Source organism: Apostichopus japonicus, chromosome 19 (assembly GCF_037975245.1).
Source record: "Apostichopus japonicus isolate 1M-3 chromosome 19, ASM3797524v1, whole genome shotgun sequence".
Lineage (NCBI taxonomy): Eukaryota > Metazoa > Echinodermata > Holothuroidea > Aspidochirotida > Stichopodidae > Apostichopus > Apostichopus japonicus.
In genome coordinates, this window is record NC_092579.1 from 22,838,806 (window position 1) to 23,115,889 (window position 277,084).

At 36.1% G+C, this 277,084-nt stretch overlaps 8 protein-coding genes across 13 annotated transcripts in view; 2 read left to right on the plus strand and 6 right to left on the minus strand.

The window, feature by feature from the left end:
* Positions 1-14,262, minus strand: part of LOC139960244 (uncharacterized) — a 15,085-nt gene extending 823 nt beyond the window's left edge. The window contains exons 1-4 of the mRNA XM_071958448.1: positions 13,599-14,262; positions 11,921-12,492; positions 7,836-8,147; positions 1-260 (exon numbers count right to left, since the gene is read on the minus strand). The exon at positions 1-260 is cut by the window's left edge and continues 823 nt beyond it. Coding sequence (XP_071814549.1) covers positions 1-260; positions 7,836-8,147; positions 11,921-12,389 — 1,041 coding nt within the window. The 5' untranslated portion in view covers positions 12,390-12,492; positions 13,599-14,262. The remainder of the gene's footprint in view (positions 261-7,835; positions 8,148-11,920; positions 12,493-13,598) is intronic.
* Positions 14,263-19,463: 5,201 nt separating this feature from the next.
* Positions 19,464-65,539, minus strand: LOC139960240 (E3 ubiquitin-protein ligase TRAF7-like). Of its 4 annotated transcripts, none has more exons than XM_071958441.1 (22): positions 65,288-65,539; positions 57,972-58,098; positions 53,791-53,872; positions 52,695-52,786; positions 52,174-52,251; positions 50,069-50,170; positions 49,792-49,831; positions 48,755-48,938; positions 47,806-47,881; positions 46,280-46,366; positions 43,549-43,744; positions 38,427-38,468; positions 35,678-35,803; positions 33,960-34,012; positions 32,766-32,917; positions 31,721-31,760; positions 31,012-31,128; positions 30,530-30,646; positions 29,505-29,624; positions 26,506-26,637; positions 25,817-25,936; positions 19,464-21,319 (listed from the first exon to the last, which is right to left on the minus strand). In XM_071958441.1, the coding sequence occupies exons 2-22, from the start codon at positions 58,077-58,079 to the stop codon at positions 21,308-21,310; spliced, it is 2,076 nt and encodes a 691-aa protein (XP_071814542.1). In that variant the 5' UTR covers positions 58,080-58,098; positions 65,288-65,539; the 3' UTR covers positions 19,464-21,307. The 4 variants fall into 4 exon arrangements, with proteins under 4 accessions (XP_071814542.1, XP_071814543.1, XP_071814540.1 ...); XM_071958442.1 differs by having other exon boundaries at positions 65,179-65,539; XM_071958439.1 differs by lacking the exon at positions 65,288-65,539 and adding an exon at positions 59,426-60,125.
* A 208-nt stretch (positions 65,540-65,747) lies between these two features.
* Positions 65,748-74,825, plus strand: LOC139960241 (eukaryotic translation initiation factor 3 subunit D-like). The gene is made up of 15 exons (XM_071958443.1): positions 65,748-66,017; positions 66,689-66,734; positions 67,267-67,403; positions 67,824-67,976; positions 68,235-68,356; positions 68,979-69,111; positions 69,827-69,922; positions 70,341-70,389; positions 71,055-71,185; positions 71,402-71,484; positions 72,004-72,133; positions 72,495-72,637; positions 73,115-73,307; positions 73,508-73,604; positions 73,774-74,825. Exons 1-15 carry the CDS (start codon positions 65,889-65,891, stop codon positions 73,794-73,796), a joined length of 1,665 nt encoding a protein of 554 aa, XP_071814544.1. The 5' UTR covers positions 65,748-65,888; the 3' UTR covers positions 73,797-74,825.
* LOC139960246 (uncharacterized) lies at positions 74,615-79,811 on the minus strand. Its single transcript, XM_071958450.1, has 5 exons — positions 79,603-79,811; positions 77,768-77,861; positions 76,878-77,040; positions 75,422-75,577; positions 74,615-74,988 (listed from the first exon to the last, which is right to left on the minus strand). The coding sequence occupies exons 1-5, from the start codon at positions 79,746-79,748 to the stop codon at positions 74,825-74,827; spliced, it is 723 nt and encodes a 240-aa protein (XP_071814551.1). The 5' UTR covers positions 79,749-79,811; the 3' UTR covers positions 74,615-74,824.
* An 80-nt stretch (positions 79,812-79,891) lies between these two features.
* On the plus strand, positions 79,892-84,460 carry LOC139960245 (uncharacterized). Its single transcript, XM_071958449.1, has 3 exons — positions 79,892-80,027; positions 81,627-82,336; positions 83,207-84,460. Exons 2-3 carry the CDS (start codon positions 81,698-81,700, stop codon positions 83,441-83,443), a joined length of 876 nt encoding a protein of 291 aa, XP_071814550.1. The 5' UTR covers positions 79,892-80,027; positions 81,627-81,697; the 3' UTR covers positions 83,444-84,460.
* Positions 84,147-234,824, minus strand: LOC139960239 (uncharacterized). The gene is made up of 170 exons (XM_071958438.1): positions 234,182-234,824; positions 224,859-225,084; positions 224,141-224,211; positions 222,250-222,267; positions 220,255-220,380; positions 218,792-218,920; positions 217,845-217,970; positions 216,010-216,135; positions 213,107-213,232; positions 210,795-210,920; positions 209,484-209,600; positions 206,850-206,984; positions 206,037-206,150; positions 204,521-204,637; positions 203,461-203,580; positions 201,819-201,935; positions 201,209-201,328; positions 200,335-200,451; positions 197,591-197,710; positions 195,815-195,931; positions 194,866-194,982; positions 193,325-193,441; positions 192,662-192,778; positions 192,139-192,255; positions 191,771-191,887; positions 190,868-190,984; positions 190,440-190,556; positions 189,986-190,102; positions 189,080-189,196; positions 188,318-188,434; positions 187,864-187,980; positions 185,879-185,995; positions 185,115-185,231; positions 184,662-184,778; positions 183,855-183,971; positions 183,210-183,326; positions 182,381-182,497; positions 181,619-181,735; positions 181,165-181,281; positions 180,335-180,451; positions 179,717-179,833; positions 179,075-179,185; positions 178,341-178,457; positions 176,089-176,205; positions 175,773-175,886; positions 174,934-175,056; positions 174,303-174,419; positions 174,024-174,137; positions 173,469-173,585; positions 173,154-173,267; positions 172,412-172,534; positions 171,752-171,868; positions 171,473-171,586; positions 170,918-171,034; positions 170,603-170,716; positions 169,861-169,983; positions 169,216-169,332; positions 168,938-169,051; positions 168,384-168,500; positions 168,068-168,181; positions 167,230-167,352; positions 166,627-166,743; positions 166,348-166,461; positions 165,952-166,068; positions 165,262-165,378; positions 164,952-165,065; positions 164,557-164,673; positions 163,958-164,074; positions 163,648-163,761; positions 163,249-163,365; positions 162,548-162,664; positions 162,227-162,340; positions 161,832-161,948; positions 161,138-161,254; positions 160,827-160,940; positions 160,428-160,544; positions 159,727-159,843; positions 159,406-159,519; positions 159,011-159,127; positions 158,311-158,427; positions 157,991-158,104; positions 157,596-157,712; positions 156,897-157,013; positions 156,576-156,689; positions 156,181-156,297; positions 155,481-155,597; positions 155,161-155,274; positions 154,761-154,877; positions 154,061-154,177; positions 153,741-153,854; positions 153,346-153,462; positions 152,646-152,762; positions 152,325-152,438; positions 151,925-152,041; positions 151,225-151,341; positions 150,914-151,027; positions 150,519-150,635; positions 149,817-149,933; positions 149,496-149,609; positions 149,101-149,217; positions 148,148-148,261; positions 147,748-147,864; positions 147,048-147,164; positions 146,737-146,850; positions 146,342-146,458; positions 145,640-145,756; positions 145,319-145,432; positions 144,924-145,040; positions 144,290-144,406; positions 143,969-144,082; positions 143,572-143,688; positions 142,417-142,530; positions 140,999-141,121; positions 139,064-139,180; positions 137,442-137,558; positions 136,787-136,903; positions 135,482-135,598; positions 134,385-134,501; positions 133,590-133,706; positions 132,677-132,796; positions 132,142-132,258; positions 131,709-131,828; positions 131,014-131,127; positions 129,209-129,325; positions 128,237-128,461; positions 127,601-127,720; positions 126,802-126,915; positions 126,124-126,360; positions 125,419-125,535; positions 123,349-123,465; positions 122,985-123,098; positions 122,485-122,607; positions 121,028-121,261; positions 120,089-120,313; positions 119,131-119,250; positions 117,708-117,821; positions 116,706-116,819; positions 114,770-114,883; positions 113,936-114,049; positions 113,230-113,343; positions 112,173-112,286; positions 111,837-111,950; positions 111,148-111,261; positions 110,682-110,795; positions 110,276-110,389; positions 109,464-109,484; positions 107,684-107,797; positions 106,785-106,898; positions 105,299-105,418; positions 104,316-104,429; positions 103,424-103,537; positions 102,459-102,536; positions 101,751-101,861; positions 100,866-100,979; positions 99,902-100,018; positions 98,595-98,711; positions 97,755-97,790; positions 96,245-96,358; positions 95,322-95,435; positions 94,598-94,711; positions 93,683-94,045; positions 92,863-92,985; positions 91,938-92,060; positions 91,174-91,290; positions 90,688-90,801; positions 89,873-89,980; positions 89,318-89,428; positions 88,759-88,872; positions 87,335-87,448; positions 84,147-86,562 (listed from the first exon to the last, which is right to left on the minus strand). Exons 1-170 carry the CDS (start codon positions 234,381-234,383, stop codon positions 86,363-86,365), a joined length of 20,475 nt encoding a protein of 6,824 aa, XP_071814539.1. The 5' UTR covers positions 234,384-234,824; the 3' UTR covers positions 84,147-86,362.
* Positions 234,825-244,627: 9,803 nt separating this feature from the next.
* Positions 244,628-254,971, minus strand: LOC139960122 (cytochrome P450 2U1-like). 3 transcript variants are annotated; one of them, XM_071958244.1, is made up of 10 exons: positions 254,743-254,971; positions 253,104-253,292; positions 252,688-252,870; positions 251,615-251,708; positions 249,851-250,015; positions 248,417-248,625; positions 247,877-248,002; positions 246,410-246,649; positions 246,006-246,104; positions 244,628-245,210 (listed from the first exon to the last, which is right to left on the minus strand). In XM_071958244.1, exons 2-10 carry the CDS (start codon positions 253,258-253,260, stop codon positions 244,957-244,959), a joined length of 1,527 nt encoding a protein of 508 aa, XP_071814345.1. In that variant the 5' UTR covers positions 253,261-253,292; positions 254,743-254,971; the 3' UTR covers positions 244,628-244,956. The 3 variants fall into 3 exon arrangements, with proteins under 3 accessions (XP_071814345.1, XP_071814344.1, XP_071814342.1); XM_071958243.1 differs by having other exon boundaries at positions 253,104-253,287; positions 254,738-254,971; XM_071958241.1 differs by having other exon boundaries at positions 254,738-254,971.
* A 3,712-nt stretch (positions 254,972-258,683) lies between these two features.
* LOC139960332 (heparan sulfate 2-O-sulfotransferase 1-like) lies at positions 258,684-262,817 on the minus strand. The gene has a single exon (XM_071958631.1). It carries the CDS (start codon positions 261,220-261,222, stop codon positions 260,116-260,118), a length of 1,107 nt encoding a protein of 368 aa, XP_071814732.1. The 5' UTR covers positions 261,223-262,817; the 3' UTR covers positions 258,684-260,115.
* Positions 262,818-277,084: the final 14,267 nt, after the last annotated feature.

Genomic DNA, 277,084 nt, shown 5'->3' on the forward strand with positions numbered 1-277,084 from the left:
GTCGAGGTCACCTTCGTGTTCCCTGATAAAGGACAATGTGAGCATGAACTGTCTCTGGAAGGATAACCTCATGACGTAAACGAGATAAATGAAACAGCCCCACCATACTAATAGAATCCCGCACGGCCACATGGAGAACTTGGCGTGAAAGTCCAGTGGACATCTGGCGCGTAGTATATAAAAGTAGACGAAGACGCGATATCCAGAGTTGCAAAGCGGCCAACAGAGACAAATCGTGAAGAATACTTTTCCAGGAAGACCTGCATGTGGAAAAATACAAGACATTATTTTTAAATATAACGAATTTCTGATAATGAGCGACACATTTGACCCAATTATTTAAGATTTAGGCCTACACATGGGACCTAGTGTGAATTCATCTAACATTACAGCGTGATTGTGTGTTCTCGATATTTTCGAGGTGATAGGTCGTTTTGGACGTACGTCAGGATTTTGATTGGTGGATATGATGCAGACGATAGTGTAATGCATCGTCTGCGTGTGTGACGTCACAATTTGATACAGTAAAAATGCTTTATCATGTAATGCTGTAGTGTGTGGTAGTGTGTGACTAGAGCCGTCCTTGGCTACCATAAATGGCGTATGACGTCATAATTTGCTTCGTGCTGTATACAGTAGTGAAATTCATTTTAATTTGCTTCGTGCTGTATACAGTAGTGAAATTCATCTTGTAAGGTTCAAATTTTCTATAGTATGAAAATCACATTTGGCAGCTGATGACCGAGATGGAAAACTTATCTTGTATTCAGCATACAGATTGATCTCTACCAAAGACAATAGGCTTCTTCAACTCAATGTGGTACACTAACAAGCCGTACATTAAGCAGACGCCGAGCGAATGGCGAATATTACAATGGCTTAATCGGGACATACGAAAAAAAAAAATAAGTGTCCCAAAATCTCAAAGTTGTGACTTTTTAACTCAAATTATTTTCTTTCCTATTTCCCTATTAAGCCACCATAAAATATATATTAATTTTTATATGATACATATTTTTTTGTTGGCCGAATGGTGTACCAAACACAATTTACAAGATTTTATTTACCGGCCGTACAAACACGGACCAAAATAACAGAGGTATATAGACAAAAACAGAAAATTATAATTGCTCGATTAAACAAAACATAAACTCTTTAACAAATATTTTGCCGTTCTTCTTTATAAGTCAAATATAATATTTATCTATGAACATATATGATGCGATGTTAAACATCGTCCAACTATTTAGTCTTATTTTTTTCCCCGTCTTTTTTTTGGCAAAATGGACAGCCTGTATAAATCGATAATTATGCCTTTCTAAAAGACATGTGACAACTTTAAAACTATATAAACTGTCTTTGAACTCTCAATTAGTTTTTCTGTTTCTGTTTCTTCGTCTTTCTTTAAAACAATATAGAAATGTCATGTGAACTCTTTACCAAATGCTACTGGACAAATATTATAACATTAAAGGAGCATTCTCGTTAAAAATTGAATTCCCCCGTTTCCATAACAATTTATCATAATCTAAATTATTGGCAGTGTTCAAAGTTTTATTTCAAATAAACGAGTAAATTTAAATGTATTTGTGTGTAATTGTTTCTTGTGCCCATAATAAAAATTCCACGTGATAAACAAGTACCTTGAAGGAGACAAAAACCCAACAATCATCATCTGTGTATGTGACAGAGATAACTGTCATGCACAACTCCCAAAAAATATGTCAGCACAAAACAATATCTTATTCCATTTCACAACACAGATTTATCGTTTCTTCGCACACAAAGCCAACGACTTGATCAAGTCTAAATATGACGTCATCTAGCCACTTGTGCTTGGATTTTTTTAAATGTTTTTTCCTCTGTATTTATTACGATATTTATTTTACTGTAATGGAGATAAGGGTTTTGTAAATACTCCATGGATCTAAAATATTGAAGCTCTTAACATGACCAACTATTGACATTTGGTTTCAGGTTCAACACCGTCATCATTGAAAATATAAAAAAGATACGTGAAAGTACAAGGGTTTCAGATCCAATTAGTGGCGCTATGACATCACAGATTTTGCAAAATGGCAGCTCCGACACGACTTTGAAGCTGTAAAATATCTTCCCAAACCGAGCATGATTTCATTTAGCTGATGTGTTTTTTTTTGGGGTGAGAGGGGGGGGGGGAGGGGTGGTTGTTCTTCACAATGATCTCTGTCATATATAACGCTGGAGATGAAGGTTGGAATTGTATCTCATTTATCAAAGTATATCTATGTGACAGTTTACTCACCCTTAAAATAAGTTCGTAATACGTTATTTATGATTTAGTGTTTCTTTTGTGTGGCAGAATTAACATTCGGTAACTTATTGTTGCATACGATAATCCCTGTAAGGTTTATCCGTTAAGTGCACGTTTAACGAATCTCTTTTGCTTGACCTACATGCCCCTTCGACAGCCTGCAGATGTATAATAATCCAATGGACTGCAGATACACTTTACATTTCCGTAGCAGTACTGACACTGAAAATAGGGCTCACGAGAGAGGTGGGTTTAGGGCTTATAGCCCGGGACCAGGGGTTAACTATATATCATATTTATGCGATTAACAAATATATATGTGTGTATATATATATATGTATATATATATATATAGATATATATATATATATATGTATATATATGTATATATATATATATATAGGGATATATATATATATATATATATATATATATATAGGGATATATATATATATATATATATATATATATATATATATGACATTAGACGTGAGTATTTCAAGTTGTGTTTTTGATGCAAACTTTGAAAAAATCTTATCTGAAGGATGGTAGGCAGGAATTCTCTTTCACGTTTTACCAAGATATTTCGATAAAAGACCTCTTATTGCAAGCCCAAATTCTTCGTTTGCTCATGCAATAACAAACAAAATTTACACAACACGTTGTGATTTGTTGACATCGTTGCAACTTATGTATCAAATGTACAATATTACAGTGTTATTATACACTGCCAACTAATTAATGGAGCAGCACATAACGTGTATTGTTTGGTTCAACTAAATCTAGACCACGAAAAGGAAAGTGTCGTCTGACATCCGTAAACAGATACTTCGAGATAGAATATATGATAATAATAAAGTGAAATAGATATAACATTGTTTAGTACGACGGCATATAGTATGTCATATTGATATCATCGGAGACGTATCGGTTAATCATGGAAGTATCACACTCATACTTCCACGCACGCATGTCTAACCATAATAATGCTGTGTCAACCAAATCTGTTGGGTATATAAGTAATTCTGCCTTGAGAAAATGACATATATTTTTTTGTCAACAGCTGTGGATCCACCTTCCCCTCTTTCCCTACCTATCCGCCGTCCAACCTGGACTAACTTGGTACCCCTGTTAACAGTATAGATCAGTGGCGTAGGAAGGTACTTTTGAGTGGGGGGGGGGGCTGAAGACTGATGGCCGGCCTGGGGGAGGGATCTAAGGGGAGGGGGTGTCCCCCTCCCCTTTTGAATTTGTTTGCATTTCTAGGTGGCCTCAGATGCAATTTGGTGCAATATAGCACACTTCAACCCACCCACTCCATTTTGTATATAATTTTGCATTTTCACCTGGCCTTAGATGCAATTTGGTGCTCCAAATGAGATTTTTTTTCTCATTTGGAAATGAAAAAGGGTTTTTCTGACTTGCGAAGCGGGGGCGCGGAATGATACTTCCGCCCCTCCACATTTTTCACAGCCCCCCCGGTTCCTACGCCCTTGGTATAGATAGCCCGCCTCTCCCTATATTTTTCCTTTCAACGGCTCGCTACATTCACGATCCACGATAGCTATATTATTACTCTATAAGATTTACTTCACAATTTTAAATAATTTTAGACTTGTTTCGCACATCAACCTTAACCGCCGGCCAAACTTGCAATGCCACAAAAATCCTAGAATCTACCCCCCCCCCCTCCTACCTCCTACTCTCGCCACAACCCCACAGACAGTTAGCTTCAAATGCAGACTTTCTTTTTTTCAAGCCGGTAGCTGTATGGTATATGTTTAGAGAGACATGTGGCAAATCCTGTTTCTCTTTCAGGCTTGGACACAGTCCAGGTGAAAAGCCCTGGCTGGCTGATAACCATTCTAAGCATCCTGGTCAAATTTGCATTCATTTCCTTCGTATGGTTTTTCCAGACACCAGTTTTTTTTTTGTGGTTGACATGATTTGTAAGAAAGTGAACTTGAGGCAAACAAAATAGTAGCACACTGACAATTTTTTAGTTTGGTTTTTAAACTTTTCTTGAAAAGTTACATCCAATATTCTACTTCAAATTTAGTTTGCATCTGACATACTGTTATTATTGGTATACATACTGTTAACCATACACATTCCGATAGGTAAAGAGGGAAGCCTATCCACTGAACAATAATGTGAAAGATAAAGTATAGGGCAACAACACAAATATTTTGCTTTCAGTGTACAGCTGCGTCCTCTCGCCTGTTTGCTTCAAGTCATTTATGGGTAGAAAGTAAAATTGTGACAAATTTCAACAATCTCAAAACGAAACGAACGAAACGATTTGGATATATGTATATGTATATATATATATATATATATATATATATATATATATATATATATATAATGGTCGTCGTAGGTTTAGTGAGGCTCATACACTTCTTATTGCGTGACAATAGTTTACAATGAGGTAAGAGTGGGCAATGGGGTGGGAGTGGAGGTGGCGGTGTGGGGGGGGGAGTGGGGCAGCAGAGGTTTCGTATACAACAAATAAGGTCATTGAAAGACAAGCGAGGTAAAATATACGTTTGCGGGCTTCGGACCACCCACCACTAATAGGAGACCGCAGCATTCCCTCTGCAAAGGAAAAATCATATTACGACGACTCATATTCACTGTAAAATCCCATAACTTGGATGTGCGGAGGAAGGCTATCAATACAAATATGTAGAAAAAATATTTCAATATAGCATATACCAAGTAACATCATATAAACTTCACGACTCAACTGTTTGAGAACTGTATGCTCCTGTCTGGTATATTTCTATAAATTACACCAACCCCCTCCCCCCAACCCCCCTCTTTCTCTCTCCACCCTACCTCCTTTGAGCTATGTAATTTGCCGAAAGTGAAAGCACACATCTCATATTTCCGCTCAGAGGAAACATATGGCATTTTTGTAGATGTTTTCTCATTCTAAAAATAGACTTAAGTTTTCGTAAGCAAGCAGTGACTATTAATATTGTGAAGATAACAATGCAGTCATCAGCGTTTAGTGTCTTATTTATCCAATCAATATTCAGCAAGGATAAGTAAAAGAGGTGATGACATTTGTCGCGTGAAAATAAATCTCGAATTTGTTTTCTTCTTTTTGTATCTAGAGAATCCACGTAACAGAACAAGGTTTCTTGTTCCCCTCTTGCTTATTTTGCGTTCTGTGTTTTTGTAACACCTTTAACACTGCTTCCAATCTGTGAAACTTGTCTCTCTTTGCCCCCCCCCCCTCCCCACCCTCGCATTCAGCATATATTTTAAGCTCTTACCAATGTCCCCGCCAATATTTTGTTATCTGCATTTGGATTGTGTTTTTCCCTGAAGGATCTCGAAATCATATTTAGCCCCCAGCCCCCAACCCCCGCCCTGTCACACTCGATTTATGCTGCAAAAATGAAAGTTTGCCTGTTGTGAATGTTGTGATTGTTGGACATGGACACATTTTCAACTTACTCAACTTAATCATAGGCAGCACAAACAGACTGCATGACTACAGTAATGATTACAGAAACCTCCAAATGGTTTCACTGACAAAAATTACTAAGAAAAGATAATTTTAGGCAGAATTTTAGAGGTTTTGATATAGTATAGACCAACAAAGACGAAAGCAAAACTTAGTACTGGAACTGTTTCTATATCTTTTTCGTTTTTTTTTTGCTCAAGATTGTTCATCTTTAAATATGATGAACCTCTGAATGCTCCTTTAGCCTAACTTGATGATGACGTCAGGCGCGTAGCCAGGAATTTGCCAAGGGAGGAGCGAAACTGCAGGCAAACTATCACAGCCGTAGATACGGCATTGCAAACTATCTAAGCGTAGCGCCACCATAATTGGCGCGAAGCGTACAAGAAAATTTTGGCTGAAAATGCCTCCCAGATCGCTGCATGGAAATGGCACTTCCCAGGCCTTGTAAGTTGCATCTTAGCATTTTCTCTTTTGAAATTATTAGCGATATCATAAAAACACAAAAAAAAAAAAAAAAATGCTCAAGGGGGGAAGCTGCCCCCTTCGCTACGCGCCTGGATGACGTCAGCCCCCCCCCCCCGTGCAGGCCTAAAATAAATGTTAACGGATTTACATCATTTTTTATTGGTTTTAAATTCGAATAACTCAACCAAAATGTGTTCTTTTAAACTCAAAACAACTACACAGCATCTTTGGGGATGACATTCAACACTTATTTCATGTGACAAATCTGTAATAAACTTGTAAACTTATCATTTGAGGCCGTGGAATTGTTATATCTTTCCATTAAGTCATGTGTTGCAACTGAGGAACTGTTTCTACAGTGTGCTGTGCATTAGACTATACAGTCCAGTCATTTTAACTGATTAACCTCAGCTGTTTAAAGTGTCATTTCTCAAAAAAAGAAAAAACGAAAGAAAAGAGTGTTATAGAAATATATACTGGACTGAGAACAATGTGTTGTATTGGTCTTCTTCTGTAAAGTTTAATTCCATTCAATCAACGTCATAAATAAAATGAAGTAATGCTTTGCTAATAGGGAAGATACCGTACCTATAGATACATTTCAGATTTCTAACCATCCCTAGCTATTGGAGACAATGCAGTGTCCCTATTATCTGCACTACTTTGTTCAAAAACACAATAGAGCCGTCACGAGTTTACCGACTGGTCAAAAATGGGTCAAAAAGTTGCACCAGGAACTTGTGACTGATTTCGTCAGATTCCTTTTTAAAATTGTTAAATCAAAAGTTTTCCCATATCACAGAAATAGAGTTAGAAAGTGACAAGATATTCAATTATATGAATTGCGGGGTGAATGAAGAAAAATCAAATTGTAAATTTGTTGTTTTCAACATTACTTTAAGCTTCCTCGAGGGTATAAACTATTTACAGTGGTGTAACCAGACTTTTCCATCGAAGGGTGGGGGGGGGGTGAGGGGGAGGGACTGAGTGGGAGGGGCTGAGGGGGAGGGGCAAAGAGTTTCAGTGATGGGGCAAGTTTCGTGCGCGACCAGTTCGGTCAGTTTAGGTACTTTTGCAATATGCCCCATTCCCAACACTTGAAACCGTTCTAACGGTATTGTTATAAATGTCACTTTACCCAAATTGAACAGTTTATTCGGGAGTTCCACCCGCTAAATCATTGCATGGATAGTCCAACAAGTACTTTGAACTTGAAATATTGTAGAGAAAGTCAAGCGCATAGATAGGATTTCATCTCAGGGGGAGGGGGGGGGAGGGCGGATTCAACATACACATGATATAACAAGAATGGTAGCAGGATATCTCGTTAGGTAGCGTGTGTGATGAGGGGAGGGGGGTGGGGAGGGGCGGCCTCGTAGCAATATCAGAAAGCAAAATAATAGGATAATATTTAACTTGAGATGCAATGGGCTGGAATTAATTTGAGATTCCCGTCAATTACGGATTAGCGTCAACCGCAAACTGGTTTAACTCAACCTTTACATGTACTTTTCGTCCAATATTTTTTAGTGCCAACCATGTCATTTGGGGGGAGGGGGGTGGGGGGGGGGGAAGAAAGAAGACAAAAGTTCTTACCTTTTTCTGCGAGGTTCATAAACTGCATTCGCTTGATAATAAATCTCGCATTCAGGGAACCTGCCCAGTCCAGAAAGGAAACGTTTTCCTTCTTGCCGAAAAAGCTCCGAAACTTTGAACAGATATTCATCATAGGATAAATGGAGAGGCAGACTAGAAATGCATTGTACGAGATGAAGTGGAGTAACTTGTTCTGGCGACCCCACATCCTGTCTATGTAATAACCCAAATCATAGAGGATAGAGGCTATGGCTAAGAGGAGAACGATGAGTGAGATGTATTTACTGCACCGAGAAACCCAGAGAGAACCACCTGAAAAGAGAAACAGTACAAATGGTCAGTAATGTACTGAGAGAGAGCAAGAGGGAGGGGGGGGGGGTTAGTGGGAGTGGGGATAGGGTGAGGTAGGGGAGGCTGTGTATTATTGGTGGAGTGTAGTGTGGTGGGGCTGGTGTGGTGTGGTGAGGTGGCGTGGTTGGGTGGGCGGGTCTAGAGGGGTCAGGAGGGTGGAGGAAGGTTTGGAGTGGGTGGGTGGGGTGGGGTAGCGATGGTTGTGAATTTGAGTGTGAAGTTGACTTGTAATTAGAACATCAACGATGCTGTAGCTCAATTGGCTTTAACAAAAGTGACATGTAGAATCTGTTTCAAAAGCACCACGAAAGAAACTGCCCCCAAAAAACATTCTTATTTTGCGTAGATTTTAAAGAGATTAAAACCCGATTTGAGATCACCCCACTACCAACTGGTGACTGTTACAAGCTTTGTTCAAACTTTGATTAACTTCATACGAAGGAGATCCGTTTGAAGAAACTTGAACATTTTCAGACGATTATTTCCCTTAAACGATCTTCGACCTTTCATCCTTGTTCAACTGTTGGGCGCCTCACGAACCGACCAGTGCCACCAATTTCCATTCAGATCAGATCAAAACCCAAAGGAGGAGAAGCATTTAAAAGAGTTCATGTTAGGGTCTGGCCATAACCTCAAACGACATTCAGTCTACTATGTGTAAACATTAATGAAACCCCTTCCACCGAAACATGGTCAACAACTTTGACAACTTTCGTTAGGATAGACAGATAGACAAGCAGATAGATAGACAGACAGACATATGGAGATGGACAGATAACATAAGTGCACTAACAGGTGAAGAGCAAGGGGAGGAGGGGGAGGGGAGGGAGGGAAGAGGGGGTTGGGTCGAGGGGTGATGGAGTGGGAGGAGAGGTTGGAGTATCAATCCTCTCCCGAAACGATGGGACGTGCCCGCCTTGTACAGGCTATTTTCATGACATGTATATGAAGGGGGCTTGAAATGTCTCCATATATATTGCAACAAGGTATCTGAATGTTACAGATTTTTAGATGCAGGAAGGGGGGGGGTTTACAGAAGACAGAAGGAAGGGATCATGGAGGGGGGGGTCTTCCAGTGTCAAATGTTGCATGTTTGTTATAGGCTGCTGAGTTATTGTATAGAGATGTTGAGGCATGTACACAGAGACTTAGTCAAATTAATGAAAAAATGATATGGGATGTATGTTTCAAATAGTTTTTAATTATGTCACCGATGAGGAAAAATTGTTAACTGAAATATTTCCTCCGGATGAAACCATTTCTAAAATTGTAGGTCTTAATAATGTTAACATTTATAAAGCCACATCCATGTTATTCAAAATTAAACAATAAAGGAAATGGTATGAAAGGGAAGGGGGGGGGGGGTTGGGTTCCAGTGTTAAATATTACATGTTTGTTATAGGCTGCTGGATTATTGTATAGAGATTGTTAGGCATGTACACAGAGACTTAGTCAAATTAATGTAAAGATGATATGGGATGTATGTTTCAAAAAGTTTCTACGTTTTCCCTTCGATGAGGAACAATTGTTAATTCAAACATTTCCTCCGGATGAAATCATTTCTAAAAGTGCAGATCTTAATAATGTTAACATTTATAAAGCCACATCCAGCGTCGGACGTCATGTTATTCAGAATAAAACAATAAAGGAAATGATTAATGCATTTTAAAGTACATATATTTAAATGTTTGCTGATGTACATTTTTCTATAGCCTCAGCAAATGCGAAAGAATCACTAGCTACTTATATAGGGAAATGCATACATACATATATATTTATGTGTGTGTGTATGTATATATATATTACTGTTATATATATATATATATATATATTACTGTTGTATATTACTGTTATATATATGTTACTTCAGATAAATTAATATATATATATATATATTTATATATATATATATATATATATATATATATATATATATATATATATATACATATATATATACACAAGAAAAAAATGGAAAAAAATGATACTTTCATTTCCAACTTTATTACTTAGAACGTTAAATAGGTAACAAAATAAAGATGAAGAAGAGCCGTGTAAACGCTCGAAATGTTTTGTTACCTATTTAACGTTCTAAGTAATAAAGTTGGAAATGAAAGTATCATTTTTTCCATTTTTTTTCTTGTGTATATTCTTAACTTTCCAACACACGCCATCAGACATGTCTATATTTATATATTACTGTTATATATATATATATATATATATATATATATATATATATATATATATATATATTACTGTTATATATATGTTACTTCAGAGAAATGAAAACTTTCAAGAAGTGCGGTAAACAAAGGGCCTTGACTACAGGCATCACTGCATTGACACGTTTTTTTAAATTATTGATAGGCGTTACTCAACAACGATATGCATTTTTTATTTTCTATGATCATTTCTACGTTATCGTACATCCGAAACCATCTTCAGATCTTAAACAAGTTTCACAGTGAAATTTGAAACTACATTATCTATAATGCGTGTAATCGGCTTCGAAACTGCGAACTAGTTTCGAAAATAGTGAAACCATGGAGTTGTAATGGAAACAACTCCCTGGTGAAACTGCGTTAATTTCTGCCCTGGGATCGTAGAAGTTTGGTTAAAATGCTCATGTCATGTCAATTGAACAATTCGTCAATTTGTTGTAAAAAAATGACATGTTGCCATTTTAATAAGTAATCATTTTTTATGCAACAATATGACGCACTACGTATTCGTGTGGAGGAAGTAATCAATTTTTTTTGTGTGCAAAATTGCAAAGTTATTATTATTAATCATCGTTTTGCAGAGAGACATAAATCATAACCGTCCTCAATAAAATATTCTAACATATACGTAAACCTAGAGGTTTCCATAAATATATATCCCACATTGATTACCACCAACACAAAAAGTTGTTTTAGAGGTCACTATTGTCTTCCTTTCAACATGCTAGGTAGGCAAATAATAGTCAGTCATATCCAACCTTGCAGTATACATTGTAGGCCTACTTTCAATGACAAAGCATTATGCCTCACTGTGCCATCTAATGGTCTAATTGAGCCCATTATAAATCTCCTGGAATAATTTGGAGGATCAGCTGATGGTACATGTAAAAGAATTGGAAGGGAACATTGAATTATTGTCGATCGAGAGAGAGAGAGAGAGAGATGGGGGGGGGGGGTGGTCTGCTGGTCACTATGAAGCTAGGGTTGATACCAAATGCATCTTGCACCATGGATACCCCATGCTCCATGCGTGCTCCTTACATGCGCTCCATGCGTGCTTCATACATGTTCCATGCGTGCTCCGTGATATATACTACATGCTGCATAAACTTAACAGCACATAGTAACAATACACTGAACAAGAATCAACTCTGCAGTATTAACAGGTAACAGTACAAAGGACCTAACAATCAGGCGCGTAGCCAGGAATTTGCCAAGGGAGGGGCGAACCTGTAGGCAAACTATCAGAGCCGTATATGGCTCTGCAAATTATCTAAGCGTAGCGCCACCACAAGTTGGCGGGAAGCGTACAAAAGATTTTGGCCGAAAATACCTCCCAGATCGCAGGAAATGGCACTTTCCAGGCCTTGTAAGTTGCATCTAAGCATTTTCTATTTTTGAAATTACTAGCGGTATCATAAAACATACAGAAAAAATATGCTCGGGGGGGGGGGTGGGTGGTCGCCCCTTCGCCCCCCTTGGCTACGCGCCTGCTAACAATATACTCACCGGTGGATTTATCGGTAAATTGTGTCCGTTCTCCATGATAATTCCACAGCGTTACATTACAAACGCTACATTCTTCGACATCTTCGTCATTACCCATGGTCCTTTGCTCTCTACCGTCATTTTCGTTCTGCCAAAGTTCGCCATCATATTCATATTCCAAAGAGAGTGGATCGAGTAACATTGACTGGCTATTGGTCTGATTGTCACATCCACGAGTCACCGAGGTGACATAACAAACGTAGCACTTTCTCTTCTTCAAAATCCGACGGTGCCAGAAAACACAGAGAAATGTTAAAACAAGCCACAGCGTGATGGGCCATTTCCCTTCCCTTCTGTAACTAGCCAAACGAATTATAGAGTCGTAACTTCGAACCCTCCGATTCGAATTTACGGAGGTATCATTATTATTGTTGCTAGGGAGCAAACTTTCCTCTTCGGAGGAGTCCTGTTTTGCGTGAGTCGTCGACATAATGTGAGTAGTTCCGCGAAACTGCTCTGTCCGCTGCTAACTTTACCTAAATAGTCTTTCATTCAAAATGATTAGTTTTGTCTGCAAACGGCGAAGTGAGAACCTAAAAATGCAACAAGAAATAACAATAAAAGTTTTTTTTAAGGACTTATTCAACATATTCAATTTAGTGCTTGTTTAAGCTGGTGGCATTGCTAAATGAATGAAAGACGTCAACCTATAACATAACATAAGACATCGACCTATGACATTGGACACCATTTCCACGGATCAGGGAGCAGCTTGAATTAATTTGGTTTGGTCAATAAATTTACAATTCCGGCAAATATTTCTCAAAATATGATTGCAATATTGTATGTAAGTATGTATGTATGTATATGTGATCTTCCCGCAAGCAGGAACTCGCGAAAGAAGCCATGGAGGCTTATAGACTCGCAAGCTGACCGAAGCCAATCTCTCGGCACACATTCATTTAACGTCCATGTCAGGAAGTTGTTATTGAACAACACCCTTGCCAGACGACACACATTGCTGTCGGCGGGGAATCGAACCGGGGATCTCATGACTGGGAGACGCCGGCGTTAACCACTAGGCTATACACTCCGCTATACACTCCGCACTATATATTGACCAAGCTATAAGACCCCGACACCACCCCTCCTACGTAATCCATCAAATAAGCTTAGAGAAAATGTTTCCATCCAGTTTCCAACATTTCGTCACATGACACAAGTAAAAGAGCAAATTGTAAATAAGCAGGGGAAAAATAAAAAAAATATATAAACAAATCTTTTACTTCCATTATTTGAAGTGAAACTTGCTTCTTCAGAATTGGCCCCTAAATCGTAACATGCATAAAACTTGTTTAGAAACAAACAAACAATCAAATGAACAATCAAATAAGTAAACAAACGAATGAACAAGAAACAAACAAATTAATGAATGTTTATGAGCGAGAGGAATGAATGTATGAATGAATGAAATCAATTACAGTTATGCATTAAACTACCTTGGCCGGTGGTATTGACATGCATCTAGCTTATACCAATTATACGCCAAAACCAAGCAAATATACTTTCGGGCGAAAGACTTCTAGTCAAGTATATTCACAGTCTATATGCATTCGTCCTCGCTTAAGAAGCAGAAGGTTGTAAACATTAGTAATGCATATCCTTATGATACATTTAAGACCAAAATAGGAATACTCACCTCAAGGCCTTAATTGTCGTATTGTCCCCAAAGGGTGTGTATCGATAGGTTTATCTGATGCATTGTTAACCTACCAAAGTATAGCAACTTTATCGTGAAAACACGTTAGTCTCCAAAAATTAGTTCAATCCAAGTGAGGCAAGCCCCGACGTGTATAGGCTATAGAATATCTCTATAGACAGAGCAAGGATTATTTCCAAGAAAGATCCGAGCAATTGAAGTATACTCAATTTTTCGATGTAAAGGTATATCCATCTATCGCTATGTGTTGAAAACCTGTAAACAGTATAAGAGAAACAACATCTCTCGCAACAAGGACCTATAAAATATACGTAAATAAACACATTGATGTTCATGCAGGAGCATCATCCACTGTTTGCATGCGTATATACGGTGATTGGTGAGGTAGACTTTCTCTTTGATATACGGCAGATAATAAAATGGCGATCCAATCTTGTCAAGATTCCAAATCCATATAGCCTACATCATCTAATGAAGGAATTACGGTCGCCGAGACAGTTCCTGCATTGCCATGCAGGGGTTCGCGATTCAAAACAATGTCAACGAGGCTCTTATTGAGGAAGTGAGAATCATGTCAACTTTTAACTCTTCCCGTTATGATGTATTGTTACCGTAAATAGGAATGCGACTTAAAGTACGCGGTTATGTAATCCACGCACAGGTGTTGAATAAAGGTCTTAATCATACGTCCTATATAAACAAACTTACATTGACGGTTAAAGTTCGTTCAAAAACGGCGTATTAGCACAACTGTTGAATATTAATTCAACGAAAAACGAAAGAGTTAAACGTAATATTATGCTCTTCAGTCACGAGATATAATTGACTTTTAAGCTTGATATTTTTTCTTTTTTTTTGCTAAACGAGTTGTAGAACAACAAATTAAAGTTCCTGACGTGTTGGTATATGTTGGACTGTCGAACCCCCCCCCCCCCCGCCCCCCAAATATTCCTGACTATTTGCTGAAGCTAGTTTAGCGTTCAAAGATGTCTGTCATATTGTTAAAATATATTGTTATTAAAGAACAAAATATGTTATCTAACGGCCAGAATTATTTTGTATGTGCCAGTGGTTACATATGCTACGAGTTTTAGTTTTAAAGGATGACTTTATGGGCACAACATTCACCTTTATATGTTTTAGACCGTTAACATATGCTACCAAAAATGAAATAGCGAAAAGTGAACTTGAAGAAAATAAGTGCGATGATATAGATACACACTGGCAGAGCTGTTTACGCTCTTCTTACAAAATTGAGAAGAGAAAAAAAAAAACATTTTAAAATATTGTTTTATAGGATAAGGTCTACATCACAATAATTGGAACCTTATCCAATGTCAAAACAATAAAGTGAAAAATATAGCCAATCAAAACGTTTTGTTTTCAGTATATTGTTATGACATAACACCATATACCTGTTTGCGTAAAACCACTTATGGAAAACAAATCCATCCTATTATTTTCTCGAAAATGAAGAAATGTATGGAATTAAATGGAAATTTCTTGATGATATGTTTCGATTTCATCAAGCAAATATATAAAAAAAAATTACTCACGTTGCCTGGAATACCTGAAAAGGTAAGATATTCACTTTGTGTAATACCACAGTGTTTGGTATCCTCTGTACTATACTATACAGTTAGACAGTGATATATATATATATATATATATATATATATATATATATATATATATATATATATATATATATATATATATATATATATATATATATATATATATATCAATGACGTGCACAGGAAGTCAAAGTTAGTGAGATTGGGGTTATTATTGATTCCACCGACTGCGTTGGATAGGGAAATAAATCTTTCTAGAAGGTCTTCTACGACCCGAAGGGGTGCTCTCTGATTCTTCCTCGACTGAATGCCCAAAACATAATGAATAAATAAACATCTAATGACAGTGAACGTTTTACCCCAACTGGAGATTAAGGTATGGGTGTGTGTGTGGGGGGGGGGGTGCACCCCGATGCTCCCATTTGCGCACGCCTCTGATATGATTTACTCCAGTGATTTCCATAAGTTTTCACATCCGTTACGGTACCGCTCGGTACTACTTCTATTTTCAGTTCTGTAACCAGGGAGTTGTTATGTTCCATAACAACTCCCTGCTGTGACTATAGCGAGTCCAACTTCCACGGTAGCAAATTGCCAGATAACAATCTTTCAAAGAGGAACTGTTTTTATATTACCACAACATGTATTAATATATATATTAATAGCCATATTTACAGGTATGACTGTGTGTGACGTCAGAGAACCCCATGGGGATGTTTGCTTTGTGAAGGGTTAGATTAATATAAGGCAAAGTTCGTAATCATAAAGATTAACGGTCTTCAATGGGAAGGGAAAGATATATAGGAAACCAGAAAGTCTATATTTCCTGGGCGTATAGTTTGGTGGTATTGAGGGCTTCTCTACTCACTCTCGGCCGCAATATACGGTAGACTCATTAAACATTTGTGTCGAATCTGTGGCGGAGGAGAGAGAAGGCTAGCAGCCTGGTGATGGATGAGTGGAGGTTGAGAAGGGAGATGGGGTCTAATATTTTACAATTGCCTTTAATTTTATTTTATTTAAATTAAATTAAATTTATTTGCAATTGCAATAATTTAATTTAATTGCAATTGTTCAAACATTATTAGCTCCAGTTTATAATCATAGGCATACGTTAACAAAATCGCATATTCCTTACCAACACATTTTAAATGTAAAAAAACAACTCCAAATGAAGTTCTTTTAACGCTACGTACGTATCGGCCTATTCTTAGGACACATGTGGAGTTCAACAAGCCTGCATCTTGCTTGAATCCTGTTAAATGAAAAATTAGGCACCTTATATACAGTATCTTGTGAAATATTTTCAGACGAGGAGGGGGAGAATATCTCTGATTGGGGGCCTAGGTTTATAACTTATCGGTTGGGGTGGGATATAGGGGGACCCAAAGGGGAGGGGGCCCGTTTGTTTTGTAGAAGGTAAGGGAGGGGGGTAATATAGGGGGAAAGAGGAGTAAATAGTATACCCCCTGATTTGGGATTTTCACTCATCTGTGAAATGGTATAGTTGAGCCTGCACATGCACATGCACATCGAGAAACATTTTCAAGCCATTATACTCGGTGTCATATTTTTCTTTTCCTTATACACAGCCTATATAGAGCGCTGTAACGTTGTAAAGGCGTATAGTGAAACGTATTTATGAAACTACAGCAATTAGATAATCATGATTTCATTTTCGTAACTTCAGGAAACAATAAAAAATCGCGAAAGTATAATCTATGTTTTTTTTTATTTATGGTATATCTTATAGTTTTCAATGAGTTTATAAATAACATCTGGATTTTCCCAGTTCCCTGGTTTGGGCCTACAATGTTGTGTTTGTTTTTAACGGATGAATTCAAGTTAATACGCGAAAGTCACTGATTGAAAATTCGCTATTAGAGCGGGACAATTGAGTGTTAAGTATAGTGTTACAATGTGTATTACACTAGTACAATCACAGAACAGGATTCTCTGAGAGTTGAGAGAATCGTGAGGGTTCAGGAATTTGGAGGTTAGGGGGGAAGAGGGGGAGTGGGAAATCCGTCATTTTGTGACGTTTTAATGAAACTTTGAGGCAGGGTCGTCTTTTTTCATCGTACTACATGTACTTTATGAAGCATTTTGTGCTGACCGTTGATACATTGTATCGGACCTATTATTGAAGTTGGTTAATAGATCCCGAGTAACGCACGCGAACCTATAAGGCAGTGTCATAGAAATTGATAAGCAATTTCTATGGGCAGTGTACACTGATCAGTGAAATGAAGTCATATACAATCTAGCAGCTTTCGGAAATAACGATGTAAAGATCCTATTTATTAATTTCTTCTTACACTGAGCGGACCATAGGTCATATGGAGTGTAAGCTCAGTGGTTAACGCCGGTGCCTTTCAATCATAAGGTCCCGAGTTCGAGTCACTCGAAGATTAATTGTATGTCGTCCAGTTACAGAGTTGTTGACAATTCATAATCATGGACGTGAAATATGAATCTAAGAGACTGACTTCGGTCAGCTTGCGGCTTTGATAAGCCAATGATGGCTTCTTCACGAGGTCCTGCTTGCAGGAGGATCTCAAATACATACATATATTGCTTGCCGCTCGTTGATTCAACAGGCGCCGCCGCTGGTTCATTGGAACAAAGCGTGGGAGACCAGCGGTCCCGTTAGGATGAATAAACCGCGAAGTCTCATTGGTCTATCACGTTACACAAAACCAGGGTTATATATACGTACGGTCACGTTCATTCAAAATCGCCTAGTTTGTTTTTTCGCGTCTACGGGTAACGCGAGGATGCCGCTGAAATATTTCAGGTAGTATACCTATGGGCCTATACCTGACAGCAACACCAATGGTTTTAAACTTTATTCAAGTGACCAGTTAACCGGTGCCGACCCGTACTAATCGGTAGAACAATAAACATTATACATAGATATGAAAAAACGATTTTCCATACCATATTTCATATTTTTGACCCAAATTAACGCTTCAGAACTTGTTAAGGTTATATTTTCGATTTCCTTCCGTTCTGACGCATATACTTTCCGGTAGGAAATTTTATACATGTAAAGAGATTTGACTACTATATTTGTTGGCAAAGGCTCGGAAACTGTTCATCACCGGTCACCCGAGATTGAGGAATCAAAAGAAACAAAAGGCCAGGGATAGATGACGTCAGATCTTCCAAAACGGTCAGTTTAGCCGACCAGTTGACATTAGTCATCCTCGTTAACCAGCCCCACACTAAAACCTCATATCGACGACCATTGTAACATGTGACATGGGTTTGATGAGTCATAAATATTATGAACCAAAAAAATGAAAACTTCCACGACGAAAGATGACAATTTGTGTACTACTTTTTATTTATTATTTTTATTTTTTTATTCTTTCTTAAAATAAGTAAAATTTTCATTTTTACAATAAAATACATAGTTGTCAAATGTGGTCTCTGTGGTGTTGTGATTAAAGTTTGAAAAAAGAGAAAACAAAAAACAACAAAAGAATAATGCAACATGTATTTATATGAAGGTTCATATAAACCAGGTGGAATGATATTAAAATTTATTAAACAAAGAAGGTAAAATTGATGGTAGATATAAAAAAGGAACAGAAAATAAAAATGAGAAGTAATATTTATGTTTCCCACAAAAAAACATGATAGTAACGATTCCCGATTTATTTTCGATCATTCGTTAACTGTGCCTTTTGTTTCTAAACACATAATTGATACAGAACAATGGTTTTTTGTTGTTGACACACAATAGCTCTATTGTAAAATGATGGTACTACAATAGAGAATAAGTGACACCCTTTTACCTTTACCCCACTCGCAACCAATACCAATGACCATTTCAAGTGCTGGTCTAATTTGAATTTTTAGCTTGTTTTTTGGGGGAAAGACAAAGGTTAAAAATCCACTTATATGATTATCGCTATTAGCAGTTATTGCATTACAAAGTTTTTTTATTTTGTTACTCTTTGTGCATAGGAGTATATAGATCCTCTTGCACATGTAGGGTGTCACCACACAGTATTGTCAATCTCTTATTTCTATACTGTTGCTTTCATTTCAACATTCTTGCTGCATCATTATAAATAGTTAGAGATAAAAAAATCAAAAAATTCATTGGTTTTGGCAAAAAAGAAAGAATGTCACAAGTTGATATAAAAAACTTTTAAAAATTGTTGTACTAAAATTTAGATTGATTCATTTTCATCGGTAAATGTCATTGTTATATATCTCTCAATATTATAAGGCCATGATTCCCATCCTGTGCATGTAATAATTCAACAAGCAAAAAAAAATAAGAAAAAACAAATAGAAAAAAGAACCAAACAAGCTAAATTACCTGACCATTTCAGCATATTCTAGCTACCTGTGATCCTTAGATAATTATAAAATGTTGTTGTAAAGGGCCCTCATATACAAATCTCCTTTGTATAGACAATGTGTGTGAACACAGTTGTGTGTATTAGCAGTGGTTAGCTGGATAGGACCTAATAGCAAACCTTATTGGTTAACAAACTATTTGTTGAGAGCTTCTAATTTATCCCACCCATCTTGATTACATATTAGTTAACTGATAAGCAACTAACTACCGTGTTGATATGAAACTAAGTTGATACAAAATACAATCAATCTTTTGGTGGTCATTAACCAGAAGTCAAACACACTGTGGCAGAAGTTCCTTGTTCATAAGGAGTGTTAGCTTAGTGTTTTACGTAGGTGCCTTTCAATCATAAGGTTCCAAGTTCGAGTCACTCCAAGATTAATGTATGTCGTCCAGTTACAGAGTTGTTGACAATTGACAATTCATAATCATGGACGTTAATTATGAATGTAAGAGACTGACTTCGGTCAGCTTGCGGCTTTGATAAGCCAATGATGGCTTCTTCGCGAGTTCCTGCTTGCAGGAGGATCTCAAATACATACATAGTAAATCATACATTTATGACAAGGAAATTCATACATTCACAATAAGCTATGAATATTCTTTACAGTTGCAAATGGTTTCTCTCCCATTGGTTCTTTTAAGAAATGTCTCTGGTCTTTGACGTTGTCATCCATCTAATTTTGAACGGAATCAATGGCTACACCGATACTAAACAAAACTCCCAACCAGACCAAATTTTTTCTTTCTCCCGATATAACAATCACCCATTGAGCGGTAATTGATAACAAATGGCTGACCTACATTCCTCCATTTCTCCTCACATAGGTCAAAAGGTGAAATCTAAAAAATATTTTGATAATTTGATATCACCAATATTTAAAGGGATGATTATAATGCAAAGAATGAAGTTTGATATGTTTTTTAATCTGTCAGAAATCATTTGCTACCAGTTGTGGTTATTTTCTAAACCACTTTTATTGCAATCATGAGCTGCTCTGTTCAAACCGTTTTTGGTGGTTGTCCATCAAGGGTTACATTAATAAAGTAGAAAACCTCAGCAGAAAAACAGGACTTAACAGCCGTTAGAGCCTCCATACTTGTACATTGTAGGCTAGGTTAGGTGTATCTGCTATGACAGTGTTGTAGGCCATAGGCTCAGTACTGATTTTCAATTTGGGTAAAAAACTAGACATTCGACATCTCAAGACGGTAAAGTAACAAGACAGGAAATTTTCTTTCTTTTTTCATTTTGTGCTTTTGTAATTGTTGTGGGAGACTGTGGGTCTGTAAAAATACAACTAGAAACTTCAAGGTGTGCTTAGTAGTCTACAAGAGAAACAATAAAATGTTACCATAGAAACTGTTACTATGGCAATGGAGAAGGAATGACCAAACAAGTGACATTCATCTGGAACAGTTAAACATCAAAACAGCCTTTCCAGAAGAGCAAGAAACATTCGCAAGAAATATCCGATTGGAGATATCGTGTCCCGTCAGTTTACATGCTTGTGTAACTGGAAGTTACTGCCAAGTAATTTTGTGTTGGGTGTTTTTCAGGTCCCCCCTCCTCCCCCTGCCCTCACACTAACAACACAGTGCACTTAACTTTTGATATCTCCACAGAACTTTTTCATGCTAAAAATCTCTTAACTGCTCAACTAGCTGCTCTTTGTGACCTCTGAAATGACCTCGGCAGGCGTATCAATAACCAGATGATAACATTTAGCCCATCACTGCCACACCTGGAGAGGAAAGAAGAAGAAGTAGAAGAACATTGAAACACAAAATAAGACCACAGTTGAAAGTGGGAAACAAAATTAATTCAGGCAATCATTTCTATTCAACATGATTACATCATCTTTGAACTCTTGAAGTATTTTTTCTGGAACAGGGAATATAACCTTGGGCAATTTTTCTAGGACAGTTCCTACTACGTTTTGAAGTGACTGTGTTAAAAGCACACACTATCTTTGCAAAGCCCTCACATGTTCAACATGTGACAATTTTTTAAGCAAAATCATTTAACTCGACGTGCAACGTACGCCAAATAAAAATTCCCTTTTCACGCAACCTTGAGGTTTGATTTTGAGTTTTCAATGCACTGCTTTACAATACCACGTGACAGCAATTCACTATTTTTATGGTTTCTTTTTGGCATTTACTCAAGATACAATAGAAACACTCCCCTTCCCCCTCCCCAACAAAAAAAAAAACAAGGAAGATAAAAGTTGGTTTGCGTTCTGTTGAGTGAAAGGTACCATTGACAGAGTACAACCAGTACATAACTAATGGAGCTTGGATGATGAAACATCCGACCTTTGACCAAATTTTGACAGACTTCTTTCTTCAATTTTTCAGCATACTCTCTGAAGCAGATAGTACGCCAAGTTCTCAGGTGATGCAAGTCATTTCTACAACGGTCGTTAGGAATAATTTGTGGCTTATGGTTTGATCTAAAATGCTACAATGGGAGGTGGAGGGGGTACAGTAGGTGCAAAGAAAGGCACGGAAAAGGAGGGAAGGGGGGGCGGTTGGAGTAGAGTGGTGGGGGAAGGGAAGTGGAAGGGGGACTGGGATGGAATTAATTGATGCAACACGTTTCAACTTGACATCCTTAAACTAGAGATATACGCACATTTGTTATGTTCAACTTTTAAAAATGAAAAAAAAAAATGGGGAGAAGTTGATGAAATCTTGCCATCTTTCATACATAGACCCTTATGCATAAGGGCAATAGTAATTTCAATCCACCATAGTGTGCACTGCCCTCACTTTTTGGGGGTGGGGGGGGTTGGGATGGAATTACACTGATCCCATGCAACTTCAGTGCATAGGTTCACAGTCCCTTGATATGTCATTAGTTAAAATAAGTGTTTGACTTCCTGTTGGATATGATGTCATGATGGCATTTTGCTAGGGGTATTAAAAACTAATTAGCCACTGAATTACGGCATCAGTGCACAATACTTCCTTCTCCTTGGCTTTTAGCCAATTGTCATTTATTATTATTATTTTGTTATTTTTTTTGTGGTTAACAGGAACCTTTTTGAACTTTTACAGCTGAGGAGTTTGTAAGAACTAGTTTAAACACTGATAATGACAACTGTAACTTAAGAGCTTTTGTAGAGTCACTGTAAACACTTTAAATTGATACAAAAGAGGAACTACCTGATGAATCTAATCTTGTAAAGACATTTTTTAGCGGTAGTGTTTTGAATTTGTCAGATCTGACTTGTAAATCTGCTATTTACCAAAAGAAAAAAAAAAAAAAAAAACCTCCAAGGCCTATTCATCCTGAAGTAGGAATAATGATAGCAGTGCACATGAGTGCTAATTCTGAATTTTGGCAACAGGATTCGTGGCACTTAAGTTTCCTAATAGTGTACCTTACAGCTTTATTAGGATACTGTTGGCATTTTTGCACATCATTGAAGCAATCCACGATGCACATACTAAGTAGGGTTGGGCGATATTTGCTTTTTAATGTCACGATAAATAGTTCAAAAATTATCGCGATATTTCGATAATTACGATAATTTTTTCTTGTTGTTTTTAGTGTGTTCGCGAACACACTAAAAACAACTGCCTTTTTCCCACCGGTGTTTTCGCGCAGCAAACACACCGAGCATAATGGCGTGGGGTTCAGGGGCCCGCCTTAGAGCCCCGTTGGGGTCAAGGGGTGGAACCCCTTGTGGGGGTCCAGGGGGCGAAGGACCCCAGAAAAGTTAAGTATTTTTACGTGTCTGGCGATAAAAAATTCGCAATTGAGGATTCAAAATACTGACTAACTTTATGAATTTAAATTGTCACGAAACTGATGAAAGTTTTAAAATGACAAGTTAGAGTAGCTATATAATGTGATAAAATGAAAAGAGAATTAATCTGTCTTACAATCTTTATAAAGTTTAACTTACAAAACTGTCGATATTATGAAACAAACTACGTTCGGCAAAGCCCCGTTTCTAGACTGCCTAACAATCAGTTTACAACTGCAGTGATTAACCGTACTTAAATAACACAGTAGGCTACATGTGCTTCCAATTTTCCCAGGTACCTTACCAAACAAGTTACAACCCCCCTGTCTAACACCTGTTTGTTAACATTTTTGGCACGGTTCCAAAAAACTTTTCATGGAGTAAACTATTTTGGCTCCACTCTAGAATTAATTAGGTCAGTCAGTAAAGGATCGGTAAAGTTATGCGAAATATTATCTTAGACGTTAAAGGAAAGTAGGTAAATATCCCCGTAACATAAAGGTAAGTAAAACACACCTCAAGCCAACCGACTCCTCCGCATAAACAAAACAATCTATTCCCCATGATACACGAGGCAGTCTACAGTATACCATACAGACATAGCACGATATCAAGGCCCCAATAGCTACAGTATGGCCATCTTTATGAAAGTAAACCCTGTAATTCCATGTTTTAGGCCACCAGGCGTGATTAACTTAATGCTAAATATTGTTTCCATGTCCTTGTAGAAATCGTCAACTTCTCAAAATACAATTAGTTGTGTTTTTGTTGTTACGTGAAAGTGGTTACGACGAAGTGGTTAGGCTATTTACTATACACTTAACTATGGTAGGATATTATTATTATTATTATTTAAAAAAAAAAAAAAAAAACTTTCTTTCCCCCCGCTTTACACCAGATGTGGTCTTCTGGTTTATTCATAAATGGGTGTACTAGAGCCTTGTTTACATGACACTTGTTGCATTTAGCACGATATGCCAGTTTCGTGTGAATTTTTCGAATGTATTTTGCTCGATCTTTCGTAAAATTAGAAAGGTGTACCAACTTACTTTTCGTACATAATTGGTAATTTCTCTACTGATTTTCAGAGTTTTGTTCTCTATACAGTCAATGTTGTAAAGGACGGGTTTTTTACGAAGTGCAAAAGTCAGTAAATGAAGTTGATAAACTTTATTTCTTTTCAACTTTCTTAACCATGGAATGCTAGAATAACATTTAAACATAAATTGGAGATTTTTTACTACATTTATTTCAAATTTCTTTCACAAGAAATTATCGTCATTTGTTCAATCCTCAAAAAATATCGTCTTGAAAAAAAAATTATCGCGATCATAATAATTTTCGATATATCGCCCAACCCTAATACTAAGTTTATCTAAGGTAAGACTCTTGGGATGTAATGTCCTTGCCCAAAAAACTATAGCAAACTCTGTACTCATGAATGCCAAAAAAAAATGTCCAAATTATGATTCTTGTGATACAGAGCTAATAAACATACCAAGGTTGGCTTTTGTTGTAAAACATTCTCACTCCTGAAGTTTTGTGTTACATGCTAATACACATACAAACTCAATTGCACGAGTAGGTAGTACTTGCCCTGCCAGTTGTGTTATATTACTGTTTATTATCATTGTTGAACTGATACAGCTAAGATGACCTCTCAGTCGCCCGGTAATTGTTTATATGGTTGTGGCCAAGTCTACATACCCGCGCTTTGCACTTGTTTATTTGACCTAGCCTGACACTAACTATATGACAACACTACCATCATCTTGTACCTGCATATCTCATCCCCTCACCATCACCTCCCCCTACCATCTTGTCTCCCTCATTTCCCCATCATCACCCCTATCCCCTCAAGCCCAAACTTCACCAACCCCTGTCAAACACTCACCCAATCTCATACCCTCACCCATTCTACCCACTCCCTCAACCCATCATCTCAATCCCCTTTCATACTCTCTCCCTTATCCCACCCCCTCCCTCACTCCAAATCCCATCCCCTCCTTTCACCCCCTAACCCTCTATTCCACACCTCTCAATCATCTCCAATCTTGTCATACCTTCACCCTTTCCTTCACCCCCTCTCCACACTCTTCCCCTTCCAATCCACTTTCCTTCATTCTCTTTCCTCACCCTCTCTCCACCCCCCTCCCCTCTCTCATCCCCCTTCCATCTTTCATCCCCCACCCCTATCTGCCACCCATCTCACCTTGACTGTTCTATCTATTGCTCTCTTTCCTCACCCTCTCTCATCCCCCTCCCCTCTCTCATCCCCCTCCCCTCTCTCATTCCCCTCCCATCTCTCATCCCCCTCCTCTCTCTCATCCCCCACCCCTATCTGCCACCCATCTCACCTTGACTGTTCCATCTACTGCTCTCTTTCCTCACCCACTCTCATCCCCCTCCCCTCTCTCATCCCCCTCCCCTCTCTCATCCCCCTCCCCTCTCTCCTCCCCCACCCCTATCTGTCACCCATCTCACCTTGACTGTTCCATCTACTGCTCCTGAGAACACTATTCCTCTAGAGACAGCCAGGCATGCCACACTGCCAGTGTGTCGGATTAGTGTCTGTGTGCAGATCATCTTCTCCATGTTCCATACCTGGCAGAAAAAATCAAACGATTGTCCCCGTAAGAAAAGAACTCTCCCATCTAAAATTGTTACACAATTAATTTTAAGGATGCAATGTCTGCCTAATTAATCCTTCAAAAAACTAAGATATCAGGATATGTCAGGCATATATCCTCCAATATTTGGGAAAAAGAAAAGAAATATGTATTAAATTCTTTCAAATTCACTGTTTAAAAAAAAAAGGCACATTGTGTAGTTATAAGCAAGCTTTGTCGATCATGTTTGAACACAGACTATTTAAAGGCTCATAGGTTAAACTCTGAAGTGCTTGTGTCCACAATGACGTAGCTTCACACATGTAAGGGGGGACATCCCAGTCGCACAGTGACAATTTTTACGAAAGGCAAAACCACCTTCCACACTGCCAGTCGAATAACCTACATAGTAACTCATGCTTGTTCCGAACCGGCTGATGGCTGCTCTTGGAGATTACATACATCGCAATGTTTTGACACATTTTTTGTAAATGTCCCCCAAAATATATCCCCCAAAGTATGTCCCCCCAAAATATGTCCCCACAAAAAATGAAAAGCATTTACCCGTAGAGATCTGTCGTATGACGCACTGAAGAGTCTTGTGGTGCCGGGTGCAGAAATGACTCCTAATGCATAGACTGTCCCCGTATGACCAGTAAGCGTGGACACTTGACTAAAAGTCTTTCTGTCCCATACCTGAAAATTAAATAATAAAATGATTCTTATCCTCTTTTAACTTTCAAGTTTATATAGAAAGGCACCCTCCTGCAATTTTTAATTTTTTTTTCTTCAAATCAAAGCTTACACCTATTTAAGAGTCGATATCGATACACCTCAGCAATCTCCTTCAGGAAAAATGCCGCAAAGCAACAGGAAGACATCTTTTTCAAGATGTTATCAAACAGGATCTGTTTTGTTTTGTGTGGCTAGGATGTCAGATTACACAAATGGAAGTAAATGTGGTGTGAAAATTCGGTCAATTGAAGGGACTTGTAACCACCTTAAAGGCCAACTATGGAGACTTTTCGATGAACATAAAATCCCACAATTTTGCATGTATGTAATCCTTAACTCACTCCAATTACATTGCTGTAATTAACTTTACCAATTTCGGACGTTAAATATGTGAAAAATTGGAAGAAAAGTCAGCTTTTTAGGAAACCTATTTCAGACATTCCTGTAACATTCCTAAGACATCAGGTGACCATGTGAGTGACGTCATCTATGGTATACACAACAATACTTTTAGTGTGTAAAGTTGTATACTTGAGCTGCCAAAAACATCAACAATATTACTCCTTTTCCCCTGAAATGCCACAATTCTGTGTTGTTGGAGGTTGCGGTTATACCTCAGCCAACAAAAGCATCAGCTTTTTTAGCTTTCCGAGTAGAAGAACCGACGTAAAACGTCGTAGACTTTGGATAGACTTTCAAGTTTGTGAGATCCACGCGGAAAGATTTTTCAGCACCCGGAGTATCTCATGCCCATGACCCTGCCTCTGTGTATGCCGCAATAAATGTCTCATTCTGCGAAACTTACTTTCGACAGCTGTGGCGGACATAGCTAATGTGAAATTGATCCTTTCTCCTCGTACACACGCTCTGGACGTCCTTACATGTAACATTATATCACGCAATTGACAGTATACTATTAACTGTTTGAGATTACCGTATGTAGACCGTGTATGGACCGTGCCTAGGGTAGCATTGTTAGTACATGTTGTGAGTTACAACTCCCGCCGGGGTTGGCTCACAGCATGTGTAAATAGTCATGTTAGGATTTCATCGCATTTATCTATTTCATTTGTTGTATTCCAGAGTTGTGAGTTCGTGGTACATGTGTTATATTGTCCGTTATGTTTGTTCCGGCATCTGCATGGTCCAAGGAGTGGAATAAAAACGGTACTATATAGCGATCGAACGTTTTATATCGTTAGTGACTGCCTTGTGATTGTGGGATGTTACTGGTCAAGGCCTGTTTCAACTACACCTAACTCTATGGAATTACAGAGTCACGGTAGTATTTCGCCCAGGATTGAACGAGAAATGTGGATTTGGGTATTCACTGCTATCTTTGGTTTATTGACAGGATACTTTGTCTGTGTTTGTACTTTTGGATATTAAATACGAGTAAGTACTATGTTCAGCTGAAGCTTAGTCATGTATATGCTACCCTGGTCGATTCGGGCCAGCGTCTTCTCGTAGTTGTTCGATTATGTTTAGTGTTTTTATGGTAATTCATTGACAGTAATGTAAACCATTTTCCTGTGACATATCACGCATCTTTTAGGTCTATTGTTCTGTTCAGTTTGCGGTATCTTGCGATCAAATTGTATTACGGAATCGGCAAGCTGCTTGCATATTCTACAGTATATTGTACCGCACTAACCTATTGACGCTCCGCTATGTAAACAATGCCTCCATTTGAGTGGAAATTTTGCAAGTAAAATAACCCATTTTACAAAATTTTCTGCTTAAAATTGTCTTAAAACTAGTTGTTTACCTTCATGTGTTCTTGTTTTAAGCTAACAGCTTTTCAAACGCTCGAAATTGGAAGTCAAATACAGTACAATTGTTCGCTATCTGTGCATAAACAGTACCTATTTCAGCGTTTCATTTTCGCGGTATACCAAAGATGACGTCACACGGTGACCAGAGGCTCCTTTGGGTCAATCTCTGTTTTCAGACATTCCAGAGGTACATGTCACGTGACTACCCAAAATGTCCATTTTCGTGGTCGTGTTTTTACACATGTTGATTATGGGTATGTAACTCCCAAATTAATGGAAAATCCCCCCACAAAAAATTGTCTCCATAGTTGGGCTTTAAGCCTTCCAAAAGCAATGTACAAAATACATTGCTTTACTGGTGAGTGAAGAGGCTAGTTTATCAGAGATGAAAACTTTGGATTCCCATAGCTTAAAAAAGTACATGGTCATGATATTGGAGCATTGAATGTGCCATGAATGACCTACATGTCAGCTACAAGAAACCGGAAAACTTTTTTCGAGATGTTATCAAACAGGATCTGTATTTTTTTGGGGCTTAGATGTCAGATTACACAAATGGAAGTAAATGTGGTGTGAAAATTGGGTCAATTAAGGGGAGTTTAAACCACCTTAGGCCTTCCAAAAGCAATTTACAAAAGACATTGGTAAAGAGGCTTGTTTATTAGAGATGAAATCTTTGGGTTCCCATAGCTTAAGAAAGTACATGATCATGATATTGGAACATTGAATGTGCTGCGAATGACCTACATATATATGGGACCTATATAAATGGTGTTAAGTTATGCAAAATTTGAAGTAATTTATGTTTCAAACCTATTCCATTTATCTTTCAAACACAGCAAATTTCTTTCCGCTTCCAAATCCTTGAACGAAAAAAACCCAAAATTTTGTGACGAACACAAAAAAAGGATTACAACCCTTTAATTTGAATACCAGAATGAGCATTGATGCAAGGCAGCATCTTAAATGAATATTTATAATTAAACTATCTAGTGGTGTTTCCTTTTAACGTTCTGGTTAAAGAGTCCTTTAAGAGTGATCGAGGTGACTCACATGGATGTTATTCTCGTATGTGCCTGCCACTATGTACTGGTTGGTTATCGTTATCGAGTAGACACTGCCTCCTGAAGTCTGCAGGCTGTGTACTACTTCTAACGTATTCACGTCCCATATCTATCGAAAGAAAAGATTAAAACCAGTTCAGAAATCAGAACATGGATGCCAAATTAAATACATAAACCTATGACAAATAGAGCTTGGATACAAACCTTCAGCTGCGGACAGATTTCATCGTGACAAAAGCACTATAAGCTGTTTAATGGGGAGGGGAGGGTGTCAGGTAATTGTGGTTACAGAGAATAAGTTCAAAGGTCATTTAAGCATGAACATCCAGACATGTTAAAGAGACATTCCAGCAGCTGAAGTTGTTTGCTTGATAAAAATGCTGGACATTTACTACACCTCTAGGTCAAAAACCAAATCCTTTTATAGGATTACGTATGGCAGAGATAGGAACTTTCCAAATTGTTTTATATTTTTTTATTAATGCATCTGGCAACATTTAGAGTGAATGATGTCATCAGGTCAATTCAGCTGGCAAATATCTTTTTTATTTATTTTATTTATATTACTCAACACACTTCTTCACAGATGAAAAGAGCATTTCGATGAAACTTCTGATACAGAGAACATTGACAGCTATTAAAGCAAACATTGCCAATGTTTTAATATACAATTCAAGGATAAATCAACAAGAATATTATTATTATGATAAGGGTAAAGTAAAATCCTTGGAAGAAAATCTACCCTATTGACATCACAGACCACCTGCTGTGATCCACTAGTTGCAAAAATTGAGGGTTTAGCCGGTAAAATAGGTTGCATTCAATCAACCGTATCTGGAGAAGGAACAAGATATTAAGATGGGATTTTCAACTAACTGTGTGGAATATTTTGCTTCTCCATACGAGTGTCACATTGTTTACTGACAGAACATCCCTTGAAGGTAATGTCACCACAATATAATATAATAATATGCTACAATATATGCTACAAAACTGACCAATCAGGACACTTACTGTTATCGTCTGGAATGATCCACTGTACAGGAAGTTACCGCTAGCAACCAAGGCTCTCACCCAGTGATTCAAATTGGAAAATTCTTGCTTTAGTTCCATAGTATGAACATCCCAAACCTAGAGAGATTACGGAAGAAGGGGGAAAAAAATTGTTAATGTCTATAAACAGTGCATCATTTCTACCAAACCTGTAAAATTCCCTCAAACACTACAAAGTTTTGTTATGAAATAACCAAAATTTAGTTAATTTAAAAGTAAATATATTTGCAAGGGTACAAATCTTTGATTTTTCGTTAACCACCTAAGACTGCAAAAGGTAAAAGAAAAATAGTGTATCTATTTAGACAATAATTTGTTGACTAGTATGGAGAAACAATGTTTCATATTTCAAGGAAAAATCAGGAAACTAACCCCCAAAAAGTCCTTACTGTTGCAACCAAAAAAAACTTGGAAAAATTGATGACTGACTTAAAGGTACAAACCTTTATTGACTTGAGTGAACCTGTGAATAATTTGTTGTCTGCTGCCACCAATGTACAAACCGCATGGTCGTGTGCTTTTACCATCTTCTCCTTCTCCAGTGTATCTATGTTCCAAACCTGGAAAAAAATCACAACCGAGAGTCAAAATTAAGGACTTGGGAGGGTAAGAAACATCACAGTCAGTCCATACACAAATACTTATATGGAATGCAAAACGAAATTTCAAAAATTTGTTTGTTGTAAAAACTGACGTTTATTTTAATTTCTACAGTACTATGACTCTGTCTGTGACTAGGTATTATAAAATAATAAAGATTAAGTGGAAACCAGTTTAGAAAAGACATTTTAAATGTTGAAATACAGCCCTTTGAAATCAAATAATTCATATTCTCAACGATAAACTCATTACAATAAATTTTTAGGTTTTATATAGCTACCAATTTTTATCAGCTATTTTCTTATCTCCTGAGAGCATATTTAAACAGTGCCTTTTTTAGGGTCTTTAAATATTTTACTAAAAGTAGCCTTTTTTGTCCAATTTCTATTCTGTCAAGTGTTCCCCTTATTAAAGATAATATAAGAAATATAGTTCAAGAATATAGTTATGGAATGACAGACCAGCCATGTACTGAAGACACTGACAACCAGAAGTTGATATTGGCTTAAAAAATCATATTTGAATCTTAAAAAAGCAAAGATGTTGTCTTACTATCACAGAACAGTCCGCAGAACCACTAAAGATACTATTTCTGTAAATGTGAGAAGGAAGCAAAAAAACAAATTACCAAAGCGGCAAACATATATTGGAGGCAGAATACATTTTTACAAGAATAATAACGCTTTATTTCAATCTAGAGAGCTTGCAACTCTGCACCCTAAAGTCCCTCTTACATGATCCCACGATAAACTTCCATCATTACCTCCTGCAATACACTGAACACCTTCTACATGAAAAAAAAAAAAAACATCTTTTTGAAAAGCTTCCATGAACAAATGGAAAACAAATTCTGCCCCAGTACAAAAAAAGAAGAAAAAAAAAGAAGTAATATTTATATAATGAACATATTAATGAATGGTAATAATTTATTTCATTTGCACCCCCACACTGCCAAACCCTTCCCAGTCATATCAGCCTCTCCCACAATGCCAAACCCTTCTCAGTCCATCAAACCCCCCACCCATACACTGCCGAACCCTTCCTAGTCCATCACCCCCCCCCACTCACACACTGCCAAATCCTTCCTAGTACATCAACCCCCCACTCACACACTGCCAAACCCTTCCCAGTCCATCACCCCCCCCACACTGCCAAACCCTTCCTAGTCCATCAACCCCCCACTCACACACTGCCAAACCCTTCCCAGTCCATCAACCCCACCTTCCCAGTCCATCAGCCCCTCCCACAATGCCAAACCCATCCCAGTCTATCAACCTCCCCACCCATACACTGCTGAACCCTACCTAGTCCACCCCCCCACTTACACACTGCCAAACCCTTCCTAGTACATCAACCCCCCACTCACACACTGCCAAACCCTTCCCAGTCCATCATTCCCCCACAATGCCAAACCCTTCCTAGTCCATCAACCCCCAACTCACACACTGCCAAACCCTTCCAAGTCCATCAATCTCAACTCCCACTCACACACTGCCAAACCCTTCCCAGTCCATCAAACCCCCCCCCCCCTCCCCACCCACACACTGCCAAACCCTTCCCAGTTCATTCTGTTAAATGGTACAAATGTTAAACGCACCCGTGCACACATAGGGTCAGTACTATCCCTTCATGTCCCTCTAACGTCTTCTGACAGGTGTAGTTGGTACAGGTATCCCAAACTTTGATGGTCTTGTCTGTTGAGCCACTGAATAGCTGATCACCACTCACACAGAGGCACCACACTGGACCCTAGGATTAACCCAACAAAGTACTTATTATAAAATCCCAAGAAAGAGGAGGCAGAACAATGTAATTATTAATGTTATTATTATAAAAAGTCCCAAGATAGGAGAGGCAGAAAAAAGTAATGATAATATTAGGATTGTAAACAGTGCCAAGATAGCAGAGTCAGAACAAAGTAGTATTGTTATTATTATTATTGTCAAATCCCAAGTTATGGGAGGCAGAACAAAGTAATTATTATTGTTATTATTCTTGTCAAATCCCAAGATAGGGGAAGCAGAACAAAGAAATTATTACAGTGAAACCCCCCCCCCCAGATGGGAGTTTCATCTCACGTATTAAAAACAATATTTTTTAATACTATTGTTTTGGCCGTCTTTCCTAGTTGGAATGATTGTTCACTATAAACGACTAACAAATATCAAAACATCACTAACCAGAAAGCAATGATATTTTTACACTGCACCACTTGAACTGCTTATAGTAATAAAACAAATATAAACTAACTAAATAGCTTTCGTAGCGATGAAGGACACCTTCAACTATTTGGCTAATTATTGCGCTGACTTTCACACCAAAACTGATACTAAATTTAATTGCTCTTCTGTCAGGCTATGCAACAGTTATTCCCACATTTCCTTATTACTCTAGAGAGTGAATTTTAACGACATCACCTGTGACTAACAAAAACAAACAAAGAAATATGCTGCTCGGATTAAACAAATACTCCCAGTTCCTGCTATTATTTTCTGTTTTTCTTCTGAGAAGACATACATGTATAATAGTTGATTCACCTTTGACCTAAACTTGACTTGTGTTAGAGCTGTACAAATGTACGCACACAAAGGTTCAAAGGAGCTGGATTGTTGACAGTTTTCTATGGCAGGCCAAAGCGGACAAATTAATTTAAGAAAAAAAAGTGTACAGAAAAATATCTCTGGAAATAGTTGTATTGGTATAAGGGCAATACGTTAGACCAATGGTGACCGTATTTTTATCTTTCTAGCATATTCACGTAGCGTATTATCTTTTAAACCGAGATACGCACCTGATGACCCACAAACGTTCCTCTGCATTTATACATTTGCTGAGGATCGAAAGCTGAAATAAGAAAGTGAGAAAAGGGAAGAAGATTAGAAAACGGATTAGTCATAATGCCTGATTATTGAATGTTCTCCGTAATCACCTTGAGAGACACAAATCTTTCTGGTTTCGAATTAACAATCGCTCACTTTAAGTACTATTCGACTCCAATCAGTTTGCAGATGCCCAGATCTCCAAAGTAGATTAAAGCGGTAGCCAGTTATTTGCAAATATTACACGACTCCACACAAAATGTGGCTTTAAACTCTACAATCATAAAGAGCAATAGTAAACCACCCCCCTCCCCCCTCAAAAACCCCCCCCCCAAAAACAAGAAAACAAACTAAAAGGCAAATAGATGCAGTCTGACAAACTAAAACTGTTTTTAGTTGTCAAAGGCCTAATAAAATTGATAAACGTCAGTTTGATAATGCTGTATAGCAGAGCGATAGACTAACTGGTGGGTGGTCTAATGTTTTGGGAGGGGTGGGGGGGTGGGTGGGGGGCTATCAAGTTTGGAGGTGGGTAGGGTTATTTCCATCGTAATTATACCTTCAACATTTACTAGTCACTTTTCTACCTATAACACTTTGACTGGTTTATAGTATCAACAAAATTGCTTAAATTGAATCACAAGATATATAAATATATCTATTTTTGCTTTGTTTTAAAATTTTATTGGACTTCCGTACATGATATATTTTGACATCTGAAGTTTGACATTTTATTGCGAATGAAACTGTCGTTAATGATCTAAGAAAATACACTGCAATTCTTTCTGATGAAATAAAATCTTGAAAAACAAAGGAAAAGAGAGAGAGAGAAAGAAAAGGGCTATGAAGGATTTATCTAGCATATTATCGTAGCAGATTTCTTCACAAGTCTGGTCAATCATGTGAAATCAAGTAAGAAACACCTATTTCATGCTTAAACCTCAGAACAAATATTTTCCTCAGGTTTTTCTTCAGGTTTCTTCTTGTCCAACCCTATTATGAATTTTTTCCCCAACTAAACTGAAGAATATATACCATGTAATTGAAAAGAATAGTTCAGACAAAAAATTACTTTTGAAATGATGACATAGGAACAAATTCCTATGCATCCTGGCACAGTTTGCATTCAGTTCCTACGTACTGTTTTCAGAGATAACGGTATCTGAAGTTGACCCTTTTTTTAATACCCAAAGTGAACTTGGGAGCAAACAGGTGTGATGATATGAAGCTCACAATGACAAACTTCCCTTTATGTTTTTCTTTAAAAAAAAATTACATCCAATTTCCGACTTCAAAAATTGAAATACATTTCAACATGAACGCACCTTCAATATTCAATGGCATATTTGTAACATCACATCCCCTCTGGGCAAAAAGTTGCAACTCTAGCCACGAATCCAAATGTCAAAACAATAAATTGAGAAAGAAAACAGTACATACTGTACTGCTGCCAGTGTACAACTATGACATCATACCTGTTTGCTTCAAGCTCCCTTATAGTGCAATCTGTGAAATTAGCAATCATCAATTATCTCCATATCTCGATAGGAATTGTATGCAAATTTCACTGGGATCGATAAGTATATGTGACTCTTTCCGTAAAAAAAAAAAAAATAAAAAAATACCCCACTTTCCCTTTTGATTGATCTTTTCAATTAGAAACCGCTCAAAATGAAAAGGCAAGACTTACCACCGCCAACAGCACCAGAGTTTAGTCGGGCCTGAACCATGGATAACTCGGCATTTATCAAGGAGTTGTTTCGTCTTATGTCCATCATTTCGTCCGAGATTCCCCTCTGCTGGTCGTCGACGGTGACTGCAGAGAACACAGAACCAAAGCGGTTTATACAAGACTGTTTGACATCATCCGAGATGTCTCTTTATTGATTTTTGGGGGAAGAATTGAAAGTCTATCCCAAAGCAAAATAAACAAGGAATAAAACATAGGATCCAATTTCACACGCTACTCACGCTATTCAAGATTTGTTTACTCGTGAGCAATTATTTTATACCTATGACTTTTACATTAATTGTGTTTGCTAAATTTTTGCAAAGTTATTTTTTGGGCAAAAGGAGTGGAAAAAAAAAGGTGTGAAAAAAAGGTGTGAAAAAAAAAAAAAACGTGTCAAAAGGTGTGAAACTCAGGAGACTGATCATTTGTGTTCTGCAGATCTATTTCACAGAATTGGAAGAGTTGTTTACTCCTGAGCACTAATTTGAAAGAATTTCTTTTTACGTTTCTTAGTGACTTTGCATATCCACGATTTTCATGAAGTCTGTTTTGGGGGGGGGGCGGTGGGGGAGGGTGCGGGATGGGTTGAAAGTCTATTTAGGCACTGGGTCAAAAGTGTGACAATGAGGAGATGTAATCAGTTGTGTTCTGCTGTTTCATACAATAGGCACTGCTGATCTGCAGAGACGATTTCAATGGGTTTGATGATATTTGATCCAGCCTTGAACTACAGCTGTTCTTTTTAAAGCAGTGCATTATGACAACAACAAAAAATTAACAAGATGAAAGACATTTCTATTTTCGTAAACAATTCAAGAGCTGTGTTAAATTAAAAATATTTTCTTTAACATTTAGATCCATGTTCAGATCCATGTTAATAGTGAAAGATAACAAAAACTGTCATGGTAGCAAACAGCTTTATAATAAAGCAATTGATTGAGTTGATGATTGGTTGTTTCATGTATTTTCTTTTCTAAATCCTATTCAATTACTAATAACATTGTAGCGCCTTAGTGTAACTAGACAGAGTGCCTAAGTAAAAAAGTCTGACAGTTTCCCAGTTTACTTTTGGCAAGTGATTTAATAATTACTAATGTGAAAGAAAAAAAATGTCATACAGGAATGTGTGTGAGCTAAAAAGGGACAAAGAAAACTAAACAAAAATTGGCAAAAATCAACTGTTCAACACTAGGTTTCTTATAAATTACTGTCAGAGATCATATACAGACCTCTCTGATTGAAATGTCGATCAGTTCAACGGCTGGAAATTGGAGAACAACAAATGTTAAACTAAACATCTGTACATTGAGTTCCACTCAAAGCAAACCTACTGAAAAGTTTGAGCTTCATGAGAAACCCAATATTCTCATATCTTAATTGCAGAATCAGGTCACTGGCTGTTAGGTCAATCAACCATCCATTACAAGCAGAGTTCGATAGGTCAGAGCAAATGACTCAATCAGTCACCCTAACTGATGCAGTCGGTCACTTCTATCAAGAAGTAAGCGTGATAGTTACCGACAGTTACCGACGGGCCGGGTTTGCAAACAGATAACAATTCATCCGTGTCGGATGGGAAGTGATAAATATTTGTCTTATGCCACCTGTGCTAATTAGCATTAATTCGACGAGTACTTCCATTCAACGTGAGTGTCAACGACCTGAGAAAAATGTGTCTGAGGGGAAGTCAATGGCCTTACTGTCAACGAACGCTTATCTCTTGGAGAATGTGTCAGAATACGCCGAAGTGTTGTGTCAGTCTCTGCTCTGTACTCATGGCAAATATTGATGGCTTGTTGAGTAAGAGCTAGGGATGGAGCGACGAAATCAAATCACAAACGGAATCAGTCGAGTGTTTATTTGGTCAGTGATTTCGATAACGTTCGAAGGAAATGATAAATAAATGACACGTACGTGCCAAGCGAGGCGAACCTACTACGCCTTTGAGGCCCAACTGACCTTTCGAAACGAGGTGCTGAAAGTACCTGCTTCCAGCCAATCACGATGCTTGATTTGGTCACAAGATAATAAGGACCAATCAGTTTGCAGAAACACAATTAGAGATCAACAAAGGCAGAGATAAAATGGCTACTCTGCATCATAACACATAATCAATCTGACAATGGGCAGCCACACGGTGAATATGTAATACAACACATCATGCTACTACATATACTGGAAATAGACTGCCAATGGACAAGGGTATGATTTGAGCTATTTGGGCAGCCATTTTAGCTCCATAGATTTGAGACTGTAGAGTATAATGAGAACACCATCAATAATGACTCTTTTCAAAGCAGTAAAGCTACTAATATATATAATATATGCTAATATACTAATATATATATATATATATATATATATATATATATATATATATAGATATATATATACATGTATATAGATATATATATATATCATTATATCTATATATATATATAATTATATATATAGATATATACATATCATTGCATATTTCATTGTTTCAACACAACTGTATGTTAGCCAAGCTATAGGTGATATTGTTATAACTGTGAACAGAGTATCAAATTCAAAAGGGGAAATTATTAGCTTTTCCTTTTTTTTTGTCCAGGTCTGATCAAGTCATACAAACTTGGGAACATACAATTGTACACAGATGTATGATGAACAGAGACTCATTTATTATGAGTACAGAATTACAGAAAGCTTATAACATACAACTTACCTACGGAGCTCTCCAGGCTGCCAATATTTTCGTCAAGAATTTCTATAAAATAGCAATGGAAAAGGAAAGACATTTATTAGATTCTGTGTAGAGACAGTCTCTAGATAGAGATTGGTACAATGATTTGGTCACTTCAGCTAACCAGGACAGTGATAAATATTTTCATCTTAAATTGTTACTTCTTTCCCTCCACCCCCTCCTTCCCCATATTTGAACTGAACAATAATATATCAAAACAAATGATTATCTCATATACATGTTGACAATGGCTCTTGCAAAATAGCTAAGGCTTATAGAAGTGATAGACATAACTTTCATGAACTCCTCCCCCCCACATCTCACATCATCCCAGCCAGGAGACACAAACCCATTATTAGTCTATGTGATTGAGATAACTGTCATAAGAAACTTTCCCCAAACAGCTAAGAAAATCAGATTCTATTTAGGAGATATCACAGACTGCATGGCATCACAGACAGACAATGGCATCACAAAATGACTGCTCCATGAGCTGACTTTAAACTAGGATCATACCTCCCAACAGGAGCAATATTTTCCTTAGCTGTCTCGGGGGGTGGGGGAGGGTGGGGTAGTGGGAGGTAGTTGTTCTTCACAAACGATCTCTGTCATATACGGTTAATAGGTGTTTGTAGCCTTATAATGCCATCGCTGTTTACCAAAGTCAGATGTTAGGAGAAAAAAAGCTTGTAAGCCAGCATATTAAGACTCATTAGTCACACAGTCAGGCATAAACAAAGAGTAGTTTGATATCCAAATATCTGATTTGTCATTGGTTGAATAACCATTATGACATTTTGGATGATTACAAGATACTGTACTCACCTGGTTTCTCATATTCAGTAAAATATTCCGATTCAAATGAAAAGCCTTTCTGGCTAACATGTTAAGTGCTCATAGAGTAAAACAAAACACAGCATTATGTACCCAAATGTTTGATTCTGATTGGCTGTTAATGACCATACAGGATTATGTACCCAAGTGGTTGATTCTGATTGGATGTTAATGACCATACAGGATTATGTACCCAAGTGGTTGATTCTGATTGGCTGTTCATGACCATAATACAGACATGTACCTGTACACTTGAAGCAGTCTCAGGCTACGTTTTGGGAAATCAAAGGACATTCACTTTGGTTTCTCTGATAATAGTATATAACATTATTCCAATTCAAAAAGAAAAGTTTAAAAGTGTCTGACAGTAAAAACACAAATTACCCAAACATTTTATTCCAATTGACTATTGAACCTGTTACAAGAGTCTCCCAGTGCATTCTGGGAGATACAATCTCTCTGTTTCTTTGATTGTATAATATTCTGTTTCAACAGCCTGTCTGCATGATTCAAAATCTGTGCTACATACTGGCAAAAGGCCAGTAGTGGATTTCGTCCCAATTGCCAGTCGAAGACAAAGGCACTAATACTTCTCTGACAGTAGAAATTAACAACATAACACATGACAAGCTGGTTAACAATCATCACTCCAAAAAAAATTGGCAATTATTTCTTTGCCTAACATGATCCCCTCATTACTGTATATTATCAGCAAATATTATAGGATATTATCAGCAAATATTATAGGACTGCTCTTATAAGCCAGTACACTATACTGTTACTGATACATGTGGAAAGTGCCTGTGAAGACTTGATTTTAAACCAGTAGACTTTTTTAAGCACAATTTGTTTTTGGCAATTTGTGAATTTTTAGAACTGGTCTGCCAACACACTTATGTCTTGATACAGGTCAGGTATGTTGTGTCAATGCACTTATTTTCTCCTGTTTCAGACAAAACTCAACCAATTTCGCCATAATTTTTTTTTAACGTGCAGCAAAAATGTTCTTGTGCAAGAAAACTACAAAATCACTTTACAAAAATTTTTGGGCAATTTGTGACTTTTTAGGACAATAATTCTGTCTTGAAACAGTTCAGGTATGTTGTGCCAAAGCACTTATTTTCTCCTGCTAAGGCTTTAATACATCACACATACATGACACAGTCTGCTATTACAGATAGGACACAAACGAGGTAAATCTATGCTGTCTTTGTTGGTGCTAATAACAAGTTTACATATATACTGTATACTCCATGCATTCATGTAATATCAAAGTAAAGATCAGTGAAAAACTCAAGCCAAGATAAAGAAGTTAAAGAACTCTGCAAATTTTGGGTACAGATTCTTTCTTAATAATCAAATACACTTTTACAAATGTACCTACAAAGAGGCTCTTAAAGACATTCCAGATCATCCCTAGAACAAGATACAACATGAGTTTTACAGAAAACCTTGTTTTTGCTTCCTTATGACGATAAGATAAATTTCAGACAAAACTCCACCAATTTCGCCATAATTTTTTTTTGAATGTTCAACAAAAAGATGTTCTTGTGCACAAGAAAACTACAAAACCACTTTACAAAAAAAATTTCCACTCACCTTTCCCCATTTTTTTGTGGCTTTTAGTCGTGAGAGGTCTGTATAAGAAATATTTCAAACGACTTTCCCCGATCGCCGAAGTCAGACAATTGTCCCTGATTCATACGCTATCAGCAGTGTGCCGTCTGTGAGCCAACCCCACCCAAGGTAATTAAATTTGTACTTTTTCTCAGCGTGTGATTAAGACGGATGAGTCTGTGAATTTTTTTTCGCTGGGGTTTGGCCGAGGTAATGTCAGTGACTCAGAAGAGGGATCACCCAACTACTACTATGGTGTCAAATTAATTATAGCCTTTTTTGACTTTTCCCCCAAGCCCTTTGTGCGTATCTACTCCCTCTGAATCGACGCAGTGAGCCGTGCGTCATGGCTGTATTGGGGCCAACTTTTGGGTGGAGACAGGAAATTAGATGGAGGGCGCTTAATGGGATTTAATTACTTAGAGAGAATCCCAAGCAAACGTTAAAACAAAGTTGACAAAGGTAACAGCTCGTTTCCTGCTCGCTGGAGTTGGTAGCAATACTCGACTGTCCACACGAAATTACATTTAATTTAAAAAGATGGAAGGGGGAAAAAAAAAAAAATTAGAAAAAAAAAAGAAAAAGAAAAAGTTCTGTATTGAAGTAAAGGGTAACTTTAAATAAGAGTAAAAATCAAGGTTTTAACTGTGCTAGTAAACTTTTGACAGACTCAAGACTATTAAAACGGATACTAATAACAGGAAGATATAACTGACTATAACAAGAATATGGACAGACAAAAAACTTGAAACTAAACATGCTAAAACAAGAGCACCAGAAGTCGCAGTAGTTCACACAAGATTTATTATTTGGACAGGAGTGTCTCAATGAATGAACCTATTTGGCACCTAAAATTTAGGCGGCAGCAGTGTTTACAACTCGCCAGCGTCCAGACACTATTTGAAAAAACTGAGTGTTCGAATGGACGGTGCATTCTGAGTGATTTACGCCTTCCCCTATTTTTGTAATAATTAAAACGGATACTACTAACAGGACAGGGGAAACAAACTAAAGAGAGAATGGGCAGACAAAAAAAATGAAAATGTCTGCAGTTACAGCCCGGAATAATTTATCCCGTATTGTATCGCAAAATGCTTTTTAAAAATTGGTCAAGTTGCTATATGACTCCAAATATGCATTACAGTTTTTTTTACTCGGAAACGATAACTTTCAAGAATTCCGAGACTTCCAAACTGCTACACAAAATTTTAACACTTTTACTATTTCCATGAGTTAGTGAGTTTATACATCAAAGCTGACAAAAAGCTTTGCAATGACAGCAAGACAAAAAGAAATGAAGATGGAACTGATTAATCAAGATTTCCATCTCCTCATGTGTGCAACAGGAAGTGGAATACTGATGAAAAAATTAATCAACTGTCCTTCCTTACCAGCAAGCACTTCAAAGTTCTATGAAGCTCATAATCTCAACAAAGGAAACCGTTTTTTTTAGACTTAAGTGAGGTTACACTTGTTTACTAATACTCCTTTACTTGTGCTGTGTCCCTTCCTAAAGTACACAACCTCAATGTATGATGAAAGAGGCTTTAAATGTTTTGACACGTTTCGTGAGTTAGTTCGTCGATCTGGTACAACAAGATGATTGTCGCTGTAGCCGTTACTGACAGGGCTGCCTGTTATGCGTTTGAATAAAAAGGGCTGCTTTGATCGGCTCGTAAAAGGAAAGAGCAAATTATCACTGTCTGGCCTCAGGCCCAACTTGATGAAATCAACAATATGACCAGAGGGCTCCTCTGGAAAGCAGTGCTTCTGCACTGAGAAGGACTACCCTCATTAAAGATGAAAATAATAAAAAAGATATCATAAAAAAGTCTACAATAAAACCAGTTGGAAATGGGCTGTATAATGAAATCATGTATGGACCAAGGAACCATTTTCAAACCATACCAACTTTCAAATACAATCATTTGATTTCCTTAGAGAGAAGCAACAATTCAATTAAATTTCTACATGAACACACAGAAACTCCACATCTTTTGGTTATTGAGAACACAAGTCACATTTCGCTGGCACTTATTGTTAGAAAAGTTTGAGTTTGTAGATTTTGAAATACTGTTCAATTAACGTATTAATTTACATAATTTACATGTACAACAGTGACTTGTACTGCATGACAGCAAATTAGTGTAAAAACTACAACTTATTTATCCATAGAAGAATTGTTGTTAAATATATCAGTATTTAATGTATGATGTCTCAGCGAATTTTTTTTTTTCTTCTTTCACCAATGACTAACCTCTCCTGTCCATAGATATCTCTTCAACAGGTCATCTCTGGGCTGTGATCTTTCCAGTGGAATTTTGGGACATAACTGGTTCCCTTTAAATGAATCTTGTCATTTGCCCCAACAACACTCACCTGTTTCCCTCTTCAGGGATTTTCTCCTGTGAGTCAATTATTTTTGCACACCTGTTTAAGACAATACCATTTTGCAGAGTATTTCTGAAACATCTGAATTAAATTTTTGTCCTTTGGGTGCCGACTCAGCCAGTTTCCCCTTCATGTGTTTCTCTAAAGAGTCAAATCTTTCTCACCAGAATGACATTTGAGTCCTTTTTTTGAGTTTAATATTTCTAGGTCACTACTGATGAACTTTTAGCTGAAAAGTGTTATCCTTTGGTTAACGACTCACCTAGTTTCCTCTCCATGGATTTCTCTAAAGAGTCGACTCTTTCGGACATTTTGCCCAGCATTGACCTGAGGAAATTGATTTCATCATCCTTCTTGCTGACAGTTAATTGAAGATGGTGGATTCTGTCTTCGGCGGACTGCAAGAATTCTTTAATGCCCTCGTAAGCACATGAGCCTGATGCCAAATGTTCAGATACCTACAGGTGAATGATAGACAGAACTGTAGAATACAATACAAAGAAAAACAACAGACTGCTGATTTAAACGTCAGGCCAACTTACTTTTACACATTCTCCTACACAGGCTCTTTAGTGGATAAGCAGTTTGCTAACAGTTTTATTTTATTTTGATTTAAATTATGATCAGACATGATCAAAAAGTAAACACTTGTCAAACAATAGGAAAAACAAAAGAGTACTGACTTAAATTATGATCAGACATGATCTAAATGTGAATGCTTGTCAAACAATAGCAAAAACAATATAAAACAATAGGAAAACAAAAAGAGTACTGACTGAAATTATGATCAGAAATGGATCTAAAAGTGAATGCTTGTCAAACAATTGGAAAACAATAGGAAAAACAAAAGACTGCTGACTGAAATTATGATCAGACATGATCTAAATGTGAATGCTTGACAAACAATAGGAAAACAATAGGAAAAACAAAAGAGTACTGACTTAAATTATGATCAGACATGATCTAAATGTGAATGCTTGTCAAACAATAGGAAAAACAATATAAAACAATAGGAAAACAAAAAGAGTACTGACTGAAATTATGATCAGACATGGATCTTAAAGTGAATGCTTGTCAAACAATTGGAAAACAATAGGAAAAACAAAAGACTGCTGACTGAAATTATGATCAGACATGATCTAAATGTGAATGCTTGACAAACAATAGGAAAACAATAGGAATAACAAAAGAGCACTGGATTGAAATTATGATGAGACACGATCTAAAAGTGAACACTTGTCTAACAATAGAAAAAACAAAGAGCACTGACTGAAATTATGATCAGAAATGATCTAAAAGTGAACACTTGTCTAACAATAGGAAAACAATAGGAAAAACAAAGAGCACTGACTGAAATTATGATCAGAAGTGATCTAAAAGTGAACGCTTGTCTAACAATACCGAAACAAAAGCGCACTGATTAAATTTATGATCAGACACGATCTAAACGTAAATGCTAGACAAACAATAAGAAAACAGTAAAAACAATAGGAAAAACAAGTAGAGTACTGACTGAAATAATGATCAGACATGATCTAAAAGTGAACACTTGTAAAACAATAGGAAACAATAGGAAAACAAAAGAGCACTGACTGAAATTATCATCAGACACGACCTAAAATTAAATGCTTGATAAACAATAAGGAAACAATTGCAAACCACAAAAGAAAGCTGAGTGAAATTATGATGAGACAAGAATATTTTTTTATAAACAAAAAAGCGCTCTGCACTGTTGTGAAAACAAAAGAAACACACAATCACCAACGAAGGCAAAACAGTGTTTCTGTTCTTTTCTGTGTTTTTATTTCCTCTTCTTGTCCTTTCAATAAGAAGGTAAAATTAGGTCAAATTCCGCTATCTTCCCTCCTCATATGTATTCCTTCATGATACACAAAGTTGACCCTTTCCATTTAACCTTTTAAATCTAAGTGATCTTTTTACAATATTTGATTTGATAATAATATTCCCAACAGTAATTTCGAGACAATAAATTGCTCACATTTTTAGATGCCTTTGTGATACTTCTGCAATTCCTGAACTGAGCTAGGAGTGGCAACTGTACTGTGAGTGACTGACTAATAGGGTGGGGCAAAAGTTTCTAGACCTTGTTGTCTTTTGCAGGGAAACGATTGCCAGTCCCACCTCCCCCTTCCCCGGACCACATTCATGTGAAGAGCTGTGTTAAATATGAATTTATTACATGACATCCATTAGATGCCTTACAGTTTGTATGTTTTACATTTGCCTGAACGATTCATGTTTTTAGAGCAGATGTCTTTACTTACAACTTACAATTTGGGACAGACAAGATTCTCTTTTGTAACCTTGTTGGTGTACTGATTGTTTGTTACATTGCTAAACATATAAATTGGCTATTTGATTTACAATGTAGCATCCTCTGTTATTCCAGTAGAAAACAGATTAATTGCCTGAAGAACGCCTGTTATTTTACAATTTAACCTTAGTGAGCCCTAACGACTCTTCATGGGGGGTGTACCAGGCCTAGCCGTATATGCATGTAACACTTTACAGCATAAGCAGTCTATTGCAATTATATTAGACCAGATTTTACCAGCTGAGTGCACACAGTTTGGTTGTACAGATGTATGTTGTAACGTAGCTATAACGTAGCATATCATTGCTTAAATGAGTGGACCCAAACACACCGATCTCATAAGAACATAATATAGGTTGTGTAATTTATATATAGTTATTTATAGTAATATATAGTTCCCAAATATGCTAGATAGTCAAATACTGGTCACTCATGTTTCAAATTAATGATCCATTTGCACACCAAGAATCTAAAAGGCTTTTCCCCTCTCTGGAACAATTTGTCAAATTAATTTTATCCATCCCCCAAAACCAATAATAATTTGAAGAGTTCAGAACCTCCCTGAGAATACTTGTGAAAGTTTTCACATCTTTTAAAATCACTAAATTTGGAAGCAATACTAAAGACCTGAGCTGATGCTGAACTTATTGAAACTGACCTGTTCCTTGGTTCCAACAAATCGGCAGCCATAACGTTGGTGTTCACATTTACATAAGTTACAGTACTTGAGATGTTCATCCAAATTCTGAAAGAAAGTGAGAGATACAAATCTGAAAGTGAGTGTTAATAATACCGAAAGTGTTAAAATACTCAAAGTGAGTTTCAAAATACCGAAAGTGAGTGTTAAAATACCAAAAGTGAGTTTCAAAATACCAAACGTGAGTGTTAAAATACTGAAAGTGAGTGTTACAATACCGAAAGTGAGAAATATGGCAACCCTAACTAAAGGTGAGTACTAGAATAAATGAGAAAGTCTTCAATTATTTCAAGTTAGTATTATAACAATAATACCAAACATGTTTTACTATGACTAAGGCCAATAAATCTGCACACTCTGACCCACTTTACTGTAACCATGGTAACACCAGTTACCATAAAACTTAATCCACCAAATAGTAAAGTTTTGTTTTGCAAATAAACATGATCCATGTTTCCAAATGATTGCCCTCAAGCTTGAAAAATTGTTTTATTTCGTTTTGGTCTTTTCTTAAAACTGTCACCTCCACATTCTCATCATTTACAAGAAAAGCTAGTTTTCCTATTTCTTTTATGGCTACAGTTAATTACTGTAATGAAGTTTGTTGTTATATCCCCATCCTATCACTTTAAGCTTGTGCTTTCATGCCTCTTTGTCTTAAGAGTAACTACTTACTTCCTGTTCCTGAGTTTATTCACCCCTCACTCATATCATAGTCCTACAAGCCCCCTTTATCTGAATTCCATGAAATCCTCATGCCTTGACCACAGATGACAACCTGTTGCATCTCATGTGTATAAAACTGGGGTTAGTCATAGCCCTCTCCTATGTGCCTTAGTAATTATAAGAAAAAGAGTTTGTGACCAACAGTCTATGTCACAGAGAGGTTATTGCCCTTCACAGGAAGTTGTAATGACTTAAATACTGTAGTTTTTTTAGAATGAAAAGAGACTCGCATTGCAGACTTCAGAGAGTGTAGTTTGGATACACTATTCTGGATCTGCACTCAGGCAACAATATTATCTCAGAAGAAATAAAGTTTATATTCTACAATTTTATCTATATGTCTGGAGTTTCTCTTTATCTGCTATTCTACCTACGAAATAATTGAGCTCTGAAATAATTGAGCCGAAGCACCCCAACGTAACAATACTAATCACTCAGCAGCTTTAATTATATACCAAGTATATACCATGTCTAAGGTGCAATATTAACTAGTATAAAAGATGTGTAAAGGTAAGTTGGCCTGACATTTCGATCCTAGCAGGATCTTCTTCAGAGGCTAAATGACAAGTAACAGTAACAGAAGGGACAAAAACACGCACAGAATACAGACAGGTTAATGAGCACGGTGAACACCATGAGATACATGTAAGGGGATTAGTAGACAAGGGATGGACCTTTACACATTCTATTACATAGGCTCTCTAGTGGATAAGCAGTTTGCTAACTTTTAGTGTAAAAGATGAATGATTTATAGGACTTACCATTTTAAGTACAGGAGGGCAATCTGGATTGTTCAGGCAATGTACAATAGCGTATCCACACTGGTTCTCATGCTCGCTACAAGACAGAAACCAAAACAGAGATGATATCAAAATTGTTTCATCTTCTAAAAGAAATCATCTTTTTCCATTTGTTTATCAGGGAATAATTTGCAAAATGCTGTACAATATGATCAAGTTCTCTGTACAAGTGTAAAGATGTATAGCAGTTTTGTACACAGAGTCTTTAGTATATTCAATGAAAGAACAAATCCAGAGCCTTTGAAAATGCTACACAAACTTGGAAAATACTATCAAAATTATTCCCTTATTATTCATTTCCATGATTTACTAATGCCTTCTCACTCCCCCCCCCCCCATGACAGTAGTGGGCCCTATGCAAAGCTAGGCTAATAATGTTTTTACATCATTAATCAATTTAGTTTTCAAAACATTTGATCCAGTCAGATACCAAAATGGAGTCAAAAACTTTGATATTTTTACGCAAAACAAAATATTTTATTTTATCAGTGTTTCTTCTTTGTGGTAAAGCTGTCTGCATCCCGTAAACAACAATTCTTAAACCAAACCCAACCTATGAGTTTTAATATGTGGAGACAAGGGACATCAATCAGTCTTGATTAATTAGTACTTCCTTCACTGAGATCAAAGATTACCCTGGTTTTGGCTTTGTTGGGATCAAAATTTCAAATGCCTTCCAAAAAGTTGACTTCATTTTACATATAAAATTCACCCTTTCATGGATTTTGATTTCCTTTGTGTAAAGAGTTCTGCAATTGTTCAAATAACTCCTCAAATTTAATCCTGTGTCTATCGTTTTGACGCTGTCAAAGCATGCGTTGATAAAGCAATCTTTCACATGTGTAAACAAATTGTCTTTTACGTTAAAAAAGAAGACGAAAACGCCAAAACCAACGATGATTTTCTTCACCTGCGATCTTTCAATGGGAATGTGAACGGGCAGCCTTCTGGATCCACTTCATACTTGTCCTTCTCTCCGTTCTCCAGCAGTTTGCAGCCGTACCTGCAATGTATTAGCAACTCCCCAACCTGTTCACTGACAGCGATATTTTTGACCATGACCGAAAGTTTCAAGTTGTCCACTGGACACTTGTCTATCGGGTAAGAAAATGAGCAAAAGAAACACATACGTGAATAAGGACGATTCCGATTTTTTTTCTTTCGATTATAGTATGCAGTCAAAAATGACTTGCAATGCATTTTTTGAAGATAATGTCATGAAAGTTGTGAATGTGAAATTAACTAAATTTGCTATAAACACTTTCATAAAATAACACAGAATTAGGACGACTTTGGGCAAACAGATATAGTTAGATACATTACAGAACCGAATTAAAATTAATACCAATCATTACTGCTTTTAAGACATTTCTATCAGCACTTTTACTTTTGGAGAATATAATGCTTCACCTTCGGAGGCTCATCGATCATATATATAGATAGACTAGGCCTGTGTAGCCTAACGTTACCATACTCACCCACAAGCCTAAATTGATACATTTTGGTATAACTTACGTATGGCTCTCGCGCAGGGGGCACCATTTATAAAGTCCAAGTGCTTTCATTTCTAAAAGGTTCTTAAAAATGGGCCCTGTACACTATAGGAGATGGTGTGGGTTTGGTGAATAGAATACCAGCTTCAGTCCAGTTAAACTTCTCTTTGGGTGGATCAAATGCCTACCACTATTTATATATTATTTAATATTATTTCAGTGTCTCCAAAGTTACAGCCAGCAGTGCTAATTCCTCAGTTACCTATTTGAGTGTATTTGGTTACAAAGCAACCTGAATTTGATGTAAGCAACTCGTCTTCGGCCAGAAGAGCAGCAAAAGCTGATTTTGGTTGTCCAAACAGAAATTTGGTCGTCTCTGACGATCGGACGACCGATGAAAAAAAAAATTGTCCTGACCAATATTGAGTTTCATAGCTTTAACAACAGTACTTACCGAAATGCCTTGAAGTAGCACAATGGTTACAATAGGTATGCTGGAAAGGGGAAAAAACAAAACATAGGAGCATTAACAATACTAGGAATTGATTGATACCAAATCATTAAGAGATAAAAGAAAGCAATTAAGAAAGAATAATAATAAGAAAAGAATATAAGTGTTCAATTATTAAATATAGGTTCTGGCTATGCATCTGTTCATCACTTTGTTATGCAATTGTCATGGCATTTTGAGAGCATTCGTAACGTAAAACAACAAACGATTAGAAATTTACCCCACACTGCGTTATGACCGGATCTCGGAATATTTTCTTGCACAGGAGGCAGTACAATTTGCTGTTTGGTTCATCTATAAATACGAGAATGTCATTTTGAGGCTGTCGGGACAAAAAAAAAGGAAAAAAAGAAATAAGTTAAAATGGTTAACAAATATATTTTATGACTGTTTAGGGTACAAACAGGATGATAATTACAAAACTTAATGAACTGAAGAAAGAAACAAAAAACTAATGAAAGAAAGTCAGAAGAAAACAGAAGAATAAATAAAAATATATAAATAAAAAATATCATAAAACAAAAATATTATAAAAAATATAAATGGTAAGCTTCAGAGCAGCTTTCTGAGTTGATATTCAAAGGTATTTTCATCCTAGTCCATAGCAAGATCTGGTCACAATATAACTCATAAGTGTGCTTAACTCATAAGTGACTAAAGCCAAGAAGTGAAGCAAGAATAATTTTTTGGGAAATTATGCAATCTGCTTTGACATATTTTTGGCATACTGCTATGAAAAGTGCCAGGCCGGCAAAATATTGAGGATTTAATCAAATTCATTGATTACATTCATATATTGTCAAATATATCAAGAAGGAAGTCTTAGTTTGTTTGATTGCAATTTTAGGCCAAGAAATACTCATATGTTTGGAAAACTTTCCGACCAAACTCAAAGAGCTGCTCTATGTGATGGTAAGATAATTAGCATTCAGCATTCAGTACCGTACATATGCAAATATGAATATGTAAATCATACGGATGGGAGGATCAGGGATGACAGGATGGATCAGAAAAGTGCAAAGTAAGAAGAGATAATTTAATAAAGCTTCAGGGAACTAGGGTTTTGTCAATTTTTGGTTTTCCGTGATCCATATATGGTAATTTTTGTTCATGCTAAGAAACGATATCGCTATAAATCGTAAGACAAAAAGGCCCACTCATTTTCGACGCACCGAAACCCAGTCACAGTGAGTCGTAGTCCCCACCGAGCATACGATCCTAAACATAGGCCAACGACAGTTATATGTGAGACTTGTTTCAGACCTCAGATTCATATTTTTGACGATTAATTTTGCAACCAACTGATAGGAAACGGAAGTCAAAAATTACTTCAGTTGTGAACAAAAAATCACAGTTAGTAGAAACGAAATTTGGACACATTTGCAAGAACACTACAAAGAACTAGAACACACGGTTGTTGGGAATGTACGGAATTGTTAAAATTCAGGTTTGGACAAGAATGCAAAAAAAAGTGCATAGATATGAGAATTGGGTGTAGGGGAGGCAGGATGGTGATAAGGAAAAGGAAAATGGTTGCAGGTGATTTTAACAGGCAGGATAAATGGTCTGTGGTAATGTAGTTTGGTTTTCAAGAAATCTACTGGAATCTACTGTCTGCTCTTTAGAATTGGGAACTTGCACTAAAAAAATAAGGTACTGTAATATAGATGGTCTCCATGGTAACACCATGGAGGTGATTCCCTTCACAGGGTTGGTAATACCTAACAAGTTTTAATGGTACATTAAAAAACTTTCAAAGGATCAAAACTGTTCACAATGTGTGATAAAGTGGCACATCATTTTACCAATCTTAAGCATCAGCACCAAGGAAGTGCTGGGTACATTCCACTACAGAATAGACTAGATGCCTTTATCAGCAAAGAATTGTCACTTCCTTTAAGCAGTGCACTGCAGTTTAGTAAATAAACTTAATTTATTTGCACCACAGGTTGAAAGGCTGTGCTTGGTTTTTTTCATTGGGGGAGGGTATGTGAGGGGGGAGTGTGGGGGGAGGGGAACAGGCAAATAAGGTGCTTGTAGGGAAATATGGAGCGACCGGGCTGACTGAGTATCGAAGGAGGTCACATGACAGGGATGCGATGAATGAATTCAAAACACTGTACCAAACATGAAGGGTGAACGGAAATGTACTGTACGGAAAAAAACAATTACATTTATTGACTTGAAAAGAATTAAACAATAAAAAAAAACACAAAAGGTTAACAATAAACAAAGAAAAGTATGCAGTCCATAAACCACAAGATGCAAGACATTTAATAATGCAAACCATCAGAGGGGGGAGGAAAACGGAGCAGTAATTAATACCTTGGTTGGAGAAGTGGGGGCAGTAGAGGCTTCCTGACAGGTAATACCCTTAATAGCTGTCTGAGCACAGCTCATTGGCTAGAAAGGGTCATCCAATGAGAAGCAATGAAAACAAGCAAAAATCAAGTTATGCGTTTAACTGCCGGCTAAGCTTACTACTAAAAAAAAAAATAATGTATGAGAGTATTTATTACACTAGAAATCTTAATTATTAAAATAGAAATATTAATCTGATTATTTTTTGAATGGCTATCCTCTACCCTAGATTCTCAAACACCTTAAGTTACAGGATCAAGTCTAACCCTGTGCTACTCCTCCATACACAACCCCCCCCCCCCCCCTCAGCTTCTTACTCGACTATTCATGTTTCAAACCTTTCACTAAATATTCACAATTATAAGGTTCTTCAACATATAGCAATATTCCAGTTTAGAATTGTATTATGCATAAACATTTGTACTTTCTTCTACCACCCCCCCCATTCCCCTCCCACCCCCCCACCATGGAAATTTGACACTCACTGTTTGGTCCAGGTTATCAAATATACTTGGTGTTGGGGTTCGCTTGTTTGTCGGTGAACTTGAAACCGCAAGACTGTTATGGTCTGTTGTGCCTGTAAAATTTAAAACAAAATTTGTATCAAATAAATGTTGCTTTTAATTATAAAGTGATTGAATAATACCATCAAGCTTTCCACTCGTCGAACCTTCCGATGCTTGGAAACCTTTTGAACCAGAAGCCAAAGGGCTTAGTGATTCCTTATCACATTTTATTCAAACATATTCAACAATAACACTGCACAAAAGATTTTCACATGCTGACCATTATTGGCTCCAAGTGATTAGCCAGGTTCTTGAACTAATGCAGACCTACTGTACATCAAATTCATTCATACTTCTACTTTAAGAGTCAAATGTGTTTATACGGTTTCCAGAATTTTCGGACAATTCTTGACTTCAAAAGACCCTTCAGATCCATAGAAAACAATAGGGGACCCTTAAACAAACTCACTACAAGCCCAGGTGTCACACACACACACGCACACATACATCACCACTGTTGCATAGATTTGTTTGCTTTTGACAAGGAATCCAAAGCCCCCAGTCCTAAGGAATATAATTGGACCCCGCTAACCCCCCCCTAAAAAAAACCCGATGATGTTGTTACAAAGAGGGTTATATCATGTTGTAAATGCTGAAATTTTGCACATTATGTTACAATAGTACTGCATATTTGCAGTTTTAATACTATATAACAATAATAATGATAATAATAAGATATTTGGAGTTTCTGGCGGTCCGGGACAACTAAAATGTATTGGCAGATGTAACATATGGTAGCAATTGAAATATTCAAGGGGGACCAATGGTATTTACAGCAGAAAGAATTCAGGCACGCATTCTATTGGAATAATAAATCTTATTCGACAACCAAAGTTTGGTGTTCCCTAAATACTCGATGAAAGTCCAGGGGATTATCGAATGCGAAAATTGTGATACTTACTAAAACTTCAGGTATTACAAAAACGCCAACTTCTTCCCATGTTTTTTATTTTGATTATTTTTTAAATTTACTAATTTTTTTATTAATTATATTTTTAATGTGTACGGTACTTACCATTGCTCATAGGAAGACTGAGTGGGAATGGGCTAGATATGGTGGAGGCTGTTGGATAATTTCCACTGTACTGGTAACCAGACTGAAAGAGTAACACGAAAATAAGAAGTGAGAATTTACTTAGTAAATTTCACAACAAGAAATTATAAGCAGGATATATGATACATACATATACCTATTGTATGATTTAATTTAATAAAATGGATATATATAGAATTAAAAGACACAAATTTGAACACAAAAAAAATCGATGGATTTCTGAGGTATGTTTTCTGTAAATCGATCAAACTTTTTTGCCCTTGACCTCTACATCCTCTTTAGTAGGCCCTGTAAAGGAAGCTACTAAAGTTGACATTTGAACAAAAAGAATGAAATTGATAACATAAAGTTCCTCACAGTAATATATATATATATATATATATATACATACATACATATATATATATATACTTTATTCATGCAAAGTCTTATGTAAACCAAATTGTGTCACATTTTTTTGTCTGGAATATTGCATAAGTAGTGACTGTAACATGATGAAGAATAAACTACTGTATGCATGTACGATTAGATGCTATGTACATGCAATTTCAGTCGAGTCAGCAGAATGTCCTGGCACTCACCTTCTTTGAATTTCCTCCCTGGTAGGGAAAATTACCTTGTTAAATGCAATTACCATGTCATGTGCAATTAAGTCAGCAAATATTCATGCTTGGCAACATTAAATTTTACGGCTGATGAGATATTGTTTAATCTGTACATGATTCCCACAATGATGGATATATATACCTTTTGTGTCTCTTTTCCTGGAATGTTGCATGAAGGGAAATTAACTCATTCTTTGAAATCACTAGGGTCCATAAAATTTATATCCTATGCAATTAAGCTAGCAAAGTTTAATCCTTGGCAATATTAAATTTTAAGGCTGCTGATGACATTTTTGACCTGTACATGATATCCCCAATGATGGAGATACATTGTGTGTCTGTTATTCTGAACTGTTGCATTACATTGCTAAGTACCATAACACGAAGGATAAACTATGCAATTACCACTAGATGCGTGCCAGTCGCCACTGCAGAAGGTCCTGGAACTCACCTGCTTTGAATTTCCTCCCCAGGAGGGGAAATAACCTCATTTCTCTTAAACCACGAGGGTCTGTAAAAATTTGCATATCATGTGCAATTAAGTCAGCAAATTTTAATCCTTGGCAACATTAAATTTTAAGGCTGATGACATAAATGTTTAATCTGTACTTGATTCCCTCAATGATGGAGATTGCTGAGGATTTCAAGAGAGATGTTACCTACTGCGGTGTCTACATTTCCGCCGTTTCCCGTCCTTGCCCCCCACCCCCCCCCCTCCGTTTGTTTGTTTGCTTCTACTACCTGCCGTGAAATCCTCTTAATCCTACTCTTGACTGAAATGTTCACTGACTGACACGTTAATTATTGTCGATTCATCGTCCAACCGCAAGTGCTTTGAACCCGACAATGAGACCTGCAAGCATTCATATAGGCAGTTTGATCCCAAAAGAAAACTGGGGCACAGTTCAGTTTAGAGGTGCTAAAATGAGTTAAAGATAACAATACAGTGACACATTTTAGCACAAAAGTTTCCAAAAATCAGGTCGAGAGGCTTTAAAATTTTAACGTCGCACGACTTCTATTCTTGCAGACAATGGCAAAGTTTATATTTTAGACAATAGTTTCAGTGTGCTCTTTTGGGAAACGTATATCTTTGGTTGAATAATTTTTTGAGGTACTATCTTTCCTATACGTGTACATGAAAATTGCAGATATAAATATGCATAGCAATGGAGTTAATTTAGCTTTAGCTTGTCAAGTATTATTTCATATAATGCCAGAAATGTCCACTCCCTTTTTATATGATAATAATACTACAGATATCAAACGATAGTCTGCAGGCAACAAAAAACTGCACAATCATATGAGGTCTTTAATTACATACTAGGTCATTAATTTCATTTGCGGCAAAACAATTCAGTGTGAAGGAGGTTGTCTCTTTTTTGAAGCAATTGTTAAGGAATATTTTTGAACAATACCCTGTAGATTTTGGTAAAATTTGCTAGAAATTGGTAAGAATCAAGTACAAATTAGCTACCATAAGCTTGGAAACACATTTCATAGAATTCCTTGACACTTTCACAAGTTTTCTTAAGCAAAAGTGTAAGATTTGAAACTTTTTTGCATAAAGAAGTGAACCCTTTTGATTCCCTGTACATAACCGAAGTACTTCAAACTTTTAAGTCTACAAATGATGTAAAAGTTTTCTATCATCGCAATCTCGTTTTTCATACAAAGCCATGAACATGTATGTGACCTACATGAAAATCACACTTCATCTACGTAAGCCCACAGGGATTAAGTTTTCACTGAACTTTCAACAGTGGATATCTGGAATCTAGGTTAAAATTGCTATCAAGGGAAACAGTCTATCAAAATTATTCAACTTTACCAACAGCTTATTGAAAAAGAATGAGGGGGGGGGGGGAACTTGATGAAGTCAGCATTTGGGGGGTAATGACAGAACTAAGCCTTTACTGTATCTATGGCAACCTGAATACAATAGGACATGTAGTTTTGGTTGCACTGTACATTTAAACATATAAATTTACGACGACCATGGTCAAAATTTGATACAATCACCAAAGAGAGGGCTACATTCCATGAAAGGAAAGCGAAAAAATTAGAGAATTACTGAACAGCCTTTGGGGGGCAATGACAGAACCTAAGCCTTTACTGTATCTATGGCAACCTGAATACCATAGGAGATGCAGTTTTGGTTGCACTGTACATTTAAACATATAAATTTACGACGACCATGGTCAAAATTAGACACAACCACCAAAGAGATGGCTACATTCCATGAAAGGAAAGCGAAAAAATTAGAGAATTACTGAACAGCCTTTGGGGGGCAATGACAGAATATAAGCCCTTACATCTATGGTAACCTACTGTAAATTCCATAGCAGATGCAGTTTTGGTTGCACTGTTGAATAAATTTACAGCGACCATGGTCAAAATTTGATACAATCATCAAGGAGAGGGCTACATTCCATGAAGGAAATGCAAAAGAATTACAGTTCACTGTATTTTGACAGACTGTCAATGCAACTGGTGACTCTTTGGAACAACATCAAAAGAGCTTTTCATGTGTCACCAACTTTGGTCAGCACAGCACGTTAGAAATTGTGATCAACAGCTTAAAATAACTTGCTGAGTTAGGGTTCTAGACCACAGCATTTCAACGGATTCTGTACAAATAAGGTTTGCAGCAATTTGGTTGCTTTTCCAGGAGGTGAAAGAGTGACCCAGTAGCACAGTATATTATACGACAGCGTATATTTAAACTGTTAAGTTTTCTTCATTCGTATAAATTGCCAACTATTACTGCTGACATTTTTAAGAAAGGAATTAGAACGGATTTACTAACAAAATATGCAGCTAAATCTGTAGTTACAATGATAGCATACATGCTCAATTCAAATAAGTCGAGGCAAGTTAACTTTACCTCACCTGCCTGGACATAGAAAATTTGCAATGCTGAGAGAGTATTGAGGGTAGAAAAAGATTAAGATAAATACCAAGGACAGATATGTTAAACGGCCAGACAACCTAAATCAGCTATGCAGATCGTCCTGTGGAGGACCAGTTGTTTACATCAAAGTCAGATTGCTTTGAAACTTAATACCCCGAAATTTAGGTAACTTTGAAATTGGTATCTAGCCCTCCTGAAATCATACACAAGTAGTGGTAGGCCTATCATCCACCCAGAGGGGAGTTTTATTGGCTGAAAGCTGGTGTTGTATTCACCAAACCGACATACATGTTTCTTCTGTAGTGTACAACTGTACATGTAACATACTGGTCATTCTCCATTAATTTGCCTCACTTTTTTAGGCCACCAAATTTGCTGTGTGTACAACCATAGGAGAAGAACTTGATGTGCAAGGGACAACCACAAAACTGTCTTAAAACTTTGCCCTGAATACACAGTCAAACATACATGCATACATATGCACACATGTACACACACATTCATAATGTACAAACCCACACTTACCTGTACATCCTAATAACCTATCTACATACACATAAACACACATACATACTGTACACATACTGACACACACATCATTATAGAGCTGTAAAGACTCTTACCTTCAGTGGCTCTGCGGGAGAGTTACTTCTAGAGCTGGTTCGACTTGCAGCGAGCAGCTCCGGCTCTAAGTCGCTGCCACTCTCAGAGATCGACTGTACACCGTCCATTTGCAAATTGGTGAAAGCACTGAAAGGCGAGAAAAACGAATTTGGTTAAAATGTCGAATTTTCTAGATACATTTTTAAAGATAATCAGTGACATAGAAGAAAACAACATCTGAGGTATCTGACTAATGGGACAACATATCACGGAAGGGTGATACTAGTGAGGTTAAAAGTTGCTTGTTGCCTATTTTTATGGTATGACGGCAGTTTAATGTAATAACAAATACATTTCTAAGGGAAATACAGAACTACCCTATAGATGACCAAATCCTTTCTCTACCTCTGGAAAGGAATGTGAATCCAGTGGCAGAAAGATCCACGTTTTGTCTCTGGAGAGAGCAAACGAATATTTCACTTTGAAAGTCGAAGACCCAATCTAATCATCATGTTTCCTGTTTTTCTACATAAGGTTCTTTGAAAATGTATTATTTGCCATTTTTCCAGGAAAGAGATCACATTAGGTGGGCAATCATCTTTTGTTTCATTTTGTCGTTGTTTGTCGTTGAAATTTGATATAATTAGAATGTTTTATTAAACCATCACTGTAATGTAAATATGGGGTTCAATGACTCCTCCAATGCAGCAATTCTTTTTTTTGGTGAGGATAATATTGTATTTCTCTGTGGATGAATAATTTTGCACATTCTATTTGAACTAACAAGGTCTACAAGTTGTAAGCAAGAATTCACTGCAGCATCAATTCATAAACATTTTCTTGTGTTCCAACTTGGGTAGTTGTTGTTGGGGTTTTAATTTTGCTTGTTATTTCTGGTTCTTTTTTTTAAATTTTGTTCTTTCTGTGATATCTAGAGATTTGTAACATTTTTTGGCAAACTTGCAAATATATATTCCAAGGTTGAATTGACAGCCATTTCACTATTATACATGAAACAACTTTTAAAGTAAACAGATCTTGCAAACTCTACAAGCATTGAATAATGTTTACGCAGTTAAACGACTATTTACGAAATACGAAATACACATAGTCCAATAAAGAGAAGAATTTTGTACATATTACACACATGTTAAACATTACTTTTCATTTCTTTCAATAATTTGTAAATCTTTGAAGTTTAACCCTTTTAGCAAAATATGACAGATTGTACTTTCCAACTTTTTAATGTACTTTTATCTTTTCTCTCATGGTCCAGTACGTACCACCAGATTTTAAGAAATAACGTACGCAGAACGCAGATTTAAGGAATAGGTTTTCGGTCACAAGTCGCAAAGCTTTCATGAACGGAAGAGGCAAACACAACCATGCCACGGTTGATTAGCAATGTCTGGCTAATGTTAATTAATTTAGTAACCATATCGCTTCCTTCCTCAAACCGTGCGGGCTTACTTACAAGGTCAGCCTAGCCCTGGCTGGCAACGATCCAGGCCAGCCTTTCTCTACCAAATTGTCGCGAATGGCGGCTGCGTATCTGTGACTCCGTGGGCAGCCGTGCTTCCTGGCGCTACGATCGTTGTCGGCTACTTTACGCTTTCTATTCTCCAAATTAATGACGAACCGAACAACTGCAAATAACAGTAACGATAGGCAAACACAGCACAACATGTGAAGTGACATGGTGGGAACTGTTTGACCTAGGTTAATAAAGACACATGACCTTTGACCTATCTTGTCATAGTCTGAAGTATTTCTCAGTTCGCTTCTCCTCCTCAGGTAAACGTGGTAGCGATACGATTGATTACACACGATCACAGGTATAACCAAACCATTCAAGAGCAGATCCCACAGAATGAAAAACATTGGAACGACAACAGGGTTAATCCAGTCAGAATATTCAAATTATATGCTAATGAAAGAAGGAAAATTCCACCTGTGCATTGAGACTCAGATTTATGATTTCTTGTTGAGATTGTGTGTCCCTGGATACATACAGTTATTCTGTGTGAAAGTTAGCAGTAAAAACAGGAGCATTTCAGACACCGATTCTAGACGGATCAAGCATAAGACGACAGAATTTCTTAACAGACAACCGAAGCTACTACTGTACCACATATGAGACGAAAAATTATTTCTGAAAATAACGATCACCAGCCTGTAGTTGGACAGGGATGAAAGGATTCCTAGAATAATTCAGTTCTAAATTTGAGGGGGAGGGGAATAAACATATACAAATCCTCATTCAAAGGAAAAAAGGAAATTTTTTAGTTCCTCAACTAGACTTAAAAGAATAAAAACCTTGCACATTCAATGTTAGTCTACACTTGCTAGCCAGTAGAAGAATGTCGTTCCTATTGACTGAAACTTGTGAGAAAACTTGAAATGATCTTAATTGGTGCCAGAGGCAAATTTCCTGTTTAGGACTCGTAGCAAGAAAGGTGTCAATATTTTCAGACATCCAGTCAATGACCTATCATTTCTAGTTAAACAGTACACTGTTCATTACCAGCAAATGGTTTGGAATATTTAACAACAAGCTGCAGAGAAAACGCTTTTTTTCTTTGCAGTTGATTTTTCTTTAATAACCCTTAAAATCAACCAAAATGGTATGTATTGGTTTCCGCACGTTCATAAACATTCCATGTGAAAGAGAAAAAGGATAAAATTTCCGGATGTTATGATGTTACCAATGGAAGATTCCTACAACTATATGGTAAATCACAGGTATCAGCAAATAGAAATTCACAAGGTAGCTTCCAAATTTGTTTTTGGGTGAGTGTGGTTTTGTCACGAGCCGAAGACCGTCTGATGACATTACACAAATCAAGTCACAGAACTTCATCAAAAAAAAACCTTACAGTGTATCCGACCTAAACTTCAGTCACTGGTTTATCACAGGTACTTGAAAACCAAATGATCCTATTTATTATAAACTGAAGCACATTCTTACACGAATGAACCTTTTCCTTCCATCGCATCCATGCGGTCATCGTAGGGGTCCATCAATCAGTCGTAAATTACAATAGAACTTCAGCAGCTTGTCGCCACGGTAATGATTAGTACCAAGTCGAAAGTGGCAGGATGCCCATTAATTATGTTAAAGGATTTACGATCAAGGTGATCCTCAAAAGAAACGTGGACTGCCCCCAGGGTACGAAATCATGAAGATTTCCACCTCGATGGAAACGTCAGAGGAAATGAAGCGGTGCTGTAATGTGGACTTGAAGGGGTCGAGATAGGGTTAGATAGAGATGGCTCAGGGGTGCAACAAGGGGATGGATTAAAAAATTCTATCAAAAAAGGAAACTGTCTCTATTTTCCTCACATTTTTTCAATAAAATAGAGATGAGTCTACGACATACAACTGACAGCTAGCAGGTTTGATTCATGTTTTCCCAAAATGCTAACATCTTTAAACTGGGCCGAAATGAAGAATGCATCTTGTAAACAAAGACTGGCCTACAAAAGTACAAGATTCAAATTCATGATTTTCAATGTTTGATGTTAACAACGATTATATAGAACTATACAATTAAATGTCGTAATGTGTAAAGTTATTAAATTACAAATTTGAAAGTAAGATGCTTTAGACAAGGGAAGTTTGGACAACAGCGACCATTATTTGACACTCTCACATATTTGCTATTGATTATGACATTAAAGCACTGTAAGCAGTGGCGGAGCGTCCATATAGTCGGGGGGGGGGGGGGCGGAAGTCCCCCCTGACGGACTCAAATGGACTGCTGGCGCCCTTTTCAGCTTTTTACCACTTTTTACTTATTCGCGATTATTGACTTTTTTTATTTCGCTCTCATCTACCTATTGACATTTGTCATATTTTGTTGGCGATGACAACTATTTATTCCTTTTTCTGCAAATTAGCAAGGCCCGGAAAGGGTAATTTCTGGCGATCTAGGGAGTATCTTTACTCAAAAAAAAGTCTGTATGCTCCGCGCCAACCTGTGGTGGCGTTCCGCTTAGATAGTGTCGAAAGCGCCCCTACAGACCATTCTCGACCCCCCTGACCAATACCCCTAGCTCCGCCACTGACTGTAAGTCACTCAAGTATCTAGTGGATCCCTCAACTGGATTTTCACAGTTGCAAAGATGAGAGATGGCAAAATAGCAGGCAAGTTTGCAACATTGTAGAAAGTCTAACCATGGCTCATTTGAAATGTTTGCCTAATTAGATCAGCTGTACATATTAATTACTAAAATAGATAATTAATATTTTCTAAAAAATTACAACTTCTATGCACAAGAACTAAAATTTCTTCCAATCCTACAGGTGATTGAATTTGTTTGAATACAAATAAATCATAACAATCAACTGCAAGGTACAGAGTTAACAACATTTCCATGACAGAGATTTTCATGCTAAATATAGTCAATCATGCTTTTCCAAATTTCCCCTGATCTGATTGGCTGATAGTCCCTTACCAATTGTCTGGAAACATTCTTGCATCTGTAGTGATCAATGAATGCAAATTATGTTGTGAAACAACAATTACTTGTAGGGTTACTTTCCCCTGTGTAGAGATAGCAAAGTCTGTGCTATAGGCTATCATATGTGTGCACTCAAATATCATAAAGTTAGGCCTTGTTGACAACACTTTTCGGCAAAAAGCGGTCGTGGTAGGTGTTGTGGTTGAATTGTCTTTAATGATACCACGTTATTTGTGATCAAATTGTTTTTGATCACAAAATGTTATGAGTTGAGACAATTTATGAATTTTGTGGGAAGCTAACATCTCTGATACTGAAAAGGATTTTTCATTTCACAGTAAGTTTGTTCTCTCTACATTGAGCATTGCTAAGGAAATTGTTCATAAATCCATCTATAAGAAATATTTTCTACATTAAAGCGGTTCAAATAAAATCAGTTAAAAGTGCAGTATTTTTGTTCTTGCATTTTCTCTCTAGGCACTGTTTTACTTTACAATGATTTCCAACTTCACAGCGTATTCATAGCCTATAACATTTTCACTGACGCTATTGTAAGGGACTTGTATGCACCATACATACAGTAGTATGCATTACATGATGTCTAGGCTGGCATATATGGTAACTAGTCTACGTCGGAAAAATATCCCGCTTCGGAATTTGACCATCATTTTGTATATCAGTTACATGTTTCATCCTTTGATTTTTCTTTCCTGCATATTATAGACCTATCACTATGGGCTTCAGTTCTACACAAGCCAATGTGTTGTCAGGGGTCATTATAGCTAAGTATGGTGTGGTCCTGTAGAGGTATTGAAATGTGCTTTCATGTGTTTTCATTGTGTCTCCTGGATGCAACTGTAAAAATCCTAGTAACAATATTGCATAGTTATTTCCATTTCCATTCATAACTGTACAAGCTAGGTTATATTTCATGGTTCACATTTTAAGCTATGCCTAAAGCACCATGGGTACCATTATTCTCTGCAGACGGTAATTTCCGCTGACACAAAACAGTTCTTTCTGTACATCAAATTTGTCAGCGGAAAACAACGTTTTGTCAGCAGAAAATAACGTTTTTTGGAGGAGCAGAATGATTAGGCATATTGAAATGATTAAGTAGGATGGAGAAGATAGAATTTGACTGTAGCAGGACAGAACTTAGCTCAGAGACTAGAATATTATTAGGATAGCTTAGGTTCGGATGAGGAATGATGATTTAGTACAAGTGGCGGTGATAATTCATTTTAGTTGAACAGCGCCACCAAGCTTATTTGGTTGCAGTTTTTGATATGGCGTGAGGTGAAAAAGGTGAGCTGCTGTAACAAATTACGATTCATCGTTTGAAAGTTCATCCTTTAAGGAGCATCTTTAGTGATATTTTCTCATTAACCTGTTGTATTCTTTGATAAACAAATTTCACCCATGCTTCCTGTAAATTAAAAGCACCCTAACTTTCCTGACACAAACTCAGTCTAACCATCCTTATCCACTTTCTTCGATACTTTCTCATATTATTTTCATCATCCTGAATCTAAAACTGGGGAAAAATATAGTGTACATGTCAGTGGGGAAAAAAAGTTGTTTTCCCCAAAGAGAAAGTTTACAGCGGAATGTAATCAGCGGAAAGTACTGTGTGCGGTGAATAACTGAAACCGAGCACCATTATTTAATGTTTTTCTAGCAGAGCGAGCTGTTGTTAGGATCTTTAACAAATAACCTAGATTAATTGGTTCTTCACTGACACTGGCAGGTGACTCTGTTAGTGAACTGAGCCATCTAAAAGTGTTCACTGTGCAGTCTACCACAAAAGGATAATAGAGTTGGTCACTCCATTATTTAAGCACTAGGCCTAGTGTAGTCTCTAAGTTAAATTCGGGTGTTACTAAAACGAATGACAATTGCGTTACACATAACGAATGACAATATGTTGTACACACTAAAAAATTGCGTTGACTAAAACGAATGACAGTAATGACAGCACAGACAAAATTTTGCTTCAACCGGATATCAAAGTTCAGACTTCGTGGGTATCTAGATCTCGTAAAGTACGGACAAGATAAAAACGCACCTTATAGGCCTAGTAAGCGAAATTGTAAGTTTGATTTAAAAAAAGTAAATTTAACGTCATTTTTCAGATATTAATTGTTAGAAACTAACAATACTATAATCTTGAAACGGCTTCAGTTATCTTTCTATATAATTCTACAGGGGTAAAAAGCACAGCACTCAAGCGCATTCTCACACAAAAACTTTCCCTGTGGTTTCTATCCGTAAATTACACCAAAACCCTGCAACCACGTAACATGTGATTTTCCTCAAATCATTTTTTGCGCAGAAAACCAATAACCGCATTTACTCCACTCCGTTAATCATTCTATCTCCACTCAACACTGTCCTTCGTTGTCATTCATTGTCATTCGCTGTCATTCGCAAATGATAATTAACCCTGTACAAAGTCAATTGTCATTCGCTGTCATTCGTTTTAGTTTGTCCCTTAAATTCTAATGTACCATGACCGAGTAGCATAGGCTAGTTGTGATCCTCGCCTAGGCACATTAGAAGGACAAACGTGAGGTCTGACTCTATACAACAGACTAGTATAGACTATTAGCTAACTTTATTGAAATAAACATAAAGGCCAAGGCCTAGTCATTGCTAGGGAAAAACAAGAATACTTATTGATAAATTAGGTCTAACCGCCTAGGCTAGTAATTGCCCAATTGCTAATGCTTAACATAGGGGCCTATGTTACTTAGTACTAACTTTGGCCTAGGCACCGTAGCGGAATAAGTTCCGAACTGTACAATTTGTAAGGCTGGGTTACTTCAAGGGTGACATAATTTAAAAAAATGTCATTAAACGGCAGCTCTACCTCGCTTTCTTCGTTATTACCAGCCTACACGGTGAAATGGTTGTAGTGACAAGTGAATGTCAAAGTTAGACAGGTGCTAATGTCATTCATTAATCTTGTTATTCAATTTGTCTTGACGCTGGGTCGGCTATCAACATGTCATATCCTTTTTTTAGAAGTCGTAGTTCCGGGTTCTAAAACGGTACTCTCAATTTCATTATACACAAGCTACTGCATTAGTGCATAACAATCACAGGAATTTCTGTGAATTTAACGTTAAAAATTTCGTCCATGTAGTTTTGATATATTTACAGCCACTTTGAAACCGAATAAAATAACTATTCATAATGCAGTAAGGTTAAAGGTTAAAAGACTTTTTCTATAATGTTTTCCAGTTTGATACATAATTTGCCAGCGCGGCTTTATCGGGATTAGATGTGCGTAAAGTATTTACAATCAATTTCTATGGGTTCCACACATGTGAACCGCGAACCCACTGTCGCGCTACGTATCTACACACATGAATAAAGCACTGTAGGCTAGGCTACATCACTGACAATTCACTAACGTTGGTTAGCTGTGTCTTTTTCTAGGGTAACATATTGTCGGAAACGCGGCCAAAATGTCGGTACATTTTATACCTCCGATTATACAAGATAACCCTGAAGGTTGGGGTCCTTTAGATGAAATTCCAGATCAGTTTAAAGATATGCCTTATCAACCTTTTTCTAAAGGTGATCGTCTTGGAAAGGTAAGAATCCAACTTTTCCAGCTGCTTACCCAGTTATCCTAACGTACACTGGCTACAATAGCCTAAGTTAGGCCAACCAAATACTAGTAGTACCGCCCTAACTAGTAGTAAATTATAGAAAACATGAAATATTAACAGTATAACAGTTACAATTCTACAGAGTTACAAATCTACAGTAAATTCATTATAGCCTTGGTGCTTGCCTGGCCTTTACCAACAGTTGAATGTAGATCAGTTTCTAGACAATAGTAATACTAGACATAATCAAGTATGTTGGCCTGCAAGCACATGCTATTTTAATTTTTATATAGGGACAAAGTATGTCTCTGATCGATCAAACCAAGGGTAAGGGTACAACTTGAAAGCTGATTTCTTACCTCCCCAATCATTACTCACAAAGTTTCAAAAAAAGTGTTAGGTATACCACTATACCATAACTTGGGTGCCAATCTTTTCCAGCAGAAAAGGACCATTTGTTACTTTGTTAGGCCTACGTAATAATGACAGAAATTATGATTTTGTGGTGGACAGTTATAATGTTCAGGTTTTTTGGCTTTGTCTGCCAATGGAACCTGGAAATTGGAATCAGAAGGACCTACCATCAAGGTATATTTAGAATACTCTGAATTTATAACTCAATGTTAATGATGTTATTTTTTTACTACCCTCAGGTTGCAGATTGGACAGGCATGACCTACTCAGATAAAAGATATTTGGGTAATTCGTCATTTCTTCTTCTAACTCTAAAGAGTCAGAAAAAGTGGGATCTTAATTATTTCATTTTTTAACAAGGTTGATATGGACAAACACTGGTGTTAGCCACATCAATTATCACGGAAAAGTCAAACAGAATGAGAGAAAAATCCATGTTTTAGTAAAATATTATTTTTATGTACGGTATAGGGGGAAAATCTATTGTATTGTACAAGGTACTGCCGATCGAAAACTTAGTAAAGCAAAACCATTAATAGCAGAGAATTTGACATTTCTAGAGAGTAGTTTTTCTTCAATATACATAGTTATGACGGTTAATGGAAAAGGCAAGATCTGTACATATCTAGTTATGGGTATGGTGGTAGTTGTGATGGAGGAAGGGAGACCATAACAATGACTTTGATATTATTTGACAGGAAACTTTATGAAAAAATGATAAAAAAACTGTCGTCATGAAGAATGTTTTTTAGTAATTTTATAATTAGATGAGATTTTTAATGATAATTCAAGTTCTCTCTTAACCTCTCTTTCAAAGGTAAATATTCATCCCAGTTTGCAGCAGGTTCTCAGTATACTTATTACCATGAGCAGGACGAGTCCACCTTCCAGCTGGTGGATACAACAAAAATCCAGAAACCTGTCTACATGCGCAACAAGAATCGCTTTAACCAGGTAAGTCAATCATTTTTGGCCCCGACTTTTAACCAAGGGACCTAGAAATGGATAAAACATTTCAATCTGTTTCTCAGTATCTGTATTTGAATTGTCAGTAATGATTGTGGTTTATTCAAAAACCTGGTTTAAAATAAATATGCATATATATATATATATATATTTGGAGACCAAATTCCGTCAAAGTGCAAACATTTCTGTACTATACCCTTCTCTTATCTGTCTCTATTCTACATGTACCATCCAATCTACCCAGCCTTCAAATATTGGTAACATTATTAATGGACGATTTACACCGACAATGGAGAGGGATTAATTATATCTCAAGTTGCACGTTAAGTTTATGCTTCTGAAAATCATTTGGCTAACGTACGGAATTCTCACAATTTATTTCAAAACTGTTTGTCTCTGTATTTTCAGCGCAATCTGAGGCGAGAGCGTGAGAGGAGGGAACAGAGGGCCAACAACCAGGGACTTCAGACGCTGACCAAGGTACAGAAGGAACGACAGAGACAGTACCGCAGAATGCAGAAGCAGTACGGCAAGCACCGTTGGCATGACAACAGGAACCAGGTAAAGGACAGCTCTCGAAGGGAATTGTTTTTCAAAAGGAAAACCCTTTTGATTTTTGGTGACAAATGCAATTCGTTTGCTCAATTTCCATTACTGAGATGGTTGATTCTGGTTTTTAGTAAGAAAATATTTTGACAAGCTAACTATTGAACAATTATCCAATTTCTTTAATAAAATATTTTAGATGGAATGAGACTTTAAAAGTTGATGTTTGTGATAATCTTTTCTCTCTAATTTTTTCTTTTTTTAAAAATATAGAATCAAATCAAGAGCAGGTCTGCTTCTGTCCAGGTGAGGGGTGAGTGGTCCGTTGCCGAGGACTTGGACTTCCTTAGATTGAATAAACTTCGTCTCCCAAATATCGGTGATCCCGAGGATTTGTGAGTACATGCAGATTTTTATGTATTTAAGGAATGGTTAATATAGTCCTAAACGGGGATTAGAACAGTCCATGTAACAGTAACAGGACATATTCTAGTTCGATGTTAGTAGCTTTTGATTGCGGTACAGAATAATGATAAAACAAGCTAATTTTGTGTGTATTTGGTTGACATCCTACCTCTTAGTTAGTCATTCATGTAAAATATCTTTATTGCATGTGTTTCCCTGTAAGTCTGAGAGATGAATTTCTTACAAGCAATTAGTGGCCTTTTCCATCTGAGGTTGAATGGTAAATTGTTTAAAATAGGTTATTAGGTATTTGTGAACCGGTGTCAAAAAAGCTGGTCTAAGCCATAGTTAATCCTGCATGTTCAGCTGTTTCTGTCGTATACAAATATATACACACTCAAAATAATAGTGAACTGGTGCCAAATATTTCTTTCTTCTTTTGTGCAATAATTGTATATTAATATTACTCTGTTAAAGTTCCTGAAATGTTCATGCAGTTGTGTAAGAAGATATGCCTCATTATTGGAGTGGTTGGATTGTTCTACAAGATAATTTTTATGATAAATCTTCTGTCAATCGAGAATTTGTACAAATTTTGAAATCACTTTTCAGGATTAAATGTGGCGAAATGGAATTCTACAACAAGAGTTTTGATCGCATCAACACCAAGCTGGAGAAGCGTTTGGCTCGCGTCAACAGGTTATTCCACAAAGTGACGACCACCGACGACCCAAATATACGAAAGGTATTTAAACGACTCAAACACTTGGTCACAGAGTGGTGACAGGTTTCCCTCTTAAAGAAGAAACATATCTGCACACCAGCTTACCATTTCTAATAGCAAGCTTGGTTAAAACTATTTCACATGAAATATCTGCTATTAAGTGCATATACTGAACAAGATTGGAGTATTTTGCTTTTGGCTTCAGGGGTTAATAGTGCTCTTAATTAGGGAAAATATTTATCATAATACAAGATGTTTAATCAAGTTTGTTATGTTCAAATAATTACTTTTGTGGTTTTATTAGCTACCGTATTTAAATATTATAACTAACCAAAAGATTAAGTTATATAACGCGACGGTCCGCAAACTATAGGGCGCAAACCAAGAGTTTTGGCATGTCAGGAGTTTTCCAGACATTGGAAACTTTACCTACAGATTTTGGGAGCTTGCCAAAATTCTATAATCCAAGTTAGCTGTCATGAATTCTGAGCATCGAATTCTGATGAGTCAGGTCTTGGTCAGTTATGGTTCAGTCTTCTTGCAAGGTCGTGGATCTAAAAGTTTGTGGACTGCTGAACTAAAGTAATTACTTATCTACTTCAAGTAGTTTTGAGTTTCTGTTATCCTTCACAGATACATTTAATCCCGAAACGAATTGTCTATCACACTTTCCTTCTTTGTCTCGTTTTCATTTTGCTGATGGGATGCTTCCTTTTCTAATCTTTTTATTTTCCAGCTCGCTTCCAAAGGAAATGTTTTTGGAACTGACATCATTCTCGCTACCATCATGTGTAGTACTAGATCCTCCTATTCCTGGGATGTCATCGTCCAGGTGAGACTATAGTATCAGAACAGTGTGAAGTAAAGAAGCATTGTAGCCTATCATGCACCTCCAGGAGATCTACAGCGAAATCCTTGTGACAAAATAACACACATTAGGATTATAGACAGCTCAATCAACACAAAAATAGACAAAATATTCAAAGGCTCTTGGTGTCACTAGTTTATTGATTTTTAAGTCCCTGAACCATCGTTCAAATGTGCTAGTTTCTATCAAGGCTGTGGGTACTCGGCTGTAACGTGTTAGGAGTCGCCCAAGCTTGGAGTCAAGAAACCTTGCAATCAGCCTTGTTTGTTTAACTACCTTCCATTTATTTGGTAGTTTACATTTGGTGAAATCTTATAATGAAACTCTGCATATCAGCTGGTGTTTTATTTCAATCCGTTTGTCTGTTTTCTGTTGTTTTAAGCACGTGGGAGGCAAACTGTTCTTCGATAAGAGAGACGACTCAGAATTCGGTAAGTCTTCGTCCAACCGTATGGTATATCTCTCTCATCCTTTTTCCATTTCAACATTTGATCTCTGACTGGATTTAATGACAATATGACACATTTTAAAAAGGAATGGATGGTGCCAGACTGTCCTGGTGATCTTCTGATAGTGAATACATTACATTGAGTGGTTGCGTCTGCAAAATATGAGTGTTATTGACCACAGTTTTACAATTTGTGCGCTGACTTAAGATACAGAAAGATTAATAAAAGGGAAAGCGGGATTTCTGATAACACTACCTTTCGAACCAATCCCACATACATTTTTTGCTGGTGGCGATAGTTGCTGTATGAAGTTTGCAACCTTTTACCAACCCTTGTGAAGTTTGAGTTGGTTGCTTTGCATGTGTCGTTTGCTGCTATCAACATTATCCAGACTTGTTTACTTTCCAGTCCTGCTGTATATTATCACAGCATACTCTGTGAATGAACACCTTTCGTGTCTTGTACGCCTAGCCTACTTCACATTTGAAATTTTGTGCAAGACGCTCTTGCCACTTTTGGTAAAAAAGTCAATTACTGACTGATTTTCACCTCTCACCTTGCAAACATCACTTTTCAAGGAATTCATTCTGAGAAATGTTGACTCTGCACAATCAATTCTCCTTTCACTTTTTTTTCAATTTGATCAGATTTACTGACTGTTAACGAGACTGCCAAGGAACCACCTCAGGAGGAGGGAAATCACATCAACTCTCCCCGTAACCTGGCCCTCGAAGCTACCTTCATCAACCACAATTATTCACAGCAATGCTTGAAAATGGTAAGAAATAATTTTGAGCCATTATCCCGTAACCTGCAAATTCAACTTGCTATTCCTAAAACACTGCATACAAATTTAAATGGGTCTAAATTAATTTTCTTGTGTTGCAAAACTTAGAAACTTTAAACTGTCCTTTTTTATCGGTGTTGGTTACAGTTCAGTTACATTTTGCAGTAACAACCACAACCGTTTCCCCTCCCTTTCTCATCTCTTTAGGGTAACGATAAATTCCGCTTCAAGGACAAGAATCCTTTTGTGTCTGAGGAGGACAAGACAGATGTGGCGTCTGTCGGATACAGGTAAATATATTCTTCCCCAAAGAGGTCCCGAATTAATCGAAATGACCTCTGGTTGTTGGTACTACGTATAAATATCTTAAAGAAAACTCAGACAAGCTTACCACTTCATCATCAATTCTCAGAAGTATGCTGATGAAAGTTTCAAATGATATGAAATCTCCATTATGTGGAAATCAATTCAATTTTCAGAAAATTTGTGACTAATTTTTCACCGTTTTCTGGGAATAATTTGTAAAACTTACTCTTATAATGCTCATGTTCATCTATCATTATGACTTGTGTGTAAACTAAGGCTCTGATCATCCAGAGTTAATCAAAATATCTCAGCGTCCATGGTCACTCGGTCTTTAACTGTAGCAAACTTGTTATGAAACAATTTTTCCCCTTTATTTAGTATTTCTATTAGATATTTTATATGATATTAAATCCATCTGTTTTCTTTATCTAGATTAACATCTGCATCAGAGATCTCGATTCTTTCATTACTGAGGATACTGTTATTTCATTTCTTCCTCTCAGATATCGAAAATGGAACCTCGGTGAGAACATCGATGTAATCATCCGATGCGAACACGACAGTGTAGCGTTAGGGTCCAACGGCGAGACGCAATTCCTTAACATTAAAACATTGAACGAATGGGACACTAAGGTAAGGCCACTAAATACATCTGAATAGTACTGTTCTTCAAAGTTTCATACTGAAAACATTGGAATGGGACACTAAGGTAAGGCCACTAAACCCATCAGAATATTATCAGAGATAACAGGCCTGGGATAAAGCATTCACTCATACAACACAGCTTAATGACAGCGTAATGGGCTACATTGTTCTTAATGAGTCAGAGCCATTTCAACTGAAGTGACATTTGATGCCATTAATATCTTATAATGTAATAGTGATGTGTGGCCTTCATATCCCCGAACTGAACATAATCAGACTGCATGTCTGTAAAGGTGTTGCAAAAAAATGAGCCTTCCACAAACCCCTCTCATCTCCCCTTAATTTACAGCAAAGCAGTGCTGACGAATGGCGACAAAAGCTGGACTCTCAGAAGGGAGCAGTGCTAGCTACGGAGCTGAAGAACAACAGTTTCAAGCTGGCTAAATGGACTGTGTGCTCACTGCTAGCAGGATCAGACCAAATCAAGTTTGGGTGAGTGCTACTTGCTTCTGCTCGGAGAGGGTTCTCCGATAAGAAGGGGATAAAAGCAGTCCTCGTCATTTTGGTCATTTCATTGTTGACGCACTATATCTGATTCTGTCGGCAAATGCATTCCCAGTTTTGTTACCATGAGCTGTTTCTGTAGTGAAATTAAGTAAAATTACAAGATACTTGGCAACCTATTCCTATCAGGTTTATAGACAACTACAAACTGCCTCCACCTTGTAAAAAGAAAAGATTGATTTCATACGACTCATGGCACAAGGGGAACACTAATGCGATAATGTACCAGTAACTCAACTGGATCTTTGTTAAGGTCCAAGAGTGGGGTTAAAACTTACCGTTATACAGGACATGAACCGCCGATGTAAATTGTCATCATTCTGTTTACGATTTTATTACCGATTGTTGTTGTTGATGACATGTTTGTTAAAGCACATTTTATTTCTCCTCTCTTGTCTGGTGTAGGTATGTCTCTCGCATCAACCCCAGGGATTCGTCAAAGCATGTCATCCTCGGATCACAACAGTTCAAACCCAACGAGTTGGCCGCACAGATTAACCTGAATATGGACAACGCCTGGGGAATCCTTCGTTGCATCATCGATAAATGCTTCGAACTCAAGGAAGGCAAATTCCTGATACTGAAAGACCCTAACAAGGTGAGATGGTTTGGGATAATTCGGGAGTTCCAACAATGCCATAAATCATTGGTTTTATTGCCAAAGGCAGAAATTCCTGACATTCATCCCTGTATGTGTTGTGTGTGATGCCAATAAGAGTACGGCATGTCATGTAAGATCATAGACAGATCTTACATACATTAACAACATTTAATCACGATGTTATTCTTTACCTCCAGCCTGTGATCCGTATCTACGACATCCCCGACAACACCTTCAGCACCGATGACGAAGATGATGACGAAGACGATGATGACGACGACAACGAGGAAGATGGTAAGAAGGAACAATTCAAACTTTTTCCTAAATTAGAACAAAAGAAGGCATTGTCATTCTCAAAGAGGAAGGAATCTCAAAGAACAACAGATTAAATTCAATCTAGCATTTCATTTTCTTTTTTTACTGACCTTTGTTCATGTTATATTCTTCTATTTTGTTCTCCCAGATGAGAATGAAGAAGGCGGCTAGGAAGAGACTCTTAGAAATGCAGTTATCGATGCATCGTTGGGGGTGAAATGAGACGTTAACATTGGTGCAGGATAAACAATTCTGGAGAATCTGCCTCTTCATGACATATTTCAAAGTGTAGCGTGAGGAAATTACTGGAGGGACATTCTCAGGTTTAATACCATGATCTTGTGATCTGTAACTATGAAAGTTAAAGTAATTGTTGTATTGTAGCTCTCTCACTCTAGAATGTATTAATGGGTGTCAGCAGTAGCTGGCAATATTTCCAGACCAGGGATAGTCACATATAGGGGGGAGGGGAAGTCCTGGGTCATGACTGCTGGATTAAAGTCTGCTGTGCATAGAAGAGGTTTGCAAACATACACAAGAATACTAATTGTGTTAATTAATGAATAGTTTTATTCTGTTCTAATTATACTGCATTATTTTGCATAGTATTATGGTAACTATAAATCAAGACTGGTAAATACTACTCTTCAAACATATCTCTTCCCCTACCCTCATTGTTTCCCTGTCATAGTCCTTTGTACTATAGGCACAATGTTGGAACGACTGACAACAAGAAAAAAGAAAAAAAGTGTTTCAAATGTATATGTACACATTAAGGAAGAAAGTGATACATGTTAGCATGATGACATTCCATATTGCTGACTGTGCATTACATATAATGCCAACTTGTTCAAGAAGTAAAGCTGCCTGTATGTCCAACTTTCTGTTCCAGCTAGGAACAGAACCAGTCATTGCATTTGAAAGATGAAGCAATATTTAAAGGGGATTGCTACCCCTGTACCAGTCTAATGACAAACTGACTCACAGTGTAACCGTGTGACAGGGAAACCAAGCTATCGCAAGTTGGAATACATTTATGTGGACGGTTCCTTCACCTTCAAAATCAAATATGATATTTGACGATGAGATATGAAGCAACTTTGTTTAACCTTACTAAAGTTTCTATCACTGTTGGTAAATCATTCTCCTTACAATGAGACTAGTATCGGTAAATTAATAAAATACAAAATTTGTCCCGGTTATGATGTCTTTTGTCTCTTCTTTCCATCGTTGTCTTCATCTTCTGCAGTTGAATCTCTTTTAACTGGTTTTAGATTCTTTAAGAGATCTGGTTTCATTTGGTGGATGATGTAATGGGTCCAGAGAGTTAGCTCCACCTTGTGTGGTGTCCAGTCAGAAGATCCTAAGTTTTAATGAATGCACAAATGTTGGTTCCGTTAGTTACGTTAAAGCATGGCTGCAGACGATTGACATTAACAGACTTCGTTATTAAACATCTCTTTGGGTCTATTGCAAACAGTAACGACTGTTTGAAATAGAAGTGAAACCATGAATCGAAGATTTGAATTTGTGAAAATGGCTATACTTAAAAGCAATGTGAAAAAAACAAAATTTCATTATGACAAGTGGACATAGTGGATGATTGCATCTGAATTTCAACCCTCCAGGAAAGGGACCAGGAAAAGTGGGTTGGCTGGTAATGTCACCTGGCCAAATGTTCCACTTTACAACTTAACTTCCAGTGATCCCACTTCCCCCTCCCAACATGAAAACAATTATTGTGCCATTAATACTATTGTGCACTCAAAATATTTTCATCACAGAAGAAACCCTACCTGCATCTTTAAGTCTATTGATACAATCCCTGATTTCTGCTGAGAAGTCATCGTACTGCCCCTCTGTGTATTTCAAGGCACCGATTCCAGGAATGGCATTCATGCTCTCATCTGCCATGAAAGGAGCGTGTTCTGGTGAACCAGCAGCTAAAATAGCTGACAAATACAAAAAGAAATGATAAAGTGTTTTTAAAACTCAAACTTTTCACAAGTGCATAGAATACTATTTTGAAAGAACTTCAAAAGGAAAAGACCAGAATCGTTTAATCTACAGAAAGGTAATTTCAGTTAATAACAGTTACGAAGAAATAGATGAAATGAAAGGAATGTGTTCTTAGGCTGAAAGCTTTAAAGTGTTCAAAAACAAAAAAACAATGTTTAGAGTGCATAACTCATCTGTAGGGTGGTAAACATTTTCAGGGTAATCACTATCTTTACAGAGACGATTTGTTTGTAAAGCCAAAAGTTTTTACAAAGGATGTTCTGAATAAAAGGGATTTAAGAGTGACAAGCTTATTATTAGTATAAAAGCTGCTTCAGTAGAGAGTGAAATCTGTTTTGTTTTAGAGTGAAAAATGCACGTTTCAAATTGACAAAGTGTAAAATACATTTCTCAGGAACTATTTCATAAATTCAAATGGGCAACTACAACAACATGAAACAGTCAGCATGCATTGCTCAATACAGGAGTAGTAACAGTCCTAAAAACCATTCAAATGTTATATTGAGCTTGACCATTAACATGTTAATAGCCATAAAACTACACATTTGTCCCACAAATGGGAGGGGAACCCCTTGTACTAGTTCCCACCCCCTGCTGTGACAACATGTTCTTCTTTCTTGAGATAATAAATGGTAATCATAGGAAATCTTTTAAAGGCTTAGAGTGTGTGTATGGGGGGGGGCAAATTTAGAATCATTCTATTATGACATGACCCCACGTACATTCTGGTAGCCCCTTCCTCACAAAAACATCCCACTCCATCTCCCCTTCCCCTCAAAAACACCCCACTCCATCTCACCCTCCTCACACAAACACCCCACTCCATCATCCCTACCTCACACAAACACCCCACTCCATCTCCCGCTCCTCACATAAACACCTCACTCCACCTTCCCTACCTCACACAAACACCCCATTCCATCTCCTGCTCCTCACACAAACACCTCACTGTACCTTCCCTACCTCACACAAACACCCCACTCCATCTCCTGCTCCTCACACAAACACCTCACTCCACCTTCCCTACCTCACACAAACACCCCACTCCATCTCCTGCTCCTCACACAAACACCTCACTCCACCTTCCCTACCTCACACAAACACCCCACTCCATCTCCTGCTCCTCACACAAACACCTCACTCCACCTTCCCTACCTCACACAAACACCCCAATACATCTGTCTTTTCTTGTTGTGACAAGTCAGTGCCTTGTTACCATGTGTTTAAACCTACCTGATGCAGTGGCTGGCCCAACAGCTTTCAAAATACACAGTTCCTTGATTGCACCTTTCAAACTTTTTGAAACTTTCTTGAAGGCCTTCTTTGTGGTAGTTTCTACCAGAGTAGCATCATTTGTCTGGACCATCTCAGTGAGTCTGGGTCGAAACTTTCCTCTCTTTTGTGCAAATAAAAACAAAAGATGCTAAAATAGTAAAATGAGCGAATTCATCAAAGATACATGTGTCACCAATGGGTAGTGAGTGAGCAAGATATTGTAGTGTTCCATAAAAACTGAAAGTTAAAGAGTGTGAAGACTGGCGCAAAAAGAAACGTCTAATGCTGGTAATCTGACCTAGTTTCGAATGAGGTGTAACAAAAGAGTTCGACACCACCATCGATCCCAGAAAATACACACACACAGCTTGCTACCGTTGGTAATTAGACACTAGTGTACAGTCAGTACATACAGCTGCGGTCAATACCCACAGCACAGTGTACAAACGATACAGCGATGGACATCTCAGGTCCAGCTAAAGATAACAAGGTATCACGTTTCATTATTGTCTGCATTTTGTAGCTACAAGAGAAAACTTCACTTGCAGGCAACGGAAAGTTAACTTTTTCAGAGCGCGGAAGGCGGTTTGGGCGAGTCTCTAATGCCTTTAAGTTTGTGCCTGCAATCATTGCTTTACAATTAGGTTTATATTTCTGCCAAATTGTACCATCTCTTTACTGTAACTCAAACACTTAGAAAGAGCTGAATCTATGAGTTAAGTTCACATTTTACACTTTTGCAGACTTCTGAAATTTTCATTGTCATCCAGTGATTTCAAGTAGGAAACTTTAAAAAAAGAAGAAAAAGGAAAAGAAAGATACAACACATAATGATCAGGAATGCTTACACTTAGCTTCCATTTCATAAGTTTGGTGAGTTCTTCTTTGTTCATGTATTTAGGTTCTCGTGCTGAAATTTCATCTGGTAATTCTTGCTGGAACCTGTGAAATATTTGACAAGTTGGAAGATAATCACATCTTTAAAGGTAGTATAGTTCCAATGCTGGAAAATTTCAAAAGATGAAAGGTATATTTGATTAATGTAGAGTTCCAAGAAATAAAGTCCATGTTGTAACTGAAGATATTTGTGGCGTCACAAGTTTTACAATCTGCTTATGAACGTGCTCAAAGGTACATACTAAATATCTTTAGTGAGCTTTTCACAGACACAATTTACAGTAGGGGAGGAAGGGCGGGAGTAACTGTGTAAACACCAACTAATATCGTTCAATCATGCTGTGTACACCTCAGAAATATAAGATCTATATAAGGCACTATCTGTCTTGTGAACTAAGTGAAAGTTTAATTCATGCTTTTGTGACGTCTCATCTCGACTTCTGTAACTCCATTTTTACTGGCCAAACTTACACCTACACCTACACAAATTGTCTGCAAGAAGTTTAAAACTGGGCTGCTAAACTGCTGTTTGAGCAATCAAAATGCACCCATGTTATCCCACTTCTTTAAATTGCTGGAACCTGTGAAATATTTGACAAGTTGGAAGATAATCACATCTTTAAAGGTAGTATAGTTCCAATGCTGGAAAATTTCAAAAGATGAAAGGTATATTTGATTAATGTAGAGTTCCAAGAAATAAAGTCCATGTTGTAACTGAAGATATTTGTGGCGTCACAAGTTTTACAATCTGCTTATGAACGTGCTCAAAGGTACATACTAAATATCTTTAGTGAGCTTTTCACAGACACAATTTACAGTAGGGGAGGAAGGGCGGGAGTAACTGTGTAAACACCAACTAATATCGTTCAATCATGCTGTGTACACCTCAGAAATATAAGATCTATATAAGGCACTATCTGTCTTGTGAACTAAGTGAAAGTTTAATTCATGCTTTTGTGACGTCTCATCTCGACTTCTGTAACTCCATTTTTACTGGCCAAACTTACACCTACACCTACACAAATTGTCTGCAAGAAGTTTAAAACTGGGCTGCTAAACTGCTGTTTGAGCAATCAAAATGCACCCATGTTATCCCACTTCTTAGATCGTTGAACTGGTTACCAAATCAAAATTATTACTTTGGACCTTTGGTGCATTGCTGCATCTCTAATTTTTCACCATAATATCTCTGTGAAATTATTGGCATTGAGCAATTCAAATGCCATACCCGTCAATCTAATTTTGTTACTTACTTGTTCCTCAAACTGTGTTGGTCTTACTTATAGTGAGCAGCTTTTTGTATCTCTGGTCCAAAGTCATGGAATTATCTTCCCAATTATCTAAAATGCATACCCTAGGCTATAAATCGCTGTTCATGGCTAAGCTGGAAACGAACTTCTTCTCGAGGTACTTTTGCTGATTTTTTTTGGGTTTTGATGTTATTTGTACGGCGCTATTGGCAACGTTTCTTCTAATTAGTGTTTAGTATTAACGAATGGTATAGAGATGGAAATACATTAGACAAACTCTCAACTTCATGATCATATACTGATGAGATAACATGAGAGAACTTAATTCATTCAAAGTAGAAGAAAGGTTGAATCATTGACCTGCAAGAAGCAAGAGTAAACATGGAACTTGCCTTTTTCTTAAGCATTTGGAGCTTGCAACCAGTCAAATTAAATGAAATTGATGTGTATGCTATGCATACTGTTGATCTTGGCTAGGATTACATAGTAACATATTAGATAAGTAGCTCAGGAGGTTGCTATCCTAATGTACCAACCATTTATCTAATTCTTTCAGAGTCTTCTTGCCACCTGGTTTGGTTATCTTTGAAGCTCTCAGATCTAGAGCCGTATCGTAAAGTTCATAAACCTGTTGCCATGTCTCAGGATTTGAGTCAGCGAAGAACTTCTGAGAGGCTGCCATTGCTGTAAGATTGTTGATTAACACAACGACTGGTATGTTGGGGTGTATCAGCTGATTACTACTTTCCCGGGGTATGGTTCTTGTTTACGCGATGGGTACTTTATTTCCGGTTCTCCACAACCAATCAGGTAGGTCGTAATATCAACGATACTCTTCATTTAACCAATCACTTTTGATTTTACAATAGACTACAGGTATGTTGCAATATCGTAATTGAATCACACGTGCAAGATAATCGGTAATGTATCAGAATGGACGTGGTCTGATCCCAATTGCATGGTAAGAAAATGCATTGTATCTTATATAGAACAGTTACATCATGGTATCAAAAGTGTCACGAACTTGACAATTTAAAGGTTAGGCAAGGCTGCCGCAGAAAGCTTGTATAACTTAGGCTAGTTCGTACGGTATGAAGCCATAGAGTAGTTCTAATTTCTAGTACTAGGCTAGGCCAAGTTTTGCGATGTTTCTATGGTGAGCACTAGGTACGTATACGACAGTGAGTTAGCCTACCGATCAAGTGGCATTTAACTATATTGTAGATCATACGACTTCAACTTGGGATTCAATCTTTGTCTGATCGAATAACGAGGACAGAAGGCTACTCTGCCTTATTTCATGTTTGTCCTGCTGTGGGGTGAACAGCATGGTACTTGGTAGGTTTTCTAATTTGACTGGCAGCTGTGGGAATGGAATGACTGTAAGTGTCAGTCCTTGTACTGCTGGCAGCTGGGTAAAAAACTTGTAGCACACATTTATTCTGCTGGCACCCAGATAAATAGTTAGGGCAATATTACCACTTTTATCCAACTGCAGTGAAAAATATAACTTATTTGCTTTAATATCGCTGGCTGCACAGTGAATAGGTGCCGATTGTCAGGTGAAGCACCTGCGCCGTTCCTGCTTTGCGACCTTATTAATATATAACAGACAAAAGTACGAAGATCAGACTGATTTCCAGGGACAGTTCCCAGATTCCTGTACCATCCCAGGACTAAAAGTGTCCTCTAATCTTATGTACTGTTCAGGGAATATGCCCAAGTTTGCAGAAAGGCCCTGAATAAATCCACAAATTTGACCTGTTTGGCCTACTGTTCCTACAAACAGCTTCAACGTAAGCTGTGATTACAATTACAAAAGAAACTGCATTCATGATTCATAGATAAAGGCACCCAGATCTTTAGAGTAAGTATAATAAAGTTACAGACTTGCCTTGAATTCAAATCGTGGTACTTTTTTGATGTAAGACTTTCTTTTGCCAAAATTACTGAACTTCATCTTTCTGTTGTTCTACTGTAGATTACCAAACACATGATGTAGAAATAACATAATCTCAGGTTTTGATTTCTACTTGATTGGATATGCAGGCAATACATAAATGTGTTAAGCTCACAAATTAACTGAATTATCAGCAATGTGCACTATTTCCACACAATGGTGATGAAGTACCAAGTAAAGGTTTGTTAATACTTTCTAGCGTGAATAACAGGCCTAAATCCACAATTATTCAAAATCAAAGGAGAATTGACTTTGCTATAAATGCTAAGTGCAATTTCTATGTACCACCTCTTTATACTCTATCCCTTAATGTAGTCAGCACATCCAGATAAAAGGTTGACAATTTTTATCTGAATTACAGTATTTATCTAGAACCAGCAGTTGTGGCTTTCAAAATTAAATTCCATCCTCCTCCAGCTGGCCGGGCAATTCTGAGCAAACTGATCATATTTGACTGCAACTTTCTCTTTTCTGGTCAGAAATTGGTTCCACCTGTCCTAAAGTAAATTCATTAATGTGCCGAAGGTCTAAGTTAACATTAACTTTTGCTCCTGTATTAATTTCTACTCTGTTCTTCTTCCCCTTTTCTTATATGGACAGATAACCAACAGAAGAGGCCCAAGATAATCTTTTAAAGTTTTTCAAAACAAAAGTGGAAGGATTTGTTAAAAATGACAATGTCGGAAGGTGATGTTCAGAAGAAGCAGGCGGGAAAAAATCGTAACAAAAAGAAGGCTAAACAGGGAGCAAAACCAGAAGATGTGGTTATGGAGAAACCGCCGCCCCCGGTTGAGGAAACTGCGCCGCAACAAACAAATAAGAAGGGCAGAAAACGGAAGAGGGTAGAAAAGGTGGGAGGGGGTGTGACTGTTTCTAAAAGTGACAATATTGCACTGTCGAATGATAGCATTGAGGAGAAGGATGGACAGCCAGAGAAGGGAGAAGTTGTGGACGAAGAAATGACAGATGCATCGCTAGGTGATAAGAAGAAGTGGAGAAAGAAGAGACACAGTAAAAAGGATACCAGTGATGTAGTTGATACTTTGGATAAGATGGACACTGCCAAGACTTCAGAGGAAGGGAACACTGGAAATCCGGAGGTGAAACCGTCACCTAAAAGAAAAGGCAAGAACAAACAAAAGAAAAAGAAGAAGAAAGAAGGAGAAGGAGGAGGTGGCAGCACACCTCAGTCGGATTCTCAAAGACCCTGTCTGCGCTACCTACAACTGTGGGACAAGGAACGGGACTCGTGGCACTTTCAGAAAGGCAGACAGGTCTGGCTGTTACAGAATATGTATGACAAAGTCAAGGTAGGTGGTGTATGCCGCATGTTGAACTGTGTTAAATATAAGCCATATGAGGATGTAGTACTTATATAGTAAACAATGTTGGAATCAGTGTAGTCAGTATGGGGCTTAGTTTGCTGTATAAATACCAATTGCACAGGCTGCATGGCTAATGTAGGCACATATCCCAAGACAGAGAGAGGGTTGACATATTGGAATAAGGAACCAGGTAGTACTGATGATTATTACTGGCGTACACAAGTGAAGGATTGGAGGCATTTGTGCTTTGTCCCACATGTGACAATTTGAGGGACTATCTGGGTCAGTCCTCGTATCACACCAAGGGGTATTAGGACCTGCTGTTTAGGAGCACTGGGATCCTCCCCTGGTTCATTATTATTAGTAGATTCTTCAGTTCATGAATAGCAATTCAATGTTCGGAACAAAGGATGTCACGATGTCTTTTCGTCTTGTGTGTCTGTGTGTACCTTCTGCTGTTGTTGCAGTCTTCTTTTGAAGAGGTGTATATATTATGTTATTCTACCCTAATCCCCCCACCCCTCCCCCACCTGGATTTTCTGAGCCATTACCCACCAATTCCAAATTAAGAATTGATGCTCAGAAATGAATGCATTTAAAGTAGCTGCACTACTGACTTGATGTTAAATAAAAACAAATATTAATCATGATCTATCTGATAGCTCAGAAAACTTTCTGTCTGGAAATTTGGTTTGGGACCCACCGAAATGTTTTCACAAACTATTATTAGGTTAACCTTAGTTTACCAACCATCACCATTAGAGGTGTTTATTCTTGTATGTTCAGATTGCATTTCACTTTGCAGAGCGGCTGAAATTGCTAAATCCAATGTCTCGTTCCAACTGTGTCTTTCAGGTTCCCAAATCTGATTTCCATGTATTGCTGCGGTATTTGGAGAATCTCAAGGGCAAGGCCAGGGAGATCACCGTCAAGCAAGCCGAAGGATTAATTGAAAAACTGGAGGACAAGATACAAGATCTTGACAAAGAGGGAAAATCAAGTGATGGAGAGGAGGAGGAGGATGCAGAAGAGGTCAAGAAGATGAAGGTACAATGGAGAAGGGCCACCGATATCCTGCAGACCTTGTCCTAGTAACATATGTTGTTCATTCTGTTGGTTCAATTTTGTTATCATCTTTTTTTTTTGACCATGGTAACAATGTCAATGTATTTATTAATTTTAACAGCATTAACATTCAGTGTTGAAGAGCTTTGGTTATTACAAAAGCAATGTGACTGGAATTTACTGCTAGTATCATGTATTAAAAAAAAAGGCATTTTGGGCAGAAAGCTTTAATTAAGCTTGCTTCACCATAGAACAGGGTTAAAAAATGGACTCAAACCAGGAGAAGTTGTTGCAGCCTGCTCAGGGGTCTGAGCTGATAGGTCTCCACCATTTAATGGGATAAGAGATTGTACCAGATAATAGCTCATTTCACTTTAAGATCAGAATGGTTTAATGACTTTCTATTTGACAACTGTTTGTTTGCTGTCAGATCCCCAAAACAGGTTTTATAATGGCCAAGTCACTTTTTTGTTTCATTTTCTTATGAGCAAGTGTTTCCTCTGTAATTGCTACAACTTTGTCGAAACTATCAAAAAATCCGGACACATTAAAATGTTGTTTTCCGTCCTGATGCTCACCTATACTGGACCCAAGCCCTAGGGTAATTCTCTGATTTCTGAATGGTATACAGGTCTTTACAAACAGTTATTTCATCTAGAAATGTTTATATTGTAAGTGCAAAAAGGAAATAAGAAAATAAAGGAAATAAAGAAAAAACAAAAGAAAGAACTATGATGAATTACTCGTTCTTTGTTTTAAATGTGAGAGATTTATAATTTCATGAATATGATTATCTGAGAGATGAACAGTGAGAATGTTGAATAATTGTATGTACATCAAAATACGAAAATAGTAAGTTTTTTTTGTATCACATTGCTCAAAAGCAAATGACAAATATTGTTTAGAAGATGACCATGGCCTAATTATATTGACCTAATTATGATATAGCATGCCATGATCATCACCATTATACAGTACATCCATTAAATTCATTCACACAGAGACACAAAAGTTGCAATTTACATTTGAGCTATGAGCTATAAATGAAGGAATGAGGTGGTTATGTTTTCAAAGGAAAAATTCTGGAGAGCAACAAGAAAATACCAAAATTGAAACCAAAACTGTGCTAATTATATAACGTATGCAAGCTACCTCTTTTGACATTGTGAAACCAAACGTGTGATCAAAACTGCGGCATGAGAAACTGACAAGCCTTACTGACTTAGCAGTGCTATCATAATGGACATGTCAATTCCCAAAACCCAAGATGGATTTAGTTTTGACAATATGGAAAGTTACATTCTACTAGCCTGAGTTAACCTGCTGTCACCATGACAGTATCATATTGATGAAAACTGTTTTGTGAGTATTCTCACTATTTCTGGTGTAGGAAGGATTCTAGTCCTAACCAGCTGTACAGTGGGACTTCAACTACTGTACGTAGTAGACTCATAATGACTGTACACAACGCAGGACCATATATTAACCGTATCCTTCCACAAGCGAGAATTGACGTTTTTAATCTCTGAGAGTAAAGTTTAACTACTAACAACTATTTTCTAATTCTAAACCTACTATAAATAACTACTGACACTATGAGAAACATACATGTGTTTGTTACATATTTATGACACCTTTACACAAAATAACTTAAATATACATATTTTGATTCCTAAATATAAAATTATAAGGACAGAATTGTTGATAATGTTTTTTTATCATGACAAATCAGATAAGAAGGTGGTATTTATAGTAATGTGCTATTATTAGTGAAAACTTTCCAACAAAAAACAAAATTGTCAATGAAAAATCTCTTACCCCTATCTCACAAGAGATGTTAGAAATTCCTGAGACATTACTTAATATGAAAGACTAAATGAAAATATATATTGAAAATTAGTACAGTTCTTTTCTTCTCTCAGCTTTGTTCAAAGAATAGTTTTGAATACGGTCTGGCAGGTTCATTGTTTAATGCGATACCTCTGTAGACAAAATACCAGTGACTGCAGCAGTCACTGTCCTTTTAAATTTTAAGAAATTTAAATTGATAAAGAGCATTCCATAACTGATAAATACCTGCCTGCAGATATCATTACTAATAATAATGAATAAAATATTATTGACAGTCTGTAGGAACTGTTATGGCAGATGACATTCAAAGGCAGAGAAGAGGGACAACTTCAAAATGGTATGTAGACAGGATAGGCAGTGTTGTGACATAACAACATGTGCATACAACATGAGCATAACAACATGGTGTGACATAACAACATGTCTGAACACTGATTAACAGCCAGGTGGTACAATAAGAGAATGTTAGCCATGTTATTGTTAATAAAATATCAAATAGAAAGCTGCAGAGATTTTTAACAGCCATTGAGTCAAAACAAAAGAATGTCATTCCTGTTTTGTTTCAGGACAAAACATTCCAGTTTCTTCAGGCATCTGCCACAAGTAGCTAGATATGCTGCATATGATTAAAATGTATCATTTTAATTAAATGGTATTAAAATCAAGCTGTTCCTATTCCAGATCAAACAATGGATACAGTAAATGCACTTAGTAAACCTGATGATACTAGTTGATTATAATTATTGATTTGACATTTAACCTTTGATCTCTGCCAAGACTAGAGTCACTGAATTTGTAAAATGTTGCCCCATAAATATAAAAGCAGTGACTCGAGGCGATGACTCCGTTCGGGGAAATATAAAGTGATGATGATGACTTGACTTGATATTAAAATTTGAAATCACTTGTTGCAACTTCTGGCAGCAAAATGAGTCAAGTTTAACCACTTTTAAAATCTGTCAAACATCAGCATACATATCATTTTAATTTTAGTCTTCTTATTCTTGCACAATTCATAAACTTACATTACTGTGCGATTTTAACGTTATCCTTAAGAGCACCATTCATACTTCCAAAATATCCCCGATCGACCTTCTAATACTGAAGCTGTAATTTTCTGTTTCTCTTCCTCTTAGGGAATCGTAAATAGATTAAAACTGATGTTATGATTAATATTAGAAGTGATGATGTTATTATAACTCCTAAGAAGAATGTCCGAGATGCTGCTGATACACCGCTGTCGTTTAAATCTGCGCCTTGTCGCAATTTATCCGTCTCTGTTAACATCCCAGATCCTGTAAACAAAGGAAAGAAGTTGCAGTTTTTAACTTTGACAAAGTGAAAAGAAGTATGAGAATGAAAAGGGTTCTTATTAATATGATATTCCAGTGGCAGATAAGGTAAATATTTATCTTCAGAGAAAATGAAAAATGATTGCGCACTGTTAGTCAAAAACCCTAATCTTAAGATCTCGTCACCTAATAACTTGAGTAATGGTTTGACTAAGTGTTAACTAATTTGATTGACTAAACCCTCCCCTACTCCAGACTAGATGATCTTCCATAGTTTTATATTCCAATTATAAATCATATTGTTGAGTTTTTAATGAAAGGTTATCATTCAGAATGCTTGCTTAACTGGCATTATAATTTCTTGTATTGAGAATGACTTGAAAATATTCTCCCTGGATAAATGAGTAAGTAACATAGCATTAAAAAACACCAAATTAACCAGTTCAGCTGAATTTGACATCATCATTGTGCTACTGCCAGATGGGAATCACAAAAGATTACCAAATTCGAAATTCTGGGCACCTCAAGGATGTGATTTTGACGGAACAATGCAGCAGCAAATATCCAGTATATTTGTTAACGGTCAACTTAAACATCCAGAATTTACCTTTCCAAGGCACATTTATACTCCTGGTAGAAGCAAGCCAAACCATATTATGTGATAGCGATGTTAATGAACAACAAATCAGAAAACAAAGTGGATAATTTGATTTGTTTTTGTCATGAATATCTTCGTTTTTAACGAATGATATTAACTATAAGCTATACGAATTACCTTCTTCACACAGAGGACCGGAGAAGCCTTCTTTGCACTGGCATTTGTAGCTACCTAGTATGTTAAGACACACACCATTGTTCTGGCATGGACTGATAAGGCATTCATCAATATCTGTGGAAGAAAACAAGAGAAACAGGAATGTCATCTGAGTGTACATTAAGATTCAGTTACAATGTCATCAAAGTAACATTATGTCACATTAATGAATAGTATCCTTGGTGATGTTAGTTTAATTATTTTCCTTGGTACAATAGAAACAAATTTTTAATGCTTAATAGGCCACATGTCTATATTGAAGGTAGAGGGTGTCAGTGGTCATTTCAAAAGAAGAAATGTCCAACGCAGGACAGCATATGATCTTGACCCCTTGGACGATGGACGCTTGTAAATGGAGTCACTCTTTCCGACAAATTCTTTGCAAAGGATTTCCCTACTTTTCTCAAGGGTGTACCTTCCTTGTTTGACATGCAATTGGTTTTGTCTACCATTTCTTGAGTTCAAAAATTATTTACACATTTTGAAACAGGATAAAAAAGGATGATACAATACAAGAAAGAAGTCTAGTAACACACAAATTTCAAGCAAGAGTGTTGAAAATTAAGTAGTAAATAAGAACAACAAAAAAAGGTATTGGAAACTCGAATGCAAAATGGAAACAAAGTGGTGTAAAGAAAACAATCAAATCAAAACATGCATGTTTTATTAAAATTGACTTCGCACATGTTCACAGCTTCATACTTTCAATTTTGTTATGATGAAACACAAACTATGGCAACGGTGAGAGTGAAACTTTGTCTTTTTAAAGTAATTACTGTAATTAAAACCATTCAGCTAGATGGTAAAAGTTTACTTTATGCATTGCAGGTTTGATAAGAGTCTGCCAAATGAGATAGAAACTGTAACATTTTCACTTGCAGAAAGTTCACACGCACATTTTGTATGTTACATCTATCATACAAATCTGTTAACAATTCCAAAGAAAACCTCCCATGAGATTGGCGATCAAATGGAAATTTGAGGATAGGCGCTATAGTGTTTATCACTAGATATATGTACTGCACAGTTATGCAAATTTACAGGCAAAGTTTAAAGGGTGTGAAGACTCGCGCACAAAGAAACGTCTCATGCTGGTAATCTGACCTAGTTTCAAATGAGGTGTAACAGAAGTGTTAGACACCACCATCGATCCCAGAAAATACACACACCGCTTGCTACCGTCTGTAATTAGACACTAGGTTACAGTCAATACATACAGCTACGGTCAATACCCACAACACAGTGTACATAGCAGCGATGGACATCTCAGGTCTAGATAAAAGATAACAAGGTTTGGGGTGAGTTTTCAATGCCTTTAATAGGTGGTTACAGCATCAGAGAGGTGTTCTGGTATTAAGGATCGTCAAGGGATGCAAGATACTTACCCATGTCACAATGGGATCCTTCCCACCCTGTTTCACATTCACATCTGTAAAAGTTTCCATAGTCTCTACACTGACCATGCACACAGGGATTATCACTACAAGATGATCCAGTAGCTGAAATTACACAAAGACAAAATGTATTCAAACATTACGCTTAAGAAAATACAAAACTCATCAAATTTCTAACTGATACTTAAAAAGAATTTATATTTAATAAAGTAAATTAAAAAGAATTTCAAACTTAGGGCATAAGATGGTATGAAATTACAGGAAATAAACCTTCATAATGCTACATAGAAATAGAACATCCACATAAAATGTTAGTATTTAAAAGATGCAGGTTAATATTTTACTATTTTCTGGATGAAGAAAAAACAGTCAAATGCAGTCGCATGGCAAGAAACAGGTCAGTATATAGTACAAAATGAATCTTGTATATTGCAAAACATGTTCATTGGAATAAACAAAAACGATTACTTTACGATGGTACTGAATTACAAACATCCCTTCCTAAAAGGAATTAATAAGGATTATACCTATCAAGTAAAAGAGAACTTACATAATTCACAAATAAGGCCGGTGAAGTCTTTAGGACAGACACAGTGGTATGAGTTACCATCAGGTAAGCATGTACCACCGTTCAAGCAGGGGAGAGTCTCGCATGGAATGACTGAAGGATGAAAAAATATGGATGTATTGCAAAGATTACAATACAGAGTATAGGATATAGTGACAAAAGGATATGACCTCTTAATGCATAAGGATGTCTATTAAGTATTAAGTATTAAGTATAAGGGTGCCAGTGAATGTCAAGGCAATTCTTCCATACTACAAAACCAAATATTTGGCCAGCATTTAACTTAATAGTGAAAATGACTGTGAATACAAGCTTCAGATGTGAGTCTACAAAATGAGCAATATGTATAAAGTTGGGATGATATGAAGCGTGCATAAACTTTGTTCAAGCCGCACAGTACATAGGGTATTAGTATTATTTCAGTCAGTTAAAATGTACAACTTCCTGATGTAAAGATGCAGTATAAAAAGTTTCATTGTTCTTTATACTATCTTTATTTTTCAGAATTATTACAAGTAGAATGACACTGCTACTCACCAATTTCACAATTGAGACCAGTAAATGTTGGTTGGCAGTGACAGGAGAAGGTACCATCCTTCATGGAACACTCACCGCCATTCAGGCAAGGAGATGTTGAACAGGGATCTGATGATTAAATGGATCAACAGAAGCAAGTACTCAATGACATGAAATGTTACTCATTGAACGTCTTTTATTCTCAACAGTCACAGTAAATTATGTTTAATCTATTACCATCAGGAATACAGTCAGATTAGGAACATTCTTAACCATGAGAGTAGAGAAAATAAAGCCAGATATAAAAAATGCTGTTTTTTTAAAAATATTCAACTAAAGGAAAGCAACCAATTGAAAGAAACATCTTCTAATTCATCAATTCATCAAACATCTTTCATAATTCATCTTTCATAATTCAATCAATTCAATTCAATCAATTCAATCAATTCAATTCATCTTTCATAATTCATCTTTCATAATTCATCAATTCAATTCAATTCATCAATTCAATTCATCAATTCATCTTTCATAATTCATCTTTCATAATTCATCAAACATCTTCCAATTCATCGATTAAAAAAGTTATGAAATGATTCAGGTCAGTTGTAACAAGATACAGATTTAGCAAAATTTAGGTCAGCTGTGAAAAGACATAACAGTCTGAGCATCCACGATGAAAATTATTAATGAAAGTCAAATCTGACAATTTTCACACTGTAATTTTTAATACCAGTTTTTCAGTATGATTTTTTTATCTCCCTTTAAAGGAAATATTTGAGAAATATTATAAATGTCATAAAAATCTGAGATTGTTAGAATGAGAAAAGAGAACTAACCAATTTCACATTGTTTTCCTGAGAATCCTCGTGGACAGGTGCAGGTATAGCTGTTGATGTTGTCATTACAGGTTCCTCCATTGAGACACGGTATGCTATCACACTCATTAATATCTAGAAGCAACAAAAGTACCGATTAGTATTGCTTTATGGAGAAAGTAGGGGAAAACATGGCTGTCTCTTTTAATTAATGGAATACATAAATCTGCTATGAATATTTTCAGTGAAAATGATGTCTAACAATCTTAAATGTTAAGGAGTTCCTCCTATGAAAACATCAAAACAAGGACAATCAATGGTAGATTTATATAATAATAATGCACATTTATAATGCGCTGGTATCCGTCAAAAAAGACGCTCATATATTTGTAAAGTAAAGAACGGATACACATTTCTTCCGCACTGACACATAATAACGACTGAACTATTAAGAACATTTCCTGCTTGGTAGGTATAATTTAGAAAAGGGCAGCGTGGTTGACTCACTAGTGTCGCAGTAAGTGCCCATGAAACCAAGTACACATCTGCAGGAATATTGGTCACCGTAACTTTCACAGGTCGCTCCATTCCTACATTGAGACAAGGCACAAGGATCTTGTATATCTGGAAATGAGAAGATAATAAATGCATCTTTGAGATGATGTGTTTCAATTATTTTTCCATAGATTTTTGCTCAGATCATTGAAATTATATAAACATAGAAGGCTCTGCTGTCTATTAATTGCTGTGGCATTAATCAGGGTCAGCTTTCAACACCTAAACTGAGCATATGCACATTGAAGTATCAGGTAAGAACATATTCAGGTTATAAGAAATATTGCAAAAAATGTGAAAAATTAAATAAATAAAATAGAAACTTAAATTCATTTCTTTGGGTTTCTTTCCTAATATTTCTATCAAGAGAGGCTGATGAGGTACAATGAAACATGCTAATGTTTGTTTGTGTGTTAAATAAGGTCTTAATGGGTAAGAAACAGCCATGACATTGCCAGCAGTCTTTATTTTAATACTTTGCAAACCAATGCTTTAGAACTTCTTTGATATTTAAAACTGGTTGAACTAACCACAAACCATTTTCAATGTCTCAAATTTAAATATTGTCAACCAATGAGTGATTACAAAACAAAGTTTGGAATTAAAAAGGTAGTTTGGAAATAAATCAAGATGTAAATTCAACTCCAAAAAAATTAAATGTTCTTTTTTCTCATTATTTCTTTTCCTGACTGTACTGTACTGTACTAATTACGTACAATATTCGCAGAATTCTCCGTAGAAGTCTTCTGGACAAGAGCATGCATATCCTGTGATTGATACATCTGTCAGAGTACATGATCCACTATTGGCACACTGGTGGTAGTCACAAGGACTTGAACCTGAAAGAAACCCCAACAATAAACATCTTATATACTGCCCTAATCTTATATACTGCCCTCTATATTTCATCAGGCTTGCTCGCAGATAAACTGCAAAAAGCAAAGAATGATCTTCAACAACGGTTTTACTATTTTCATTAGACCTCCTTCCCTGTTATATTGTATTGTGTAATTGTACACTAATGCTTGCTTGAGAATAATTGTAGGCATAAACCTTAGGAAAGTACTTTACAGTACTTTATAACCCTGCTAAAATATGACGGGCATACTGATGACCTTTGATGACCTTTGAGCTGTGATTTTAAGGAGACAGGAAGAGGTGAGCTAGAACACAAACTGCAAATTTTTTGTTACTTTTTTATCAGTCAAGTATTAAAATAATATTAATTACCAATCATAAATCTCATTTACCACAATGTTAAGTAGAGTGATATTTGTAAACAGTGAAAGCTTTTTTTTATCTGATCTATTGATGATTACAATTCATCTCCATAAGCTGAAATAGCAAATGATTTAAAGAATTTATTGACTGAGTCCAACTTTGCTTCAATATATTCTTGACTGATGGTTGCTGTTAATGTACAATCTATGAGCGTTATTGTATCTTTCTCTTACAGTTTTGTACTTGATAGACACTTAATAAATCTTCTAATAAAACTAAAATTTTGTTGTTGTATCCTAACAAAACTAAAAAATGATTTTGTTTTCCACATTAATTTGACACGATGTCAGTTTATATATGCAACATATTTCAGCAATACCATCTTTCAACAAACCAACATCAAGGTGTATATAAATTTACCTTCCGGAGTTGATGATTCGCAGAGTTCACCGGTCCAGCCTTTGGCACAGAAGCATCTATAAGATCCAGCTGATAGATCTTGACATATAGATCCATGGAGACAGGGTGCACCATTACAACCAACTTAAATACAAACAAAAGAATAAATCAAAATAATTAACCCAAATGAGACAGATTGTAGTTTGAAATCTGAATTTTGCATGCAAATCTAAAAGAACAGTGTTGCCATCATGAAAATTGTAACATGGTACTGTTATATCAACCACATTCTTCACAGAGAAGTAGAAATATTTATATTGGTAATTACAAATTACACAAAATTCATAAGTTTTTCTATTTTGTGGTTTCTTTCTAGACCCTCCAGAACAGCAATGTGTTTATATCCCTGTTCTTGTAAATGACTTCATTTAATTGGTTTGGTTCATTTTCATTTCGTTATTATGGTTAATAGAACAGCTTGTACAGGTCATATATATATAAGTGGGAAATAGTATTCAATGGCAACTAACATAACTGAGAGGTTCAGATAGATGACATCCCTGGGTAGAGTAAAAGCATTGAAAAGATAACACAGCAAGAATGGGCTGGGGTATAGACAAGCTCATATTTCCTATGAAACATAACACTGTGAAAGATGAAATCTCTGGATAGATAGACAGCAAGAAAAGGATAACAGTATAGAAATGGTCTGGAGTACACAGACATTGTAATCTGTGTGACAGACTACCTCATATCTCCTAGGCAACATCACAAAGAAGAAAGATAATATTTTCAGTTGCCCCAGCAACAACCGACAAGAACTGTGTGATTGGTCCCTTACCTGCCAGCTCGCTGTCCATGATCTCAATAGAGAAACCAGAAAGTGAATTCCTGGAATCTGAGATGAAGGTTATCCACACTTGGTGTCCCTTAGAGTCAAAGTTAGCTGGGATACCATCTCCTGATGCTCTCAAGACCAGAGAATCCTCCTCTTTGGGTTGGTTACCGTCACCGGCCTCCAAGAAATCAAATTCTGCTTCGGTACTGAAGTCTCTGAAGATGACCCTCATGGTGTGATCCGTCGTCGGTGCTGTGATGATCCAGCGACAGGACTGGTCACTTTTATACGGCATGGGGTAGTTTGGAGATGTGATTAACAGGGTACCGGTCACTGGGAGTTCTAGTTCCTCGTAGCATTCGTTGGCTTTAGAGAAGAAAAAAAACAGGAAATCAATGTATTTTAAATCATGTCACTGATATAATTCTGCATGGTAGCTCTAGTTCCTCATAGCATTCATTGGCTTAAGACAAAAAAAATCAGGATATCAATGTATTTTAAATCATGTCACTGATATAATTATGTAGAAGTCTAGGAAGGGGAGGGGGAGGGAAGGTGAACCAAGAGTTTGGGGTCTCTGGGAAGTGAGGTCTCTGGGGAGAGGGAATAAAGAATAGTTGTTTGATGTTGGTTGTTTGTCATAGGAATTCAAATCTGAATACTTGGGTTCTTGAATATTTGACACAGTCACACCAAGGTGCATCATTCACTGGTTGATCTAACATTCTGAGCAAATTACCTTCCTCTTTGGATACCATATTCTACAGGAAAATTTTGCTACAAAAATATCATTGCTAAAGAAAAACAGCACAAATGTAATAATAATCATATCACTCCTTCCTTTGTTGGCAGCTACAACCCTGCTACATGTACAATTTTGCTGCACCTTCTTCTCCTATCTTGTGATGTTTGACTCACCTGTCTCACATAGCGGTCCGGACTGTCCCTGCGGACACTGACAGATGAAGTGACCAACCATGTTGATGCAGTGACCTCCGTTCAGACAGGGGTTGGCTAAACATTCATTGACATCTAAAAGAGGAGAAGTATAAACAAAACATTGACTCATGAATGATTGAACAATTGATTTATTCATGATATGATGGAATGAATATTGATAAGTTTATCGTTATTCATGAGTTCTTGTTTGTGAAGGATATACCCACAGGAGAAGTGTGTTCATTTTTCATGGATATATCCGGGCTTACAACAAAGCCTACATGTGGTAAACAAGGTGCAATCAGTATCAATTTGCTTGCTGCCTCTTTTGAAAGTTAATTGTCACCGTCTACAAAGGAGTAGATATAGTAGATATAGTCCTTTCTAGGCAGACTGTAGGTAATAAGTAGTCAATAGTCCTATTTGTTTTACTTTTATCTGTTACAACCATTCTGTATTATTTACAAATTTGAAAGAGCAAAGAAAATAACAGTTAATTATTTACAAAAATTACAAACTATTATACAATTTTTTTATTACAAAAAGACAGGATGCAAAGCAGGATACAACTTTGACTGTGCTATTATAATACTGCTTTATTACCTACTTTCTACTGGATGGTTTATCTTAATTTTCCTACTGGGACTTAAAATTTGTTTTAATTTTGAGGATGAAAGCAATAAACAATTGATTACTATTTTACCTTCAGTGCAGTCATCTCCTGTCCATGCTTCAGTACATGTACAGGTGTATGAATCCACTCCATCAGTACAAGTGCCTCCTCCACCACAAGGCGATGATTCGCATTCGTCAATATCTGAAATAGACAAGAAGGGTTGGTCTAGTTATCTCTTACCACTGACCTGAGATATCCATTGTAACAACATGTATGTATTTCTTGCTTTATAGATGGTTTAAAATTTTCATTTTCCTGCTATCCCACAAAATGAGTGATGTATCAATAACAAGATATTCTATTATCATGGGAAAAGGTCATGTCCCTTCCATCCCACCCCACCCTGATGTAACTTATGAAATTTGTAAAAACCATTCTGCTTTAACAAGCAAAGTTAGATTCCAATGGTTATCACCTTTATCGATACTAAGTTAATCCATTTACCTAATATAGATCAACGTTTCAACAGAGAGATAGTCTAGACAAGTTAAGTCAGAGTTTTCTTATTTGATTCCAGATCTTACATTTACTCTCATTCCAGCTTTCCCATTTTCAAATTGGATACTCTCATAGACAACCCCAAATCTGGACGACCAAAACGTCAATCCGGTCTTCAAAAAAAAAAAAAAAATTAGCCCACAGTCTTACACTAATGTAGGCCCGAAATTTCCTAGGCATTGAACATTGAGCACTGTGCCAGCCTACCATGCACATTGTTTAATCTAGATATACCAGGATTTTGATTGTGTGGCCCTTTGATCCAACGAAAGACATTTTTGGCCCTCGTGGAGGCTTTATTGATAACAATTAAGTACTGTTTATCAGTCACATGTTTATTTTCAAGACGGTTTCTACTCTGCCTTTATTATTTTACTAATTACTTTTACAATGCTAGACAATATTTGCAAACTTTTTTAAAGTGTGATAATATCACATCCAGGTGCTCTTACCGAGTTCACAGAGAACCCCTGCAAATCCAGGAGGACAGTGACATGAGTATAATCCATCTTCATCACTCAAGCAGCTGCCCTGGTTCCTACATGGGACAGTCTGGCAATAATGAGCTGAATAAAAATGGCATCAACATTTATTTATTTTATTTATTTATTTTGAGGAGGAAACACTTTAAAAGGACAATTTGAATTATTACTGTATGGCTCCAGAAGAACCCTCCCCCCCCACAAACCATTCACATACAAACACAGTCACACACTCTTGATGTTATTGCCTAATACTGCTGTATGGAAAATCGGTGCCAGTATGTGATTTTATCAGAGACCTGAGATTTTTATTTTGTAACTTTCTAGTCATTATGGATCAATTACATAAACAAATATCTACTCATCATGAAACTGAAAACTATTAGAAATATTTTAAATGATAAGGCATTCTTTTCTGTACTAACATGGCCCAGCAGGATAAAAGACTATCATATACAATTGTTCCCCTTTCTCATTATAATCTGTGGCACAGATCTCACACCTCTTCCATTATAAGAATATTAACTATTCTTATATAATATTAGCTAAACTATTATAACTAAAATATTACTAAACTATAACTATATTACTAAAATATTACTAAAACACTACTAAAATATTACTAAAATATAACTAAACTATTATAAATAAAATATTAACTGAACATAAATCACATACATTATCATAATGCAAGAAATAATAAAGTTTCTGCCTTTTTTCATTTAAAAAGCAGAGTTAGTGTGATGGCTGATTGTTGATATTAATTTTGAATGTTAAATAGAATGTCAAACAGATTCTTATTGGAAAACAAACATGTGAAAAGAAAAGTTCTGATGTGAAGCTGTTAAACACCTCCCCACCCCTCCCCCCAAATAACTATCATTGAATCATCTACAAGACATATATATAAAGTCTTTCATTTCCACTGAATCTATCTGGGCTATGAATGCTTTATTATTTGTCATAAGGTTGTTCTTAATAGCAATTTAGGCATCTGGTTAAACTTGCAGCTTAAGTTCTCTTTATGAAATATGCTGCAATGGAAACAATCTGATAGTTTTTGAAAATAATGGGACCAACCTGTTGATTTTTTGAACAAATTTCAACATTTAGTCAACACCCGCTACACTTCCACAGCAAAAGTATGCAGCCAAACCCACTTTGTATATGAGAAACTGGACTAAAGAAGTAAATGACCACTGATGCTAACTTTAGTTTCGAAATGTGACAAATTTGTGGGGAAAAAGAGAAAAAATTATACACTAGGTACAGAATAGACCCCTGGTAAGAAAGGGATATGGCTGTAAAGTGAAAAACAGTCAATGACATTGTCCTAATAGTCCACCCGCTACCCCCCCTGCCCCCTCCCCTCATGCTGGTGCTGCTTCATACCTCTACCCCTATTACAACTAATTACTTAGTATATTGGTACGTACATTTTCTATGTTTACAATTTGTTCTAAAATTTATAAAAATTTACCAACAATCCTCAAGCTTCTTCTCTGAATAGGTTGTTCTGTGAGTTGAAGATCAAATTGTGGTGAAGAAAGGAAATGAGTGTGACCGTTATCATAATAAACAACAATACGAACAGTGAAACGGCAAAGAGTGGACGAATGTTAGACTAAACGAGGGAGGTTGCATGGATGAAAGTGTGTTATGTTATGAAGGTTTGCGGTATGAATATAATGTGCAGGACAGCGACAAGGATACGAAAGATAAAGAAAAGTGGAAAAAAATCATTTCCAGTATTTAGACAGACGAAATGGTAGGGAAGAAATTTATAAGAGGGAAGAGATATGATATTAACAGAAATATGACACTTCTGTATGATTATTAATTATTCAAGGAATATTTAGCCAAGGCAAGATTTATTCAAATATTCAGCTCAAATAGGATACAGACTTGTGATGTCACAATCACTACTTTACATTACATTTTTCATTCTATTGAAGTCACTACTTGAAAATGTTGTGAAAATGGCTTGCATTGAATGCCATTAAGTAGTTGGTAAAAAGTTGTTGGCCAGGAGTCCCAACTTATATAATTTAGAAAATTTAGTGGTGAAAGTTCATCAGATGTAAGAAAATACTATAACGGTTCGACCCACTAGAATCATCTTGTGGAAAATTATAATTTGGTTTTTTGTCAACATACTGCAAAATCCTTACTGGTTTTGATAAGCAGCCAAAGAGATAATAAGTGCAAACATGAAGATAGTATCAGATAATTAGTACAGTGATGGAATATGGTTGAAATATCAACAGAGTGAAGGAGGAGGAATAATGCGTGACAAAGCGTAGCAGAATTAGCGACAAACCACTTTGCTGGCATAGCGCCCCCGTCCAGCCGTGGACGCAATGACAAGTGAAGTTGTTTAAGAGGTTAATACACAATCCACCATTGAGGCAAGGACTGCTACTGCACTCGTCAATATCTGATGGAAGAAACGAAAACAACAAAATCATTAGCCCTAAGGTTCAGAGTTTCAAGAAAAGAGCTAGAACGTAATTAACTGTTTCACAAGTAATAGTAATTTAAACAATTATGGGTTGAAAATGCAAATTGTTCTACTAAAAGACCTGATGACTGTTTCAAGTGGTACTGATATTGATTTGTAATATGGTTGTTTTGTGCTTTACTTCTTATTACTTCAAATATAATAATAAATTTTAATGTAATATGAAGAGCATGGAGAACAATTGAGGGTTGAAACAAATGCTCATTGTTCTACTAAAAGACCTGATGACTGCTTCAAGTGGTACAGAGAGGATATTGATTTGTAATATGGTTGTTTTGAGGTTTACTTCTAAGTACTTTAAATATAATAATAACTTTTAATGTAATAGAAGAAGCGCAAGCATGGAGAACAATTGAGGGTTGAAACAAATGCTCATTGTTCTAGTAAAGGACCTGATGACTGCTTCAAGTTGTACAAAGAGGATAATGATTTGTAATATGGCTGTTGGTTTACCTCTAATTACTTTAAATATAATAATAACTTTTAATGTAATAGAAGAAGAGCATGGAGAACAATTGAGGGTTGAAACAAATGCTCATTGTTCTACTAAAAGACCTGATGACTTTTTCAAGTGGTACAAAGAGGACATTGACATTGATGGCTGGTTTGTGGTTTACTTCTAATAACATTAAATAATGAATATATTAAAGGGTAGAAGGGAGATCCATATCTGGCTTCATTTGGATTCCTCACTGATACACCTTTAAACATTCAAAATAATGACAGACAATGTATATACTAAACTACTAGGCTAAAGCATCCATCCACATGTGGATAATGCGATATGAAGAAAGTTGTACAGTATCATTTAATTTGAGATACCTAACATAGCCAACACTGTAAACAACTGTGAACTCTGAACACTGTGACAGCCTTTAAATAAGAAAAGTATTAATAAGAAGCTTCTTGTGTTGGTAGAAGTAAATTGGAAAGAAAAAGGTTTAAAGTAGTTAAGATATTTAGAGCGGTGAATACTGAAATAGAATGTCACATGTGAGAAGACAGCTTTTAAGAAAGATAACAAATAACCCTATTTTGAAATTTTTCTATGTAGGCAAAGATCAATAAAACTTGCTATAAAGTTTTCCAGGTTTCAAGTCTCATACCTTCAGAACAGGAAGCTCCAGTCCATCCAGGTTGACAGATGCATTTGTGACCTCCCTGAGGAGTCTCTACACAGGTACCATCATTCTCACATGGATTCAGGAAACAACCAGAGAAATCTATCACAAAAAGAAACAAAGAAGTTGAGAAACAAATAAGTTGAGAAGATAAGTTTCTTATTTGTAGGACTTGCTGTATGTATGTTTGTATTACTGTATGTGTATCGCAGTCTATTGATACTTGTACTATTGCTTTTTTGTTTTCGTTTACAACCTGTGTAAGCCGAATTTCCGATTGTGGACAATAAAGTTCAATTCAAATAAGAACAATAAAATTATTGACAAAACGATATAAAGGAGGATACAATTATTGACAGAAAAGCATGTAAACTGAGGCATGTTATACATCAAACTACAAACACGATTTTATGAATGGGGCAGTAGTCATTGTGAAGACTGTAAAGAACTATTTGTGCACACCCTTTGTACAGTCTAATCATGTTCAACAGATACGGGATACGATTACAGGCCATACTAAAACGTCCAGGTTCCGTATTTCTTTCTTACCTGAGGCAATACACTTGTTTAACTCGCGTGTAATGAAATCTGGCCACAGTGTGTGATCTGTCACTTGCAGCTCTCTGTGCCGCTTCTGTAACTGTTCTGGTTCTGCTTATTTAGTTTTATTCTCGTAGTTGTTCACTAATAGCTTGTTTATTGTATGGTTCTGTTTGTATTCCCTACTGTTTTATGTTTACTGTCGACGGGAAATCATTTTCGGTTTTTGTTTTCTGAAATGGACAATATAGTTTTCTATCTATCTATCTAAAACTGGATTAAACTGAAGCAGTATCTGTAACTATGCAGACTGTGCAGAATCAACTTGCAGAATTTTATCTGTTCATGTTAGGGAATAATTTAATGATGATGATTTCCCCTTCATAAAATGATCTTCAATTCAACTTACCAAACTGACAATGTTTTCCAAAAACTACTTCTGGACACAGACAGTAGTAGCCATTGATTTCTTCCATACAAGTACCTCCGTTAAGGCACGGTGAACTCAGGCATTCTAACACTTCTGTGATTTATGATAAAGAATATAGAAATAAAGTAAGAAATACAATGGGTGGGTTGCAAACTTATAAATGAAGATCCTTTTATTCTTATGCATCCAAAATGACCGTACCATCAATAGTCATTGTGTCACACTTCAAACAATTAAAAAGTTTTCAAAAATGAAAGAGAAGGCGATTGTAATTATTAAAAGGTAACACCAACATTTTACCAAAAACCCAAAACTTTAAGAGACCTTGTACTAAAACTTGTTCAACTAAACTTCAGTGGAAAAGAGGAACCTGGTTATAAAGGATAACCACTTTCTTATGCCCCCACCCTCCAAAAAGAAGAAGGGTTATAACAAATGATGTTTCTTGAGAACTTTTCAAATGATCTGATTGGCTGTTTCCCTACTGCCTATCACCTGACTACCATAAGTGACATAAGGAAAGGTACACTGCCGGCAGTGCTTAATTTCAATGTTATGATTCACTGGTTGCTATAGAGATCTACTGAAAATGAGATTGGGTATGCCAATGAATCCAACCTCTGATCACAACACAGAAGCTACACTATGAGTAGTCTAACTAATCAGCAGTAAACATTACTACCTGTGGGTAGTTGATGTCTCAAAGTCTGATGTCTATAGCCATTCCTCCATATTAATTATAATCTTATTAAAGGTACAAATATGCCTTTCAAAAGAACCTGCTTTGCATAAGCCAATAATATATTTTAAGCAAGTAGCCTTGAAGAATATGGGAAAATAATTAAATGTGTTAATTTTTCTTGCCTGATTCACAGAATTCTCCATAATATCCGTCCAGGCAGAGACATTCGATGCCATCGACACCCTGGATACACTCTGAATTGTGCAGACAAGGATTGGAGATAGCGCACTCATCTGTGGGTAGTTAGGTAGGTAAGGTAGGTAGGTAAGAATTGATATGATTCAACTGCTATCAAACCTTCTTATATGTTGAGTCTTGGGTCAAACAACAACTTTTGATTGACCGAAATGTTAGCATGCTTACATTTCAAATCATTTCAAAATCATTTTCAATCATTTCAAATCATTTCATTACATTTCAAAGGTAGATTTCAAAGGTTTGTTCTACTAATACTCTTCTAATACTACTAATATGAATTTGCCAATAATAAAATAGTACCATAAGGACTGCCAAATGGAGACCATTTTATATTCATGTAGCAGAGTAAGGTGCAGTGATGTTATTTCACAGTCAATCAAAACTTGCAATATGTAACTGACATACACTTCTGCTTGTTTGAAACTACCACAATATTGCTTTAGAAGAAAGCAAACTTTTGGTAAGGGCAAAGATGCAACGTAAATGGTAGTATAATGATATACATGAAAAACAGACATAATACTAACATAACCAATAAAACTGATATATACATATGATTTAAAATTTCACACATGAAGTGGGCAATAAGAAAACTTTCAGAGTTGATTAAAAGCAGTTATTGTTTTTCTTACCTCTCGTTTTGCTCTCAATGCGTAGAGCTGCCCCTTGCAAGGGTATGCCCGCTCCAATGCAATTTGGAGATTCGCAAACTAAACAGGGAGAAGAGAAAGATCATAGTTAAGTATTAAACAGATGGTTATTAAGCAACTTGTGCAAGAATATTTCAATGTTATGAGCAAATTAAAAAATGTAAACCTGTTTGGAATAATCACTCTAAAAACTGTATTACTACAAAATAGTAAATTAGAGAACAATGAACCTTTAAACATAAGTGATATATACTCTATATATCCTCTATATATACTCTATATATACTCTATATACTCTATATATACACTATAGCTAGATCCTGTGAATATTAGGTTCTGTACATGAACACTTCTCATATATCTAAAATGTAGTCTAATTAAATAGTACTCTGGCTAATTAGGCTTCATGAAATGAAAACAATGTTATTAAAAACACAATGTTGTCTATTTTCAGTATAGCTGACAGTGATGATACATATGACATGATATTGTGAGTGTCGTTTTATGAGCTCACGACAGGAATACAAAGAATATTTTATACCTAAGTACACCTTTGTTGGATGATTACACTACACAGGGTCTTGGCAATATCTACACAAACAGCCATATGACTTCATTAAAAATGGAAAGTCATATATAATGTAGTTCTAACTTGACCATGTACAGCTCTCACATAATGTATGTATGAAATGTGACACTGAACAACTTCATACCATGACCAGGTCAGTGTGCAGTCGCACAGTTCTTCATATAGGAATTACATTGTGGTTTCACTTGATGGAAGGCTATAGATGAACAGTGCCCGAAGTTCATCGGTTAGCAAATAGTTCTAAAGAACGAGCAACTGACTGGCCCCTCTTTACTAAAAGACTGCTCCCCTCACCCCCGCCCCCCCCACACCCTCACCATCACTAAGACCTGTATAATAGTTGTTGAGACTGTCTTACCATCAGCACAGGTTATGCCAGAAAATCCATCAGGACAGACACACTGAAACCTGGCAACAAAGTTGAGGCATGTGGCATTGTTCTGACAAGGGTTGAAGGAACATTCATCCAAGTCTGATGAGGAGGAATTCAGACAATTCAAAAATAGGATGTCAATATTGAGAAATCATGTTAAAATATTAGCAGATTAGATTACATCAGTTTTATTTTAAGGGGATTTCGTATGATCTAAAAGTTTTAATACATTGAGGGGACAAAGATTTTTTAGGAGTTAACCTAAATGCACAGTATGACACTTTTGAATCTACAACAGCATACAACAGCATATACTGTCTAGTAGCTAATCGCATGCATTGCATTCAGAGCTAATAGATGCTACATAAACTGACTAAAGCAGCTGAGAAATTTAAGAAAATGTATTTTTTAGTAATTTTTTTTCATTTTTCCCACTCTATAATGTACAGCAGTATAGGAATGACATATGCAATTGATCTTTTACCTCATTCTTATGTTCTCAGATAAATTATCAAAAACCCACATCAGGATCTGATACATGCCAAACCAACCACTTATGGAGACCACAAATCAGGATATTTATTTTTCTTATGAGAATCATAGATGGCTTCTAAATGAGCCTGTTTCTTCACCGTCCTTGTAACTCTCAGTGATAATCATGGGCACCTCAGCAACTAAGCTATGGGACAGTTGATTTTATACTCTCTTTTGATTGGTTAAGATAATAAAGTGAGGTGATATTTTTTTGAAGTATTTCAGTTTCCTTATAAGATGTTGCTTTAACATCTCAAACATCATGTCATTTTGTCTTTCCCCTTTTTGCAGTCTCTCACAATAAATAGAATGTGTGTTATCAATAATGTATCGTAGTAAATACCTTCACTACAATCGATTCCAGTAAATCCTGCCCTACACGAGCAGATAAATCCATTGAGTACATCAATACAGGATGAACCCTCCAAGCATGGATTGCTAGCACACTCATCGATGCCTGTAAAGATATATCACCGTCAGTCAAACCAAATACTATAAATATGAGAAAATATTCATATTTTTTGGAAAGGGACACATGAAAGTAGGTAACATTCAACCTTCACTGTGTCGATATATTACCCACTGCTAACAAACTCTCTGTGCATCTACTATGTTGCTAGTGTTTGGCCATGTTCAATTTAATACTTTGGTAATGAGAAGAAGAGGATAGACTAGGTGGCAGGAAATATGTGCCTCAGAACCAAGTTTTGTTTTAACACTGATCTAAACTTCAATGCCAAAAGTGCTGTCAACTTCAGGACAGTTCAGGGAAGAAGTGAGGACCAGCACCTTAAATGCATTGAAGACTCGCCCCAAACCGCTTGCCGCGCTCTGAAAAAGTTAACTTTCTGTTGCTTGCAAATGACGTTTTCTTCTTGTCGCTACAAAATGCAGACAGTAATGAAACGTGATACCTTGTTATCTTTTATCTAGACCTGAGATGTCCACGCTGCTATGTACACTGTGTTGTGGGCATTGACCATAGCTGCATGTATTGACCGTGCACTAGTGTCTAATTACAGACGCAGTGTGTGTATTTTCTGGGATCTATGGTGGTGTCTTCTGTTACACCTCATTCAAAACTAGGTCAGATTACCGGCATGAGACGTTTCTTTGTGCGCGAGTCTTCACACCCTAAAAGTAAAACTTCAGTAAAACTGAGCTTTTGTAAATTAGGCTACAGCACATACTGTAAAGGACCATCAGTGGTGGAAACTGTTATGTAGACAAGTTATGAAGCTGACTTTAATAACTGATATCACTCATCTTGAAAAGCCAGGAAGCTGTGACAAATTATTATTATTATTATTTATTAGAGAAACTCACCAATTTCACATCTATCTCCAGTCCAGCCTGGTGTACATGTACATATGTATTCTAGAGATCCAGGGATAGTTGTGCACTGTGCATCATTCTGACAAGGGTTATTATCACAGCCATTTAGTTCTAAGCCCACCAAGCAAAATCATAAAGAAATAACAATCGAATGAAATGCATATGCATGAGAAGCAATCAGAAATAAAGAAATAGCAATCATCTGCAATGCATGTGCAATGAGCAATCATCTGCAATGCATATGCATGGAGGCAATGAGCAATCATGTGTCATACATATGCATGTTAATACATATGCATGGGGGCAATGAGCAATAGGAAATGTTTATGCATCAAACATGAATGAGGTGATGATGCTTTTTGCATGATAAAAATGAAAAACCAAATCACATGATTAAAATGTAAACCAGCAGAAGAGGATATGGGAGCTAAACAAAAAGGTATAAACTGTAAAAAAATATATCCTCAGCAACCAACATCCCTACACCAGCAGAGCAAGAGAGCAGGTTTGACATAATGATAGCAATGCAGGGAACATTTCAAAATTGATATTACTTGAGTAAAAACAATTTCCATTTGCCATACACCTTTGCCATTTCACTGTAATTAAATGATGATTTACAACTGTCGAGAAGGGATATATCTGAAAAAGAGAGCTAATCAAGAGGAGAGTGTAAAATATCATAAATATTAAAAGTCATATATTTGATATTCCTGATATATTTATAGACATTCATGACACAGATTTATACTTGAGTAACCTTGCTGGTTTTGGCCTCAAAAATAGATAAATTAGTCATTTACTTTGTAACAGATGTTAGCTTAAACTACATCTTGATCATTACTCTTACAGATTTCAGAAGACTTTCTTTTAATTTCTCCATTACATCTTCATGATTATTTTGTGACAATAATATACAACTGGCTGGTTTGAAATGTTCAAATCCTAAATCTGCTTCTCTTATTTCATTATACTTCACATTTAATTGCAACACTGACATCAGGGAAAGTTAAACACTTTGTTTCATTAATAATTTTCATTTCCAGTAAAACTCTGTCCTGCAGTTTGATACTATTGTCGTTATTTAAATATTTAACATAATTCTTGTTGAAGATCAAACTCAAGCTTTAAGGTTCAAAGTTGTCACTAAAAAAGAATCAGAGCAAATGACTAATTGTCTGGACTCTGCTATCATCAATGACTCATCATCATCAATGACTCATCAATCAATCATCATCAATGACTCATCATCAATGCTATCATCAATGACTCAAGTTTCTGCAATATACAATACATCTATGTAAAATAGAGGCAAGGAACAGAAAAAAACACAGAAGAGTCATAGACTGAATACATTTGCATAATCAAAATCTGGACTGTAGATCTGAGCATTAGGGATCAGTTATTACAGCAGATGCCTAAATACTTTTGCTTGGTGATATATTAAAGTATTTTTGAAGTGAAATAATCGTTTTACCTTCTTCACAGATGTCTCCTGTGAATCCAGCTGGGCACTGACACGTAAACCCACCGACCATATCTATACAAGTTGCACCGTTGAGACACGGCATCATGTCACATTCGTTAGTTTCTGTGAGTCAGATGAATTGTCAGTAGTATGATCTAAGGGTGTTCTACAAGCTAACATACATGCAGGATTTAGGAATGAAATCATTAAGTCACTTATAGGGACATGTGTCAAATTAATTTGGGAGGAGAGGGGGGGGGGGAGAGGGGACACGTTGGAACAAATATCTACATTTTCTTTGTTAAATTTATTGTGCATCCATTTGCTTGATTTTTTTCTTGTATTAATAATTATCAGTCAAAATTTTCTTTTCAGGTATTGGCCTATATCTTATAAAGATGGATTACTAAAAATTCAAGGGGAGTGGATTTGGGGGAAGGGGGATAGGTGGGACTATTTGGTCATAGCCTACAGCCGTAAAGCTATATACCAACTCTACTGTTGTGAGGATGATCCCTTATGTTGCATTTACATGACTAGCACTCCAAATGACCCAAATATCAGCAACAGGTGTCAATTACAACTCAGTAGAAGGTATCCACAATATGGATATCTACAATGTAGTGAATGCCTTCAAATGACTTGTATTTTCCCTTCAAATTTAACCCATGAAAAAGTTTTCCATCACAAAACTACAGGCTCAGCTATAATTTCTGACATAATTGTCACTAATTACAGGTGAAATCATGCTTGAATTGGTCAAGCTCCTGTACTTAGAACAGGTGAACAGAATTGAAGGAGATTTATCATTTTTTCCAAGCAACAAATCCTATAAACGTGACTGAACTATTGGTGTAAGATCTAGTGATACTGATCTACATCTAGGATGGAATATCAATAAAACTCACCAGTCTCACATCTTGGACCTTCAAATCCTTGAGGGCAGGAACAAGCAAACATTCCCATCAGATCCAGACAAGTAGCACCATTAAAGCAAGGTGAGCTTAAACACTCATCAACGTCTATATATAAAGAAAATAATGACAATGAAATTTTGTCTTGTATAAAAAATTTTCAGACAGAGACATGCAACACTCAAAACTGCTCAACCTGTGATACCCTGGAAAATAATACTACTTACAAATGACTCGGACATTACTTATATGGTTTATCGTGACGTCCAATATAATCATAACCCATCGTTATCGTTGGGTTATCGATAACGATGACCCGTTATCGTTATCGTAATATAACTTTAGATAATATTTGGATAATATAACTTTGGGTGACTTTTGGAAGGACGATGTATAGAGTATTAACACCCACAGACGAAGTATCTAAACTATGCTGATAAAAGTATAACCACAAATATTGGTAGTCATGACATTGGGACAAAGATTTTATTGATTAAGAAGGATATTTTTTGTCACATTTTCACACCAGAAGACTGGATATGACGACTAATGCAATAACATGCACTATTCCTTTAAGAGACTCAGTACAGCAACATCAAAGAGAGATAAAAAATGAACTGAAAAATAATGCAACAACCATTAATGTCTCGTTATAGGAATTGCTAGATTCTTATAAAATAATCAAATTGCTGACTTATTTTCCAGTAAAGAAATTAATTAATGCATTGAATGCTATGACCAGCACTGGTGAAATAGTGAACACTCAAAATAAATATAAAATGTCTAAACATGTAAATGAGAAAATAATACTTGTGCACACTATACAAAAAGACAACAATATTTAAGACACTGATATTGAGAAATGGTCAAACATTTTGCCATACATAAATGTAAGTAGCATTACCCACTATTAATGAATAACCAGATGTCATTATCTCAAAAAATGGCAAGAATAATTCCAGTTACAGTACTAAATATATCCTGCAGCTAAGTTATAGTTGGTTCACTTTCTTGTGGCTAAAGAATAGACTTCCCCACATGACTAGTGGTGGTGAACATGAGCAAAAGAACAAACTATAACAGCTGTGAGTGAAAGCTTGTTATCAATAACAATGAACAAAAAACTGTGGTTGTCATGGTAACATATATGGTGCAGTCACAATGGTGCATATGGTGCGGGATGGTGTAATACAAAAAAAACAATGTAGAGGTCTGTGTCACAGCTGATGATGCCTTTCTATCATATCTGTGTATTTTGTAATTTCATTCTGCTTGAACACAAATCAACACCCATTGTAAGCATCAATGTGTGACCTTTGTGTTTTTTTTTTATATAGTTTTACAAAGGGTTTGCTTTTATGTTTTTAAGCCTCAAGTCTGACTTTCTGCTCATTCACATCAGACAGCTCACTTTCATAGAAAATATTATTATATATAGAAAGAGCATAAAATCAATATCTTAATATTTTGTGTTCAAGGAATGTGTTATCAATTCTTTCCTTGAATCTCCTTTAGGTTTGCTCAGAAGTTCTGGTATTAGTCACATGGAGTATTGAGTGTGCACTGTTATCTCCTCTACTTTGACTCGTAAACAAACACAAATTTGAACATGATATATAACAAAAACAAAACACTACACAAATTGTACATTATGAATAATATTTGCACATTAAGTGACACTGGTGTTTTGGTGCTTTTTGTGTCCATCCCCCCATCCCCACCAACCACCCTGTACATTAATTCTCTCACAAGTTAATTAAGTTATAATACATACTTTCATTTGTGGTCGAAGTTGCTGCAAATAGGTTTAATAAAAGCAAGTTTCATATTAAAGCAATAGATATTTGGATCATCCAACTAGCTGATAAACACAATCTATACCTACAGCTAGCAATATTCATAGATTCTGTCTAATTGAATTACCCACCCCACCCACCCCTTCACCCCAACCCTCAAAAATTCCATCTAATTCAACCATTCATTCCCCGGCACTAACTTCCAAGCTGTCGACATTGACTCCAAATGAAATTTTCCTAGCAGGACATTCGAAAGGTTAATTGTACAACCAACAGAAATCACTTCATAGTGGTGGGTAGCAAGGGCCAAATTTATAACTCTGTCACAAAGTTCATTGAAATCAGAGATAAATGTCATAACATGATCCCAAAAATTATGGATATGGATCAGAAAACCCATCTACAGAAAACCCATTTGCATTTAATATTAATGGCATAATAATATTGATGACCTACTGAGTGATGCTTGTATCATAAAATTATCTGACTCCCTACCCCTCACCCTCCCCTCCCGCCCTCTTCAAAAGTTGTTTGCAGTCATTCTCACTGATGTAGAGACTGTTTGGTTATAGAAGATGGCCAGCTATTTTACATGGACAAATGGGAGATGCTTTGTTACTCACATTTCATACCATATGATATGCATTTAAGCACTCAAATTTATCCCAAAATATATTTCCATTTGTAAAGTAACTGACAATGAAATTTACCAGCATTAAGAAATTCAAAAATTTTGACATTTTTCCTTTGATAGCCGAATGATCACCTTATACCAATTAAAATAACTCACCATTTTCACATAGAGTTCCATTGAAACCTTCTGGGCAGATACAAACAAAACTTCCATTGGTGTCAACACAGTCTGCACCATTGAGACAAGGTGCATTAGCACACTCATTAATATCTATGGAATTAAAAACAAGCAGCATAACTTTTCATTGGTTGTTTCTTCCTTGCAATGGATTTTGTTTTTGATTATCAATGCCATTAAATTCAATTAAAACCACAACCCCATTAACCTCTTCATCAAATTATTTCAAATTAATAAAATATGAAAGATATCCAACTAGAGCTTCAAGAAAATTCATCATAAGGAAAATATGAAAAACTCTGATTCTATTTGTTTCTGTGTATCACAGATTGGCAAATAGAAATATTATTTTTTTAAAGTTAAGAGAGATACTATGTATACATACTTTGTTGGCAAGTGTTGCCTGTATAACCCGTAGGGCAGATACAGGTAAACATGCTCCCCATATTGGTACAAGTTGCATTATTCTCACATGGGTTTATCGAGCATGAATTAGTTGCTATATGAAAAGAAGTAAAAAGCAAAGTTGGAAGTTAATCCCATGGATTTCACCTGTGAATAAACAGTAGTCATGAATAAACATGAAAGCATTTACTCTGAAACTAAACTGAATATTCATGTTGAAGAAACAAACAAAATGGAAAAAAACAATATATTAAGCAATGAAAAACACACGGTTACAAAGTGATAAATCGGGACGAAGGGGGGATGGGGAGGAGAAGGGAATAAGGATGACTGTTAAACAATTATTCTCTGTTAAGTACTGTTCAGAATCCTGACATCCTTCAGAATACTGCAGTAATTCATAAACACTTCCGAGCTCTCTGCATACACAAAAAATAAAAACTTACCATTTTCACAGAGGTCACCTTCAAATCCGACAGAACATTGACAACTGTAGGCACCGATAAGGTCAATACAGGTCGCTCCATTCTGACACTGGTTTCCAAGACAATCATTGATATCTGTACAAAATACACAAAAATTAGCAACAGAAATGTTATTAAATATTATTCAAAGATATGTACTCCTATCAGTACCAATAGAACACAAAAACATAGCAGAAAACATAACCTGAAACAAATGTTACAAGTTTCTTGCTCAATTAGCTAAGATTAGACACACATATATATATGACTGACAAGATCATGGTTTCTTCTTTGGTAATTCATGTTGGGTTTAACATTCTTAATTTCTCCTCCGGTGATTAATATTTGTGAAAAGAGTGTCATGTTAAGGCACCAAGCAAAACTTGAGAAAAAAGGTTTGCAGCAGACTCAGCTGCCGAGTAGGGTACCTTAGGCTGTTGAAAATGATTGAGGGAGAAATGTTGGATTGGAGTAACGGTGGTGAGTTGTATGTGCATACAGAAGTTTGGTTGAGCTCATTTGACATTCAAGCTCTAAATTATCTTCCCCTACATATAGTTTCCATATTCTCCAGATATATATTTTATGGTTCTCATGACGTGATAAATATCCAGTAATGTATGCCAAAACCCCCCCAAAAATATTAAAGCAAAAGTGTGAAATCTTCTCACCATTATCACAGTTAGTTCCGTTAAATCCTTGGGTACAGTTACATTGATAGTTGTTACCCATGCTAGTGCACACAGCACCGTTTTGACATGGGTTTGGAGAACACCTGTCAATCACTGCAAAGTAAAGAAGCCGATCGTTAAAATTAATGACAAATTTTCTAACAAAAACTTAATACTACGTGAATTGAGAAATTAGGAATATAGACATATAATGTGATAACTGTATTAAACAATAATAAAAGATGAATGACAACACTACTAAATTCAGGAAATCTGAACGACTCATGTAATGACTGGGATGAATTATCGTTAAAATGATAAAACCGATGGTCTTACTTTGTGAGCAGCTATCACCAGTGAAACCATCTGGACAGAGGCAGAGGTATTGATTGGGTAAATCCATACAAGTACCATTGGCAGCACAAGGACTACTGGCACATTCATCTATATCTGAAGAAAAAGAAGAAAGGAAAATATATATATCATATTATATCACACGTATAAATCACGTTATCTAAACACATATGGGGATTGAAGAGAAAAAAGGTAGATTATTCGGTTAAATGGAGCATAATTAGGCAGTCCGACACTTACCAGCGAGAATCGGGCAACTGCAACCTTTGTATAGAAGAAAAACTGGAAATCCTACGCACAAGAGGTGACACAATCAATAGGAGATCCGAGCTTATCTCTTTGTGTCGCCATGGGAACCCCAAGCCATTGAACCGTAAACGGTTGAAAAAAACGTAGTCTGTTTTGACCATCCACTGGCCTGAAGATCGTCGCTCTATGCGTGCGTGAAACCCAGGGTAGCAATATGGTGTAAATTGTATATCTTGTCTATATGTGATATATCATATTATATATATACAATAATATATATCATATTATATGATAATGATGACAAGGAACTTAACAGCTTAACCCTCAAAAACTAGTCTCAGAACATGTAGACTATGCCCAAAATATTATACACTATAGTAATGCAAGTCAGCTATAAACTGGCTGTCTATGAAAATCACATCCGCAGATAAATGTATTTTGCTAGAGGGACTTTTAATCCTAGCGATTGTTTTGACAAAAATTTATCGGACTTTGAACACGAACAGATCAGGTCAAAGACTGGTGGAGGATGGCTATAAATATCTTCAGTTTTCTTGATATTTTAACATCTTGAAGTATATCTAGTAGAAGTATTCTACAACTTTGAATCGTGAATGTATGTATCATAGTGTAAAATTATTTAGATTCTGTCAAGTATGACACGGGCGTGAAAGGTTGCGTTTCACCCTCGGTCAGTTAAGTAGTTAATAACTTGCATTTTCATAACAAATGTGACTGGTTTTAATAATCAGAGACAAATATAAGCATAACATAAAATAAAAGTGCTTACTCTCTTGACATGTCTCTCCTGTCCAACCTCCAGTACATTCACACTGAAAGCCTGGTTCAAGGTTAGTACAGCTACCATTGTTGAGGCAAACATTCATAGAACATTCATCAATATCTGCAAATTAATACATCAACAATTACATTATTGATCTTTCATGATTGTTGTTAATATTCTGAATGGGAATCAAAACAATAATCAAACAAAGATATTTATTATAACAGTAGTACATGCTACAGAGGGACAATCACATTTAAATTCCTATAGTATGTGAATAATGAGAAACGTCTTTACTCTTTTATGTTGTTGCATATTAAAGTCACACGGTAATGGGTCTGTACTCTGGTCTGACAGGGTCAGAACCACAATCAGGGAATTTTCTACTTTAAAAATTTCTTGCATCCTGAGAAAAAAACATTTCTTTTATCAATTGTAAACACTATAAGCAGTCTCCAGTCTTCCTGCCAGAGTTATCCCTACATTTGGGAAAACTACGCATAATCACTGCATGAAGGTATCAATATACACCACAGTGCATTCTTTCAATATATCTACAATCCATTTGAGAGCAAGCATGGGGCTATGAGGTTTGCCAACAAAATCTCTCTTCCTACTCTGGGTCAGGTAGGTGGTAGTAAAAATAGTATGAATTGTTAAGGGATCTCCCTTCTTCATCAAATTATTCATAGACTTTTGATCTGTTTCTCACCTCTGGCACAGAGCTGTCCAGTGTATCCATCTCTACAAATGCACATGAAACTGTCAAAGTTGTTAACGCATGTAGCACCGTTTTGACAACGATTACCGATACAAGCATCCTTGGCTGTGAATGTAAAACATTTCAGAAAACGATTACTGTTATGTTGATTTTGCAGTTTTTTTCCTGGTGCTGGGGTGTGTATGTGTATGGGGGAGGGTTATGGTGATGGTGTGGGGGGGAGGTAATAAATACCTCTATCAATTGATTATATCATTTTAACACATATCCAACATGTATTAATGGTAATGTACTCAACAAAGCAGCAACGATAACTTTAAGATTTGGTGCATATTAATTAAATTCTCATTAAATATTTTTCACCAAGCAGAGATCTAAACTATATTCAGGGCTGAACTTCTAATTAAAAAGTTCCCTACTCCTGAGACAACCAAACTTCTTGTCCCACAGATAACTAAAACTAGGGTTGATATCCTTCCAAGCAATAAGAGATAAAGGGGAGTATTCAGTCATTGTTTTCTTACCAAAATAATCTAGTTGAGCTGTAACATTTGCCCATTAGTCAACCATACAGCAAAGTCAAGGTTGGAGGTATCAGATATTATTTTACAAACTCTTTTTTTTTTTATTATATTATATTTTATATTTTACAAATTTCTGCTATACTGCAGGCCTTGAATATAAAGTTAAATATGAAGAAACTGAATTTTTCTTGAATTTCGAGCTGTGACAATTGCATTTTGTCTTTCATTAAAGCCACTCCTGCTGAAACATCAAAAACTGAGCTTTTATTGCTTTAAAGGTACACGAGAATAAAATACTCACGAGTTCGGCAACGAGTTCCCGTGAACTCTATGGGACATAAGCAGTTGAAAGAGTTACCTTCCACTCGACAAGTACCGCTATTTTCACAAGGGTTGGACGTACAGGGTGATGGCACTATAATCCAAGAGAACAAAATATTGAAGCTGCAAAAGTCTTACAAAGTCAAGCAATATATATTTTCCTCTTCAGATTCACAACCATGAAGACAAATCCACACTTTAAATTAGTGTTGCTACGATAATCGTTTTCAATATCGGTATCGGCCGATATTTGCAATATCGGCAGCATATCGGTATCGGTAAAATTTTGCCTAATTGCCGATAACAGCAAACCGATATTGAACTTTTCTTTTTAACAGCAGAGCTACTTCTTTATACTTGCAATGATCTGTTAATCTGCCCAAGACGATCCATTTCTTTAGCGTCAGTTAAACTCAGATTCATTTTCGATTAATATCCATGGAAACCTGACCCTCCGTAACCTCTAAAAACATGTCTACGGCGCGCGAATATAACCAATGACCTTCGTGAACCTTGGCCTACACACAGCATTAGTGCAGCATATATACACTGTACTAACCATTTATTTTCTCAAAGGCCTCCGTGAAAACCTTGAACATGGTATTTAACCGCACGGTGCAGCAAAGTTGGAAAACCTTGTTCAATTTCCCGCGAACACAAAATACTGACAACTTTTTTATTTAAATTGTCACAAAACTGATCAATTTTAAAACGACAAGTTAGAGTACCTATATAATGTTATAAAATGAAAAGAGATTTAATCTGTCTTTCAATCTTTAAAAAGTGCAACTTACAAAACTTCCGATATTATGAAACAAACAACGTTCAGCAAAGCCCTGTTTCTAGACTACTTAACAATGAATAGCGTGCACTATGCGTACATTTTTACAACTGCAGTGTTTAACCCTATACCCAACTACCACGGTGCCTGTGCTGTTAATTTTCCCAGGTACCTTCCCAATCACTGTGAGCTCATCCCCTGTGTAACACCTGTTTGTTAACATTTTTTGGCACGCTGCCAAGGAACTTTTTAGTTACGTGAGATCTGTAACCGCCGAGGTGGTTAGGCTATTTGTTATACACTTAACTATGGTAGGATATTATTTTCTCCGTATTTTTGGAAATTCTAGAAAATACTTTCTTTTCCCCCCGCCGAGGTGGTTAGGCTATTTGTTATACACTTAACTATGGTAGGATATTATTTTCTCCGTATTTTTGGAAATTCTAGAAAATACTTTCTTTTCCCCCCGCTTAACAACAGATGCGGTCTTACGGTATATTCATAAATGGATGCACTAGAGCCTTGTTTACATGACATTAGTTGCATTTATTACGATATGCCAGTTTTGCGTGAATTTTTCGAAAGTGTTTTGCTCGATCTTTCGTAATATTTGAAAATGTGTACCACCTTACTTTCCGTACACAATTGGTCATTTCTCTACTGATTTTCAGTTTTTTCCCCTCTATGCGGTCAAGTGAATAAGTTGTACATTGAGTATTAAATTATAACTTTTACATTGTGATCGACAGTTCGTAACCTAATTAAGATGCAATTTTGCAAGCATACGATAACACTCTAAGCAACTTGTAAGTCTTTACGATGTTAAGGCTCACATTTACTGCGTCCATTTTATTTTGTAAGTTAAAAAATATCGGTATCGTATCGGTATCGGACCGATATTGGGATGATAATATCGGATATCGGCCAAAACCGATATTGGTGATATCGGCGCAACACTACTTTAAATTGACAAATTCTACCCTTTGCTAAAAGCTTTCGAACTCTTAAAACTACAACATTTCTCTACAGTCATCTTCAGGCTGTTCTTACCAATTTGCAAAATAATTAAAACAAACATTCACTCCAAACAGCAATACTGCCTCAGATATGGCAAAGAATAATGTAAACACTTTACCTGACTGACAACGCTTGCCCACAAAATTGTCCATACAAGAACAGATAAAGTTTCCGGGAGAATTTGTACAGATTCCTCCGTTCTCGCATATTCCAACGTCGCACTCATTGATGTCTGTAAGTTTAGAGACAGCAACAAATATGAACATTATCAATGAACAGCATCAATTGTATATTTGCACTGTGGAAATAAACTCAAACTCAATTAAGACGGAATACTAATTATCATCCAGATCTATAAATTTACAGACAGACCAAAGTTTTTATCCTCTTTATAAATATGTTAAGCTAATATAATACATGATTCTAAAATTATTAAGTTCCTTCAAACCCAAGAGAGGATTCATAATGGAACTTTAACAGCAGATGCTTATATCTGACTAACAATAAATTACATATATTACCAATTTTGCAATCAGATTACTTTTGCAATCAGATTTGCAATCAGATCTCATTACTAGAGCTGTTTCCAACTTTTCAGAAATCTCATGAAAAATGGGCAATTGGTGGGTGAACAGCCAACATTGTGAATTTTTGGCTAAAAAACATTTTACACATAACAAAAACATCCAAACCCACTGATTAACGGCTTCAGGCACCCAAAGATGATAAAATAAACAACTTGTATAGCTCTGCATTTACTACATATAAAGCAATATCTCCCTCTTATCAACAATGTCCTTCTGTTCTCCTAACTCTTTCATGAACACAAAAGAGCAAGCAAAACTCATGTAATACAGATCATTAATCATCAAACCTAGACGCTCACTGCCACTTACATCTTTTTAGGTATTCAATTTCTACCAAGAGTAATAACACCGTTTTAACTTCAGGAATATCGAAACTGGTACCACCCTAAGCCCCGTCCGTACCCCAAATGTACGACACATGGAGATAACCATGCATGCCATTGAACAGACACTAAACTCAAGTAGGGAATGAATTAGAATAATATAAACCAATCTGCATTTCAGAAGCAAACCCATCATAATATTATACTCACCTTCGGAACAGTTTTGACCAGTCCATCCCAAAGGACAGATACACATATATGAATCCCCATCATTAACACAAGTAGCATTCCCATAACAAGGGCTCAGGTCACATGGTTGAATTACTGTAAAAAACAATAATCGATAAGAAATAATTCTGTCAAAATTTGTCAATAAACCATTTGTTGCTTACAATTCTTACAATAGCTGGTGTTATCAATTGATTGCAACAGTTTTATTGAAGTAAATTCATCCAGGATAGAACCTGGGCTAAAACCCAATGTAGTATTTCACTGCACTGACACACTACCAGCTGCCCAAGACCTTCCAGGGTTGAGACCATGGGATCTCAGTTTTGTGAATCCATTGAAAATCAGACACCAACTATGTAATTAACTAGAACTGAATTTGCCTGCAAATACTCAGTATTGCAGTGTGCGTGGAGTGCTGGCAGTATTAGGAAGACCTTTTCGGTTGTTCATGGTGTTACTTTTGGGCGGACAACACAATAGGGAGTATAGTCACGTAGGTACCTACACAGCGAGGGCTCTAGTGAGCGCCGTGATAAGCTAAGAATAGGTTGGCTACGCTGAAACTATATGAAAGTTTATGTTTCAACGTCCAGTCATGTAGGTATTGTTCACTTGGCCGGTAAATGCCAATATTGTAGAGTGCACATGCACTACAGTAATGAATGCTGTTGTAGCCTCCACATGAGCCTATTTACAAGGTTCCACATAGCATGTTGCTGTTATAATAACTGTGATTATCTCTCCTTCTAGACTGCAAGACATGAACCTATGCAACGTCATTCAAATTACATTTTGCTTGCAAATGTTGAAGAGAGCAATGCTAATGCATGACTGGTGTGTGTGGGGGTGGGGCGGGTGGGGTTGGAAGGAAAACATTTTCCATAATCAATGCAAAGCTGCTTCAGATTACTATGATATCAGAATATCTCAAAACATAGCAATATTTTACTTGAAATTTTTCTGTGAAGACGTTAAAAACCTAAAAATTGCAGATCCGTTAACCTGAATTTGATGTCGTTTGTAAAGTTTGTGTCTCGCTGACCAAGACATGTAATATCCACACACATAATGCGATATGACTCAATCCACAAATGTTTTGGTAACAGTCATGTCATTCAATCCAATACAGGACAATACAATGTTCCATAAATGTTTATAATGTATTGCTCTGTTTTAACTGCAAACCTGATGCTTTTATTTCATCATCCTTGTATATGATACTAGTAAACTATACTAACAAATGTTTTAAGATAGTACCTGGTCTATCTGAAAATGGTCAGATATGGTACTACCTGATATAGTGACACCAATTCCCCCCCCCCAAAAAAAAAAAAAAAAAAGGAAAGAAGTGATAGTTAACACCAAATGCAGCCTTAAAACCTGAAATTGATAGATAATTTACCTGTTTCACAGTTTTCACCACTGAATCCAGGTAGACAGGTACATGTGTAGTTGTCAATACTAATGCTCACGCAGGTGGCATTATTTTGACAGGGATTGAGCTCGCAAATATCGATGAATTCTAGCCGTTGCATGGAGGAGAATGGAGGTTTAATGTGATGAAAGAGTACATGCAGAGGGAATGAAACAGTGTGAGCCTGGTATATACTCATTCAGGAAGGATGCATTGAATCATGAGGGATATACACATTCACAAAAGGATATAACAGTTCACAAGAGATACATTTGGATATAACAGTTGGCAAGGGATACATTCATTCATGAGAGGATGCATGATAGGTAAGTGTCAATACTTCAATCAAGTTTAAATCCTTGATTTTAATCAGATTTAAGAATTATGTAGTATTTAAAATAGTAATGTTTATATCAGCAATTTTTTTTGGTGAGGGGGGTGGGGGTAGATGGGGGTTGAGTATCAGTTAGAAAAGTCAAAGGGGTTTATGATGAGTTGAGATCTGAACTCCAGTTAAATAATATTCAAGAGACAAAAACATTTCTTTGTTTGGGTACAAACCCAATAGGATTCAAAGTGCACATCAATTTATGATGGTTCAAAAGTGAAACAGCACAAGGTTTAAGGAAGGAATGATGCATTGTTGCTGATTACAACAACCTTTAAAAACTTGTTTGCAAACGATATAAATGCAGGTACAGAGACCACAGCAATATACACAGTGTATGCTCGATAATAACAAATTTAAAAACCTGCAATTTACAGGGAAAGGAAGGAAGAAGATGGCAGGGAAAGGTTGGCATAAAGAAAAAACGTATGTGTTGCAATATTTACCAGGGAGCTTGGGAAATGCTAAAAACGGTAGACCAAAAGTACAATGATGGAAGTGTGCGGCTTTGATATAGGCTAAGTGCATATACTTGGAGACTTGCTGGTTCCAACATACCTGTTTCACAATTCAAGCCGGTAAAACCGGGAGGGCAAATACATTCAAAGTCATCAGGAGTGTTCGTACAAGTGGCTCCATTAAGGCAGGGACTCGAGGAACATCCGTCCCTGATTTCACAATCTCTACCGACGAATCCTGCAGGACACTCGCAAGTGTAATTAGAACTTTGATCCGAGCAAGTGGCTCCATTTTGACAAGGGTTAGATTCACAGGGTAGAACAGCTGTTAGGATAAAATTTATTATTAGTTTTTAAAAGATAAATAAGTTACACAGGTAATGTACAGAGAAATATGACATAATGTAGAAGAGACGTTAAGCTTTGATGAATTATACAACTGTAAGAAGATGTGAAGAAAGGATTGATTTTGTGATCAAATAATAAGAACAGGCAAAGTGATAAGAGCTTGGTTAATATAACATATGATATCGGCTCATATCAGCTCATGTTATCAACTCAATGATATCAGCTACAAGAGTAAAACGAAAATTTGTGTCACCTATGTATAAAAATTTGTGTCACTATATATAAAAATATTTTGAATTTTAATTCAATAGGATTATAACACTGTAAGAAGATATCAAGCATATAAAGTATTTGATAATAACATGCTGGTAGTTTTTATTAAGAACATGCAAAGTAATTAGAACTCAGTTATTATAATATAATTTGATGATATAAGCTAACATAAAATCAGAATTTAGAGAATGATTAGAAAATATTTTAGTTATTTTTCATTAAAAACAGAGAAAAATGATTGTGATTCTAGGGTTTTTTAAAAGAGAAGGAATATGTTCGAATATGTTCGAATTTGATTGATCTGAAGATCTCTGCTTGCTATTTTTTTTTTTTTTTTTTTTTAATTTCAGTCACATATATAATCCATCCCACTTTCCCTACAGAGTAAATTGAAATGGAATAATCCAATAGGACCAACCAATATCACAGCGGGTTCCTCTGTATCCGCTGGTACAGTCACACGACGGTAACCCATTAACACTGAAACAAGTCCCTCCATTCAAGCAATAATCCTGTTCACATGTGCTTGCTACTTCACAGAATTGGCCGGCAAATCCGGTGGGACAGACGCAGATAAAGACGACCAGGCGACTCAACTCGACACAACTGCCGCCGTTTTGACATGGCTGAATTCGACAATCCATAATGAGTGCTAGTGATGAAGGAATGTTAGAAAATTAACAGAAAACAATGGATAGTGATCAAAAGAGAGGATGTTAGACATTTAAACAGCTACAAAGCTTCAAAGTGTTTTTGCTATATGGAAGGTCAGTGTAGATTGAGAAGAAGAATGTTTATGGAAAGAGAAAGTAAAAGTTAGAAATTATATTCTTATCAAAACAAAAGACAATGGTTATGAAACAGTGAGTCCTCTATGCATGCTGCATCAACCTTTGGAACTATTCGACAACAGTTAATGCCTACAGAAGAAGTATCCTGCATATCGAAATAACCCCCTCGAAATACTGATGTGCCCTCATATACTCAAGTTTGTACAGATCTTTCCTACAAAATTTGACTAAGGAATTAAAAATGTCGAAATGCATCTTCGAATTATTTATGTAGCAATGAATGGATGTTTTAACTCTCAAACTAAAAAAGTGAAAACATTTGCAGGACATATTACATAAATGTAGCATTCAAATAAGTATATCACACGCCATGGAGTGTGCTAACATTCTATAAAATGAGGGATTTAAAACTTTTAATAACAACTGACATGAAATCGACATGATAACGTGAGGCTTGTGGGCTAAACGGTTTCCATTGGCATCAAACATGCATACATATATGAGTGTATTAATATAATAAATATTAATAAAATATGTAATAATGTTACAATAAATACTGTGTTAATCAAAAAAATATGGTAGTAAAATGAATGTGAGAAAGTGAAATTTAATAAAGGGCGGGGATTTCTCTGGTCGTGTTGTGTGACCATCAGTGGATCTTCACGTAATACCTTCTGTTGGCTAAAATTCCAACTCTTTTCATCATGAGATTACATGACATAGTAAATAGTACATTGGACTATTCACACGCTGTGCATTCTTGAAATTAACTATTAATTCACTCATGAAGACAACAATAAAAAACTGCTCAAATGACACTCAGTTTTCTCTTCCTTTCTTCCAGACCCTTGATGGGGAGGTCTCAAACTCACAAAACATAATTTGCATATTTTAATTACCAAAACTACAATACTTTTTTGGTGCGGGGGGGGGGGGGGAAATTGGGAAAACTTATTTGAACAGCAGTGGTGATGTGAATTAAGATCATGATAGAGAATAAAAGATATATGATAGGTATTAAAATAAGAATGGTTTTCTACTATGTGTAAAATATTGAACTAATTTTATGTCATATCTGTCTCACATGTTTCACAATTGAGGCCGGTGAAGTCTGGCTGACATATGCACTCATAGGCATCATCACTACTAGAGCAGGTGGCATCGTTCAGACATGGTTCGGAGTCACAGGGATCAATTACCACGGTAACTATATAAAAAGGAAGGACACAACAAATTAATTGATTACTGGAAATTGAAATTAAATGTTAAATTACTTTAATTATATTATACTTGATGGCAACAAGGCAGTGTAACCACTAGGGCCATTGAAGCCAATTCGCAGTGTAAGGGGGTGGGGGGGGGTGGGTCTACTCGTCCTCTCCCAGAAACCGAAAACAAAAAATAGGTTAGACAACAAATGTTGCATTCTGAGCCATAGTTAGACTATAAAGTAGGTCAATAATCAGGTCTAAATGCAATTTTATGCTAATACATTATCTAGAATCGCCCAACTGATGATGAAGGTGGGAGAGTCATAGCTCATTCTTCCCACCCCCCCCCTCAATCCCCAATTGTGCAACTTACCATTTTGACATAGATCACCTTCGAAACCATCAGCACAAAAACAAGTAAAGGTAGATTCATCACCGACACACGTAGCGTTATTGAGGCAAGGATCCAAGAGGCATAAATCTGAAACTATTATACAAATAATGAATGGTTATGAGTGCAATAGTGCAAATATTTCATGAGTTGAAAGATGGAATGTTACATTCAACGAGGCGCAGCCGAGTTGAATGGAACATTTTTCTACGGCTTGTATATTGGCTATGCATTATTTATTCCATTGACAGCAATACTGTTTATGCTATATCTATTATTATCGAATAAAGTTATTATTATTATTATTATCTATTAAAATTATTATTATTATATCTAAGTATAGTACCTGATTCACAGAGCTCTCCAATAAACCCATCTGGACAGATGCAATTGAAGGAGTTAATGCTGCCTTGGCACGTCCCAGAATTCTGACAAGGGTCACTGGTACATGGATTAAGAATTTCTGAAAAGGATTAAAGGATTATATGCGTATGATAAGAATACTCTTTATGGTGAAAAGCATTGTTTAATAATAGATTATTTTGGTATAAGGGATTAAATATATCCTCATTTTAACAGAGTGTGATACAAACCATCTTAATCCACACCTGTTGCACCACTTTAAGGAGACTGAAGATGAAGATAATGGATAAGCTTATATTTTACAATATTAAATATATCTATGGATTGATAAATGACCTACAAATCAATCAATTATTCATCCAAAAATTGATGTTCAAGTCATTAATCCATCACTCAAGTGGTATACTTTTTCTTCTCTTTTCACTTTTAAATCATGATATGAATTAACCTCACTAAAGAAACCGAAGTTTCTGTAGTTTTGTAGTTTTTCTGAAAAGTATTGATATAATTAGCAAGTTTTGTTTGACAAACTATTAAGTTTTCTGTGGAATACAAATGTTGAAAAAAAATTTCAAATATGTAAGGTAGTAAAAAAAAAGAGGTACCAGTGGAAGTAACATCCTAACTAATGTTTCCGGGGAAGTCTGAAAACACTTGCCAGCAAAGCTTTAAGTGCTCATAGGTATCACATTGTTAATAACAGTATGATACCTATGAGCACTAGTGTAATGTGTAGGCATGAATGGGATGCAATGGCACAGGGCTCGGGTGATTTTCTTATACCGATCTTTGCTTTCAGGCAAACTATGTTGCGTTTGTACAGCAATGAATACCGTACATATAACTAGCAAGTAAGATTCCCATTGATCAAGCTAAGAAACCCTGCTTGAATTATTCACTTGTAAAATAGTTAAATGAGCCAGTAATTCATAATTACATTCAGTTGTCATATTAATATTATTCAGATGTGAAAGCAAAATTGCCACAATTAAACAATTTCAAAGAAAGGATGGATGGAAGCAACATGTATAGGGGAGAACAGGGAGCCAAGGGTGGAAGTGACAGAGGTAGTAGCATTTAACCCAATTACCAAGGATGGGTGCAATACAGCGCATGCATTTTCTAATTATATATTCACTAAAAGGCAAAGTTTGGATAAAAAGATGTTCATTAAAAATCACACTGAATCATAAAAAGAAACTGTCAAATATGTGGCAAAGGAAAAAAAGCATTAATTATTAAGCGAAAAAAAGAAGAAAAAGAGCAAAAGGCAGGCAAATAAAAACTATAAAGCAGAGGTAATTCAAGTCTTTATTGGCAGCTTTAAGCAATAGAAAATATAAGATACATATAATATAAAGTGGATGCAAGGATTTGCGTGATAGCCAAAGGTGGTGAAAGTAATTAAATGCATAAGCAGGGGCAAGAAGGCGGGGTAGGAGGAGGGGAAACAGGGGTGCAACAAGTTGTATCTGGAGACATGAAGGTAGCTAAGACTTGAGAGTAAAGTTCATAAATGGGTAATATGTAACTGTGTCAACATTACTTGTTTACTTTGCTGTATACAAGAAACACCACCAAATGTCTAATTTATCACTTCATGTCAGTCACAAATATCTTTATTTCATATACAAGTAACAATACCGAGTATAACAGAGAACAAAAGGAGGATATAAAACTTAATTCTCTCAAAATTATATCTAAGGTTCGAAACTAAAACTAAAACAAAAGTTTTAAAAACAAAAGCAAAATTCTTGAAAGATGTGAATAATTTTCAGTTCTACCCCTCATCTCTATATACCGCCTCAAAAACAATTTTCACAATAAACATTTGCAAAAAAATACATATTGCCATTACACATTGCTTGCATACAAGACCAGCAGAGGAACAGCAGTATTGTCACTAGATCAGCAATAACATTTTTACCCAGCATACCCAGGGGTGAGCGAAAGCACCATCCACCACAAACATTGTACCGAGCAGATGTAAGAAGGCAATGCAGCTAAGCACCATCTACCATGCATATAGGCAAATGTTCATAGACAGTATTACCAGTTTCACAATCACGTCCAATGAAAAATAGAGGACATATGCAACGATATCGACCCACACCAATGGGGTTGCAGGTAGCTCCATTCTGGCAAGGATCATCAAGGCATGGAAATTCAGCTGAAACAAAAGTGCAAAAACACAGTCAAATTATGATGTTGTATGTCAAATAATTGTACAACAAATATTCAATGACTGAGATCATATATATATATATATGTCCCTGTCAAACTGAGAAATACTTTTCATGTGCACCATGGGAGGGACAACAGCATCACCCTCATGGGTCTAAGTTGATAAGCTCCATCCACAGTGCCATAATTTACCATACTTAAAAAAGGTATGTGTGATTGACTAAGTAGTCCAGCCACTCTGATTGATGAGCCTTGGCCGTTAGAGGATCTGATGTCTCAGAACATGACATTTTTACACTATTATGAAATAGACTGGTAGCAGTCTGTTGGTTTAACAGCCCATGATATATACATATAAAGTTTGTGTCTACAGATATCCATAAAATCTCTCCCTCGGCTGTTTCGACAAATAGCATTACGATAAAGAGCGCTACTCTTTGAAACGACCTCACATTTTCACCACCCTTCATCCCATCCTCCTCTTTGACCTTTAACCCTTGTCCACCTGATCCTATAAAAGAAAAGATGTGGGAACAGATAGAAACAACAATTACACATTCTATTTCAAACTTACGCAGTGAGCAGTTGGTTCCAATAAATCCTGGAGGGCAATTGCACACGTAGTTGGTTCCAAAATTGCTACATACTGCACCATTTTGGCAAGGGTTCGGTAAACATGCATTGTTGTCGACCCCGCAGTAGAAGCCAGTGAAACCCGGGGCACAGATACAGCTGATGAGACGATCAGGAATGCTAGAGTCAAAACATCTCGCTCCGTTTAAACACGGCTCAAAGTCACAGGATACCGGCCCTGATAATTTTACAAAGATTGACAAATTTAAGATATCTGAATCTTCTGAGATAGTCTAAACACTATTATTGTTATTATTATTATGATTGAATTTTAAAATAACATTTCAAAATGATTTTAAATTTAGAGTAGCTCGCAAGTAAGTCATTGCTAACTAGTTGGAATGGTGTGTTGCTTTTATCCTATATCGCAGCAACTTTATCAAGGCGAAAAAATGAAAAGGAGTTTCATGCTACCGATTTGTGGAAGCTTGATACCAACGTAAGATTTTCATGGCTTAAAATGGGTACAATGTTTTGTTTTATGCTGTAATCATCTGAAAAATTATTGCTTGCCGTCTTTAAAAAAATTATTTTTTAGTTTTTAATGTTTTATGATAATATCTGTGAAACATATTTACTGACGGAATAGATGAATTCTTAGAAAGAAAGTTGGACCCACCATTTTCACAGATATTCCCAGTGAATCCTGGTCTACATGTGCACTGGAAGGATAGACCAACAACGAAACAAGTTCCTCCAAACTGGCACGGATTGGTAGAGCAAGGATCCAATTCTAGAAGAGAAAGGAAAATAAACAGAAGAACAATCAAAAATAAAAATGCTAACAGAGGAGTTTGGAATGTTTTAAAGATTTCCCATTGCAATGAAAATGAATTAAGATAAACTTCATATGTAGGAGCTGTTCAGGACCAATCCATGTTTCCAGTGTCCTCTGGGAATCACACAAACAAAATTTCATGAACGAAAGGGTATAAATGTTCTGTTTCCGAAACAAAAGGGTATGGAGAGCAATTTTGAATCGCAACATATTCTAATGGAAACCTGTGGAGCACACAGGAAAACATTTTTTAGCTGAAATTTACTGACTGAACCAAACACCTGTCAGTTGTATGAAAGATTCTTTGAGATGCATAGCTTAATGTCTAAAAGGGTTTTTCATTGCTGTTTTAGCTCTTACTAGGGTCTCAGTATTCTCTCCGTGGTCCCGCTAATCCTCCTGCTCCCAGTCTGAGATGAGACACCACACCGGAGGATGAGGCTCAGGTCTCGAGGATTGAAACGGGACAACTTCTTTTGCTTCTGGATCCCTTTGTTGCAATATTTTGCTGTTTTGTGACAAATTGCCATGTGTATCTCAACTCTGTCGATAGTTCTCCAAACAAACCAGATAATACCAGTAGATACAAGAGATTTCAATAAATACAAACGACAGTAGAATAATAAGAAGCAAGTCTTACCAAAATCACACCTCCTGCCAGTGAAACCACCGACGCAGTTGCACTGGAAGTCAAGCCCATTTGATAGAGACACACATGTACCTCCATTAAGACATGGGTCAGCACTGCAAGCACCAAGATCTATGGAGCGAAAAAACATAGGATCAAGACTTTAAGTAGGAGGTAAAAATTATTGTAAAATAGTCTTCCACTGTAGGGTTACATGACAGGTCGTTGACAAAAGAATTTGATCGGTTCTCACTTGTAATATAGCAGTTTACAACCCATCCTGTACAAAGCCGTTTAATGTTAATAGGACTTGTACATTTTGTATTAATAAAAGATGAAAAAGGACAAACAAAAATACTTAATTTATATATAATTTACATTTTGATATGACTCACAATTTATTGATAGGACTTCCTTCTTTTTTTTTTTTAATTGGGACTACAAGACTGAAGTTCGCACAAAAGATACAAAAATTTGAGACCAAAATATCCTTATCTCCATTACTGGAAGGAGAACAGGTCACTTGTGAATGGTCAAATGTTAATTTAGTAGGTAGATACAGAAAATTATTTGAAAATTTAAAAATGGGGATGGAGGGGGGGAGGGAATGACAAGGGGAAGATAAAATAAAGACATGACTGGGCTTACCGATTTCACATTGTGAGCCAGTGTACCTGTCAGTACACTGACATGAAGCCATTGTCTCGAGGTTAGTACATGTTCCACCATTGAAACATGGAGCATTAGAACAGAAGTTCAGGATACTACAGGTGGGACCGATGTAACCAGCAAAACATGTACATTCAAACGTATTGTCCAGAGAGGTGCAGACCCCATTAGGCTCACAGGGATTATCTGCACAAACTCTGGTGTCTGCAAGGCAAAGAAAGTATTTACGATTAATGACAGTACAACATACTGTTAACAGAAGAGCTGATGATTTCTGAGATCTGTCACCTTGATTGATGTACAAAGAGTTCTGACATTGTGCCTGATCCATACACTGGATAGTAGAAACTTGATACTAGAAACTTGATACTAGAGACAGGATACTATAGACTGGATACTATAGACTGGATACTAGAGACTGTATACTAGAGATTGGATAGTAGAAACTGTTTACCAGAGACTGTATACTATAGACTGGATAGTAGAAACTGGATAGTAGAGACTGTTTACCAGAGACTGGATACTATAGACTGGATACTATAGACTGGATACTAGAGACTGTATACTAGAGCCTGGATAGTAGAAACTGTTTACCAGAGACTGTATACTATAGACTGGATACTAGAGACTGGATAGTAGAAACTGGATAGTAGAGACTGTTTACCAGAGACTGGATACTATAGACTGGATACTAGAGACTGGATAGTAGAAACTGGATAGTAGAGACTGTTTACCAGAAACTGGATACTATAGACTGGATACTAGAGACTGTTTACCAGAGACAGTATACTATAGACTGGATACTAGAGACTGGATACTAGAGACTGGATACTAGAGACTTGATCTACTATAGAAATAGATAGATCTATAGATTTTTAGTACAAGAAGAGGTACAATTTTTTTAGATATATAAAAAAGAACAAAACCAGGTACTGAAATAGTACTCCTTACCTGTTTGACACGTGAGCCCATCAAAACCAGTCAGACACATACAGTTGAATGTATTGGGTCCGGTGAAGGTACAAGTGCCTCCATTCAGACATGGTAATGTCAAGCAAAGATTAATGGCTACAAAAACAAAGTAACAACACCAAAATAGCCTTTAATGATATGTCAAAAATCTTGAAAGAATCAAGAAGAATCATAATAATAATATAGAAAGTTAAAATCCTAAAACAGGGCATTGCAAAGAGCACTAGGGATCTTTTTTTTGCAATAAAAAATAAATAGCCTATGTGATAGAACTGTAGTCTTACACTAGCTAGTAATCTTTGCACTTGTCTACTAGGCATAACTATTACACACATGTCAGACTGTTAGGCATATTTATAGTGTGGCAGAGGAAAACAGCCTATTGAATCACTTAGCTATTAGCAGTGGTGTAACCAGAACGGGTACGCTGGGCCAGTGAGGGATGGACCTTCCTCCTCAGATTCCCTGCCTGCCCCCACCCACAAAATACAAAATGGAACTCAACAACAATAAACCTATTCACTAATATTTTATTCAAAACAAATATATCAACTTACACTTATACTTATTATATTACTTGCAATATTTCCATGTTTAGCACAACCCGGGAAAGAGGAGACAAAAAGGGTCTAATTGCCAAATTGGAATAAAGCGACCGGGTTAATTTAACTCTCTTAAGGGTTCATCATTCTGGACATAAATATAGGGTTACAAAGCAAATGTAATAGGCTATTGTAAAATATGCTTCCCCTATGACCCAACCCCATCTCCTCCCACTCCCCTTGCTTAGGCCACTGTAGTAGTTAGTATTGTAAGCCTAGCTAAGATTATCCATGGCAATCGCCTGTAGTAAACAATCTGTACTTCCATTATTAACTACAAAATTACAGTTTTCACATACACCATGCCACAGTTGTACCATGATCTGTTCTAGACTAAGGTGGACCTATTCACAGGCTAACTCTACCACTCTTTAAACTAATCTATTACGATTCTATGTCAGGAAGCATCATTAATTAACTAAATGCGAGGCAAAATCAACTGAACAATCAACTCATCACAAATATGAGGATAGCCAGATAACAATGCCACCGAATACAAACTACAAATCCAAGCATCAATTGCAAATTCGTGCTTGTACTTTTTCTGTCCCCAAAAGTGACCGATAAATACTAGCATTGTTGATAGAAATTGTGTAATTTGCTGGAATAAATTAAAGTCTTGCTAATACTTGTAAAATGTATTCAGATATATATATTGCTAGAGGGTAGAATTTTAGGGCAAACATATAGCAATAGTATATTATAAATACAAAGTAAGTTAAAAACAGGCCAGCAAGAATGATTAACCATGCATGAGCCCTTTACTAACAAACACTCTCACTACTAAGTCTTAAGCCTAATCTATGTTACAGATGGAAGATACAACAACAAAAATAGGCTACAAACTGTACTGATGTTATTCCAGTGTTTAAAATATAAAGAGAAATGATGCTCACCTCAGTATAAAAGTTGAAAGGCGCCTTCCGAGTTGCATTTGTGTCAATACGATTATCACTTACATTATACAAAAGACATACCACACAGAGTTGAATGATAATTTCAACAAATAAAAAAAAATTAAAAACCTATTAATAACTAAAAGTATTCAAAAGATATTTTTTAGAGATTCCCCCACGGCTGGTATTTTTAATACCTGGTACAAGCAAGCTTTTAAACTTGTGATGTATAAAGTTGCCACCTGAGTGCCACAAGTTGTGGCAGCCAAGTTATACAATTTCTTACCAGTTTGACAGAGGTTTCCTACATAACCATCAAGACAAAGACATTGGAAGCCTGTGGGCATTTGAACACAAGTAGCTCCATTCTCACATGGGGATGACAAACAAGGATTGATTGCTATCAAAACAATATAGAGAAAAAAAGAAGCTTATATTTCAAGAAACTCTATGAATATGCATATTTATGACAAAAAGATATAATAATCCTATGAATATGCATATAAATTACAAAAAGATACAATAACCCTGCATAACCATAAAACATGTTTTTGTAAAATGATAAGAGAAAAGACTGTTAAGTGAGGATCAAACTTAGACAAAAACTTGAAATACATGATAATGTTTTTTTCCCCCTCAGATACAGTCAACATATATCCTTGGTGTAGAAAAACAAATTTACATATTGTTTTGAAGTAGTATGTTACTCAAGGAGATCTATTATATTTACGGGTGCATAATTTAACTGTTCGTCGCCACAATTATTTGCAAATCTGAGTATGGATATTTTCCTGCGTAGTCGACCTGTGAATTTGAGATTGTTATGAAGAGTGTTTGTTCAGCTGGCATTCACCAGCTAGCCATATAGATGATGGAGCGTGCTAGAAATCCCAATATTGTAGCGCACACACGCACTACAATAATTAAAAGACTTACGCTGTTCTCCACAGATATTATCAATGACTGATATGAAACACTCACGAATTTGGCAGAATTCTCCTTCAAAGCCGTCTCGGCAAAAGCAAGAAAATGAGAAAGTTTCGATAGCTGGTACACAAACACCTTCATTCAGACATGGTGATGAAGTACATGGATTTAATGCTGTGAAGATAAAATTATAAGAAAAATAAACAAGGATAATGATGCTCACAGTAGCTTCCAGATTCGCCGAAAATGGAAATTAGACCAAATGTCGTACAATATCGGCTCACATTTCAAAGAAATATTTATATTGCATTTTAACTCACTTTGAAAATACTTTCTGAACATGTTAGCAACAAAGACAAAGAATTGGGCTCTTACAAATCCAGATCATATCTAATATTTTGATCCTCTTCCATGTTTCCCCATCTCTTCCCCTCCCTCCATCCACAGCCTTCCAAAATATGGACCTAAAAATTTGGGTTTGTCATACCTGTTTCACAAACGCTCCCTGCGAACCCAATAGGACACACACACTGGAAATTTATATCATCGAGTTGTAAACAGGTAGCTCCATTCATGCATGGTTGAGTGGCACACAATCCAATAGCTGTAGGAAAGTATTCAAAACAAATTCATTTTTAAATAAAAATAAGAAACTTGATATTAATCAATAGACTATACACACACCATAGATACGTAAATTGCCTATGTAAGTTCTTTGTTATAACGACTTTAATACAAAACCTGAGTTTTGGAAATTTCTGTTTGAGTTTTCTAACATACTATTTAATCAAACCAGTAATTTAAAGAACATTCAAATGGTGCAAGATAGGAAATAGACTTTTGAGGAAACTCAACAAGAAGCTAAGTTCATGTTCATATTTCATTTGAGTCCTCCAGAGCATTTGGGGGGGGGGGGAGACAAACAAATATCAGACAATAACAAAATATCACCTGAATTCTAAGGGAATAAAAATGGTGTAATTTCCTTTGACAGTCTCAATCAATATGAACAAAGAATTTACCTTGTTCACACAGGTTTCCTGTATAACCTTCTGGACAGGCACAGATGAAGACAAAGTCATTATCTGAACGGAAGCAACTGGCATTGTTCATGCAAGGGTTAACATCACAAGGACTTGCAGCTGATGAAATAAATAGAAAGAATAGGATATTCAGTAATGCATACTAACATTGCACATCATCTTATACATGGATAATCTTAGAATTAGCTGGTACCCTTTGGTACCATTCTAAACATTGACCATGAGTACTCCACTTGTCCTGGCTTCATCCCCCTGACTTATTGAATGCACACATATCTATATATCTACTTTACAATATACTCCTCCACTAAAGCAAACTACTTAAGCCATAGAAAAGGTTTACGGTAACTTCACCATAATAAGGGCATTAACATTCTTTTAAAGTACAACGGTAATGATGATCTCGCTGGTTTTCCGCTCCGGGTTAAGTTCTCTTCTTCAACTGCTACATGATTTCAGTGGTGGTTTGATCAGATTTCACCAGAATTAGAGACAGGGTTTCATTTGTAACAGTCTGGATTCAAACCTGCTCGAAGCATGTAACTACTTCCCTAATTTTTTGAGCAGGCGTTGAAGTTTCACCGCATAATTTGGCTAAACCGGTGAGATTATTCACGAAAGTGTCGCGAAATACAAAATTTACGTTTTCCTCATTTCAATGCGGCAATTTTGGCCGTTTTTGTAAGGGCTTTGCAGATTACAATCGAGACTGGAAAAAGAGTGATTACTATTTGACCTACAAACAAACACGTCCAATACAATGGTCTCTATCAGTGCAGCTACATATGTATGATCACAGTGTGCAGAGTTTAACAGGGGACTGGCAAAGTTATCGTACACCGCCGTACATCATTTTGGATGAAATTCACAAGGTAAAGTATACGGAACATACCGATGTCACAGTCGGTGCCACTAAATCCAGGAGGACATTGGCAAATATATTCAAATCCGGTTAATCTCTGACAGGTTGCTCCATTTTGACACGGCAAAAGACTACAAGGATCAATTTCTGAAAACAAAAAAGAAAGAGAGATATATATAAACCATTACCAATGCCAATGTCAATACCAAGTCTAGCTTAAAACTTGAATTAATAAAAAGACTAATACAGTAAAGAGAGGAAGAAAAGATAGCAAGCATCACATCTCTGTGAAAGAAAGGAATTTGTAAGATATTCAAATGAGATCATTTAGAAACATGTAACATAGATTGTATTCATCTCCTGAATCCACACAATGTGAGGGGGGAGGGGTCTGGTAGGGAGTGGCCTGGTGGGGATTACCCTACAATTGCTTTTTTTTGCTTTGGAAATATTTAACAAGCCAAAGAAAAGTTCACAGATAGAACTTCATACAACATATTGCCATGGTCCATTCTCTGTTAAATTTGAAAACAATCTCCATTTTTGTAAAATAATGTAAGTCAATGAAATGTAAAGTAACAGAAGTAAGGAAACACACATTTCAAGGAATGACTAAATCTTTTTTTACTGAAGAATATGCAGAGTGAACATCAAATATTCAAGGAACAGCTCTGAATACGTTCAAGTTGCAGCTAGCATCTACTATTGACCAGCAGACAAAGACACAAAATGTTTCTTTAAAATGAGATATAAACATCGTATGAACTATAAAGATACAAAAATAAATCAAGAAAAAAATATACAAAGATATATAAATTTATGTACCAAATTGACATAAGTCTCCAAAGAATCCAGCTAGACAGGTACATGTGAAGTTCGATCCTGTTCCTCGCTCACAAATTGCACCATTTTCACAAGGCTGGTCAACACATGGGTTAATATCTTTACAGGAGTAAACAGGCGAGATGGTCGTTTAACAAATAGTATAGTCGTACAAGAAAACGAAAGTTTGCTTTAACACCAGTAGTCTGCAAAGTTTTAGGGAGTGCCAAATAAGTTCATGTTTCATATTGACTGAGACATGACCCACCAGTCCCCCAACCCTCAGAATTAATGACCCACCAGGCCCCCAACCCCCAGAATTGATGACCCACCAGGTCCCCACCCATAAGAATTTATGCTCAATTTGCATTAAAGCTAGCTTTGGACTATGGACGTCAGCAAGCTTGAAAAACACTAGACATATATTCTGACGTTTGGAAAGTCCTGCAAACCACCAGATTTTTTTTTTTATGGCAACCCAATGTTGAAGCCTGCCCGTCAGTTTGCAAACAGCTGGTTTACAGCATAAACTGTGACGATAATTTTACAATGAACTTTGACTAGTCAATGTATTAAACTTGTATTAAAGCAGAATGAATCGCTCACAGTATGAACTGTGAAATATACTATACACAATTAATTTATTTACAATAGGCCTATGAGTAACACACTATGAATCAAGTAAAATTCATTCAAGTATTGTACAAATCAAATGAATGATACCCCTAAGAGAAAGAAATATAAATTACTTGATATAAGAATGTTAATAAATACTTAATGTCTTTCAAGAGTGACCGTATCTCATGAAAAGTCACCGGACAAAATTATAATATTATGTGGAGCGGCATGTTTTTACAACTAAAAATTTAAGTCACCAAGATCAGTTAATTGTGTCAACTATCTATAGTCTTTCATGTCTGTCAGCTTGTCTGATTGTATCAAACTTTAAAATTTATTGCAATTTAAGTGAGGTTATAGAGAGAACAAAACTGACAGCAAAAATTAAATATCATTGATGTGTACAAACAATGTCATTAAGTGCTTAAAGTCAATACTTAAAGATAAATATGTACAGAAAGATGTAGATTAATTAGTAGTACCAGTTTCACAATTGTTCCCAGTAAAACCCTGCAGACAAACACAGATGTAAGATCCCGTCAGATCAAAGAAGCATGATGCTCCGTTGAGACATGGGTTTGGGTCGCATGCGATTGGTCCTATTGCAAGCGATGGAAATAAATATCAAAGCAATAGTTAAAGTAGCAGCAGAGGCAAGCAAGCTTTTAAGAAAGTTGCAAGATTTGAAAAAACAATAAAACATTCAAAAACATCTTGTTTTGGCCAAAATCTTGACAAACAACATTTCTTTTTTCTGATTCTAGCAGGAAAATAGAAGAAAATCTGTAAAGACGTTGCAAACCATTTCTGACATATGAGGCAAAACAAGATGCTCTGTGCAAGCTAGAAATAAAAGCAACTTTTAGGTTGGCAAGGTTAGCTTGGCATGTCAACCAATTAAACAACTGATAACTTGCAAAATGACACAAGTAAAAGTAGTAAAGAATTGTCAAACTACACTCAAAGATATTGAGGAATTACACAAAATGACAATTGGATGAAGTTATCAGTCTGCTTTGAACAGCTTTTCTTAATATTAATCTTATATTTATGTATGGTGAAGAAATAAAGGAAATGATAATTTTAAAAGATTTTGCAATTTCTGTAATCTCTTATCTTTATAGTCCCTTATAGTTATTTCAGAAAAGCACCATCCTACTCAATGTTTCCCCCCCCCCTCCCCAAAGCCTTCCCCTCCCCTAAAACTTTCCCCTTACCACAACCTGTGCCACCTTTTCTGGTTATATCAAGCGTAAGATAATAACTGGAAATGTAGAATTTGAAATATCCTAAATGAGTGCAAGTAGTATCCAACACAAAGTCCTCCTCCGCTTCCCCCCCCCCCCCCCCAACTTTGATCTACAAAGAATAGAATAAAGTGCTAGAAAGTTTATCTTTACTCTGGAAATACTTAAAAAGCAGCTGGTTGCATTTCCAAGGTAACAAAGTTATTTTCTTTAGAGTCACAAGAAACAGTCAGAATACAACTTCATACCAGCCTACAATTTCAGAACAATTGGTATGGCATGTTCCTTGAACTGGTGAGAAAAATTTGTCCAGGAGGGGGGTGGGGGAATGGAAGGGAGATGCTACATATCATTTGGACATATCATTGCACGTTCTACAATCTTGAAGGTTCTTGTAGAACTTCCTGGATTAAGCGAGTGAATCACAAATTAAAAGTAGGACATCTCTATTCATAGCAGAAAATGCAACCAACTGCTTCAACTTATTATTCCTGCTGAGAGTATTCAAGGGACATTGTTATTAATGAGGAAAGGCTGTACCAGTTTGACAATTGTCTCCATCAAATCCTTGAGGACAGATGCACATGAAGTTGAGGCCTGTACCAGGCATACATGTTGCATCATTCTGACAGGGCTCTGAGTCACATGGATTTAACACTATGAAAAGAAATATTCAACAGTACTTTTAAAGTAAAGAATTGGAAGGCAAAAGGGCATGCAAGTTTGTAAAAGCAGACTGCGATGGTGACTAAAAAATAACTACAGATGAGAAAAGTCAAGTGTAGAATTTATGTGGCATGTGCAATTTGGATAATTTTGTATTCATTTTCAATAGTTCAGGTAAAATCCTGGAAAGGATTATACAGGTCATTTAACATCAACTTTCTTGTACACCAGCTCTGATCTTTATGATTACGATAATTTCATTCCTTACTTGTTTTGTTTCTAATTGATTAATAGTACAAACAATATTACAATAGTAAATCTTAAGCACTTTTATACCACCCAGTTTCTTCCTACATTAAATGTCTAGCATTATATCAAAAATATGCTTCAATATTAAATGACATATTGTATTTTCCAGCTAGTATATGGATGTTTTAATGTCAATTGAGGCACTGGAAATGCAAACTAACCATGAAAAGTGACTTTTTTGTTATAACAAGAATTTACTTAAAATTTAATATGTATTTACCATTCTGACAATTTTCTCCTTCAAACCCAAGAGGGCAATCACAGAAGAAGCCACTTCCGAGTAATGGAAAACAGGTGGCACCGTTAAGGCAAGGGTTGGAATCGCATGGATTGATGACTAAAAGCAAGATTAAAGTTTAGAAGCATTGCAGAAGATAAAAAATGAGAATATTGTACAGCTATATATAGCAGCAGCAGCTAAGCATATCCTTTGGATTCATGTTTTTATCACCTGCAGATGATATATCATTTATAGATATGAGGTAAAGCAAACTTTCTATCACCAAAAAAGAAATATGCAAACTGCACAGCAGGATAAAGTTGCTGCAATCAAAATATTAGAGCCAAGAATATATGTCAGTAAAGATTTGGAAGATATGCATAATAATTACATATCCTTTGCTTTGATGTATCCCCTAAAGATGACATATCCTGTACATCTACAGAAACTGCATAGCTGGGGTATTAAAGGTTCCCATTCATAATATATTATGAGTAGCACTAAACTTAAACAATTTGTCAGTCAAGTTTTCACAAATCACCGGCTCTTAATATCTCTATATATATGTTTGCTCTTAATATATGCTTGCACAAGATCAGCAAAAAAAGCTTCCAAAATGTGATACTTTACAACAGTTTCAACATTTTCAAAGGATTTTGTCCCTATAAATATGATTTAAAGACTTCAACTTTAAAGCAATGTAATCATTCTATTGATTTGTTTCATCAAGTTGTAGTTGATCTCTCAAGGAATTAAATCTTACGAAATTCAGACAAAGAGTTTGTGACAGAATGAGACAAATTGAAATGTTTTGCTAGCTTTTTTTAAATCATTTGAATTATTCACTAGTCTTTCTTCTATTGAATCTTAACTAGTAAATGATGTTTGGTCTTCCTTTCAATAATTAATTAGACAAGACAACTTCTCTTTGAAACTCAAACAAAAGCAAAGCAGCTTGCAGCAGAGAAACCTCAGCATTGAAAGAATAGATAAAGCCCAGCCCTCCCCTTCCAAAAAAAATCCCCTGAAAAAAAGCAGGTAAGTCAAGCACAGAGTTTGGATTAAAATATTACAATCATAATGGCAGACTATATAGAGCAATTGGTTGGACGTTGGACTTACAATGTTAAATAAACCTTACACCATTGCAGAAAAGTATTCAAACCAAGTTAAATTATGGAATGAGATACATGTAAGTAGAAGAATGTTAAATTATTATAAATGAAGAGTACAAATAGATCAGTAAATAGTGTAATGATAAAGTCAAATTTGTCAGAAAACATTGTCCCTCTTTGCTTCAGACTCCCTTTCCTTCCCTGCGCTTTCCTCCCCTTTCTGCTGTTGTCTCTCTGTATTTAAACTTTCTTCATGTAAAATTGCAGTTTATATGATTTTCATGCAAAGTAAACTTTGTAGTTGTCGTCCTGACATTTGCAATGTCAATGTATTTCAATTTTAGATGGAACTGTAAATGTATTCTTGTCAGCACCGCTTTAAATCCAATTAATATTAATTTCAATAAATATTAAACATCATGAATTATGAATATCTCGGGTTTGTCCCGAGATAAGTCATAATATCCACTGTTGTTGTTTTTTTTGTTTTTTTTTAAATCCACTTACTATTTGCGCACGTTTCACCCGTAAATTGGGGTAGACAGAGACAAACAAAACCTTCATTGGCTGTTGCTTCACAGGTACCTCCATTGGTGCAAGGACTGGAGTCACATGGGCTAATTGCTATGAAAACATTAAATATCGATAGTAATGATAGTAATGATGATGATGATAACAATATCTTCCTTTGTGCTGTCCAAATGCATCTTGGGAAGCCTCATATATAAAAACAGAGAAACATACCCATGGATACATTAGAAGGTAAAAATATCAAAATTTAATCTCAAACCATCTAATTGTTCAGACAAAATTAGAAGATAAAAAATTTGAAATAGAAAAGGGAATAAGAAAACTAAAATTAGAGGGAAAGAAAGAAAGAAAAAAGAAACAAAGATAATCAGGTAAGGAGTAAACATGTGACAATGGCTTGAAGTATAATATATTGCAATATAATGCAGTCAATATTTAGTAGTTGGAAAAGTTTTCAAGACCCAGAAAGAATTTTGTTAAAAGGAAATAAGCACATTTCACGGCTCTCATATTCCTGAACGTTCAGGTAATTACCTATGTCTCTATGTCAATTTCTCATCTAGATGATAGTTACAGGGCTTGAATTTCCCAACAGGATTATACCAGGATCTAAACAAGAGGCCCTCTAATTTTGTAATAATTTGCGATGCAATGTTTAAAACTGTCACCTAGGTTTTAAAGCAGTCAATTAATACTTTTCATGCCCAAACCTCCAAATTTTCGGGAATTGAGCCAGAAGTGGGAAGAAGGAAGTCCGATTCACAATGTGGATTTCAAATTATGCATTTTAAGGAGAAGAGTTTAAAAAAATGTGCCACACCCCCCCAGCCCCCCTCCCATTTGGTAAAAATTTCCTTTCATTATGAGTGTTTTATGAAAAATGGTGGCATATTTTTCAGCTTTCATTTTGTGTCAGCATCTACATCTGTTCTTCTCCTAATTTTTTTCAGAAGATATTATATGTTTTGTACCAAAACTGTATGGACCATGCATTCTTTTCATTGTATGGGCCATGCATTCTTTTCATTCTAAATTGTATGAGCCCTGCATTCTTTTCATTCAAAATTGTATGGGACATGCAATTTTTTCATTCCAAATTGTATGGGCCATGCATTCTGTTCATTCTAAATTGTATGAGTCATGCATTCTTTCCATTCTAAATTGTATGGGCCCTGCATTCTTTTCATTCAAAATTGTATGGGACATGCATTTTTTTCATTCTAAATTGTATGAGTCATGCATTCTTTCCATTCTAAATTGTATGGGCCATGCATTCTTTTCATTCAAAATTGTATGGGACATGCAATTTTTTCATTCCAAATTGTATGGGCCATGCATTCTTTCATTCCAAATTGTATGAGCCCTGCATTCTTTTCATTTGAAATTGTATGGGCCATGCATTCTGTTCATTCCAAATTGTATGAGTCATGCATTATTTTCCTTCTGTTTTCTTTTTTTTCCTCCAAATCCAAACAGCTTCACTTATAGAGAATATGAAAGTCTTTAATCATAGTCGTTTTAATTCCTCTGTGATTTTTAAAGTTGGCCAGAAATTAACTCCCCCAAAAATCCAAACAGTTTCACTAAAAGAGAATATCAAAGAGGTTTTGTAAAAATCATGAGATACCAAGCCATCTAAAGTTCATTGGAGAGAAATTCCTGCATGTGTGATGTAGATTTACTCTTGAAAAGTACTTTCGCTACACGAATGGAAAAATTTGGTACACCTGACAGACATTTGAATATTATCTTATCCTGAAGAGGATGAGAATACATGGGGGGGGGGGGTAGAATGATCCCTTCACCACCATCTATCTAGTAAGTTTCATTTGGTTACATTTAAATGGATCAATCTGTCAAGGAAATGTATGAAATGATTAGAAATGGTAATAAAGGTTATAAAGCTCTTACCCATCTCACAGAATTGACCGGTGAATCCAGCATTGCAGGAGCAGAAGATGGCCAAATCCAGAGATGACTGGAAGCAAACAGCTTCATTAAGACAAGGATTTGGATCACATGGGGACATCACCTCTGATAAAATATAAGTTATAGGAATGTCTACAGTGAAACCTATTTTTTCTCTCTTTCTCTTTTCTTCAAAAGTTCAAGTAAAAATATGGAACAGCAACAAAGAGTAACGAATGTTCACTTAATATGAGAGTGGGGAACTACAAATGAGTAGCTATGAAAATATCCAGTGTGACTGTGAAAATTTCTCTGCATTTCTGCTTTATCACTCTGTTTTCCAATCTTTTCAAGCTATCAACATTTCTTTGAAAACAGGAAGAAAGGAAAATGGCAAAAAACAAAGAAACAATATGAAAATAAAGCATTTTCTGTCCTTATTTGACATGAGATAATTAGCTTACAATGGTAACGTAGTGTTCCTACAATAGTGTTAAATTATACCATTAAAGTGAGCAAAGTTTTGATTGACAGGACGCAACGATACGGTCGGGACGAAGGACGGTAGTTCACTATGATCTCCTGTCTGAGCTGACTATGTATGGTAGGACAATCTCGTGGGACAACCAGCCCTAGTGACTGTCGTACTTAAGGTTCAACAAACTTTATTATTTACTATTAAAATACTGCCATATACTCATTTGTACATTCCTCTAAATATTCACAATGTTATAAGGAGCAGCTGATCAGTGGTGCAAACGATATAGGGGACATCATTCCCTCAACTTTTGAAGAAAAAAATGGTTTCCCTGATACAAGAAGTTCCCCCTCTTTGCCATAAACTGTCAAATTTCCTTTTGTTAATCACAACGAAAATTTGTGATAGGCAATTCAGAGGGTTCACTTAATTCTTGGAAGTTACTTTATCGTGTATGGTATGTATGATTGACTTTTAACCTTATGGTCATGCAGATTGCCATTTCAATTTGGCAGTTATTGATTTATAAGGAAAATTGTTGTTGCTACACACTGATTAGTCCTGTCTATTTGTCTATCCTATCTATTAGTCCAGTCTCTCAAATCTAGTATTTTGAAAGGCTGGAAGCATGTTGAGAAGTTAGTAAGTATTGCTGTAGTACACAGGTTGCAATGAAATCAACAAATAAATACAGCAAGTCAATATTTTGGCGGGTGGAGTGAATGATTTTTTTACTTTATTTTAGTCATTCAATCCCCACTTGGAACACCACAGGCCATCACAATTGCCTAACCAAGAAAGGACCCATAGATTGATCTGATCTGATTGGATATGCTGTCCATGACAGGACAACCTTAAACAAAACAACCATTGCCTTTGAACTACCCCCTGACAACTCCACTAACATTCAAAGTTTTATCCAATAAGAAATGAATTATTATACCATCACAGGTTGGTCCTTCAAATCCTGCAATACATATGCAGAGGAAGTTAAAGTCTGGCTGGGATATGCAAGTGGCTCCATTGTTACATGGTAGTAAATCGCAACGGTTGACTTCTAGAAATGGAATTAGTACAAATATTGATATATGGTTTGAGCAATAAAATAAATAACAATTTAATTGAGAAACTGTTCATTGGCACCATAATTGTATCATGATAATGAATTGTGAAAGGTTAAGTTGTATTTAATAGTAGGAATTATTTGACGTATGGGTTCAGTGACAATTATATATATCATATATGAAAACACAGTATTAACTTCATCTAAAGTTAATAGAGGAAACTCTTCACAAATCAACGTAATACACAAAATTGTATTTCACATATCCGATGTAAATGTCTAATAAATTCAACATGCATGAGTGAATTGCGTATGAATATCTTAAGCCTCTAATATGTTCAGTCTGTTCATCCATTGGTTTCAGTCTACAATAATGACACTGCCCACTGTGTCCACTCTATGTCATGTGGCATATACCTGTCCACTCTGTCACGTGACATATCCCTGTCCACTCTATGTCATCCTACAGTACCCTCAGAAGGAATAAATATTCAGGTCAACTAGGTTAACACTTGGTAAGATTAACCGGCAGGAGAAACAAAGTCTCAGCAAAGTTGGAATGGAAAATTGTAATTTACTAACAAAAGATTGTCGTAATAAAAGATCTATACATATAGCACAATGATCTCCTGTAAATCCATTCTGACAGGCATATGCCAAATGACATAGAGTAGACAGGTATATGAAAAAGCTAGTCTTAGTCAACTATTAAACTTAGTCAAATAGTAAAAGCTAGTCTTAGTCAACTCTTCCATCCTTCTAAGTTCTTCTGTTACAATGTTGCATCAGTATGCTTCCTAAATTGATACAATACTTATACTGAATAATCAGTGTGACAGAGCATAGATGTTCAGATAAAGATAGGATGTTTGCTATCATAGTTTTCAAAGGGACATTAAAAGAGAACTTTTTATATTGTAGCAAATTTCAATTGTGTAACATCATAACTACAAAGTCTAGACAAATAGCTGTTGGGGAGAATATCTGAAGATCAGCATGGAGAGCTGTCACTTTAGTTAGGAAAATTAACTATACCTATATTACAAACATCTCCTTCAAAGCCATCAGGACAGGTACAGATGAAGTTAAGACCACCAACAGAGGAGCAAGTAGCTCCATTCATACAGGGATTAGTGTCACATGGATCAATGACTGTGGATTAATAGATGAATGATGAGTGACACTCAATGAAATTTATGTTAACTTCAAAACTATTTTCAGTGAAGTATGTGAAATATTGTGAATATAACAAAGAGAGTAACAATTTATGGAACATGCAATGTAGTTCAACAAGAGATATGCTTCATAGAAGGGATACTTTTTTACTATTAAAAACAGGTACAGTTACCAGTTTGAAGTGTTACAAATTATTAACAAGTTTTCTATCAACTGTTTAACAAAGTCAGAGAAAGAGAATTAACTTATATCGTACCAGTTTCACAAGTTTGTCCTGCAAAGCCACTAGGGCACTGACAAAAGAAAGCGCTGAGACCTAGGTCAATGCAAGTCCCTCCATTTAGACAAGGATCACTGCTACATGGAATGACTGATGGTACAATGAAACAATGTAATGTTAATTGTATGGAACCAAATATAAAATACAAAAATATTAAGGAGGGCTAAAACCTTGAAAATTCTGAAAGCTTTTAATGAGTTTCAGAAAAAGGGTCCCCAAAGATAGAAAGATTTGAAATTGTTTGTTATTAAGTGCAAATGATTGAAAATGCTAAGGGTCAAATAAAGTGAAAATTACCATCTCCACAGAGATTGCCAATGAATCGATCTAAGCAAATACATGTGAACTGAGCTCCAATAGTGGGTGTGCATGCTGCACCATTTAGACAGGGATTAGCGTCACAGGGATTAACGACTACGGATTAATGGATACAAAGATGGAGTGTAGAAAACAACCTATGAAACATTTCATTTGTCCAGATTAACACAAAACTTCCAATTGACCAAAATGATGAATATTTTACAAATCATGGTTTCCTAATTTCAATACTAATGTTGCATATTCATTATGCAAGAACAGTCATACAAAAGAAGTGACAACAATAATTAGTTGACTATAAAGTCACTCAGCATCCCAGAGTAAATACCAGTTTATTCTCATGACAGTACGATGGATTTTGTTATATTTAATGTTAGTCTTAGTCAACTCTTCCATTCCTTCTAGGTTCTTCTGTTCCATAGATATTCAGATCAAGACAGGATGTTTGCTATCATAGTTTTCAAAGGGACGCTAAAAGAGAACTTTGTATATCGTAGCAAATTTCCAATTGTGTAACATCATTTCTACAAAGTCCAGACAAATAACTGTTGGGGAGGATATCTGAAGATCAGCATGGAGAGCTGTCACTTGATATTAGGAAAATTAACTATACCTATATCGCAAACATCTCCTTCAAAGCCATCAGGACAGGTACAGATGAAGTTAAGTCCACCAAGAGAGGAGCAAGTAGCTCCATTCATACAGGGATTAGTGTCACATGGATCAATGACTGTGGATTAATAGATGAATGATGAGTAACACTCAATGAAATTTATGTTAATTTCAAAACTACTTTCAGTGAAGTATGTGAAATATTGTGAATATAAAAAAGAGAGTAACAATTTATGGAACATACAATGTAGTTCAACTAGAGATATGCTTCACAAAAGGATACTCTTTAATATCAGGGACAGATACAATTACCAGTTTCCAGAGTTACAAATTATTAACAAGTTTTCTATCAACTGTTTAACAAAGTCTGGAGAAGAGAATTAACTAATATCGTACCAATTTCACAAGTTTGTCCTGCAAAGCCACTAGGGCACTGACAAAAGAAAGCGCTGAGACCTAAGTCAAAGCAAGTTCCTCCATTCAGACAAGGATCACTGCTACATGGAATGACTGATGGTACAATGAAACAATGTTATATTAATTGTATGGAACCAAGGATAAAATACAAAAATAATAAGGAGGGCTAAAACCTTGGAAATTCAGAAAGGTTTTAATGAGTTTCAGAAAAGAGGTCCACAAAGATAGAAAGATTTGAAATTGTTTGTTATTAAGTGCAAATGATTGAAAATGCTAAGGGTCAAATAAAGTGAAAATTACCATCTCCACAGAGGTTGCCAGTGAATCCATCTAAGCAAATACATGTGAACTGAGCTCCAATAGTGGGTGTGCATGCTGCACCATTTAGACAGGGATTAGCGTCACAGGGATTAACGACTACGAATTAATGGATACAAAGATGGAGTGTAGAAAAACAACCTATGAAACATTTCATTTGTCCAGATTAACACAAAACTTCCAATTGACCAAAATGATGAATATTTTACAAATCATGGTTTCCTAATTTCAATACTAATGTTGCATATTCATTATGCAAGAACAGTCATACAAAAGAAGTGACAACAATAATTAGTTGACTATAAATTCACTCAGCATCCCAGAGTAAAAACCAGTTTTTATTCTCAAGGCAGTACGAGGAGTTTGTTTTATTAAAATTTAGTCTCAGTCAACTCTTCCATTCCTTCTAAGTTCTTCTGTTTCAATGTTGCATCAGTATGCTTCCTAAATTGATACAGTATTTATACTGAATAATCAGTGTGACAGAGCATAGATATTCAGATAAAGACAGGATGTTTACTATCATAGTTGTTAAAGGGACATTGAAAGAGATCTTTTAATATCGTACCAAATATCCAATTGTGTTACATCATTACTACAAAGTCTAGACAAATAACTGTTGGGGAGGATATCTGACAATCAGCATGGAGAGCTGACACTTGATGTTAGGAAAACTAACTATACCTATATCACAAACATCTCCTTCAAAGCCATCAGGACAGGTACAGATGAAGTTAAGTCCACCAAGAGAGGAGCAAGTGGCTCCATTCATACAGGGATTAGTGTCACATGGATCAATGACTGTGGATTAATAGATGAATGATGAGTAACACTCAATGAAATTTATGTTAACTTCAAAACTACTTTCAGTGAAGTATGTGAAATATTGTGGATATAACAAAGAGAGTAACAATTTATGGAACATATAATGTAGTTCAACTAGAGATATGCTTCACAAAAGGATAATCTTTAATATCAGAGACAAGTTCAATTACCAGTTTCCAGAGTTACAAATTATTAACAAGTTTTCTATCAACAGTTTAACAAAGTCTGGAGAAGAGAATTAACTAATATCGTACCAGTTTCACAAGTTTGTCCAGCAAAGCCACTAAGGCACTGACAAAAGAAAGCGCTGAGACCTAGGTCAATGCAAGTCCCTCCATTTAGACAAGGATTACTGCTACATGGAATGACTGATGGTACAATGTAACAATGTAATGTTAATTGAATGGAACCAAGGATAAAATACAAAAATATTAAGAAGTGCTAAAACCTTGGAAATTCAGAAAGGTTTTAATGAGTTACAGAAATGTGGTCCATAAAGGAAGAAGGATATGAAATTGTTTGTTATTAAGATTAACAAGATCGAAAATGCTTAGGGTAAAATTACCATCTCCACAGAGGTTGCCAGTGAATCCATCTAAGCAAGTACATGTGAACTGAGCTCCAATAGTGGGTGTGCATGCTGCACCATTTAGACAGGGATTAGCGTCACAGGGATTAACGACTACGGATTAATGGATACAAAGATGGAGTGTAGAAAACAACCTATGAAACATTTCATTTGTCCAGATTAACACAAAACTTCCAATTGACCAAAATGATGAATATTTTACAAATCATGGTTTCCTAATTTCAATACTAATGTTGCATATTCATTATGCAAGAACAGTCATACAAAAGAAGTGACAACAATAATTAGTTGACTATAAATTCACTCAGCATCCCAGAGTAAAAACCAGTTTTTATTCTCAAGGCAGTACGAGGAGTTTCTTTTACTAAAATTTAGTCTCAGTCAACTCTTCCATTCCTTCTAAGTTCTTCTGTTTCAATGTTGCATCAGTATGCTTCCTAAATTGATACAGTATTTATACTGAATAATCAGTGTGACAGAGCATAGATATTCAGATAAAGACAGGATGTTTACTATCATAGTTGTTAAAGGGACGTTGAAAGAGAACTTTTAATATCGTACCAAATATCCAATTGTGTTACATCATTACTACAAAGTCTAGACAAATAACTGTTGGGGAGGATATCTGAAAATCAGCATGGAGAGCTGTCACTTTAGTTAGGAAAATTAACTATACCTATATCACAAACATCTCCTTCAAAGCCATCAGGACAGGTACAGATGAAGTTAAGTCCACCAAGAGAGGAGCAAGTAGCTCCATTCATACAGGGATTAGTGTCACATGGATCAATGACTGTGGATTAATAGATGAATGATGAGTAACACTCAATGAAATTTATGTTAACTTCAAAACTACTTTCAGTAAAGTATGTGAAATATTGTGAATATAACAACGAGAGTAACAATTTATGGAACATACAATGTACTGTAGTTCAACTAGAGATATGCTTCACAAAACGATACTCTTTAATATCAGGGACAGGTACAATTACCAGTTTCCAGAGGTACAAATTATTAACAAGTTTTCTATCAACTGTTTAACAAAGTATGGAGAAGAGAATTAACTAATATCGTACCAGTTTCACAAGTTTGTCCTGCAAAGCCACTAGGGCACTGACAAAAGAAAGCGATGAGACCTAGGTCAATGCAAGTCCCTCCATTTAGACAAGGGTCACTGCTACATGGAATGACTGATGGTACAATGAAACAATGTAATGTTAATTGTATGGAACCAAATATAAAATACGAAAATATTATGGAGGGCTAAAACCTTGAAAATTCTGAAAGCTTTTAATGAGTTTCAGAAAAGAGGTCAACAAAGATAGAAAGATTTGAAATTGTTTGTTATTAAGTGCAAATGATTGAAAATGCTAAGGGTCAAATAAAGTGAAAATTACCATCTCCACAGAGGTTGCCAATGAATTGATCTAAGCAAATACATGTGAACTGAGCTCCAATAGTGGGTGTGCATGCTGCACCATTTAGACAGGGATTAGCGTCACAGGGATTAACGACTACGGATTAATGGATACAAAGATGGAGTGTAGAAAACAACCTATGAAACATTTCATTTGTCCAGATTAACACAAAACTTCCAATTGACCAAAATGATGAATATTTTACAAATCATGGTTTCCTAATTTCAATACTAATGTTGCATATTCATTATGCAAGAACAGTCATACAAAAGAAGTGACAACAATAATTAGTTGACTATAAAGTCACTCAGCATCCCAGAGTAAATACCAGTTTATTCTCATGACAGTACGATGGATTTTGTTATATTTAATGTTAGTCTTAGTCAACTCTTCCATTCCTTCTAGGTTCTTCTGTTCCATAGATATTCAGATCAAGACAGATGTTTGCTATCATAGTTTTCAAAGGGACGCTAAAAGAGAACTTTGTATATCGTAGCAAATTTCCAATTGTGTAACATCATTTCTACAAAGTCCAGACAAATAACTGTTGGGGAGGATATCTGAAAATCAGCATGGAGAGCTGTCACTTGATATTAGGAAAATAACTATACCTATATCGCAAACATCTCCTTCAAAGCCATCAGGACAGGTACAGGTGAAGTTAAGTCCACCAAGAGAGGAGCAAGTAGCTCCATTCATACAGGGATTAGTGTCACATGGATCAATGACTGTGGATTAATAGATGAATGATGAGTAACACTCAATGAAATTTATGTTAATTTCAAAACTACTTTCAGTGAAGTATGTGAAATATTGTGAATATAAAAAAGAGAGTAACAATTTATGGAACATACAATGTAGTTCAACTAGAGATATGCTTCACAAAAGGATACTCTTTAATATCAGGGACAGATACAATTACCAGTTTCCAGAGTTACAAATTATTAACAAGTTTTCTATCAACTGTTTAACAAAGTCTGGAGAAGAGAATTAACTAATATCGTACCAATTTCACAAGTTTGTCCTGCAAAGCCACTAGGGCACTGACAAAAGAAAGCGCTGAGACCTAAGTCAAAGCAAGTTCCTCCATTCAGACAAGGATCACTGCTACATGGAATGACTGATGGTACAATGAAACAATGTTATATTAATTGTATGGAACCAAGGATAAAATACAAAAATAATAAGGAGGGCTAAAACCTTGGAAATTCAGAAAGGTTTTAATGAGTTTCAGAAAAGAGGTCCACAAAGATAGAAAGATTTGAAATTGTTTGTTATTAAGTGCAAATGATTGAAAATGCTAAGGGTCAAATAAAGTGAAAATTACCATCTCCACAGAGGTTGCCAGTGAATCCATCTAAGCAAATACATGTGAACTGAGCTCCAATAGTGGGTGTGCATGCTGCACCATTTAGACAGGGATTAGCGTCACAGGGATTAACGACTACGGATTAATGGATACAAAGATGGAGTGTAGAAAAACAACCTATGAAACATTTCATTTGTCCAGATTAACACAAAACTTCCAATTGACCAAAATGATGAATATTTTACAAATCATGGTTTCCTAATTTCAATACTAATGTTGCATATTCATTATGCAAGAACAGTCATACAAAACAAGTGACAACAATAATTAGTTGACTATAAATTCACTCAGCATCCCAGAGTAAAAACCAGTTTTTATTCTCAAGGCAGTACGAGGAGTTTGTTTTATTAAAATTTAGTCTCAGTCAACTCTTCCATTCCTTCTAAGTTCTTCTGTTTCAATGTTGCATCAGTATGCTTCCTAAATTGACACAGTATTTATACTGAATAATCAGTGTGACAGAGCATAGATATTCAGATAAAGACAGGATGTTTACTATCATAGTTGTTAAAGGGACATTGAAAGAGATCTTTTAATATCGTACCAAATATCCAATTGTGTTACATCATTACTACAAAGTCTAGACAAATAACTGTTGGGGAGGATATCTGACAATCAGCATGGAGAGCTGACACTTGATGTTAGGAAAACTAACTATACCTATATCACAAACATCTCCTTCAAAGCCATCAGGACAGGTACAGATGAAGTTAAGTCCACCAAGAGAGGAGCAAGTGGCTCCATTCATACAGGGATTAGTGTCACATGGATCAATGACTGTGGATTAATAGATGAATGATGAGTAACACTCAATGAAATTTATGTTAACTTCAAAACTACTTTCAGTGAAGTATGTGAAATATTGTGGATATAACAAAGAGAGTAACAATTTATGGAACATATAATGTAGTTCAACTAGAGATATGCTTCACAAAAGGATAATCTTTAATATCAGAGACAGGTTCAATTACCAGTTTCCAGAGTTACAAATTATTAACAAGTTTTCTATCAACAGTTTAACAAAGTCTGGAGAAGAGAATTAACTAATATCGTACCAGTTTCACAAGTTTGTCCAGCAAAGCCACTAAGGCACTGACAAAAGAAAGCGCTGAGACCTAGGTCAATGCAAGTCCCTCCATTTAGACAAGGATTACTGCTACATGGAATGACTGATGGTACAATGTAACAATGTAATGTTAATTGAATGGAACCAAGGATAAAATACAAAAATATTAAGAAGTGCTAAAACCTTGGAAATTCAGAAAGGTTTTAATGAGTTACAGAAATGTGGTCCATAAAGGAAGAAGGATATGAAATTGTTTGTTATTAAGATTAACAAGATCGAAAATGCTTAGGGTAAAATTACCATCTCCACAGAGGTTGCCAGTGAATCCATCTAAGCAAGTACATGTGAACTGAGCTCCAATAGTGGGTGTGCATGCTGCACCATTTAGACAGGGATTAGCGTCACAGGGATTAACGACTACGGATTAATGGATACAAAGATGGAGTGTAGAAAACAACCTATGAAACATTTCATTTGTCCAGATTAACACAAAACTTCCAATTGACCAAAATGATGAATATTTTACAAATCATGGTTTCCTAATTTCAATACTAATGTTGCATATTCATTATGCAAGAACAGTCATACAAAAGAAGTGACAACAATAATTAGTTGACTATAAATTCACTCAGCATCCCAGAGTAAAAACCAGTTTTTATTCTCAAGGCAGTACGAGGAGTTTATTTTACTAAAATTTAGTCTCAGTCAACTCTTCCATTCCTTCTAAGTTCTTCTGTTTCAATGTTGCATCAGTATGCTTCCTAAATTGATACAGTATTTATACTGAATAATCAGTGTGACAGAGCATAGATATTCAGATAAAGACAGGATGTTTACTATCATAGTTGTTAAAGGGACGTTGAAAGAGAACTTTTAATATCGTACCAAATATCCAATTGTGTTACATCATTACTACAAAGTCTAGACAAATAACTGTTGGGGAGGATATCTGAAAATCAGCATGGAGAGCTGTCACTTTAGTTAGGAAAATTAACTATACCTATATCACAAACATCTCCTTCAAAGCCATCAGGACAGGTACAGATGAAGTTAAGTCCACCAAGAGAGGAGCAAGTAGCTCCATTCATACAGGGATTAGTGTCACATGGATCAATGACTGTGGATTAATAGATGAATGATGAGTAACACTCAATGAAATTTATGTTAACTTCAAAACTACTTTCAGTAAAGTATGTGAAATATTGTGAATATAACAAAGAGAGTAACAATTTATGGAACATACAATGTACTGTAGTTCAACTAGAGATATGCTTCACAAAACGATACTCTTTAATATCAGGGACAGGTACAATTACCAGTTTCCAGAGGTACAAATTATTAACAAGTTTTCTATCAACTGTTTAACAAAGTATGGAGAAGAGAATTAACTAATATCGTACCAGTTTCACAAGTTTGTCCTGCAAAGCCACTAGGGCACTGACAAAAGAAAGCGATGAGACCTAGGTCAATGCAAGTCCCTCCATTTAGACAAGGGTCACTGCTACATGGAATGACTGATGGTACAATGAAACAATGTAATGTTAATTGTATGGAACCAAATATAAAATACGAAAATATTAAGGAGGGCTAAAACCTTGAAAATTCTGAAAGCTTTTAATGAGTTTCAGAAAAGAGGTCAACAAAGATAGAAAGATTTGAAATTGTTTGTTATTAAGTGCAAATGATTGAAAATGCTAAGGGTCAAATAAAGTGAAAATTACCATCTCCACAGAGGTTGCCAGTGAATCCATCTAAGCAAATACATGTGAACTGAGCTCCAATAGTGGGTGTGCATGCTGCACCATTTAGACAGGGATTAGCGTCACAGGGATTAACGACTACGGATTAATGGATACAAAGATGGAGTGTAGAAAACAACCTATGAAACATTTCATTTGTCCAGATTAACACAAAACTTCCAATTGACCAAAATGATGAATATTTTACAAATCATGGTTTCCTAATTTCAATACTAATGTTGCATATTCATTATGCAAGAACAGTCATACAAAACAAGTGACAACAATAATTAGTTGACTATAAATTCACTCAGCATCCCAGAGTAAAAACCAGTTTTTATTCTCAAGGCAGTACGAGGAGTTTGTTTTATTAAAATTTAGTCTCAGTCAACTCTTCCAATCCTTCTAAGTGCTTCTGTTTCAATGTTGCATCAGTATGCTTCCTAAATTGATACAGTATTTATACTGAATAATCAGTGTGACAGAGCATAGATATTCAGATAAAGACAGGATGTTTACTATCATAGTTGTTAAAGGGACTTTTAAAGAGAACTTTTAATATAGTACCAAATTTCCAATTGCGTAACATCATTACTACAAAGTCTAGACAAATAGCTGTTGGGGAGGATATCTGAAAATCAGCATGGAGAGCTGTCACTTTAGTTAGGAAAATTAACTATACCTATATCGCAAACATCTCCTTCAAAGCCATCAGGACAGGTACAGATGAAGTTAAGTCCACCAAGAGAGGAGCAAGTAGCTCCATTCATACAGGGATTAGTGTCACATGGATCAATGACTGTGGATTAATAGATGAATGATGAGTAACACTCAATGAAATTTATGTTAACTTCAAAACTACTTTCAGTAAAGTATGTGAAATATTGTGAATATAACAAAGAGAGTAACAATTTATGGAACATACAATGTAGTTCAACTAGAGATATGCTTCACAAAACGATACTCTTTAATATCAGGGACAGGTACAATTACCAGTTTCCAGAGGTACAAATTATTAACAAGTTTTCTATCAACTGTTTAACAAAGTATGGAGAAGAGAATTAACTAATATCGTACCAGTTTCACAAGTTTGTCCTGCAAAGCCACTAGGGCACTGACAAAAGAAAGCGATGAGACCTAGGTCAATGCAAGTCCCTCCATTTAGACAAGGGTCACTGCTACATGGAATGACTGATGGTACAATGAAACAATGTAATGTTAATTGTATGGAACCAAATATAAAATACAAAATATTAAGGAGGACTAAAACCTTGAAAATTCTGAAAGCTTTTAATGAGTTTCAGAAAAGAGGTCAACAAAGATAGAAAGATTTGAAATTGTTTGTTATTAAGTGCAAATGATTGAAAATGCTAAGGGTCAAATAAAGTGAAAATTACCATCTCCACAGAGGTTGCCAGTGAATCCATCTAAGCAAATACATGTGAACTGAGCTCCAATAGTGGGTGTGCATGCTGCACCATTTAGACAGGGATTAGCGTCACAGGGATTAACGACTACGGATTAATGGATACAAAGATGGAGTGTAGAAAACAACCTATGAAACATTTCATTTGTCCAGATTAACACAAAACTTCCAATTGACCAAAATGATGAATATTTTACAAATCATGGTTTCCTAATTTCAATACTAATGTTGCATATTCATTATGCAAGAACAGTCATACAAAAGAAGTGACAACAATAATTAGTTGACTATAAATTCACTCAGCATCCCAGAGTAAAAACCAGTTTTTATTCTCAAGGCAGTACGAGGAGTTTCTTTTACTAAAATTTAGTCTCAGTCAACTCTTCCATTCCTTCTAAGTTCTTCTGTTTCAATGTTGCATCAGTATGCTTCCTAAATTGATACAGTATTTATACTGAATAATCAGTGTGACAGAGCATAGATATTCAGATAAAGACAGGATGTTTACTATCATAGTTGTTAAAGGGACGTTGAAAGAGAACTTTTAATATCGTACCAAATATCCAATTGTGTTACATCATTACTACAAAGTCTAGACAAATAACTGTTGGGGAGGATATCTGAAAATCAGCATGGAGAGCTGTCACTTTAGTTAGGAAAATTAACTATACCTATATCACAAACATCTCCTTCAAAGCCATCAGGACAGGTACAGATGAAGTTAAGTCCACCAAGAGAGGAGCAAGTAGCTCCATTCATACAGGGATTAGTGTCACATGGATCAATGACTGTGGATTAATAGATGAATGATGAGTAACACTCAATGAAATTTATGTTAACTTCAAAACTACTTTCAGTAAAGTATGTGAAATATTGTGAATATAACAACGAGAGTAACAATTTATGGAACATACAATGTACTGTAGTTCAACTAGAGATATGCTTCACAAAACGATACTCTTTAATATCAGGGACAGGTACAATTACCAGTTTCCAGAGGTACAAATTATTAACAAGTTTTCTATCAACTGTTTAACAAAGTATGGAGAAGAGAATTAACTAATATCGTACCAGTTTCACAAGTTTGTCCTGCAAAGCCACTAGGGCACTGACAAAAGAAAGCGATGAGACCTAGGTCAATGCAAGTCCCTCCATTTAGACAAGGGTCACTGCTACATGGAATGACTGATGGTACAATGAAACAATGTAATGTTAATTGTATGGAACCAAATATAAAATACAAAATATTAAGGAGGACTAAAACCTTGAAAATTCTGAAAGCTTTTAATGAGTTTCAGAAAAGAGGTCAACAAAGATAGAAAGATTTGAAATTGTTTGTTATTAAGTGCAAATGATTGAAAATGCTAAGGGTCAAATAAAGTGAAAATTACCATCTCCACAGAGGTTGCCAGTGAATCCATCTAAGCAAATACATGTGAACTGAGCTCCAATAGTGGGTGTGCATGCTGCACCATTTAGACAGGGATTAGCGTCACAGGGATTAACGACTACGGATTAATGGATACAAAGATGGAGTGTAGAAAACAACCTATGAAACATTTCATTTGTCCAGATTAACACAAAACTTCCAATTGACCAAAATGATGAATATTTTACAAATCATGGTTTCCTAATTTCAATACTAATGTTGCATATTCATTATGCAAGAACAGTCATACAAAACAAGTGACAACAATAATTAGTTGACTATAAATTCACTCAGCATCCCAGAGTAAAAACCAGTTTTTATTCTCAAGGCAGTACGAGGAGTTTGTTTTATTAAAATTTAGTCTCAGTCAACTCTTCCAATCCTTCTAAGTGCTTCTGTTTCAATGTTGCATCAGTATGCTTCCTAAATTGATACAGTATTTATACTGAATAATCAGTGTGACAGAGCATAGATATTCAGATAAAGACAGGATGTTTACTATCATAGTTGTTAAAGGGACTTTTAAAGAGAACTTTTAATATAGTACCAAATTTCCAATTGCGTAACATCATTACTACAAAGTCTAGACAAATAGCTGTTGGGGAGGATATCTGAAAATCAGCATGGAGAGCTGTCACTTTAGTTAGGAAAATTAACTATACCTATATCACAAACATCTCCTTCAAAGCCATCAGGACAGGTACAGATGAAGTTAAGTCCACCAAGAGAGGAGCAAGTAGCTCCATTCATACAGGGATTAGTGTCACATGGATCAATGACTGTGGATTAATAGATGAATGATGAGTAACACTCAATGAAATTTATGTTAACTTCAAAACTACTTTCAGTAAAGTATGTGAAATATTGTGAATATAACAAAGAGAGTAACAATTTATGGAACATACAATGTAGTTCAACTAGAGATATGCTTCACAAAACGATACTCTTTAATATCAGGGACAGGTACAATTACCAGTTTCCAGAGGTACAAATTATTAACAAGTTTTCTATCAACTGTTTAACAAAGTATGGAGAAGAGAATTAACTAATATCGTACCAGTTTCACAAGTTTGTCCTGCAAAGCCACTAGGGCACTGACAAAAGAAAGCGATGAGACCTAGGTCAATGCAAGTCCCTCCATTTAGACAAGGGTCACTGCTACATGGAATGACTGATGGTACAATGAAACAATGTAATGTTAATTGTATGGAACCAAGGATAAAATACAAAAATATTAAGGAGGGCTAAAACCTTGAAAATTCTGAAAGCTTTTAATGAGTTTCAGAAAAGAGGTCAACAAAGATAGAAAGATTTGAAATTGTTTGTTATTAAGTGCAAATGATTGAAAATGCTAAGGGTCAAATAAAGTGAAAATTACCATCTCCACAGAGGTTGCCAGTGAATCCATCTAAGCAAATACATGTGAACTGAGCTCCAATAGTGGGTGTGCATGCTGCACCATTTAGACAGGGATTAGCGTCACAGGGATTAACGACTACGGATTAATGGATACAAAATGGAGTGTAGAAAACAACCTATGAAACATTTCATTTGTCCAGATTAACACAAAACTTCCAATTGACCAAAATGATGAATATTTTACAAATCATGGTTTCCTAATTTCAATACTAATGTTGCATATTCATTATGCAAGAACAGTCATACAAAACAAGTGACAACAATAATTAGTTGACTATAAATTCACTCAGCATCCCAGAGTAAAAACCAGTTTTTATTCTCAAGGCAGTACGAGGAGTTTGTTTTATTAAAATTTAGTCTCAGTCAACTCTTCCAATCCTTCTAAGTGCTTCTGTTTCAATGTTGCATCAGTATGCTTCCTAAATTGATACAGTATTTATACTGAATAATCAGTGTGACAGAGCATAGATATTCAGATAAAGACAGGATGTTTACTATCATAGTTGTTAAAGGGACTTTTAAAGAGAACTTTTAATATAGTACCAAATTTCCAATTGCGTAACATCATTACTACAAAGTCTAGACAAATAGCTGTTGGGGAGGATATCTGAAAATCAGCATGGAGAGCTGTCACTTTAGTTAGGAAAATTAACTATACCTATATCGCAAACATCTCCTTCAAAGCCATCAGGACAGGTACAGATGAAGTTAAGTCCACCAAGAGAGGAGCAAGTAGCTCCATTCATACAGGGATTAGTGTCACATGGATCAATGACTGTGGATTAATAGATGAATGATGAGTAACACTCAATGAAATTTATGTTAACTTCAAAACTACTTTCAGTAAAGTATGTGAAATATTGTGAATATAACAAAGAGAGTAACAATTTATGGAACATACAATGTAGTTCAACTAGAGATATGCTTCACAAAACGATACTCTTTAATATCAGGGACAGGTACAATTACCAGTTTCCAGAGGTACAAATTATTAACAAGTTTTCTATCAACTGTTTAACAAAGTATGGAGAAGAGAATTAACTAATATCGTACCAGTTTCACAAGTTTGTCCTGCAAAGCCACTAGGGCACTGACAAAAGAAAGCGATGAGACCTAGGTCAATGCAAGTCCCTCCATTTAGACAAGGGTCACTGCTACATGGAATGACTGATGGTACAATGAAACAATGTAATGTTAATTGTATGGAACCAAATATAAAATACAAAATATTAAGGAGGACTAAAACCTTGAAAATTCTGAAAGCTTTTAATGAGTTTCAGAAAAGAGGTCAACAAAGATAGAAAGATTTGAAATTGTTTGTTATTAAGTGCAAATGATTGAAAATGCTAAGGGTCAAATAAAGTGAAAATTACCATCTCCACAGAGGTTGCCAGTGAATCCATCTAAGCAAATACATGTGAACTGAGCTCCAATAGTGGGTGTGCATGCTGCACCATTTAGACAGGGATTAGCGTCACAGGGATTAACGACTACGGATTAATGGATACAAAGATGGAGTGTAGAAAACAACCTATGAAACATTTCATTTGTCCAGATTAACACAAAACTTCCAATTGACCAAAATGATGAATATTTTACAAATCATGGTTTCCTAATTTCAATACTAATGTTGCATATTCATTATGCAAGAACAGTCATACAAAACAAGTGACAACAATAATTAGTTGACTATAAATTCACTCAGCATCCCAGAGTAAAAACCAGTTTTTATTCTCAAGGCAGTACGAGGAGTTTGTTTTATTAAAATTTAGTCTCAGTCAACTCTTCCAATCCTTCTAAGTGCTTCTGTTTCAATGTTGCATCAGTATGCTTCCTAAATTGATACAGTATTTATACTGAATAATCAGTGTGACAGAGCATAGATATTCAGATAAAGACAGGATGTTTACTATCATAGTTGTTAAAGGGACTTTTAAAGAGAACTTTTAATATAGTACCAAATTTCCAATTGCGTAACATCATTACTACAAAGTCTAGACAAATAGCTGTTGGGGAGGATATCTGAAAATCAGCATGGAGAGCTGTCACTTTAGTTAGGAAAATTAACTATACCTATATCACAAACATCTCCTTCAAAGCCATCAGGACAGGTACAGATGAAGTTAAGTCCACCAAGAGAGGAGCAAGTAGCTCCATTCATACAGGGATTAGTGTCACATGGATCAATGACTGTGGATTAATAGATGAATGATGAGTAACACTCAATGAAATTTATGTTAACTTCAAAACTACTTTCAGTAAAGTATGTGAAATATTGTGAATATAACAAAGAGAGTAACAATTTATGGAACATACAATGTAGTTCAACTAGAGATATGCTTCACAAAACGATACTCTTTAATATCAGGGACAGGTACAATTACCAGTTTCCAGAGGTACAAATTATTAACAAGTTTTCTATCAACTGTTTAACAAAGTATGGAGAAGAGAATTAACTAATATCGTACCAGTTTCACAAGTTTGTCCTGCAAAGCCACTAGGGCACTGACAAAAGAAAGCGATGAGACCTAGGTCAATGCAAGTCCCTCCATTTAGACAAGGGTCACTGCTACATGGAATGACTGATGGTACAATGAAACAATGTAATGTTAATTGTATGGAACCAAGGATAAAATACAAAAATATTAAGGAGGGCTAAAACCTTGAAAATTCTGAAAGCTTTTAATGAGTTTCAGAAAAGAGGTCAACAAAGATAGAAAGATTTGAAATTGTTTGTTATTAAGTGCAAATGATTGAAAATGCTAAGGGTCAAATAAAGTGAAAATTACCATCTCCACAGAGGTTGCCAGTGAATCCATCTAAGCAAATACATGTGAACTGAGCTCCAATAGTGGGTGTGCATGCTGCACCATTTAGACAGGGATTAGCGTCACAGGGATTAACGACTACGGATTAATGGATACAAAGATGGAGTGTAGAAAACAACCTATGAAACATTTCATTTGTCCAGATTAACACAAAACTTCCAATTGACCAAAATGATGAATATTTTACAAATCATGGTTTCCTAATTTCAATACTAATGTTGCATATTCATTATGCAAGAACAGTCATACAAAACAAGTGACAACAATAATTAGTTGACTATAAATTCACTCAGCATCCCAGAGTAAAAACCAGTTTTTATTCTCAAGGCAGTACAAGGTGTTTGTTTTATTAAAATTTAGTCTCAGTCAACTCTTCCATTCCTTCTAAGTTCTTCTGTTTCAATGTTGCATCAGTATGCTTCCTAAATTGATACAGTATTTATACTGAATAATCAGTTTGACAGAGCATAGATATTCAGATAAAGACAGGATGGTTGCTATCACAGTTTTTAAAGGGACGTTGAAAGAGAACTTTTAATATCCTACCAAATTTCCAATTGTGTAACATCATTACTACAAAGTCTAGTCAAATAACTGTTGGGGAGGATATCTGAAGATCAGTATGGAGAGCTGTCACTTGATGTTATGAAAATAAACTATACCTATATCACAAACATCTCCTTCAAAGCCATCAGGACAGGTACAGATGAAGTTAAGTCCACCAAGAGAGGAGCAAGTAGCTCCATTCATACAGGGATTAGTTTCACATGGATCAACAACTGTGGATTAATAGATGAATGATGAGTAAGACTCTATGAAATTTATGTTAACTTCAAAACTACTTTCAGTAAAGTATGTGAAATATTGTGAATATAACAAAGAGATTAACAATTTATGGAACATACAATGTAGTTCAACAAGAGGTATGCTTCACAGAAGGGATACATTTTTTTTAATATCAGGAACAGGTACAATTACCAGTTTCCAGAGTTACAAATTATTAACAAGTTTTCTATCAACTGTTTAACAAAGTCAGAGAAGAGAATTAACTTATATCGTACCAGTTTCACAAGTTTGTCCTGCAAAGCCACTAAGGCACTGACAAAAGAAAGCGCTGAGACCTAAGTCAAAGCAAGTTCCTCCATTCAGACAAGGATCACTGCTACATGGAATGACTGATGGTACAATGAAACAATGTTATATTAATTGTATGGAACCAAGGATAAAATACAAAAATATTAAGAAGTGCTAAAACCTTGAAAATTCGGAAAGCTTTTAATGAGTTACAGAAATGAGGTCCATAAAGGTAGAAGGATATGAAATTGTTTATTATTAAGTGCAACATGATCGAAAATGCTTAAGGTAAACTTACCATCTCCACAGAGGTTGCCAGTGAATCCATCTAAGCAAGTACATGTGAACTGAGCTCCAATAGTGGGTGAACATACTGCACCATTAAGACAGGGATTAGCGTCACAGGGATTAACGACTATGGATTAATGGATACAAAGATGGAGTGTTGAAAACAACCTATAGAACATTAACTTGTCAAGATTAACACAAAACTCTCAATTGACAAAAACGATGAATAATTACAAATGGTTACCAAGTATCAATAGTAATGTTGTATATTCATTACACAAGAACAGCATACAAAAGAAGTAACAACAATAATTATTGACTATAAATTCACTCAGCATCCCAGAGTAAAAACCAGTTTTTTACTCATGACAGGTACCATGGAGTTTGTTTTATTAATAGCTAGTCTTAGTCGACTCTTCCATTCCTTCAAAGGTCTTATGTTACACTGTTGCATCAGTATGCTTCCTAAATTGATACGGTAATTATACTGAATAATCAGTTTGACAGAGCATAGATATTCAGATAAAGACAGGATGGTTGCAATCATAGTTTTTAAAGGGACGTTGATAGAGAACTTTAAATATCCTACCAAATTTCCAATTGTGTAACATCATTACTACAAAGTCTAGACAAATAACTGTTGGGGAGAATATCTGAAGATCAGTATGGAGAGTTGTCACTTTAGTTAGGAAAATTAACTATACCTATATCACAAACATCTCCTTCAAAGCCATCAGGACAGGTACAGATGAAGTTAAGTCCACCAAGGGAGGAGCAAGTAGCTCCATTCATACAGGGATTAGTGTCACATGGATCAATGACTGTGGATTAATAGATGAATGATGAGTAACACTCAATGAAATTTATGTTAACTTCAAAACTACTTTCAGTGAAGTATGTGAAATTTTGTGAATATTAAAAAGAAAGTAACAATTTATGGAACATACAATGTAGTTCAACTAGAGATATGCTTCACAAAAGGATACTCTTTAATATCAGGGACAGGTACAATTACCAGTTTCCAGAGTTACAAATTATTAACAAGTTTTCTATCAACTGTTTAACAAAGTATGGAGAAGAGAATTAACTAATATCGTACCAGTTTCACAAGTTTGTCCTGCAAAGCCACTAGGGCACTGACAAAAGAAAGCGATGAGACCTAGGTCAATGCAAGTCCCTCCATTTAGACAAGGGTCACTGCTACATGGAATGACTGATGGTACAATGAAACAATGTAATGTTAATTGTATGGAACCAAATATAAAATACAAAAATAATAAGGAGGGCTAAAACCTTGAAAATTCTGAAAGCTTTTAATGAGTTTCAGAAAAGAGGTCCACAAAGATAGAAAGATTTGAAATTGTTTGTTATTAAGTGCAAATGATTGAAAATGCTAAGGGTCAAATAAAGTGAAAATTACCATCTCCACAGAGGTTGCCAGTGAATCCATCTAAGCAAATACATGTGAACTGAGCTCCAATAGTGGGTGTGCATGCTGCACCATTTAGACAGGGATTAGCGTCACAGGGATTAACGACTACGGATTAATGGATACAAAGATGGAGTGTAGAAAACAACCTATGAAACATTTCATTTGTCCAGATTAACACAAAACTTCCAATTGACCAAAATGATGAATATTTTACAAATCATGGTTTCCTAATTTCAATACTAATGTTGCATATTCATTATGCAAGAACAGTCATACAAAACAAGTGACAACAATAATTAGTTGACTATAAATTCACTCAGCATCTCAGAGTAAAAACCAGTTTTTATTCTCAAGGCAGTATGAGGAGTTTGTTTTATTAAAATTTAGTCTCAGTCAACTCTTCCATTCCTTCTAAGTTCTTCTGTTTCAATGTTGCATCAGTATGCTTCCTAAATTGATACAGTATTTATACTGAATAATCAGTTTGACAGAGCATAGATATTCAGATAAAGACAGGATGGTTGCTATCATAGTTTTTAAAGGGACGTTGATAGAGAACTTTTAATATCCTACCAAATTTCCAATTGTGTAACATCATTACTACAAAGTCTAGACAAATAACTGTTGGGGAGGATATCTGAAGATCAGTATGGAGAGCTGTCACTTGATGTTATGAAAATTAACTATACCTATATCACAAACATCTCCTTCAAAGCCATCAGGACAGGTACAGATGAAGTTAAGTCCACCAAGAGAGGAGCAAGTAGCTCCATTCATACATGGATTAGTTTCACATGGATCAACAACTGTGGATTAATAGATGAATGATGAGTAAGACTCTATGAAATTTATGTTAACTTCAAAACTACTTTCAGTAAAGTATGTGAAATATTGTGAATATAACAAAGAGATTAACAATTTATGGAACATACACTGTAGTTCAACAAGAGGTATGCTTCACAGAAGGGATACATTTTTTTTAATATCAGGAACAGGTACAATTACCAGTTTCCAGAGTTACAAATTATTAACAAGTTTTCTATCAACTGTTTAACAAAGTCAGAGAAGAGAATTAACTTATATCGTACCAGTTTCACAAGTTTGTCCTGCAAAGCCACTAAGGCACTGACAAAAGAAAGCGCTGAGACCTAAGTCAAAGCAAGTTCCTCCATTCAGACAAGGATCACTGCTACATGGAATGACTGATGGTACAATGAAACAATGTTATATTAATTGTATGGAACCAAGGATAAAATACAAAAATATTAAGAAGTGCTAAACCCTTGGAAATTCAGAAAGGTTTTCAATGAGTTTCAGAAATGAGGTCCATAAAGGTAAAATGAATGAATTATTTGTTATTAAGTGCAACAAGACCGAAAATGCTTAGGGTAAAATTACCATCTCCACAGAGGTTGCCAGTGAATCCATCTAAGCAAGTACATGTGAACTGAGCTCCAATAGTGGGTGTGCATGCTGCACCATTAAGACAGGGATTAGCGTCACAGGGATTAACGACTATGGAATAATGGATACAATGATGGAGTGTAGAAATCCTATAAAACATTTAATTTGACAAGATGAACACAAAACTTCCAATTGACAAAAATGATGAATATTTACAAATGGTTCCTAGTTTTAATAGTAATGTTGCATATTCATTATGCATGAACAGTCATACAAAAGAAGTAACAACAATAATTAGTTGACTATAAAGTCACTCAGCATCCCAGAGTAAATACCAGTTTATTCTCATGACAGTACGATGGATTTCGTTATATCAAAAGTTAATCTTTAGTCAACTTCCATTCCTTTTAAGTACTTCTGTTACACTGTTGCATCAGCATCAGCATGCTTCCTAAATTGATACAGTATTTATATTTAATAAACAGTGCGACAGAGAATACATATTCAGACAGTCTAGAAAAATAACTGTTGGGGAGGATATCTGACGATCAGCATGGAGAGCTGTCACTTGAAGTTAGGAAAATTAACTATACCTATATCGCAAACATCTCCTTCAAAGCCATCAGAACAGGTACAGATGAAGTTAAGTCCACCAAGAGAGGAGCAAGTGGCTCCATTCATACAGGGATTAGTGTCACATGGATCAATGACTGTGGATTAATAGATGAATGATGAGTAACACTCAATGAAATTTATGTTAACTTCAAAACTACTTTCAGTGAAGTATGTGAAATTTTGTGAATATTAAAAAGAAAGTAACAATTTATGGAACATACAATGTAGTTCAACTAGAGATATGCTTCACAAAAGGATACTCTTTAATATCAGGGACAGGTACAATTACCAGTTTCCAGAGTTACAAATTATTAACAAGTTTTCTATCAACTGTTTAACAAAGTCTGGAGAAGAGAATTAATTAATATCGTACCAGTTTCACAAGTTTGTCCTGCAAAGCCACTAGGGCACTGACAAAAGAAAGCGATGAGACCTAGGTCAATGCAAGTCCCTCCATTTAGACAAGGGTCACTGCTACATGGAATGACTGATGGTACAATGAAACAATGTAATGTTAATTGAATGGAACCAAGGATAAAATACAAAAATATTAAGAAGTGCTAAAACCTTGGAAATTCAGAAAGGTTTTCAATGAGTTACAGAAATGAGGTCCATAAAGGTAAAAGAAACGAATTGTTTGTTATTAAGTGCAACAAGATCGAAAATGCTTAGGGTAAAATTACCATCTCCACAGAGGTTGCCAGTGAATCCATCTAAGCAAGTACATGTGAACTGAGCTCCAATAGTGGGTGTGCATGCTGCACCATTAAGACAGGGATTAGCGTCACAGGGATTAACGACTATGGAATAATGGATACAATGATGGAGTGTAGAAATCCTATAAAACATTTAATTTGACAAGATGAACACAAAACTTCCAGCTGACAAAAATGATGAATATTTACAAATGGTTCCTAGTTTTAATAGTAATTTTGCATATTCATTATGCATGAACAGTCATACAAAAGAAGTAACAACAATAATTAGTTGACTATAAAGTCACTCAGCATCCCAGAGTAAATACCAGTTTATTATCATGACAGTACGATGGATTTTGCTATATTAAAAGTTAATCTTTAGTCAACTTCCATTCCTTTTAAGTACTTCTGTTACACTGTTGCATCAGCATGCTTCCTAAAATGATACAGTATTTATATTTAATAAACAGTGTGACAGAGCATAGATATTCAGATAAAGACAGGATGTTTGCTATCATAGTTTCCAAAGGGACGCTAAAAGAGAACTTTGTATATCGTAGCAAATTTCCAATTGTGTAACATCATTACTACAAAGTCCAGACAAATAACTGTTGGGGAGGATATCTGAAAATCAGTATGGAGAGCTGTCACTTTAGTTAGGAAAATTAACTATACCTATATCACAAACATCTCCTTCAAAGCCATCAGGACAGGCACAGATGAAGTTAAGTCCACCAACAGAGGAGCAAGTAGCTCCATTCATACAGGGATTAGTGTCACATGGATCAATGACTGTGGATTAATAGATGAATGATGAGTAAGAAGCAATGAAATTTATGTTAACTTCAAAACTACTTTCAATGAATTATATGAAATATTGTGAATATAACAAATAGAGTAACAATTTATGGAACATACAATGTAGTTCAACAAGAGATATGCTTCACAGAAGAGATACTTTTTTACTATTGGAAACAGGTACAGTTACCAGTTTGAAGTGTTACAAATTATAAACAATTTTCTACCAACTGTGTAACAAAGTCTTGAAAAGAGAATTAACTAATATCGTACCAGTTTCACAAGTTTGTCCTGCAAAGCCACTTGGGCACTGACAAAAGAACCCAGTGAGACCTAAGTCAAAGCAAGTTCCTCCATTCAGACAAGGATCACTGCTACAAGGAATGACTGATGGTACAATGAAACAATGTAATATTACTTGTATGGAACCAAGGATAACATACAAAAATATTAAGGAGTGCTTAAAACTTGAAAAGTGAATATTAAGTTGAAATTAGTGACATCAACAACAAAATGGACATGAATGATAGGAAAAGTAAAGCAAGGAAGTACCGTCTCCACAGGTGTCCCCAGTGAAGCCATCTAAACAGGTACATGTGAACTCAGATCCAACAGTGGGTGTACAAGCTGCACCATTTAGACAGGGATTAGGGTCACAGGGACTGATGACTGTGGATTAATGGATACAATGATGGAATATTTGAGGACAATCTAATATACACTTCTTTAGATTTGTCTTCCAGATCAAACAGCAATTTCAAGGAAACAAAATAGATGAATAATTAGGTGTTGACATGCTATTCTAGAATGCCAATAATGTAGGTACTATAACCATTTCAACAGAGTGTCTGAAATTGGTCAGCAACTTCATTTAAGAGTGATACTTGCTGTCATATCATCTTAAAGTAGAAATTAGCTACTAGTGGCTTAAATCATCAAGTAATGAGTTAATGTCAGTCTCAAAAAGGTTTGTGTTGTTCCTTAATACTTACATACTGTAGCCAAAATATGTCTTACAAAAAATCTTCCTCAGCTTATACAGTGTAACTTAAAGGTCAGTTGATCAATTAAATTAAATACAGTTGTGACTTGCTGGTGTGGTGTTCTTGTGGGCCTGGCCTTTCAATTAATGATAAGAAATACATATGTATGTACCTTCTTCACAGGTTGGTCCGGTAAATACACCATCACAAATACACAGGAAATTTAGTCCATTGATTGGAGTGTTATTAGGTACACAAGTGCCCCCATTTAAACATGGATCAGTATCACAAGGTCCTATGAATGAAGATTAAACATAGTGCAAAGTATTATATAACAATAAAAGGTGTTCACAAATGCTGTTGATGATTTTCTGAAATAATGGAAATGAAAACAAGTTATGGATTGAATGAATTCAGAACAGAACATCCCTTCTCCTCATGTCCAAACTAGAATGTCTAAAAGTGTCCAAATTGTGAATATTGTGACAAACTATTATGCCACTCCCTTGAAACTTTATTTCAGTGACTCTTTCTACTCTATCACAAATTTCCTATTTCCGTCTGAAACTGTTACTGGTAGAGTTGAAGTCTATGAAGAGGGTAGCAAGTGGTTCCATTATGACAGGGAATTAGGTCACTTGGATTAGTTCCAAAACTAGTAATAGGTACATGATGACTGTCAAGATTTCCTTTCTTTTACTTTACATTCCATGAAACAAGTGACAATATTTAAAAATATGAATGTTATAAGGATGTTGGCCTTTTTATGCCTTACTTCCAAAAATAAAATAATCGACTACTATCTCACAGATATGTACTGTAGTTACAACAATGAGAATGATAAATCTTTCTAGGGAGTCATCACAAATGGTAAAAAAGATATATGCAACATAATAGGGACAATTTTCCCAATAATCAAAGACACCTTATTTTCCAAATTTCCGATTGTTAAGCGTCTTTTCTACAAAGTCTAGACAAATACAGTTTTCGGAAGATACCAATTATCGTACCAATTTCACAAGTTTGTCCTGTAAAGCCACTAGGGCACTGACAAAAGAAAGCGATGAGACCTAGGTCAATGCAAGTCCCTCCATTCAGACAAGGATCACTGCTACATGGAATGACTGATGGTACAATGAAAAATGTAATGTTAATTTCATTTAGTCAGGTAAGAAAAGGAAGATGTTAAAGTGTAATGCATCAAAATCTAGGAATTCCTGAAAGTTTTTCAACAAGATAAAGAGGTGTATAGAAAAAGAAGGTAATGAATTACTCACAAACTAAAAGATGTGTTAAAAAGCTTGCATTAATTAGAATAAAAATTACCATCTCCACAGGTGTCCCCAGTGAAACCATCTAAACAGGTACATGTGAACTCGACTCCAACACTGGGTGTACACCCTGCACCATTTAGACAGGGATTAGGGTCGCAGGGATTCAGTACTGTGAATTAATGGACACAATGATGGAATATAGAATGATAATCTACTTCAAATGGAAGCAGGATCTTTCCAATGAAACAAATTTATGAACGTTGGTAAATTGACCACCAGTTACCGAATATGAATATATAAAGATGATTAAACATTATGCATGACCGGTACTTGTTCACAAACAAAGTTTTACAAAAGCTATTAGACAACATTTTCTCCATAACTCCAAAAATATTGCCTATTTCATCAGTACAGTATACTGGATTTATTTTGAGTTAAAGTTAGACAGTTAACTGTTGGATTCCTTCTAGGTACTTCAAATGTACAACTGTTTGCATCAGCATTAGATTGTGACCTAACATGGACATTCAGAGAAAGCCAGGACCATTCTGTCAGTTTTTGTTTCTCCAAAAAGGGAATGTTAAAAGGAGATTTCTAAAATCGTACCAGTTTCACAAGTTTGTCCTGCAAAGCCACCAGGGCACTGACAAATGAACCCAGTGAGACCTAGGTCAAGGCAAGTTCCTCCATTCAGACAAGGATCACTGCTACATGGAATGACTGATGGTACAATGAAACAATGTAATGTTAATTGAATGGAACCAAGGAGAAAATACAAAAATATTAAGGAGTGCTTAAACCTTGTAAAGTGCATATTAAGTTGAAATTAGTGACATCAAATACAAAAAGACATGAATGATAGGAAAAGTGAAACAAGAAAGTACCATCTCCACAGAGGTCACCAGTGAAGCCATCTAAACAGGTACATGAGAACTCGGATCCAACAATGGGTGTACAAGCTGCACCATTTAGACAGGGATTAGGGTCACAGGGAATGATGACTGTGGATTAATGGATACGTTGATGGAATATTTGAGGATATCTAATATATACTTCTTTAGATTTATCATTCCAAAAGAAATAGCAGTTTAAAGGAAATAAAATTGATGCATAATTAGGTGTTTACATGCTATTCTAGAATGCTGATAACATCGGTACTATAACCATTTCAACAGAATGTCCGAAATTGGTCAGCAACTTCATTTAATAGCGATAATTGCTGTCTTGTTATCTTAAGTAGAAATAAGTTACTAGTGGCTTAAAGTATCAACAAGTATCAACAAATACAGTATCAACAAATACAGTATCAACAAATACAGTATCAACAAATCAACAAATGTCAGTCTGAGAAAGGTTTTGTGTTGTTCCTTAATACTTATACAGCTGAAATATGTTTCCCAAATACTTCATCAACTTATGGGGATAGAATTAAAGGTCAGTAGATCAACTCAAGCAAATACAGTTGTGACTTGCTGGTGTGGTGTTCTTGTGGGCCTGGCCTTTCAATTAAGAAATACATATGTATGTACCTTCTTCACAGGTTGGTCCGGTAAATACACCAACACAAATACACAGGAAATTTAGTCCATTGATTGGAGTGTTAAGAGGTAGACAATTGCCCCCATTTAAACATGGATCAGTATCACAAGGTCCTATGAATGAAGATTAAACATAGTGTAAAGTATTATATAACAATAAAAGGTGTTCACAAATGCTGTTGATGATTTTGTGAAATAATGGAAATGGAAACAAGTTATGGATTGAATGAGTTCAGAACATCCCTTCTCCTCATGTTCAAGCTAGGATTGTCCAAATGGTGAATATTGCGACAAAGTATTATGACATTCCTATGAAACTTTATTTCAGTGGTTCCATTATGAGAGGGATTCAGGTCACTTGGATTAGTTCCAAAACTAGTAATAGGTACATGATGACTGTCAAGATTTCCTTTCTTTTACTTTACATTCCATGAAACAAGTGACAAGATTTAAAAATATGAATGTTATAAGGATGTTAGCCTTTTTATGCCACATTTCCAAAAATAAAATAATCGACTAGTATCTCACAGATATGTACTGTAGTTACAACAATGAGAACGATAAATCTTTTTAGGGAGTCATCACAAATGGTAAAAAAAAGAGATATGCAATATAAAAGGGACAATTTTCCCAATAATCAAAGACACCTTTATTTTACAAATTTCTGATTGTTAAGCATCTTTTCTACAAAGTCTAGACAAATACAAGTTTCTGAGGATATCATATATCGTACCAATTTCACAAGTTTGTCCTGTAAAGCCACTAGGGCACTGACAAAAGAACCCAGTGAGACCTAGGTCAATGCAAGTTCCTCCATTCAGACAAGGATCACTGCTACATGGAATGACTGATGGTACAATGAAAAATATAATGTTAATTTCATGAAGTCAGGTAAGAAAAGGAAGATGTTAAAGTGCAATGCATCAAAATCTAGGAATTCCTGAAAGTTTTTCAACAAGATAAGAGTTGTATAGAGATAGAAGGTAATGAATTACTGACAAACTAAAAGATGTGTTAAAAAGCTTGCATAAATCAGAATAGAAATTACCATCTCCACAGGTGTCCCCAGTGAAGCCATCTAAACAGGTACATGTGAACTCAACTCCAACACTGGGTGAACAAGCTGCACCATTTAGACAGGGATTAGGGTCGCAGGGATTCAATACTGTGAATTAATGGACACAATGATGGAATATAGAATGATAATCTACTTCAAATGGAAGCAGGATCTTTCCAATGAAACAAATTTATGAACGTTGGTAAATTGACCACCAGTTACCGAATATGAATATATAAAGATGATTAAACATTATGCATGACCGGTACTTGTTCACAAAGCAAAGTTTTACAAAAGCTATTAGACAACATTTTCTCCATAACTCCAAAAATATTGCCTATTTCATCAGTACAGTATACTGGATTTATTTTGAGTTAAAGTTAGACAGTTAACTGTTGGATTCCTTCTAGGTACTTCAAATGTACAACTGTTTGCATCAGCATTAGATTGTGACCTAACATGGACATTCAGAGAAAGCCAGGACCATTCTGTCAGTTTTTGTTTCTCCAAAAAGGGAATGTTAAAAGGAGATTTCTAAAATCGTACCAGTTTCACAAGTTTGTCCTGCAAAGCCACCAGGGCACTGACAAATGAACCCAGTGAGACCTAGGTCAAGGCAAGTTCCTCCATTCAGACAAGGATCACTGCTACATGGAATGACTGATGGTACAATGAAACAATGTAATGTTAATTGAATGGAACCAAGGAGAAAATACAAAAATATTAAGGATTGCTAAAACCTTGTAAAGTGAATATTAAGTTGAAATTAGTGACATCAAATACAAAATGGACATGAATGATAGGAAAAGTGAAGCAAGAAAGTACCATCTCCACAGAGGTCACCAGTGAAGCCATCTAAACAGGTACATGAGAACTCGGATCCAACATTGGGTGTACAAGCTGCACCATTTAGACAGGGATTAGGGTCACAGGGACTGATGACTGTGGATTAATGGATACGTTGATGGAATATTTGAGGATATCTAATATATACTTCTTTAGATTTATCATTCCAAAAGAAATAGCAGTTTAAAGGAAATAAAATTGATGCATAATTAGGTGTTTACATGCTATTCTAGAATGCTGATAACATCGGTACTATAACCATTTCAACAGAATGTCCGAAATTGGTCAGCAACTTCATTTAATAGCGATAATTGCTGTCTTGTTATCTTAAGTAGAAATAAGTTACTAGTGGCTTAAAGTATCAACAAGTATCAACAAATACAGTATCAACAAATACAGTATCAACAAATACAGTATCAACAAATACAGTATCAACAAATCAACAAATGTCAGTCTGAGAAAGGTTTTGTGTTGTTCCTTAATACTTATACAGCTGAAATATGTTTCCCAAATACTTCATCAACTTATGGGGATATAATTCAAGGTCAGTAGATCAACTCAAGCAAATACAGTTGTGACTTGCTGGTGTGGTGTTCTTGTGGGCCTGGCCTTTCAATTAAGAAATACATATGTATGTACCTTCTTCACAGGTTGGTCCGGTAAATACACCAACACAAATACACAGGAAATTTAGTCCATTGATTGGAGTGTTAAGAGGTAGACAATTGCCCCCATTTAAACATGGATCAGTATCACAAGGTCCTATGAATGAAGATTAAACATAGTGTAAAGTATTATATAACAATAAAAGGTGTTCACAAATGCTGTTGATGATTTTGTGAAATAATGGAAATGGAAACAAGTTATGGATTGAATGAGTTCAGAACATCCCTTCTCCTCATGTTCAAGCTAGGATTGTCCAAATGGTGAATATTGCGACAAAGTATTATGACATTCCTATGAAACTTTATTTCAGTGGTTCCATTATGAGAGGGATTCAGGTCACTTGGATTAGTTCCAAAACTAGTAATAGGTACATGATGACTGTCAAGATTTCCTTTCTTTTACTTTACATTCCATGAAACAAGTGACAAGATTTAAAAATATGAATGTTATAAGGATGTTAGCCTTTTTATGCCACATTTCCAAAAATAAAATAATCGACTAGTATCTCACAGATATGTACTGTAGTTACAACAATGAGAACGATAAATCTTTTTAGGGAGTCATCACAAATGGTAAAAAAAAGAGATATGCAATATAAAAGGGACAATTTTCCCAATAATCAAAGACACCTTTATTTTACAAATTTCTGATTGTTAAGCATCTTTTCTACAAAGTCTAGACAAATACAAGTTTCTGAGGATGTCATATATCGTACCAATTTCACAAGTTTGTCCTGTAAAGCCACTAGGGCACTGACAAAAGAAAGCGCTGAGACCTAGGTCAATGCAAGTTCCTCCATTCAGACAAGGGTCACTGCTACAAGGAATGACTGATGGTACAATGAAAAAAGTAATGTTAATTTCATGAAGTCAGGTAAGAAAAGGAAGATGTTAAAGTGTAATGCATCAAAATCTAGGAATTCCTGAAAGTTTTTCAACAAGATAAGAGTTGTATAGAGATAGAAGGTAATGAATTACTGACAAACTAAAAGATGTGTTAAAAAGCTTGCATAAATCAGAATAGAAATTACTATCTCCACAGGTGTCCCCAGTGAAGCCATCTAAACAGGTACATGTGAACTCAACTCCAACACTGGGTGAACAAGCTGCACCATTTAGACAGGGATTAGGGTCGCAGGGATTCAATACTGTGAATTAATGGACACAATGATGGAATATAGAATGATAATCTACTTCAAATGGAAGCAGGATCTTTCCAATGAAACAAATTTATGAACGTTGGTAAATTGACCACCAGTTACCGAATATGAATATATAAAGATGATTTAACACTATGCATGACCGGTACTTGTTCACAAAGCAAAGTTTTACAAAAGTTATTGGACAACATTCTCTCCATAACTCCAAAAATATTGCCTATTTCATCAGTACAGTATACTGGATTTATTTTGAGTTAAAGTTAGACAGTTAACTGTTGGATTCCTTCTAGGTACTTCAAATGTACAACTGTTTGCATCAGCATTAGATTGTGACCTAACATGGACATTCAGAGAAAGCCAGGACCATTCTGTCAGTTTTTGTTTCTCCAAAAAAGGAATGTTGAAAGGAGATTTCTAAAATCGTACCAGTTTCACAAGTTTGTCCTCCAAAGCCACTTGGGCACTGACAAATGAACCCAGTGAGACCTAGGTCAAGGCAAGTTCCTCCATTCAGACAAGGATCACTGCTACATGGAATGACTGATGGTACAATGAAACAATGTAATGTTAATTGAATGGAACCAAGGAGAAAATACAAAAATATTAAGGAGTGCTAAAACCTTGTAAAGTGAATATTAAGTTGATATTAGTGACATCAAATACAAAAAAGACATGAATGATAGGAAAAGTGAAACAAGGAAGTACCGTCTCCACAGGTGTCCCCAGTGAAGCCATCTAAACAGGTACATGTGAACTCGGATCCAACAGTGGATGTACAAGCTGCACCATTTAGACAGGGATTAGGGTCACAGGGACTGATGACTGTGGATTAATGGATACATTGATGGAATATTTGAGGATATCTAATATATACTTCTTTAGATTTATCTTTCCAAAATAAATAGCAACTTAAAGGACACAAATTGGATGAATAATTAGGTATTGACATGCTATTCTAGAATGCCAATAATGTAGGTACTATAACCATTTCAACAGAGTGTCTGAAATTGGTCAGCAACTTCATTTAACAGTGATAATTGCTGTCTTATTATATTTAAGTAGAAATAAGTTACTAGTAGCTTAAAGTATCAACAAATACAGTATCAACAAATACAGTATCAGCAAATAAAGTATCAACAAATGTCAGTCTGAGAAAGGTTTTGTGTTGTTCCTAAATACTTATACAGCTGAAATATATTTCCCAAATACTTCATCAACTTATAGGTTTATACTTAAAGGTCAGTAGATCAACTCAAACAAATACAGTTGTGGCTTGCTGGTGTGGTGTTCTTGTGTGCCTGGCCTCCCAATTAATGATAAATACAAATGTATGTACCTTCTTCACAGGTTGGTCCGGTAAATACACCATCACAAATACACAGGAAATTTAGTCCATTGATTGGAGTGTTAAGAGGTACACAAGTGCCCCCATTTAAACATGGATCAGTATCACAAGGTCCTATGAATGTAGATTAAACATAGTGCAAAGTATTATATAACAATAAAAGGTGTTCACAAATGCTGTGAATGATTTTCTGAAATAATGGAAATGGAAACAAGTTATGGACTGACTGAATGAATTCAGAACAGACTATCCCTTCTCCTCATGTCCAAACTAGAATGTCTAAAAGTGTCCAAATTGTGAATATTGCGACAAAGTATTATGACACTCTTATGAAACTTTATTTTAGCGACTGCTTCTACCTCTATCACAACGTTCCCATTTACACCTGAAGTTGTTACTGGTAGAGTTGAAGTCTATGAAGCGGGTAGTAAGTGGTTCCATTATGACAGGGAATCAGGTCACTTGGATTAGTTCCAAAACTAGTAATAGGTACATGATGACTGTCAAGATTTCCTTTCTTCTACTTTACATTCCATCAAACAAGTGACAATACTTAAAAATATGAATGTTATAAGGATGATAGCCTTTTTATGCCTCATTTCCAAAAATAATCGACTACTATCTCACAGATATGTACTGTAGTTACAACAATGAGAATGATAAATCTTTTTAGGGAGTCATCACAAATGGTAAAAAAGAGATATGCAATATAAAAGGGACAATTTTCCTAATAATCAAAGACACCTTTATTTTACAAATTTCCGATTTTTAAGCATATTTTCTACAAAGTCTAGACAAATACAATTTTTGGAGGATATCAAATATCGTACCAATTTCACAAGCTTGTCCTGCAAAGCCACTAGGGCACTGACAAAAGAACCCAGTGAGACCTAGGTCAATGCAAGTTCCTCCATTCAGACAAGGATCACTGCTACAAGGAATGACTGATGGTACAATGAAAAAAGTAATGTTAATTTCATGAAGTCAGGTAAGAAAAGGATGATGTTAAAGAGTAATGCATCAAAATCTAGGAATTCCTGAAAGTTTTTCAACAAGATAAAGAGGTGTATAGAGATAGGAGGTAATGAATTACTCACAAACTAAAAGATGTGTTAAAAAGCTTGCATAAATCAGAATAGAAATTACCGTCTCCACAGGTGTCCCCAGTGAAGCCATCTAAACAGGTACATGTGAACTCGACTCCAACACTGGGTGAACACGCTGCACCATTTAGACAGGGATTAGGGTCGCAGGGATTCAATACTGTGGATTAATGGATACCATGATGGAATATAGAAAAATAATACATACTTTTGTATTTATCATACTAACACACTAGTAAGAGAGACCGAATTCATTAATGAGGTTTCAAGTTAGAAGTGTATGTTGAATTCTATTATCGATATTCAGATAACCAACTTTTAGAGTGTATTTTGAGTTCTATTATCTAATTCCAGATAACCAACTTTCATGGGTGTATTTTGAGTTCTATTATCTAACTCCAGATAACCAACTTTCATGGGTGTATTTTGAGTTCTTTTATCTAACACCAGATAACCAACTTTCATGGGTGTATTTTGAGTTCTATTATCTAACTCCAGATAACCAACTTTCATGGGTGTATTTTGAGTTCTATTATCCAAATCCAGATAACCATCTTTCATGGGTGTATTTTGAGTTCTATTATCTAACTTCAGATAACCAACTTTCATGGGTGTATTTTGAATTCTATTATCTAACTCCAGATAACCAACCATTTTCATGGGTGTATTTTGAGTTCTATTATCCAACTCCAGATAACCAACTTCATGGGTGTATTTTGAGTTCTATTATCTAACTCCAGATAACCAACCATTTTCATGGGTGTATTTTGAGTTCTATTATCCAACTCCAGATAACCATTTTCATGGGTGTATTTTGAGTTCTATTATCCAACTTCAGATAACCAACTTCATGGGTGTATTTTGAGTTCTATTATCTAACTCCAGATAACCAACCATTTTCATGGGTGTATTTTGAGTTCTATTATCTAAATCCAGATAACCAACCTCATGGGTGTATTTTGAGTTCTATTATCTAACACCAGATAACCAACTTTCATGGGGGTATTTTGAGTTCTAATATCCAACTCCAGATAACCATCTTTCATGAGTGTATTAGATAGATAGATGATTTATTCAGCCACATGCATAAAAATACAATGGAAATTGTTCAAAACACAAGAGCTCTAAAACAGACATGAAATTGAAACGCATAACGATGAAACACATATAAAAAGTGATATTGCATGAGTAATAAATACCGGTAGGCTATCGACAATGGTATAAAAACATTGCGATAAAAGTGACGATGTAAAAAAAGTACGAATGATGAGAAATATGTACGGCATGAACCATAAAATGTATACTTGTACAATAAACAGAGCGCTAATTCAAATAAAACAGAATTCAGAACAAATAAGACATAAGATACAGGGAGTGATAAATAAGTTAGCGACTATGATGCGCATTGAAAATCTTCACTGCAGATGGATAAAACTGTTGGTAAAACGCTTCGAACCTCTAAAAGCTAGTAATCTATTTCCTGAGGAAAGGACATTGAAATGCACAAATGCTGGGTGGGAATGATCTTTCATAATACAGTTTTTTTAGTTCTATTATCTAAATCCAGATAACCAACTTCATGGGTGTATTTTGAGTTCTATTTATCTAACTCCAGATCACCAGGGAAGAAAGGGAAAATGGAAAGTAAATAAATCACATCTGAATTGTTGTTTGTGACAGGAATTTTATGTATTATGATATAATAAAACAAGTTCAAACAAGAGATTGGTGTGACCAATGTCAAAGCAAGTCCCTCCATTAAGACAAGGATCACGGCTGCATGGAATGACTGACCGTGGAATGAAACAATGGTTACTTGGATGATATTTAGAACTGATAACTAACAATTTGATGAAATAAGCTGCAGGCCGGGACTAGAGTCACAGGGATTAACGACTTTGGATTATTGTTTGTACTGTTTCCTCTTGTCTCAATATCCTCTTAGTTAATCATTCCATTATAAATTTCCCACGCTTTTCTTCAATTCAGAGAGTGACAAAGATTGTCACTTGGAATTGAAAGAGTGCTGCAACATGTATCACATCCTCATCTCTTGACTGTGACTTATTATACTCTGGAAAAGTGGTTTTATTAGTGAATCTAATCTGAGTAATATATATAGAAGGTGTATTGAGGAAATAAACACCATGACACTGGCTGCAGCTACATATGCCCAGCTGGATATAGTATAAATTAGAACAAAGTAGCAGTGAATATCTACTAATATCAAAATATTGGTTATAGCAATGGTTATAGCAAAATGATAGTATGTATAACATCTACAAAAGTTACTACCTAAGTCACAATTACTGCCACCAAAGCCATCAACACAAACACAAGTAAAGTTGGTCTCAGATTCTGGGATGCAGGTAGCACCATTCAAGCAGGGTTGATCATTGCAGGGGTCAGTGACTGTGATGTGTAAGGGATGACAAGGGGGAGAGGTAAGAAATGGGTGAGAGGTAAGAAATGGTGGTGAGAATGACAACAGGGTAACTACTGGCTAATATGAAACAAAAGCAAAGATTTATATTATGACCAATATATATGTGTTATGACTGATATTTAGGTTCATCGTCTAATGAAGAAATTTGTATTAGTCAACATTTAATAGCCAAGTTAAGACATCGACCAGGGAGGGTAAATATGGCACAGGGAGTTAACTAAAATAAACATATGAGACTATGAGGTAAATGGAAAGTTTCAACCTAAATCACTTATGGTGACAGTTTGGGATTACTTCCAACATTCCTATGGTATCCTATCAATTTTCTGCATTGATCATTAGATATAGGATACAATAAACAGCAGTGATATGTTCCACCATTACATATGTCACAATTGTTAGTCTAATAGTTCTTGACAGTTGTATATCATAATAGCTACCAGAATGAGAACAATGTTACGGTCTCAATACCACACATACTCAATTACAAACCTATCATACACACGCCCTTGATAAAGTGCTGTTTATTATACTTAAACTAAATATTAATTGCTAGTGAATTATTCTCCTTTGTTTTCACTACCTGTCTGACATGCCACTCCACTGAAGCCAGGAAGACAATCACAAAGGAAAAATACTGGGGTAAGACTGATGCAATCAACAAAGTTTTCACATTCATCACATGAATTGTTAACTGTGAAGTATACATAGAGAAAAGGTTGGGTGAATTACTTGTTAAAATTTGTTATTACAGCTAAAGAATGGAAGACATTTCAAAGGATGACAGAAAGGGAAAGGAAAGATATAAGTGAGTTAATGTGCCCAGCAAGACAGGTTGTACCAGTTTGGCATGGACTATTTTCAAACATGTCAATATACTACTGGAAGTGAGATCACTCGCATGAAAACAAAGTATAGAAAGAGGGAATAGGGAGGGCAAATGGACATGAAAATACAACAAATTATCGCATACTTTTTCACCATCATGGACACACACAACCAGTGAATCTCCTGCCTAAAAAACACAACCAAGTGTACATACCAAGTGTAGAAGAGACCAACACTACAAACAGATTACTTTCCTTGCCTTCACATACCTAGGTCATATGAATCAAGATGATACTACCGACCAATGAATTGGTGAATAGAACACCAGCTTTGGACAAGTGGACCTACCCTTGGGTTGATCATATGAATCGAGATGAATCAAGATGATAATACTAACCTATATCACAAATATCACCAGTAAAACCTTCAACGCAGTTGCAGAAAAAACTGACTCCTGTGCCAGCAAAGCATGTAGCACCATTCTGACAAGGGTTATTTTCACATGCATCAATGACTGCAAATGAGAGTGGAGGTAAAATAAAAAATGAATTCTCCAGAATTGAAGAAGTTATATCAGAGAAGAAACAACTTATTTTTTCTTCTCAAAAGTGCCGACAGAGTGACCCTGCATTTCACAGCATGACATCATAGATTCTTCTTTAAAGTGTAAGCTTGATTAAACATCTCATGGAGGCACATACACACAATTTATCTACTGAGAGGTAAAATATAAATGAAATGTGCTTGTCACAGTTACAATGAAATGAATAAAACCATTAATGTATCACTGAAGTAGCAATACAATATAAGAAAGTAAAAAGTATGATCCATTTAACTGTCAGAACACTTTCAATATTAGACAGATGGTGTTAGATGGCATGAAATTGACTTTATCATTCAACAAACAGCAAACAAGTCTACATAAACACTTTTCTGTGAACAGCATTCTCAGTTTACAACAACATGACATAAATGTGGATGAAGATTAATGGCTGTTTAGTGTTACACCACATACCTATGTTACATAGGTCTCCTGTGAATCCTGGTTGACATGTGCATGAAAATGACAACCCTTGACCTGGGTTACAGATGGCACCATTCTGACAAGGATCCGGATTGCATGGATCAACAACTATAGAATGTAAAGTATTAGCTTTATTTAGTTTTTTACCACATTTTTAATGAACTACAGGGAAAAGTTTGAAGATATTTTCTTTCTTGTCTCTTGGACAACAGTTGTTCCTATTTTGTTGTCCAAACAGCACAGTTGGTTGTCCAAACATGAGAGTTTAGGAGAGATGTGTAGGTTTGGTGAATAAAACACCATCATTGGGCCAGTAAAACTACCCTTGGAGTGGATCATAGGTATACCAATAGTATTGCCATATTTCAGTATCTTCAAAGTTATCTCCAAAGTAAGGGAGGGCAATACCAGGGTAACATTTTACTTATTTAGGGTATTAAGTTAAAATGCAATTAGAATTTGATGTTAAGAACTAAAGCTGATTGGTGTCTCTGTGAATGCACAGACCGTTAGAAATTTGCCTTGGCCTACAATGAAAATGATTGTCTTCCTAGACAAAAGTGTACAATACTGATTAAGCCAAAGTACATAACTGACTACTGCACAGATATACTCTTCTCTTTACCAATGAGCGCTCTTAGGTCATAAAAAGGAAAATGGGTGGCATGTCCAAAATGTTATAATATCGTAATCAGAATTATTTCCATCTCCCCAAAATGTGAGACTGTCTTTTGGAAAGGCATCATTTCAAATGAAATATAAGGGAAGGAGGTAGTCAAATAGTTTATCTAAAAGATTATGTACTGTCCCAAACAATTTACCTATTTCACAAGTTTGTCCAGTAAAACCATCTTGACATGAACAGAAAAAGACTTCACTATTCAGCATGATACAATTTCCATTATTCAGGCAAGGATCTGGGTCACATGGATTAGTAACTGTGAGATCAAATGAAGAGGTGAAACTTCTTTATTGATGCATCAATTGGCTGACAAAAACATCTCCAGAATTTAAGATGTTATATCAGAGTACAAACAACTTATTTCTTTTTCTCAAAAGTGCCGACAGAGTGACCCTGCAGTTCACAGCATGACATCATAGATTCTTCTTTAAAGTGTAAGCTTGATTAAACATCTCATGGAGGCACATACACATAATTTATCTACTTAGATGGATAGATGTGTTACAATACTTCAACATGCACACGTACAACGCAAATACTATGGTACATATCTTGATAGCATGTAAAGAATGAATCAAGATGATAATACTAACCAACATCACAAATATCCCCAGTAAAACCTTCAACACAGTTGCAGAAAAAACTGACTCCTGTGCCAGCAAAGCATGTAGCACCATTCTGACAAGGGTTATTTGCACATGGATCAATGACTGCAAATGAGTGTACAGGTAAAATATAAATGAAATGTTCTTGTCACAGTAATAATGAAATGAATAAAACTATTAATGGATCACTGAAGTAGTAATATATTACAACAAAGTGAAATAGTATGATCCATTTAACTGCTTGATAAATCATCTCATGGAAGCATATACACACAATATATCTACTGAGAGGTGAAATATAAATGAAATGTGCTTGTCACAGTAACAATGAAATGAATAAACTATTAATGGATCACTGAAGTAGCAATAGATTACAACAAAGTGAAATAGTATGATCCAATTGACTGCTTGATAAATCATCGAATGGAGGCATACACAAAATTTATTTACTGAGAGGTAAAATATAAATGAATTGTGCTTGTCACAGTAACAATGAAATGAATGAAAACTATTAATGGATCACTGAAGTAGCAATACAATACAAGAATGTAAAAAGTATGATCCATTTAACTGTCAGAACACTTTCAATATAAGACAGATGATGTTAGATGGAATGAAATTGACTTTATCATTCAACAAACAGTAAACAAGTCTACATAAACACTTTTCTATGGACAGCATTCTCAGTTTACAACAACATGACATAAATGTGGATGATGATTATTGGTTGTTTAGTGTTACACCACATACCTATGTTACATAGGTCTCCTGTGAATCCTGGTTGACATGTGCATGAAAATGACAACCCTTGACCTGGGTTACAGATGGCAAAATTCTGACAAGGATCCGGATTGCATGGATCAACAACTATAGAATGTAAAGTATTAGCTTTATTTAGTTTTTTACCACATTTTTAATGAACTACAGGGAAAAGTTTGAAGATATTTTCTTTCTTGTCTCTTGGACAACAGTTGTTCCTATTTTGTTGTCCAAACAGCACTGTTGGTTGTCCAAACATGAGAGTATAGGAGAGATGTGTAGGTTTGGTGTATAAAACACCATCATTGGGCCAGTAAAACTACCCTTGGAGTGGATCATAGGTATAGCAATAGTATTGCTTTATTTCAGTATCTTCAATGTTATCTCCAAAGTAAGGGAGGGCAATACCAGGGTAATATTTTACTTATTTGGGGTATTACTTGAAAATGCAACCAGAATTTGATGTTAAGAACTAAAGCTGATTGTCGTCTATATGGATGCACAGACCGTTAGAAAAATTGGCCTTGGCCTACACTGCAAATGATTGTCTTCCTAGACAAAAGTGTACAATACTGATTAAGCCAAAATACATAACTGACTACTGCACAGATATACTCTTCTCTTACCAATGAGCGCTCTTAGGTCATGAAAATGAAAATGGGTGGCATGTCCAAAATGTTATAATATCGAAATCAGAATTATTTCCATCTACAAAATGTGAAACTGTCTGGCGGAAAGGCATCATTTCAAATGAAATATAAGGGAAGGAGGTAGTCAAACAGTTTATCTAAAAGATTATGTACTGTCCCAAACAATTTACCTATTTCACAAGTTTGTCCAGTAAAACCATCTTGACATGAACAGAAAAAGACTTCATTATTCAGCATGATACAATTTCCATTATTCAGGCAAGGATCTGGGTCACATGGATTAGTAACTGTGAGATCAAATGAAGAGGTGAAACTTCTTTATACAAGCATGAATTGGCTGACAAAAACATCTACAGAATTGAAGAAGTTATATCAGAATACAAACAACTTATTTCTTTTTTTCAAAAGTGCCGACAGAGTGACCCTGCAGTTCACAGCATGACATCATAGATTCTTCTTTAAAGTGTAAGCTTCATTAAACATCTCATGGAGGCACATACACACAATTCATATACTGAGAGGTAAAATATACATGAAATGATCTTGTCACAGTAACAATGAATTGAATAAAACCATTAGTGGATCACTGAAGTAGCAATAGATTACAACAAAGTGAAATAGTATGATCCATTTAACTGTCAGAACACTTTCAATATAAGACAGATGGTGTTAGATGGCATGAAAGTGACTTTATCATTCAACAAACAGCAAACAAGTCTACATAAACACTTTTCTATGAACAGCATTCTCAGTTTACAACAACATGACATAAATGTGGATGAAGATTAATGGCTGTTTAGTGTTACACCACATACCTATGTTACATAGGTCTCCTGTGAATCCTGGTTGACATGTGCATGAAAATGACAACCCTTGACCTGGGTTACAGATGGCAAAATTCTGACAAGGATCCGGATTGCATGGATCAACAACTATAGAATGTAAAGTAATAGCTTTATTTAGTTTTTTACCACATTTTTAATGAACTACAGGGAAAAGATATTTTTTCTTTTCTCTTCGACAACAGTTCTTCCTTTTATGTTGTCCAAACAGCACATTTGGTTGTCCAAACATGAGAGTATAGGAGAGATGTGTACGTTTGGTGAATAAAACACCATCATTGGGCCAGTAAAACTACCCTTGGAGTGGATCATAGGTATACCAATAGTATTGCTTTATTTCAGTATCTTCAAAGTTAATTCCAAAGTAAGGGAGGGCAATACCAGGCTATCATTTTACTTATTTAGGGTATTAAGTTCAAAATGCAATTAGAATTTGATGTTAAGAACTAACGCTGATTGTCGTCTCTGTGGATGCACAGACCGTTAGAAATTTGCCTTGGCCTATTGTCTTCCTAGACAAAAGTGTACAATACTGATTAAGCCAAAATACATAACTGACTACTGCACAGATATTCTCTTCTCTTTACCTATGACAATCTTAGGTCTTAAAAAGAAAAATGGGTGGCATGTCCAAAATGTTATAATATTGTAATCAGAATTAACTCCATCTCCAAAATGTGAAACTGTCTGGCAGAAAGGCATCATTTCAAATGAAATATAAGGGAAGGAGGTAGTCAAAAAGTTTGTCTAAAATATTATGTACTGTCTCAAACAATTTACCTATTTCACAATTTTGTCCAGTAAACCCATCTTGACATGAACAGAGAAAGAGTTCATTATTCAGCACGATACAATTTCCATTATTCAGGCAGGGATCTGGGTCACATGGATTAGTAACTGTGAGATCAAATGAAGAGGTGGAACTTCTTTATTGAAGCATGAATTGGCTGACAAAAACATCTACAGAATTGACGAAGTTATATCAGAGTACAAACAACTTATTTCTTTTTCTCAAAAGTGCCGACAGAGTGACCCTGCAGTTCAAAGCATGACATCATAGATTCTTCTTTAAAGTGTAAGCTTCATTAAACATCTCATGGAGGCATATACACATAATTTATCTACTGAGATGGATAGATGTGTTACAATACTTCAATATGCACACGTACAAGGCAAATACTATGGTACATATCTTGATAGCATGTAAGAATGAATCAAGATGATAATACTAACCAACATCACAAATAGCCCCAGTAAAACCTTCAACACAGTTGCAGAAAAAACTGACTCCTGTGCCAGCAAAGCATGTAGCACCATTCTGACAAGGGTTATTTGCACATGGATCAATGACTGCAAATGAGTGTACAGGTAAAATATAAATGAAATGTGCTTGTCACAGTAATAATGAAATGAATAAAACCATTAATGGATCACTGAAGCAGCAATAGATTACAACAAAGTGAAATAGTATGATCCATTTAACTGCTTGATAAATCATCTCATGGAGGCATACACAAAATTTATCTACTGAGAGGTGAAATATAAATGAAATGTGCTTGTCACAGTAACAATGAAATGAATAAAACTATTAATGGATCACTGAAGTAGCAATAGATTACAACAAAGTGAAATAGTATGATCCATTTAACTGCTTGATAAATTATCTCATGGAGGCATACACACAATTTATCTACTGAGAGGTGAAATATAAATGAAATGTGCTTGTCACAGTAACAATGAAATGAATGAAAACTATTAATGGATCACTGAAGTAGCAATACAATACAAGAAAGTAAAAAGTATGATCAATTTTACTGTCGTCAGAACACTTTCAATATAAGACACAGATGGTGTGAAATGGCATGAAATTGACTTTATCATTCAACAAACAGCAAACAAGTCTACATAAACTCTTCTATGAACAGCATTCTCAGTTTACAACAATATGACATACATTTGGATGAAGATTAATGGTTGTTTAGTGTTACACCACATACCTATGTTACATAGGTCTCCTGTGAATCCTGGTTGACATGTGCATGAAAATGACAACCCTTGACCTGGGTTACAGATGGCACCATTCTGACAAGGATCCGGATTGCATGGATCAACAACTATAGAATGTAAAGTATTAGCTTTATTTAGTTTTTTACCACATTTTTAATGAACTACAGGGAAAAGTTTGAAGATGTTTTCTTTCTTGTCTCTTGGACAACAGTTGTTCCTATTGTGTTGTCCAAACGGAAGCAGGACACTTCGCCCAACAACCATTTCGCCCAACTGCCATTTCGCCCAACCTTACCATTTCGCCCAACCAGCCTGGTCATTTCGCCCAACCAGTCTGGTCATTTCGCCCAACCAGCCTGGTCATTTCGCCCAACCAGCCTGGTCATTTCGCCCAACCAGCCTGGTCATTTCGCCCAACCTTGATTAAATATGATACTTCAAAAGGAAACGTTCGGGAATTGTTAACGTTACAGGATACGAACCGAATATTAAGGAAACTTGAGGATCGATCAGTGTGTTAGGGGTTAGGTTTGATAGTAAACGTTCGAATATTAAGTAATATTAAGGAAACTTGAAGTCCTTTACTTTGTATAACTTTAGTAAGGAAACGTTCGGGAATTTTTAATGTTACAGGATACGAACCGAATATTAAGAAATCTTGAGGATGGATCAGTGTTTTAGGGGTTAGGTTTGATAGTAAACGGTCGGGAATTGTTAACGTTACGGGATACGAACCGAGTATTAAGGAAACTTGAAGTCGTGGTTAAATTGATTAGGCCTACATATATGATTACATATGTGGTTACATTGATAAAGTGGTTACATTGATTAAAAATAATACTACATATTACGGACGGGTTTTATATATATTTTTTTTTAATTTAATAAGGAAACGTTCGGGAATTGTTAGTCACGGTAGGATGGATCAGTGTTTAAGGAGTTAGGTTTGATAGGTTTTTATGAAGACCGATTCCCCTGTGTTTGTATAATAATATAACCATTGTATGCGTAAACGCCTAAAGTAGTGTAATCCTCCCATTATACCCGAAATAACTGCTCAGACGCCGATCGATATCGAGCGGACCTCACTTTTTTATTTACCTATTACGAAGTAACCTAACCCCCCCAAAAATCAAATTGAACTAGTGGAATAGAAAAAGTAATATTATTCTGACTGAATATTAGTAAAAATAAGGTTGGGCGAAATGACCAACACGGTTGGGCGAAATGACCATGCTGGTTGGGCAAAATGACTATTATGGTTGGGCGAAATGACCATGCTGGTTGGGCGAAATGACCAGGCTGGTTGGGCGAAATGACCAGGCTGGTTGGGCGAAATGGCAGTTGGGCGAAATGGTTGTTGGGCGAAGTGACTAGAAAGCGTCCACACAGCACAGTTGGTTGTCCAAACATGAGAGTATAGGAGAGATGTGTAGGTTTGGTGAATAAAACACCATCATTGGGCCAGTAAAACTACCCTTGGAGTGGATCATAGGTATACCAATAGTATTGCTTTATTTCAGTATCTTCAAAGTTATCTCCAAAGTAAGGGAGGGCAATACCAGGGTAACATTTTACTTATTTAGGGTATTAAGTTAAAATGCAATTAGAATTTGATGTTAAGAACTAAAGCTGATTGGTGTCTCTGTGAATGCACAGACCGTTAGAAATTTGCCTTGGCCTACAATGAAAATGATTGTCTTCCTAGACAAAAGTGTACAATACTGATTAAGCCAAAGTACATAACTGACTACTGCACAGATATACTCTTCTCTTTACCAATGAGCGCTCTTAGGTCATAAAAAGGAAAATGGGTGGCATGTCCAAAATGTTATAATATCGTAATCAGAATTATTTCCATCTCCCCAAAATGTGAGACTGTCTGGTGGAAAGGCATCATTTCAAATGAAATATAAGGGAAGGAGGTAGTCAAATAGTTTATCTAAAAGATTATGTACTGTTCCAAACAATTTACCTATTTCACAAATTTGTCCAGTAAAACCATCTTGACATGAACAGAAAAAGACTTCACTATTCAGCATGATACAATTTCCATTATTCAGGCAAGGATCTGGGTCACATGGATTAGTAACTGTGAGATCAAATGAAGAGGTGAAACTTCTTTATTGATGCATCAATTGGCTGACAAAAACATCTCCAGAATTTAAGATGTTATATCAGAGTACAAACAACTTATTTCTTTTTCTCAAAAGTGCCGACAGAGTGACCCTGCAGTTCACAGCATGACATCATAGATTCTTCTTTAAAGTGTAAGCTTGATTAAACATCTCATGGAGGCACATACACATAATTTATCTACTTAGATGGATAGATGTGTTACAATACTTCAACATGCACACGTACAACGCAAATACTATGGTACATATCTTGATAGCATGTAAAGAATGAATCAAGATGATAATACTAACCAACATCACAAATATCCCCAGTAAAACCTTCAACACAGTTGCAGAAAAAACTGACTCCTGTGCCAGCAAAGCATGTAGCACCATTCTGACAAGGGTTATTTGCACATGGATCAATGACTGCAAATGAGTGTACAGGTAAAATATAAATGAAATGTTCTTGTCACAGTAATAATGAAATGAATAAAACTATTAATGGATCACTGAAGTAGCAATATATTACAACAAAGTGAAATAGTATGATCCATTTAACTGCTTGATAAATCATCTCATGGAAGCATATACACACAATATATCTACTGAGAGGTGAAATATAAATGAAATGTGCTTGTCACAGTAACAATGAAATGAATAAACTATTAATGGATCACTGAAGTAGCAATAGATTACAACAAAGTGAAATAGTATGATCCAATTGACTGCTTGATAAATCATCGAATGGAGGCATACACAAAATTTATTTACTGAGAGGTAAAATATAAATGAATTGTGCTTGTCACAGTTACAATGAAATGAATGAAAACTATTAATGGATCACTGAAGTAGCAATACAATACAAGAATGTAAAAAGTATGATCCATTTAACTGTCAGAACACTTTCAATATAAGACAGATGATGTTAGATGGCATGAAATTGACTTTATCATTCAACAAACAGTAAACAAGTCTACATAAACACTTTTCTATGGACAGCATTCTCAGTTTACAACAACATGACATAAATGTGGATGATGATTATTGGTTGTTTAGTGTTACACCACATACCTATGTTACATAGGTCTCCTGTGAATCCTGGTTGACATGTGCATGAAAATGACAACCCTTGACCTGGGTTACAGATGGCACCATTCTGACAAGGATCCGGATTGCATGGATCAACAACTATTAAATGTAAAGTAATAGCTTTATTTAGTTTTTTACCACATTTTTAATGAACTACAGGGAAAGGTTTGAAGATGTTTTCTTTCTTGTCTCTTGGACAACAGTTCTTCCTATTTTGTTGTCCAAACAGCACTGTTGGTTGTCCAAACATGAGAGTATAGGAGAGATGTGTAGGTTTGGTGAATAAAACACCATCATTGGGCCAGTAAAACTACCCTTGGAGTGGATCATAGGTATACCAATAGTATTGCTTTATTTCAGTATCTTCAATGTTATCTCCAAAGTAAGGGAGGGCAATACCAGGGTAACATTTTACTTATTTGGGGTATTACTTGAAAATGCAACCAGAATTTGATGTTAAGAACTAAAGCTGATTGTCTTCTCTGTGGATGCAAAGACCGTTAGAAAAATTGGCCTTGGCCTACACTGAAAATGATTGTCTTCCTAGACAAAAGTGTATCAATCAATCAATCAATCAGAAAATATTTATATAGCGCCAAAATCAACAAAAGTTGTTCATAGGCGCAAGTGTACAATACTGATTAAGCCAAAATACATAACTGACTACTGCACAGATATACTCTTCTCTTTACCAATGAGCGCTCTTAGGTCATAAAAAGGAAAATGGGTGGCATGTCCAAAATGTTATAATATCGTAATCAGAATTATTTCCATCTCCCCAAAATGTGAGACTGTCTGGTGGAAAGGCATCATTTCAAATGAAATATAAGGGAAGGAGGTAGTCAAATAGTTTATCTAAAAGATTATGTACTGTTCCAAACAATTTACCTATTTCACAAATTTGTCCAGTAAAACCATCTTGACATGAACAGAAAAAGACTTCACTATTCAGCATGATACAATTTCCATTATTCAGGCAAGGATCTGGGTCACATGGATTAGTAACTGTGAGATCAAATGAAGAGGTGAAACTTCTTTATTGATGCATCAATTGGCTGACAAAAACATCTCCAGAATTTAAGATGTTATATCAGAGTACAAACAACTTATTTCTTTTTCTCAAAAGTGCCGACAGAGTGACCCTGCAGTTCAAAGCATGACATCATAGATTCTTCTTTAAAGTGTAAGCTTGATTAAACATCTCATGGAGGCACATACACATAATTTATCTACTTAGATGGATAGATGTGTTACAATACTTCAACATGCACACGTACAACGCAAATACTATGGTACATATCTTGATAGCATGTAAAGAATGAATCAAGATGATAATACTAACCAACATCACAAATATCCCCAGTAAAACCTTCAACACAGTTGCAGAAAAAACTGACTCCTGTGCCAGCAAAGCATGTAGCACCATTCTGACAAGGGTTATTTGCACATGGATCAATGACTGCAAATGAGTGTACAGGTAAAATATAAATGAAATGTTCTTGTCACAGTAATAATGAAATGAATAAAACTATTAATGGATCACTGAAGTAGCAATACAATACAAGAATGTAAAAAGTATGATCCATTTAACTGTCAGAACACTTTCAATATAAGACAGATGATGTTAGATGGCATGAAATTGACTTTATCATTCAACAAACAGTAAACAAGTCTACATAAACACTTTTCTATGGACAGCATTCTCAGTTTACAACAACATGACATAAATGTGGATGATGATTATTGGTTGTTTAGTGTTACACCACATACCTATGTTACATAGGTCTCCTGTGAATCCTGGTTGACATGTGCATGAAAATGACAACCCTTGACCTGGGTTACAGATGGCACCATTCTGACAAGGATCCGGATTGCATGGATCAACAACTATTAAATGTAAAGTAATAGCTTTATTTAGTTTTTTACCACATTTTTAATGAACTACAGGGAAAGGTTTGAAGATGTTTTCTTTCTTGTCTCTTGGACAACAGTTCTTCCTATTTTGTTGTCCAAACAGCACTGTTGGTTGTCCAAACATGAGAGTATAGGAGAGATGTGTAGGTTTGGTGAATAAAACACCATCATTGGGCCAGTAAAACTACCCTTGGAGTGGATCATAGGTATACCAATAGTATTGCTTTATTTCAGTATCTTCAATGTTATCTCCAAAGTAAGGGAGGGCAATACCAGGGTAACATTTTACTTATTTGGGGTATTACTTGAAAATGCAACCAGAATTTGATGTTAAGAACTAAAGCTGATTGTCTTCTCTGTGGATGCAAAGACCGTTAGAAAAATTGGCCTTGGCCTACACTGAAAATGATTGTCTTCCTAGACAAAAGTGTATCAATCAATCAATCAATCAGAAAATATTTATATAGCGCCAAAATCAACAAAAGTTGTTCAAAGGCGCAAGTGTACAATACTGATTAAGCCAAAATACATAACTGACTACTGCACAGATATACTCTTCTCTTACCAATGAGCGCTCTTAGGTAATAAAAAGGAAAATGGGTGGCATGTCCAAAATGTTATAATATCGTAATCAGAATTATTTCCATCTCCAAAATGTGAAACTGTCTGGCGGAAAGGCATCATTTCAAATGAAATATAAGGGAAGGAGGTAGTCAAACAGTTTATCTAAAAGATTATGTACTGTCTCAAACAATTTACCTATTTCACAATTTTGTCCAGTAAAACCATCTTGACATGAACAGAAAAAGACTTCATTATTCAGCATGATACAATTTCCATTATTCAGGCAAGGATCTGGGTCACATGGATTAGTTACTGTGAGATCAAATGAAGAGGTGAAACTTCTTTATACAAGCATGAATTGGCTGACAAAAACATCTAAAATATAAATGAAATGTGCTTGTCAAAGTAGCAATGAAATGAATAAAACCATTAATGGATCACTGAAGTAGCAATAGATTACAACAAAGTAAAAAAGTATGATCCATTTAACTGTCAGAACACTTTCAATATAAGACAGATGGTGTTAGATGGCATGAAAGTGACTTTATTCACACACCACATACCAATGTTACATAGGTCTCCTGTGAATCCTGGTTGACATGTGCATGAAAATGACAACCCTTGACCTGGGTTACAGATGGCACCATTCTGACAAGGATCCGCATTGCATGGATCAACAACTATAGAATGTAAATTAATAGCCTTGTTTAGTTTTTTACCACATCTGTAATAAGCTTTATATTTGTCTCCCTAGTGTGAGATGTACAATATAATGGTTAAATGCCAAAACCACAGCCAATTACTGCACAAATGTTCTTTGCTGTTTACTACAGTGATCAGGAGGGTTTATAGGATAATGGCACATGAACATAGGTCATGTGACAAAAATTTGCTGATATCCTTATCAGAATTATTTCCAATCATGGTGTGGGAGAGGAGGTACTTTCAAACAAAATATTATGGAAGGATTGAGCAAATATGTTAACTAAAAGATTATGTTCTGTCTTACAGTTTACCTATTTCGCGATATAAACTTGTAGGCAAACAATTTATCTAAAAGATAATGTACTGTCTCAAACAATTTACCTATTTCACAATTTTGTCCAGTAAAACCATCTTGACATGAACAGAGAAAGAATTCACTATTCAGCATGATACAATTTCCATTATTCAGGCAAGGATCTGAGTCACATGGATTAGTAACTGTGAGATGGAATGAGATGATTAAACATATTTATAGATGAACTGGACCACAAGAGTCATGAATGGAAGATAAATAAACAATTTAAATCTGTTTCATGAGAGTACAGACATGGAAGAGGGGATGGGGCGGGGGGTATTCTTCATAGCCACTAAAGAACGAAAATACACTGAGGTCTTTTTGTTTTACATTAGAGGTTCTTTCTGTTTGAAGCATCAACAACAAAAATACAATTCAAATTGTTGATTGTTCTGCCTTACAAACATAGTAATCTATAGTGCTGAATGCTGAATTACACATCTTCTGTGTACTGAGTGACAATATAAAAAGATGTATTGTGTGGTCATGTCTTGCAGAAGACATTGACTTGCAAACACAATCAACCACTACTAATCTACTAATCTTGATACTTAAGGTCACATTATTTGGAGCACATTCTTTCTTGACTAACTATAGCAGAACCTCTTTACAAATGTAATGGTATCTTAACATTCTAAAACCAGATACCAATGTTCAGAGAAGAAGAAGAAGACGAAGAACGGACATACCAATGTCACACAGTTCGCCAGTGAAGCCTCCAAGACAGCTGCAGAAAAACGACAATCCTTCACCAGCAAAGCAGGTAGCCCCATTTTGGCATGGATTGGGGTCACATTGATTGATGTCTGAAAATGTGAAAATGACAGTGGTCGGGGGTTGAACAGTAGATGAACTAGCAAAACAAAGGGCCCCCGCTGGTTTTCGTTTTGTCCAATGTACTTATTATATTAACATATAAACTGAAGAGATTAATATATTAAATAAAAATATTTGAAAATTATATTAACATATTAACTGAAGAGATTAATACATTAAACAAAAATATTGGAAATTATATTAACATATTAACTGAAGAGATTAATATATTAAATAAATATTTGAAAACTAAGAGATATACCAGTTTCACAAGTTGCTCCTGTGAAACCATCTCGACAAAGGCACAAGAAGTTGTCTAGATTAAGTGTGACACAAGCCCCATCATTTAGACAAGGATCGGGGTCACATGGACTAACAACAGCTGTGATGTGAATGATGCAGAAAAAAGGAAACATGTTTATTCATGAGAGAGGAAAGGGAAGGAAGACAGGGAACGTAAACAAGTTTACAGATTTGAAGTTTTAACATTTAGTGGTGATGTCCACTGAAATCATGCTGCTGTTTTGCATGAGACTTCAGCTTTTGGACCATACAGGCTAGGATCTTGGTCACATTGATTTCCAGCTACACCATGAACGGTATAGTAGAGAAATATTCTAATTGTGGAGCTCTATTTTTCCTCTACTACATGTTGCTGTATTGTAGCCTATGATACAGTATTTCCAGTTTCGTTACCTACATAGAATTATTTGTCACGCTAACAACTATTTACTCTGCATTAACTTTAAAGATTCTCCTGTTTGCATATTTTGTGGTTCTGAAGAAACTTTTGCAGAAACTTTTGGCCTAATTTCTGTTCAGGATTTTTAGTATGAAATTTACTGTAAAAGTTTGAGATCAAAGTGGGACATGGATTTGCTTACTGATCATTTTGGCATTCCAGGAAAAGGGAAAAAAAGTCTAATTAATTTTTTGCATTCTTCATATTTTCTTGCAGGATTAAGTCTGTAACTCCTACAGTAATGCAACCACCTTCTACTATAAATTTCAACTTTAGCTTTGAGGTTGAACTTTAGATTTGGAGATAATAATAATTCTTTCTGTAATTGCATTGAGTAGTACTGCTTTGTTCTCCAGTTCATTCTACCTTTCTTATCAATTCCTTTGTGCAGTTCTTATTTTCCACAATGTCTTGTTTTCATGTAAACTATGTAGTGAGGATCCATTTATGTCGACAAACCACAATAAAAATAATTCATGATGTTATGCTGTTGGTATCGAAAAGAACAAAAGTATTAAAAGGGATTCAAAGAACAAGAAAAAATGCTTCCTTTTATTCCCACACACAAAAAAAAACACAAAAAAAATTGTATTTTCTGATCAATATTCCAATTGAAGTGATGAACCATATCATTCACAACTTACTACCATGTATTAAATAAAGATGCTGTACCTATTTCACAATTTTGTCCAGTAAAACCATCTTGACATGAACAGAAGAAGTTCACATTATCCAACATGATACAGTTCCCATCATTCAAGCAGGGATCTGGATCGCATGGGTTAGTAGCTATGATGTGAAAAGAGTAGATAAACACAAACAAGATGACTTTATAATAAATGATATGAAGAATAACAATTGTGTGATACAAAATGTTCTAGCTGGTTTAAAATGGGTTGTGGAATCCTACCCCATCTTCTGCAAGCCATCTACCATCTCTTTATATGCCCCTGCCATTATATTCAGTAACATGCATTAATTTTAAGTTGCTAATCGAGCTGCATCCTTCTCTCTCTCAGCGTTCCCATAATCTGTTTCTTTACCTTCTCAACCTGTGCACTGGTGCTCACACCAGGACCAATGATTTAGGAATCTAGATCAAGTTATAACAGGGCTCAGCCATTCTGCAAATTCCCTCATTCCCCCAAAAACATGAAGTCAGGTTTTTTTTCTTTTTGAGGTTGATTTGTTCACTAATTTAAGCAATGCCATGCTCTACATAGTCAGAAAGGAAAGGGGACCAACTATCAACTGATTTATCAACTAAATGTTGGGCAACCTTTTGAAACAACACTGTAAACTTTTCTTAACTGCCTCAATGGCAACTTTATAAATGTTCAGTCAGAAAATACTTGAATTCAAACAATCACTTGTGTTTTGTTTTCTTATTTTTTTTTTTTTTTTTGGAATGATATTAACAATCGTTGACATTATACAAACACTAAAATCCTGTACAGATACTTGTTCTTTGATCCTTAATAATGCATGAGGGTATAAACGGTCTTAGAAACATACCCCATTAGATTCTCATCCTAGAAAAGATATTTATTTTTCATTTCAGACTTTATTGAGTGCTAAGTTATTAAATAAGAAATCGATATTGGATTAACTGTGTAAATACCCAGTGAGCAGTTTTCTCCTTCAAATCCAACACGGCAGAGACAGGTGAAATTCAAACCTGCACCCGAAATACAGGTACCACCATTACTGCATGGTACGGCATCACATGGATTCTCCGCTGATTAGTTTAACAGAATAATTAGTAATGAGATTGAAAAGGAAGAAATGAAAAGAATGGATTTTAGAAAGAATCACTTAGTTTGTAATGAAAATGTCTATTCTAAATGAAAACATAAAACCATCAGTTAATGTTTAAATTTATGAGTACTTACCAAGTTGAAAATTATTTGAAATTTAAAATTATTAATTATACATGGTTGTTGCTATGTGTCCAAGTGGTTTTTCATTTTTACCCTCAACATTTGCCACAATTTTTAATTATTTAATCCATTTCTCACAAAATGGGTTACACAATTTTGGATTCTTAAAAGACATTAGCAGTTAATTACAGACAGAAGGTGTGTGATAAAAACTACTGTGAAAATGTTCTATAAATTTGTTTCACCAGAAAATACAAAAGAACAGAGAGTTATTGGTTAGTAACATTGTCATGAAACATATCTGAAAATACAAGGTATTGTAAACAAAATGTGCATCTGCATTATGGATTAGATTGTTTATTATACCTTATTTAGTTTCAATATTCATATTACATAATTTTTTTGATTATACAAGATAGTCAAATTTCCATACAAATGCTATCAATTTTTCTTCTTGCCCAGTGAAGTACCACTCAAATCTGGTATTTATTAGTTAATATCGGAAAGAACATAAAAAAAGACGATGGAGGCAAAGGTAAAACAATAAAGTAGGCACAGCCATGTGTTCTGAAATGTAGAAGATACTCATCTGTTGTGAAACTCAATATGCTTTGGAAGTTTTTTGCCCTTTGCATTGAAAGCCTGAACATTGATTAACTTTAGCATGCTAAAAACTGCTAGAAGTTCTTTCCCAAAGTTGCTTAGAAGTACTTTCCAAGAGATTCTAATTCTCCTAACTTTAATCTAACTTAAAAATAGACATACGTATGTATATATAGATCTATATATTTATATATGTGTGTGTGTGGGGATGAAATCCTGCTTGAAATTTGATCATGGGTGACCATTATCTGCATTTCTAGCAGGTAGGGGCACTATACCTTTAACAATGCACTAGCAATTAGCAGCTTTAATTATTTCATATTGCTAGACAATTTTAACTCCCCATATCTGTAAAAACAGATCCTTATCTATTGCCAAATAAGTGGTTCAAATTTACATCAATGCAAATATGAAAAGAAATTCTTTCCTGTTGATTTGTATCTTTCTAATTAGCATGACAATTGAATGCCCCACATCTCTCCCTCACTTAGTCTCACCCCAAGTTCTTTTCATTTCAAAAACACTTTGTGGTAACAAGGTCTGCTGTTATTATTTTACTGACAATATTTACTTAAGACTGTCGAATCATAGATTAAAAAAAAAGCACCACCCATCTACATAACCAATCTTAGGTTTAGGATAAAAAGAAAGCCACATTTATAAACAGATATTAATGAAGATGGAAACCTGCAAAGATTAAGTGAAAGTTTGTTCCAAAGTTTTTGAGTTTAAACAGGAAAGAAACAATTACCTATATTGGAGGATCTCAGCATAACTAGAGCAACTTATCTGAAAACCTTAATCTATGAGGTGGAACATACAGATGTTGTCTGCTGCCATACTATTCAGTGCCTAACAAATTACAGGAAATAGTATTATAAAAACATTGAAAATTTGTTGTAATTGCAGCAAACCTTGTTGACAGTTCACTCCTATAAATCCATCAGGACAAGCACAGGAATATGTGAAACCAGCACCATCAAAACAATCGCCTCCATTCTGACATGGTTGTAAAGTTTCACAAGCACTCAAGGCTGAGAATAAAAGAAATCAGAATATCCATTGAAAGCAAGTTTTTTAACATCACAAGGAATTGTCTTGTACCTCCTATGCATATTACTATGTACCAGAACATTAAAAAGATTTCTTCCTTAAAACTTCAGTTTAACAGAGACATAACTTCAACAGCCATCACTGAGTATGCCATTGATACTGGTCCTCTCACATAAAATGTAAAGAAAAATCAATTCAATGCCTGTGACTTGAACACTGATATTTAATAGCCTGTACTATTGTTTGCCTCGTACAATAATATTTATTATTGATAGATATTGTAATCACAACTGGGCAGTGATAATATGTATCAATGTGTTTTTAACATCATCAAACCCTGGCATCGTTGCATCTACAAAACTGAACTTTTGAAGAGAAGGAAGACTAGCAGGAAACATTGGTATAAGAGTTCGTTAGTGGAGTGATATCACACACTTGATAGAGCCTAGTGATGACTCTGAAGATTGGAATTTGCTCCAAACAGGATCTTGAATAACTTTATAACAGAGTAATTCATGGTATGCATGTATTTCACTATTACGGAAAATGCCTCGAACTGGCAATTTTTAAGGGAACACACCCTCTACAAAATAATAGAAGCAGTCTCGTATCTTTATCTTTTCTTCCAGAGGATTTAGGTATGATTCATGCATGTGAATAAATAATTTGAGAAGAAATGTTATAACAGTACAGTGGTTCCTCATCTTTGCAGAACCCAGACTCGGTTGTGAAGGACTTGTTACGTACTGTCAGGATACAAGCTCTCTGATCAAGATTGACACAACTCTGGTGAATAATCAGCCTAGGTTTTCAAATTCATCTAAATGTCTCAAGCAAAAATATCTTCTGTTACATTATTTTTTCTATTTATCATGAAGAAAGTGCTCAGAACTTGCCTGATAAATTTTGCAATGTATAATTTTATTATCTGACAACATTGCTACCAACAAAAGAAAAGTTTTTCAGTTGTACTTTTCTATACACAATCAAGTTGACTTTGAACAAAATAAACCGGCAGCTGTATAAATCAGTGTTTGTTTCATTACATTAAGTCAGTATCTTAATGAACAAATTGGTAAAATAATTTGCTGCAGAAATGTTACCTTGGCAGTGGTTAGATAAGAAACCTTTCTTTTTCCTTTTCTTTTTTTAGCCTGTCTGACTACTTGAAGAAATATTTCTTCTTTTTTTATTAGATGCAAATTATGCAGGTTATTATCATGCTCAATAATACTGTCTTTTTGATTTTGCTATCATTTTAAAAATCCAGGGAGACTATACAAGCAAGTGCAAAGCAACACTGTAACAACCTCTGTGCCAGAGAGCCCAGCGAAACTGACGACAGGACCCTCTCCTTCTGATCAATGAACACTAGGCTACCATTTTTTAAGGAAACACCCTTTGCTGCAAAAACCTTCAATGATTTCATCATAATGGATTTTCAAAGTAATTTGTGGTTATCACAATCAAATCAATGTCACAAGTTTTACTGCCTCCCAATGCAATCCTATTCTGCTACCCCATGCATCAGAAAACATACTTTCTTACAACATTAATGCTATTTTTTTTCCCCTCTCATTTTTTCTTCTTTTTTTGGGGGGAGATATTGATCATTGGAGGGTAACCACAACTCAATCAAACAAATTTAGGCAGTTCTTAAACTTTTATGTGACAGTTTTCTGATTTGCTTTTAGACTCACATAATCATCAGTGAGAAGCCTGTATAGTTCACAAAGGATTTAGGTTTGGATACCAAAGACTCAGATGATCTGGACTGGACTAAAGCACATGTTTATATTCCAAGGTTTTGAAATGTATCTAGTTAATTCTGACAAAGTTCTGATCAGCTTCTGACTAAATTTTCAATAATTTAGTTGGTTTTACATTAATCTAATATCTGTACCGAATTCAAAAATACACTCTTCTAAACTTGGTATGTATAGCTGCAATGCTAATGTTTGTGTGCGATTTGAATTAGATCCTTAACATAGCACAAAGCACAACTACACAAAGCTTGCTTCATAAAGTAAGAATGGTAAAATAAAGTAAATTCCAAACTGTAACAATAATTCTAAATGATAGAGAAAAGGAACTTGACTACTCTGTTGCAAAGCTCGGAGATTGAAGACTGTTCGACACTCAATTCATCTTTACAATTCATATCAGAAGAATGTTGAAATTGAGTTATTCTCCCAACTAGTCACCATTTCTAATACAAAATCTTAAACTCCAAATTAATTTTGTGATAAAAAGAAAGCCATGATACTTTCTCTCTTTCTTTTGTTTTCTTCTTTCCTTTTTGTAAATGGTGGCTGGTGGAATTTGTGGATATCTACAACAATGGGGGATGAATCGAATAATTACAATTTCTAACACTGTATTTTTGCTTCAAGTGAGTTGTCAAGTTCTTTTGTTAACAGATACAAACCTCAGTTTCCAAGTATCATTTATGAAACTATGATGCAATAACTAAAAAATATATCACTAAAATTCAATACAAATAAATACAGACAAGGAAAAGAAGCACAAATATTTAGCATTTTTTTTTGGCAGCAAAGGAGTCAGCAATTTTTGCAATTTCTATAAAGGAAACTCTGGTCGGTACCTATATGACAGTCCATTCCTGTGAAGCCATCACGGCACAGACAGGCATACTCAAGGCCGCCAAGGGCGAAGCAAGCAGCACCATTGACACATGGCTCAATGTCTACACAAGGACTTACTGGGATTAAAAATAGAGGAAGTGCAGAGAAGTGTTATATTCACGTGCAAATGAAGATTGAAAGAGTTATTAACATAAAAATGCAAAATATGTAAACAGATGTGTAAATGTATATATCATCGTTAGTATCAATACACTGCAAGGGTGAATAAGTGACATATCTTTTAACTTGGATGGAAGTTCTTAGCAAGGTATTTGTGAGTGTGAATGGTCGATCTTAACAGGAAACCATTGATTCTCCTTCCATGTATGGAAATAAAAATTAATGAGTAAGCTATCATATAAGGACTCTTTGAGTCAAATGACCTCAGCAACAATTTTCTCCTTATATCTAAGAATCTAAGAGCTTTTTTGGTGGTTGACTAAAGGAACAATCTGGTGATATAATGACAGCTAAACGATATGTACTTGTAGCTTAGTATAAGGTTCCTATGACAACCCCAATTCAGGACTTTGCTTTTTGCCTTGGTTTTTTTTTTTTTTTTTTGTCACTAAGCAGCTGGTGTTAGTGCCTCAATTTTTTATTCATAAAGATAACAAATGGAGCATTTACCATGCATCCAAAATGACATCATAGCCAAGCCAATAGCCAAACTTATTCTAGATTAAGATTTTCAGTATAAAGATTACATCAAGTTTCCCTGTAATTTAACATTTTACATTATTTTGATGCTTTATAATAACATATGTTTCAGCTTCTCCTTGAATTCTAAGATATTGAACAGTTAGAGTGTTAAATATCACAGTAGGAAAATACCTGTTGAGCATGTAGGTCCATCAAAACCGATAGGACACATGCAGAGAAAGTTTCCTTGACTACCAACAAGACAAGTGGCCATGTTGTCACAGGGAGAAGTGTCACAAGGATTTACAAAAACTGAAGTAAAGAAAGTTTACTATATGTGAAAGATTTCTATATGTTTCAATAAACAGACATCAATATTTGTGGAAAAAAGAAATACAATAATTTTGGAGATTAAAGGATATTCAAGAATTTAAAAATTAGTAGTTTGAAGAAGAAAAAACAAACTGTAAAGAACATGAATAAAAACTACAAAATAATTTCTCTATTTTAAATTATAATTCAATAGAAAGGAACAATGCATTTTAAAGAAGAAGTTTGAAGGTTCTTTTTTATCTTATTTTATTATTTTCAAATAGTTTCTCTTAAACTGCATTTCAGATTGGTTTAAATGTGGTGATTTTCGATTCAAAATTTCACAGCTCTATTTATTTTCTCCTGGGAGCATTATAACTTGCAGATGGCTTTAAAATACAAAAGAGTATTACTTTAATGAACTAACGACACTTGTGTAGTAGGGAATCACATGTCCATACAGAAGTTGGAATGAATTGAAGATAGGTACCATTTTCACAATTTGCTCCCATAAAGTCAATTGGACAAACACAGAGGTAAGTTGAACCAGAGATCTGCAAACAAGCTCCACCATTCAAGCAAGGTTCTTCCGAACAGAGATTTGTTGCTGGATAGAAGGCACAAATACATGTCATATAAAAATGACTTTTACAACTTATGCTACAAATATAAAAAGTTCACACTTGTATTCACAGGGAAGCAGGACACTTCGCCCAACAACCATTTCGCCCAACTGCCATTTCGCCCAACCTTACCATTTCGCCCAACCAGCCTGGTCATTTCGCCCCACCAGCCTGGTCATTTCGACCAACCTTGATTAAATATGATACTTCAAAAGAAAACGTTCGGGAATTGTTAACGTTACAGGATACAAACCGAATATTAAGGAAACTTGAGGATCGATCAGTGTGTTAGGGGTTAGGTTTGATAGTAAACGTTCGGGAATTGTTAACATTACGGGATACGAACCAAGTATTAAGGAAACTTGAAGTCTTGGTTTAATTGATTACATATGTGATTACATATGTGGTTACATTGATAAAGTGGTTACATTGATTAAATATAGTACTTCAATATTACGGACGGGTTTATATTTTTTATTATTTTTTTCAATGTAATAAGGAAACGTTCGGGAATTGTTAGTCAGTAGGATGGATCAGTGTTTTAGGGGTTCCGTTTGATAGGTTTTATGAAGACCGATGTCCTGTGTTTGTATAATAATATAACTTCCATTGTATGTGTAAACGCCTAAAGTAGTGTAATCCTCCCATTATACTCGAAATAACTGCTCAGACTCCGATCGATATCGAGCGGACCTAACTTTTTTATTTACCTATTACGAAGTAACCTAACCCAAAATAAATCAAATTGAACTGGTTAAATAGAAAAAGTAATATTATTCTGACTGAATATTAGTAAAAATAAGGTTGGGCGAAATGACCAACACGGTTTGGCGAAATGACCATGCTGGTTGGGCAAAATGACTATGACGGTTGGGTGAAATGACCATGCTGGTTGGGCGAAATGACCAGGCTGGTTGGGCGAAATGACCAGGCTGGTTGGGCGAAATGGCAGTTGGGCGAAATGGTTGTTGGGCGAAGTGACTAGAAAGCATTCACAGCATTTTAAGTATTAATAACATAATAAACAAAAAAATTCCTTTCAGGAAGAAAATGCTTCTCATGATGACCAGCATCAGATAATGAAACTTTAGGTTTCTTTTAATTTTTTTTTAGTTTGTATAACCAGAATCACACACAGCAGTTTAGTAAAAACTTGTTGGCCAGTTACGAATTTCAAGCCTTCAAACCAGGAGCTTCTGTGACCAGGTTGTAGAGAGAAAGATAATAATGTCCTATATGTCTTTTATTACTAGCAAGGGAAAACATACTAAAACTTTATAGAGAATGTCAGTGATAGAGTGTCTCTTACACTGATTGACACTAACTAAATTCATTATATGCTGTTATCATTTTCTTCGAACATTGTTTGTGTCAAAAGTGCAAATGTGAGGAATGTGTTATGAAGTTAGTTCAAGGACGTCTTGGAATGAAACTGATCGAGTGATATGGAATCAGGAAAAATATGATAAAAGTTAGATGAGGTCAACATTCAGAAGGTTGTGGGAATACCATTTTCACAGAATGTCCCTGTATATCCAGGAGAGCATATACACTGGAAAGATACTCCCATAGTACCACGGAAGCATGATCCACCATTCATGCAGGGATTTCCTTCACATGGATTAATTGCTGGAGGAAATACAAGGAAATTAAACATCACATAATGTTAATGGGGAAAGAGCTTTTAGCAACTCCGATGTATTCATGTACAGGATTATTATTATTATTATTATTATTATTATTATTATTATTATTATTATTATTATTATTATAATTATTATGTATTGTAATAAAATTATTATGATCAAAAATTAGTAAACAACAACATTGCATCAAAATAGATTACAACATTTTCCATGGATGAAAAAATGACGTGGTGACATGAAGGGAGGACACATACAGTGGCACTGAAAGTTGTTAAAAGAATATTTTGATGCATTATGTCTGTTATATCCATGGTTTTGTTACACATTGAACAAATCCATCCATATTTAAGAAAAGTGTTGGCAAGGAGTGTTAGCAAATGCAAAACACTTCTTGGTTAAATGAAAGCTGTAAGTGACATAAAAAGGCACACATTTTGCAACATTTTTAATGGTTTGTTTTGAAAAAGAGCGGATTAATTTTTCACTTGACAAACAAATTGGACGACGTCATCGACAGTGTACAAATCCAGGGAATGCAAGAACGGAGTTCTTCTTAAAAAAAAATAAAGGGAAAGACAGGTAGATATGAAGACAAAATGACACTGGGAAAACAGTCAGACAGGACCAAAGAGACTGGAACAAAACAACTTTTCTTCGTACAGACAGCCACAATTCATGGTTTGGGAAAGGTTGCAGGCATAAGAAATTTTGATGAATGATACTGCAACTTAGCAACATTGGACAAGCATAATTTTTTGCAACAATTTATGGCTGTTTTCCTTTCGGCATTACTTGTAAATAGGATATGATAGTAAAAGAGATTTTACCAAAAGGTAAAGATAGGTTTGAAAACGTTTTTCATAACTTAGTGGACACTAATAAATATGTTCCTGTGAAGGAACACATATTCTATTTATTAATACCATTTTGACAGGTAGTTCCTGCAAATCCCTCTTGACAAACACAAGCAAATGATGTGCCTGAACTTCTAAAGCATGTCCCTCCATTAAGACAAGGATCTTGAGTGCAAGGATCGGAAGCTGGAATGTAAAGAGGTATGAACACTGATGGATGATACAATGTAGGGAGAAAGAATCCTTGTGGATGACAATTATAATGAAAGGTTAATACTCAATGGACCCCCACACATTAGACAACGTTCCCCAAACAGGTTTATGCAAAATAACCTTGCAGAAAATATGTTCAGAACATGAAACTAAATTCATGATGAAACAAACAGTAAAGCATGCTTTAACCAGCTATGTCACAACCTGTGGGTATATTTGCTGAGGCATGAGAGGGGTGGGGGGGGGGGAGTTGCTGATGTTATGGCAAACAGTACAATGTGTTTCATGATATGTATCGTAGTTATGTACAATGGCTTCAGAAAAAGAAAAAAGGACTCTTGTAGAGTTGGTTGTTTTTGCAGCTTTCTGTGTATAAGTTTACTATACAATGTGTGATTAGCGATCAAACTAAAATTTGAATAGTGACATCTTTAGTAGTCTTCAATAAAGGTTCAGCATATAATCATGATAATCCATGTGAACAAGGCTAAGAGTATGTACGACTTTCCAATGATGTATTGTAAAATAAATGCTTGATAAGAATAAACTCTAAATGTCTTTCCAGCAGGGTGAGTTGACTTACATAAAAAGATAAATTCGGTACAATACCATATTAAGCACACCCGCAGTGTTACAAACTACTATATTTGTTACTTTCTTTCAAGCTGTAATAGGCATTTATGGGCAATTCAGAAACTGGGTTTCAAAGCAAACCAACCAAAGGCAAAAAGTTATGACCTGATAAACTGATATAATGTTTATTGTTATCACAATGGGTTAACTGTTATACGAATACTCTACATTGTTGGTGTATAATCATGACCACGCAATTCTTCATAATAATGAACAAATTAACGTACACCTGCTACAGAACACTTCCTGTTCAAAACATGTTTTTTAAATAAATTGAAGAAAATATATAAAAAAAAAAGCGACTTTTGTCATGCATTTTCTAGGAAATTTCAAATTGGCCTACGAAGCATAGCAACAGCAACAAAACTTAGAACTGAAGTATAATCACATGTGGAAGTGAATTTTCTCTCTCTGTAATATTCTCTATATATACGCTACTACTGTATTCCTTTGTTCTTTCTTGTTTAGAAATTATGAAATTAAGCATCTTTCGTCCTGCAGTAAAAACTGCCTCTGAAAACATCCCTTTAACATTTTCAAAACTTGGAACAAATGAGCTACACCTACAGCATCATAATATGCATCAGTTGTCAAATGCTTTGGGAAACTTTTTCTTTATGATGGGGATGAAAAGCATGTGGTTTGGAGGTAAAATTCAGAATCCTACCTCCTTTCGAGACTTCTCAAAGATGACGTATTTTAATCGTTAACAAATAAAATGTTAAAACATTAGACTTACCAATGGTACAAGCAGCCCCAGAGAATCCATCAGTACACACACAAAAAAATGCACTGGTGCCAATTCTTTGACAGGTACCACCATTTGCACATGGTTGATTGCTACAGGGATTAGCTGCAATGACATAAATAAATGTTTGCTACTTACTACAATGCATTAAATTTGCTTATAATATTAGAATTTGGTGGACAACTGACCAAAAGAGCTCTGTGCCAAAACAAAATTCTTATCGTTTAGACTTTCCAAGACACTATCTATCACTGACCTAGTCAGGGTAACAGCTTGTCATTTGGATAACCTAAGGAGTAAATTCAGGGCCATTTATTTTTTATTTTCATAAATCTTCCCAATTTACATAATGAAACACTGAAGATTACTAAAATTACTCATCATGTCCTTCTGGCTGTCCATATCACTATGACCCAAAAAAATTATAAAAAAAAAATCTTGAAAATTCTCAAACAAAATGTTCACTATTTCAAGTCTAATCAAATGTTCACTATTTCAAGTCTAATCGTCAGATTTATAAAACAAATTTCATTTCTCTGATAATACGTTATTCTCGAGGAATTTATACTATGCCAGAATAGGAAAATGCAGGATATCAAACCAAATATAAGAGCTGACAAGTACAGTAGGTCAAAACTTAACAGCATTTGAACAATCAAAAATTTTCCCTTTGGCGAACAATCCCGCTGAGGATGAATATATCAGGCTCTTTGTGCATTAAGAGAGTCAAACAAGTAACAGACCAGAGCAACGCTAGCTAGGGTCCAAAGAAGCAGGTAAGAAATAGACAAAAACAGGACCTACCATTTTGACAGAGATCTCCCTCAAACCCATTGGGGCAAGTACACTCAAAGGTACTTTGGCCGTTGTTCTGATTCCGAAGACATGTTGCACCATTAAGGCAAGGGTTGGGTAGACATGGATTAGTACTTGAGATCACTGATAGGGAAAATAATTATTGAACCTAAGTTTTACTCCTGCATTTCAAAATCTTTTAATCAAGTGGCTATTTCATCAAAATCATACATCCTTAACACACCATTATGCCTTTGATCTTGACAGTCTTAAGCATCTTACTGTACTGTTGTGTTACTGTGTTACTGTTAATGGTACTGTTGTGTTGTTAATATTCCTACAATCATGAGGAGGTTCTCTTTTGCCAAAATATTGGTAATTTGCAGAGATCATGATAGGGCTTTAAAGTACCACCATTAATAACTTTATCAATACTGGCTAAATTAGATAAAATGGAATGTTCAAATGGAAAGTTCAGAAACAAATTGGTAACTTCACCCTGGAAACATTTATCAGTTTTAAAAAGGTTTGCTACTATGCAATGAAAACTCTGTTGAGCTAAAAAATTGCCTCATTAACTTCAAAGCAACTTAGGATGCTTTTACTCTAGACCCGGATCAGATCTCAACGTCAGGAATCTGATCCTGACGTCAAGATCACGGCTGTAGTGTAAACTCAGTCCAGATCCAGATCTTATCTTCCTATTTTGATGCTGGCAGAGACCATGACTGATCCGGGCATTGAGATCATCTTGACCCAAGATATCCGGTGACTGCATTACGACACATGCATTCTCATATTTCAGAGTTTCATTCCTGTTTTGATCTCTGGCTTTATCCCTATTGTAGGTGTGGTTTTTCATAAAGATTTTTAGAAGCTTTTAAGTTAGTTTGAAATTTGTCTTTCATCCTTTTAAATGCTGAAGCATGTGATCCCAGTTTGCATCTGTCCTTGGTTCCATCTGCCTTGCCCTCCGTACACGATGTTGTTCTTCCAGCATAGCTGCCGCAAGTAATGCCTGAAACACTTGAATCATGTGTAAAGTATGTTTGCAAACGTAGTCTTCTTGTCTCGGCGAAGAACAGTACAAGTCTTTTGGCTCGATTTTCTTTGTAAGAGCTTGCATCCCGATCATCCTCGCATGGTACAATATAAGAATCATTAATGTCATAGCAACTAGCCTTCGAATCTCCATCTTGCTACTTTAGCTAGTGTTCCTGCCTGTATCATGCATGTGCTAATTTCTACGTAGATTGAGTGCGTGTGGGCTGTGCATAGCGTAGTATTGTCACCCTAAGGCTATACACCATGACAACAAACATTTTTGGAGTAAACGTACTACACGATCAGCGGCTGGGCATGACACATTTCCAATCAGATTTTTATTACCAACATTCGGTGAATAGTGGGGGAGGATCAGAGTACGACTCAAGTGTAAATGCATCAACGGATCAGTTAACCCCATGGAGAGATGATCGTCTAAACATCAGGGGATCTGATCCAGATCTAGTGTAAAAGCAGTGAGCACCCTTACTATCATTGACAGAAACTGTCTATTGACCCCAAAAAGGCGCATCAAAACAGTCATAAGAAGACTGCCTGCTCAATAGAGCAACCCTAATGCACATTATAGTTTATATGTGTCAAGGGAATCACCAGCTACAGGAATAACAAAACAATCATAAGAAGACTGCCTGCTCAATAGAGCAACCCTAATACACATTATAGTTTATATGTGTCAAGGGAATCACCAGCTACAGGAATAACAAAACAATCATAAGAAGACTGCCTGCTCAATAGAGCAACCCTAATACACATTATAGTTTATATGTGTCAAGGGAATCACCAGCTACAGGAATAACAAAACAATCATAAGAAGACTGCCTGCTCAATAGAGCAACCCTAATACACATTATAGTTTATATGTGTCAAGGGAATCACCAGCTACAGGAATAACAAAACAATCATAAGAAGACTGCCTGCTCAATAGAGCAACCCTAATACACATTATAGTTTATATGTGTCAAGGGAATCACCAGCTACAGGAATAACAAAACAATCATAAGAAGACTGCCTGCTCAATAGAGCAACCCTAATGCACATTATAGTTTATATGTGTCAAGGGAATCACCAGCTACAGGAATAACAAAACAATCATAAGAAGACTGCCTGCTCAATAGAGCAACCCTAATGCACATTATAGTTTATATGTGTCAAGGGAATCACCAGCTACAGGAATAACAAAACAATCATAAGAAGACTGCCTGCTCAATAGAGCAACCCTAATACACATTATAGTTTATATGTGTCAAGGGAATCACCAGCTACAGGAATAACAAAACAATCATAAGAAGACTGCCTGCTCAATAGAGCAACCCTAATGCACATTATAGTTTATATGTTTCAAGGGAATCACCAGCTACAGGAATACCAAAACAGTCAAAAGAAGACTGCCTGCTCAATAGAGCAACCCTAATACACATTATAGTTTATATGTATCAAGGGAATCACCAGCTACAGGAATACCAAAACAGTCATAAGAAGACTGCCTGCTCAATAGAGCAACCCTAATACACATTATAGTTTATATGTGTCAAGGGAATCACCAGCTACAGTAGGTTTTGGTTCAAAGCAGAATCATACCTTGTTGACATGTGTCTCCAGTGAATCCCTCAGGACAGTTACAGAAAAATATATTGTTGTCATTTTGGAAGCACGAACCACCATTCAAGCAAGGATTAGGTGAGCATGGATCAGAAGCTATTTAATAATAGGAAGCATAAATACATGAAAATACAAAGCTATATATTTTTTAACACCCGCATCAATAAATAAATGAAGCATGTAATATATAGTGCCGAGGATGAAACATTTCAAAATACATTTCTCTGTACTTTCCCATTTTTAGCAATATTTATAGGGGGTCCAGTACTTGGCTAAGGAATGGATACATGTCTGTTTGGAAAATGTTTTAAAAGTAAACAATGCACTGTACTCGGAATCCTAAGGTCAATATTTCAAATCCAGTTCTTCAAAAAACAATTGCTTCATACTTTCAACTTTGAAAACTATAGTTAATGCAATCTGACAAATAAACAAGCCATAAGCATATTGCAACCATTCAGTCTGAGCCAAAAGAAAACAATAGAAAACAACTATTATAGGAATTCAATTTCTGAAATGCAAATTAAACAACTAATGTTATTTTCTTCTAGCTTTTCTCTGTATGTATTCAAGCATATAATAAAAGACGATTAGTCTCTGGTTAAAAAAGACTTGATATTTTACAAATCATTCTATTATCTGGCAAGTGACATATTTTGAAATATTTCTTCATTCTGAGAAATCATACTTAATACACATTGAAGTAAATTAATCAAAGTAACCAAGATTAGACATTTCAGCACAAAAGGAAAGACAACAAGTTTGTCTTTTCAAACTAACATGCTCAACAGATGACAAATAAACAGATTAATTGAAAATAAATCATCTGTCGTTGCCTTGTAGCTTTTATCACCTTTCAAGAACATTTTTGTCAGATCAGTATTAATCTTTTATGCACAAGAAAAAAAACAGAATTAACACTGATACCAGCAGCATCACATCCTGAGCATCTATACCAAATAAAGGGCCCGACTTGTGCTACTCTTGAAATTCAAATCAAGCAGTGAGTCATCTCGGTTTGAGTGACGTGTTTGAAATATTTATCACTTAAAATATGAGCAATAACCAACGTGTAAGTATATATCTGTTGTGCTTATAAAAGCCTTGTGAATATTGCAAAATACTATCCTTACACAGAAATTTGGGAATGTTTCTGAGAATTACACAGTAACATCAAACTGTCACAAGTGGTGTTATTAATTGAGCAACCTCATACAGGTCAGTTTATATTAAAGTGACATGGGTAGAAGGAAAAGAACCAAGAATGTTGTATACACAGCAGAATCATACCTTGTTCACATATGTCTCCAGTGAATCCCTCAGGACAATTACAGAAAAAAGTACTGTCACCATTGTTGCCACTCCGGAAACAAGAACCACCATTCAAGCAAGGATTAGGTGAACATGGACCAGAAGCTATTATATAATAGAGAAAATAAATATATGCGGAATAATCAGCAGAATATTTTTAAGCTGCATCAATTAAATATCTAGAGCTTGCGATGTACATATATGCTGTGAGGATGGAAACTTAATATACATTTCTCCACACTTTCCCATTTATGTATGATAAAAAGTACCAATAAAAAATATTTAATACATTTTGCAGTTCAACGGACACAACTGTAAAAAGTGTAAAGAGTAAATCCCCTCTGACAATGCAACTTTAGTGGCTGTGGACAGAAAGTTCAACACAGTCCACAAAGCAGTTCTAAGCCAATGTTAAGCATATATGCCTTGGCTTCGTAATGCTATGAGTTGAATCAGGATAAACCCATTGAGCTTTAAGTTTAGTATAATATAAGTATATATGGTATTATGCAATCATACCAATTTACCATATAGGGAGCACATGCGGGAAAAAATGTCCAAAGCCCGATGATCAGCTTTGCTGAGATGTAGAATATTGAGCTTAATCTATGATAAATATATATATAGGTTAAATATATAGGTTAATGGAGTTGCTAAAATGGGTCTTAATAGCTACAACTCTACAACCCTATGCATACATGTCTCGTACCGTGCAAAAAGGGGTGAAGAATTCAGGCATATCATTTCCGTTATATGGAGCTAACAGAACTTATTATGTTACCATAAACTTTATATATCAATAATTATTTTTGTGATAAGTTCCACTTCCTTATGATTAAGCTTGGCATAGTTCTGTTCTTTAGTTTAAACGATTTTCTGATAAAAGCAATTTCTTTCATGGAAGATATTAAATTATAGTCACTTTATCATTGTAACATGTCCTTGCAACTTCATTTTCCGAATTCAGATCTTTTGCAGAAAGAGTCATGGAAGTATTTCGTATCGCCTTTTTGCAAGCGTCTTTCCTTTAGATCAAACTAAGGTCCTAAATCAGCTTTCCTGCCTGTGCCTTTGTTTTACGACATTTCCAAACCTTTACCACTACAGGACAACAACAAAAATACACCAGTGGTATGTATACTCAACATAAACAGCTTTATTGGCGTTGGTGGCTGTGTTGCCAGGCACTTTTCTATAGCAGTTCACAAACCCAACACCCATGTAATTGTCATACCCAAGTATAAGAATAAGAATATACAAGTTGTGATAAATACTACTTTATGGTATTATTTTCATCACCTTCATCAGTACACAAGAGTGTAACATGCAAAATATTCTCCATTCCTCAACAAGCTAGCGTAGGATAATTCAGGTACAAAACAAGTTATTAACATTCATCTCAATGTAAACTTGCATGTAGAACACAACCTGCTGGATTTTATCCAAGTGGGTCACATACCTCCAAATTGCCACTCTAACCTTCACCTATATTGTTACAACTGACGAATCCCATCTAGTTCTACAAAGACGAAAGGTGTCATGTTATTCAAATTGGTGTGTAGACAAACATACAGGCTGACGGCCGGTATTGCTCACTTTCTTATGAAGCAATATTTAAACGTAACAAACTGAAAGTCGTCAGTACCCAAATAACTGCAGTGGATAATGGTACCTATGTACAGCAGAAACAAAGGACTGACAAGGGTCAGTTGAAACTAAAACATTTTTGCCTCCCAAACGAGACCTATCATGATTACAAGGTTTGATCTCTAGTGATGAATGAAGGTTAAAGGTATGCTGTATTGGCATCAAATATGCTAGATGTTTAAATATGGTCACCTTTGGTCAAAATTCTTAAAGTGTTTTTATTGAAACCTTTTAGGAAACTTTCCTCACTGGGATATCTTGTGTGTTCCTTAACAATGTCTGAAAACAATTTGGAGAGTAAAGACCTACTAGGACCCCTAGGAAAGTGCTTTTTGAAAACTTCTAGCAATTATAGCGTGCTATAATCTGGGGCCTATGCTGACTTTCTTTAAGTAGTATTAAACCAGGCTACTAACTAAAAATGACAATGTGAACTTTAACAGTTTTTGTCACTTTATTTTGCTATAATTGGATGGCAAATTTCAATGATCTCATGGAAGTTTTAGGGGCAAAAAGCATGATGTAGAATAAATAGTGCAGCAAGCAAAGCAATTATTTGCTACTTTACCATTTACAAAGTTTATATATTTGTGTACAAAAGAAGTTATAACATATAGTTAACAAATGATTGCGTGTGCACTCACTTATTTCACAAAGGTCACCGGTAAACTCAGCTGTACACACACATTGGAATGAAGAACCATCACCATTGACCTGACACTGCCCTCCATTTAGACAAGGATTTTCTTCGCATGGGTCAATAAGCACGGCTGAAGAAAAAGTAAAGAAGAATTGTTTCAAGGTCACTAATAAGTCAAGGAAATGAAAAAGTTAAATTCCGTGCATAACTATAACCCTGCGCAGAAAACAAGGTTGACTTTATGAAAAATATCAGTGTGTTTGGAATATGCTAGCAGTATGTGAAATGGTCGCCCATTCCTGAATCACCTTTCAAGTCTATCTTAAGATTGCTGCTGTTGTCTGATAGCAGGAACTCTAATCATGACTTTTCCAAGACTGTTAATAAGTTAAGTACAATAAGTGTGGGAGGACAGGATACACAAGTAAGAGGATTAGATTATTAAACTTACAGTAAATAAAAAAAGAAAGATGTACATTATTTACCTACAGTGTGTCTCTAGTTCCCCAACATGTTCATACAACATTATTTGTATTAATAAAAATATTTTCTTTCTGTATTTTTGCCAGGGACTTTGAGATATTTGTCTCAATTAGCTGTGTTGCTTTGTTGGATAAAACAAAACTCATAAAGGCTCCGTTATTGGTTTAAATTAATACTTGCAAAGGTTTGCTCCAGAACTATTATAAGCAGTGAAGGGTGCAACAGTAGTTATTCCCTATGTAGACATAACATTAATGACTGCTGGTCTCAAAGAAAAAGATTTAAGCAAATATCAATGGCAGAAAGGAAGGAAACAAATAACACTACCAAAAGATTTGCTCGAAAGCTGCAGACATCAAATCCTGAGACAAAAATGAGTTGCAACATTTTATCTAACAAGTTTTTTGCTTAGGAAACCGAATTGTATCATATGAACACTCATTGTGTAAAATAAAAAAAATATATACTGGATCCACCAAAATGCTGATAACAAAAATAGAATCTCCACAACAGAGACTGAGAAGATTAAATGTATGTAACAGTTTTGTCTTAATGTTTTCACATCACCCCATTTACAAGCTATTCTTCATCAGCACCCCCAATCCCACTCTCCTATTAGCAAAATAACTGTACATAAACTGTACATAAAGTATCCATGGCTTGATTTCCAATTTCACCAAATAAAATCAGCACTTTTTTAGATTTATTAGTATGAGTAACTACTGTGTAATGTCACCTCCAAAGTGTGTTCTGTGAAATTTGAGAAAATGAAATGCTGAATATTCATCGAACAAGTGTACTATGTACACAATGTTTTTCTTCTACATTGAAGAATCTTGCCTAGTTTTGTTTTATTTTATTTTCTAAGAATTTGCTTATGTGAACCATGTAATGTTCAATGCTGTACATGCCTCTAATATTGTAGTTCTTGCAGCTGAATGGAAACCCCAAATTTCCATATACATGAAGCAGGGGCACCATAAAATGTAATTGCATGATAACTATATATTTTTTACTTATATTGAAATACAGCACACCATTTTTGGTGATGTTTGTGACTTTTAAATTAGTCATTTCACCAAAAACCTGTTTGTACAGAACCTGCTGTTTCCTAGGTAAGCTAATCTGTACATCTAAACACCATATAAAAAGGGCAGTGATCCTGTTCACAGTTCAGTTAACAACAAAAGTGTTAACAGGAAAAAGCCATTGAATTTGTCCTTCTGCTGTAAAACTATCAAGAACAATTACAAATTCACAAATGAAGCTTATTTTCTAAGCCCAGAAATGTCCTTTCATCATTTTGCAATGCAGAATGTAGGGTTTTGTGAGTGTTGTGTTGATGGTTAGTTGTGCCGGGCCATCGACTGTGAAGGAAAGTTCCTTGCATGGTTTATATGAACTATTTGAAGAGTGCCAAGTTATCTGCATTATGGCAGGTGAAGGTCTCTAGTTAACATAACCTCAACTATGAGAACTATGTGGGGGAAAAAAGACACACTAGGCACATACAGTAATGGTGGCATTTAAATTCCATGTTTGTAGTTTCTCTATGTTTGCAAGTTTCAGTGAAATGGAAAGATTTAACGATCAAGATGGAGGATCGATCAATGCAGTAAACTGCTATTATAGGCAAAAGACATTGTAAGATTAAAAAAAGAATTAACAATTCCTTGGGAAAAACATACTTTCCTTTTGTCAATTATAAAGAACAGTCTAACACTAGACCATTGATTTGTCCAAAATTGTCACAAAGTCAGACAAAGCATCCATATATATATATTTTTATATCATATCCGCAATCCCAAAAGTGCAGTTGTATACAAGAAAGCAAACCATCATCGTTAACTTTATTCTACAGAGAACTAATCAGCCAATTAGACCAATTCTACTCTATTTGAGAGACTATGCCCTTTTAGAGTCACAACAAGACTAAAGACTTGAGCAAGTCTAATATTGACAGCACAGAGATACTAATTATGCTTGAATTATGTAAATGTTTCTCTTTACTCATTATTTTTGTTTGTTCTCTGTGATAGTGGTAGTATTCACCATAAATAACTGACACTGAAACCCAAAATTACATTCTAAGAATAAAATTTCATTTAAATAAATAAAAAAGTCAGACTTTGCATTCTAGAAGCATTGCAAAATCACACATTGGGCAAAATGGCCATAATTTGGTATGGCATTTCAGCTCTGGTACATTTTGTACAAAACGTTTTTCGTGACGGAGTGGAAGTGAGAAATGGTTATGAAATGCAAACAGTTTCTCTATTAACTTATGCAGCAAGGTATGAAAGGGTGGTTTAAAGCAAAAGATATTAAACAAATAAAGACGCAAATAATATATTAAAGGCATGAAAAGATTAAACATTATCAGTTATTTAGATAATAAAAGTATCAGCAAAGAGTCATCCTTACCAAATTGGCAGAGAGGTCCCCTAAAATTAGCAAGACATTGGCAAGCAAAGCCTCCTTCACTGCCTTGGAAGCATTGGCCACCATTTTCGCATGGGTCACTATTGCATGCGTTCACACTTAGGTCAACTGGAAGTGGTATATAGGTGGTAGAAAAGCAATCAAGCATGAATACATAGGAAGCTAAGCATCAGCCATTTACATGTGACAATAGGCAAAGGGTTCACAAACTCTTTAAACTAACATCATCTGAGGCAACCTGGTGGTGAAAACAAGATGGTTCTGCAAACTTTTGCTTAGTTAGTTTCACCTTTTTTATGTTTAAATATGTTGTTCCTATTTTCTGGACATTTTGTGAGATATATCCCACCAGTCTGGTAAAACTATATTTTATGACTGACTATGAACAGAAAATGTACAGAAGCTACTGTACTTCCATTTTTATGAAATTTCATTACAAAATGATGATGTTTGTTCGTAAGGGAAGCTAAAGCCCTTGGCCTAATATTCATATTTCCAATAAGTACAGAAGACAATGTATGCAAAGTTTCCACAACACAATACAATGCCATACAATACAATAAAATACCATTACAATACAATACAATGCCATACAATACAATACAATACAATGCCATACAATACAATACAATGCCATACAATATGATACAATACAATGCAAAGGCTACTTGTTTGTCAAATTGCACAAAACATGATTATAAGCAAAAATAAACAAATGCAGATATAATTGGGAGGAAAATATATAATAATGTTCTCTGTACAACCCCTCAAAAACAAATTTTCAAATGGACATCTTTTATAAAACTTGAGTTAGATCACAAACTGGAGTAGATGAGTAGTGCAGGGCAAGCCAAACATTTTTTAATCTTACAAAACTGAAACATAAAGTTAGATTTGAATAATTGTTAGAAATTGTTCATACTATTTGAGGACAATAAGTAGTAATGAGGTGTAAGCCCAAGTAATTCAATTATGCAGCCAGCATGATAAGGATTTAGTTTATGGAAAAACAAACAAGCAATGCAATTATGCGGACAAGATGTGCATCTTTACCATTCCAAAAATTATATACACACAACAATAAAACTGAAATGACTATTAACTGGCCGTGTTATTAACTAACACAGTGTTATTATTTTACCAGGACTTTATAGGCACGGTAGAATGAGGTGCTAAGGTTGTGAGGAGACAGGTAAGCGAGGAGCGAAGTAAATTGACTATTAGCTGGCCTAGTTTACAAGCATGGTTTCTAAAGAAAGAGGTTAGTAACCATATTAAATGAAAGTATTACATAGCTATATATGTCAATACAAATTCTTCAATTTACCTCTATATGGATCTTTTACTCTGTTTAAGTATGGGTCTACAACAAACATCCCTATTTGGTTTCAACACTTCTCTACTTAGCTTAGAATTGCATCTCAAGCAGCCATTTCCACATACCAACATAGCTTACGGTAACTGTAGTTTAAAAATGGAGATACGTACAATAAAGAACCAAGTTTTAGGAAAGCTAGGGAGTCAATGACACGTTTTTCAACCATAAATAAATAGTTTTGTATTGAATTAACATATGTATTGTCATACATTTTTTAGAACTGCTGATCATTCTTATTTGATTGTATGACTACACAAGCTAACAAATGTATCCATAATAAAGCAATAGTATGGCCAACTTTTATTGCTTTTGTGTGTTTTGTTATTTACCCAAGCTTACATGTATTCATATGATATTGTACATTCAAGAAACAGAAAGGACAATGTCCTAAATCAAAAAACCAAAACATCAACTTCCAATCAAAAAACTCAAAACTCACCAGCAGTGCACTGTGTGCCTATAAATCCAGATGCACAGAGGCAGGCAAAGCCACCAGCTGCACCACGGAAACAAGAACCACCATTCTGGCATGGGCTACTCAAACACGCATCTCCACCCATGAGTGCTACATAAGACGAAATTTGATCAAAACCTTGTCTCTTCAATTCATCATAATTTTTAGGCACTTTTAAAACTACTCTCTCTAATTTCCAATTAAAAGAATTATTTTAAATACTTCATTTTCTAGGTTGTGTTCACTATTTTAGTTCAGTTCCTATTCAATGGAACAAAATTAAAACCAATTGCAACTTGCTTGTATCACTAGCAATCCTTCCATATGTTAGTCTTCTAACTTGTACTACAAGGCACAAACTTACCAGAGCATGAAATGTTTAGTTTCTTGCCAAATGAACAAGAAAAATGAGCTCAGTTCCCATGCTAAGTTTAGTCAAGTCCATGGTGAAATTTAACTTCTGAACAGGTGTAGATATTCTCTGTCAAAACTTATTTTTTGCTTTGAAAACTTATTTGGCTTATTGTCAAGAAAAATGGCTTTGGATAATGACAAATATATAGCTGCACAAACACTCCCATGCTCGAATCAAATCATGACAAATATATCAACAAGTGATTTTATCCATAATGGTAACTATGTCAATGAAATTGGTTGTAACTTGAAAGCACTAAAAAATATGTCCAATGGAGTGTTAAATATGCAACATAAAGGATGGTTCTTACTTTATGAAAGCTAATCTGGTTAAGCCATTCCATGACATGTACATTAAAGCTTTGAGATGAATTATATGACAGCAAAATAAAGAAAAACAAATAATGCAATTATTCCAACATCGAGGATGAAGCTTTGACAATGATTATGGTAAAACAAGGCAAATGTAACATAGCTGACAACATAGATTAGTGCAACCATTAAAATACATGACTCACCCATTGTACACTGAGGGCCTTGAAATCCCTCGGGACAAACACAAGCATACCCGCCTTGACTACCACGGAAACATGTACCACCATTTTGGCAGGGATTGCTGGAGCAGGAATTAAGCTCTATGGGCACCACTTTATACATAAGGATTAAAGACATGAACAGTGTGCAAGTTACAATGGCCCATAAAGATGTTAAGATGTTGTTATTTTCATACAGTATATGCAGTAGATTTCAGCGATTCCATTAAATGCAGGGCGATGAGGCTCAGCTAAAACTTGCAGCATACATTAATGCCATCATACCAAATAATCTCACAGCAAAGGCAGGTTAATGGCATGGACTTTTCTTTGATTATCTTGTATACATACTGTGGCAAACATCAATTCCGTAAGTGATTAAGTTTGTGACATTTGTTGGTGTCTCTATTACCCAACAACCGGTCGGATTTGATAGTTGTGGCGAAAAATTTAAACTATCTAATAGAAGGTTTAGCAAGAAGGAAGTAACATACTGTTGATTAAGTTCCTTGCATTTTAGTGGAATGTTTGCTAATTACAGGAGAAAGTATCTTTTCACAGTGTAACAAGGACAATGAGATATGTCATAGAACACACACCTCATTATGAAATAGCTCACATGCAGAGATAATATCTCATCCATGGACAATTAAGCAGAAAGAATTGTTCTGGGAAAAATATTATGACATTATACCATTATTGACAACCCCCACTATCTATCTCTCCCATCTGCAACCATGCTTAATCAGTCATGTGTCCAATAAGATGCAGATTTAACATTTTGTTCTGTGATAGAATATTTGGAAACACTGGCTATACTGACCACAAGTACTTTGGTACCATAATAGCAGATTAAAAACTTCCTGCCTTCCCACTACTTCTAACTACCTTTTTTGGTAAATAATGTACTAATCACCTATTTTTGTGTGTTATGTTGGTATATAATGTACTAATCACCTATTTTTTGTGTTATGTTGGTTTATTATGCATTAATTACCTATATTGGTACATTACGTAGTATGTAGTAATTACCTATTTGAAAAATATGTCCATTGGAGTGCTAAATATGCAACATAAATGATGAAAGCTAATCTGGTTAAGCAATTCCATGACATGTACAATAAAGCTTTGAGATGAATTATATGACAGCAAAATAAAGAAAAACAAATAATGCAATTATTCCAACATCAAGGATGAAGCTTTGACAATGATTATGGTAAAACAAGGCAAATGTAACATAGCTGACAACATAGATTAGTGCAACCATTAAAATACATGACTCACCCATTGTAATAATTACCTATATAGTATATTACTTACACCACCCCTTCTGATGTCCACCAATCATAATATCTCACTGAGAGTGATTTTGCTGTTGTTTGCATTAATTTTTCAGCGTAGAAAGGAGCAAGCTAAATATGGCAAAGCAGCAAAAGTAGTGAGCTTACGTGACGAGCAAGTAGGTCCAGTATATGCAGCTGGGCATGCACAGATATAACCTTCAGTTGTAGTGGAATCTTCAGAACAAGTACCACCATTCTGACATGGGTTATCACCACATGGATTTCCTTGTGCTATCATACAAAACCACCAAACAAGGGGGAAAGAAATCATCATTTAGGTTAATTTTTTAGGTTAATATTTTACTGTGAAAATGATTACCAGACAAAATACTACTATACAAAACCCATGTTAGTACTTAATAGTATATTGTTTGTGAGTTTAGACTCAACTGGATGCATTTACTCCTCATCAAAATAGACGTATTAAAATAAAATGATGTAGAGAAATCAAATGTTGATGGAGACACAGAATATTGAAAAAGAAAAGTGTAAATTAAAGAGATATGAACAGAAATGTTAACTTATAAGGAAAGAAAGATCAATAAAAGATTTCTTCAATATCAAAAATTTATTGATTGATGAGGACCTAACTGTACAGTAAAACAAAACTAATATCTATCCTACAACTAATAGGGCATTTTAAAACTGGCAAATATCGTGAGCACAAACATTTTTTTTAAACTAGTATGAAGACAATATCTGCAGATAAACATGGAATTAAAAAATTTAGTTTATCTCACAACATTAATGACCCAGTAAGTGTCCCCTGCAACAAATTTCAGTGTCATATACTCAAATGATTTCTTGGAGGATCCAGTGTATTGCATTTTTGAGAAACTCACAAATCTGATATATTTTCCTTGAGGTTCTCAGTCAGAAGACTGATAATTCTGGTAATTGCAGCCTCTTTAATTTAAAGGATACCACAGAATCAAGTGTTTGATATTTATTTTTTTGGCAATTGCCATTCTCCACCACATAAGCCATAATGATGACTGACATTTGCCTATCAATTTTAGACTATCCTTGTAATTTTATATGTTGCTTTATATTCCCTTGATTGTAACACTTTGCATTTATCACATTTTTTGTATGTTTTCAGCCTTCACAAGTACAAAATAGCTTATATTTCTCTTACTACAGCCCTACTGTACAGTGGAACTACATCTTTATAAGAGAGTAAAAAGACAATGAAGAAGGTATGAAGTCTCATTGAACTGAAAGTGTTCTTATTTTTAAGAGAGTGTAGGTGAAGACTTAAGAGCAAAAAGAGTTGATTTGTCTGGCCAGCAACTTTTGTGGTAATCAGAACAGGTCAAATCTACATACACAATCTGCAGAGAATTACAAATTTACAGTGAACCTACAGTAGCTTGAATGGATCGCAAGATTTTCCAACCCTGCAACTTGGACGATAAAGACGATTGGCGGCAATTACGTAGGTCTGATAGTGAGTCCAGTCACTACCATGTTATCCTTTGGAATTGTCTTTCCATTGAAGTTTTGGGTTTTCAACAAGATATCAATGGCTTTGAGATGAAAGATATAGTACTTCATGATTGCTTAGAATTTTTTTTTTTTTTTGTAGTTACAGTTTATTGCATTAAATTTATTGGGGGTCAACTATCCTGGGAATTAATTAATACCTAGATCAGTGATAACATCTCAGTACCAGCCATGCTTTCAGAATACCAGTTTTATAGTTTGCAAGATAACTACGGAATATACTTGTCAGAAGTTGTCAATCTACTATAGAAGCACTATAGTCATGTAGGAGGACAACAAAGACTTCCAACACTGTAATTATTGGGTACAGCAAGTTAGCAACCATGTTACCCAGTTTAAAACAAGTATTAAACACCTTAGAATCACTCTTTGTCTTTCAATGGTATGTCATGCAATACAAATTTAGAGATATTGATTGTTCAGAAATAACGTTCAGAAATAAGGCAAAATTAATCTGAAGCAAAAGTTGAATTATTTAAAAGATATTCTGTATTGAACGAAGTAAATGGCGATTATAGATCTCATGAACAAAGTAGATCTATATGAGAAGATCACTTCAAATCAGGCAAATGAAGAAAACATTCAGATATATACCTTGTGAAGTACCGGGTCCTTCAGACAAAAAAATTGGGGGGAAAGTGATATAAAAATGAAATTATCAAATAAAATGGTACCTTATCACACTATGCATACTTCATCTTTTAAGTACTTATATAGTTCATGCCCCTGTTTTCCTTTAACTGAATAAATAAATTCTTGAACATTTTCATGAATACTAAATCTGTTTTAAATTTCATGCACCTGTATAGAGGGATTAGGCATTATGTGGAGAGTACAGTATGTTAACACAGACTATAAGCAGAGTTTTAAACAGACATCTAGGTGACTGATACCAACATTAAAGCTACAGTAACACAATATAAAGGGGCTCTCACTGCCTTTCCCTAAATCAACAGAGGGCTCTGTCATATCGGTCCTTTCTAGTTCTGAGATACTTTACAAGCTGCAATCTCTGACTGCAGATCATAACAGTACTGTGAGTTGATTGCTAGAAGTAATTTTGTTTGTAAATTATTTAAGAAGATATCTTTTGGGATATATTATTGTAATTGCATGTCAAAATAGTTGTGTTAATCACCTTAACTTTTGTTTTCTATTTATAAAGCACTTTTACCATTGACCCAAACTGCACATGCGGGCCCTTGAACTACTCAATTGCCCAGTGCAAGTCAATCCGGCATTTTTGCATGCGTGTGAGTATTTTCACACAATCATAGTACTTCTATTCAATGATCTATAAAAAGGTATAAGTTTTTCATTTTTACTTTCCTAAATTCATGTGTTCTTAAAGTACTTGTGATGTTATCTTGGGATTGTGTGGAGGCAATCAAGTGGAGAGCTACAGTGGATGTAAATTCCATCCAAAGATGAAGCTGTGTACATGTCATTTCACATAGTTAATCATTTCACAATTTAATCATTGAAGGTAGTGCAATATAGTAAGCTTGCACAATCTTAATGAGTACTTACTATAAACACTAGTAAGATATGAGTATAAGAATGTAGTGTCAAAGAAAGCACAAACCATATTGTTTGGTCTGTTTAAGTTTCTTGTCCACTCAGGTTAATTACGACAAACAATATATATGTTTAGAGTGTACCAAAGACAATGGTACATACATAACTTTCGAACATCTTATCATCTATTTCATGGATTCAAAAGAGGACTTATTGGTAGCCTAGTGAAATAAATGTGTCATGGTAGATTGTTAGAACACAGGGGTACTCTACATCCAACTGACCATTGATTCAAAGGTTTAGTAAAATAAACAGTTGACTCTGCCACTGTTTAATTAGTTAGTGCTCAATTCATTTACCAAATAAATCAATTCAACAAATATGTGTTGTGTAAAAAGCAAATAATTTTCACTTAACCCAGTTTTGTTTTTAAGTAAGAATTTCCCTGCTTTACTGAAACTGTAGATGATCACACATATGTGATTGCTCCTACTAAATAAATATACATAACAGTAATAACACAAAAGAGAATTTTCTCTCATACTGAAGACAATCCTTAAGAAAGAATGTCATAAGCATGACAGAGGCAATAATGCATCAATGATTACAAATTCTGTGAAGAGTGATTCTTACTGTGAACTTAATGAAGATATATGTTCACAAATCATATAACATGTTATAAGCACAAATCCATGTGATGTACCAACATGAGAGACCAGTTTTAATGAAAAACACTGTTTAAGCTTCTTTGGGAGTGATTAGATATATTTGCTAAAGCTGATTTTGGAAGCAAAAACAAACACAGATGCAAGAGGCTGGAGCTGTTAATGAAAAACAAAGCCGACCGAGCAAGCCTTTATATTTGTTAGTATACATATTCACAATAAGGGTAAAAATACAGCTCTGATGTCATGAGTGCCATTATCTCTAAGCTGATAGAAACAAAAAGAACAAGTAAATAACTTACCATTTGTTTCATTAATGGGATCAGAAACAACACCTGTCCAAAAGACTTCTCTAACCTTGACAGTTGTAGCACTGTAATGTAAGTTAATATAAAACTTATGGAATCTTTGAATGCATTTATCAATCATTGAATCGGGTGTAGTACTGACAGTACTAAAAAAAGATTATCTACTGTAGATAAGAACCAGAAATACTTAACATATTTGCACATATATATAAATACTGTATGTGCATGAATCTGTATGCATGAATGTTGACAATGTATAACACGATATTGCTAGTCCCCTTGCAGACTAGCTGAAAGTGTGTTCAAAAGTGCAAACATATTTGATTCATCTAGGTTTTCTCATTAAATTCAAGTTCCAAGAATAACACACTTAAACAGAGGTAGTAGTATTCCCTTTCTTGCATACATCTGAAATAACCTTGTCCATAGAAAAAGTTGAAATGAACTAACAAAAAACATGAATAAAGATAAATTTTATAGAGTAGCATGAACAAATTTGTATGGGTTTTACTTTTGATGGAGACATGAAAACCCCAGCATTTCTATTGCCATTATAATATCAACATGGGTTACCTGGGTTGCATTTATGGTTAAAAATGGTTAAATCTTGGTGCAAACAAATCCTTACATGTTACTTTTGGTAACTGAGCATCACATACATTAAGATCTAAGTTTACTTTATGAATAAAAATCTTTTTCAAACTATACTCACAAAACCTGTATAACTCCAACGAATTCATCAGGAGCAACCCAGGTAAGAGTAAAGGGTAAAGTCTTTGGTATGCTATTGATGTGTGTGATGGAAGTCTCAGTGCCTTCACACACTAATGTTTGTAGATAGTCTGGTATATCATCCCATGATCCTAGAGGAATGGCTGTTCCAGGCCTCTTCACTTGAAGTAAAATTCCTCGTAAAATATCATTTCCTGAGACAGTAACTATGGAAGGAGAAAGGTAAACAGCATTAAGAAATCACATGAGTAATAAGCAGATGCAGCACACTTTTATACAACACTAGCAAATTGATATCATACTCGAAAAAAGCATGTATTTGTACTGACCGTTCATAATGTTGATACATTCTCGAAATCAACTTCTTACATTTACTTGAAACAATTTCCATACAAAATTTTCATGCTTAAATGAAATGGATAATAGAATGTACTGGGAGGGTTATAAGAAGTCAAAATCTGCAGATTACTGCTCAAGTTTTCATAAATTTAGTAATGAGTACCAAGCAAGAGGAGTCAAGGTTAATTTGCATCAATTAATAATGCAATGAAGACAAATTGATTGGAAACTATGAGACTCTGATGATATCAAGATTTTTACACTGAGAGGCCACTGACCCATTTAGCCATCACTCATTTGCTACAACTAACAAAATATGGACCCACTCCCTCTCTTTCATCTTTCTTAATGGACTCGTCCCATTTTCATTTTTTTTTATTTTTTACTTCAAGTTGTTTACAGTAATATTCTTGCTTTTGAAAAGATGGAAACCTAACAAACAGTGTGTGTCATTCTACAGCCATTGATAGAGGAGGCAGTAGTTCTTTGAAGAGATCAATTTGGCACACAACAGCTCACTGAAATCAATACAACAAACCAAAATATCAAACGTTATTTGATGATAATCATCATATCAACTAAATTTCATACACATTTCCAGTCACACCTCATAGTTGTTTCTTTTTACTGTCTCCTTCTCTTTTCAACAGAAAACAGCGCAGTAATTGGTACAACTATTTAACCATGGTTGCCAAAGTGTTACCAACTTATAGACAGGAAAAGTAGAGAGGTGAGATATATTAAAGAGAGGATCACACAATAGACCAAATAAATTCAAGTACAGGCAGCTACAGCATTAATATCATGTTACAGTAATGTGTACATTTAAACTGCACATTCAACACTGTCGATGGCATACCAATCAAGTCTAAAAGATAGTGTTCTTTTCATTGCAATCAATGAAGCTATACAACTTGGATTTCCTATTATATGTTTACAAAGACCTCCAACAGTTAAAGGGCTTCGGAATGCCAAAGCTTACGCTGTATTTGTCTGGGTTTTGCAGTACACACTTCAACAGTATAGTAACCTCATTCGATTGCACAGGTCAGCATTACAATAGATTTTACCAATGGTATTTAGAAGCTTAAGTATACAACAGCATAATGTTCTCAATAAGAAAGAGACATCACTAGTCTTCTGTTAGCCTTCCTGACTGAATGCTGGTTTATTAAACACAGCTTTTATATGAAATTCTCCAGATAAAGTTTATTTAGCCCAAAATGTGGGAATCTATGGTCAATCTACCCTTTCAGGGTGATGACAAACAGACTGAACTGATTATGCATCAACCCAAAAAAGATCATTGTGAAGGCTGAATTGTCTCCTCACTTCTGTGGAGTACTTCTTAGGCCATATGTGCTGTACTGTACCTACTTGAGTGGGTTTTGCATTACACACCTCAACAGTATAGTAACCTCATTTCGACTGCACAGGTCAGCATTACAATAGATTTTACCAATGGTATTTAGAAGCTTAAGTATACAACAGCATAATGTTCTCAATAAGACAGAGAAATTACTAGTCTTCTGTTAGCCTTCCTGACTGAATGCTGGTATATTAAACACAGCGCTTTTATATGAAATTCTCCAGATATGTACAAGTTTATTTAGCCCAAAATGTGGAAATCTATGGTCAATCTACCCATTCAGGGTGATGACAAACACACTGAACAAATTATGCATCAACAAAAAGAGATCATTGTGAAGGCTGAAATTGCTCCACACTTCTGTAGAGTACTTCTTAGGCCCACTATACTGTACCTACTTGACTTCAGGCTAAGATCAAGTGTAGTACACATTTGACAGTGACAATGCAAGGGGAGTCTGGTAGTGGGTGGATCCGAATTCAACTTGTTTGGTTTTTGTGTCCAGACTCCATTTTCAGTGACTTCAGGCTAACTTAATACAAACTTGCTTAGTGCTAGGATAGCAATGCATTAGTTAATTATAAACTGATCAGGAAATCTAACCTACTGTAGGCAAGGGTTGAAATAAGGATTTGTGGACCAGGAGCCACTTTCTAAAAAAGTGGCTCCTGGTTCGCAGCAATTTCAGTAGGACCAAGAGCTATTTTCTCACTACCAGGAGCTAAAAAGGAGAAACAAAATTCAAGTACAGCATGTACGTACGTATAAGTACAGGTGTTGTGCGATATATAAACCATGTGCACCAGTGCTATTGTGCATGCACTCGATCGATCAGTGATTTATCAAATCGCTTGCAGTTACTATATAGCACTAGCATGCAATGTAGTTTCAGGCTTCTGTGCAGCGCATGATAACGCTGATATTTACAGGAGTATGCGGGCGCTTATTTGCCGACAAAGTAGCGCCCGTGCGTATTGTATTTTCATGTCCAGTGGTGCTATTTTAGTGCTTGCGGGCGCGAATAGCGCCTGGACGCCCGCTTATTTCAACCCTTGACTGTAGGCCTAACCTTAACAAGTCCTTATACTACAGAAGCCATACTGAGCTCTGCAGAGTGCAAGTCCAACCAATTTGCAATTGTGTTTTTTTTTTAAATCTGAATCAAGGTGTTTTCTATTTTTTGTCAAAACAAAAGTTTTTAACTGGTTTTGAAGCAGCTTCTGTCACCACTAGAAAGATGTAATAATGTTGTGCAGTTGTTTTTCTAACATAAATTGAAGTTGACATAAATTGAAGTCATGAAGTTGAAGTTCTACTGTAACATAAATTGAAGTCATGAAGTTGAAGTTGACACAATTTTTTTCAACCACAAATTGTGGATTACAATGTTGACTGTCCTCCTTCTCTCCCCCCCCCCCCCACCAGTTTGAAATAGCTTAAGGAAACTTCCAGTAATTTGCAACTAATGGTGGCATACAGCATTTTGGCACTTTTCCTGAAGGAGAACATCCAGGCAGATTGATATAGACTCTAATAGTCTAATAGACTAATATAGCTATATAGCTATAATGCTGTAGGAAAACATCTTTTTTGATACATTATCAATCTGGTTTCTTGTAGCTTGCATGTTGAAGAGCATGAATGGAAGTACATGTAGTGCAAAAATTAGGTCAATTGAGGCAATTTTAGACCCCTTTAGGCCTCCCAGGAGCAGCGTACAAAAATTGTTTACTACTGAGTGTAGAGGTTTGTTTTACAAGTGACGAAAACTTCAGGCTCGAATAGCAACAAATTTGCACGTCATGATACAGAAAATTGATAGTGCCATGAAAGGCCAACTTGTCAGCTATCCAGTGATGGGTAGCATTTAGCTAGTGAGAACTTCTATCTAGACTTAAGAGACCAAATTACTTTTGTGTTTTAGTGTGTAAGTCAATGGGACTTTTAATGAGTGTATGCTACCTAATGACCTCATATTTGCAAAAGTCTAGAAAAGTTGGGGGAAGAGATTTTCCTCAAAATTGTGGGTGCCAGTAAATAACTGGCAATAACTGGTAATAACTGGAAATCTCTACTTTATACACAAGTTTGTTGATGCATTGTTATGGTAAAAATTTCCTTATTGCCAAGATATGGTCATCTGGGAAGTAATTTTATCCTATTCTGACCTTGAGCATTGATGATCCAAAGCTGTAATAATTTACCACAGCTCTGGTTACTTCACGGAAAATTTACAGTAGTTGTTTCTTTAGCCATAGGCTACAATACAAATACTATAGTATGAGCACCTTCATTCGGCCTACCTCTTTTTCTTGTGGTGAAAGGTACATGACTAACATTTTAGGCTATGCATTAATGATCAAGGTTAGGCATACATTGTGTGTAAAGCTCTGCCCCAAACCACTGTAGAAAGCCAAGTAATGGACAGTCATGCGAGAAGTTAGAACCAAGCATAACCAACACTCCTCACAACATTTGATACAGTAGTCTAATTTAACACCCTTCAATGACAGATAAAAATTTGGATGGTCAGAGCTTTCACAGAACGTCTTCAGTAATAGCTTGATAAATGTACTATTACCCAAGGTTAGCTTGACCGACTAACTGAAAATAAATACTTGACCTAACATATGGGAATGTTTACCTCTAAATCGCGCCATAGCAGAATATTTCGCTTAATCGGTCTGTAAATTGGCGAGGTTGAGGTAATCGTGCTTCAACAAACAAGTTCGTTCTTGTTGCAACCCACGAAACAAAGATGTTGGACAATTCCATATTTGGAAGAATTATGGTAGTTTTCATTCAAAACATTTTTTCTCAAATACGAACTGCCTTGGCAAATCTGTCCTAAACGATTCACGAACCGGAGAACAATTTTAAAGTTTCAAACCAAAATTCACTCTGGCAAATGCCAAGTGATATGTTTCACAAGTGTACGAGTCACCGTCTCCAATTTAAGTTCCCTGGACCAAAGTGGTATTGACCGTTCACTAACTTAAAAACGATGACAACAAGTGTTTGATATCAACTTTTTCCTCTTGTTAAAGAGAGCTTATTGAATAAAAGTGATTTTGTTAATAAAACAGCATTGAAAATGAAATTATAGGTTGACACAATGGAGCAGAGTATGGGAAAATGCAGGTTATGTTTGTAGATGGTAAGTATCATCGTTTAGGGCACGTGGGTGAGGTATTATGTAATCCCCAACAAAGTAATACAAAGAGAGGTTCAAGATTTCTTAGCCTGATTCCATTTCAATATCAAAATGACGATGGGTTTTCCAGTCCAATAAAAAGGAATTTTACAAATGTTTTAGGGAGCGATTTTAAATTATCAAACCACTTGAAATGATTAGACCAATGACATGGGACAAGAGTTATACCAGGTCTTCTTGGTTGCTATATGGGCGGAATCAACAGTAAGATCTGTGAATCACTTCTTTTTTACTGGAAATTGACAAGGCTTTTCCTCAAGATGTATGAGACTTATATTATAACAACTGAAACCGAAAGGATTAAATTGTTCAATGGTGAATGAAATGTGTTGATTTATTTATAGAAGGCACGAGGGGCTCAGTTTCTGAGAAAATATACTATCTATTAGAGTGAATCACACAGTAAAGGCCCTTCACCAAACACTTATGCACCAAACATTCCCATATGTAACTTATGCCGCTAGGCGTAGGCCATATGTCGAACATAACTAGTTACCAAGCCTAACTTAGGCTAGCTAGCCTACAATAAAAAGCGTAACAGGTACGTACGGTACCGGTTATGATATTTCTTTCCTAAATCTTAGTTTTAACTATTAAGCAAGAACTATCTGCAGCCGACAAGAAAAGGGGAGTAAGTTGGCTGCTACCACGACTTGGTTGTACCGAAAAACCCAGTGCTTCGCAATAAGTTGATATTTGAGGTATGCAATGCTGAAGCAGACAATCTACCACCAGTACTATCTGTACCGTCCTCTCTGCGTTGGTATGGTAATGGCCACCCAAAAATTCACTTTGTAACTCGCGCAGTTCAAAGTGTCGTCTGCTAATTTCAGTGAGCCACGGAGTGATGATTAAAAGCATAAGATGATACAGTTAATACGGCAGCATCAGTACTTCCCCATTGGCACATTCAATCAGTGGTCGTGATACTCATTTTGTTAAATGTTATTACTGTTTAAATTTCTATTCACTTCTCTTGTTTTACTCTCTCTTTATTTAGTCTCTTTTTTCTAAGAGATAACCCGTATTAATATGGTGCGCGTGCGTAAAACATCCTAAAACATTCGACCAATAAGGTACCGTTTAGCTTCACTGACTGGTTATCGAGGAAAACGGGTCCTGCTCATCCCTACCCCGGTCCCATTCCCCGGTCCCACCCCCCCCCCCCCGCCTCGACTGATCCAAGGCTTCCACCATTTTTTTCGAAATATACCTTGCAAATGCCTTGCATCTGTATTGACCGTGATGAGAAATATGAAATGTCACTTTCTTATATTATAAAGATAAAAAGTTCGGAATTGTTCATATTTTCAATACGAGTGTTTTTAAGTCGTGACATTTAGTGCTTTTAACATTAATAAATTGTCCGAACAGGTTGTGAATGTTTTAACATAAGCCGAATTTTATGGCAGTTGTCTTCCAACCAAAATCATAACATGCAAATTCCAATAATACTTGCATGTACGTGTTTGATCGTCGGAAGGCACAAAAGCAAAACACAATGACTCTAGAAGTTCAGTGCTCTTGTTTGTTTATCTTATGTGTATGAGTCACCAGGTTGTTATTTAAATATGAAGGAAAACAATAGTGCCAGTCGATATTAGATCAATTCGAAAAGCCTGCTCACATGGTCCTGTTCCAGTATAACTGTATGTATATGTTTGATGCAGTGTAGCGCACTAAATGGCTTGTAGTTTTGTGTATGCATGTCTGCGATTGTTATGCCGGCTACACCCACGCTTAATTCCAATCTATTTAGTTTGGCTATATTTCTAACGTCCATCGTCCAACTATTGAAAAGTTCATCATTAACAGCAATGGAAAGCAAGAAATAAAAAGTTGTTTTCCGGTCAAAAGAAGTAAGTTTTCCTCAAATGAGACAAGAAACTGTAGACTTGGATGCAAATTCATTAAATTTAATTCTCCCTTGAAGACGCGCGCGCTACTTAGGTGCAAACATTTGCCGTAAAGTTTGTTTTTGCTAAACTTGGAAAGGATTTATGTCATTTGATTGTCGAAGGAGCTTGCACAACTGGGAATACATGTTCTAAAAATTTGATTTTATTGGGTCCCTGATTTGAAATCACTTAAGCCTGCGTCGTTTTCATTATAGTCCTCAACCTCCTAGAGCTAATCATACTAAGCTATATATATATATATATATATATATATTAGTGCACAATAAAGACAAGTATTTTACTGTCGATACTTATATATCTTTAATCCCCCCACTTCCGGGACACCGTCAATTTTCTTTTCCTTCCAAATCTATATATATATATATATAGGCCTATATATATATATATATATATATAAACTCACTGATGGTAAATACTTGGAAAGTATAAAGGACTACGAATTTTGAGAACACACACACACACACACTATATATATATATATATATATATATATATATATATATATATATATATATATATATATATATATATATATATACATATATATATATATATATATATATATATATAGTGTGTGTGTGTGTTCTCAAAATTCGTAGTCATTTACTCTTTCCAAGTATTTGCCATCAGTGAGTAACCGGTGATGTGGTGATTTTCTTATTCGGTTTAAGCATTCTTGCGGATCACATAATCTGGTTACAATTGAAGTAAGTTAAGGTCCCAAATCCGCTTGGATTAAGTAACTCACTATCGTGTACCATGCATCACTGTGCCCAATTCAACTTTCCAAATAAATTTATAGTCTGCCTGCTTTGTAACCAAGTTATGCAAGATAAGTTACGTATAATAGAGCAGGTTATGTAGATGCATTAAATGCCAGTGCCGCATAGTCGAGTCCAGCAGACTCACCCGACAATTATATATATAGTCCTGTCAGCCCTTGATGAACCAAATCACGGTGACAATATGTGCACTGTAGCGAAGCCCGGTCATAAATTGGGGTTCAGCGTATAGGAAAGTTTGGGGTAAAAACAACACCAGAAGACCGGAAATAGTACTTCCAGACACTGGTTATGATTTTTTTACTCCCTTCATTTGGCAAAAAGTTTTTTGATTTCTTGCCAAAGCATGAAACAAAAAAGTGTAAATACGATGAAAAAGACAGTAAAAGGAAACAACAGGTTTTATAAATACATATACCTCCATTTATACAATTCAATACACTGGTAAGAGGCTTTATCGTGACGTGAATCTTAAAATCAGTCATTGTTGGTATACCCACTGAACTTTGAGATACCGTATTTCTATTAGTCTATACTGTTGTTACGGGTGGAACATTCAATTCAGATGTTAATTCCATGATGACAATGGGGTTGTGATATGAAATGATTGTGCGGTTAGTACACAAACTGCTGATTTCATGGTACTACTATAAGTCAAATAATTATCTTAGATCTGCACAATAGATGGGGGGGGGGGTTGATTTTACAACACAAACAATTAATGTGTAATAAATGTATTTGCCAATCTTGGAGTAGGCCAAGGGGGGGGGGGGGGGGTAAAGGGTAATATCGAAACTTGTTTGGAAATTGTTAGCATTCTATTAATTTAACCCCACCAATCTTCATTCCACCAAATCTTGCCCACCCCATCACTTCCACCCTCCCCTCCACAACCTCCATCTCCCTTCGTCTTCGTCTTCGTCTTCGTTACGGTGACACATCCGCAAGAAGGGACAATATCTCACCACACACACGTCAAGAGAGTAATTAGTTAAATCTGACACGAGTACTGATATGAGTCACAGGATTCACAGAACCACTGGAACTACTAATGAGGTCTGAAGGCAGACTATTCCAATCCCTAATTGTATTTGGAAGAAAACTATACTCATAGCAATTGGTACTGGCATACAATTGGCAGAAATGCATATCGTGCATGTTCCGACTCCTACGCAGAGGCTTCCTTAGGCAGTCAATAGGAATCTGAGCCTGACCATGGATGCCCTTAGCAAATAAGATGATTCTACTTTGTCTGCGCCTCTCTGCCAAGGGCACCAGGTTTAGGTCCCGTAAAAGAGAATAGACAGAGCCAGGCTCTCTTGAATAAACAATTCCTCTCCCCAACCTCCACCCCCCCCCCCCCCACCGTACTGATCCCACCATCCACTTACGAAACTTTGAGCAGTGTACTAATCTAATATATCATGGTCTTTGCTTGATGTATATTTCGTAAAGTTTATATTGTCGCATGTATTAATTAGCATGTCTGTATGTATCACAAAGTTAACGCAATGAGGAAGGAATAACATGCAAATGACCTATAATAAATGAAGGTTTTCTATATAGTATACTGTGACCAACGGGGCAACGAGACTTTTAAAAAGAATACTAATAATTATCGTGATTTAAACCATAAAACCGAGATTGGATAAATGGGACATTTGAAGTTTCTGGACTTACCTGATAAACGCATACCAGGGGCATACGTGGCACTGTCGACCTCCACAGTAAACGGTGGGGTGCTGATCTGGGGTTGAGCTTCATGTCCAGTAGGAAACATAGATTGGCAAGCCGATTGAGGTGCCCCCGTTGGATAACTGACAGTTCTTTGCAAAACGACATTTAAGATGAATATAAACGCAAATAGTTTGTAATTTGCCATGGTTCGCTGTCAGTTCGCTCACAGACGGCACGGAATATATAAGGAGTTTGTTATCTTTCCTTTTAACGAGATTTTTGTCAGAATAAAATTGACTCCATTATTCCAATGTACATCCGAAACTGTTAGGGCAAAGATTTGTACGGTTAACGCTCCTCTTTATAGCTTAGGCTAGGCTCTAATGGTACCTACTTTACATCATAGCTACTATTGCAGTGCTGAGAAATAGTACCTATTATGTATGTTCGCTGAGACGTATCATCCTCAATAGCAAACGCAAAAAGCCCGGAATAAAACTCTAGTGTTACGGGGTTTACCTTGAACAAGTAACCAGTCAATGCAGGGGTTATACTTCTGTTAGTAGTCAATACGATTATTCAACGGGCAAAGATCAGAGGCTTTCTCAAGAATAGATTAAAGCTTGAATACACGCCCTTTTGTCATAGAGATGAGGAGAGGCAGACGTAAGGACTGTCGTAGGAGGGGTTTTTTACAGTGAAAAGTCGAGTACTGCAGCTCCCTTAAAACGGAGCAAACTTTCTGATAGGCTGTGTCATCAGAACTAGGTTGGCCTAATACAGAGGCCAGGAAAAATCAGGTCGCGAAATGAATTGACACAGGGTTATTTCATTGAAGTGGCAAATATGTGCGGATTAAGAGCTAAAAGAAAATATCTAACCACACTCGGTATGAAATAAAGCATTTCTTCACGCTTATCCTCGATATTATAAAGGTAAAAGACCTTCGATAAACTGTTTAAGAAAATATTCAGGTCAACTGACAGATTACATAATCATTTTGGTTGTAAAACCGTCGAGGTAAGATATATTGAGGACTGTCTGAAAGAAGTTTGATGATGTTTACTGAGTTACTAAAATGGTGATTGCAACTGCATGCGCGGGTCATAATCAGGTGAAAAAAACACTGTTATACAAATAGCCTACCCTGCTTACCGTGCTGATCATTGAAGAAGGTTTTTTCTTTACGATGATAGGTTTTCCTTATTTTTTTTCATTCTTTGAAAAACAAATGGGCATATATGCATACATTCATACATCCGTCTGTCCGTCTACCTGTCTGTCTAACTATCTACCTATATGTCTATCTGTTTGTCTGTCTGTCTATCTATCTATCTATCTATCTATCTATCTATCTATCTATCTATCTATCTATCTATCTATCTATCTATCTATCTGTCTATCTATATATGCCCATTTGTAGTAAATTATTTAAAAGAATTGTCCATATCAAAATTTATTTTTGATATGTTAAAGATGAACATAATCTAAGCAGCTGTAACATAATATTAAACAGATGTGAAGTCATTGTTGCACACTGATAAATACTGTTTTGTTTTCCTTTAAAATTTACGTCTAATTTTATATTCCACAATTCCATAATGTGAATGTACCATATGTATTGGTATTTTATAAACTTCATATCCCCTTTAGACAAACTAAAGTAACCCTATCCAATCCAAGGTCAAATCAATAGACTGAAAAATAAAGAAAATACAAAACATTATTTGTCAGTGGTGCAACAATGACGTCACACCTGTTTGCTCCAAGTTCACGTTTATGGTGCGAAATGTGACAACTTCAACCGTCAATATCTTACAAACGGTAGATAGGAATTGAATACAAAGTTCACCAGAATGATTCGATTATGTTCCTCTTTAACATACCAAAAAGACATTTTGGCCTGTGCTATTCTTTTAAATACGAGAAGTACAACGTTTGTTATGAATTATAGTTGTCGCAACTTAGTGGGCTGACTGTATAGTTTTCTGGTCGTCACCGCAATCAAATCGTCAGTCATGACGTTAATGAACTCAACTTGAAGAATTTAAGGACGGAAACGTCCTGGTATGTCGAGAATCTTTGACCTCTGTGGTTTGAATACCGGTACATACTAAACCGATTGACTGTTCTTATTAACAAAGGATAGTTGGGGTTTGTCTAGATTACGGTTCACTGATTTCATTTTATAATACTTAGAATGCCTTCTTATTGGTCAATGTAAGAACTTAAATATATGGTATAGACGCAAATAGATTTTTTTAAATCATACTTGTTTTTCGGGAAGTTGAAGGTCTTACACAAATGTAATTATCCCAGCCTTATAGGTATGGGATAGTACGCCAAGTAGTCGTCCACGCGTTAACAACTCAGTGCTTGCTCCGATCTTAAAGTGCTAAATTTCAACAGGAAGTTAACAAAGAAGCCATACCCCCGCCCCCTAACCCCGTCCTTGACTAACACACAGGTATACACCCACACTGCACCCAAACCGCCCGAATATCATATGATATAGTCTATGGCTACAAATTAACCTATGTATTTACTTCGCTTTACTCGCTTACCTGTCCCCTCAGAACATCAACACCCTCGCTTTACCGATACGGCCTAGGCCTATAGAGTGATCTGGTTTATAACCTTTTGACACCCTACGCACTGAATGGCCGGTCACTACCGGTCAATAACCTTCCTTCTCATTCTACCATACACATTATGTGAAGGTCTGTTTGGGTATAAAGACATTTTCTGGGTTTGATAGAACTCAATGTTGCCCCTCAAAAGTTACCCGTATCCAACCACATCCCACCTTAGGTAAGTGTACACCTTAATCCGACACTGTGTCTTTAAGTTATCGAATCAACATCAAATATACATTCATAACAACATAGAAAGAATAATTATATTAACCAATACAGAACAATAAATAAAATAATGAACCTTTCCATTCATACTTTAATACCCGCAATGAACTACGTGTATGAATGTTGGAAGAACAACTACTGCAGTGGTATACATGTAATGGTATAGCCATATATTTCTGGGAATGCAAATAACATGTTATGAGACATTATAGCGTATATATGGCTCGTCAAACCATTATGAAATTCACTTAATTTCGTTGCGAATCGTTCATATATGAACTGCGCAATTAATTATTTTGTTGAAAAATAGCTACAGCATTTACCCCCCCCCCCCAAAAAAAACCCAACAAATATATTAACATTTTGACGTCATCTTATATGTTTTTATAGACGATTGGAATATTACCGTATATTGTACCCTCGATATTGATGGTAATCAAAGCTATTATCACCTACGGTAGTATCTGCCTCCTAATTTGCTCAAATTTTAAACTTTCCCAAATAAAATATTATTAATAATAATGCAATTATAATTCATCTGAACATACCTGGTATATCTCCACTGAAAAGCTGCAAACGCAATCCTTCTTTTTGACCAGACAATTGCTTCGAACAAAAAAGATGTCAAAAAAAAAAAAAACACCCCTCTCCTTGACCCCCTTATTCAAAATCTCCGCTAACGAAAATTATAAAATCCTCCTTACATAAGCTCGATGTTTTAAACTATAGGAGGAGGATTCGGCTCTGTCAGAGGGCGGGTGGGGTGGGAGTGGGGTACTTTAGGAACCCGGTGGCTAAAGGACTTGTGAGTCAAACTCCGGAAGTAAAGTTTCTTCCGGGGGAACAGTCCAGCCATTGGGTAGGGATTTTTCTTGGCTAAGTTCCCCTTCCGGGGAGGGTGGTATTACCAGGACTGGGGCAAACCCCATTAAAGTCAACTTCCTCTCCTCTTATAGTTTTATTATTTTGTTAACGCTTCCATTCTGAAAATAATTTTGCTTTCTCGTCTGGCCAAATCTGTTTATTAAAACAAGAACAATTTGCTAACGTACAGGAGTACGGATTGATCAGGCTCCCCCTCCGCCCTCCCCTTCCTCTCCCCGACACACAGCAGCGGACGGTAATGAAATCATTGTCATAGAGAAACCAATCGGTAAAGATTACATCTGTTGCCTGTTATAATCAATAACCATACACGACAGTCCTAAGTCCGTAGTTAATTGACGAACATTCCTAACATGGCTTTTTAGTTTTGGTACTTAATTACATTTGTATTATCAACGATAGCAACTTCGTTATGACTGGTGGCGCTACAATAGAATTGATTAACGCAAATATCGATCTGCGAATGCAGCAACTATTGATGAAAGCTCAATTACCGTGTGAGGAAGTGTATTACATGCAAATGTTAAGTACACATACCTGTGACAATGAATGAGGCTTCACTTAACCAAGTGTAATGAAGCGTGATCGCTAATACTCCTTTACAACATCACTAATGATGGCGTCGATGAACGGTGTTATGTTTGATCAGTTAGTACGTCAGTCACCTGGTAGACCCCCACCCCCACCCCCACACCCACTCACTCCGCCATCCTCTCCCATTCCAAATCTCCCATGTTTTCCCTCTCCTCCGGCCTTAATCATTTCCCGTCACTCTTCAAAATTTATAAATAAAACCATTCGAGTTTTCAACTGTGTAAGTAAATGTGCACCCCCGTATCCAGCATATACCATACAATTGGGTGTACAATTAGGGCTCCCTTCATGTTAGAACCATTTTTTGCCACAAACAAACAAACAATAAACTTGATGTCTCCCAAACTCTAAATTTCACACTCCGGCAAGATATTTATCTGTTACAAAATGAAAAGGTGTTCGCTGCGGGACCTTGCCCGCCCAACGGACGTGTATTACTCCTGCACCGGTATAGCTGCATCCGTAATATGGCACATATCCACACCTGCCTTGCAAGGGTTATGCGGGACCTGGTTAAGCTGTATTACCTTCGCTTCCTTTAATTTTAACAATTGAAAAGAAAGTAACCTTGTCTTACATTCATTAACACTTAATAAACCAGCAATTTACAAAAGAGAAAGATACACTAGTATACGTAAGTGCATCGGATCAAAACGCAACACGGTTCTTAAAGTTTGAAAGTGAAATCTATGAGATAACCACTTAAGAATAATTGTAAAATTATACATGAATATGTTTTCATTTTCCACTAGTCTAAAGTAAACGAAAAGAGGAAGAAGAAGAAGGAGAAGAGGGACAGAAAACGACTAGACTCCCTGTCAGTGGCGGAGCGTCCATACAGTCAGGGGGCGGATGCCCCCCTGACGGACTCAAATGGACTGCTGGCGCCCTTTTCAGCTCTTTACCACTTTTTACTTATTCGCGATTATTGACTTTTCTATTGCGCTCTCATCTACTTATTGACATTTGTCACATTTTGTTGGTGTAATTTGGCGATGACACCTATTTATTCTTCGTTTTTCTGCAAATTAGCCAGGCCCGGAAAGGGTCATTTCCGGCGATCTAGGGAGTGTCTTTACTCAAATAAATTCTGTACGCTACGCGCCAACCAGTGGTGGCGCTCCGCTTAAATAGTGTCGAAAGCGCCCCTACAGACCATTCTCGCCCCTCCTGACCAATCACCCCTAGCTCCGCCACTGCTCCCTGTAATTATATCGACAAAGATCAGTGAATATGTTTTCAAAATACCCCTAAGATATTCCCCATTGGATTACTTCATATCTATTTTAAAGGTAGGCCTATATGAGTGTTAGTTTAAATGCATTCCCTCCCCCCCCCCCCCTCCTTCTTGGGTTGTTGAAGTTTTCGAATAAAGCGACGAAAGAATCTTTTTCGATCCACCAACAGGGATATTAGTCTCCTTGTATGAATTTGTTATGGCTTCCCATTCTTTAATATATAATTGACAGTGACCGGTTGACTTCCTCCTACGAGCCTAATAATGTTACAACCCATTTATGCCATTATTCTATCTGTAAAGAAGAGCTCGGCAGACATTTACTAGTTGAAGGAACAGACCAGTACAACTACGACAATGTAACCTAACCTTTAATTTGATGCATTGCGGTTTGTATCACTCTTTTATACGTAAATCACTAATTCCTTGGTTTTAGAGTTCAGAGAGTTGGTTTTAGTATTGCTTAAAACAATATATTACGTTGGGATGTGACTTAGTTTTCTATATCGATACTTACCTAAATTGCTCCATAAAAATTCGTATCATTAGAAAAAAATCCATATAAGTGGTTTCCAACAATATGCTGGTACTACTTAGTCGATTAATACAAACCAAGGAAATGGCATACAGTACTATCGATGTACCGTAATACCGTGCTATGTTAACGCAAGATTTTTACCGTAACGCCGTGCTTTGTAAACCCCACGAAGTTATACATATAGTCGTATCATTCCCTTGAATGGTTTCGAACCAGGTCGTTCGCATATAGTTTATTTTCGGGACTACTTAAATGTAGTTTTTTTTTTCTAGAATAACGCGAAGAGTGACAACCGTGTTTGTTCTTTAGAGATTTATTTGTACATTTAATCTCAATCGATCTATTAAGGTCTGGTTAATCCCTGATTTTCGGCACATTTTATGTTTATTAAACCTAATGCTATCTCATCCTTATACGTCGTGTACTGTGGATGAGTTATTGTACTCTGTCAAACATTTTTTTTACGAAAATTTGTAACAAAATCGTTGCCCACCTTGTACCCCTTGAGGCGCTGAACTGACGCTTGGTCCATTGCTCTGCTTTAAATGAGGGGTAGCACATGCAGGGTGACACAACGAGACGAGGATGGACCATTTTTGAGGTGGGGGTGCAGGCGCTCGCATGTGTGAGTAAATGTGAAACGGTAAAATAGTTGAAAGTGCATGGTGTACCCATGGGGAAGTAATGTAGTGACTATATTGTTTGAATACATATTTATTTGTGCCTATATAACCATATTTTCTGATGAGATTTCCAACTCCATGGATTTCCTACTTGGGTAATTTGTTTCATGAATAAACATTAACTGGTCACTTGGTCAGCCCTTCTAATGTTGAAATATTATCCCGCAAATTGACCCCATGACTATCTAAGCAGAGTGCCACCATCGGTTGGCGCTCTGGTTTCTGGTTTTGATACCCCCTAGATCACCGGAAATGGCACTTCTCAGGCTTAAAAATGACCAACCAGATGTACACTTTTGCCTGAGAACCAAGTATTTCCCAATAGTTTTTTTTTTTATCCATAACCTTTTTGAAGATTGTCACCAGTCACAAATCATGTTCTACCTCATCGCATGTCCTGTGGATCATTGCTTGTGTAGGTGATTCTACGTCGCGGCCCATAATACCTGTCAGTCCCACTTTTCAAGGTTTTCCCCATCTACATAAGACATTTCGTTGTTTACATTAGCATCCCGCGGTATACATAGGCGTAGGAGCCTCATTTGATTTGGGGGGGCTGTAACGACTTGCCCGAAAAATACAACCAAAATTTTTCGCGCGCTCCGCGCGCGTTCCACATGTTAATGTGCATATCATATAGGCATTCTTCGGTTATTAGGCCTACATCACATGCCAAAAAACAAACAATCAATTACCGTGTTATATCCCTTCCATATTGGTTATAATTATTGGGGAAGTTGTTACAACAATAATGATAATAATATTGAAAAACACATTGTAAGTTCTTCTTCTTTCAGTAGGTGTCAGAGGCGGAGCTAGGGGTATTGGTCAGGGGGAGAGAATAGTCTGTAGGGGCGCTTTCGACACTATCTAAGCGGTGCGCCACCATAGGTTGGCGCGGAGCGAACAGAAATTTTTTGAGTCCAGATACTCCCTAGACCGCCGGAAACTACCCTTTCCGGGCCTTGCTAATTTGCAGAATAAATAGGTGTCATCGCCATTTGTCAGAAAATTACACCAACAAAATGTGACAAATGTCAATGGGTATTTGAGAGCGCAATAAAACAAGTCAATAATCGCGAATAAGTAAAAAGTGGTAAAAAGCTGAAAAGGGCGCCAGCAGTCCATTTGAGTCCGTCAGGGGCGCATCCGCCCTCTCTGACTGTATGAATGCTCCGCCACTGGTAGGTGCCCGAACAATTCTCAGCATAGTGCCCAAATTTTCACCAAAAAATTTGAAAAACACATTGCAAATTATTTTTCTTTCAGTAGGTGCTCGAAAAATTCCCAGCATATTGCCCGAATTTTTACCAAAAAATTTGAAAAACACATTGCAAATTATTCTTCTTTCAGGAGGTGCTCGAAAAATTCTCAGCATATTGCCCGAATTTTCACCAAAAAATTGAAAAACACATTGCAAATTATTATTCTTTCAGTAGATGCCCGAAAAATTCTCAGCATATTGCCGAATTTTCACCCAAAAAAAATGAAAAATACACTGCAAATTATTATTCTTCCAGTAGGTGCCCGAAAAATTCTCAGCATATTGCCCGAATTTTCACCAAAAAATATGGTTGGGGGGCTGCAGCCCCCGCCTCCTACGCCTATGACGGTATACTGCGCAACTTTGACGGATCGTAAGGCACACGATGGCATACGATGTAATAACCGATGCTGGCTTATATGATATTGACATTAACATGTTGAACGCGCGCGGCGCGCGCGAAAATTTTTGGTTATTTTTTCGGGAAAGTCGTTACAGCCCCAAATCAAATTGGGCTCCTACGCCCATGACTTCACACATAGACAGTTTTGAGGCTGTTAATCTTGGAACACCATTTTCATGCTCATTGATATAAGGTGATATCTGCTGTTTGCTTTACAAATTCGAGCAGGCGCGTAACGAGATGTTTGCCAAGTGAGGGGCGAAGCTTGTTGGCAAACTATCTAAGCGTAGCGCCACCATCTAATAATAAGACTTATAATGCGCACACACCACTCAAAGAATGTTCATGGCGCAAATGAAAAATGATACAAATAATACAGAATAATACAAAACAATGACAGAAGAAAAACTTAATGGTATAAGATCATATAAAAGCTTTTGTCATTAAGTGGGATTTTATGCTCTTCTTAAAGTTAGAGAGAGCAGATGTTTTTCTGATTTTTAAGGGAAGTTGGTTCCATAAGGGAGGGGCAGAAACAATAAATGACCTATCCCCCCAAGAATGTTTGGACTTAATTTCAGATGTGTTGGCGCGAAGCGTACAAGAAATTTTTTGGCCGAAAATGACTCCCAGATCGCTGGAAATGGCACTACCCAGGACCATTTTTTGGCGCGAAGCGTACAAGCAAATTTTGGGCGAAAATACCTCCCAGATCGCTGGAAATGACACTTCCCCGGCCTTGTAAGTTGCATCTAAGCAGTTTTTATTTTGAAATTACTAACGATATCATAAAAATAAATATGCTCAAGGGGGGGGGGGGGTGGGGGCAGTCGCCCCTTCCCGAAATGCGTCATGTTAAAGCACAACACGGTCGAGTTCGAGACCAGCCACAGTTGGTTTCATAGCAGGTTTCATATACACACACACGCGTTATGATAGACCATATATCATATATATATGTACATATACATTATTGAGAGAGGACAAAATGGAAACGTCAAAAATGGAGTTGACGATGTTAGGGGTAGGGTGAGGCGCACGCCCCTTCCGAAATCCTTGATCGGTCACTGGCTACCCTGTGTATATAATAGTGATCAGCGCTGTAATGATGTCACTGTTTCTCCTTCTCTTCCAGGTGTCTTGGCGTTTTTCTTTTACTCCCTCCTTTTCTCCTTTTTCTCTCTTTCTTCTTTTCCCTTCCTTCCTCTCCTCCTCCTCTTTTTTTCCCCTCTTTTTTCCCTTTTCTCTTCTCTTTTGTTTCTCTCCTCATTTTCTTACCCGGGGGGCGCGTGCCCCAATGCCCCCCCCCCTGGATACCCGCCTGTAATGTAAATATCAACAAGGTTACGAATATGTCATATCAATAAATAGTTCTGCTGTTGTATAAAAGTCGCACAACTATTTTCTCACAAAATTCTAACCATCTGATACAAAGTAATGCATCAACATTCCCACCCCCCAACCCCCCCCCCCTAAAAAAAGGGAAAGGAAAATAATTACACAAATGACAATTAACCTCCTTAAAAATTCATTGATTTCATTCAACATAACATACTATTTGTCTTGCAATTTAGTATCTTTAGTTATTATTTAAGCAACTCAAAATATTAAAAATAGTTTATTCAAAAAGATGGAAAACTTAAATTAATTGATTTCAGTCAACATTACATACTATTTGTCTTGCAATTTAATATCTTTAGTTATTAATTAAGCAACTCAAAACATTAAAAATAGTTTATTCAAAAAGATGAAAAATTAAATTAATTGATTTCAGTCAACATTACATACTATTTGTCTCGCAATTTGGTATCTTTAGTTATTATTTAAGCAACTCAAAACATTAAAAATAGTTTATTCAAAAAGATGGAAAACTTAAATTAATTGATTTCAGTCAACATTACATACTATTTGTCTCGCAATTTAGTATCTTTACTTATTAATTAAGCAACTCAAAATATTAAAAATAGTTTATTCAAAAAGATGGAAAACTTATATTAATTGATTTCAGTCAACATAACATACTATTTGTCTTGCAATATAACCTCTTAAGTTATTAATTATGCTACTCAAGTATATCAAAAATAGTTTATTCAAAAAAGATGAAAAAAAACACCCCCTTCACAATGACATAGCTACGAAAACAAACCAAATTTAATGTAAAAATTAAGCAATCACCCCTAAATTCAGAACCACATGGGTGGCCTTTTTTTTCAGGGCGAGTGATTTTACGTTTTATACGTTTTATGCGTTCTATCATGTTTATCTATATTCCTTCAAGGAAGTGAACCCAGAACCATTTTACTTCTTGTGTATTTAAAAGCGTTTCTCTACAACAACCTCAATGTCTTTCATCATATTCACTATAGCCTGGGGATTTCCTTCTGCAAAATCTTTCTCTTCCTGCCCGATTGGTTTGCTGAACTTGTAATGCTGGCACAACCACGCAAAGATGAGAAAGAGCTCAGCCTTGGCAACCGATTCACCGATGCAGACACGGCGTCCGGTTGAAAAGGGCAAGAAACCTTCTGGGTGGAGACGAACCTTTCCGCTCTCATCCAGGAAATGTTCTGTCATTGCAAAGAGAGAAACAACACATCAATATTTTGCTATACAACAGTGCATCATAAGTGAGTAAAAGTAAGTTGGCCTGACGTTTCGATCCTAGCAGGATCTTCTTCAGAGGCTAAATGACAAGTAACAGTAAACATAAGGTTGAAAATATGCAAAGTCTTCTCCTGACTTCGGTAGACTTATCCAGTTGGTAAACTGATGCTGCAGAAATGGTGTCAAATTCATTTACAAATTTTTGGCATTTATACAATTATAGGTTTTTTTTTTTTTTTTTCAAAGATGGGTTAACACTCTCAATGACCAAGCACAATTTTTTTTTTTTTACTGCCCTGGTGCAACTTAGACTGTGCAGCTCCTATGTAAATGTATACCCTTTATCGAGACTTTACGAACAGTAACTTCTATCAGTGATGTCACAATTTTCTTTAGCATGAACTAGCAGGCTTAGTGATTCTTTGCCTTATAGGTTTATACTGTACATGGAATCACCTCATTGATAGAGCAACTGATTGAGGGCATTGAATTCTGCTAGGATTAACCATTGACTTAAAGCAAGTTAGGAGTCTCAACTTGAAAACAAAATTATCCACCAACAAGGTGGCAAGGAATCAAAAAATGTAACTTGCTCAGAATCTGTGACACCATACTGAACAATTAAAGGCAAAGACAGAGTGCCTAGCTGGTGGCAACATACCATAACATTAAAGGGAAAGGTCGCATGCCTGAAGACACCATCTGTTAATCTAATGTCACCATAGTCACTATTCAAGGAAGTTTGAATCTAACCTTACCTGGTGTGAATTTTTTAGGTTCATCCCAGAGTTTTTCATCAAAGTGCATGGAGTAGATGTTCACCAAAATCCAAGTATCTTTAGGGATGGTATAACCACCTGGAAATTAATGTAAAAAGAAAGTTATATATACACCTTTGAAGCAGGAATGTGAATTAAAATGGCTTATCAAGCATGTCGATACTCTAAACGATACTCTTCTAAAAACATATCTGCCTTTAATTTTATAAAATAGTATAAGGCTTATTTGAGCATACACCTCACTGTTGTCTTTCTTAATTAGTGAAAGTACAAACAGCAGTTGATTCGTGGATCTTTTTTCAAATCTAATTTCTGTTGTCATAGGTGGCCAAACCACTATTCAGCTGCAGTGTCATATAGCATATAGCTAGGTAAGTGCTTACCAAACTCTACGTCGGTTGACGTAGAATGTGGCACGGCTAAAGGAGCTATGGTACTGTACCGCATAACCTCGTACAGGGTTGCTGTGGTGTACACTAGCTCCTCACGGTCATTCAGTGAGGGCAGCCTATCTCTCCCCACGACACGATCCACTTCTTCGGCTACTTTGGCTTGTACTTCTGGATATTGCACCATCAGTCCAACACACCAATGCATGGTAAAAATGGACGTATCCGTACCGGCTGAAATGTCAAGGTAATGAATTCGTTGAGAACATTTACAAGACTCAAAATATAAAATCTATCTGATAAGTCTAAATGAAACTCTTGGCTACTTCACTGCATAAGAATGTTTAATGTACATTAAAAAGTGTCTGTCAACATCAAAATGATGAACGACAATTGAAAGATTTTTTTTCTTTTGGTGTTACTTAAAGATTATGTGTGCATAATTATATCTCCCAGCCCCCCACCCCCCCCCAAGAAAAAAAAAAGCATAGTAAAAAAATGGACGTATCTGTTCCAGCTGAAAAAGTGCACAAATAATGAACAAATAAACTTCAAAAGCAAATACGTACCATTAAATACTAACATTACCAATAGATTATTAAATTTGCCAATTCTTAAGTTGAGTTTGGACTGTATATGGAATTTCCAAAACTACTATTCCAAATGACAATTTAATGCTAAAATGTGCAGTTAAGTATGACAGGTAATAATAATTGTCATAATATTTGCCTGGAAGGCAGTTATTTTATATTGCAACACAGCTACATATATGCCTGGGGGTGCTGAATATGTCATATTGGGGGGGGGGGGGCAATATCCAGTTTTACAAGTTCATTGTTGAAGTGCTGTCATTTGCATGAATATTTTACCACCATCATGCCTAGTCCACGTGTTAGCAGCGGAAAGAAAGTGAGACTGGCTGAAGCCCTAATTCTATCTAGGGTTTTTATGGTGCATCCAAACTGACTTTGAAGTCGGGTGATTTGAAAGAAGTATGACAGTCTGGGAAGGTCAATCTGGCTTGCGATGCTCAACATCAGGTGGCAAGACCATGTTTCAAACGAAAGGCTGCATGGGATGATTGCAGTCGGTAGTGTTTCTCATCCAACAACATCATTCTTAGGAAAACCATGTGGCTTGGACATGCGGCAAGACAGGGTGGCTTAGCATGTGCTGCGATTGGTGGTCTTCCTGCCGGTACTCGTCGGGGCCCTAGTAGACCTCGTCTTCGATGGGTCGACAATATTATTTCTTGGTCAGGACTGTCATCTGCCGAACTCGTCGATGTTAAAATCAAACCAATGAAAATTGTACATCACCATTATAACTTACGTAGTAGAGGGCTTCGACGATAGGTTCTATCCTATGAAGAAACATGATGATGCAGAACCTTACAACCTTTACAAATATGTTACCTTCGATTGGAAACAGCTAACTTTGGTTTAGGGAATGACTCCTTACCACTGAATACATCTGACACTGTCTGTCTGATGTGGGTTTCTGTTATCAAGTTCATATCTTCTTTGCCTTCGTCTTTGATTTCTTGTCGAGATTGGAAGAGCATCTCTGTGAAATCCTTAGGTTCGCCTGTGTAAATGAGAGAATTAAATGGGATGAATGCAAATGAATTAATATTAGTTTGGTTCGCCTGTGTAAATCAGAGAATTTATGGGACGCTGCAAGTTAATTAATGTTTTATACTAGTTGTTTTGCCCGTGTAAATCAGAGAATCAAGGGGATTGTGACAAATTAATTAATATTAGTTAGCACAAATGGAGAGTGCCAATTGAAAATAGGTCACGGATCTAATGATCTATGAGACGGCATTGAGGTCAGTGTAGTAATGAGTGGCTCGTCCTAACTGTTATGCTGTGATTCTCCTGACACTTCCCTTATGCCCTCCCCCCCCAAACCCCACCCCACCTCTTTTGTTGCCAGTGAGATATGCACCCACTACCAGCCCCTCCTACTTGCAGCCATATACATCATAGAGCTACCTACCCCCATCATACTTCTCATGGTGTTCCTCCAATTCTTGGCTGATGAAGCCCAAGAACTCTTCAAACAAAGCTTCCAGTTTTCTCTGACCAGGAGTAGGAACATATTTGAAGATTGGTATGTAGTCAGCAAGAAGACCACTTCCAGCAATTTCGTTCGCTTCTTTAGTCAGGTACATTATCCTGGTTAGCTCTGGACTATCAAATTCATACCTAGAAACCAGAAACAATTAAGACACGGAACATCATCCAGAAAGCCAGTTAGTGTTGTCATTCATTGACATATATGATTTTGCTCAGAAAATGAAGTTAATCCTCTCTGAACATTTTTATTTAACATATAATTTACAGTGGTTAGTTTAGAGGTCAAATATGAAATATTAAAGTATATTAAAGATATCAATCTTGAATATTGAATATTAAAATACTTCAGATGATAATAATTAGGGTTCTAAAACTCCATTTTTGGGTAAAAAGTGCAGCTCTGTAAATGAAGGAATTTCTTAAAAGTGTGATTCTAAAACTTGGAATTGTTTTTTGTATTATTGCACAGAGAGGTCAATTCAAGATGTAGAGGATGATCTTTGCTGGCAAGTATATTTTTGGCGAGTCTAACAGAATCATTTCGGGCTGCAACATTAACCTTACTTACAAGAATATCAGTCTAAGCAAAATACATTTGCGCAATATTTTAGGAAAATCTTAATCCTCTTCTTGTTTCTAGCATGTATGAAGTGGTACCACTCTGGAACAGCAAAAATAATATGCGGTAATATGGAAGCATTAAACACCTTCTTACGTGTGTCAATGGGAAAGTGGGGGTGGGGGGGGGGGGAATATATGCTTATGGTGAAACAATATAATATACTTTAGATATATTACATAAATAACACACATGATTTACCATTTAATATATGTTGTTTTATGTCATAATGCTGAACTAACCTATCCTGTTTACAAGGTAGACATTCTTTATAACTCTGCACTATGCATGTATAGCATTTGCTACAACACTATTATAAAAGAATCATTCTGTTTAACCAACATAGGTGCTGATCCAGGGGGGTGGATCAGCCCAATGCAACAAAGTTTAACCCAATACAACAAAGTTTAAAGTAGTTATTAGCACAACTGTGTGTTTAGCCCTAATTATACTCCTAATTTTTATATCCTAAATATATACCTCAGAATGCATCACTTAACATGTTAAGTTTTCAGTTCCTCGGACCCACGCACCTCCCACATCAGACCCACGCACCTCCCACATTGGAGTCAGCTTCAATGAAATCAGGACCACATACCATCCACTTTAAAATCATCCATTCACTCCTGCAACATCTGTCTCACTGATATAAAGAATTTTTGTGGTGTGATACAAACAGAGGGATGTAACACTATAGTATCACATTACATCCAATATCGTACATTCTCAACTTACTGTTTGCCAAAGCACAAACTCGTCAGGATATTATATATGGAGGACGCAAGGATTGGTCGTGGGTCAAACGGTTCCGACAGTTTGGAGTCCAAGTTCGCTGTGAGGCCAGGAACGATGGAATAAACCAGCTTCTCAAATCTCTTGTTGTCACCAGTAGCCAACTTCCTGAAACATTGGAAAGGGCATTGAAAGTGAACATAAAAGAGTAAGTAAAATCAATTTGACTTTTCTTTACTATGAGGTACAGTAGTAATCATAGTGTGACATTGGTATTGGATAGGCCAATCCGGGTAAGTTTTAAATCTCTCTTACTGAACCTTCCAGGATCCTTATTAGTTCATACAATTCTTATACACCACCCAGTGGATTGTCTGCTTCCACCCATGTGTTACCACTGTTCATCTTGTGATCATCGTGTGCGCCTTTAACTGTTTCCCTTTGTTGGATTAGCAGTTTCTTTTTTTGTGCATCAAGAAGATATTCTGTAAGAAGTTGTACTTGATTCATTCATTTAAGGACAAGGAACAGGGCTAGGGAAATTTCCCCTTATTCCGGATTCCCCACCTGTGAATAATATGTATCAGAAACTACCTAGTAATTATATAGTCACTCTCTTTCTGATGTCTCTGTGTCAGTTTGTGATGTTACAACATTGTTGGCTGATAATTGTGAAACATATGTCACCAGCTATTTTAAGCCTCGAGTAGCATTAATGTTCATACAGTACATGGACAGATATGGTAACTGCTCTTTACTCAAATTGGCACCCAGCAAACAAAGTTTCTATGCAAAGTGTGTGGGTTTCTGACAATTGAAACCGGCCATTCTCTATTGCAACCCATATTAAGTATCATGTCCCTGCATGATGGCAGTAAATGTACAACTAAAATATTAACAAAACAACCACAAGTGCACAATTTACTCAGTTACAGTGTAAAGCCTGCTGCGTTAGAGCTGTATGTTGTAGAAAGATCACCTTCCAACTTCAATACAGCTGCTTGGAATAAGTACCCTTGTGGGTATAATTCAGAGGGCAAACTAAAACGAAATGACAGCGAATGACCCAATGACAATTGACTTTGTACAGGGTTAATTATCATTCGCGAATGACAGCGACTGACAACGAATGACAACAAAGGACGGTGGTGAGAAGAGATAAGAGGGATAAGGGAGAAGAGGCCCCCACCTTTATGATTTGTCGGGGAAAAGAACCTCCGCCCTGGGGAGGTAAATGAAAACAACAATTTTTTTACAGCAACAAATTTTTTCAATTCCCCTAAGTTCACGGGGTAAAATCCCACCGGGCAAGTCAAACATCTTGCTGAAGAGTTTCCGAAAACACCAGTCACAGTCGCAAAATGTCGACTCGGATTTTTGCGATTTTAACCCCAATTTTCCGAGATTTTTGCGTGGCTTTAATATACCCACAAAGTCTGAACTGTGATATCCGGTTGAAGTCATTCACATTCACTGTCATTCGTTTTAGTCAACGCAATTTTTTAGTGTGTACAACATATTGCAATTCGTTATGTGTAACGCAATTGTCATTCGTTTTAGTAACACCCTAATTCAGGCATCCATAGATAGGCATGCAGCCAGCTCTGAAGGTTTGAGAAGATAATTTTGACGAGTTTGCTCAAAGGTTAGGTTCTCATATAATGTTGACACTTCCCTATGAAAAGGTTGCTTTGTTAATAGATAATTACTTATTATATCTGTTGAGAGATCTCTTGCAATTACAAAATAGGTTTTGAATAAATTTACCTGAAAGCAGAAAAGGCCAGCTTTCTGTGTAGCTTCCAAGATGGAGAATATTGGCCAAAGGCAATATCCCGGCCACCTTCTGAGAATAAGTCACCTAAACAGGAAAGGAAGTTACCGAAAAAGTATGAACGCTTTATTCTTTATTTGTATTTGTTCTTGTACCTGCAGTCCAAGAAGTCTCATTTGAGATAGCATAATGTTTTCACAATTTGATCTCTGTTAACCAAAAGTGACCATTTACCTTTTTAGATACAATGAATCTACTGAAAATACCGTGTGTCAGATCAGTGGCAGAGCTAGGGGTATTGGTCAAGGGGGGCAAGAATGGTCTGTAGGGGCGCTTTCAACACTATCTAAGCGGGCGCCACCACAGGTTGGCGCGGAGCGTACAGACATTTTTTGAGTAAAGATACTCCCTAGATCGCCGGAAATGACCCTTTCCGGGCCTTGCTTATTTGCAGATAAACGAAGAATAAATAGGTATCATCGCCATTTGTGATAACTTGGAAGTTTATATGGGTGTTGAAAGTACATGCGCTTCATCACAATCCCTGTGGTATCTTTGTGGGTGCTCATGTTTTCGTAGCCCTGACACAATGCCTGTTGTGCCTATTAGGTATTTTGGACCTGTAAATGCCAACAATACCACATCTTGTCAATTATACACCAACAAAATGTGACAAATGTCAATAGGTAGATGAGAGCGCAATAAAAATGTCAATAATCGCGAATAAGTAAAAAGTGGTAAAAAGCTGAAAAGGGCGCCAGCAGTCCATTTGAGTCCGTCAAGGGGGGCATCCGCCCCCTCCCCCCCTGACTGTATGGATGCTCCGCCACTGTGTCAGATCAGTACAGGACACCTAACTTGAAAGATTGTGTTTGCATTTCAGGGTTTCTACATTCTTTTTCTTCTGCTGACCTCAAACAACCTTAGGTCAACAGTGGTGTAGCTAGTAATGAATATGACTTATCCAAATATCCCAAAGTAAGAGGTCCATCCATGCTAGCCTAGGTTATAAATGTTATCAAAAGCAAAATGTGTTTATACTTTATGAACTAAAAAATAGACTTACCAGTGTAACTGGTTGGTCTGTTAGCAAACTCCACACCCTTCTTCAGGAGAGCTTCCTTTATTGTAGCAGCACCATTCAGGACTACAGTCCACCTCTGACCAACTCTTATGGAAAATATATCTCCATACTCCTTAGCATACTCCGTGAAGACAACAGAGGCAGGCTTTTCATTACGTGCAAGATCTGTGATGAAACCGAACCAACTGAGATGTTAAACAACTACAGAAGAAGGAACATATAAAATAGGCCTGGAACAGAATCACAAATAAACAAGGATGCCATTTTGTTGTGCAGAAAACTCAGAGGAAATTTGTTTGAACAGCTTCTGTCAGAAATTTGTTACATCCCCCTCTTCTTGAAGCATTAATGTATTCACGCACGTACAGTATATCAACTAATAATTTATCTGCCCTTACCTATGATATTGCCAACAAGTGGCCATCCTTTTGGTCCAGGTGGAAAGTCCTTTGTTGGTTTCTGTTGACTCCATATCCAAATTCCAACCAGTGCTGTTGTTATGGTTACAAGAGCTAAAGATGTGGAATTAGCGACCACTGCACTGTCAAAAGTCATAATGACAAGGGAAGTTGAGCTGGGTTACTGTACTAAAAAAAGAAATGAAAATGCAACTAGTGTCATCAAAAACAAGGATGCATTCATATTTAATGCCACCTATAATTACCATCGCACACACACAACAGCTTGTTCACTGCAGCATGCATGCTTGATCTGTATTTCCAGTATCCACATATGAAATCTGCCAGGGCATATTTTGGCTTTAAAATGAACAAAAAAGTAGAGCAAAGTTCTGTTACCCAGTAGTACTTTAATTAGCACAGAGACTATTGTACTATTAATATATCATAAATATCAGGTTTGCTTCTGACAAAGTTACAGCATGATTCTTTTCCATGGTAACATCACTACATGTATATAATTGATTATAGGTTCATATACAAATGTTAATCATAACAATTAACATATATACTAGACATCAATCTACCATTTAAGCAAACAATTTTTACATGAACCTGTACAGAATTAACTCTACCATACATCCAGATTTCTCCAGACGTTTCTTCTTCTCATTCAATTTCTACCAATTTCACCAGAGAAAGGCAATTAACTGCCAACAATAATTACAGCTAGCTCCTAAACTGGTCTGTTCTTACTCAGCATATGTATTATGCCTATGGTAATTTCTTTGTTGGGTTGAAGTTTGATTCAACCAATTTCATATCATGTCCATTTCCTTTCAAGAAGAGTATTGTATTCCCCCACATCAGTGGCGGAGCAAGGGGTATTGGTCAGGAGGGGCGAGAATGGTCTGTAGGGGCGCTTTCCACAGACAGCGGACAGAAATTTTTTTGCGTAGAGATACTCTCTAGATCGCCGGAAATGACCCTTTCCGGGCCTGGCTAATTTGCAGATAAACGACTAAATAAGTGTCATCGCCAAATTACACCAACAAAATGTGACAAATGTCAATATGTTGATGAGAGCGCAATAAAAAAGTCAATAATCGCAAATAAGTTAAAACTGGTAAAGAGCTGAAAAGGGCGCCAGCAGTCCATTTGAGTCTGTCAGGGGGGCATTCGCCCCCCCCCCTGACTGTATGGACGCTCCGCCACTGCCCCACATATGAAAGACGGTCGTCTCAATTTATCCTCCTCCCCCTAGTTGGCTCTTTTATTCAGATAAAAAAAATATGGTACCATTAGTATAGGCTAAATCTTGCATAATCTACTTTCCTATCAAACTTTCATACGAATGAATATTTGGCTATATACTGTAGTGTATAGGCCTAGTGTAGGACATATAAACCAAGGCTCATGCCAGGTCAACATTGGCTAGTAATAATATTATAGCCTGGCCATGGCTTACAGACCAAGCCTTTAATTATTGTCAAGTTATAGGCAAACACAAAATTTAGCTCAACTCCCTATAACTGAGCTGTAACTGTAGCTAGTTCACCTTCTGCAATACTGCCTAGCAAGAATCAGCATAGGATTAAGTTAGAAAGGCATATTAATTGAAGTTAATTACGTACGTTACCCCAACAAATTTACACAAAGCCAAGGATTATAGGGTACTACTAGTTGCCTGCACCACTGCAAAAAAAAAAAAAACAGTTGGTGAAACCTGCTGCGTCCCAAATGATTATTACTGTACGCTTGGTGCTGGTGGTCTTTGATTCTGATTTTTGCGATTAACATAGAAATAACATTAGCTCACTGATACTGCAAGGGAAGTGTGTGTGTGAATAGGTTCAATGCTTCTGACTTATATATGGAAATGATTACGTTGGTTGCCAGTGTGTTGCGTCTTGTGATACTTTGTCATATTTGTTTTACACCTATTTAAGGTCAAGCGAACTTTGTGGTGATTGCATTACAGCAAAGATAATTAATATCTGATTACAGAAACTCATGTGGTAGTCAATACTAGTCATAAGTTGAACTGCGTACGGTAAAAAGATCCATATTGGAAAGTGGTTATCAACATTTTGCATCGGTTGTGGGCCTCCGTTTCATGTTATAGTTTACAACATAACAGCTTTTCTAACTTAAACCATATTTAGATATTTAAAGAGATAATTCATACAGTTTCTCGGTCAGTATCGCAATCTTGCATATGAGTGTGCGACGAAGATTACGCAATAACGAGGGGCCATTACGCTACATTTCATGGAAAATTACTTGACCTCCTGCATGGTAGCTAGTTCAACTTCCACGTTTTTATAAACACGTAGAATTTGTCACGGGTTTGTAAGGGGAAGGGCATATATATATATATATATATACATATATATATATATATATATATATATATATATATATATATATATATATATATATATATATATATATCAGGCGCGTATCCAGGGGGGGGTTGGGGGCGCGCGCCCCCCGGGTGAGAAAAAGAGGAGAGAAAAAAAAAAGAGAAGGAAAAAAGAGGGGAAGAAAGAGGAGGAGGAGAGGAAGGAAAAGAAAAAGAAGAAGGAGAGAAAAAGGAGGGAGTAGAAGATAAACGCCAAGACACCGGGAAAAGAAAGAGGAACAGTGACATCATTACAGCGCTGAACCTTATTATATACACATGGCCGGGTAGCCAGTGACGGATCGAGGATTTCGGAAGGGGCGTGCGCCTCACCCTACCCCTTACACCGACAACTCCATTATTGACGTTTCCATTTTCCCTCTCTCACTAATGTATCTATATATATATACTTTATATGGTCTATCATAACGCGTGTGTGTGTATGGACGCCTTAAACAATTGTGCTATGAAACCAACTGTGGCTGGTCTCGAACTCGACAGAGTCGTCGGGAACATGACGCATTTCGGGAATGGGGCGACCGCCGCCCGAGCATATTTTTTATGATATCGCTAGTAAATTCGAAATAGAAAATACTTAGATGCAACTTACAAGGCATGGGAAGTGTCATTTCCAGCGATCTGGGAGGCATTTTCGGCCAAAATTTTCTTGTACGCTTCGCGCCAACTCGTGGTGGCGATACGCTTAGATAGTTTGCCTACAGGCTTCGCCCCTCCCTTGGCAAATTATTCGCTACGCGCCTGTTCGAATTTGTAAAGCAAAAAGCAGATATCACATCATATCAGTGAGCATGTAAATGACGTTCCACGATGACACAGCTGTCACAGATGACTCAAAACTGTCTATGTGTGTAGTCAAAGGCGAAGGAGCCCAATTTGATTTGGATGAATTTTTTTGTACCATTATGGGTATGTTTTGAAGTGAGTTTAATCACGAGAAATGTGAATTTTGAAATTCTGAACAAAGAATAGGCTTAAAACCTTCAAAAGTGGGGCTGTGGGGTATTGTGGGCCGCGACGTAGAATCACATACACAAAGCAATGATCCACAGGAGATGCGATGAGGTCGAACATGATGTGTGACTTGTGACAATCTTCAAAGAGGTTATGGATGGGAAAACAAACTATTGGGAAATACTTGGTTCTCAAGCAAAAGTGTACATCTGGTTGGTCATTTTCAAGCCCGAGAAGTGTCATTTCCGGTGATCTGGGGGTATCAAAACCAGAAATTTTCTTGTACGCTGCGCACCAACCGATGGTGGCGCTCCGCTTAGATAGTAATTGGCGCCCCCCGGGTTATAAAATCCTGGATACGCCCCTATATATATATATATGTATATATAAATATATATATATATATATATGCTTGCAGGAGGATCTAAAATACATACATACATACACACAAAGCCGTGTATGTCTATTTGCGGTTCTGGAACCTATATTTGTAGAGCGCCATCTATTTTGTTGGCATATATGATGTGGACATTATTACAAAATGGTATAGTTTAGATATGAATTTGAATATTGGCATATTTATTTTGAGACTGTTTAAGTATATTTTTCCTGACATACTGATCGGCTTAATATTCTTAACATTGTGCAAATAAAGGCGTTCTGTACTGTACTATATACAAGCGTCATTTGTGTCAAACGGAAAACGGATTGTGTTCATTTGGTTTCCTTTGGTCATAGAGTTTACATGGTTCTTAATTATTTTAATGTGCATATCAGCATTAGACGTGTCAATATTGTCAGAGCCCCGAGACACCCAGAACACGTACCCGAGAAAAATCTCAAAAGTGCCCACTTTCATGAATTAGAGGTACTCCAAGTTTCGTTTGGGAAAATGCACCTTCTTTTCTTTGGTAATGACAAAATAACCTTCCGTTATTTAAATAGAGAAATGTTTTACGGTTTTCATTCTTCCTCATATCAAAGTCACGTGTCCCACTACCCTCAAATGTTGTGCCCCACCCCTTTCCCCAGGTTGAATTTTCATTTACCATCTCTGATGGCAGAATGCAGGCAGTTTATGTCACATCATCAGTTGCTGCTATATCAAAGGAGTTAAAAAGAATTAATTTGCATTTAACATCAATTACTTTGATTCACCCTATATTGAGACCTATAGTTTGCTAAGTTGCCATTGGAAACGTTGTAAACTCTTTCTACGAAATATACAACAATGACAATGACAAATGCATATTCATATATTTAGTGATCTCTCGATCTGCCGCTGCCACATGCCGATTTTCATTCAAGCGAGGAACTGCGATTAAATTTAAAGGTAATATACTTCCCTGACGAATAAGATGGTGCCTATTGAAAAAAAGGACCAAAATCACATGCATGTGCTCTCAAATGGTATTGGTGGGCAGTTTTCTGAGAGAACGCTAGTGTTATCTCTGTCGTATATTAGACACCAAGAGGCTAATGCTGTCATCAAGATTTCTGTAAGCATAACATCATGTAGCGAATGTCTTCGTCCTTGGTATCAACCCGTCTGATTCTAATACAGCAGTTTTTGCTGTTGTAGTAAATTGCTGCATGAGGTACCTTTCTTGTAAAATGCTGCGGCGACGTAACTTCAAGACGGTCGCTTAAGAGAGTGATGAAGAGGGGGGGGGGGGGGGTGGGTGGGTAGACAGTAATGGACAATGGGGGTGGGCGGGGACGGGGCGGACGACATCTTCTTGCCAAACTTGAACGATTTAAGATTGAAATACAATCCCCCTCTTGTCCCTCTTTTTCTGCTGTTAGAAATAAGAAGCACACGGCGTTCCCAGCATTGGAAAATCTCAAGTACCTAATTGGTGTTCCATATAGGTAAACTTTTCGCTCTATTTCTTTCTGATTATGTATCTCTTATTTGTTATTTCGTTTGTGTGGTTATTCTTAATATTCTTGTGTGTGTGTGTTTGTATTGGGGGGGGGGGGGATTTCCCAACACAGTTGCGAATTCAGGATTTCTGGGAGGGGTATGTATCGGTGAAAACTGAAATAGCGGGGTATAAAAAGATATCGGGGGTTGGTAATAAGCTTCTCTCCGGATTCCACACCTCCTCACGACGCAGACAGCAGTTTGTATTATTTGACACTTGTGTTTTCGGTGACTAGTTTTAACATTAATATAACTGAAAAAGAACAGACACAACCACTTTTTCCTGAGAAACTTGTTGAGGATTTCACAATACCGGTCAACATTGAAACGTAGAAATAACAAGTGAGGAAAAGGTATACGACAAACCCCTTTAACATAAACAATACCGATGACAAACTGTATTCACTTGAATAATAACTCTTCCCCCGTGGCATGAACTGTTGCTTTTAGGGGGGTGGGGGGGGGGGGTTATAGCTAGTCGGGCAGTGTGCTACATGTGTAAATTTGTTTTAACTTGCGTATCATGGAAAAGAGAGATGTATTAGAGTGTGAGAAGGACCTTTAGAATATCGGCACAAGTTAGTCTATACCTCCGGGATACTAAATTGTCGTTGAATAATCGGGATAATCCCGATTCCGAACCCTTCCTGACGTATATCCTACACTTAATGCATATATATGATAACAACGTATAGGGAGAGACTGGAGCCTAGTATAAAACGTAACATGGAAGATAGACCATTTACCCAAATCAGTTGGACTGTATATGTCTAGGATAACATATATTACATGTATGAAGTTTTCTTTACAACGAATAAGATTTAAATAACTAAAAACCATATAAAATATTGTGTGAATATGCATGAATCACTTCTGAAGTTCTCAGTGATGCCATAGCTTATTATGATTACATGTGTGTTAAACTACATTTTCTCCAGTCGTTTTGACAAATATACAGTTACACTGCTATTTCGCACCAACTTCAAGAATACCTGAAGTTAAGACTATTTAACACAAACACACACAAAATGTGTCATTTTTCTTCCCCCAAATCTTCATTTAGCCTGAGAACAGTTATTAAATACATTGCTATGGAATGTTCAACAACATATCTTGATAGTATAACTTCACTTAAAACTACCGAGAAATGTGTGTATGTGCCAAGTATTTTCAGGACATGCATCGATATGCCCATAGGCTACGAGTTCAGCTCTTGCATTATCATAATATTCATATATATATATATATATATATATATATATATATATATATATATATATATATTCATATATATATATATATATATATATATATATATATATATCTAGAGTAAGGCAAAAATATGTCACCAAAATATCGATACAGGTGGCAGGTGCCTACAGTGGAATTACGACCATCCTTACCGGTTTCGAACCTCTGGACGTACAATCATCGTCCATAGTGCATTAGGGTGTCCGCATATAAAGCGGGAGGCTCGGGTTCGAATACCGGTTGGAGGCTGGAAGTTTTTTCACCGTTCTGGATTTTCCAGCTCATTACAATTTCAATGATATATAGATATATATATATATATAAATATATATATATATATATATATATATATATATAGAGATATATATATATAGATATAGATATAGACATGTGTGTGTATAGGTTAATTCCAGTATACGCTGAATACTGACCACTATACGGGTCACTTCTTGACAAGCCTAGATTTTTAAACCCACGTTTCTCTGTGCATCCTCAAACCTCGCAATAATCCATTCATATAATTCTATATCTAGTGCCATCATACGTTTCATTTTCTCAATGGTGTCATCGGAGGGCATAACTTTTGTATAGCGGTCACCCCTCGTGACCTTCCCAATGTCCAATAGGTTATTGTAAACTCGGCTTCCTTCTTTAAATATGGACGGGAGGCGTCTCTCTAAGACTTGTATAAAGATCTCCATGTCTTCTCTTGTGCCGATGACGAAGTAATTTGTTTCTATGTTATGCTTTGCCCTTTCCAACGTCCATCTTGTCTTTTTACGACAACGTCGATCGTAACCACAGAAATGGCGAATCAAACGCGTCGTGGCGCCTTCGGACACGCATTCAGAACGTTTTAATTTCACGCAATCGTCGTATGTTTCTCGTTTGTTTATATTCAGCGTTTCCCGCCATTTTCGTATTTGTTCGGAATCTCTTCTAGTACTATTCACGCGAGCGTAATTATACATCGAGACAGCTCTTTGAATAGGGTCCCGTACGACACTGATCATTAACAGAGATTTGTTACGAAGAGAAGCAGACACGTTAACGTGATACGCATGCGTATGGACAAGAGCTGGTGGTTGCGCATCCTCTATCGCTTTGTGCACGTACTGTTCTATTGCACTATAATCGCCCGTAGATAATATCTTGTTATCAACAAGCGGTACGACAACACTATCACGAATAATAGGAAGTGCGTAAAATAACTCTAAAAGGTTCACTATTCCACTGGATGGAGGACTCGATACGAATAAAGTGACGTTGGCATGCTCGATGCGCTCATAGTTTCTCTCAAGGTGGTCGTTGTTAATATAGCTTTTATTCAGACTTCTGTGTATTTTCCTAACCGGGCTGTTCCGTACAGGTCTTCTCGGTAGTAGGGTATCCCCCGCCGCATTGGCTCTATTTCCATTGGCGAGTAGCAAATAGTTGGCCGAAGACTCTTCACACATTTTTTGACTTAGTTTAATTTCTTTCCAAACTGCAAGGGTAGCCAGAATAAATAAAAACAGCGACCCAATCGCTTTAAAAGTCTTCACGCCGATAAACGCCATTACCATTGTTTCTGTTTATCTTTGACCTTTTTTGCGCCCATGCACAGATCTAATTCCTAGCAGCAGATAAATGAATATTTAGTTATTACACATCACGTGCGAAAGTAAGGCTCCATCTCACGAGAATCCCAAGCTCACAAGAAAGATGTTCCACATTCTTCCCAGTATACTGACTAATCATAAAAAAATTCACTATCTCTCAGCGACGAGAGCAGCTAAAACGAGATTGCGTATAGGCCGCTTGGTTCCGTCTGAGAATCGACTTTGTTCGCCAGTGTAGGCCTAACTAACATACTGTGTAGGATAGGGAAACATTAAAACCACGTCGCGAAATGTTAGGAGAGCCATGTATATGATACAGGATATCATGAAATATAAACAGGATGAGTAGCTATAATAGATTTAGGAAAACTAACACTAACATATAGTCCAAGGGAGTAAACGTTGAGTAACATATTAGTTATTTCCGTATTGAAGAAATTCCCACGCAGAGTACTGTAATAATACGTAACAATCTGTTCAAACCTTCCTTCCCAAATGTTTCACAACTACTCTGAATGCTAACACAAAAACTGCCCGATATTGACGAGCCTATCATTAACTACAGTACAGCAAATAAAGATATTAGACGGATACCTGAATGCGAATGGGAATTCGACTGGATTTAAACTGACTTAGGTTTGCGTGTTGCCGCTATGCAAACAGATTACGTCTTCTTTAGTAATATACCTCAAAGTAGATGATAACGTTGGGGAATTCCCATACAACCGTAGCAGTTACACTGTTTATTCCTACTCTTTTTCAAGCGACATTTATACGCGTGATTTTACACGGTTTTAATCGCGATCACAACCTTCACTCTCTTCTCCCTTTGTGTAGTTCACTTCCGTTGTAAATAACCAACGATATCGATAAAGAATTCGAAGCCTCTCTGATCATGAAATTTCCAAGTTGAATTTCTGTAGCCTATCCCTCAAAACTGTCCATTCCATTGATTCCTACTCCGCAAGCGATACGAGATAGTGAATTACGCTAAAGATTCCAGGGCCTTTATAACCTTAATACTGTTAATTCACGTAAACCAGATAGGACTCCATAACGTATAGGCTATACATACTGGTATTTGTAACTTTCTGAGGCACACAACGCCATCAAAAAAATAGGCCTTTATAATGTTGACCTATATATATTTAAGTTCAGCTCGCCCTATTGTTTGCTGATCAGATCGGATGGTGTGTCCTCTTCGGAGCAAAACTTGAGACAACCAACAAAGCATTTCTTTCTCTTACGAATTTGTATATGTAGATATGATTCACTGTTGTCCACTGCATATCCCAAAACAGACCGTTTTATTCTGCACACAGCGAACGAATTGTCTCCAATGTCGACGTACTGTATAATATGGAATGACACAACCTCAAAATAATATATCCATTGACTAATTCACACAGTAGAGCAACTGTCCTGATTAATAACGTTTTTAACTAGATTCAACGATCTTTTATATATTGTCCAATCAATGGCAATGGCTTCCAAAACGGCTGGCCGCTTTTGGCACGTGGACATTTTTTTCCGGCTATAGTTCAACTTAGTAGGTGGCGTCAACTACTTCGGCAACAGAGAAACGTGTTTAAATTACTGTACGTTTACAAGGTCAGGTTCGTGCGGAACATAATGGCTAATCTGTCTCGCCGCTTGAAGTCCCAACAACTTCCCGACAGGACATTTATAACCATAGGCCTATGTATGTTTTCTGTCTATAATATTTAGACCCTATATCGGCCCTAACACTGAATTTCTGTAATAATTAATTTAACCGCACCAAAAGATTTCATCATTTTTTAGGTGAATGCTTTCGACAGACTTTATAGTGGATATGATGAGGTTTAATAATGATCTTTGGGGTCGTTAATAATATACCTGAAACACTGAAGAGGGTTAATTCGCCGCATAATTACCCTGCAGGATAAAACGTGCATGTTAGAACGATTATTATCATAGTAGTGAATATGCATGATTACAATTCATCATGTATGGGTTTAAATCGGTTTGAGGATTGTGAAACATGCACTGGCAAAAGTAGAAATTCCATGGGCCGGGCGTGCATCGTGGGCCCCGAAGGACGTAATCATAGAAATGAGTGAATCACCCGGGAACATATACGGGCTACTATTGTACTCTAGAGCAACGATCCGAGAACTATGCGTCACCGGACCAAAAAGTGGGTCAAAGTTTTTTTTCTCGGTGGGTTACTGGAATTTTCCCATGCAGACGCCGAGAAATTTATCTACGGTTTTCGGAGCTTATCGCATAGCTTTCATGCAATTCTGAGCATAGATTCCGAGGGATAGAGTCTGAGTGGGTCAGCTCCTGGATCATCGATCCTGGGTGGGTCGTGGTTCAGTTCTCACGGCAGCTCGTGGTCATCGATCCTGGGTGGGTCGTGGTTCAGTTCTCACGGCAGCTCAGGGTCATCGATCCTGGGTGGGCCGTGGTTCAGTTCTCACGGCAGCTCAGGGTCATCGATCCTGGGTGGATCGTGGTTCAGTTCTCACAGAAGCTCCTGGGTCATGGGACGAAAGGTTTGCCCTGCACCGCTGCTCTGAGAAGGGTCTGTATTGACAGTATAGTATATTTCACTGCTATTAGTGATGTGGCGAAGGGGGATCGTTACTATTGGTAATGGACGGGGTAGTAACGATAGGGTGGATGGAGGGGCACACACAACCTTCCGTTCTTCCGTACATATACAATGAAACCCCCTCCGCTCCCTCAGTTAACAGATCAATTTCACTTTGTCCATGTGGGGTCTAGTTTTGGTCATGTATCGATGTAGTTCCCTCAGCTTTTCTCGTACATCACTAAAAGGAGAGAATGACTAGACAAGTTTTGGACAAGGCAAACCAATCACATTGTTTTCTTGTTGAAATTCAAGTTCTGTTTAATATTGTTTGATATCTTGAATTTGTAATGGCTTCTTGAAATCATTATATATAAAAAAAACCACACGCACGCGCGCGTTCATTCCACACACACACACACACACACACACCCAAACGAACTAAAAGGCAAGCCGATTGGTCGTTTGTTTTCATCAGGGTCAAACGTCAGAATTGTTTTTATTGTATTACGTTTTTATTGTATTTACAGACAACAATAACGTCCACCTGTGAGACCTGGTAAAAGTAGTTCAGTCCGTCATTCATTTCCTATTGCTTAGTTTGGACCTCCTGTTTTATAAGTTAATTTAAACAGAATATGTAAATTTGGTTCAAGATTAAGAAAGAAAAGAAACAATGAATAGGACAACAATTGAAAGAATACAGATATAAAGAGCCCTGCATAGTATTCAAACTATATCACTTGGTGATCCCAAGTTTAACATTGATAATCTTGGCGAGCCTTCAGAGGAGGATGTTGTGGCCTGGCGATGGTGGTAACGGGGAAATGGTATCCCCTCCTCTTCGTGACCACCCCACCCCACTCCTACTCCCTTGTGAAATTTTGTTTACGATTTATAGGATGCTTATTTGTAAACTGGATATATATCTTTGCAACTTTTGAAGTAATCAATGTTCAAGACTTTTCAACTTCCACCCCCACCCCCCCCCCCCACAATATCGGTAATTTCGTTTTCTCTATCGAACTATTTGGAAACTCCCCAAAAATTTTGCGACTTCACATAGGATCAAGACCCACAGTTTGAAGACCAGGGGTCTAGGGTAAAGTTCAAGAACACCATCATAGATTTTCTGAGAGAGTATACCTTTTGAAAAGATGACTGGGGGTGGTATATTTGGAGGTGCTCCTGTTTCCCTTCACATAATTCAATCTTTCAGGGCTGAGGGGAGTGGGGGAGGGAGGAGGGGCGGGAGGAGGGGCTTTAATCTTAACAAAGATAAGCGGGCTTAAAAGAGAAAAGGAATTTACAAGATAAAAGTACTTAATATATGAAACTACTTATTTCCCTGAAATATGCTAGACATTTAACGAATAAGTCACTCGTGTTCACACTTCGAAAATCATTTTACTATCACCTTAAAATTTAATAAAAGAACCTCTTTAATGAAAAGTTTAATGGTTGAAATTCAACACATCTCCATGTCTCCGCATAATGCAGAATATCACATATTCCAGGGCAGTACTTCTGAAAAATTACGAGTAAGTATTATCAGCTTTTAAAGCCTTTTGGGGGCAAAAACGATATATAGGAAAACACGCCACTTGTATCACCATGAAGATGGACATAAGAATGAAGCTATTTTTGTTATCATTTAATTTTCTATATATTATTCTTTATGACTGTATACCTTTAAATCAATGATTATTTCTGCATAAATTGATCTCTCAAATTTTCACAGTCATTATGACGTCATATTTCCTTTCTTTCTATACAAATTTAAATTTTTAAGTAGAAAACGAAAAAGATGATGAGCCACGCCGAAAGTATATATCTTCACTCTTTCCTCGTATCACCGTTATCTGTATATATATAGCTTTGCGGTTACGATTAGCTCTTCAAGTTCACAACATTCGTATGAAGTGATAATTCTGCGAATTTATACAGAATGCATGATTTCATATTAATGAAGCTATTATCATACAACCTTTGCCTTTAATTGTTACAAACACAAAGTAGACTGCACTCGTCTAATTGGTTGAACTTATTTTAATAGGTTTCCGGTATTGTTTTCCTATATCTTTTGTTGGTATATGTGTCTCTCGTAGGGCAAGGCCGATATACTTCCATAAACTTTCCCCTTTGACCGTAATAATAATAATTCCGAGGTATGAGGATCATATATAGTTGCATCGTTTTACTATACAGAACGCATGAAAAACCCTCCCCCTCCCTTCAGCTCTCCCCTCACTTCTCCCCACCCCACTCCCACCCCTACATCTTCAAATATGCTATAACGTCGAATAACGGTCTCTCATTGCGTAATTTCAACAAGCTTTTTACAACCACTGCTAAAGCGGTTCCCCTATATAACTGAGACATGTTGTCATAACTGAACACTCCGGCTTAATTTGGAAATAGGATTGCCATGAAAATTTTTTTTTTCAGTGAAACTAGCGATTCATAGCAGACTAACTTGTTAGGTGATAATATCTCTTGCATTTGAAGGCTCGAATACTACTATCTGTGCAAATGTTTTAGCTATGACGGAAATCTTTGCCAATTTTTTTTTTAAAGGAAGAACACAAAACAAAAAGTAAAACCTATCACAAATTACTACGTTTGTTTAAAAGTCAAGTTTGTATCCTTACATTTCAAGTGTCGGGTGGAATCGAGATCCTACAAGCTATTAGGTGGCGTTGTCCTGCGGTCATTGAAGCCGATCCCCATGTAGGGGTATCTGGAGATCTTCCCCCTCCCCAGAATAAACAAAAATTATATGTGAAATCGTGCGTTCTAAAGCACAGGCTATAAGCTAGGGTAATACACGCGTGCACGGTTGTGCAATAGTTACCGGGTATACTTGTAATTTGCGTGCCGCGTGGGAATGAAATATGAGGTTTTGTTCTATACGGATAAAAAAAAATACACATTATTGTGTTTTTACTTTAGAGAGATACAGCTGACAAATTACTGTGGCAATTAGGTCATTAAAAATACGAACATATAGGCCTACCAAGCTCCTTCTCCCAGACTACGACGCAAGGGTTTATACTCGGATCCAGCATTTCGAAACTAAACCAGGTTAAAGTCTCGGAATATCAGACATTGAATGGCTAATAATTGATCAGACCGTGCAACTAGAACAGGACGACATCTCATGTCTCCGTGTGGTTCTCTATATAGGTATAGGTCAATACACGGGACCTATACTCTGGCTGTTATTTCTTACGCCCCGGCCTACTTTCAATCTCTCTTCGTTTCAACAGAGATTTTACAAAGTACAAAGATTGTGATCACTCATTCTCAGATTGATTGATTTACCAACTGAGAAAATGTCTACGAACCCAGTCACACACTTTATTCATCCGAGTTATTGAAACCATTAGGGCGGTAAGTGAACTATATTAGCAGGTTTAACGTTCAAACTGCACGATCCAACAACTGTCGACGACTCATGCTGCAGTAAGTTATTATATCAGGCGAGTGATGTAGCCCGGATTCGAGTTGTAAAACCCCGGATGACATACATGCCTGGATCGTGTTGCTGTTCTATATTATACAGCAGAAAGATGTTTAATCATCAAAGGGACATTTCTTAAATGCTTTGGAAACATCTGGGGAGAGGGGAGGGGTAGACGGAAGAGGAAGGTGGAGAGGAAAAGGGGGCGGGTTACAGCCACTCCAGAAAATAGGCTTTATAAATTTGCAACTTTCGGAAAACTCGGTTCGTTCCATCCCATCGGCCTCGAGTCCAAACCGATTACTGAATGGTCGCCCTTGGAATACTTGGTGATATCTAACTGTTTCATTACCCTTCAAATCAAGCATACTTTTCAACTGCAATATATTTCGTTGAGGCAAAAAGAGCGATTGTGGAGCGTGGGTTCATCAAACAGATAACTTTGTAAATGGATTAATCGATGAGCTCAATGTTTCACCTTAGTAAGTGAACCTATGTCATGCTGTGGACATAGGCTCTGGAAATTATCTTAGAAGTGTGTAGAGTGTACAGTAACCTAGATGTTTAGTGCAGTATAACAATATGATACGTTATACTTCCGCCCCCCCATATTTTTCACTGGGGGGGCTGGCGCCCCCCAGCCCCCCGGTTCCTACGCCCTTGTAAAATACTGTGTATTGTGTCATGACACTAAAACTGGATTTGTCAAATGTGTATATACCTTCTGGTGGCCTGTTGTTAAGCCTTGTGAGAAGCCCTTAGACTTGATACAAGAACTATTAACCTCCAACTTTAACGTTTCATTATTTAACCCTTCTGGCTTTCATTGAGTTAAAAAACAATAGAGATAATATACCACAGAAATCTGGAAAGTTTCAGACTGTCGAATAAAACCGACGGTATTATAAATGTTTCGTCGTAAACCGGATTTGTTTGGAACGCCACATAAGATATTTAACGTCAAAGTACTTATGAGAGGCTGTTAGTCTGTCTCGGTTTATATAATGATCAATTCCGGTTAATCATATAAACATATTCATTGTTATCCCAACGCAAAGTTTTCCCAGCATTTTGATAAACATGTAATTGGCATTTAACAGACGAGACTGTGGAAATAAAAATAAATAATAAGAAGGGACTCCTAATAGTTTCTCAACAGCCAATCAGGACTCAACCTACAGCAAACATATCGTGACGTCACGTTGACTGTGACTTAAGAAAGAAACATAACGGCAAGATTCCGAAATATATATTTCGATAAAAGCCATACCTTTAAAAAACATGAGGACCCGGGAGAAGGGGGTGCAGATGACGAAGGTTGGTGATGAAAGTTGTCGGATTGACGTGGTATTTCTAAAACAAAGGTATAAAATGTGGGCAACGATAAATGTGATAATACATGAGCAGGGACATACACAACAGAAGAACTGCATGGAATTCACCTCACAGTAGGAAAGAATGATAAAAACCACTCCTATCGCAAGTAGAATCTTTGCAAATTGTTTGGTTAGTGAATGTAGGGTGATATTCTAACGTATTTACCACCCGTGGACAGGATGAAAGGGAGAGGAGGAGGGGAGGGGGCGTGGTTAGGCTAACGTAACATGGTACACCTGCACCTATGGCAGTAAAGCCTATATGAACACGTCATAGACTTTGGTTGTTCAAAACGGACGAATTTGTCGTTTTTCGAGGAAATGTGGACAGAAAAATGTTGTTAATGATAATATGAATCTTCCACTTTCTCGGGCGAGAAAGAAAAAAAAAAATGACTATACACTGAATTTCAAAATGACAAAGTGACAAACTTTGGAATGAGAGAGAGGGTGCGTCAGAGGTCTTGACAGGCGGTAGAGCGTCTATAATCTAATAGCAAAAAATTGCCTTTGGCTTTTATTATGTTTTTGTTCTAATTAAGGCAGAGAAAAGTTACCTGCCAAAACCCTTTATCTAATACGGAAATCGGGAGTTTGGTTAATGGTCATGGCTATTGTATTATGTCTTATTTCATCTCCTCTCAATTGTTACTACAAAAAGAAAGAAAAATCTTCGGATATCCAACGATTGTAATCTCTGAGGACTATTAGTGATCAAATATTTCCGAATGACTACAACCAAGTTTACCATATATTATTAGTTCACACTTATTTTATTAGTGACATTAACAGCACATGAAATATGGATCACATGTCATTATTTTCATATTAGCAGTAATAATAAGTACAATGACAGAATGACGTACATCCTTCTCAAATGTCACATCACGGTTAAATAAAGATGGTTACTTTTTTCATCCGAAATCCGATATTTTGAAAAAAAATTTATACTAATACTAATACTAATTTGAATCGACAAACTACCACAATGAAAGAATAAATAAACTGAGACAAAAAATTCGTAACTTTGTGTCATTAAAAAGTTGAAAAAAGTTAAAAACAAAATATTCAATTTGTTGCATGGACACAAGATCGTTTTGTAGTCCTATGATATTACAATGTTCGTAACTCACATTTCAGGAGCAAACAAAATGGGGGTGTGAGGAATGACACATGAAGTGGCCATATATATATATATATATATATATATATATATATATATATATATATATATATATATATATATATATATATATATATATATATATATATATATATATATATATATATATATATATATATATATATATATATATATATATATATATATATATGTATATGTATATATATATATATATATATATATATATACGTTACGACATTGACGAAATCCGTTCAAGTTGCAGATTATTTTTTTTCACGCCTGAGAAATTTAAGCGATTTAAAGAAGTCAATAGAAGGAGAAAGTTTGTCATATAAAAATGAAGGACCAGATCCTTGCCTCCTTCGCAGGATTCAAATTGGTATACCTTAAAAGTAAACCTTCGACTGAATTCGACTGAACACAATATATGCTGCCATTGGTTCGGAATGTAACGAAATTTTACAAGTTTGTGTGGGCGAATATCATGGACTAGGCCTATGAAACAAAGTCACACTGAAATAGATAATTATAAGATCTGGTTATAAACAACACGTTATATTAGCTGCTAAAAGCTACTGAATTTATAGCTAAGACTGAATTAAGGCCTACATAGAACTAGCAAAAAAACAATAAAAAACGAAAAAAGATAAACATATAAATCAAATAAAATAGAATAAATAAGAGTAAAATACTACGAAACATATTGAGAGACGGAATGAATCATTAAATAAACAATGAGCCTTAGAAATAGTCACCAATACAACAATTCAAAATAAAGAGGCATTGTCACATTATGACGTCATCGTCATCATCGTGTCCGACTGACGTCATCTGTTTACAACTTTATCACTTGTTGTCCACGTGATCAGAATCTCCTATACCAGTGATCGCAGAGGATTGTAAGGAGGCCCTGTCACTCAGGACTTGGCTGTCCGCACCCTCGAGATCCTGTTTGGGTCTCCGTCCCCTTGATTTCGCACCCTGCTCGCCCTTTGACCCCTGGCTGACCCTGGACCGTGTGCCTCCGGGCTTTTGTCTAGGAGTCTTTCTCTGACCCCTGGGTGGATCACGTGGCGTTTGACCCGAGCGATCCTCAGACTTGGTCCTCTCTCTATCAGCTGCATCGAGTTTGGACCGGGCTATGACGTCAGTTCCTGGGCCACTGTCTCGTGTGGACCTTCCAGCTGGTGGTGGTGGTGGGGCCCCTTGGATACCCACTGATGATTCGACTGTACCCATTCGATCTTGAAGATTTGAAATGTTTGCCTTGACCTGTGAATAAAAGGGTGAAAAGTCAAAAGAAGTGCCCAAACGATTTTCGGTTGACGCGTGTATAGCAAACATAGGCCTACATACTTCAGTACGTTAGGGGAGAATACGAACACTATTAAGACAAATATGTATTGATTATGCTGTGGTCATATTAGATATCCCAATAAGCAAACCCTAACCCAAAAGGAAATAATATCTATGGCTTATGAGCAATATAACATAAAGCATCTGATCATTGTGATCGTCCTATTAATTAATACGCAACAAATACAGCAGTCCAATCAATAATCGATCAATTTTTGTATACTCACCGATAAATTGAAGAGAAATCTCTTAGTTTGTCAAAAAGAGCAAGCCCATCACTGCAAAGGAAGTATTCACACGTGCTTGTTGCCACACAGAAAAGAAGAGTGCAAAAGAAGACTGGAAAAAATGTAAGTAAGGCTGGAAATTTACAAGCCTTACTGGAAAGAGTACCGTCTTTAAAAGTACATCGTGGTGTTAAAATATAATAATAGTAATAATAATAATGAGCATTTATTTTTACGACGCTTAAATGACCACAAATGTGGGAGAAGCCCGCAAGGGCTTATATGGATTACAACATTTTAACTCAAAATTGGAATCTTTTCAAATTTAGAAAGTCATTCCAGATGGGAAAACCGTAGATTTCTCTTGGATGAAAAACCCATGCACCTTACTATGACCCGGCCGGGTATCAAACCCGGAGACACCCGATTGCTAAGCCTCATTGCTTCAAATGCCACCGCATTTATCCACTCGACCACAGCACGTAAACCGACACGAAAGCAAAGAAATATATAATCCAACACATGTCAGGGTTTAATATTCACACAAGCAATGAACAATGACGGTCGACTCTCTTGACGTTAACACTGTAAGGGGACTGGGGTTGAGAGAGAGGATCGCAAGTTGGTTTTGGTGTTCGTGCCGAGGCTCTACCTAGGATGAATATTCCTAAAACGTGTCATGACGGTCATCATCTATGTACCTCAATATTCGCCCTCCCCCCTCCCCCTCACCACCCCCTCAGAAGGATAGTTATATGAAAATGTGAATACGCGGAAGACCATAGCCAACCCTGACTAAATGTCGCTCTATTCCTGGTTTTGTACACGCTACCATTATAGGCCTATACTATACATGTGTTACGTATGTTGGTTGACTCATATAATCGAGTTGAAAGGTTGGGTAGAGGTATAGGATAACGTGCGGGAAACGATTTCAAAGAAAATCATATCTTACATATGTTACGGAAACGAAAGTAAGTTTTTGGTTGCTAGAATCCATGATTTAGTGCCTCGTGGTCGGAAGTGTCCAAGCATCATAATGATAAGGTGGTTCTAAACTCTGGGAGCCAGTTTCTGAACAGCGGGCGTAAAACTAATAACCGCACACTTTGTGACGAAGCAGTTACTGAGACGTATGGTGTACCAGTTAGCAGTTCAAACGTGATACAAAAAAAATCATTTGAAAATCATTGAATTTTATCACATTATGATGAGTTGCATAAAATGAAAACGCTGTTTGGAAGCGTAGACTATACAGTCGATAAATTGGTTTCTGCTTACAATCGGTTCTTCATTATAGGGTTTATGTTTATTTATTTTTTCTGAAACCGGAGGAAACAATTAATTAACCTTGGCTAAATAGGCTAATAGGTTATAAGTCTTTCTCGTATACTTATAACAGATAAATAAATACAGTTTTTATTACCATCTAATTGGTAAGGCGTCAATTAGCTATTTAGCACGGCATAATTATACCATCTTAATGGGAATGGCCTACTTTTACTAGCGATTATGGTATCTTTGAGACGCCATATATCATACGTTCAAGGAACTATAGGTTTGTTTGCAATCTTACGGCTTGCAGGTGTTATATGGTAATGTAATTATTAATAACCATGCCCCCCAAAACCAGGTGGCTTCAAATTGTTGTCGAGGGGGGCTGGAAATTCGACGACACCTGCAGATCCCACTATTGGTCATCTTAACAATATTTAATCACGACATATGAAAGATTATTAAACCCGGAATATTGATCTGAGATCAAAGAAAGAAGAACACTTATACGACAAAAAAAAAATATTTCTACCAAACTATGTATATATAAATATATTTCATAAATATATATTTGATAAATCAAAGACAAATGATACTTATTTCGTGTTCAAATTATCCACAAAAAAACATTGACAAGACAATGCATTCAACAAGCAGTTTCTTTCAATATCAATATTTTTAAGCAACAGCGCGGCATTTCGTGTGATTTTGTAGAACTCTATCAGATAAGACTGACCGTATAGATTTGCAGATATCGAAATCTGTTTCGGATTAACTTTTTCTTCTTCAATATTTTTTAGAACCATGTTACAAAGCATCAGCAGCAAGGCAGACAACATCTGGTCTAGGAAACACTTGGGTTTTAAGAGATTAGCTCACAGGCTAAATTTAGTTTTGACCTGTAAGAGAGGAACATAATCTCAGCATCCTGTCGGTGAAATGTGTATTTAGTTTCTATATATCGCTTTCGAAATAAAAACAAATTTGCAGCTGATACGTTTTCAAGGGTATCAAAAGTGAACTTGAAGCAAACAGGCATATAATATCTAAGTTAGGCTATGTATGACGTCACTCACGAATTTTCATCTTCTTCTCTGTCTTTTTCTACTTAAACCTTTCATCTAGGTGTCTATATATATATATATATATATATATATATATATATATATATATATATATATATATATATATATATATATGTATATGTATATATATATATATATATATATATATCATGCAAGACCCAATGTTTGAGTACTATAATTACAACCGCTCTGGACTGCGTTTATTCCCACCACGTACACTTAGGGGCCGCTACATATACTCATTTGTGCATAACTTTATCCATATATTTAATTCACAAGTGAGAAGATAAGTTTCTTATTTGTAGGACTTGCTGTATATTTGTTTGAATTATTGTATGTGTATCGCAGTCTATTGATACTTATACTATTGATTTTTTCTTTTCTTTTCTTTTTTTCGTTTACGACCTGTGTAAGCCGAATTTCCGATTGTGGACAATAAATTCAAATTCAATATATATGAAAGCAAAGTTCACCAGAATGATAACATGAATATATTCCTCTTTTATCGGTCCAAAATATCAGTCTGGATCAGTCCGTTTTTGATTGTATCAAATACAATTCATTTCCCTGAATATGTATCAACTATATTCGAGTATGAAAAGCTAGAATTTATGACTTAATAATTGCAGTTTGCATCATTAAATGGTGTAATGTATTTCTTTTAATACCGTAGTGAAGAAAAGAAAAGGGGGAAAAACCGCGACTGTATAATTGACGGATTAACCGATTTCATATCATTGCCATGATTTGAAAAGGCGTCACGGGACTGGCCTTGTTGAGAATATCGGTCATTGACACATTGAAACCTTGCCCAACCTAAATAGGTGTTCAGGAAGGAATAAGACAGGGTCAAATACTTCGGTTATACACTAGGAGCCAGGATTGGTATTAGTGGTATATCATCGTCAGGGTGCTTCATCCGGTAAGTTACTAATTCAGTTATATGACGGTGCAATGAACTCAAAGTCTTCAGTTATGTCACAAAGGGGTAAGGGTGGGAAAGAGGGGAGGGAAAGAGGAGGGGAGAGAGTATATCTACTAGGGTACAGCAGGGGGTACTAAAATCGGCAAGTCAGTAGATATTTTGGATTAGTCCGAAAGCTAATGAATTTTAATAAGTGATGGCGGTACAAACACCCATTTTTATTTCTCCCCCTTCCCCCCCCCCCACTCCACCCTCTGTGGATATTCAAAGTGTCGCTGCCGGTAGTGACGTCATACGTTATGTACACAATTGTGTACATACAGTATACAAATCAGGTAAAGAATGTCTTCGGAAGTAAGCGTCCTTCGCATCTTATAGCTTGCGTATGTAAATATATGTTAATGAGATCATAAATATTCAACGAAACAGAATTTTAAAAAGTATACGCGGATCAGCCTCAAGCGAGTTGTTCTAACCATTTAGGTTAAAACAGACCTCCATGTTCTAACAGAGCACAAATAATATTACGTTCTTTACATAGATATAGGACAGTCACTCACTACACGGAATGAAAGCCTGCATCGCACCGAAGTCTGTAAACTGACACAATACATAAAGCACAATGATCAACACAATAACGTCTTTTCCTTTCGAAAAAAAAAGGTTTCTTTTTTGTTGTCTTATTGTATTATTTGACTTAAATCAAGGTCATTTTCTTTATATATTGCACCTACACCAACTAATGACATAAATATATGCTACGTGGAAACGAAATACTCAGATAAATTTGCAAATGATTTCACTGAAATTGTTCGTTTTTAAGTAACTTTAACTTAAAAACTTTATCATTTAAACGATAGGAATTAAATTACTGACCAGAACTATCAGATATCTGAATTTTACATATATATTTTTTATATACATCGTACAAAACAATAATCGTTGCTGCAAAGTATATTGGAAAAAAATCATGACGTTGTGGACACTTGAGATAGGGTTAATTTGTTACGTATATATAGGCTGTCGATGACAATGTGATTCTAAATTTGACTGAATACAAAGGCGTTGCATACAAATAATAAAGTCTTTCTTACAAACTAATAATAAAAAAAGAACGATACCGTCAAAAATTCATGACGTAATCGATATTTATTAAGTTAACTATACACCCATTTAGCTATTAAGAAGATTGAGATGTATGGTACACTTTAATTTGGCAGAAAACAAGTTTGTCACTTTAGGAAGAAATGTATTTGTTGATAAAGCTATTTGCGAAAGGAATATTGACGAACTACAGCGGACTAATGAGCAGACGGCTCAATTTTTGTCAATACTTTACCTTCATAGTCTACATTTAAAACACTCGCATAGTGTCAGTATGAGCAGTATACTGAATATCATGTTTCTATCAGATAAAGCTTAGGAACTGTTCGTACAGTCAGTACGAGTGCTTTGAGACACAATATGGGAAACATTATAGTGTGGTGCTACCATTAGAATCAGATAAAACTTATGAACTGTTCGTACTGTCAGTACGAGTGCATTGAGGCACAATATGGGCAAACAGTATAGAGTGGTACCAGCATTAGAAACTTGTTCCATCTGATTGGAGCAGACACCTTAAATATTATCATAGTTAGACTTAATTCATTGTAAGGATATACCGTATCCGAAAGAAAATGCATTTCCATGAACAATACGACACACTTCTTACGCATATATCCGTTCACAGCATATGACTATTTCCTATGGATATTTCCTAGCCGAAAAGTGTGGATACTTTAGGTGGAGCAGATCACGAAACGATGGATATGTCTATAAGCATTAGTTAGGCTACTACTTGAACCCTACCGAACAACTACTGCTATCTTTAGTACTGGAATATATCAGAAAACCTTTATTGGAGAACGACAACTGATAAAGTTATACTGAAACGACAATACAAACTATGCATGAAGCATCGAGACATACTGTTGTGCATAATAACATCTTCTTCTGAATTGTAACATTGCCGTTTGCATATATCAACCGGTACGAGTAGCCAAAATCCTCAATTATGGAGAATGTGAACTTTCAAGCAGAAATATGGTCAAGTTTTGCAATGATTCCGTATTAATGGTTGGTTTTTGTTTAATTTTTTGGTATTTCTTCCCGTGTATAACTTTACTTAGTACATCAATTTGATAGGTTTTGCATCTTTTCTTTGGAATATTTGTAAAAAGAATAAAACGAAACATCGAGACATAATGGTGTGCATAATAACATCTTCTTCTGAATTGTAACATTGCCGTTTGCATATATCAACCGGTACGAGTAGCCAAAATCCTCAATTATGGAGAATGTGAACTTTATAATTAAGCAGAAATATGGTCAACTTTTGCAATGATTCCGTATTAA

What these genes read in the sequence shown, in the direction of transcription:
- LOC139960246 (XM_071958450.1), bottom strand. Translation starts at nt 79,748, where the DNA reads ATGGCAGCCTCTCAGAAGTTCTTCGCTGACTCAAATCCTGAGACATGG. An exon ending in CTGAAAGAATTAGATAAATG is followed by an intron (nt 77,862 to 79,602) that starts GTTGGTACATTA and finishes AATATTTCACAG; the next exon opens with GTTCCAGCAAGAATTACCAG. An exon ending in TTATGAAATGGAAGCTAAGT is followed by an intron (nt 77,041 to 77,767) that starts GTAAGCATTCCT and finishes TTTGCACAAAAG; the next exon opens with AGAGGAAAGTTTCGACCCAG.
- LOC139960239 (XM_071958438.1), bottom strand. Translation starts at nt 234,383, where the DNA reads ATGGCAAATTACAAACTATTTGCGTTTATATTCATCTTAAATGTCGTT. An exon ending in AGGACAAACTTGTGAAACTG is followed by an intron (nt 159,128 to 159,405) that starts GTACGATATTAG and finishes ATTAATCCACAG; the next exon opens with TCATTGATCCATGTGACACT. An exon ending in AGGATCCCATTGTGACATGG is followed by an intron (nt 87,449 to 88,758) that starts GTAAGTATCTTG and finishes TTTCTTCCACAG; the next exon opens with ATATTGATGAATGCCTTATC.
- LOC139960122 (XM_071958244.1), bottom strand. Translation starts at nt 253,260, where the DNA reads ATGACTTTTGACAGTGCAGTGGTCGCTAATTCCACATCTTTAGCTCTT. An exon ending in CTGGCCTTTTCTGCTTTCAG is followed by an intron (nt 250,016 to 251,614) that starts GTAAATTTATTC and finishes CCAATGTTTCAG; the next exon opens with GAAGTTGGCTACTGGTGACA. An exon ending in CCATGAGAAGTATGATGGGG is followed by an intron (nt 248,003 to 248,416) that starts GTAGGTAGCTCT and finishes TCATTTACACAG; the next exon opens with GCGAACCTAAGGATTTCACA.
- LOC139960241 (XM_071958443.1), top strand. Translation starts at nt 65,889, where the DNA reads ATGTCGGTACATTTTATACCTCCGATTATACAAGATAACCCTGAAGGT. An exon ending in CCTGGGATGTCATCGTCCAG is followed by an intron (nt 69,923 to 70,340) that starts GTGAGACTATAG and finishes TGTTGTTTTAAG; the next exon opens with CACGTGGGAGGCAAACTGTT. An exon ending in GAGAGACGACTCAGAATTCG is followed by an intron (nt 70,390 to 71,054) that starts GTAAGTCTTCGT and finishes CAATTTGATCAG; the next exon opens with ATTTACTGACTGTTAACGAG.
- LOC139960245 (XM_071958449.1), top strand. Translation starts at nt 81,698, where the DNA reads ATGACAATGTCGGAAGGTGATGTTCAGAAGAAGCAGGCGGGAAAAAAT. An exon ending in ATATGTATGACAAAGTCAAG is followed by an intron (nt 82,337 to 83,206) that starts GTAGGTGGTGTA and finishes TGTGTCTTTCAG; the next exon opens with GTTCCCAAATCTGATTTCCA.
- LOC139960332 (XM_071958631.1), bottom strand. Translation starts at nt 261,222, where the DNA reads ATGGTAATGGCGTTTATCGGCGTGAAGACTTTTAAAGCGATTGGGTCG.
- LOC139960240 (XM_071958439.1), bottom strand. Translation starts at nt 59,832, where the DNA reads ATGTTTTTCATTCTGTGGGATCTGCTCTTGAATGGTTTGGTTATACCT. An exon ending in TTCCCATTGAAAGATCGCAG is followed by an intron (nt 47,882 to 48,754) that starts GTGAAGAAAATC and finishes TCTGTCTTGTAG; the next exon opens with CGAGCATGAGAACCAGTGTG. An exon ending in CATACGAGAATAACATCCAT is followed by an intron (nt 26,638 to 29,504) that starts GTGAGTCACCTC and finishes TTTAATTTTCAG; the next exon opens with GTATGGGACAGAAAGACTTT.